This window comes from Ursus americanus, chromosome 6 (assembly GCF_024610735.1).
Source record: "Ursus americanus isolate L20-20 chromosome 6, mUrsAme1.1.p, whole genome shotgun sequence".
Classification (NCBI taxonomy): domain Eukaryota; kingdom Metazoa; phylum Chordata; class Mammalia; order Carnivora; family Ursidae; genus Ursus; species Ursus americanus.
The window spans coordinates 29,443,305-29,677,955 of NC_142132.1; the positions used below are offsets into that span (position 1 = coordinate 29,443,305).

A 234,651-nucleotide genomic window follows, 5' to 3' on the forward strand; every position below is an offset into this window, starting at 1 on the left:
TTCCTGGGTCTCCAGCTTGGAGAAGGCAGACTGTGAGACATCTCAGTCTTTACAATCACATGAACCAAGTCCTCAAAATATAGAAAATATATAACTCTCATATATATTTATATATATGAATATATATAACACACACACATAAATAGGAAATATATACAGAAATAGAGATAAATTGAGAGATTAATCCAGATCGATCGGTTGATAGATAGTTGGTTCCTATTTCTCTGAAGAACCCTGACGAATTCAGACAGAGTGTGGGTTCACTGATCCAGATGACAAGAAGAGGTGATTAGAACAAGCATTGCCCTGAGGGCACAGTAAGGACCCTGGATTAAACTATAGCCACCAAAAGGTTTAAACAAGGGAATGACATTATCTGATTTACGTTTTGATACGATCACTCTTGGTTTTGTTTGGAGGACCACAGTAGAAATGGGAGCACATTTGTGGCTTTAGTCTAGGTAAGAAATAAAGAAACAAAGTGCTGGCCGTGAAACAAAGCGGGTGGATTTGACAGGTATTTTGCAGATTGCGTCTACAGGACTTGCTGATAGATTGAAGGTAGGGGACCATGGGCAGGTGAAGGCAAGAGAGGACCCAGGGACAGAAGTTGTTCATACTTATCTCCATATCCTCAACCCCTAGAATGGTGTCTGGCACATAGTAAGTGTTCAATAACCATGTGTTAAACAATTTTATCCATCCTACGTGCTAAGTCCTGTGCCCTATCAACATCACATTGCTTCCTATAGGGCCTCCAATAGCCCATATAGTACCTTTGTGCAAATTAGAAAGAAAAAAAAAAGTGCCCCTTTCTCTAGGTGGACACAGTCGATCACCAGGACGCACAGATTGACCAACGGAGCAGAGACTGTATTTCAGCCCTCACTCCCTCCCTCGGCTGGCACCCCTGTGCTGTGTACCATCTGCACAACCACATACACATCCCTGGCTTAACATCCCTGAGAGATGGTTTTGTGGCCTTAAGCGCTGTATTCCTGGGGAGAATTTGGAGTCAAGAGAAAGGAAGCCGCCTGTCTGGGGTCACTGGAGCTGCTGCTGTGACTAGGATTTAAGCCTTTGCCCCCGGAATCCCCGCGGGCTCTTTAGCCTTGGAGCCACATTGTCTCTCCCAAATCACTCAGCCCATCAATAAAAAGCTAACTTCAAGATGGTGACTTTGCTTCCTTGAGTTTCTCATCTGTCTCAGTTACTATTGTTAGAGTATTTCACATTTACATAGTATCCAATATTTGCTCGCTGCCTTACAAAATACTATAAAGGAACATGAAACCAAAGGACCTTGATTTTTTTTTTAAATAAACAGAATAGATAAGGAATAGCTGGTTTAAAGGGCCCTCAGCTCTTGGATTAAAATGAGCCATGGTGTATTGGTTTAAGGTGACGCTGTATGAAAAAAGGTATGCCCCTGGGCAAGCTGTTTTTCCTTTGCACCCCCTGACCAGAAGAGGGAGGATGCTGGAGCAGCTGGCTCCAGAAATGCAAACTAGGGAGGAGGTCAAGGACCTAGGAAGAGAAAGAAACACGGGAGAGGACAAAAGGACCTTTGCTTTAGTAAAGAATGGCGCTTAGCCCTTATCAAGTGCTTGCTGTGTGCAGGGGAGCCATGGTAAGCCCTTTACCTGTGGGATCTGTGGCAGTCCTCACACTAACCAAGGTGCCATCTGTTGTTACTGTTAGGCAGGAAGCTAGGCATGAGCAACAGGAGGATGGACTTAGACGTCCCGATGGAGGTCCCCAGCCAAGGACTGCCTAGGGGCCAGCCCATTCCAGCCATGTAGCATCAGTTTGCGGGTACAGGATCCTGGCAGAGGAAGAGTTAAGTCTGTTGTACTTCTCACACTGGTGGGGAAAGCCCCCCCTTGTTCTTATTTGACCTATGTCTCTGGAATAGAAATAATGTTGCGGCTTCCTACTCCCTGCGGGTATTTTGAATACATCTTGGGAAAGGACACAGGTCTTTGGCTAATTATTATGTTATCCAGGCCTGTCACTCAGATGTTGCGACCCTAGCCTAGGACCCAGCTAAAAGAAAATACTGATGTAAGCCCACACCCCCACACCCCACAGTTTCCCAGGCCTTTGTCTCTCTTGAAAAGGACTTCTGTAAAACTTAGCTCTGCTTTGCTTTCGTTTTGCGGTCCTGTGATTCTTTACTGTGGCCACTTCTTTCCTTTCCCAGCTCACTCCGGGTAACAGCACCATCATCTCACGCTGGAGAAGCTGAGGCCCAAAGCTAGGCAGCTAATACATGACAAACCTGAGGTTTCAACCAAGGCACTCTGGCGCTGGAGTCTGAGCTCTCAACCACTAAATTACACGCCTCTCAGACAGCGTTCCTGATGCCAGGTCCCGTGTTTTTAGTAGCATGACCCTTTGCAGACCTTGGATAACTGGTAGGATATCTGGTTCTCAGACTCAGGGATTCCATGTTGCCTTCTGCCCAGTGATTAGGGCATGGTCACCTCCAGCCTAGCATCAAAATGGACAGTTCAAACAAAGCATAAGCAAAAACCAAACAAACAAAAAAACACCAAAAAAACAAAAAAACACACACAAAAAAACCCTCTGCTGGGGTACATTTTGCAATCTCCCTGGAGTTTCAATATCCTCCCCGTATAATATCATAATTACCCTTATGGTATGGAAGATGGAGAAGAAAATGTTCTCAGGAGAGAGGGGCTAAATAAACCTACCCCTTGGAAGTGTGGGCCCTGATGGCTACCCCCTCACTTGAGAATTCTCTCCTTTTGTAACTTTCAGCCAATAAGCACAGAAGGATCCAAATTCTATTGGGTTTTTGGATCCTCGGATCCTTTCTCCGTGATTAGCATCAGTAAATGCTGCTACTATCTAGAAATGCATGGGTATTAGGCACCAGCTGGAGCAAAGATAAGACTTTTTAGGACAACAGGAGGGCAGGGTATCAACAGTCAGCTCCCATTTAATTCATGAGGAAAAGCAGAACAGAGGACTCTGACAAGCAGGTGGGACGCCAGACCCCCAGAGCCTAAGTTAGGAGCCCAGAAAACTCTCCTTCAACTCTTCAACTCTGATTGAAGCCACCTTCCAAAAGGCATGGTAGCATTATTGTTTTGGTGGCCTCTCCGTGCTGTGAGGTCACAGCATCTGATGCTATTATCCAGCTGTGAGTTGTGCCAGCTGTCCTACCACACACACACACACACACACACACACACACACACACCCTACAGCCTCGCAGTTAGCTCTCCAGCACCAGGGCTATTCTAGCTGCCCCTTGACCTCCAGTTTTACATGGCTAAACTATCCAATGCCACGGTGCCCACTTGGGGGGAAGGGCCTGGTGATGGTATGGTCATCCTGATCTGAGAACAGCTGGACTACTCAGAGCTATAACTGAGGCACAGTCTAGTAAATTCTGTCACTTAGAATTTCTACCATTAGACAACATAGAACCTTAGACGATTCACCAAGCCTCAATTTCCTCATCTGTAAAATGGAAACCCACCAAAGCTTCCTACCTCATTGGTTAATCGTGAAGATTATGTCATAAGCTGGATGGGAATGGTCTCGCTAAACAAGGAGGGGGCATGCACACTACACAAGGTTGTGCTCCTAAGGGACAGAGATGAGTAGGGAACACATTGATTTTTTTAAATTTCAAAGCTAATTATTTTTTCCCTTAAGAGAGTGGTAGAGGCACAGTGTCCCTTCTTCAGTCTCCTTCCTAGTCCCAAACTATTTTCCGTGGCCCCATATCACTCAAAAAGTTGTGATTCCTTGTCAACAGCACCCAGCACAGTGCCTTACCTATAGGACAGACTTGATGAGTATTTGTTAAACAAATCATCTTTTCTACTCAATAGCAGAACTGCAAGAATTTGGCTAGACATGTCACAAAGAGTTATATTCTCAGGGATATCCTCGAATTCATAATCCAGTCCTTCCTCTAAGATAACAGGTCCTGAAACTGGCCCACTTAAGTCAAGAAGCCCAACTCCAGGCAGACAGAACTTCTGTTACTCTCCAAACATCCAAGTTATTCACAACCCCTTTCCTTTGCACATGCTGCACCCTGAGCTTCAAGTGCCCATTCTCTCCTTCCTCCACCTCCATCAGGGTCCAACTCACATCGCCTCCACAAAACTTCTCTGGACCAACAAGTCACTTCTGCATCCTCCTTCCCATGAGCTCTCATCATCCTTGGTCATAATGCTCCCCACCAAATCAATAATTATTTAATAATATTCAATATTAATCAATAATTATTAAGTGTATCTCCACCCCATCAGAGTGAATACCATAACTAGGCACAACGCACGGCACATGGGTCCCACATTCAGTTATTGGATGAACTGGTTTCTCTGTCCTTTTAGGCTGGAGTGGAAAGCCAACGGTAAGTAAAACCAGAGGAAATCAAGCAAGCAACAACTTAAGTTTACACCCTCATTCCTCGAGAACACTGTAGCTGACAGCCTCCCACCCCCAATTCCTTTACCTCCATAAGGAATCTTGCAAAGCATATGATGAATTGCCTGGGAGTAAGCAGAACTTCTCAAAGAGTAATTCCGCTTAACCAGGTCCCTCTTACCTACCCTCAGGCTGGTTCATCATAGTTAAAGGGCTCTGAAGCAGAATAGCCTAGTTTTAAATCCTGGCTCCAGCAATTACAAGCTGTGCAACTTTAAGCAAGTTACTTCATCCTTCTTTGCCTCGGTTTTTTTTATGCATATAATAATATGCATAAATAATAGTAGTGACATCACAGAAGGTGGATAGGGGTTGTGGGAACTAAATGATACGTGCCCAGCTTTCGGCACATCGTAAGGGCTCCATAAACAGTAGCTGGTTTGTAAGCAATCCCTCGTAAGGATGACAAACCCATTCTATTTAAACCTTCAGAAGGCTGGGTTTGTTCCAAGACATCCCGGGTAGGGTGGGGGTGTTGGGGCCACTCTGGATGTCTGTCTGGAGGCTGAGACAACCGGTGTCATCGACCTTTGGTTCGAATCTGGATCCATCACCCACCAGTCGGGGCCCTAGCCTGAGTAGATCCTCCCAAAGCCTGATGTCCCCAGCAGGGCTAGCAGTACTGAGCTGTCTCACAAGGGGGTGCTGAAAAGATCAATTCGTGTTAGCAAAGTGCTTTGGAAATGTAACATGCTAAATATTAATGGTTCTCTCTGAGTGTCGGGAAATGTGCAACCTGAACTCTGCTCAGGGCAAGCCGAAGGTGGGGAGAGCAATTCTGGGCAGCCGATCGCCACATCCTTGGTCTATTTGGGAGGTGGTGCTGATGAAGGAGGGAGTGCAGGCATCTGGGGGCTGGGCAGGGCTGTGGGATGGCAGCTCTGAAAGGAAGGATGTTCTGAGGAAGAGCCTAACTACAAATAGACAGAAACCGGGGTAGGTTTGGGGCAAACCCAGAAAAGTCCTCGGGCTTTCTCTACAAAAAGCAAACACAAGCTCTTGCTTGCTGTTTTCCCTCTCATTCCCCAGTTTTGGAGAGGACAGCACTGTGAAGATATCAGCCATCTCAGTTCTAGTCCTGCTCTCAACCCCTCAAACCCCTGGGTAGGGTGATAATTAGGAATTGTTTTAACCTTAGCCAGAGCTCTCAATCCAAAATCTTTAGTGTAGTCCTACAGGGATTCTCTGCCTGTGCCATTGCCAAACAGCTCTGGTATCGTTAGGACACTGCTCAACTGTCTCCTCTTCCAGGAAGACTTCTTGGGCCAATCCAGTTCATCTGGGAGCTCCTCTCTGGGGCTTCAGTAGTGACCTATGCTTGTCCCTCTACGTGCAGCTAACAGAGCCTGTCAGTGCCCGCCTCCATCCTCTTGGCACCATCATTTCCTACACACCTAGGCTTTCGACTGCCTAAGCCATGCATGTGCTCCCCCAGAGGGCACGGCAAGCCAGAAGGGGGGAGTTATGGGGCCAATACCCCAGATTCTTACTCTCAGATGGGACGACACTGAGACAGCTTCTATACTAGCTTGAGAAATCCCAAAGGATCTGCGCCCCTATTGTCCGCAGCAATAGTTGCTTATCAACACACCCCGCACTGGCTCCCTCTCCTCTGTCTCAGCTACTCACCCCTCTCTGGGTACTTTTAGGGATCACCGGCAGGGGACTGCTTCTGGGGCACCCAACTGGGTACCCTGTCTTTACGCCGCTATGTGGCGTTACTGTGTGTGCCTCTCTTTCTCACTAGATGCAAGTGACTTAAGAGAAGAGACTGGTCTGCTTCATCTTTTTATCCTCAATGTTTCGTACTGTGCCTGGAACAGAAGTGCTCAGTAAATGTTTGTTGAGAGAATGAATGAGTCAAGGATTGGGTCAAAGGATGGAGCCAATAATGTTATCCAGCACTTACTAAGCTCTTCCCTCACTAGTCTCAATATCAGAAACAAGGAATTCTGTCTCAGGGCTTAGAAAGAAAACAAATACCTATAATAACTGAACTGACCAGATGTGGCCAAATCTTGCTTACACACACTCACGGTTAGCTCCCCTCCTGCACGGGCTGCTCCCAGGAGCCCTGCGTGTCTCCCGTAGCTCTGGCCTCTGGGAATTCATGACGTTGGGTAGGACAGCAGCTTCTGCCGTATATAACAGCAAACGCTTCCTTCTCCTCATGCCAACTCTTCAGGCCTCCTCTCTCTCTTCTGTTCTTCGCATTAAAAAAAAAAACTGGCTGACTATTTTTCTTGAATTTTCTGCAGTGTTGCCTTTCTTCCTGACTTTTTTTACTTTCTCAGTGCTAAAAGAAAGGAAAGAACATGAATCTGTAAGAATAGTGTCCAAAAAAACTGAAGCTAGGGAAGGAGCCAGTTCTCCAGGAAAAGCTAAAAGGAGCCAAAAGGACACAATAGCCCTGTTTGGAGGAGAATAGCAAGGAAAGGCTAAACCCACTGGCGGTGGAAAATTCGGAATGTACAGGTAACAGAGGCAAGGAGGTCAAGCTATTCCACGTCCTTCTCCAGTCTTCATGAAGGTGTTCAAACTCGGAATCATATGATAATCAACATAACAATGTATAGATTCTCAACAGAAGGAAAGCCCCTAAGCAATGTACGGCAAGGTCATATCATACAAATTCAACTATTGGCATTCGGGGAAAGAAAGAAACAAAGAGACCGAGAGAAAATGAGCAAGCACTTACAATTCAAAGAGTCTAGCACATTCTACCTGCCTTTCCAGTCACTGAGCCCATGTCCCAATTGGAACATGAGATGGGAGATAATAAGATAATTGCTGATATTAACTGAAATACTTATTATGCGCCAGGTGCTGGTCTAAGAGCCTCTCATACATGAATAAATTCTGTCTTTAGTGCAACCCTATGAGGCAGGTGCTATTATTATCCCATTTCACAGATGAAGAAACTAATGTATAGATAGGTTGAGTAACTTGCCTATAGTCATATAGCAAGTAAGTAAGTGATGGAACCAGGGTTCAAAATGAGACAGTCTGGCTCCAGCTGTCACTAGCGTCAGCTCCCAAATGCCTCCTATAGGCAAAGCATCTAGCCGACTAAGAGTGATCTGGGTGTTCAGAGATTCAGATTCTCCATACCGCAGGGCCCCTAATGTAGACAAACCAATTCCTTGGGTGCACAGCTAAAGAATCAGTGGTTTGTTGCAATGCCGAGGATATTCAAGGAAACTTCCAATGATATGTCACTTTCAGCTTTCTCTGCTGACTTGAGAATGTAACCCTCATGCTAGATGTGAACTCTGTGTGTGCGATGTGTCTAGGTCCCTAGACCTACATGGAAAATCTCCCAGACAGCTGAAAGAATTTGCAGATCTCAGAACCACCGTCAAAATCTTTGAGAAATCATGAAAAGTAGGACACACCACCCTATTTCAAATGAGAAACTATTTGGGCTCATTTTCAAAAAGTTGGAACTTGTTTCTGGAAATGAGAGTCATGTACACAGGTTAATATCAATTGCTGCTAGTTTTTTAGAAGAAGTTATCCAGAAGATGGACTCATTCGCTCACTCCACAAATATTTATTTGGTACCTGTTACAGGTCAGGCCCTGTTTGTCACACTAGGGATGCAGCAGGGACAGAAGAGATAAAATCCATGTCTTCCTAAACTTACATCCCACTAGGGGACTGCCAATTAATAAATAAACATAAGAAAAATTTCAGGTGGTAATAAACGTTATTCAGTAACTAAGGCAGGGTAGAGGGACGGCAAGTGACAAGTCGTGGCAGGGAGTGGGTTTTAAGTCTCCCAGCACAACTGCCAGTTGAACAGAGACTGGATGAAGTGAGGAAGCAAGCCACAGGGAGGTCTGTGGGAAGGCACACAGGTGAGAGCCCTAAGACAGGAGCCTGGTGGGTTCAGGGAACAGCAAGGAGGTCAGAGTGACCAGAGAGAAACGTGCAAGAGTCCATGTGAGTCGTGAGAGGTGGCCACGTGTCAGGCCATGCAGGGTCCTATAAGCCACTGTGAGGACCTCGGCTTCACTTCTGAGCGTGATAGGAAGCCATGGAGGATTTGGAGTGGGACAGGAATGTGATCTGATTTGGTTTCTATTTATTTTTATTTTTTAATTTTTTAAAAGGTTTTTATTTATTTATTTGACAGAGAAAGGGAGAGCACAAGGCAGAGGGAGAGGGAGAAGCAGACTCCTCACTGAGCAGGGAGCCCAACGCGGGGCTCTATCCCAGGACACCGAAATCATGACCTGAGCTGAAGGTAGACGCTCAACCGACTGAGCCACCCAGGCGCCCCCTGATTTGATTTTTAAAGAGATAACTACGGCTGCTGTGTAGACGTAAGGACAAGCCAGCTCTGCTCTATTCATCGGAAGTAACTACCTTTTCCTCTGTACTTCCACAATATCTAGCCCAGGTTTGGATGGCATCCTTGGCGTGTGTGTGTGTGTGTGTGTGTGTGTGTGTCCTCCCCTGCCCCCATAAGAGTGTCATTTCCTTGGAGACAAAAATCTGAGCTTACTTGTCCTTGTCCCTCCACCGTGATTGCCCCTCTGGACCGTGAATGTCCGCTGGCACACATACCCCCACGCTCACACAATGCCTGGAAGACCGCTGAGCAAGTGAAACGCTCAATAACTCTGAAAAATGACTCACAGTACAAGGAGGCAGGTTTCAACTGAAAAGGAGGAACTCTTGAACAGGGTCAAAAAATGGGACCTGCCTTCAAAATCACAAAGTTTTCTCTAGAGAAGATCCTTGAGACCTCCATCGTCTGCAGGGCATGGTGTAGCCTGGCAATGTAAATGGTCAGACGGGGGTGATTGTGCCTTTTTAAGGATCTTCGGAACTCTGAGCTTCTATAATTCAAAGAATAATTATTAAATCGTGAAGATTAACAGGAGTTGGTCCATACGAGAGTCTGCACGACTTACTGCTCAACAAGTCATGCCTCGAGACACCTTGATGCCCCTTGTCAACTTGGTGAACTCCTTTTCGTCTATCAAGACTTTTACCTACCTGTCCCTCTATGTTGGTTTGTACCCTGTGTGTGTTCTGGGCACCACAATTTGAGAGGAAAGTAAACAAATTGGGCATGACCACAGGAGGCTAACCGGAGAATGAGAGGTCTGAAAACCAAAATCTATAAGGAACAGCTAGAAGCACTTAGAAGAGTTCCTCTAGAAAAACACAAAAACAAAAACAAGACTAAGGAGGGAGGGAGGAGCTACAGAAGGCCAACCGTCTCCAGGGAGTGGAAGAGCTGTCGTGTCCCAGGGGAGAACCGTACCGCATGCCATGCCGTCCATAAGGCAAGTCCAGGGCCAGTGGGAGGAATGACAAGGAGGCCGATTTTGGAACTGCTTAAAGCAGCCCCTTCTCAACACCTAACCAAGGCCTTTCCTGCAGTAAGTACACAGTGTGTTTTAACTGAATTGGAAGTTTAACAATTCGAGCTACCCAACAACCACATAGGCTCGCCAAGCCTCCAGAAAGCTGTAGAGGGGAGACCTACCGGAATGACGTCAGGCTGAATTAAATCAGGGGAGGTGAAAAGCTTTCACATGAAGTCCCAGCCATAAACGTTTGGCAGTGGCTGCCTCCAACACTGGTGAGAGCATTTGGAGGCTGCGTCTCTGCTCAGCGAGCACGGATGTCAGGGGGCAATGTCTGCTGTGGGTAGAGGAGCAGGAATGGCAGCAAGAATGGCAGCCCAAATAGCAAAGGACTCTTTTGACCCTTCAATCATATGTTCCTCTGCGAGAGGCTCGTATATCCGGTGGCCCCGGTACAATTGCAAGTATGAAGTTCCAGAAAGTGTCCTCCGGTCTCCCAAACAGGTGCACACTGTTGTCTTCGGCAGAGTCAGCATGGAGCCTCCAACCATGCGCCCCATGGATTTCAGATCTGCTCAGAGACCTGGGGCAGCTGGCATTGATTCTGTTTGTTTCCTTAGAAAGAACAGTATTGATCTACCGTGCCGTGAAACCTGCTCCTGGGTCGCCCGGTTCCAACAAGCAATTCCCTTGTCTTTGGCAGCCATTTCCAAGTCCACTAGACACTCGCCTTCCATTTGGCTCAGCCGGCAGCTACCGCTGCACTCGTGCTGGGCACCACCAGCAGCCCCCAGTCGAATCAGTGTTTAGAACTACTACTTTTCCGCCTTCCAACAAAGCCACATCGAACACCTGCCTCTCCGGAGCCAGGAACAGCACGGGCACATGGCATACGGCTGGCTCCAAACCCCAGTCTCATGCAGACGACAGAGAAGCAGATAAATCACTGAGGCTGATGGAGGCAACTGTGGCAAACAAAAGTAAAATTGGGGCTGGGCGATGGCAGAGGGGGGCGGCCACGCTCTGCTGGCAGGTGGGCTGGGGTTGCCGGCTGATGGAGGCTCAGAAGAGGACAGCGGTGGGTCTGGGAGAATAAGTCCAGATCTCTCCTACAGTAATTAGTACAATGTTACAGTTTGGAAGTCGTCTCGAACAACTTGACAAGAGTTCCAAAGATTGGTCAACAAAGTGTGAAATCAGGGCCGGGGCTGGACATGTTGGGAGGAAGATAAAGTTTGGCGTTTCCCTTCCATCTGGATCCTCTCCCTCAAACCTGGACACACTTCCTCAGGCCCAGGAAACCATCTCTTCTTCTACCTCAGCCTACACAGAAGAGGGCTCTCTGAGACCTCACGCTTCCCCTTCAAACACAGGGCTTGTCCATTTAGGGCTCCTCTTGGGCCCTACCTCATGACAATGTCGCCAAGCTCCAGAACACTCAGGCTCCAGCCATCAGAACTGATCTTCCCCGCCATGTTCATAGCAGCATTATTTACAATAGTCCCGAAGTGAAAACTCAAAATGTGGTATAGACATATACAATGGAATATTGTAAGCCGTAGAAAGGAAGGAAAGTCTGACACACGCTACAGCATGAGTGAACTTTGAGGACATATGCTAAGGGAAATAAGCCACTCCCCAAAAGACAAATACTGTAGGATTTCCCTAACATGAGTATCTAGTCAAATTCAAAGAAACAGAAAGTAGAATGGTGGTTGCCAGGGCTGGGGGAGGGGAGAATAGAAAGTTGTTGTTCAATGTGTACAGAGGTTCAGTTTTGCAAGACAAAAAAGTTCTGGAGACTAGTTACACAACAATGGGAGTGTACTTAATACTATTGAACTGTAGCTTAAAATGGAAAACATGATACCTTTTGTACTTTGTGTATTTTGCCACAATTCAACATTTTTGTTCCTTAAGTAAGCTCCACATCCAGTGCGGAGCCCAACACGGGGCTCAAACTCACAACGCCAAGATCACGACCTGAGCCAAGATCAAAAGTCAGATGCCCAACCAACTGAGGCACCCAGGCACCCCTCAACATTTAAAAAAAAAATTTAAAGATTTTACTTATTTATTTGAGAGAGAGAGAGCACAAGCAGTGTCGAGGGAGCGGGAGAGGCAGACTCCCCACTGAGCAGGAAGTCCAATGAGGGGCTCCATCCCAGGACCCTGGGATCACGACCTGAGCGGAAGGCACATGCTTAACCGATCGAGCCACCCAGCTGCCCCCTCAACATTTTTTGAGCTACAAATACAAAATGAAATGAAAAAAACCCACAAAACACCCCCAACCTTCCCCTTGTGGGACCCTCCAGAACTGAGCACAAGCTTCTGAAGGGAACTGGCCTTACCTGTCCTTTCATCTCACTGTCTCTGATTCTGTGATATCTGCCAGGACACACTGGTTCAGTCCACAAATTGATGGTTCTAAATGGATGATAACGGCATAAAGTGATACTTCTCCCAGTTTGTGCACCGTAACTGGAATCTTCTGGCAATCATTCCTGGAAGCCAAGGGTCATACATAGCAGAGAGCATTTAGGAACTGTGATGGTCCATGCAGAGAGGTTTCGGGGACCTCATTGGACTGGAAGCTCTGGGATAGAGAGTCAGTGTTTTTCACCACTGCTGTCAAAATTCAGAAAAAACAGAATTAAAACCAGCACATCACCAAAGTAGTCATTAGTAGAAGTTGATGGTGCACACACTGAAAAGGTAGTTTGCAAACTGGGAGCACTCAAGCCAGAACATGGAATGGGGCCCAGGGGAATATCATTGTAAAGCAGTCTTTATAGTGAGAAAACAGTGACTGTTTATTCTTCACAGGGACTGGTTATAATGTCAGGATTTTCTTACATGCTAGGGAAAGTGGTCAGTGGTTACCTCCCATCAACCTTGGGAAACAGCTTAACTTTTGCTTATAATTTACAGAGGCATAAGCAAGCAATGACCCAGGTCAAGTTAGTCTTGCAAAATAAGCTAAACTGAGCTTTGTTTGTATGACTCAACTGGTTTTGTCTGCTCAGAGAATTTTCAAAGCTTGTCTCTGTTTAATTTTTATTTTAACAATTCTCCCCTTTTGGTCATGCTCTCAGCAGGCTGAGTAGAGCACTGCTCTCGGTTAACAGCCCTGATGAAATCAGACGGAAGAGTCACACATTCAGTGTTTCCCCGAGTTCAGTTGTCAAGCCAGAGGACCACGAAGCCACTATCTTCATCATTTGTGGTTATTGTTGATTTCATCCAGTTCTCTGAGCCTGATGGATCCCATTTGGCATTCGAGTGGCTGCTGCTGGGCGTTTAAAACCCTCAAGAGTATGTAACACACTAGAGAGGTTAATATGATGACCATAAGAAGAACAAGAGCCAAGGATTGAGAAATTCCCCCAGAGCAGAGATTCCCCAGGAGCCAAGCTTTAACCAATTAAATAATTCAAACAGGTTATAATTTTTTTAAAAGTTATTTACCTAGGCACAACACGATGCGTTAGCAGACACGTATCCTCATGACTACTCAGGACAAGATGAATGTGAGGACGTTTTCTTTCGGGAGGTGCTATCAGGCAAGCTTGACCTCAGGCTTCGACGTGATATGAGCAATCAGGTGATTTAACGAGAGGCATTTCCATGGGAATGTAAGAAAAACGAAGGTTAATAGTTTGAGAAAATTATAAATTCAGTTTCTGAGTTTGGACAGCTGCCAGTGGAGACGATTTCTAGATGTTGGGTTCTAAGCATCTTCAGATGGAGTGAGGGCAGGCAGTGGCAATCTGACAAATTTTCCTGGTTTGTAGTGTGAATGTCTCTGGTGAACTTTCTGAGCAGCCACATAGCCACAGGCATGAAAATTGTCCACACATGAGCTGATGCGGTGATTTCCCTGAAGTTTACATTAAACCATCCTGCTCTGGCTTGCATGGTTTCAGGAAAAGGACAGTTTTAGTTTCATAGTGATTCCAAGTCCAAAGAGTGGGAGAAAATTGGCAACGTTAGTTTGGAGAGTTCTAGCCAAATATTAGAGGAAACTGAAAGAATTCAGGATCCAGTCCAGTATTCAGCTAGAAAACAAAACCTCAAAATACTTAGCAGCAATCGAATCTGTTATTCACAAAGGCACGTTACTGAAACATAATTTTTCTCTCTATAATCATCCCCGTTCCTATCAAAGATAACCAAAGTAAGGCTACTTTCTTTGCAAATTAAGTCTAGTTTCAATAAACTTGGCCTGATTATTGACGTAAGTGCAGCAAGAATAGTGACTGAACATATAGGCTCTTTCAAATCTGCTTTGCTAGAACTTTTCATGAGGGATCTCAGATTGGACTTTCAAAAGCTTCTCAAGGCTTGGAAGCCAAGCCAAGGACTTGTCCAATTGTGTCTTGTAACAAGGAGAATAGATTCTTTTTGAACTTATGTGAATACCTATATTGTCATGAAAAAATAAGAATATTTAATGAGAGTTTCAGAATTCTGGAGGGATCGCATAGGGAGAAAAATATCAATGTTTCAACCTTTGTCACAAAGATAGACTTTACCAAATTGCTATAAGGTATAGACAGTTTAAAGAGAGGAGGAAAAGCTCCTTTAAAACTGGAAAACAATACGTTAAAGGACTAATAATGTTTTGAATAAAGTCTTAAAATTATAATCATGTTCATCAGTTCATTCAATGTTATGCAATTAATTCTTGTTTTTGCTTCATCTTGGATTAATAGCTTTATGAATCAATCTGTTTTCCATAAAAGTTTTAGAGATTCTTGCCCAATCTAGTGCATGATTTTAAAGTTATCAGAAACCTGCCTATTAGAATACTTGTCAGGGTCTTTTCCCTGGATCTTTTGAACATGAAGCATGTTTGCAGGAACATTTCTGCAAAAGCATCAGAGCAAAGCTGTCTGTAAATGACAAAAGACTTAAAAATGGCTGTGGTTAGAGATCTGATGAGAGCTCTCTCTCTCTCACACACACACACACACACACACACGATGCCATTGGCAACTAAATTTGGATGTTTTTGTGATGCACAATATTTTAAAGTAATAGCTAGAATTATGATTGAAAACATTATACTAGGACATTTCAGATTTTTAAGGATTTTGTACAAATCCATACCTAAAGAAAGTTTAGCATCACTTCTTATTTGACAATGCTTCCCATGAAATTTAACATATACAAACATTTACATAGCTGTAAAAAACCGTTCTTTCAATAGAGAAGACTAATTTTTCTTAAGTAATCAAAAACCTCATAAAGACAAAACATAGAATTTTTGTTTTCTAGGCAGATTACATCAAAGGTAAAGAAACTTTGTTCACAATTTTTTATTATGAGCAGACCAATAATCCCAAAGTTTTTTTTGTTTTAACAAAGAGAAAATCAAATTCTGATTTTTCACCTGTGTACTTTTGATATTAAATTCTTCTTTTTGCCTTTTAACTCAAATAAATCTCTTCCAGTCTTAGTTTGACTCACATAAAATTCCTTTCCCAGTGTTCTTTTTCCATCAACCTTCTACAACGTTCTGTATCCATTCACCTTTGGCTCTTTTTCCCTTATTCTGGAATGAACATTTTACTTAAGGACAAAATTACTTTCTTTTTCCCTTTACAAAAAAAAAAAAATCCTACATCCTTTCTATCTTTCCTTATCCAAAACAAAACAAAACAAATAAAATATATTCTATTTTCTTTACTTCCTTTTCATATATAGTCATTGTCTTTTACCCTTATTATTTCTAGTGGTTTTAATTACATATATTAATTAGAACTCTTAATTATGAGAATCCTTAGTTCCTAGTGAAAACTCAGAAGTAAGCAATTGTGGACTGGTAAGTTTATAAATACATTTCATAATTTCTGCAAGTATATTTTTCCTCATAGTAAATTTTTCAATGTAGCACAAAACATGTTTATTAATAGGCCCCAATATTTTTGTTTCTGTGTAAAAAATTAAAAAAACTAAAAGTAGCTAAACTTAAACTTATGTTTAGCTTTTAATGCTTCTCATATTTGGAAACAATGTAGAAATTTAATGAATATTCATTATTTAGTTTAACTTAATATAAACTTCCATTTTATTTACATGTCTTTAAATTACTTCCTTTTAACAATTATTCCTTAATGAGATATTAAACAACTAACCATCCTCTTAAGTTATTTTTCTTGTTAACAAATTTTGAAGACATGCTGCTTCTATTAAACCAACAAACTTAAACTAGCTTTTATTTATCAAACTTTATCCAAGATCATGTGAACTTAAAAAACATTTAGGTTAGTTTCTATATTTTTGAAATATGTATTTCAACATATTTTCTATATATTTGATTTGTATAAATACTTAATTTTCTGAGCTCTTTACAAATTAATTTTGGCAATACCATCCAGGGGTAGAAAAATATCACATATCTATATTATACATACATGGACATATATAAACATACAAACAGATCTTGGAGCTATTGTTTTAAAATTTTTAACCATGTCTCAGATAAAAGACTTAAAAGAATAGTTGTATCCAAATTGTGTTGCTGGTAGATAGACTAAGTTAAGTTTACTTATTCTGATGACCAAAGAGTTTTTACTAAAGATTTTTTATCTGCATGCTGTCAAGATCCATCTAGAGCTGTTTTTGAGTCATTTTGTCTTTTAGAAGCTTCTGCAAAACAATCGAAGAATACATTTCCTTGTCTCTGTGGTTTAGAATCTCTCTTTTAAGGATGCCCCTTAAGATAAGCTTATCTAAATTAAAGTTTCCCCAAAGTAGCCCCTACAATTCCAAAAGTTCACCCATTTTCCAAAAAGTCACAAGAATTTGGCCCACAGACCAGGTGGAACCCATCTCTGCTTTTAGATTTCCTAAGATGTCTTAACTCTGAAAGGACCTGTTTTTCAAAGGCAGTTCCAAGACACAGAAAATCACGTGCCCCCCACACTTTTAAACTGAATAGGGTGACTGACCAAGGAGCTTTAACAAATAAAATGCACAATATAGTCAGAGAGCTCCAAACACAAAAAGAGTGGAGCTTGGATCCAAGAGAGACTTACCCTCAAATCCCAGGGCAGCGAGACAGCACAGAGCTCAATGGGCTCTGTGGGTACCAGCACCTGTTCGCCCGAGGGCCTCAGAGTCATCAGGGTCTTCTTTGAATTCCACTTCTCACACCATGAAATGTCAAAGTTCAGAAATAACACAAGCAATACCAATGAATCACCAAAGTAGTCATTAGTAGAAGTTGATGGTGCGCACACCGAAAAGATAGTTTGCAAACTGGGAGCACTCAAGCCGAAACATGCACTGGGGCTCAGGGGTCTATCGTTACAAAGTAGCGTATATAGTGAGAAAGCAGTGACTGTTTATTCTTCACAGGGATTGGTCATAAGGTCAGGATTTTCTTACATGCTTGGGAAGTAGTCAGTGGTGACCTCCCATCAACCTTGGGAAACAGCTTAAGTTTTGCTTATAATTTTCAGAGGCATAAGCAAACAATGACCCAGGTCAAGTTAGTCTTGCAAAATAAGCTAAACTGAGCTTTGTTTGTATGACTCAACTGGTTTTGTCTGCTCAGAGAATTTTCTAAGCTGGTCTTCATTTGTTTTTTAATTTTAATGTTTTTTAAAGATTTTATTTATTTGTTTTAAAGAGAGAGTGCACGAGTGGGGTTGGAGCAGAGGGAGAGGAACAAGCAGACTCCACGCCGACTGCAGAGCCCGAAACAGGGCTCCATCCCACTGACCCGAGATCACATCCTGACCCGAGTGGAAACCAAGAGTCAGATGCTCAACCAACTGAGCCACCCAGGAGGCCCCATTTGCTTTTTTTTTTTTTTTTTTTAACACTGCTTTAGCCCAGAACTTGGTCCTGGGCCTGAGCCTTAGCGACACTCAAAATGGTTTTATCTTCCCCAAAAACAGTGAATAAAGCTGGGCCCCTTAAATAACACAACGCAAGCAGTTTAAAGCAGAAAGCATCTTACGGAAAAGGGTGTATTTTCTACTTGTTCACTAAACAAGTTTTTTTCTGTCGATATCCCTTCTTTTAGAGGAACTACCTCGCCCTCATTCTTGTGGTTGGTCAACCACTGCATCCTTCCCCATGGGCCACAGGGGTGGGCATAGGACCCAGGCTGAGCCAACCTTAGTACCACATCCTTTGGACCCATCGACTGCTCTATATGCGGGCACAGGACACAAGCAGGGCCAATGAGAATCCTTCCGTGAGATCTGCATGCAGACACAAGGATAGGTCGTGAGTCCTTGTGGCCCTCAAGCAAGTAGCCACCCTTCACACCAACTAGAGAGATCCTACCTCAGAATGAAGCCACAGAAGTGGGGCCCAGAGCTGGAGAAAAAGACTGCAGTCTCACATCAGGATCATAGCCCCTGGATGCAGCACAGCTTAAAGCCAGACCCACTCTAGAACATTTCATTTATGGGAGTCGATAAATTCTTTTTTTTTTTTTTTTTCCCTTGAGCTTGTTTGACTTGGGCTTATAGACCTTGCAGCGAAGAATCCTGACAAATACAGTCTGTTCATTTCACCTTGTATGTTTCCCATATGTATTTCACCTTATTGCCCGGACTATTTTTAAGAGTCCACAAAATGTATTCTGCACGTCTTTGTATGCAGTGCACCAAGACACAGCATAGAAATCTGGGGGAAAGATTTAGAAAAGCCAATGTTTGTCCTAAGGGACGGTCTAATCGAAGTGAAGCATTGGGAGAAGGGAAGAGTTTCATTTAACTAGTAGTTTAAAATTATCTGCTATGTGCCAGATGTGTTCACAAGTAATTGTAGTTCCTCATCTCCAACCCTGGCAATAAGGTATTCCATACGCGTGCTTTTCAGATAAAAATCACAGTTCAGAGAGGGTAAACAACTCGCCCAAACTACCCAGCTACTCAGGTCTCGGAGTCCAAGCTCGATGGCCTTGCCAGGGTCCAAGCCTGCCTCTAAGACAGGAGATAAGATAAGCTCAAAGCCTGGACAAGGAAAATAGAGGAATTCGTTCATGATCCATTCAGCAAATTCTTATTCAGTGTGTGCTATTCGCTAACGTCTGTGAAAATACTTGTCAAACCAGGATATGCTACACACATGCAGACTTCATCAACATGGGCAAGGCCCTACACTAGGCGCTGTAGTAGAGGGGGGAAACACAATGAACAAAGCAGCCAATTCCTCGGGGGCATACGATAGAGTAGACCTAGAAATATTACATGGCCAAGTATGATTAATGGCATAGGAGAGGTTCAAAGTGCTTTGAGAGTTCTGAGCAGGAAATGTTCACATCTGATTGAGGGAGCCGGAAAGACTTCATCAAAAACAAGTGTATTAGGTAAGTGCAAATGAATGTCCTGCTAATGATGTGTTTACCCAGGTGCCAGTGGGATTTTGGAAAGAATGGGAAATAGAAATGAAAAAGAAAAGGAGGAAGGAAGGGCGAGAGGGCGAGAGAGAGAGAGAGAGAGAGAGAGAGAGAGAGGAGGAAAGGAAGGAAGGGGGAAGATGGGCAAGGGGAAGAGGGGAAGAGAAGAGAAGAAAGGAAAAGGAGAAAAGAAAGGGGGAGAGAGACAGGGAGGGGTGAGAAAGGAGGCAAGCAAGCAGACCCACAGGCCGCCAGCAGATGCAGCCTGGCCCTGGGGCTGGGGCCCCGGTAGCAGGCCATGGAAGAGGGCTGCTCTAACCTTTCACTCCAGACACTTCGTTAGGGCAAGCAGCCCTCCGGATTACTCACACATCCATTCCACTTACCAGTGCAAAATAATTGAAATTGTTACTTAATCCAGTAAGCCCCACATCTTAGAATTGAAGGCATTTTGTAATTTTAAAATTCTGGAGGTGTTTAACGTGAGTGGGGATAGGAGTCACCTGGGGAGCTTGCTCCAGTGCAGACCCCCAGCCCCTCTCTCCAAAGATTCATTTTCAGTAGTACTGGTTTGAGTCATGGGATTCCGATTTTTAAAAGTCGCTTGGGTGACTCTGATGCAAGTGTTCTGAGACCCACGCTTTGAGAAACACTGCAACCTGACTGTATTGTTTCGCAGGTGAAAGGAGCAAGAGAGTCCCAGAGAGGTGAAAAGACTTACTTGAGGTCACACAGCTAGGTAGTGAAAGATCCAGACGCGGAACTCAGGTCTATGGACTTCTAGTCCATTGTTTTGTTTTGTCTTTTTCCCAGCAGCCACAATAGCTACACAATTCAGAGATGAGCCCTCAGCTTCCAGGAACATGCATACGGACTATGCTCGGAGAACCGTGGCTCTGAATCATCCCAGGATGCGAGAGCTCACAGCTAGCCACTCCCAGATTCGAGGGTCATAGTTAGCACTAGATAAGTATTTGTCGACTTGGCAAATCCCCAGCTAGAACACAGGAAAGAAAGAGGAAAAAAAAGAGGCTCTAGTGACTCTGCAGGTAAAAGAATAAGACTCGTTGTCAGGCACCTTCTTACAGCATCTCCTCTCCATACGGTTGCCCTTGATTCAGGCTAATGTAGTGAGTATTTAGTTAAGCACTTATGTTTTTTGAGACCCTGTGCTCTGTCCTTAAGAGATATAAAAATAAAAATCTACTTTTCTATTCTGATGAGTGCCAAAAGAGTAACACATTGTAGGGGTTCAAAAACAAAATGTATATCTATTTGGGGAAATCAGAGTATACCTTATTGAGATGTCTTTTGAGATGAGTCTTAAAGGACAAGCAGTGTTTCAACGGGCGAAATATGAAAGGAAGGTAGTCCGGGTGGGATCCATCTCAGTGGCAGCACGACGTGAAAGAAATAGTAAATAGCCCACTTTGGCAGTCTCTTGGGCACCCATGAGAAAGGAATGGGATTGTAAGAGCAGAAAGATCAGGAGCGACCCTGCGGTGGGAGACTTACAGAATTTGGATGCAAAGTTTGGTCTAAATCTGAAACATTGAGACATCATTGGAAATGCTTTCTCACTTTGGTGTTTTAGGAAGATGTTTCTGATAAAGGTGTTGTGTAGGGGGGTCAGCAGCTGGGATAGCCAGGAGACAGGAAGACCACACCGGGAAGACAGTCAACTTGAGAGAAAGGTGATAAAGGTGAGGATGCGCCCAGCGGTGAAAGTGTGAGATCATCACCGTTGACTGTGGGATGTGAAGGAGAGGAGCATGTGAATGACTCTAGAGTTTCAAACTAGGGCAACTGAATGATCAGACATGGGGAAGGAGGGAAGGAAAGCTGATTTGGCTTGGGTGGTGGTGATGATGGTGGCATTAAATGCTAAGAGGAAAGCTTCATAGACCACACACAGCTACTCAGCAAAAAGCTGGCGATGCTGGAGTTGGAGATGGGAAGATGGGGGGTAGCTAGGGCTGTCAAGGAATCATCCACATAGATGTGCTCCTGGAAGCTGCTAGAATGGGTGAGAGCAATGAGAAAAAAGTATAAAGGGAGAACAGTGAAGAGGGCTATAATGGTCACAAGTTTCAATCGCGAGTAACAGAAAGCCCTAAGCATTATGATTTAAATAATACGAGGAATTTATTGACTCATGTGACTGAAAAATCCCAGCTTCTGAGCAGCCTACACAATCAGGGATCTGGGCCCATTATGCTGCGGTCCTCTCAACTCTGATCTATTCTGTGTTTTGATTTTATCTTCATACTAGGTTGCTTCAAGGTTGTAAGATGGTGGCCAACAGCACTTAGCAGTTAGACTGATATGCTTTATCATTTATACCCAAGAGGAGAGAAAGAACTGGATTCCTCAACTACACAACATAAGGCTTGAGCTTTGTTCTCACGGAGTCACCATAGGTTACGTGTAAATGTCACATGTGGATGGCTCTGGTCTGCTTTCCCCTGAACCATCCCTGTAGTAGGAGGAATGGGTTTATCCTCGTGGCCTTAGATCAGCCATCGCTTACCACTAGAGGTGGGAGTGGGGTCAATGCCCCCCAATTTTCCTGGCTGCCGTAGAGTAGGAGGTAGAGGTAATTTGAAGTTGACTAAAAGGTCCAAGAACACATTCTTCTAGAGGCACAGCACTGGTAGGAGAGAAGGAGCTCTAAGGATATTGCACTGCTATGGAACCGCAGGCAGGAGAAAATTTCCAAGAGATCGTACTAGTCAACAAGGTGGTGTGGATGATGACTGACAAAAAATCACTTGTTCGGTGACTAAGAAAATTGTTGGTGGCCTTGAGATGGCCGCTTCAGTTGAGTGTTGGTCATCAACGAAAGAGCAAAAGGCAGAGAAGGAAGTGGGAGGTGAGAAGGTGATGTGAAGTTCATCCCTTCAGAAAGACAGACGGTGACAGAAGAAGAGAACAGTTTGGGAAGGAAGGCAAATTGCTTACAGCTTTTAGGAAAAGGGAGACGAGGACGTTTGCAGGCTGTGGAGAAAGAGCAGGAGACATGGATGATGTGAAAGTTGGAACAGCGAGTGCAGCATGGTTTTGAAGAGACAGGAAGGAACAAGGTCAACTATGCACGCAGGGAGGCTTGTTGGGAGGAAATTGGGCACCTCTTCCTCAGACATCAGCCTGGGAGGGGAGCCGGGGTGAAAAAAGAAATGTTGACGTCAAAGGGAATTGAGGAAACTCGGGGACACACGCCCGTAACTTTCTCAGTAAAATCACCTGTGGAGCGTGAGGGTGTGGCTGGAGGCCCCAGGCAGGCCCAGGAGATCTGGACCAACCCTGGAGGAATTCGTTAGGAGGGTACGAAATATGACTAAAAAGACCAGAGAGTTGCAGATCAGTACAGTCTTTCTAGAGGCCAGTCTGGCACCTTGCAACAAAAGCCATAAAAGCGTTTCTGGCCTTTGACCCAATAATCTCTCTTCTGGGAATATATACCATGAAAATAACTGGAAAGGAAATATAAACTATTTGCAAAAAGATGTTTACTGCTGCCTGTTCATAATAGGAGAATCCTGGAAAGCACCCAAATGCTCCACAATTGGGGAATGGTTAAGTAAACTATGCAACATTAATATGATGGAATATTACATAACCATTTCAAATGATAAATAGGAGTTCTCGGTCAATACGTGAGAAAGTGTCTACAGAAAACTGTGAGGTGAGCAAGGTAGCGTATGAAACAGGATGGATGAGTTGATTTCTACCCTGGAAAATGATGCTAATACAACGCTATGGTTCATGAAAGGTCACTGAATTACGTAAACAGTTGGTGTGAGGAGGTGACGAGATTTTTTTCCCCTTTATAAAATTGTCTGAATACACATTTTTTTAGAAAGCTGTCAAGCAGCCGAAGCCAGTCAGCACGCATTTGTAGTGACGCTGAGCTGCAGAGCTCTCGGGCAAGCTCCCTTTGCAGACAGAGAAAGTGCGAGCCATTCAGAGCCAAAGACTGGTCGCTCAGCAGGCCAGGGGTCAGATGACCGAGGCAGGAGGCGACCGAGTTCTTCGCTGAAATAGCTCTTCGTGGGGCAGGATGGTCGGGAGCTGGGCGAAGACCGAAGAGATGAGGGCACTCGGGCGACTGGGAGGAGGGGAGAGCCTGAAGACCCAGGGAGGGGAAGGGTTGTGCTAATAATGGAAGTGAGTAGGTGGGAGCTCTGGGGCCCTTAGGGTGTGTTACGGGGGGGGGGGGCAGGGGATGATCAGAAGATCAGAACTAACTGTGAGGTATGGTTGAGCGAGAGGGTGGAGAGAGGTCCTTGGAGTAAAAGAGCTAGGAGGGCGGCGATGTTAGATAGATCTGGAATGAACAGCAAAGTATAACAAGCTCAATGGCCATCCACTCGTTTAATCACCCAACAAATACTTTTTGAGCTTTCACCATGTCCCAGGCACTGTCGTCGGCACTAGGAAACCAACAGTGTGGTTTGCCCCCGCTAGACTGCACCCCACAGGGCAGCCCTGAAACCTCATTTCCTTTCTACGGCAGACCTACTGTATGATTGGTATTTCGTTACTTTGGGTTAAGAGGATATAGAAAAGAGATGAGTTCTGTTGGTCTTTTAAAGCAGGGTCCATCCAGTTTGCTAGAGCCCTGGAAGCACGTGGAGGGGACACAGCAGAGATGGAGGGGTCGGGTTTAGAGGGGAGGGGAGAGGAGACACTATCCTTTCTAGAACCAGAGGGAGAGACGTGAAGATGGACGCAGGCAGGGATATGTTACAATGTATTGACGTGGAGAGTGGCGTGTTTGGAAAAACACAGAGTTCGCAGTGTTTTTCCACGAAGTCATTCATTTTGCCATTTACTGGGCATCTGCCTAGGCACACAGGCCTAGACCAGGGATTGTGGGGCCCGTAGAGATGAAAACACTCACTACTATTCTCAGAGAACTTACAAAGCTGTAAAATCGGAGTTGGTCTTGAGAACTGGGGCTTAGGAAGAGACCGTCTACTCCTGAATCCCCCAGGGAAGGAGGAAGCAGTGACAACTGCCCAGAGCTCTGTCCCCCTCCTGAGTTCCATGAAACCTGGGGCCGGAATTGAGAACACTGTCCTAGGCAGGGTTTCCAGGGCTCAGCCAGAGGCCGGAGGAGCAGGGGAGTTGAGGGCTGCAGCAGACCCGCCGGACTGAGGAGAGCGGGGGTGCACGAGTGACGGGGACTGCTTCCAGGAAGGCGACAAAGATCCTTCTCTAGGGCCTTGCCTTGCCTTATCTAGGGAAGAATGGGCAAAGGCCTTCAGAGCAAGTGGTACGACGCCTGCAGCCGAGAAAGCCTGAGTACACAGACACAGAGAAGGCTGGACTGATGAGATCTGGCTCAAGAGCTAGACACCAGCACAGTCCCTCTGCCAGTCTGCCTCAGAGGCTGCTAGCACCAGAGGTGGGGTATGCGGGTCATTTAGTCAGTCAACAAACATTTACTGAGCTCACACAGTCCTGGTTTCTAATCCTTACTCTGCCATCTGCTAACCATGTGTCCTTGGACAGGTCACTTCACTTCTCCAAGCCTCAGTTTCTTCATCTGTGAAATGCGTTTAATCCTCTGGAGGATTACATGAAATCATGTATATAAAGGCCCTTCAGAGTGCTGAATAAGCCATCAGTACGTGCTAGCTACTATTTTTATTAAGAACTATGCCTAGTTCTGTAAGGGATACAAAGAGGAGCAAGATACAATCCCCCTCCCCCTTCCCGCTAGAAATTCCTGTAATGAGGAGAGACAGATACAAACAAGGGATTACGACCAAGTAGAATTTAGTGCGGTAATTGTTAAAACAGTAGCATGCCTGCTATGGGAGTCTGGAGGAAGAAGTAATTAATTCTGCCTGGAGAGGTCAAGGAAGACTTCCCAGAGGAGGAGACATTGAGCTGGGCCATGAAGCGGATCACCTGGAAGAGAGGAGCGAGAAAGGCATTACAGACAGGCAAAGCAACTGCCTTGAACAAAAGCAGGGAGGCATGCAAGGGCAGCATGGGCTTGGGGGATGGTGACTAGCGCTGCCAGCCTGCAGCCTGGCAGGGCAAGGTGAGTAGAGCACTGGAGTTTCCCTTGGGGCCAATACGGGAAGAGCCTTGAGCTAAGGGCCTGAGCTCAAGTGTGCAGATGGATTTCTGCCGCAGTGGGCAAGTTCTGACTATTTGTCAGCAAGGGAGTGACACGCTCAGGAGAGATGCCTCTGGTGGGACCGGGGATGGAAGGAAGAAGTTGAGAGCAGGTGGGGGGGCACCAGCAGGGGCCAGAGGCTCAGCTCAGACCCTGTCCCCTGCAGCCACGCGGCAGCACTCCCCCAAACGATTTTTGTTTAGGGATCCAGTCTTCACTGTACCCAGAGCACCCAGGTGCTACTGCCACCCACACATTCCCCGCTGCGGGGGTGAGGTCCCCCGGTGAACACAGTGCAGAGACACTGCGGGTCCAAAGCCCCTCTCCTGCCATTCTGGGGGTGCTCTGTGAGCCCCACACCAGTTTGGGGGCTGTTAGGAGGCAGGCAGCCTTGGAGTCTTTCACAGGAGGAGTGAAAGGACAGTCCCCACCTGTTAAGTTGATTTTCCTTTTCAAAAAGAGAGAGCTTTGCTGATGAAGAGCGATAAGTGTCTTTCACTGGTGAGGAGAGGATTTTAATAATGTCTGCTGATGACTCTTGCCCTGCTCCACCGAGATACAGAGACTCATTCTTCTTTCCTTTAATAACCCGGCGTGACTGCGCCGGGAGGGAGCCAGCTCTGGCCGCTCCCTTCTCCTCGCCCCAGTGACACGCAGTCCTGCACCCCCAGCTCAGTCCTTTCCTGTGTCCTTAGTCTCCCTCTCTTCCCTGCTGCCAGATCCTACTTCCCTTTTCTTCCCTCCCCTGCCTCTCGTTTGTCTGAGAGCATCAGGAGGCTGGGAGACACCTTACCAACACGGAACTCACCCCAAAGAGATCCATGAGTGGGTCAGTGGGGGGAGTGAGCTCCCCGTCACTTTGGTAGTGATCACATAGGCTAGAGATCTTGCCAAGGAGATTCATGCTAGCAGATAAAATGCAGTTCTCAGACTTCAGTTTACTCTAGGATCACCTGTGGAGCTTATTTAAAACGCAGTTCCAAGCCCTGTCCCTAAGCTTTCGCTCTCTGGGTCTGCAGAGGGCCAAGGAATTGCAGTTCCCACGAGCCGATCAGGAGACCGGGGCAGGAGACACTTGGGTGAGCTTGGACAAGTTGCAGCCTCAGATGTCCTGCTAACCCAAGCTAACAGCCTTTCCTCCAACGCCACCTGCTTTCCACAATCCGCAGAAGTCCTGGTGCATTTCGGTGGTCTGGAAGCTCAAACCCTATGGTATGTGAAACTTGGTTTTGTAATCGCAGTAGCTAACATTGAGCACATGGGTGCAAGGCATCTGGGTAAGCACGTTGTATGCCTCTCATCTGGTCCCCCAACCGCGCTGTGAGCATGCCCTTTCCTGCCCGGGCTCCAGGCGGGTCAGCAGAGCAGGCACCCGGGCCACTCCATGTGGCTCACAGCACAACCTGTTGGAGAGAGGCTACCGGGAGGAAACATTTGGGAAAACTGGCCACGGAAACTTCTTTTCCCACAAGAAGTTTGAAGGAAAATAGTCCTCAAAAGAAGAAAGCTATTTTTCCAATTGTTTCCCTTCCCCGGGTCTTCCTGTGTATGGTCTGACATCCTTCCTCCCAAATAACTCCCTCTCCCCCTGCACCCCATACCCTTGAACTCAATTCCCACACCACCCCGTTTGCTACCCTTCTCCCGGGTTCTCTGATCTGTAACATGTAGATTCCCCTTGACGCCCTCTCTCCTACTCTTACCCTGAACCCTGGTGACCCCTCGCTGCGGCCTCTCTGGGCTTCAGCCCTTGATTGTTTCCTGGCTTCACACCAGCGCCCACTACCATCACCACTTCATGCCTGGAAGGCTCCCTTCATCACCCTCCTACCTAGAATTCTGTCCTCCAGCCTTCCCGTCTTCTAGGGTGGCGAGCGTCCGTCACACCTTCCTAAGCTCGTCGTTGTCAGCTTGCGTTACCCTGCTTAACCATCTGCATTGGCTCCTCATTGCCTTCCTCACGGAGTCCAAGTCCCTGGCCACCTCAACCCACGTCCCCCTGCTTCAGCCGCGTGACTCCGTCTTCCCTGCAGGTCTGGCCCGTCTCTGCGTTCTCTCCAGCCACAGGCCTTTGCTGAGGCAGTTTCTGCCACCAGACAGGCCCCCAGCCCATTTTCTCTCACCCCAACCCTTCCCTCTTTACCGGCCCAGTGCCGAGCTCCTCACCCCCCCCCAGCCTTCTCTGGCTGAGCCCACCTTCCTTTACCGGAATTCCCGGACGCGTAGCCCGCACGCGTACCATCCCCTACTCTCACACTTATCTATTTGTTGACTTAGAGTTATTCTAAGGTTGTTTCAGGTCTGTGTGTTTTTCTGTCCCCAGCCAGATGCTGTTGTTTAAGAACAATAACCAGACCTTCCTGCTCTTCGCTACCCCCCACCCCCACACACACACTGCCAGAACACGGGGAACGGCTTTAGTAACTTTGCATCGAATTGAAACAATTCCTAAATGACCATCCCTTTAATTACAATGAATGACTCTGAAGTCCAAAGCCAGTGGAGTGTGTGCTTTGCGGATGGAAATGATCAGATGATATAATGGGGACAAAGAACACAGGACTAAAAGGTAGAACACCTGCTTTATAGTTGCTCATTTTCTACCGAGCAGCCGTGTGATCCAGGCCAAGTCGCCGCACTCCTCCGTCCTGAGGGGTCAGGCCAGATGCTGTGAGACCCTTCGCAGCGTACATGCTATGCTCTGTGCTGACCCAACCACCCTCTCTCCCAGCCAATGAGCAGGACACGTGTATGTCTCCGGATCTTCTTTTACTTACATGTGAAATGCAGGCTTTGGTAATAGTAACTAATTTATAGAGTTGTTGTAAGGATTAAATGCAACAATTCAGAAGGCTCTTGGCCCAGAGCCTGGCCCATGGAAAGTGATAATAAATGGTAGCTATTATTACGTTACTTGGCCAGGGTTGGGAGGGCGGGGGTGTCCCCACAGGAGAAAAGATGGTGGGCCCCTAAGGTTCTGATCCAAGTAGGAAGTCCCAGTGTCCATGATGCCATCTGAGCTCTGAAGACGTGAGACTGAGGTCCCGCCCAGTGGCCTTGCAGTGGCTGGAGCGCCTACTGTCCCATTAATGACAACACTGCTGGCAGTTGGGGTGACCCTGTTGTCTAGTCCCATCGATTTTCCCATTACCCTTTAATGCTGTGTATTAAGGGCTTTGCAGATCCACTCTGTTACCTTCTCTCTTTATTATCTCCAGGGCCTGTCCAACTGCTTGGGAGGCTAAATTGCCTGGATACAGTAAAGCTTTCCTGAGGGTGAGACGCCTCTTCTTGGGCAGCACTTGGAAGCCAGGAGCCTTGGAGTCCCTTCTGGCTCTCTCCCTGGGTCACGCACACACTGACAAGGACCCTGCAGGAGCAGAGCCTTGGGGCCCCCACACAACCCACTGCCAGCCGCAAGGGGAGATCCCAGCGGAGCCAGGTCTTCACCGCCCCGCTGGGCGTCTCCTCTTGTCTTTCCTGGTCTCAGCCAGCTCCTTAGCGTGCTCCTCCCCTTCCAGGTTCCTCATCTTGCTTCTTGGCCCCATCTGTCTCTGCCGCATCCCAAGATCTGTCCCCTGGCCCTGCCTCCCAGAGGTCTGTTTGTGTCGTGATTGCAGGGAATATTCTAGATCCTAATACATTTGCAGCCTCACAAAAGCAGCCCTATTCTGAACTTAAGTTTGCCTCAAGATTCTTATTTGGGAAATGGGACTAGGAGTCCTCTCCTCGGGACCAGGGGGAGATGGAGTCCATATGGTCCAAAAGAGGCCAGGAGAACAAGCACTACCATTATGTTTGAGGTATGACCAAAGATAATGAGGACGATATTTCATACTACAATCATCTATGCAAATTAAGTTTCTCTCATTCACCTTGAAAAGCAAAACAGCAATTCAAAGATGTACATGCAACCCGTGTCCAGCCGGCACGCTCGTCAGCACGTCTGCACCCTCTGAGGGCAGGCTGCAGTTTGGGCTGCGACTGATGAGAATTAAGTCTGGCGAACAAACGAAGGGATCAAACAGTATATCACTCTTCCCTTGCAAGATGGAAAGCAAGGAGATGACTTGATTGTTAAATTGGTACTAAGGGAGTTTTTTAGAACTCAGTGAGGAGTTCTAAAACGTTCTTTGGAATAAGTGTTGCTTCCCAAGGTGACAGTTTTGAAGGGAAATGCACTTGTATGATTAAGTTTTGATCTACTGGTATATTAAATGGAAACTTGTTTGGTGGCAGGTGAAAGAAGGCCTTAAAGGGAAAAATAATTTATTGTCTTGGGGCTTGAAACATACACAGTTAGGTTTTCTTGCAGGAATGGCTGCATCCAGGGGCTGAAATTACATATTCAGGACCTGGTTTTTCTTGATTTTCTCAGTTCTTTTCCTGTGCTTCCTGTTTATTCTCAAGCAGGCCTTCCAAACATGGTGGCCCCCAGCTGCTTCATCTTCAAATGCAACTGGAAAAGAGAGCTTCACTTTCCCAGCAGTTCCCAAAAAAGCTCCAGGATGGATTCTCATTGGCCTGGCTTGTGTGATGCCCCTCCCTAAACAATCACCCTGGCCCAGGGGATGGAATTTCCTGAGTGACCAGGCCTGGGTCAAGTGCGTTTTCTTAGAAACCAGGTTTATCCCACACGGATCAAAAGAAGGAAGGGGGGAAGGGGGGACGGGGTCCAGAGAGGAAAAATGAGGTGCTGGATCCAGAAGAGGGACAAGTGCTTGCTAGGCAGACAAAAACAGCAGACATACACTGTGGCTTTTTTTTTTTTTAATGGGTTTCATAGTTGCTGTATTAAAGTGATGGAATCATGAAAGATTTTCTTTTAAAATATTATTGTATTCTTATGTTAGAATTAACAAAATAAATAGAAATACAGATGTCCCTCAAAAGCAATTTATTTGAGAAAAGAAAAAAAGAAACAGCTTCATTCATTTCTGGTTGCATTTTATGGTGTCCTTGCACTGAAGCGTAAGGGCATTTGTCTGGAGAGGTTTGCGGGAAGGTCTAACCAATTAGCATGGATATGTTCGCATTTATTCTCCCCTTTATGCAACATCTGGCTGGCATGTTGGGCAACACTCTCTACCCCGTTTAGGAGTAGAACCCTTTTTGCAAATACCGTCTCCTCCACTTGTCCAACAGATGACAACAGAGCTGCACTGGTTGACCCCGAGTAGGAAACCCAAACTGCATCCACTAAGCTCTCTCCTTCTCCTGTTCTCACCCTCTGACTCATGACTGCAGAATCCTGAGGCTCCAGGAAGTGCAATTTGAAAACCACTGGAATATAGTAAAGGAACTAGCTCTGTAGAACAGAGTCTGGGGCTTTGGCTTCAGCACCATAGATGGAGAATGCACACTATAGACATTTACCGAGCACTTACTGTTCAGAGGCTACACCTTCTTTATGTCATTTAATGCTTATGACAACCCTATGAGGAAGGAATTATTAGCCCTTTTTGCAGAAGGGAAGACTGAGGCTCAGAATATCAGGAAGCTGACAAGGTACGGAACTGGTTTCAAAGCTGGGTCTTTCTGATTCTGGCTGTGCCATGCCTCCGCGGATATTCACGGAGTCCCTCCTCTATGCCAGGTGCCATACTAGGGACTTAGATACAGAGTATTTCGCTTGATCCTTTCAAAGCCCTCTCCCTAAGGGAAAGGATCCAGGTCACAAAGAGAACATATTGTCTGACTTTACATAAATTTCAAAAAATAGAAATCAGAAATAGTGGTTACCCTTGGTAGAGCAGGGATGGAGTGGGGAGGGGGAGTGCTATGGGCTGGGAAGGAGACTGAGGGAGTCCCGTGGGGTGCTGGAGATGCTTCATATCTTGATCTGGGTGATGGTAGCCCAGGTGCACACGTATGTAAAAATCCACCAAGCTATACACTTAAGATTTATGTGATTTATTGCATGTGAGTTATACCTCAGTTTTAAAAAATTAAAACCCTACTATTTTTTTTTAACTTATCATTGTACATATGAGAAAACTATGGTTCAGGAAGGTGGCTTGTCTAGGATCCCACTGTCAGGACTAGAGCCGTCCAAGGACTGCGTGGTGCCGTCTTCCTGGCATGCACGCCCGTCTAGGGCATTTTCAGCAACCTTTGGGTGGAAGCAGTAATACCCAGAGACTGTCATCGGAAGGGGCTGTGTGCTGCTCAAGGCGGTAGTCAGTCACTTCAGAGAGGCAAGACCATGTCCTTACCCTTCCCTGCTCCCGCCCCCACGGCTCCCCCATCCTCTTCACTGTGCGGCTTTGGTTCGATGACGCCTTAGGTCTCCCTGATGTTTCTGTGTTGGTCTGATGGCTATGCAAGTGCTCCCTGGGGACACAGACAGAGCCCTGGGCAAGGCGTGGGCTCAGAGCCAGGAGAGGTGTAGGTTGCGAGTGGGTGAGGGAAGGGAAGCCAGGCCTTCCCAAATGCCATCAGGGACATTTTGTCTCCTGCCGGAAGGCCTGGCCTCTGCTCCCTCTCGTGCTCAGAGCCTCCGGGGCCAGTCTCCATGTCCCCAGAGAGCCCTCCAGGCGACACTTCTGTCTAGTCAAGCGCTGCCTGGGTCCTTTGCCTCTTCACTTACACCATAAAAGCGGCTTCTATTTTTAGGTTCCATTGTAAGGGAGACCCTGGGATTCGGGCCAGGGATCCAGGGAGCTGGGAAACCACAGTCCCAGGGGCCAGCTCAGCTCTATGACTGAGTGGATAAACCAGCAGCGGCCCTGGCACCAAGTGGGTATAACTCTAAATCTCTTGGTAAATCACCTGGAGGCCCTGAGAAAACCCCTGGCTCCACGGACCTGAGGTGCTGGGCTAGGATCATGGTCACAGTGACAGGCCTGCCTCCCTCCCATCCCCTCCCCCTCAGTTCTATCCCCCAAGAAGCTTCAGGAACAGCACTGAAAACTGCACCCCCTTCCCTCGCACCCAGTGGCTCAGGGGCACCATCGGAGGGTCGTAAGGAAGGAAACAAGTGCTCCGATAGAGTTGGCATCTGGGCCAAGTCCTGAAGGACGAGTAGGATTTCAGGAAGTGAGCAGACAACTGAGGGAACTCGGAGCTTTGAGTAAGAGAGTTGACACCGACCGGACCAGGCTAGGATATTGGATTTCACGCACAGGGACTGACAACTAGTGACAAAGCTTTTGAAAAGAATAATCTGGAAATGGTGTTTACAAAAAAAATTTTTTTTCTATGTAAGAAGATCCAGAGAGAAAATATGTGGGAAGTGGGAAGATCACGTATTTAATCATTCAACAAGCATTATTGAGCACCTATTGTGTGCCAGCGGCAGGCCGGATCCTGAGGAAATAGCATCAAACAAAGAAAATATGGATCTCACCCTCCTGGGCTTTATCATCCACAGAAAGGGAAAATGCGGAGCGGGAGATTACCGGTGTGACATGTGTCGTGAAGGAGAAGGCCCGGGGGCGGTAGAAGTGCTCATCGGGGAAATCTCATCCCATCTGGGGCATTGTGACATTCCAGCTGAGACCTAGAGAGGGTGGGAACAGGAGGGTCTGGGGCAGGGGGGATGTGGTCCAGCAAAGGGAACACACATAAAAGGTCTCTGAGGCTGCAAAGAACAGGACACATTTGGAAGTTTTTAAAAAGTTGAACATGGCTCAAGCTCAGAGTGGGGAGGAGTCCTAGTCGACAAGGCTGGAGAGGAGATGGGGGGGTGCGGCAGAGGCACACTGGGACCCGAGGGTCTGTGGCAAAGCCCACCTGCCCTTTTAGAGATCACGCTGGTTCCCCGAGAATGGATGGGGGAGGGCCGCAAGAAGGACACAGCCGCCATTTAGGAGGTCATTACAATGCCAGAGAGAGATGACAGAGGCGGTAGTCGGTAGTCGGGGAGTGGAGAGGAGTGGATGCACTCTAGGGCCTAGTGGAGACAGAATCTGCAGGAGCTGGGGGGGAGGGAGGAGTCAGGGAGGGCTCCAGTCCGGCCTGGAGGGGACCACACCACAGCAGTGAAAGCCTCTTTCCCCTTCAGTCCCTCCTGACCACCAAATTGTGTGTGCCAAGCTTTGCCCTTTCACTGGATGCAAAGCTCCTGGAAGCCAAATAGCAGGTCTTGCTTTGCGCTGGACCCCATCTGTCCCAGGACCGTCCAGGTTAGAGATGTTCAGCAGCTGGCTGCTCAATGAATGAATGATAACCACCAAGGAAGCATCTGAATTGATCCCAGCTGTGGCCCGCCACGCCCAGCCCTAGCTGTCCTCCCCTCTCCTCCACTCCCCTGGAGTGACAGGCAGAGCCCAGGGGCCAAGGGGCAGGAGCGGCTTGTGGGTGCAGTGCCACCTGGAATACTTAAAACATGAATTGCGAGTCAAGTAGCCCCTCTCACAGTTAATCGATGGCAGCATATCCTGATCGCTTTCATTATTATTATTTTCTTATGCATGTGTGATCGGGAGATTTATTGTTGAGGCTACAGAGGCAAAATCAATTATTCATGTTATAAATTAGAAAATGATTTATGTCTACAGGAGACGGGGCCTCAGCGAGCCGAGCCCATTACAGATAAGCTTTGCTGAAAGGACCAAGATTTATCTGTAAACTTCACAAATTGCAGCTCGCCAATCCAATCCTGTCCCCCACCCCTCCCCCAGGGCACCCATCCCTCTTCCTGAGTCGTTCTGTCTTTCTCTGTCGTCCACCATCCCCTTGACTCCTGTTTCCTCTCCCTGCTTCCCAGTGACTTCGTGTTCTTCTTTCCTGTTTTTTACCTTTGACAAACGCCCCATCACTTGCTAGTATCTCTTTTGGGGGAAGACACGCTTGAACTTCTAAATAAACTTTCTGGGCTCTGGGTACAGCCTGCCCTGTACAGGAGAGAGTCAAGGAACAGACTGGGGAAGAATCCTCTTCATTCATCTGCAATCCTGTTGAGAGGACCGAGCCACCTCTCTTGGAGCAGATGACTCCTGCCTCTGGTAAAAGACAACCATTCCCCAGCATCGGCACTGTCTTACTCTTGGGTCCCTCCCAGGGGACATGGCAATGAGGAGCAACGTGAGGCTGCGGAAAGCCCCTGGGCTTTGGAGGCAAATGGACAGGGGGTTGAATCCTAGCTGTGCTGCCAACAGTGTGACTCCAGGCAAGTCATACTCTCTGAGCCTCAGTTTCCTCATCTGCAAAATAGGTTTCCAGCGCTGGCCCCAGGCTGTGGGACTGTTGAAGGAGGTAACAGGGATGGCGGCCCCAGCACGTGCCTGGCACTAAGGGAATGCTCCCAAGATGTGAGTTTATTGGGGTGGACAAGAGATGGCAAATGGAACATCCCTCTCCCTGCTTCTCACTCTTCTTTTTTTTTTTTTTTTTTAAGATTTTATTTATTTATTTGACAGAGATAGAGACAGCCAGCGAGAGAGGGAACACAAGCAGGGGGAGTGGGAGAGGAAGAAGCAGGCTCATAGCGGAAGAGCCTGATGTGGGGCTCGATCCCATAACACCGGGATCACGCCCTGAGCCGAAGGCAGACGCTCAACTGCTGTGCCACCCAGGCGCCCCGCTTCTTACTCTTCTGTCAAACAACCGTGGCCCTGAACTCAAAGAAAAATTGATGCATCAAAGACAGGCCCTGAGGGTAAGGGAGAAGGATGTGCCGATGATGACTGCTTCCAGGGAAGGCATCAAGAGCATAGGGAAAAGGGCTCGGCCCCAGGAGTCAGGGAAGCAAGGTTACAGACTCGCTCTCTCATAAACCCATGACCACGGCAGGTCCCATTGCTCTCTGGGTCTCCTTTCTCCTCCTGTTGAACAGGGGAGAAAATACCTGCCCTGCTGCCTCATAAGTTTTTTTTGTTTTGTTTTTGAGAGAGAGAGAGCATGTGCCAGGGGATGTGGGGCGGGAGATGGGAAGGGGCAGAGGGAGAGGGAGAGCCTCTTAAGCATGGAGTCCGACGCAGGGCTCGATCTCACCACCCTGAGATCATGACCTGAGCCGAAATCAGGAGTCAGACGTTCAACCCACTGAGCCACCCAGGTGCCCCCCTCATAGGTTTTTGTATCAAATGAAAGGAAGGCTCTAGAGTTGCTTGGAAAATCCCAATAATCACAACATCTTCTAGCATTCTTATTGGATGACATCATAGGAGAAAAAAGAGATTTGGGTTGGATGGAGGAACAACCACAGCAGAAACGTGCTTAAGACGCATCAGTCTCTTAAATGGTTGAGTAAATGCACCTAGAATGTCCTGAAGTGGCCACAGAGCCCCCTGAGGGATCTTCCCGCCGCACAGGGGCTGTGGCAGGGACTTCCTGCCAGCTCACTGGTGCCCGAGGCCCTGGCCCTGCCAGACTGCCAGATCCAAGGCTAACATGATGGCACAGGGCCGTCTCACTCTGATTTGGGGCAACGGCAGGAAGTGCCGTCCCAGAGAGCTTCACCCCTCTGAGTGCCCACGATGTGCCAGGCACAGCCTACGGTCTAGTGGAGGAGACAGATGTGAACAAAACCACGCGCACCCATAAACCTGTGAATTGCAAATGGCAAGAGGATTCTACAGTAAAGACGTACAGGGAGCTGTGAGATCAAGGAACGGGGCCTAGCTCCAGTCTGGAGTCAGGCAAGTTCCCTATAAAGAAGTGGGTCTAAGCCAAGACCCAAAGCACCAAAGGACAAGTAGGGGTAAGGAGGGGAAAGGGACAGGTGGGGTGGACTGCATGAACCCCCTCAGGGGAGATAGTGGGGCATTAAAGGAAGGAAAGCAGGCCAATGTGGCTGGAGTGTAGGGAGTCAGGAGGTGGGTAATTGGTGGTGAGGTGTGGGGAGGCAGGCAGGGGTCAACTCTGGAGAGAATCTGAAACTGCCTCTAGCTCCCCAGCTGAGAACCTGCCTGCTTTTGAGTGACTGTCTAACTGAGGCCCAGGAGCCTGATCCCAGGGGCATAGTCCTGGCCTGGGAAACTTGTCCACATCCCTCTTCCAAAGGGCTGGAACCCTGCGATCTGCTGAGTCTCCTCCTTCAAGGGTCTCATGTTGAAAGACAGAGCTTCTTCCTCTATGCCCTGGAAGATCATGAGAGACGAGGCTCCAGGCTCCCCGAGGAAGTTCCAGAATCCACTCCACACTGCCCCCAGAGCCCTGGACCCTTTCCCCAAGTCCACAGGCCCCTGCCCCTGTGAATCCTGAGGCCTGAAAGTAATGTTTCTCATCTCTCATGACTCTTTCATTAAGTCCTCAGACCCGGCCTTTAAGCTGATGGGAACCCCATGAACCCATCCTCTCTCTGTGCCCAGTGAGACAGCCCTACGCCTCCCACCCTGGCTGGGGCAAGAACCACATTCCCCAGAGGCCGCCTTGAGTGCCACTTAGGACACACAAGTCTTCCAATGCCTCCCCTTCTGTTGACCAAGCAGCCTCAGACTCACCTCAGCTCCAAAGATATTCTCACTAGATTCAACTTTAATTCTTTCACCTGATCTCCAGGGGCTGTGCTCAGCTGTTCCAAGGAGTATCAGATATTTCCCCCAGAAATCCCACCGACCTTAAAGCCCACATTAGATGATTCCACTCTCTACCTCCAGATCCCAGTGGCTCCGCATTGGCCATGTCTATAATGAGGGTCAAAGTCATTAGCATGGCAGAGAAGGTCATCGAAGTGGGGCCCCACATGGTGTCCCCAGCCCTGCCTCTCCCCAGCTGTATAGGACCACTTCCCATGAAGGGTCCTTCATGCCCAGCACACAGCCTCTCTCACCATCAAAATCCAGCTTGTTCATCACGGCCCAGTCCAAACGCTGAATCGCAGGAAGCCCGTGCATGGATGGAGACAGCGTAGTGTTGTAGAGAGTGCCCAGGGCTTGAACCTCGGCTTCTTTACTGAATAGCTGTGTCCCCTCACTCAAGACCTAACCTCTCTGGGCCTCAGCTTCTCCATATCTTAGATAGAGGTAGACCATTTCCCTCCTGGGTGATGATAGAGAGTCCATGTGTTTGGGCAAGAGCTGGGACTTGGGGTCCAAATCCAGGTAAGGAGACAGATGAAAATGCAAAACCAGGCAAAGAGATGGGGAGCAGCCTTTCAGAGGCAGTCCAGGCCTTTCGGGGAGTGGGGGCTTTGGAGGGAGAGGAGGTGGCAGCCACAGGCTCATGGCAGGAGGTAGCAGCTGCCCCTGGGACAGCGACCAGCTTGGATCAGGACGGCAGCTGCAGCTCCCGCCGGAGAGGAGCGCGGGCGGTTGATGAACTAGCTTTGGCAACGCTTGGTTACCTTGTCCTGCCAATAAAGTCACCAGGATTGAAAAATGAAACCAACTCCCTCCCTTGCCCTTGTCCTCGAGTGTTCTATGTGTCTGAGCTCTGTCCTTTTTGCTGCCAAATTACCTTTGCTCCCCTTGCTCTGAAAAGCTGCTGGCGACATGACCTCCCGTGCAGGCCGTACGGCAACGCAGGGTGTGTTAAGCACGTGGAGGTTGCTGGAACTGAAGGCGGCTGGGTTCACGGAGGAGGGGAGACAGGTCTGAAGGGAACGAACCGTCTGTCTCTCACCCCAGGTGAGAAACCACCCATGAGGCTTTGTTTAAAGGCAACAGGGAGGCAGTTAAAAGCGGTTATTCACACCGGTTCAGAATCGGGTAGGCCTGGAACGGAACATGGGTTCTGCCACCTCGCGGCTGTGTGATCTTGGAAAAGTGGACTTACCCTAAGCCTCAGTGTGCTCATCTGAAAAATGGGGGGAATAACGTCTACCTTAATGAGTTGTTGTGAGGCTTCAGTGAAGTTACGTGTTGAATTCCATGCCTGATGATGAGTGGTGGTTGTAAGTGGCAGCCATCGTTACTGGCCCTCCCTGCTGAACCCTCCCGCCTTCTCTCAGACCCACGTGAGCAGGCCAGGAGTGAACGTAGAGCAGACTGGGAGAAAGAAGCTAAGATTGACATCAGGACAGTGATTATGGCTAAGAGCAAAATAGGTTTGTGTGGGGAGAGACATCGGCCAAGAACTTGAGCACCCTACCTCAAATTCCCTTTGGCGTGCTCTCGACTAGGGGGTCGGCAGAGGAGTAGGGCAGCCAGATTTATCCCCCCAGCCGACGCAGGGCGCAGCCGGGGTCTTGCAGACTCTGGGCGGGGAGCCAGGCTGGTGTTAACTATAACTGAGCCTGAGTTTTTCCTCTTTAAAAAGCTCTCTAAGCCTCAGTGTAGAAAAAATGCCTAGCACAAATATAATACGTGCTTAATAAATTTTTGTTGAAAGGAAGGGAGGTGCTAGGGAGGGTGCGAGGGAAGAAGGGAGGAGGACAAGGCAGGCAGACTCCAAGGAAGGAAGCCAGTGAGAGCAGGCCGGGGGTCTGGGCTCGCACCTGTTCCCCGTCTGCCATACCTGGCAGGTAGGAGCCTGCATCTGGTCGGCCCCGCTGCCTCAGAAGCTCTGCTGTGTGTTAGTCTGATCACCTCCCCTGCTGCTCAGGGGCTGACAGCTGGCCCACAACCCCTTTGTGCAGATCCTGGCAAGCTTGGGGCCCCCTCACCTCCAGCCCCAGGCTCAGGCGGGGCAGCGTAGGCACGAGCTAAGAACTCCCAGGCTGCTTGCTGCCTCCCTCCTCCCCTGACCCCACGGATCTTTTCAGCTGCCATCCCAGCTCCTTGCCTTGCTTCACTGACCAAGCAGCTCATCAGCGCACTGCCCCTTGGGCTCCAGAGCCTCCATGCCTTTGTGGCACTGCCTGTTTCCCCCTTTAGAAAGAGCAGCATTGTCTGAAACCTCCCACATCCCCCTGCCGGCTTGTAACTGCCTCTTCCCACGATTCCCTGTTACTGAGTCTCCCCCAACCCTTACCAATGTAGCTTCTCCCGTCCTCTGGATGGATGATGGCTCCACTTCATCCTGAATTAAATCAGTGCATCGGGGTCTGTCCTATGTGGGCACTCGGACACGTGAGGTCATCTTAGGAAACCCCGAGCCACCTCCAAACTTGCTTACATCCTTAGTCCAGAACATCGTTCACTCCCCTTGCCACCAGCTCCCCCGCACCCTTCTCCTCCTGCCAAAGTCTACAGACGATGCTTCTGTAAGTCCCTACATTTAGCTCACCTCTTCCGATACAGTTGCACATAAGGCCCAGCTCAAATGCCACCTCCTCCCGGAGCCTTCCCAGAGCTCAACCATTGGAATCGATCACCAGCACTTTGCCGACAACACTGTTTTAAGCACAAGTCACAGGCTGCCTGCATTCGGCTCAGTCATGTGTCTGCCTCCTCACCCCACCCCTACCTTTATAAACCCCACCCCTAATTTTATAAACAGGAACCTTATTCATCTCTGCCTCCCTGGCACCCAGCTTGTTGCCTGGAAGGTGCTATGATAACGTATGCTGAGCTGCGTACATGGTGGGCACTTACGGACGGGCTGTTTTACCGGCCCCCAGACCCCTCAAAAGATGAAAAACTGTATTTTAACAAGGTTCACAAGCGCCCAGGGATGGAGCAACGACCTGGCAGTTATCCTGTCCAGCCCACGGCCTCCGGCTCACATACGGAACAGCGCCTGTGTGTGCCATTCCCCTCTGTCACCACACCGCCGTGCGTAGGGACTATTTGCTACCGCAACACTGATTTCTACTACGGCCCCTAGATCTTTTCCACCCATACACACAGGGAGCCTCGGAGTTCTTCCCCCACCTCCACACACACGTTTTCATTTATATAGTTTATTTTGTTCCTTTTTGGATAAGAACCTAGTTTGATCCACTTGTCTGTATAATTACCAGGAAATAATCTGGGCCAGCATTCATCCTCGTCCCTTTCCTGATCTCCATTTTCCTCGTAGATGACGCCTTCAAGTTAAAAACCTCAGGCATCTCTGCCTCTTCAGAGTCACTCCTTCCCCACAGTCAAAGGGTCAGTTCATTCCTGGGACTGTTTCCAGATTCGTCCCTCCTCTCCCATCTTTAGAGTTCCCATTGTCATGATGTGGTCCTCAACACCTCCCATCCGAGGACCACCCCAATGGAACATGAGAGCAGAAAAGAACAGTAGAAACCACAGTCTAATCTCATTTTAGAGACAGGGAGACCGAGGTTCAAATGCAAACTCACTGCCTCGTCCATGTCCACCACGGTCAGCTCCGTATCCCCAGCACCGGGCAAAGTGGCACCGAGCACGGGCTCCAGTAAGTGCAAGGCCTCACCGACAGAGCCAGACTCAGAGCTGGGTCTTCTGACTCGGCCCGGGACGCTGTCCTCCCTGGCAGCGCAGTGCCCGCCTGGCTCACCCCTGGCCGCCAGCCCATCCCAGCCGCCAACCCAAACTGTGCCTCAACATCCAACAAACGCTTCCTCTGGCAGGCGGTCCTCCTGCCTCTGAGCTTAACACGGATCCTTATTCGGGGCGCCTGGGTGGCGCCTGGGCGCCATGGGGCAGGAGCCCCATGGGTTTCCTGCTCAGCCGGGAGATTGCTTCTCCCTCTCCTCCCATCAAGCACTCACTCGTCCTCACTCATTCTCGCTCATGCTCTCTGTCCCTATCTCCATCTCTCTCTCTCTCTCTCAAATAAATAAAATCTTAAAAACAAAACATGGATCCTTATTCATTGCCTTGTAATGAAACACACCTTCCCTCCTTTCTCAAATTGTAGGGGCATTAATGTTTTTCTTTCAGGAGAAAAGATTGAATAGTATGTACTATCGAGGGTGAGAGAAAGAAGAGAATGGACTTTGACATCCAAAATTCATGAAAATCCAGCCCCGATCTCTGGGCAGCAGGACTCAGGCACTCCAGCTGGCTCAGCGGAGATGAGGAGAGGGACAAAAGGGAGTGCAGGGCCAGGTGGGAAAAGGTAGAGGAGCCGGAACTGAGGGAACCTTAGCTTCGTCTGGGGGAAGCCGAGCTCGGCAGCCAGGATCTGTCCCGCAGTTGGTAAGCTCTGCCCCGGAGCTCCTCAAGTAGGGAGGTCAGGACAGGCCCGTCTTCAGAATGAAAACCAGGAGCCTTCACACAAGACTGGTGTCTTAGCTGAGTATTCCCTATCTCGGGGCTGGAGCTACAGTGCCGAAGGGAGGACCACCACCAAGCATCTGTTATCTTTAGTCAAACATCCAAGGCTGGGCCTCTCCTCTGCATCCATCCGCTCTGGCTGCCGGAACAAAGTATCACCAGCTGGGTGGCTTACACGACAGAAATCTATTTTCTCACAGTCCTGGAGCCAGAAGTCTGAGATCAAGGTGTCAGCAGGGTTGGTTTCTTCTGAGGCTTTTCTCCATGGCTTGTGGATGGATGGCCAACTTTTCCCTCTGTCTTCACACAGTTTTCCTCTATGCTCACACACAACTGTGCCCAAACCTTCTCTTTTTATATGGACACCAGTCAACTGGATTAGGATCCACTCGTTTTAACTTAGTGACCTCCTTAAAGATTCTGTCTCCAAATACAATCACATTAGGGTGGTTAGGACTTCAACATAGGAATTTGGGAGGGGGGACAGAATTTAGCCCATAACATCCTCTCAGACAACAGAGTCCAGGGTGGTGTGGACACAGGATAAAGGATGCAGAGAACCTACCTGGCTTCTTCTTGACATATGTCCCTGGGTAGGAAGGACTTGAAAGTCAATGCCAGCTGATAAATGCCTCTGGGTTTGGGGTTTCCAGTTAAAGGCCTTGGAACGAGCACCGCTTCTGAGACTGTGGCAACAGTAAAGAGGTTCTCAGCAGGCAGTGCTTTCTTCAGTTCCATGAAAGGCAAGCTCAGCCTAGATAGGGATACCCAAAAGTCTACCTGGGCAGAACCAGGGTGTGAGAATCAGCTTGTGGTCCCACCGGCAAGTGGGCTGTGGGACCCCAGGCAGCATAGAGCTCTCGACGATGAGGGTTGGGAGCCAGGAAAACAGCTCATTCAGCAGGACCAAGACGGTGGGAGGTAGAGTAAGGCAGCAGAGCTAAAGACCTTGGGAACAGAGACCTGGCATAGACTGGCTGTGCCAATAGCTCCAGTTAATGGCCTTGCTGAATTATACCCTTTACCCTGTAATTCTGTAGTCCTGCCCACCTTGACTCTGGACTTGACCATGTGATTTGCTTTGGTCAACAAAACATTAGCAAACATGCTGTGAGCAGAAACTTAAAAGGTGCCTGTGTGCTTCCATTCCCTGTATGACTGGGCTCATTGGTCGTGCACGTCTGTCATGCCATGAGAGTATGTTTGGGTTAGCCTGATGGACACTTGACAGAGAGCTGAGTCATTACGAACATTCCAGTCATCCAAGCCATCCAAGATCAGCCAACAGCAAGCCAAACACTCCACAACTATGGAAAAACACAACCATTACAGGAAAACTTCCTGGCTGAACACTGACCCACAGCAAGCTAAATACATGCTTATTGCTGTAAGCTTCCAAATACCGGGGTGGTTAGACAGCATTATTGTGGCAAATTCAAAAGAAAAAGCAAGACAGGCAGCATCCAAGCACCAGAAAACAGCCTGTGATCCAGAGACCCTTGGATCTGAGAGCATCTGACAATTTGAGACCCTAAAAAACCGGACTGGCAGAAGCCTGGAGGCCAGAGCAATAGCAAGACTTGAGCCCTGATGTCAAGGCAGAGTCCTCCTTACCTTGTATCCTTGATCCTCCCCAAGTCCTGACCTTCACCTGTCTTCCATCAAGGTTATTTGTGCATTTGGTTAATGCCCATACTAGATATTTTATGTCTTGGCTTATCCCTCATTGTGTCTCCTCTTCTGTCCACCTCCCAAGGGTGCCGAAAAAACACACTGAACCAGGAACCAGAATCCTGGCTCTTCTTATACTAACTGAGTGACCTTGGGCATCTCAGTCCCCATCACTGATACTCAGTTTAATGGCTGTCAAGTGAGGGGTGAGGTCAGATGACATCTAGGGTGCCTCCAGCATTCCCTGTCACTGGTAATCCCAGATCTTTAGTTTCTTCCCTTCACCTTCCACTCTCCGCTCGTTTTCCTTGCCTTCTCGTCTGCGTGCAGTTTGTTCCAGCTACCCGAGAAATAAAGCATTGAAAACCTATGCATTTCTGGTGCCATCTATTATCAGTGCTCCCTCATCATCTATTACGAAGAAACATTTCCCCTTATCTTTCTCTTGTTCCTAGTGTATTTTAAAGAATGTTTTTCTATTTCCTTTTATGTGTTTTGCAGGTTGCATCTCATTTCTTTCTTTGATTTTTCTCTTCTCACACCTATAAATTCTGGCTGTTTCTTTGTTCTCTTCTTGGGCAATCAGGCCAAGCTTCCTGTTTTTGCCTTTCCAACTGGCAGATCTGTTCCCTCTGCAGCTTTTTGTCTGACCAATGAGATTTCTCCTCATCACTTACCAATCCTGTTTCAATTGGAGTTTTTTTTTCATAGGCCTTTAATTAATTCTGTATGCTGGAGAGCTGGTTGGTAGTCACAGCTCTGCGACTTAACTGAGTGACCATGGGCAGGTCCCTTAGCAGCTCAGGGCCTCAGTTTTCTAACCTGTAAAATAGGGAAGTAATATCTGCCCTTACTACCTGCCAAAGTTGTTATGAGGCTCTCAGAAGAAGATGGTCAGACAGTCTTAGGTAAACTGCAGAGAATGGTATAAAGAGAGGGGTTATAACTTTTGTGGACAGGCTTGATCTCCCTGTTATAAAGGTAAGTTTTGCAGGTAAAACCAGGAACCAGAATTATTTTTTGTCCTGAAGAGCCCACTAAGCAGGGATTGCTCACCTTTCCTGAACTCTGCTTCCTACAGCCTCCCCACTTCCCTCTCAGAAGATAAGACCATGTAGGGAACCCCTGGCCTAACAACCTGGGACTGTGTATTTCTACTACAGGGATCCAGGATATTGAACATTTTTCTTTGTCCCATCTGATTCCTCACCATTTTTTTCTGGTTCTTTAGGAAGGTCCTCCCTACTTCAGGTGATGCCATTTGAACCACCATCCTCATTTCTGTGTGCCCTTTTCCCCTCAAGTAAAACCATAAGACTCAGGTTGATCTGTCAGAGTACGTGAACATGACCTAAGCAGGGCCAATCAGAATCTTATCTGTGATCAATGCATGGAAATTGGGAGAGAGAAGATACTTTTACGCTGGTGTTGCAAATCAGAAAGGGTGTGATTCCTGGTGGCCATCTTGTCATCACATGATGAGAGCCTGTCTCCAGAATAGAGCAAAGCAGAGAATAAGAGCTGGAGGAAGCGGCAGAGTCAGGATGACATCCCTCATTCTCTCCTCTCCCCTACCCCATCCCCCCAAAAATTCAGCATCTGAAGCCAGAGCTATACCTAAGCTTCCTGGTCCTCTGAGCTAACTACCTATCTTTTTGATTAGGCTTGTTTGAGATGTAGAAACTATTATCTTACTGAAAGATTTCTGCCTAATACATCTCATACACCTCAAATAGTTCTGGAGTCTCTCTGCTCCCCCTCACTATCAGTTAGTGCTGTCACATGGCCAAGATGGCAAGGAGACACTTAGAGGAAAAAGGGAAACTGAGGAGCTTGTCTTTCCCTCACGAGCTCACGTAAACTGTGTACAGACTAGAATGTTCCTTCCTTCCATGGTGGTCTTAAGAGGGGCATCATGGGGGTTTAGAAAGATTCCAGGCTTCAGAGGCATACACACATGAGCCTTGATCGTGCTTCTATTTATAAGCCCTGTTATTTGGGACCCATACCCTCTCTGGACTCCTTTCTTACAAGATTATTTAGAAAGAATGTATGTATGCAGCCTGGCTTATAGTAGACACTCAATAAATGGTGCCTATTATAAAAAGTTTCTTAATCTTTCTGAATTCAACTTTCTAAACTGAAATGGTCTTTCTTTTGTGTTTCTTTTCCTGTTTTCTTGGAAACCTTTGTTGTCATAGTTTATGGTCATTTCCTCTAAGGTTATCTTCAACTTTAAAATACTCAAAGACGACTTCTTCCCTACTGTATCTGGATGCTGCCTGCATGCAATAGGTCCTCAGTAAATGTTTGTGGGATGAATGAGTTGGTGAACTGAATTGAAAAGTGCATTCACCTCATTATAGCTCCACTTTCAGCACCATGGAGCTGTCCACAGTACTCTCTGGGTCAGGGAGTCAAGTCAGAATTTAAAACTTAAGTATGGATTGGCTAGCAGATTTCTTTAACTATTTCGAGTGTATTATCTGGTGTCTCCAACCTGGAAGTAAGCTCCTTGGTAAAAGGAAATTTTCCACATGTTTCATTTTTTCCCTCATTTATTCATCCAACAAAACTTGATGCAAGTTCCTGTGCTAGGAAGATATCTATTGCCTTTACAGAGCCTATAGACTCCCCAAAGTAAACTTATAAAAACAAAAACTTTCCTCTGCAAATTTCTAGATACATGACATCTGCTCCATGGGGATAAAAACAGAATCACATGATGTTAATGGCGGAAAAAACTTTCAAAATCATTAAATACACCATCTCTCAGCACCCCATCCCACTTTTCCAACCACAATTTATTCATTCATGTAAAACTGGTGCCCCATGACTTTCCCAAGGCCACACTTCTGGTTTGTTATTTGCTTTTCCACAAATTTCATGAACCTATATTCAAGAATTAAAAGGTTTCCGTCTTTGGAATTCTGGAAAGCAGCCCAAAGTTCTTCATAATTTCTGCTCTGGTCAAGAGCCCTCTGGTACTCCTTGTCATGAATCTACCTTGCTCCCTTCCCCTCCATCTTCCGCATGAGCTTGCCTTGCTTTGCGTTCAAGGCCACACACTGCTTTTTCCCTTTTTCATGTATTCCTTGCTCTCAGGGTAGTCTGGCTACAGAGCTGGGCCAGAATTTCAATCATATACATCACATCATGGTCGCCAGCCAGGAACCCCTCTGGGGCAGGATGTTTTGCAGATTACTTCTGGGAAGTCAGGATCCCCCTGCCAGAATGTTCTGTCCTCTTCCCCATCACCTTTAGATATAAAATTGTTCACCATTCTCCCCTTCCTCACATACAGCAGAAAAACTCCTCCATCTTCCTACAATTGATATCATTAAGTGGGCAGTATTATTCAGACATGGGACATTGATTTGACCATCAAAAACGGAGGCAGTAATCATGTAGTTGAATCAGAAAAAGTAAGAATCAAGGTAAGATTTTCAAGACCCTTTCAGACTGCCCCTTACACATTTCTAATCACCCATTAATCTCTCACTCTACCATCCCCAGTCTGGTATGCTTAGTAGAATCCTATTATATGGATATACTACCCGTACCTAATCTCTGGCAGAGGCTTCCAGACGGAGAACTCTGCTTGGAGGAGAGGAGGGCAAAGGAGAAAAGAAGTATTTGTCCTTTTGTTATCTTATTGCTGACTGTCTCCCCCCACCAGACTGTAAGCTCCATGAAGACAAAAACTAAGTCTATTTTGTTCACAGGTTTACCCAGCACCTGACACATAGCAAGTATTCAATGAATACTTGTTGAATGAAAAAATAACCACCAAAGAAGAGAAACCAGACAAGCGGGCAGAGGAGAGGCACTTCCTGCACACATGTCTCTGTCCTGTGGCTAATGGAAGGGGATGGATGAGAGGGCAGCCTGTCCTCAGAGGTTTGTCCAAAGGATCTTTGTGCTCCCTCCCAAGGGCCAGGGTTGCCTTCCATGATTTCTGATCCAGAGCTGACATTGGTCCTGGGGGGAAGACACAATGGGTGGCTGACTCTCTCTCCTTATCTTTGTTCAATCATCTGTAACTGTGACAGATGGCAGCCAGGAAGGGCTGCATGTGAAAAGGGGCAGAGGCAGTGAAAAGACCAAGGCAGAGAGAAAGGAGCTGCCTCAGGGTTTCAGATTCAGGTCACTTCTGAGTTCTGAATAGGAAAGATGGACAGCCTTTTTTTTTTTTTTTTTTTTTTTTTGGTCTTCCAACACAGGCTGAGCTCTCTTCAGCCCACCATGTGGGGCTCTGGAGACATGGGTGTTCTGGGACAGTCTGTAGCATTCCTTGTGAAAAGCATCACAGACAATGTTTGTAAGGGAGATACCAGGATGCCAGAAGTTATCTCAGCTTCTCTAGAAATGCCCACAAGTGGTGTGGGCTCTGCAGGTCTTGGCTTGACAATCTAAGCCTCCATTATTGATCTTCAAACTAATTTACCAGCCTCTTGGCCCATTACACTCCCTCAATGCCTCAGGGCATTTTCTTCATGGCCCCCTATGATTTTTCAGGGAATTTGATTAGCAACTTCTAGAATTTATACAGAGGAGTCAATGAGCAAAAATAGCCATAACTATTTTTTAAAAAGAACAAAGACGGGGCTTGTACTACCGGATGTCAAGACATATTACAAAGCTATATGAATTTAAATAATGTGGTACCAGCTCAGGTACAGAGAAATAAGACAATGAAACAGAACAGATTGCAGAAAGAGACCCAAAAAATTAAGGGAATTTCATATTTTAAAAAATGTTATAATTAATTAGTAGGGAAAGAATTAACAATTCATTAAATGGTGTTGGGACAATTAATCATCCATATGGAAAAAATAAACTAGATCCCTACCTCACACCACATAAAATATATTCCAGAGAGCTTACGACTTTTATATACCCTCTCTTCTACTGCTTATATTTCCTTAAACATGGATTTCTTTAAATATGTACTTCTACATCTCTCTGTCTTTGTTTATATTGTTCCCTCTGTCTAGAATAGTACAAATTCTAACTCTGCTCCCCCTTTCCTCCACACAACTTTGCTTTGAAGACTCAGGCTAAAGGAAATTCCACATTGACTCCTTCCATGGTTTCGCTGTTGGATTGGAAGCTCCCCAAGAACAGGAGTCATATCATACTTCTATCTATCTATCTATCTATCTATCTATCTATCTATCTATCTATCTATCCTTAGAATTTAGAAAAGTTCCTCGTAAGAATAAGGAGCTCTATAAATATGTACTAATGATGATGATTATGCTGATGATGATGGTGGTTGTGGTGATGATGAAGAAGCCTAATTAGATGCTCTGGGAAATAGGATGGATGACTTATGGTTTGTAAACAAACTGATCTTCATCAAGCCCCCAGTTAGATTAAGAGTCAGGACTCCAAATTAAGTTCCTCCTCTGATATCTATCTATTAATTCCTGATCTGGAATTTGATACTGAAAATGATACTTGTTCATTCATCTATCGATAAGACACTTGGGTTGCTTCCATATCTTGGCTATTGTAAATAATGCTGCAATAAACATATGGAGTACATATTTTTTTGAATTAGTGTTTTTGTTTTCTTTGGGTAAATATCCAGTAATGGAATTATTGAATCATATTGTATTTCTGTTTTTAATTTTTAAGAAAACTCCCCACTGTTTTCCACAGTGGCTGTACCAATTTGCATGCCAACCAACAGTGTACCAGGGTTCCTTTTTCTTCACATTGTTGTCAACACACTTAAAACTAATGTAACACTGTATGTCAACTATACTCAAATTTTTAAAAATGGTACTTGTCAGCCAAGGCCATCCAAGATCTCTTTTTATTGAAGTATAGTTGATATACAACGTTATATTAGTTTCAGGTATACAAAACAGTGACTCAACAATTCTCTACATTACTCAATGCTCACCATGTTAAGTGTAGTCACCATCCAAGATCACCGATGGCCTATACTTAAGAGAGTTAAAATGCCACTATTTGGAAATAAGTAGTAAAATCATAGGAATCAAATTTTTTGAAGACTCTCACCACTAACCAATTAATTAAAAAGCATTTATTGAGCTTTTCTTCTATGCCAGAATCTACAGAAGATACAAAGAGCTAAATTCAAAGAAGCTAGTTATAAAAGACACACAGCAATATATGCCAAAATCTAGTTCCATAATTAAAAACATGGGTTTGAAACCAGAAATACGTGGGTCTTCATCCTGACTCTGCTACTTGCTATCTGTGTGGGTTTGCATGGATTATTTTACCCATCTAAGCCTGTTTTCTCATCTATAAAATGGACATAATATAAGTATCTATTTTATAAGGTTGTCACAGGACTCAAATGGAATGTACGAAAACACTTAACACAGCATAACAACAGACATGTAGGAAACCACTGATGGCAATATATGCCATCAATACTTTTTTCGTTGTTCTAGAACAGCAGTTTCCAATCTGTGGGCAATAGACCCTAGTAGGGCCCCAGAATTATTATAGAGGAGCCCCAAGTCTGCAAGACAACTAAGACAATTCTATAGAATGGACAAATAATATGCCTCTCACACATGTCTTACTATTTTTCAAATGGATACAAATGTGGCTGTAATAAAAAAAAAACTGATCTAAGATAAGAAAGGAATGTCATTGTTCACTTTATCACTTGGTTCCCCCTCCCCCAACTTCTGAGCTACCACTAATCCAAAGACAATAAGAAGGTTTTGCTTCCTTTTCCTTGGGAAACTCAGAAACACGTGCATGGGTTGTAGGCAAAGGACTCTAAAAGACCATTCTCTGCGTAAGAGTTTGGAGAGAATTTCCCGTTTAGAGATTTGAGCTGGAGGTTGTGCATTCCTCTCACTACCTTCCCTTCCGTCTGTAATTGCTTGCAAATGGGAACCAAATGACAAGGATCCTTCCTGATATCAATGCTCAACACAGGGTGGCTGGACCACAGCTAATCCTCCAGTTTTCCTACAACTGTCATTACAGAAAAGAAGAAAAGCCCCAAGCAGAAGCGGGTCCACCCGAGGAGGGTGCAGGTGAATAGAGACCCAAGGAAAGGTTAAAGGGCTACTTCTTAATAGAGCACAAGGGATTTGGAATTGTGAAAGGCAACATTAAGATTGATTTCCCTGCAAAGTGCCTTTTTCGTAAATGCTATCTTTGGGTGTTTAAGTGGATAATCTTTATTTTCAGGAACTTTTCTGAGGGAATTGGACTTGAATCTTTTAAATGCTGAAGCTTCATTTATTGAAACCCCTGTTGGTCTCTGGTGGCCCAATATTTTGGTCTCCTCTAATGTTATTGCCAACTTTAGATTTCCCAACTGACAAAGCCAGGCACATACTGGAAGGTGTGGCTGAGAGGGTGTGTATAAAGAGCAGGGGTCAGGCCAAACAGACTATAAGCATCTCACATGGCAAGACCCGGACACAGAGGCCAAGTACCCAGCCTTCCCAGAAGGGAGAGAAACAAAGAGAGACAGAGACAGAAACGGGGGGGGGGGGGGGTTGGCGGGGAGAGGAGGGTTTCACTTTATCAGTTTCCAGAATTACAGAATCAATAAGCCGCTGAAGCTCAGAGAGGGGAGACTTCTTCCCAAGGCCAAGGACTGAAGGTCCGGAAGAGCTAGAACTAGAATCCAGGTCTCCCAGCTTATCAGTGACACCCTCTGAATCTGCCATATAGCCCTTTCCCATAGTGACACCATGGAGAGGGCCGCCTCAGAGCCAGGAACCTCAAGAGCCGAAGAAGGGAGAAGACGACTATGCCGGCTCACTTTGCGCCACGTGGCTTCTCATCGGTGCCAGAGTCAAGATTTGGCAGAGTCATAGAACGGAGAAGGAAGGAGACGGCACAAAATTTCCTAAGGAATGGGGTTAGGAATTCTAAACAGGACAACCACTGATTGCTGGTCACTGTTCCATCACCCCCAGCGACACTGGAGACTCAGGCTTACTCAGTGTTCAGCCTACCTCAGCCAGTGAGACACCTTCCCCTGCCTCAGCTCAGGAACATTGCATCCAGAGACTTGAGAACACATTCAAGAAGTCCGATAATGGAAGAAAAAGTGGTCCCTGGCTCAGCAGGACATCACATGTCCTGAGCTCATTCAAAATGTAACGTGGTCTCTTCTGGTTGGTGAATGGGAATGACAAGCAGTTAGATTTACTTTGAAACGAGGACACAGGGACAGGGGCTCCGGTCTGGACCCATGTATAATTATATAATTCACGATATGCTGAAATGTTTTTGAAGCTCATAATTTGACTCTCCTCTGTAGCAGGCAGAATTGGAAGAAAGTCATCAACAACTTCTATCAACAAATTAAAATGTCCCAGAAGAAAGGGTGAATACGGGAATATTGTCCCTATGATCCTTTCTGGGTCCAGCCTCGCAGCATGGCTCCCAATATTCCTATACCTACCCATCCCATCTTGCCGCCTCTGAGTGCAGCTGACCTCTCCATCAAATGCCAGACCACAGGTATTGACTCCTATCTCCAACATCCATCCAGTTACCTCCTATTTGCCAGCTTTGACCTCTGGGTAGGCACTCTTGCTTTTCCTGGCTTTCCAAGCCCCATTTGTTCTGTGTCTCTGGGTGGTAACATCAGCACCCACCCACTCCTCATCACTGGGGGTCTTCCATGGATCAATCTCCGCTCTATTCCTCATATTCCTTTCTTGTATTTCCTGCCATGCCCCTTACACAAAGACCCAGAAAAGGGACACATCTCTTCAGCCTGCTTCTGCGGGATAGACTATCTCCTTGTCCCGGACCACACTGCTTCAAGTGCACTCTTTCAGCCCCTTTCTCTCTGGTTTCTACAGTTCAGTACTGAAGTTCTACCATGCCAGGTACCAAAGATGCAAAAATAAATGAGACAACAATCCCTTCTTTCAGGAAGCTCACAGTTTTTTTGGGAGAGAAAGAGCAGTAAACAAGCAAAACATTACAGTTGAGATTCAGTTTTAGGTGACAAGCTTAGGCCAAAAAGAGAGGCCAGGGGATTGGGGAGAGATGAATTTCTTAGTTTGTTGTAACATATAACTTAAAACCTTAAGGGCAATGACTTCAGGTATGACGTGATCCAGGACCTCTAAAGATGTTCCAAGGAGGAACACGTGCCTCTCCTCTCTCCACTCTGCTTTCCTCTTCCCTAATTCTTAGGTAGGCTCTGTCTGCATTATGTCCTCCACCCCTATCCAGATGCTCCAGCCTTACACCTTCCTAGCTCAGCAACCCCCAAGGATATAACTCTGTCCCAGTAGTTCCACACAAGTCTAAGGAAGGCCTCCTACTGGCTTGATTCAACCACATGCCTTTTCGTGAACCAATTACAGCTGTCAAGGGGATGCAGTGCTCCAACTAGCTAAGCCTCAGTCACATGCCAGTGAAATTCCATGGACTAAGATTAGAACAGGGATCATTTCCTAGAGGAAAATCAGGATCCTGTGTCTAGAAAAAAATGCCAGGCAGGTGAAAGCAACAAGTACCCACTCCGCCACCAAACCATACCGCTTTCTCACCTGTACTCTCCCAGCCTCTCCAGGCCTGCAGCTCGGCTAGCTCGACACCTAGAATGACGAAAGTGTTATTGTGCCCTGCTGTGTTCATATGTCACCATATGAACACGTATGTATACCATTGTTCTTTTGTGAAAGGCCCACTGCCATCACCTCTACCAGTGACCAAATGTGGAAAGTCGCAGCCCACAAAGCAGAAGACAGGTGGGGGCACTTTGAGAAAGAACAGCCTTTGAGGTGCCTCTCAAACACTGCCTTTACCCCATCAGCAGCTCTTCCCCTGCCCCTCAAAAAGCTGACCCTGGCTAACGCCACGCTCTGCTCCTATGTAACAGTGCTTTAATTTTGCATCGTTTAGAAGCAAACACAGCTGTTTGTACAATAAAGACTCAAGGTTTTCATCACAGGGTGTTTGTGTATTATGTGCATGCCTGAGTTTATTTCAAGCACAAACAGCCCAGCTTGAATCGTTAAAAGACTTCGTCATTTGCCAATATACACATATACCCCCTCTGTCCTCCAGCTACCTCCACCCACCCTCGAGACTTTGAAAGCATTCTGCCAGGATTAAAGGACTGCCACGACTCTTTTACTAGACTGCCTAGAACAGGGTTAAACTCTGCACTGTGTTGAAAGAAAACCTATAGGTTAACTAACTAAGCCATTTGGCCTACATCAATTGTCCCAACTGCCACAACATTGGCAATGTCCTGCCAAGGAATGACTCAACATTGTCAGGAATTCGGGAGCAGCTAAAAAAAAAAAAAAAAAAAAAAAAAAAAAAAAGAGGTCTATCTGCCAGCCAAGGGTGATTTGCTCAACCTGCAAAATAGTGTGCTGGCAGTAAAGGTCAATGGGCTAAAGGCACTATGTGTTTGAGGCCGTGCTTTTCCCCAGCACTGAACTGGAGTACCTGAGACTTTCTGTAAGCAGCGGCTGGATGAGTCCTGAGACCATCATGAGTCCGTTTCTGCATCCTGGGCTCTTCTCTGGGGATTAGGTAGAAGAGCCATCTTCCTTAGTACCTTGGAATTGAAAACTCTTAGGTTTGGAAATCAGACATATCTGAGGTTAAGTCGTGGCCCTACCACTTACTTGCTCTGCGACTGTGGGCAAGCCTTGTCTCAATATTGTAAAATAAGGAGGATAATACCAACCTTCTAGCTGGCTGTGATGATTTAGCAAATATTTACTGAGTACCCACTCAGCTCCAGACTCTGGGGATATAGCAGGGAACCAGATATGTGGCGCCTGTCATTATAGACCTCTAATTACGTAAGCCATGTAATAGTGTATGCAAAGTAATTCCCCGTTGGAAATGCTGGTTGTTAGTCATGATGGAGACCGAGGAATTCCAAAATCTTACAGCTATTTGGGGGGAGGAAGGTAATGGAGAGAGGGAGCAAGAAAGGGCCCCATGGGAAGTGGGCTGAGCTAACGTTCTCCCTCAGTAAAGAAATGCTTGTTGATAAACCATTAGTGAGTGCTGACTTTTAAATAGGAAAAGTCTTCTTTAAGCTTAGTTGGAGTAATCAGAGCCCTCTCAAGCTTAAAGCAATCCTGACAGTGGTAAATTGTCCTCACTTCACCCACGAGGGAGCTACAACTCAGAGAGGTTAAGTGCCTTGCTCAAAGTCACACAGCTCGTAAGTGATGGAGCTGGGACCAGTACCTGAGTCTGTCCAATGCCGGACCCTGTGTTATTAACCCCTGGCCATTGCACCTATCTCTCCAGCTTCTTGAAAGGGATGTGAAGCTCTTATACTCTAAAGGAGGCAGCCCTTTTCCCAAGGTTCACACAACTGCTGGAGAAACTGAGTCCAAATACTGAGTCCAGATACTCTGAACAATAGTCATTTCTTCTATTCATGCAACAAATATTCACGAAGTGCCAGACACTGTTTGAGGATGCAACACTGAACAAGATGGACAAAAATCCCCGCCCTCGTGAAATTTATATCCTACTAGGGGTGAGAGACAATTTAAAAAAATAAGGGAACTATATGGTAGGTTGGAGAGTGATAAGAGCTAGGGAGAAAAATGAAGCGGAGAAGGAGGCAACGGGGTGTTGGACAGAGAGTTGCAATTCTAGACAGGGTAGCCAGGGAAGGCCTTGTAGAGAAGGCAGAAGTGGAAGGAAGCCCTGTAGATATCTAGGGGAAGACTAGAGGAAGAGGAAGAGTCCATTGAAGGGTAGAATCATCTGTGACTTGGCTTCAGGCATGCCCAACCCAACAGGGCCATGGCAGTCATGAGAATGTTCTTGGAGAAGTGCAGGGACAGGATTGACCAAGGCTCCCAGTGCCAGGCTCTAAAACCCATCACTCAGTTGACAGCAAGGCCCTGCTCGCAGTGGATGAATGAGCACAGCAGAGATGTGCTCATGGCAGGCCCATCCCTGGTGACATCAGACTCCTTAGACAGCTAGCCCGGGCTCAAGGATACCCCCACAGCCTTGCTGAAACTTCCTTAGACTGCAGGGCAGTCAGGCACGCCCAACCTTCCCTCCTGCCCTCAAAGTCAGACTTACATTGCTTCTTCCAGCTTTTTTTTAGCTCCCTCCCCATTTTCTCTCATACAGGTGTTGCCCCCAATAAAATTGATGCTCCTTCAATCCTGCCTTGGCTTCTGCTTCTTGGAAGACCCAGACTAACACAGGCTGGAGGTAAGCAAGAATGAAAGAAGGAAAGAAAAAAGGAGCCAGAAGAGAAAAGGAAAGGAAAGAAGAGAAGAGAAAAATAAAAGAAGGGGAAAGGAGGGGAGGGGAGGGAAGGGGAGGGGAAGGGGAGGGAAGGGAAGACTGGACAAGACAGTCAAAACCTGGGTTTCCAGGAGATTGTGCTCACTGAGCTAATCTTGAATCATCTTGGGTTGAAGGGTCTCTGCTCTGCAAATTCATCCCTTTATAGGATTTTGTACTTCCTTTGCTGGGTTTGTTTTGGTAATTTTCTAGTGTGGTTCCTTTTAAGTAAACCACCCCCAGGAAAGCTCTGGTGTTGTTGCAGCTAACCTAAGGGGGACAGCGCTCCTCCACATCCAGACACAGGCACAGCAGAAGCCTTGATGACGGTGGCAAGGCGGGGATCGGAGGCCAGATGGGGCGGTGGCAGCAGCCAGCCTGGTGGGAGGCTGAGGAAGACATTAGCGCTGGAGGCCATGGTGGGGGGATAGATAAGAGCAGGGAGGAAGGAGCAGGGCAGCTGGGAGTACCTAGCCCATCCCCAGGGCTCTAGTTTCTGAGAGGTTGGGGAGCAGTGGTTGACGTGTGGGTATTTCTGGGAGGGAGGGGAGAAGGGCTTGGGATGTGAAAATGCTTTGCAGGGTTCAGCAAGGTCTGTTCCAGGCTCACTGACTTCAGTTTCCCTATCGGTTCTGAAGGCAAGTAAGTCATTTCCGGCTGTTCTGCAAACATCAGCTCCAATCGATAGCATCCGAATCGTTTCTTTGCCCCATTTGTTTTCAACAGCCCGCCACCAGCGGTCCCCCACGCCGACTTTCTCCAGTGGCAGCTGTGTTCTCTGTGCTCTCGGGGCTCCCTGTCGGTGTGCGGCAGAGGTCCCCAGCCGAGCAATCATCACAAGTTCAGGCCTTTAATCTCCTGCTCAGAGGGATGAGGCTCCAGTTCACCTCCCTGAGCAGATTATTGGCACTTACTGTGCAAGTGACAGCCTTCCTTTGCCTTGTTCTGTGTTTGCTCCCGAGAAAACCATTTCTGGGTCAGCAGGACCCTCCCTCCCCCACAGACATTCCTGAGGATCTTGTACACCCCAGCACCTGCGGGGAAGGCTGACGACCAGGTTTTGAGGAGGAGGAGACTCAGCAGGGAGAAAAGGCTGGTGCTCCGTGTGCCCCACCCCCAAGGGTAGGATCTGCTCTTGGATAAAGCCCCGATCAAAGCTGGTCACTACAGTACCTGGTCCTGCTCTCACCCCGACCCTTCCAAGAAGCTCTGATTATTCACTTACCCATTTACCCATCTGCCCCCATTTCTTCGGCAAATCTGAGCCCTACCCCCAGGCCCAGCTGTGTTGTTAACCATGGTGCACCCAATGCCCGTCCCCCATTACTTCAGGACAACAGAAGGGAGGGCTCTGTGGACAGCCAACTGCCAATGCTCATTTAGCCACACTGAAATGGTCTTCAAGTCCTGGGAGCCAGCATGGTTGGGCGTGTGAGCTGTGAGCGGGGGAGGGGGGGAGGTGTTATTGGCTTTGCCATTTAACCTGTTTTCCTTTACATGTTGATTTATAACCAAGTCTGATTATACCAGGCAATGGATTTCAGCTGTGTTGGGGAGCATACTATAATATGGGGGACCACAGGCTCACAAAAGTATTTCAGCCAAAGAAGATAAAAATAGAAACTAAATGTCTTAATTGAGCAGTGTGGCTGGAGGTGGGAAATGACCCTACTAGAATGTAAGTTCCACATGGGCAGGGAAGTTAAACTGCTTTGCTCACTGCTATATCCCCAGCTCCCGGCACAGTGCCTGGCACATGGTAGATGCTCAACAAATACTTATTGAATAAATGAGTATTGAATAAATTGACAAAGAGAGAGAAATGGGATTTTAAAATTAAGATCAGGGTGTATAGTGTACTATTCATTACAAACAGAAGGCAATGACAAATGTCCTTCTTTTTACTGCTGAGTGAGAGGAGACACAGGAAGGAAAGTCATCAAGGCAGTGGCCAGAGGAGAACACCAAAGAACGAGTGAAACCAACAAAGTGTCGCCAGGTACTGGGGAAGGATCATGTTCCCCCCGCGCTTCTCTGACCTGTCTGCGTGCCTTGCTCACTGCATCCGCCAGGCTACCCAGGCACTCCCCAAAACCTACCCACAAAACAACCCAGATTATGAATATCTCAAGCCTCTGGATCCCTCACGTGACAAGGGTGCCAAGCCTGGAAGATGAGTGTGTGCAGTGGGAAGGACAAGGCCTCACAACAGCCCTGCGAGGTCAACGTTATCACCTTCTGCTTTATGGATGGGGACACTTGACGTTCGGAGGGTTAAGTAAGGTGTCCGATGTCACACAGTTGAGAAGCATCAGAACTGGGAGTTATTCCAGGTCTGACTTGAAAGCTCATCCTAGTTTTATCTCTGCCACTACCCATGCAACCCTGGCCAAGACATTTCATCTATTTGGGCCTCAGTTTCCCCATCTGTAAAATGAGGAGCTCTTGGGACAGCCACCCAGTACAGTCCCACTTCCAGATCTATATTTTTTCTTTCTTTTTTTTACAGAAACAGAGGAAGGGTGAGCAGAGGGGTGGGTTGGGGGACGGGCAGAGGGAGAGAGAGAATCGTAAACAGGCTACACGCCCAGCACAAAGCCCAATGCGGGGCTGGATCTCATGACCCTGGGATCATGGCCTGAGCCAAAATCAAGTGTTGGATGCTTAGCAGACTGAGCCACCCAGGTGCCCCCCAGATCTATATTTCCATCAAGGCAGACCCCATCAGTCCTCCTTTGTGCTGCCCAAATACCCCCACATCTCTCTTTAGCTTGGACACCCCCCCCCCCAGCAAACCGTGAGCCCAGCAATCCCAGCCGTCACCTCCCCTACTCTGAGCCAGCCTGACTCCTAGAGCTACTGGTCATTGTCAGCTTCCTCTTCTCCACGCCCCCTCCTTCACTGAATCAACTCCCTCTCTCCATCCCTCAAACCTCAACCAACCAGGACCGCATCTCCCTCTGGAAGCACAGCAGCTCAGGGAGTAAAATGCCTGGGGATAGGGTGGGCCCTCCTCAAATGCTGGAGCCTTCCTTCACGTTGCCATTAGATTCGTTGGCCAAACAGGCGGGTAACTACCCAGTTGAATCCGCTGCCCCAATGGTGGGAAGTGGGCAGGAAGGGACAATCTTAGAACCATGACTTAGGCCACAGTTCCTCTTTCTCCTTCAGTCCTTTTTCCCATACCCCACGTCCCAGGACTTGGTGTTTGGTCTTCTCGGAAGTGCAAGGCAGCACCTAGCTGTGAGGACACTGGTGCAGGGGGCAGGCTGGGATAGAGGGCAAACGAGAGCAGAGATGGTGGAACCACAGCAAGTGGCTGCCAGGGTTGGGAGCTTGCCAGGGCACCTGGGCAAATGCATTGGCAAAACAGGTCAGCGTCTTGGCGCATCTTCTCCTCCTGGGATTTGGGTTGAGTTCTGGGCTGGAAAACAAAATGCCTCCTCCAAATTCCTCTGAGGGAAAACTGGGGGGAGGAGGGATGGAGGCTGAGCCTTAGAGAAGCAGGTGGAGAGGTTTCTAGTCACAGCTCCATCAGAATCACAGGCTGCGTGTTGCCCCAGGCAGCTGGGACACTTAGAGCTGCTCAACCAATCATGATAATGGCAATGCCTTTTATTGGGCAATGCTCAGTGTTTACAAAGCCTTTGCACCAGGGCTCATTTGATCCACACAATAATTGTGGGGAAAAAGTAGGGCATGAACGGTCCCCGCTTTACAAATGAGGAAACTGAGGCCAGATACTCCATTCAAACCAGGAATTCGTACATTCTTCCTTGGTCCAGGTACTCCTCCTCCCAGCAAGGACCCAAACATAGATACGTGCACAAATGAGGCAGAGCCAGAAAGGGTGCTTTCCCCTTAGAGAGGCAATATGGTGCCGTGATTAAGCACGTGGACTACGGGGCCAAGCTCACTGGGTGTGAATCCTGGCACTACCACTCACTATCTGTGCGAACTTGGACAGGTCATTTGCTTCCCTGCCTCATGCTTCAATTTCCCTCTCTCTTAGAAAGAGATTATAATGGCATTTATTTGTTAGATTGCTGGGAGAATTAAATGCACTTAATACTGGCTCCAAAACTTTACTACCACACTACATAACTACTTACATATGGCTATTATTGCCACAGTGACGCGGGGTTTTAAACTCACATCTCAGTAGGCTGGACTGTGCAGGGACTCTCTTTCCTCGTATCAAAGGAGACCATTTATTGCCTTCAATATCCAAATTCAGGTCTAGGAACATGATGCCCTATGGAATACAAGGTCACCCAAAGCAAAGGAAGGGCGAAGAGCGGACTTTCCCAATGTCTAGAGTGATGGTGGTCCAAGTCTCCTCCTCAAGACTCCTTAGGTCTGGGGAGTCACCCCAAGTCTGACAGTCTTGGGGAGAAAAGAGTGGGGAGATAATAGCATCTTCTTACAAGGGTACTGACAGACAGCAGCCCAACTTCTCCATCCTCAGCATGGTCCAGAAAGCAGAGTGACCAGGACCAGATATATCACCTGACAACTGTCCTCTGCCTCTTCACCAAGCCTCTGTCCTAGCCAGAGCGCTCAGATTAGCCTGTCCCATCGGCCGCAGAGAGGCAGAAGCTGCTCTACCCCTCAGATCCTCCATCTCTAGTCCCGACTACCCACAGTGTGTCTTCAATCTGCGCATCAACTCTATTGGCCACTGTCACAAGCATCTCTGAGCCCTTTCACCACTGACAAAGCGGGGGTCACAATCTAGATGAGCTCGCAGGGTTGTCTGGAATCACCCTGGGAATGATGAAAGGCTTTTGCTAACGGGGAGGGCTGTTTGATTATAGCTTTCCTACAGCTTCACGACCCCAGGGCAGTGTTTCCTGACCTTTGGGGGACTATGGGCCCCTTTGAAAATGCAATTAAAGCTGTAGGCAGTCTCCCCAGAGAGATTCATAGTGTGTGGGTGCCCACAACATTTTGCACACAACTTTGAAAGCATCGCAGTGTCCCCTCTGAAGACTTCCCCTGGAAGCCTGACGCGGGGCACGTCTCTGGGTTTGGAGCGTGTGCAGAAGAGACTAAGTTACCTAAGCAACCTGTGACTAATGAGAATTTTTAAATTTACTCGGTACTTCACACTTTACAAAATGTTTTCCTTTCCATGTCCTCGCAGTCCTTACAGCCGTCATGTTCATGATGGGAATGAGGCTCAGAGGAGTTAAGTGACTTTTGCCCAAGGTCACGGAGTCAATACTGCTGCCGTTTACTGCAACTACCTGCCAGGCATTTTAGATACGTCAAATCTAATTTCCCAACAGTATCATAAGGTAGATGTTAATCATTATTCCTACTTTGTAGATGGGGAAACGGAAGCTTGGAAACGCTGAGTAACGTACCCGAGATCACCCAGCTACAAATGGCAGAGCTGGGATTTGAACCCAGGGCTGCCTGAGTGCAAAGACCCTCCTGGACATGTAAGGGATCCCTGGAATACGAAGCAAGTCTTTTTGTAATAACAGGCCGTCTGATTAACAAAGGAAAGAATTGTATTTAAAAGGAGCATTTGGATAACGTAGATACATGGGTGTCTCTCCAATATGGAACAGGACAAATTGTGTATTTTGATGCACTTAACTGTCATAACAGTCTGCCCAGATCTGGGTCTTTCAACCAGGCCAAACCACTCGGGGTCCCATGCAGCTGGCCCCAATAGCGGCAAGCTCTAGGCTTCCTACACATATGTGCAGTGCAAGTCCTGGACCCTCTCTGAGGATGCCCACTTCTGCTCCTTGGCTTTTCTGGTACTGGCTTGGCACCTGCCCTCATGCCCTTCTTCCATGCCAAGCCCCGTGCCTGCCCCTCAGACCTGATGACCAATTGAACTTGACTCTTTTAGAGCCCTGGCTCCTCTCTCAGATGCTGCTTGAGTTCATCCTCTGTACTTGCTCTTGCCCTCTCTGGGATCCCCCGTTCCCTCTCCCATAACTAATCAAGCCTGTTCAGTCAACATCCTCCAGCCAGGCATGCACTTCACCCCTCTAGGTGGGGTCAGATGGTAGTTCTCAGAGTAAATTAATGTGCTGTACTCTGGTTTAACAATCAGCCTCTTGTAAACCCGGTTTGGTTGATATGAATCAGACATGCCCTGATTAGACTCAGCTCAACTCTATGCCCAGGTACCAGGTACCCCTGGTGTCCTTGCCCCCATGCCCTTACTATGTCAGTCTGAATGCCAGGGAGATGTGAAACAACCATTCAGGCACATGTGCATCCATTCACGCATTTATTGAGCACCTACTGAGTGTAAGGCCCTGGCATTATACGCTGTGGGCACAGAAAGGGTACTGTTTTTTGAGCTCCTACGCTGAGCCAGACTCTGGACTGGGTGCTTTTCCATACATTTTTATTCAGTGATTAAGACACAGTCCCTGACTTAAGGTGTAAATTTTTTAAAACATTTGTTGACAAGAGATATAAAATTGGCTTAAGCCAAGAGAAAAAAAAAAGAAAAAAGAAAAAAGTTCAGAGTCTCGTGGGGGAGATAAAAATGCATGCCATAATTACCATACACGATAGGCTGTTAAAACAATATCAACTTTTGGCGGAATAGGGCAATCTTTGCTGGTGGGCGAGGTTTATGTACTAACCCTTCAACTTTAAATGGGCTTCCCTATATTTCTCACAGCGAATCCCTATATTCTGTCATTTATACATTCATTTTCCTTTTCTACCCTGGAGATGGGTAACTATCTTGCCCATTGCATGGCAGCGGCAATTCTACTTGTTCAGGCAGCAGATCAAGGCAATGATAGAGACCCAATACATCTTGATTTCAGCATGGCGTTTGACAAATGCTTTACCTGGTGCCCTTGAGGATGTGATGGGGAAATGAGAATTGGGTCACAGGACAGGAAGTGGAGTCATAGCTGGATGAGCAACCACAGTCAAAGAATGTTGATTAGTTTTTCTGTGTCAACCCAAAGGAGGTCTCTAGTGGCATGCCATAGAGCTGTGTCCTTGGCGCTGACCTCATTGGCATTGTTACCTGTGACTCAGAAGACAACATACAACTTGTTCTAATTGAGTTTGCAGCAGACACGAAGCTGGGAAGTATAGTTACCACTACAGATGTCAGAATGGAAATAAGAAATGACCTCAACAGGAAGGAACACAGGGCTGAAACCAACATGATGGAATGAGAAGAGAGAAATGCAAAGTCCTGCATTTAGGTTAAAAACTAATTGCACAAGTACCGGATGGGGTAGACCTGGCTTGGCAGCAGTCCAAGAGAAAATGACCTATTTGTTTGTTATTCTGAAAATTGGCCACTAGCTCAGCCTGGTCCAACTGTGTTATGTGGTTGATACATGATACATAAAGTGAAAGTAATCTTGGCTACAGTAAGGGAAGTAGAGTGTGTCTGGTCTAGATCATAACATGGCCTCAATTGGTTCAGAACTGGTCAATCCTGTCCAGAGCACAAGGCTCAGAGCTGGGCCTTCCAGAGTAAGAAGGACATTGAGAAACTGGAGCACGTCCCGAGAATGGCAGCCAGATGGTGCAGGAGCTGAAAGTCATGTCCATAAAGAAGGCTTGAGGGAGCTGGAAAACTTTGGTCCAGGAAAAGAGGCACATCAAAGGGCACGTGGGCGCTGCTTCAAACACGTGGCAGGTTGTCATGTGGAAGCCAGAGCAGACTTCCTCACTGGATAGCTCTAGACCAGCCATTCCCAACGTTGATCTGCCAGGATCCATGGGACAAATCACATTCGCATGTCCAACACGTTCCCGTGGCAGACCCTCATTTTCAGACACCCCTTCCCATCACCACACTCGCAGGAAAGCAAATAACTTACAATAACTTGTCTTTGCCACCACAGTCAAAGTCATATCGGTTGTGGTGACTCGCTGGCCTCTGGCAGGAGTCTGGTGGTCAAGAAACCATCACAGCTTCTCTTCCTGCTTCCCCATCTCCCAGGAGGAAGATTCTACAGCCCGTAAGATCTGAGGGTGCTGACTGGGGCCCTCTCGCAGGGGTAGAGCCTGAGCAGGGTGGGGAAGAAATAAATCCACAGTGTGCAAATATGGTCTTGGTCCCTTGTGCTCTCATCTACTCCTTGCTGGCAAGTATGGCTTCTCCTCGAGTTGAAATATTAAAAGCCAAGCATCGGGTAGACATTTTGGCGTGGAAGCTGGCAAAGCAGGCCTTTTGGCTGGCGTTGGTTCTAGGCTGTCTTCATTGAGGTAAAAGAGTTGTCCAAAGGGTTCAATGTGGCTCACTGGCACCCTGCATTGGAGATTGGGGCCAAAATCCCAAGAGTAATAACTTGTTCCTTTGCCTTTCCTTGTTTCCTCTGCTCTGCAATTCTGGGGACCTCTCAGGGAAGGGTCCCGTATTTGGGTCCCTGGGCAAGGAGTATTTGAATCTCCCCAGCTGTTTCCAATAGTCACGGAATGGTTAAAGTCTATCAGGGTAGACAGACCTAGAGACCTGCACAAGACCTGATTCTAGTTGGCTTGTTGTTGGTTTGTCAGCTGGGTGACCTTAGCAAGTTACCCAAACTCTCTTTTTAGTTTTCTCGTTTGTATAAATGAAGCGAGTCATGGTCCTTACCTCCAGGATGAGTGTGAGGGTCAGACGCCATACTACACAGAAAGTTCTCAGCACATGGCTGGCCACAGAGAAGTGCTCAGTATTAGCATGGTTCCAGGATGAGTGTGAGGGTCAGACGCCATACTACACAGAAAGTTCTCAGCACATGGCTGGCCACAGAGAGGTGCTCAGTATTAGCATGGTTCCAGGATGAGTGTGAGGGTCAGACGCCATACTACACAGAAAGTTCTCAGCACATGGCTGGCCACAGAGAAGTGCTCAGTATTAGCATGGTTCCAGGATGAGTGTGAGGGTCAGATGCCATACTACACAGAAAGTTCTCAGCACATGGCTGGTCACAGAGAAGTGCTCAGTATTAGCATGGCTGTTGACCCACACTTTGCTCTCCTCAACTACCGACATCCCCTGGCAGAGGTGAGAGAGGGCGAGGATGTGCGCCATGTTTATCAAGAAAGTGCCCAGGAACATGAGTGGGTAAGAGCGACACTATTACAGGAGTACTCTTGAATCTGCACAATTAAATTTAAGCAGTAAATAATTTGCAAACTTTGCCACTTTATTTTTAGGAAAAATTACTGGCATCATATGTCACAACTGCTCACACTGCTGGGCACTGTGACACCCTGCTGGGAGCCCCTGCCTGCAGGTCTGGTTCTTATAATACTGAGTGCATGTGTGTGCATGCGTGAGAGAGAGACAGAGAGAGACAGGGAAAGACAGGGAGAGGCAGAGAGGGGAAGGGGGAAGAGAGGGAGGACAGAGAGAAGACGGGGTAGAGAGAGACGGAGAAAGAAAGTGGCGAGCGGGAGAGAGAGATAAGAGAGAGATGTAAATCTCTGGGCCTGACCCCTGGAGATCTGGACCCGATAGGTCTTGGAGGGCACTGAACTCCCTGCCGTATTTTCTGGAATTTTGAGCAGCACAGCTCCAGGAAATAGAAGCCGGGGTGATTTATGGAATTGAAGCACCCTGTAAAGGGAGGTTCAGTAAAAAGAAGTTTTCTAACAAGTAGACGTATCCGACCGTGAGGCAGACAGGGCCGCCGAGCTCCCCATCACCGGAGGCTCCCACACAGGGGTCCGCCGCAGATACAGGACAGTGGTCCGTGCTTACCATGAGGAGGGCGGCCCCAGCGCACCCCTCCCTCAACCACAGCTGGGAGCCCTAAGCAGCCGGCTGGGATGTCGCTGAACTAGAGGGGAGCCCCCACCCCACCCTGGAGCAGACCCGAGGAGCAAAAATCTGTCTCAGACAAGCTTCCTTTTCTTTCCCTTCTCTCTCCAGTTTGAGTGGCAGGGGGTGGACAAAGACCCAAGGTCAAAGACTCCATCTCTGGTGAGCCACTCCTGGACCTCCCCGGAGAAGCCCTTCTCTCGAAATGCCTGCACCCTGATCAAGCGACTCCTCTTGTTGGCCGAACCCTATTAACCTTCGCTTAGGAGCTGGCATGGACATTCCTAGCCTGTCGTAATTTTAATAATTACTTTAATAATTACAAGTCTTCATTGCTGGAGACGATATGGTGACGAGAAGGGGTCCTGAGCCACGCAGTCCATTAGAAATATAATGTGAGCCACTTATGTCATTTAAGATTTTCTAGTAGCCACATTCAAAATAGGGAAAAGAAATAGGTAAAGTTAATTTTAATAACCTTTTTTATTTAAATCAGTGTATATCCAAAAATATAACTACCTTAACACGTAATCAGTATAAAAATTTACTAATGACCCATTTTCCGTTTCCCCTCTTTTTTTTTTTTAAAGATTTTATTTATTTATTCGACAGAGATAGAAACAGCCATCGAGAGAGGGAATACAAGCAGGGGAAGTGGGAGAGGAAGAAGCAGGCTCATAGTGGAGGAGCCTGATGTGGGGCTCGATCCCATAACGCCGGGATCACACCCTGAGCCGAAGGCAGACGCTTAACCGCTGTGCCACCCAGGCGCCCCATCCCCTCTCTTTTTATACTGTCTTTTAAATCGGGATTATAATTTACAATTAAAGTATACCTCAGTACAGTCACGTATCAAGAGCTCAGTGACCCCATCTGGCAAATGGCTCCATTATTGGACACCACAGTTGTCATCCCTCAACTGTCCCAAAGGCTTCCCAGCTTTTCTACTTTATTAGCACATGGCCTCAGGCAAGTTACGTAACTTTTCTTTATCTGACTTGCCTCCTTCATAAGTAGCGATAATACCAATAGTAGCTTCGTGACAGTTGCTACGGGGAGTGAATGAGTTAACATGTGCAAACATATAGGAGCGAGGCCAGCACAGAGCAGGTGCTCAGTCCCTCCCACCTCTGTCCCATAGGAAGGGCAAGAGCTATCATCTCTTTTCTATACATAAGACATGCACATGTATTAAGCCCCTCAATATGGCAGGCTCAGAACTAGAGGTCATGATCTTGTTAAATTCCCCAGTAACCCAGAGACCAAGAGACCATTGCCATGTTTTAATAATGAGGCTCAGAGGAGTCATTTAACTTGTCTGAGGCCACACAGCATGTACACAGCAGAGCAGGGATTCAAACCCAGTTCTCCTGTTGACAAACCCCTGTTCTTTTCACCAAACACGTGGCCTAAAGTGAAAAGAGGTGACCCACACTCTTCGGGCAGGTAGTGACAACTCTGAGCCTTGAGCTGCCACCTGATATCTCCAGCGATCTCTCCCTTCACCAGGCTGCCTCCCTGTGGATAGAAGTGTGGCACCATAACAGGGTGACGGGGACAGGATTCCTTCAGACTACATCCCTTTAGGTGGATCCCCACGTTTGCCAACAACACCGGGCCTTGACAGCCAAGCTGAAAGAACAGAGGGGAAGGAAGAAATGGGATTCATCAAAAATGCTTCACAACTTCAGAAGTTCTGCCCAGTGTCTATGTCCTTGAAACCTCGATGCTTTGAAAGAAGGAGGTGGGTGCTCTGGTCAGAATGACACAGCCAAACAAGTGCCCAGTCGCCTCCCCCTGGCTGCCTCTTGCCCCAGGACACCCCAACTCACCAGCCGCAGGTGAGAGGTGATCAGAGGAAAAGGACTAAAAGAAAAACAGGAGACCCAGGAACCAGGATCCGGTTACAGAGAGAAGGGGGGACAAGAGAGAGATGAGAGCGACTGAGAACAGCAATGCAGCAAAAAGAGCTTTTAGTGATAATTAATAATTAACATTTCTTTTTTTTTTTTTTTTTTTTTTTTAAAGATTTTATTTATTTATCCGACAGAGATAGAGACAGCCAGCGAGAGAGGGAACACAAGCAGGGGGAGTGGGAGAGGAAGAAGCAGGCGCCTAGCGGAGGAGCCTGATGTGGGGCTCGATCCCATAACGCGGGGATCACGCCCTGAGCCGAAGGCAGACGCTTAACCGCTGTGCCACCCAGGCGCCCCAATAATTAACATTTCTAATGATGTCCCGGCGACAGGAAGAGGCCGGCACAGGGCTCTGGGGCACGACTTGACTCGGGGTGACTGCGACCTCCAGGAGGACCGGCAGCTTCATTAACCTTCGTGAGTTCCCCATGCACCCCTTCATGCAGCCAGTGGGCTGCTGGACGCTGAGATGGCCATTGTCACGACAATTGGAGAAGGGGGAGGCTGGGGTGATTTAAGGGGGATAGGCTGCCGGTATAAGAGGGTTCTAGGGAATTCCTTTTCTGGACTTGTAGATTCAGCTCCTATAAAAACCAAGTTTCCCTTGACCGAGGCAAGCAGCAGAGGGAAAGCATGTGCAAAGACACAGAACACTCTTAGGAAGCAGCAACAAGCTAAGAAGCAAAAGAAAGGGGCGAGGCAGTGGAAAGGAATAAAGACCAGAGAAAGCCTTGTGGGGGGTGGGGAGCTGTTCCAAGAGAGGGCAGATTTGACCAAAGCCTGTGAACAGGAGGGACTGGTTACATAGTTAGGGCTATTATGGTGGTAGTCGTGCTGGATGGTAGCTGGTCCCCCCAAAGCGCGTACATCCCAGCCCTAACCCCCAGTGTGACTGTATTTGGAGATAAGACCTTCACAGAAGTTATTAAGGTTAAGTGCAGTCATAAGAGTGAGACCCCAGCCTGATGGGATTGGTGTCCTCATAAAAGCAGAAGGAGACACCAGAGCTCCCCTCACCTTCGAACACGCACACGGAACGAAGGCCATGTGAGAACACAGCCAGAAGGTCGCTGTCTGCGAGCCAGAAACCAAGGCGGCCAGAGCTTGCTCTCGGACTTCCCAGCTTCTAGAACTCCAGAACTAAGTTTCTGTTGCTTCAGCCCCCGGTCTGTGGAATTTTCTTTGGGCAGCCTGAGCAGCCCCTACAGTGAGGGCTGAAGAGATCACGGTGGTGTCATAAGCAACGGAGGCTTTATAGTGCGTTTATACAATAATTCCAGACGTACGTACTCGTGAGCCGCCTCGCCCCGTGGGCTGCGGTGCTTTAAACCCTCAAACACACACGGGGCTCTGCGGGTACAAACATCGCCACAGACACATCCGCCCTCCCGGTCTGAGCTAGCTCTTGGCCCGCCAAACTCAGGTTTGGCCCATTTTACCCCAAAGGCCGGTGTGGACTCGGCCAGCCGGAGGGGCCCCCTCCTGCCAGAGGCCCCACAGCCCCGAGGAGGCTGGCCCCTCACTAGGTGCCAGGAGGCCTCCTCCTTGGAGCTTTGCGTTCCTTCCAGCCAGGCGGGGCCCGGGCTCGAGCAGCCTTAGCGAACCCTCCGGGGACTTCTGAGGAAGACCCGCGCTCCAAGTGCAGAACAGCGGCTCCGTCTACTGCTACTAGGTTTATTTTGTTATCACTTCTTATTTTGATATAATGTCAAATTTACAGAAAGGTCTCAAGAACTTTGTAATTTTGTCCGCTTGCTTAATAATTTCCCCATTCTTAATCTAAAAAATAAAACAGAAAGTGGGGCGCCTGGGTGGCTTAGTCGTTGAGTGTCCGGCTCTTGGTTTCAGCTCAGGTCATGATCTCAGGGTCCTGGGATGGAGCCCTGCATCGGGCTCCACGCTCAGCGGGGGCTCTGCTGAAGGATTCTCTCTCCCTCTGCCCCTCCCCTGCTCTCTCTCGCTCTCTCTCAAATAAATAAATAAATCTTAAAAAGTAATAAAAATTTAAAAATAAAACAGAAAGTAAGCTTTCCTGTGTGTATAATACACGTTGACAACAAGACGTGTGGTACGCGAGTAAAAGCACGCATGTATCGGGAGACACACGTATATTTTGGCAGCTCAACACCTGCTTACTGATAGAGATGTGTCCTCATAACCTTTGGCAGCAAAAATCACGGTTATGTGGGGCTGAGGGTAAAGGGAGATTGCCTGGGATGAGGGGTGATGGGAACATTCTATGTCCTGATTATGGCGGTGGTCACACAAGTATGGAAACATGCCAAAACTCATCCGTCTAAACATATGCTTACAATACATGCATGTTGTTTAGGTAATTTGTACTTTGATGAAGTTGATTTTTTTTTTTTAATGTGGCCCTTTTTTAAAGTGTCATGGCCTCTGTTCGGAAGGACCCCACAGAGAAAACGGATGCCTGACGAAGTATGGATTTTATGCCCTCGCTTATCATACACTTACCTGGCACTTCACTATGCCAGGCTCTGTTCTAAGCACTTTCCCGAACAGAATCACTGGGCCCTCACGGTAAGCCTGTGGTGTAAGGGCTGTCATGGTCCCATTTTACAGATCGGAAAGAAAGGTTAGCTAGCCCAAGATGGCGCAGTAAAAAGAGGAGCAAAACAGGACGGGACCCTGCCCCCAGGTAGGCTAGGACCAGAACCCCTGCTCTTTGATACTATGCTGAGCTGCATGTTAATGTGACGGTGAGGATCCAGGTGGACTGTCTGCTCCCCAGCGGAGGTGCTCCTGAGCGCCTGGGACCAGCCAGCGGGCAGGGCAAAGCCGACTGGCCCTGGGGCTTCACCGCTGAGCGCCCACGCCACAAGACCTTGCTCCACGGTCCCCCACCCTCCACACTCCCCACGTCTGCCAGGCCCAGCTCTAGTGCTTTCTGATGGCACGGTTTTAGGAGGCATCCGCGGATGCCTTTTAGCCTAGTGCTGGAGACAGAGTTGATCATTTAAACCACTCTGCCTGTCCCCAAGAGATATTAGCAGAAAATAAATATGTGTGTGTGATTCCCTGAAGTTCTTCTATGCTTTCCTCATGACCTGTCTGCTTCCCATAAGTCAGGCTCCTGTGTGGAGAGAGCACTGGACCAGATTTCTGGAGTTCAAGCATGGGCTTTGCTACTGAATTTCTGCGTGTTATGGGGCAAGTAACTTCCCCTCTCTGGGTCTCAGTTTTCTCATCTACAACGGCAGGAGGTTTGATTGGATCGGGGTGCTTGGCTTATGGAACCCTAGGAAGTCCACAGATGGAGTTCAAACGTCCAAAGAATCCCCCAGAATTTATATGCAGAAGATTTTGTGCCTATGGCTTAAGGGGCCCCTAGACTCTTCCATTTTCAAGGGGACGCACTATCATTCTAAAATTTCAGCATCACTTGCCTGCCAAAATCCTGTCTGGTTCTCAAAGTCTAAGATTCTATGTATTAATCTAAGTCTTTGTACTGCACACCAGCCTGGAACCTTCATTTATAGAGAATGACAAAGAACACCCAGGACATTTGTGGCAAAGAGAGGACTAGCACACGAGTCTCCTAATTGTACTCCAGTCTTTCTCATGCATTCATTCATTCATTCATTCATTCACCATATACCCATTCTCGTAATTATGTGTTATTCAAATAGTAAATTTGACACATGCCGTTGAGTCCCTACAATGCCCCCAGGGCCTAACACAGCACCTAGCACATGATAATTATTTGGTAGATGAAACAGTGAACAGAGAAGCTGACTACGTCCTGGGAATGGAAATATGGGGAGAAAAGACTGAACCCCAAATTAGGAGATCCAAGTTTTGGTCTCAGCATGACTCCACACAGAGCCTCTTCTTGCTGGCCCTTCTTTTTCCATCTGTAAAATGAGGGAATAGACTAGCTGAGCTCCAAGGCCCCTTCTGGATTTAAGATTCCAGGATGTCAAGATGACCTCTGGCTACTTGGTTGGAGACAGGAGAGAGCAGTGCCTGAGTTCTCCAGCCCAGGGAGGTCACTAGCTTGGTGTATGAGTTATCTGCTGTCATGCAATAAATTAGCCTAAACTTTAGCTACGTAACACAACAGACATTTATTCTCTCACACACCTTCTGAGGGTCAGGAATCTAAAGAGCTCTGGCTCAGGCTCTCTCATAAGGTCACAGTCGAGATGTAGGCCAGAGTGGCCGTCCTCAGAAGGCCTGACTGGGCTTGGACTGCTTCCGGGCTCACTCGTGTGGCTCTTGGCTAGAGGCCTCAGTGCCTTGCCCTGTGGACCTCTCCACAGAGCCGCTCACGCCATAGCTGCTGGCTTCCCCTGGAGCAAGGGATCTGAGAGAGAAAAAGACTCACCAAGATGGAAGCCATAATGCCTTTTTAGAACCCAAACAGGAAGTGAGATACTATCAACTATTTAATTGGTTGTACAGAACAATTCTTTTTTTTTTTTTTTTAATTTTGTTTATCTGAGAGAGAGAGAGAATGGGTAGGGATAGGGGGTCAGAAGGAGAAGCAGACACCCCGCTGAGCAGGAGCCCTATGTGGGGCTTGATTCCAGGCCCCTGAGATCATGACCTGAGCTGCAGGTAGATGCTTAGCTGACTGAGCCACCCAGGCGCCCTGGTTGTACAACTCAATTCTGGTGTATCATAGGAGGGAACCATACAGAGTGATCATTTGAGGTCCATCTGGGAGGCTGGCCGCCATACCCAGGCTGGAGCCGAATCGCACAGGGCCCCCATTTAGACAAGGCCACTGCTCATAACTTTTCAGGGGTCCCAGTGGGAGTTGGGGTAGGAGCCAGCCAGTATCCTCAGTGGAATGTCCCACCTGCTTCTTTCCAAAGCACATGCAGGAATTTCTGCAGGGCTCCTCATAGAAACCCCGCTGCTCAGCACAGCCCTGCAAGGGTGAGGGCAGAGCTGTGGAGGGGGCTCAGCAGGGGCCACCCTGATAACCCAGCAAAACCTCCACTAGCCAGAGAAAAATCAGACAGGACCCTCGCCTCATCACATTTTTTCTGTATGCAACTCCCCCACCCTGATAAATAAATCTTAACACTATGGCTGATGATGAGGAGACAAATGGCAACCAAGTATATTGCCTTTAAAGAATTTAAAAAGCCCTCCAAGGGTCTATACCTATAAGCTTGATGCTGTCTACATCTAAAATACTGTGAGGTACTGAACAATCGAGAATTATCAATGAATGATCCGTTACCTTTATTTTGCTTGCTAAGGCAAAAAAGTGAAATAAAACATTTTAGGAATTTTTTTAAAAATTAACATTTCTAACAATGCAGCCTTTCTACTGAACTTCCATCTAATTAGGAAATTAAATTAACCAGACCATTTCACTTCCTCAGTAAATGGGATTGGATTTCTTGTGGTGGCGACTCAGACTCCTTTGTCCGTTTCCCTGACATATCCGGCACTTCCCACCCCCATCTTTCATTCCTCCCAGCACCTGGAATTCTTGGTGAGTCTGGAGTTGGAGGGAGAAGAGGTGGGTTCCAGGCTCAGTTCAAAGGCATGACTTTCACATCTAGGGCATGTGGCCTCTCTGAGCTCCTCTTCCCCGGCTTATAAAGGAGGAGATTAAAGGACATGATTCTTTAGGTGTCTTCCACCCCTCACGTTCTAGGACTCCTTACACTGACCATTCGCTCCCTCTTCAATTCCTGAAATCCAACTGCTTTCTCAAGATGCAAGTAAGATGCTTATCACCACCTTGGAGCCTCCCTTATCTCTGTGGACAGAAGTAATTTCTTGCTTCTCTGTGATAGTACAATTCGATGTTACACTGTTTCATGCATTATGCATAATATATATGCACATTTTGTCTCTCTGACCAGACTCTAAGCTCTTTGAGGACAGGGGCCTGGTCCTTCTCATTTTTATATCCCTTAGCACTGCACCTGGCACATAGTAGGTGCTCATTCTGTGATTTGAACTGAGTCCAAAGAGCTGTGGTTTTGCAGCACACAAGTGTAGTGGGTGGCCTTAGCCAGCAGGGGGAGCGCGTCTGCTCCTTAAAAGAAGAGGCCAATTCTGTACCTTTATTCTGTGGAGAGCTGATGGAGATTTACCTCTGAGGATGAGAGGCGCATGGGACTGGGATGCATGCAGGGATGAGGGAGAGCCTGTTATTTCTCACTAAGAAGGCACCGTTTATGTTGAATCTTGGTAAACAGAATAACATCTCAAGAACAGAAAGTAACCTTCATGATAAATTCAGAGCACTTCCTATCTCTAAGGCCTACGTGGAGTTACAACAGGGATACATTCTTGGTTAAACACTGTGTACCTGGGGCCATTAAATCCATGATAAATTGGGATATAGGGACCTGCAACCTCATTTCTTTTAAGGATATTTAATTACAAAATTCCGTAACAAAATTACAGCCTTATTAAAATGGTTTCTCACCGAAGAGAAGGGTCTAGAAAGATGAGACAATGCCAATTGCAGCTTTTAGATTTTCCAAGAGCTCTCCCTGTGCCATTGCACTCTATTCAGAGGTCAGAAAGAGGAGACAAACATCTTTGTTCAGAAAATAGCCCCTTGGGAAGGGTAGTCTCTCTCTCCACCTGCCCCCCATGAGCCTGCCCCCACAGAGCCTGGAGTGCCAGGCAGCTAGGATCCCAGTAGGAGAGATATCTGGTGGAGAAACTAGCTTCTCTTTAAAAGGACAAACACCTGCCAGCAATGGGTGGCTTATTAGTCACTCACATCTTAGTATGAATTATACCAATCATTTTCTTCTAGCCCCCCCCCACCCAAAATGGTGTTGGGTGTTTGCCCCAAGAATGGCTGATTTGGTTGTATATTAAAAGAAGTCGTAATTTTAGGGTGCCTGGGTAGCTCAGCTGGTTAAGTGTCTTCCTTTGGCTCAGGTCATGATCCCAGGGTCCTGAGATGGAGCCTGCTCAGCAGGGAGTCTGCTTCTTCTTCCCCCTCTGCCCCTCCCACCCTCCCACCCCACCCCCGCTCATGCATGCTCTCTCTCTCAAAAAAAAATTTTTTTTAATAAATAAATAAATAAATAAAAGAAGTCATAATTCTAGAGCATAGGACTCTTTGGGGGAAAGAAGCCAGAGTGATGAGTCTTCGTGGGAGGGCTTTGGGGAGCTAGAGAGGAGGGTGGCAGACATGGAGCAGAGGACACCCCAAGAGGTAGGGGACTGTGCTGAGAACCATGGTGATGGCAACTGTTCCTGGATTTTTCTAAAAGCCTGCTCCATGACCGCTCAACACATCAGACCGCATGCCCCAGCTTCTCAGAAAATACTTTGCTTTCCGGTGAGTTTCCTCTTCCACCATCTAGAAGCAGAAACAGGCAGTCCTGGCGGTTTGACCTTGGGGTCCTCGCTTCATCTCTCAGAGACTGAGACCCGATCTCCTCAACCAGCAAGTGGGGAGAGTCACCGGACTCCCCTCCTAGGAAGTACGCCACCACGTCCATCCGTCCGCCTCGTGCATAGAGAGCGCTCAGCGGCTGCTGGGGCTGCCGGAGCCCGGCGCATCAGAGACCCTCGACAAACACGGGCTGGTGTAATGACAGAATCAGTCTGGGTCCCGTATCCAGGGTCGGCCTGTGACACAAGGTCTGCTGCTCATTACCGACGTCCACGTTAGCTTTTCACCCCTCCGCTGCCTAATTAGGAGCCAGAGAATGGTGTTGGAAAAAAACAAGAAATCTGACAACCCCAGCTGTGCTCTCCCTTCCCCGGTCACCGGTCACCGTGGAGCCGAGCGTGCTCCTTGGGGGTGAGCGCCGCTTCCGCTTCCAGGCACTAACTGGTCCGGAGCTTCAGGTGGAGACGGGGCGTGGGTGCCAGAGGCCTTGCGGCGAAGCCCCGCCACGTTCCAGCTATGTGACTTTAGGCATGTCGCTTAACTTGCTTTTTTTGTTCCTTCTCATCCGCGAACACATACCCTGAGGACCTGATGCCACAGCGCCCATTCAGGGCCCGAATAGAGAAGGAATTCTGTCGGCATTAGCTTCCTCTCCTGCCAACCCTTCTGCTCCCCTCACCCCCTACAGGCCTAAAACGTCAGAGCTGCTGGGAATCTGAAAGAGCAGCCGGAGCTCTGTCTTATCTTCCAGATTAAGGAAGGACAGTGGACAAGACAGAGGCGGGCCCAGGATGAGAGTTCAGGTTGCCCCCTCTCAGTCCATGCTCACCCCCAGTACGACTCTGCCATCATATCATTGTAGTGGGGCTGTTGGCTCAGAGCTCAAGTCTCCTGGTTTCATTTAAACTGGTTTGTGGCTCTCCTCCTTCTCTGAAATTACATCAAGGAAGCTCTAACGACCATTAGCCATGGTGGGTTTTCCTTTCCGAGGCCACTGGCATCTTTGGATGGAAGTTCATCTGTGTAAGCGTCTGTACTCTGCTCCGATTTCCAGCAGACTCTAGGAATCGTGCCTGGGTCTGGGCTTTTCCTTACAAGTGCAGGATTCTAAATTCAAATTCACAAACCAGAGCCTGTTTTCTGGAGCACGTCCAAATGTGGGTGAGCGAGAACAGGCAGTTTATAATCCTGAGATGCTAATCTACGTTTCCAGGTTCTGACTGTGGTGGAGGAATTAATAACGTCCGCGGACAGAATAGGTGCCGAGCCTGAAGGACCAATTAAGCCTCTTTTTAAATGACCAAGGGCAATATCTATAAGATACAAGCTAATTACAGGAATTAACAACAACCACTACCGAAAAATCCAGACACTTCAACTATATCAAACACTGAGGACCAGAAATGCAAGCCTTCTTATTTTTACTGCATCTAATATTTTTCTGCCTGTCAAATTAAGCCAAGTGCTAGCTCTGGCCTCAGTTCACTTCTGGTCCTGGATATATAGGGGAGGGGGCCAGAGAGGAAGGAGGCAGAGATGACAGGAAACCACAGAAGTGAGAAGGCCTCCAAGTTAAATGCATAATATACTGGTCAAAGGGCCTTTTCCCCCCTGCCACCTCCAGTGATTCATCCAGCAAATATCTGTAGAGCAACTATTTTGCGAGCACTGGCTTAAGCCCTGGGGATGCAGGGTGCCTGCCTCCGCGGAGCTGACGTTGCAGGGGGGGAATATAGACAACAAACAAGCATGCGAACGAATCAACGAGATCATCTCAGAGAGCGCCTCGCCCTTGGAAGGCAATGTGGGAAATCGAGGACGCTGAGGAACTGGGCTTACCTGGAGGCACTTTGGCTGGATGGTGGGGAGAGCATCTTTGAGGAGGTGACCACGGTGAGTTGAGACCTGTATAATCAGTCATAGGTGGTGGGTAAACCGGAGAGAACATTCCACGCAGAGGGCACAGCACGTGCAAAGGCCCAGCACGAGGATGATCTTGAAGCACGTAGAGAAGGTCAGAGTGGCTGCAGCTCAGGGAGCTGGGGCTGTGGTATGAGACAGGAGAAGCAGTCAATGCCTGATGGTATAAGGCAGGGAAGGCAGGATAAGGAATGGCTGGGTGAAGCAGTCCCTGAGGTTGAGGTCAGACAGAGCTGGATTTGAATACCAGCTTTAAGATTTACCAGCAGAAGAACCTTGAGCAGGTTATTAACTTCTGAGCCTCAGCTTCCTCAACTTTGAAACGGGGGTGACTGTCAATAGGACCAACCTCACACGGCTAATGGGAGAAAGAAGTGACAGAATCATTCCCTGTTTTTAGCAGAGGCCCTGACATACACTGGGTGGTCAATAAGTTCCGACTTCTCCTACTGCGGACTTCTTATCACGGACCCCCAAGGCCACCCCTCAAAGCCCTGGGCCCCTTTCAGCCGCCACCACTCAGGATACCACCAGGTGGCAGTCTTTCAAGCTTTTCTGGTTTCACCAGTGCCTGGTCCTGTTCTCACCATTAGGAAAGGGCAAAGACCCTTAGGAGGCAAAGCCTGGTTGGGCAGAAGGTTCCTGGAAATGTACAGGGAATACTTTCTGATTTCAGCAACAAAATGTAATGGAAAGAATACCAGGCTAAGAGTCAGACCTGGATTCTGGTCTCTACTTCCCCTGCAGACCAGCTGATCTTGGCAGTACATTTGCTCATTCTGGGTCCTAATCTCGCCATCTACCGCTACCATGGGGTCATCGGGAGGTCCAAGTGAGGTACTGTGTGTGGAATGGCTGTCTAAAATGTACCTGAGTGTCTGTCCCAGCTTTGCCCCTTGCTTGCTGCTTACCTTACCTCAGCTTTTTCATCTGTAAAATGGGCATAAGAATTGGCCTCACAGGCGCGTAGGGACGCCTGGAGCAGTAAAAGCACATGAGCGGCGCCAGCACATGCAGGAGCAGCCTCGACGTGTGCTTGTTAGCGTTCGTAAAGCTCCATGGAGGTCGATCAGCTTATGAACACGGGCCACGGTGGCTTTGGTCCTGGTGCCTGCTGGGGAACCTGTGACAGGCAGTGAGCTCCCGGAAGACTGTGAGCGAGCAGAGAGAGGGGAGAGTTCCAGTAGAGATGGGGAGGGAAGGTGCCCAGTAACCAAGCCAGGGAAACCTCTCCTGCCTTACATTTGATGAAGGAGGAGGGGCATCACCTGCTGGCCGCATCTCCCCAGCCCGTTCCTATTCCCCATCTCTTTCCGCATGAGTTCGGCATCAATTCCCCGCTGTATTGTAAGCTCCTTGAAGGCAGAGAAGGACTCATTCATCTTTGTTCTCCCCCTGGCCTAACACAGAGCCCACACCTAACAAGCCCTGAATAAATGCTGGCTGTGACCCATCCATCCCTCACTGTGCAGTGAATTGGTCACATCCCAGAAGCCCCTGGGCTATGCACTGAGCCGGAACTCCTCCGGCCCAGCTTAGGAATTGGATGCTCTGCCTGTGACCTGGGGGTGTTGGTGTCTCTGTGCTAATGTCCTTATCCGTAAATGTGTGCAGAGCATGCCATCGTCACAGGCAGGAGAAAAGGCACAGACACCAGCTGTATTTCCTGGGCTCGCCATTTGCCCTGGACCTGTCCCTCCTGCCTGGAAGGCTCTTCAGAGGGGGCACCTGGCTGTGAGTGCTGTGTGCTCTTGACAGGGAACAGGTGGGGGAGGACGGCGGCGTGATGGGGAAGGGCGGAGGGTACGATGGAAGAGGCTCAGCATACCAGAAAAGAGCACCCACACTCCTAAGCCTCCTTTGCCATATGAGCATCTTGTTGAGGGGGAGGGATCACTCCCTCTCTCTGGGCCTGTTTCCTCAACTCCACTACAGGGAAAATATAAATACCCACTTCTCTGTCATAAAGGGCATAGTGCCCGGCCCACAGAAAGCGCTTAAATGCATGTTGGATATCCCGATGAGGCAGTGCAGGAGACAATGCTTCGTAAATACTAAAGCAGCCCTGGTAAAACTTGACTGCCAAGGTAGTCTCAAAGCAGAAGAAAGCCTTACTCCCCACCCCCACCCCCGGGGTGGGGGTGGGGGGTGGATCTCACCCAACAGGAAGTCTGGAAGGTCTTTTGTCTAAAGGATGCACGCACAATTTTGCATTCAACTCCGTGATCTATCTAGATTTATCAAAATGAAAAGTGTATTTTCCATTTCTTAGCAGCTAAATTACCTACCATACCTCCTCTTGCCCCCTGCCCCTAGCACATCTTCCAGTAAAAATGGGTCCTCCAGGAAGATGTGGCGCTTTTACCTGGGGTAATTTGTGGTCCTGGAATCCTCCCCCAGACATCCCTGTTTAAGGAGCTGGTGAAAGTACCCTCTTCAGGTTTCATTATTTGCATTTCATACTGTAGGGGGCCAGCCTTGGCACCCTGCTTTACTTTGGTAGAATACTTGGCCTTTGTCTGGCTGCGTCCAATCAACTCCTGAGGGTCCAGAATGAGCTCCCTCCCTCCCCGCTGCCACGCTCCGCGGCCCCAGCCAGCAGGCAGTAATTGGACAGACAACAGCCCGCCTGCGGGGCTCTCCCCTCAGAACTCCGCGTTGTTACTGCTGTGCCTGTGGCCTGACCCTCTGGCCCCCTGCCTCCCTGGGGCCTGCCCTCCCCCTCCCTGCCCCAGCCCCCCGGCCCTGCCTTTGAGGGTTCGCAGGCCTCCTGAGATGTCCTGAAGCTCCCCGCTGCCTGTGCCCCAGCCTTCCACGCAGCTGGTGTAGCCACCTCGCTGGAGAGCGGATTGCGCTGGGCTCTTAAAGACTTCCAGGGGAGCCGTTTCCACAACCTCTGCAGGAATCTGGTTCTGACATCTCACAACTCTCCCGGAGAAGAAAGCCTTCTTTTCATGAAATCTCAATTCCTTTCTGTTGCAGTGAGCACGGAGTTGCTTTTACTCTCTGCTAGTTTGAGCTACACTTAAACAACCATAATTCCTCACGGTTTTCCCCTCGCTCACCAGCGTGGGGAATGTTGGCTTTGCTTCTGGTCAGCCTTCAGCCACCGTGCGCGTGGCCCTGGGTCGGGGCTGGGCTCTTGCCTCTGAAGTGTGAGCAGAGCGACGTTGAAATGGAGGGGAGCCTTCCAGCACAGGGGTGGGACTGAGCCAAGGGTGACCCCGCGCGCCTCTTTGGGTCCCTGGAAGGAGTGACTCATCTGATGCTGGTTGAGGGCCTCTTGTGGGCCAGGCCGTAAAGAGGTTTATGGGAAACATAAAGCCAGGTTTCTACAAAAAAAGCAATGAGTCGCTTGACTCTGTGGACAGTAGACAATGCCCAAGCGACTTAAATGCGCACCCGGCTCTGCCTCTCGTCAGCCGTGCCAGGTCGGGCAGGCCACCCACCCTTTGAGCCGTCACTTGTGTCTACCGCATCGTAAGTGTCCAGGTGGATTTTTTTTTTTAATTCTGTAAAGTTCTGCACACACTGAGAGGATTACTAGCTATTGGGTGGGGAGAGTGTGAAAACAGGGGTACCTCCAGATAGAGTGGGGTGCTAGAGGTCTGGGTGTGAGGAGAAAGAGATGAAAGTGAGGGGCATTTCAAAGGAAGGACAGGCAGGTGAAGGTGGCAGGTTGTGCACAGAGACTGGAGGAAAGAGAAGAATGACAACAGTCACCATTTCTGGGACACTCACTAGGTACCAGGCGCTCGGCTAAGCGCTGTGCACACGTTCTCTCATGTGTTCCTTATAAAAGCCTTATAATCGTTTTTGTTGTCCTCATTTTACCCTCGCATCTGGCAGTTCATAATAATACCTCCAGACCCTGAAACTGAATCTGTGAGAAACCCATTCTATCTTTAATGAAATGGGGTGTCAAGATGAGGATAGAGTTTTCGGACAAATCAGGAAAGAACCAAGAGGTGCAGAGAGAGCGGTGGGGGAGGGGAGTACGCAAAAAAACCCTGGTTAATTCAGTCACGACGGAGTCATCAGAAATAATGCCCCCTGCATGTTTCAAACATGAATTCCTTTTCCCAGATGCCTTCCACTCTTGTCCACCTGTTCTTGTCAGCCCTCTATCTAACCCACCTCCTCTCTGAATGGTCTGGCTCCTCCCTCCTCCCCCTCTTTTCCCTATGGCTCCTCCCTTCCTCCTTCCTGATCTCCCTCTCTTCCCACACAATTACCCTTTCCATCTTCTTTTGTGTCAATACTTGACTCTTTGTGGATGACAAGATCTTCACGTTCAGTTTACACATTCAAAACAGACTAGAAACATTCTCCTCCACCCATTGCTTCCTCTCCCAACATCCTCCCTTCCCTTTCTCTCTCCTCCTGATTCTTTCCCTCCTTTTATTTACTCCTTCCTGGTCACCTTCCTCTCCTGTTCACTTTCACCCATTTCTCTCTTCCTTTGGGATGGAACTGGATAGGCACCTCTAGCCCAGAAGCGCCCTGGCACTTGCTGCTAGAAAAATGCCTGCTTCCACTCCCCACTTGTGAAAGCATTTTTATTCTTCTTCTTTAAACCATGACCATGAGTTCATGTCTGTCAGAGACCTGGCTGGGTTGGCAGCTGGATATGCCAGGCCAGGAGTGGCTGGAACCGGATCAAGACCTGCCCACCAAGGCAGGGCCAGGATCTTGGGAGGTCTTGGCAGCTGGTGGGAGGAGGAAGTGAGGCCAGGTTGGGTCACTGTCAAAGGAAGCTGGCATGAGGCAGAGGCTCAAGAAGGCAGTTAATATCAGGGATATGAGGCAGCAGGTGGTAAAGACTCAGCCACAGGGAGGGAAGTAAAGTATCCAGACCCCAGAATCCTAGTCCCTGAAAACCTGGGTCATGTGCTTGGGTACCAGAATGGGAGAATGAGACAGAGACCTACTTACTGGAGCTGGGAGTACCAGACAGAGCTCGGTCAGAAGAAAAAGGTGGTAGCAGATACTAGGACCTGGAGCAAAGACAAAGCAGGACCAAGGTCAGCACAAGGCTAGCCTTAAGATTCAAGATGAAGCTTTCCTGCTGCTGACCTTGGGCTCCAGGGAGCCCCCTGGCCATGAAAGGTATTGCTGGCTGGGCATCTCAAGCAGGGATAGAAAGCTGAGCACTCAGGGGTTCACCAGGGCCTTGCCTTGTCTCTGAGTCATACTCTCAGCCAGCCCCTCAGATTGAAAAGCCATCCCACCACAGTGTGGGAAAACTTCAAAGCACCCGGGCCACGTAGGTAACAGAATACCATGGCTGTCAGGTGTCTGCCTACAGCATCGCTTCCGGGCTCCCTCCAGCCCTAACATTTTAGGCCCTGACCTTTCTAACTAGCTTTTCTAGGATTCCATAATGTTCTCCTTTTTCTAGTCTCCCTTTCCAGGTCTGCCCTCTCTCTACCTGGAGAAGTTTCCTGTGGCATGCACTTCCGTTCTAAGCTGCTCTGAATGAGCTCTCTCTGGCCAGCTGCAAGTCCGCCACGGTTCATGGCTTCTCTACAAGAGCTTCTGCACCTTCACCCCTACTTGTCTCCCCTCCTGGGTCCATTCTGTGCCTCTGTCACTTGTAAGCCACTGTTAACACAAGTGCATCTGAAACCCACCAGCCGTCCGATAACTACGTGTTCCTTAGCAGAAAGGGACTTGAGTGCGGGATAGGTCGGCTTGAGAAGGGGCTACGTCCTCACTCTCCCTCCCACTCCTCACTTCTTGCACATATTACGGTTTCTCATTGGCTACGACTGCTGCCTTCCCACAGCCTCACAAAAACATTTATTTCTTTAGGGAAGACCAAGACTAATTCCACAATCCCTCATCTGCAATTCCAAGTTCTCAAATCTCTGAAAGTCAAGAGGTGCATTTTTGTTTTATTTTGTTTTGCTTGCGGGTTTGGTGCCAAAACTCATCTGGTGACAAAACCTGACCTGACCGGGTGTGAAGCGACTTTATCCTCACACCTGCTTCGTGAGAACATTCATCTTTTTACTGCAGAAATAGTCATGGGTCCTGTTAAGAGATGCTGCCCAAGACCTCACTGGGACGTCTCAGAATGGAGGGTACCTTTCTGAATTCTAAAACCCCTTTGGCCTCCAGGGTTTCAGATAAGAGCCTGAGGAACGGTGGCAACCTTTCTGTTCTTTTGCAAAAGATCTGTTGGAACAGAAGCATCTCTACGATCTGAGATTCCCTGGCCTTTCTTTGCATCTGGAGAATGAGAAGACAGCCAGGTGGATCGTGGGGGTGACAAGGAAGGCAAGGATAAGAAATCTTCTGATGTGGAGGAAGAAGGGCTGACTTGGTTTGACTCTAAGTGACTTGTGGAACCTGCCTAAGGCTGAACTATAGGGGGGAGCTGGTTCCCAAGAGCCCCTGCTCCAATAGGCTTTCAAGATAACTGACATGACACACATGAAATGTCTTGAGCTTTTACAAAAGGAAGTGCCACAAACCTCTCTGGTATTTTTTAAAGTAAGCGTGTTTAGTTGGAATAAATTAATCAGCAAACATGGTGTGGTCACTCCGTGCCCAGTTTCATGCTGGCTTCCATTGAAATGGTCAAGTGTAAGGTACAAACTCCGGACTTAAAGGGGCTTCCATTCTGGTAGGATGGCCAAGTTTTACGTATAAGAAATAATTAGATTCTTCCTCTCCCACTCCCCCTGCTTGTGTTCCCTCTCTCGCTGGCTCTCTCTCTCTCTGTCAAATAAATAAATAAAATCTTTAAAAAAAAAAAAAAAAGAAATAATTAGAAAACGGAACAATGTGCATAATAGAGTGCTAAGATGTTGCTGACTAGCAAGAGAGCCAGAAAGGCAAAGCTCACTGGCCAGAGCAGTTTGGGAAGGTGGAGTGGGAGGTGAGACTCAGTTTGGGTGTCAGAAGATGAGAAAACATCTTAGGCAAGTGTCCCAGATAAGAATGGACAAGGTTTGTGGGAGGATGATATGGAGAGAAACTTCACTAGAGTGGAAAAGGCTGGAGTCAGGGTATTGGGAGGAGACTGAACAGGCTGGATCAGGTAAAGAGTGAGTTGAAAACGCCACACCGGATGGCTTAGACAACAGAAATTCATTTTCTCACACTTGGAGGCTGGAAATCCCAGATCAAGGAGCCGGCAGGTTTGGTCTCCTCAGAGGCCTCTCTCCTTGGCTTACAGATGGCCACTTCTGTCTGTGTCCTCATATGACCTTTCTTCTGTCCATGTGCAGAGAGAGAGGGAAGCCGCCAGTGTTTCTTTATTTTCTTGTAAGGACACCAATCCTAAGGATTAGGGTTCTACCCTGTGACCTCATTTAACCTTGATTACCTCCTTAAAGGCTCTGTCTCCAAATACAGTCACATATGAATTGGGGCGGAGGGGGGCTAGCAAATTCAGTCCATAATATGTGCATGTGTCCCAAGAAAGCAGGGTGTGTCTGGGCAGTTCGTGAGTGCAAGATGCTTACAACGAAACACGCAGGGCAGGGCTGGACTCTCAGTGGACACAGACATGAACTGAGTGAATGGACGTGGAGGACATTAAAAGAATTCAAAATTATAGTACCAGGTCCCTGGCCCACTGGCTCAACCCTGACAAGTTCAAGTGCAGAAACCAGATTGCATTCCCTGGAGAACTTCCTGGAAAGAATGTCTCCGTCATTTCCTGCATTTCTCTGTCCTTCCCCAGCACCTCTGGTCTGTTACACCCTTACTTGGCTAGCCGCAGGAAAGTGTGACATCATTATAGAGCTGTTTTGTGCAGTCTATTCACATCTGGATGGCTAATGCTGATAATTACTGCACTGGTTACTAAATCTGTCGGGTTTAGGTGAGGTGAGGCTCCACAGCTGGGGCTGCTGCTCACAGCTTCGCCGGCAGAGAGAGGTGAGAACAAAAACCAAGAAAGATGTGCTCAGGTGCTTGGGATTGAGTGAAACTGGTTAATCACCAGTCACTTGCTATCTCCCTGAGTTGGAGTTCCTGGCTAAAGGATGCTCATTGATCAGACAGAACATGACAACCTGCAACTTATCTCCACACGAAGAGGATGGTGGGGACCAAGATGCAGAAACAAGTGTGGAGATGGCCTCTCAGGTGCCAGGGCCATCACCATATGACTCAGATGCCCTCTGAACACGGTGAGGGTAATGATGCAGCAGGTTGCAGAGCAGACTGGACTTCTTATGGGAAGAGCGGGGAATCGGGTGTGTCCTTGGGCAGAGTTTATTTGCTGCTAAGTGAAGGTTCTTAATTTGGGATCTTAGATTAAGTTTTAAGGATCCATGAACCCCCTAACTTTGCATGGCAACATGTATACGAGTATATGAAAGAGCATTTTTCTGAGAAACAAACCCATAACATTAACCAGAATCTTGGAAGTTTCAAAAGGGTTCTTTTGATCGCCCAAAGGGAAATGATTATAAGCCACCACCGTAGACCCCTAGAGAAACAGGTTGACATTGGGCAGAGCCCCAGGAAAGACTTGAGATCCCTAATGATCATGAGGTGATATTCGGAGATGTGCTTGCGTGTGTTTGTATATTTTTCTAGAAGAAGGATTCAATAGTTTTTGCAAGATTCTCAAAAGGGTCCACGACCCTCAAATGACTAAGAACCTGAGTTAGTTCCAGGGCCAAAAATATAGAAAGACTGCCTATGCTTAGCTCTTTCTTTCCAGAGGTTGATCACAGAGACCTGAAAACGACCAAAGTAGGCTTGGTAGTTCTGCTTTAAATCTGGGGATAACTGGGGCCAGGGGCTAGTTGGCAGGGCGCCTCATTAAAAAAACAAAACAAAACAAAACAAAATAAAAAAACCATTGGAATCATTTTAAGAGTTAAGTGCCCAGAAGCCAGAGGGACGGTCACAAAGTCATCAATAGATGGGAAAACAGTCCTAGTTCCCTTGGTCTCCGAGGGCGCATCCCCAAGTCTTTCTCTTCCAGCGCCCTGTGCATGCCCCAACTTTCTGAAACCCAAAGACTTTACTCAAGGAAGCTCACAATTCATTTACTAAATCCTCACTGAGCGCCTACTCTGTGCCAGGCTCTATTCTAGGCGCAAAACAAAGGACTTGTCTTCAGAGTGTTATCGATCTGGGCCCGTTTCCTGCCCAGTACACGGGTATTTTGGGCACTGCTGACCTAGCGCGTTCTTCCCAAGCTTGGCCCGCGTGGCCCCTGGTCCGGGGAGGCTGAGACCATCCCGGCCCCTGCAGCGGGATGGGGGATCGAGGAGGGGGTTAGCAGGACCTGTGAACAGAGCCGTGAGGGAGGCTGGAAAGACCAGAGCCGGTGGGCCTACTGGGGGACCCCAGATTAAGCTCAGCCCCGGCGTTGCTGGGGCGGGGGCACGGCGGGGTGGGTGGGGGCACTGCCCGCGGCGGGCTGAGGCCGGAGGAGGAGGGGAAGGAGGGGACGCGGCCCGCCGCCGCCTCTGCCGCCGCGCCTGCTCTCGGAGCTGTGCTCGCCCGCTCCCCGCCCTCTAGAGCCGTTGCGAAGCGAAGCTCTCCATACTGAGCAGTCCCCGGGAGGCGCTCGGACACGTTCCCAGGCCGGATAAAGATCGGCTCGGCGCTCGCTCCTCAGGGCGAAATCTCGCCATCAGCGCGCCTCGCGCGGCCGCTCCGGCCCGGCCCGGCGACGCCAGATCGCTATCTGCGGGGGGAAAGGCAAGGCAGCACCGCCGCCCGCGCCGCCACCCTCGGCACTGCGCGCTGGGGTTGCCACGGGGACCCTGGGCTCGCCTCCCTCCCCTCCCCTCTGGCCTTCCTTCTCCGCTCTTCCTCCCGAGGGACCCTCGCTTCCCGCCGGCCCGGGGCCCCCAGCGCCCAGCCAGGCGCCCTCGCCTCGCCCCTCCTCGCCAGGCCCCGCTGCCTCCTGAAGGTTACGCGACGCAGCGGCGGGGTGCGGGGGGCACCCGCCCTCGCCGCCGCCTGCGCCGCCGCCCACCCCAGCGCCCGCCGCGCCGGGCCGGCCCGGCTGCCGGCTGCTGCCACCGCAATCCCCGCTCCTAAATCAGCGCGGGGAGGCGTCCCCTCCCCCACCGGCTGCCCGGGCTCCCCGCGCCGCGATTGGCCGCGCGGGCGCCCCCCGCCCGGGGCCCCCAGCTCCAGCGGCCGCGCCATTGGCTGCGGGTCTCCGCCAGCCTTTACATAAGCCCGGGCGCGCTCGAGTGGAGTTGTATAAAGCGAGCGAGCGGTGGCGGGGCGGGAGGCTCGAGGCCAGCCCGGGACCGGGGCTGGGAGCTGGAAGGCGGCGGCGGCAGCGGCGGCGGCAGCGAGCGCCCGCGCTCCGACGCCCCCAGGCGGTGGGGCAGAGAGAGCCCGAAGATGGCTCCGAGCGCTGACCTCGGCGTGAGTACCCGCTCCCGTGCCCCCACTCCCTCAGGCGGAGAAAGTTTCTCCCGCCCTGCGCGCCCCTCCCGACCCGCCCGCAGGGATGGCGGGGACGCCGCCGGGGAACCGGGAAGACGGACACCGTCGCGGAAGGCGCCGCCAACTTGCCGAGAGGCGCAGGACCCGACTGGCGTGCCGAGCCTCCCCCGCGGGCTGGGGGCTAGGCGTGCGCGGGGCTGGGGATGGAGGAGAGGTGGGAGCGGAGCTGTGCGGACCACAGCCCGCCCAGCTGGCGGGGAAGGTGCTGGGGGCGCGCTGGAGGTCAGCCGTTTGGGGAGGGGGCACTGGGGCTGCGAGGGGGGCGGAGCGGGTGAGGAGGGATGTGCCGGGGGTATTTGAGAGTCACCCAGCGGGGCTCAGCCTCGGGCCGGGGAAGCTACTGGCCTCGATCGGGTGACCATGCTGCCAGCATGGGGAAGAGCCCCAGGGAGCTGGCGCTTCTTCCCCGGGGAAGCCGAGCTCCTAGGCACAGCGCTGGGTGGCAGAGAGCTCCGGGAGCTAGCCCCGCGAGCAGCGTAGCTGCCCGCTGCCTTTGCTGGACCGAGGTGTGGTCTCCTCGCTCGCAGCCTGTCTCGGGCAAACCAGCTTCAGGCATTCCGGGGGAGCCGGGGTCCTCCTCCGCCCGTGGGGGCACATGGAGGCTTTGATGGGGCAGCAGGCCAGGCTTGGGGGCATGCCCGACAATGCAGCGCGCCTCTTCGCAGTACAGTAGTTGGGAGCTCTGGTTAGTCCCGTTTCTGCAGAAACCAACTCAAGAATCCAAAGTCATCCCAGCCTGGATGGGAACCTTCCAGAGTGATCGGGGAATGCTCCTGGGGTTGGGAGGGGGCACTCCCCCTTCCTCCGGGATGACTAATGAATATTGCTGGTGGTGGTGGCGGGGTGTGCACCTAGTGTGGCTTCTGCGTGTCCCAGGAGGTGCTTCAGCTCTCCAGGCAGGACACATTCTTGAGTCACACTTGAGATGTCTTCTGGGATGGGTGCAGGACTTCCCAAGTGAAGCCAGATGGAAAAGAAGGGAAAAGGGTTCCAAGAATAGGGGACAGCTCTGTAGTGCTGTCAGGAATCAGGGGAGAACTCACCGGGGAAGAGAATCTCTACTGATGGGAGACTTTTTTACCCTGATGACTTGGGGCTGGAGATACCCAAGACTGAATCAGAGTGAATTCAGAGTCATGCTGTACCTCACTCTCGGCCATGAGGGAGGGGAGATGGAGGATGGAAAAGTGGGAACATGGCGGTTCTTCCAATATAGCGGTTCTTCCAATATAGCTCTTGAGGAAGCATTTTCTCTCCTTCTGACTTAAGAACATCATCCTGGCAGCAGCTCCTAAAGTCAATTTAAGAAGCAATGAAGGGAGTTTAGGGTCTTGATGCTGGCACAGTGGACCACAATTAGAATATTCTGACTTCCAGTTGGCGTAATGGACTCTGGAGAAGGTCAAAGGCATGTTGCTCAGTTGGGGTGTATCCTTCACCTGTACCCCATTTGTGAACACGGTGGGGGTTTTGAACTCCTAGGGTAGCTGCTTCAGCCTGGAGATCTTCTATGGGGGTTATCAATCCATACCCCCAAACCCAGCCCCATCCTCTGCCTGCAGTCAACATTTTTCTGCTGCGTTTCCCTACACCTTCTCTCCACTGGGGATTTGTGCAGCGAGATACCTGCTTGTTTCTCTTTCTTCCCTTCTCTCCATCTGTGCTGCAGCTGGCCTTGTGAACCCTGATGTTTATTACTTGGCACCTTGACGTTTGCTTAAGACGTCCTATCGCTGCACGGGAGTGTCCCTGTGAATGTGTGCACCAAACGCCTGTGTCATACTAGGGAGTCAAACCTAGACCATTGTGGAAAGAGGACCATGGGCCACAAAGGCAGTACTATGAAAGTGCTTATGGCAGTCTCCAGTTCTCAATCTTCTTGCTGCCTGCCTAGGTGATGGAAGGTTAAAGGTGGAGCAGGCTCCTTGGTGTCCAGTAGGGGGCGCAAAAGGCACCCAGCTCAAGACCACGACTTTCCCACTTCTTGCCCTTTACTGACCATGGTAACTAAACACTTTGGGCAAGCTCGGGCCACAGCCCCCAGACCTCACCTTCATGATGGGAGCTCTGCTACCACAGGCTTCCCGGACGTTAGGTGGTCCTGCGATCTCAGGTGCAATGGGGCAGGTGCGCGCACAGCATTCCAGGGAAAGAGCTAGTGCTCAGTCCCACCTGCTCTCAGAGGTCACTCCTTTGGACTCGGCTCTGGTGGGTCCTTTGAATTCGTTAGGAGCTCATGGAGTCCAAGAACATTAGGGCTAGAAGGGAGGATCCTTGAAGAGCACCTAGTCCAACCTCATCCCATCCCCAACACTCACATGCATACATAATTTACATATTTCGAGAAAGCTGAGGCCCAGTCAGGGCAAGTGTCTGGCCCAAGGTCACATGACTATTTGGTGGAAGACATTGGACTAGGTCTCAGGATTCCCGGTTCTCTACACAGGGCTCTTTCCAATCCTGTGACCTGCTTCTTCTTTACTATGGAGATGGACGTGTGTTCTCAGCACACTAGGTATTCATAATTGCTGACATTGGTAAATTAATAAATTTAGTAAATTTGGGAAAATTTCCTTCAAATCAATTATTCAGAGCGAGGAGCAGGTAAAGGTCTTGTAATGTACATACACAGGTAATAGAAATTCCGAATTGCTTTTTCCCTTCCGTCCACTATCTTATCTCGTTATTCCAAGCAGTCTTTTAGGCAGAAACAAAGCAACTCTGGTTCTCAGTTCATGCATGTAGGAATCGGAAGCGCCCAGTCCCTCGCTGTGGTCTCAGAAGCCAGACCAGAGCTCTTTCTTTCTCTCACTAGGGCATGCTGGCATAGGCTCTCCCTGTCCTGCATCACACTACTGCCTGTGGCACCTCCATTACTCAGATCCTGAGTGAGAGTTCCCAACCATTACTTGCCCACTTCCCCATCTTTGCTGCTCCCCGCTCAAGGACAGAGTGTAGGATGTTCTATTTTTGCAAAATCCTCATGTTAGGGCTCCTTGGGTGACCTGGAAGATATTACCACTTCCACTGCCCTTTTTCTGTTCTGTGAGTCTGACTGTCGACATCTGAGCTGGGCCTTGGGAAGGAGGCTTGCCGAGTGGCCTGTGGGCCGCCTCTCTGTTTCCTCTCCCCACCCTGTTCCTTGGCACATGGCATAGAGCTCCTCTGGGGTCCCCTCGGAGCCTCAGCAGACTCGGTGGTGACTCTCAGGAGGAACCAGTGCTGCCAAGCCAGAATCCGGAGAGCCAGATCGTCTTCTGTCCCTAAAGCTCACCCAAGGGATGCTTGTTGCCAGGGAAGATGCTCGAGTTTCCTCTTCTCCTTCAGGCTCACAGGCAAGTTGGGTCTTAGTCTTCAGGGGGAGGAGGGAGGTAGTAAGATTATGTGGACCACCAGAGAGCAGCAGTCCCCTCCTTTAGGAAGTGGGGTTGTGAGGGGCTGTGCTTGAGATGGGTGCCAGCTCCTGGTTCTAGCTGAAGAAATGTGCCTGCATTCCCAAGGCTTGATCTAGTCTGGTTAAGGAGAGGAATATTATTATTACACGAAATATGGCTAGAGCACAGGATCTCTGGATTTTTGGTTGAATGGGGAGAGGACGTAGAGTTTGAGATGTGGCATTAGACCCTGAGAAAACAAGAAGTCACCCTTTTCATGAGCCCCACTAGATGGCTGACCCTTCCTTACCCTACTCTCGTTGGGAAGGCAGCCCAGTGTAATAGAAAGGACATGGGCTTAGAATCTGGCTCCCCCCACTTACTGGCTTAGAGATCTTGGACAAACTGCCTGACCTCTGCATGCCTCAGTTTCCTTCTTTGCAAAACAGTGAAGCTGGCAACCCTGTGATAAGGGTAGGATAGTGAAGATCAAGGAAGATAGTCTTTAACATGCCTCTGCCCTTGGCGAGATGTAAGGAGGTATTCAGCTGGAAGGGGATATTATTGCGGGATCACTGGGAACCACACTGATTCTTCCTTTTCCAAGCGAGCGAGGCTGAGTGTCCAGGTTTGCACATCAGCCTCCGCTCACAGAAGCATCTGGGCTGATGGACAAGGCCTTCCTGGCAGGGCTCCCTCCTCGCCTTCTTCCTTCCCCTACCTTGGGGTTTTCATTTGGGGCTTCTGCCATACTTGGGGAAAAGAAATTTTACAGGTCCCAGGATAATTCTGAATGTGATGTAGGGCCCTGAGCTATTGATTCCTAAGGAAGGATCTTTGTGCTGGGAGAAGCCTTCCTCGGAGCCCAGTGATTTAAGAGTGCTGACAAATCCGTGCTCACCGAGCCTCCTGCAGGCTGCAGATACAGGCTTCCAGGCCAGCCGGGGCTCCATGAGGGATTTCTGGGGAGCCTGGCTGGTTGCTTAGGGGACATAAACCTGTGAACTCTGCTTAGGAAAAAGTATGAAATCGATTGGTTCATTATCACACCAAACACACCCTGGACCACTTAGGGCATTTAAGAAATGAGAAGCTGCAAAGAACTTGGAGGCTACATTGGAAAAGTAGAGAGGTGTGGAGGGTTTGGGGACAGGAAGACCTTTTGCCACTGAACCACTCATGATCTTGACCTTATTGAAATCCCTTGGCAGTGACTAGAGGGTCTGCATTGCCCCCCAGTCATCCGGCAGTGTCTGGAGACATCTTTGGTTGTCACCACTGGGCTCGGGAGTGCTGCTAGCTTCTAGTGGGTTGAGGCCAGGGATGAGGCTAGACACCCTACCATATGTAGGACAGCCCCCCCCCAAAGAAAAATTGTCTGGCCTAATATGTCAACAGTGCCAGGGCTGAGAAACCTGGGCTGGAGCATCACCCCACAGAGTCGTAGCATGCTGGAGGTGGGAGGGATTTCAGAAGTGCCCTCATCCAGCTCCCCCATTTCACAGCTTAGGACACTAGGATCTGCAGCGGTGGAAAGACTAGTGAGGGTCCTACTACAAGCAAGTGGCCAAGCTGGTCTGGAACTCAGATCTCCTATTTGCTGAGACCGACTTATCCAAACTGTTTCAAAGATGTTGTGAAGATTAAATGTGAGCTGTGAAAACACTTGGAAAATTATAAAGAGACTATTATTAATATTGCTATTATTAAGAATTTGGGAGTTAGGAAAGTTCTATTTCTGGCTGTGCCACTGACTCATTGTGTAATACTGGGTGCATCATCCCCCCACCCCCATGCCTCTCTGAGTGAGTGTGTGTGTGTGTGTGTGTGTGTGTGTAGCGGTGGGGGGGTGGTCTTAGCAAATAAGTATATCGTAATCATTATCTTTAGAGAAAAGTCCAAAGATTTGCCCTTCAAAAACCCTAGCCACTTAAAAAAAAAAAAAAAGGACAAAAATTTTCCTTGAAAGAAATCATGTTGACTTCGTAAGAAGCAAAGCGTTTCTTCTTGGAAAAATTCCAGTACCCTGGCCCTGTAAGTTGGTTCCAGCCCAGGAAATCTGATCAACATCCGGAGGAGAAACTGATAGCTCCACAAATGACGAGCGATTGGATTTGTCCCCACTCCCTCCGGGAAGGGGAGGTGGCAACTTCACTCTCCTGCTCAGCCCTCCTGGCACAGGGAAGTCCTGCAAGGAACTTCACGGAGGGATGGGAAGGCGTATCATTAATTAGTAAAACCTTGTTTACTTAACAGACATATTCTTAAAGATCTCTTCCAAGGGACGTTTTGACATATCACTTTAATTAGCAAGCGCAGAGAGTGTATAGAATGACCCTTCCCGTTGTTTCTAGTCACTGTTATCTTTGCACCCAACAAGTGAAGTAACAAGGTCACAGGAATCACTGCCGAGCTCAGGCTGTCCCTTTGACCAGGGGAGGGACCGCGGGGACTTCCTCCCTCACGGCAGCCTCTACCTGCCTGGAGAGCAGCCCCCAAGCGGAGGTTCTCCCGCGGCATCTCTGCCCTACCCTATTTCGATATCTCTCATGTCAGACAAATCCCGACCCAGCTGTCTGGACGGGGAACAGGCCCCGGAGCCCGATCCCGGCCTGCATGGGCAGAGGAGCTCTTGCACGACTGGTGGGAGCAGCCTCCGTTGGTGTTTCTCACCGAAGGCCCATCTCTGGTCTCGCCTTTCATGTGCTCAGGGCTGGAGGTAGGAAGTCACTTGAGTCTCTCGGAGAGGATCAGGTTACACCCTGGTCTGGCCCTGTAGGAGAGGAGCTAAGCAGACAGGCCCTTTCCATCACCTGCAGACACGTTGTCTAAGTGATGTCACATTCCCTTTCATCCCGGTTTCTAAGAACAGACTCTTCCTTGGAGATCATAGCCATGCAGCTGTATCGGAGAAGCTATGTATGTCCAAGGAGGCTTTGGCAGTGGGGACACAAGAGTCCCTGAGAAGAAGAAACACTGTCTTGTAAGCAGTGTCAGGGGAGGCCCTGTGTCTTTTGTTCTCAGCCATGGACTCCATGCCTAGTGTGGTGCTTGGCACGTCGAAGAGCTCAGTGGGTACTTGGGGGTGGATAAATAAGCAAATGCAGGGGGCCGTTCTGGGGCAGAGGTGGCTCTTGGTATGAAAGTGGATCTCCAGACTGGCCTGGATCAGTGAGGCCAGTTTTCCTTCTGGGTCCTTCTTCCCAGAGGGCTCTAGAAACCTCAAGGTCCCACTACTCAAGCAGGGGTCGAGGAGCCCAGCCAGGGCCCACCCTATGAGACGGTGGCCAGCTCTGAGCCCTGAGCAAGGCCCGGGTTCTCTTTCTCTTTACCCTCCTCTGGGCGCTCTCTGCCCTTCCTTTCTCCTTCCCCCCAGGCTGCCAGGAAGCTCAGCGCAGGTTTGCCTCGCTTTCACTGAGAGAATAGATGATATTTTGGATTTCCACTGAAGATGGACTAGGGAGTGAATCACTGCTTCACAGAAAGATTCCCCAGGGCATGCTTCTAAACAGCAAGGTCCGTTAATGCGTTTTAAGTGATTTAGGGGGGAAAAAACAACAACAAACCCTGACCCGTAGACTCCTAGGCCTGGAAGAGCACTTTGGAGGTCGTCCAGTGTCACACCACTCCAGTGCCCCAGGATGCCCACACCCCTTCTGTGGGACTCCCACTCACTCTCCAGAAGCGCTGTCTGTCCTGCACACAGCTGCCCCAAATCTAAGACGCTCTTTCTACAATGCCTGGCTTATCTTGTAGCCCGCTTCAAACTCCCTCCCGAGATGTGAGTCCGGCTCCTTACCTTGGCCGAGCTGGCAGACTCTACAGGCCCAGCTGCCGACCCCGCCTTCTCCTGCACCCTGCCCGCCACAGCCCAGGCACCGCATTCCAGCCACCGCTGCATTCACCGAGGGTACCACGCTGTGTCCCAGCCACGCCGGGGTCCGCAGGTCCACCTGGGATGCAGCTCCCGTGGAATGAATCTCCGTTCTCCATCTCTCCCTGCCCTTCTCACCCGCGTGCCTAGCCAACCCCTCCCTTCCCCGGGCTGCCTCTGCACTTTGCCCCTGTTGCTGCTCGGAGCTTACCCGTCTGCATGTGTCTCACTGCTGGTAGGCGGCAAGCTCCTTAGGAGCCAGGCCTCAGGTGTCTTCCAAACTGGCCCACGGGCGTCTCCTAACTGAGTACGCGTGTGTGTATGTCAGTAAATTGAGGAGTCCTGTGTTTCGAAAACAGTACTGAAGAAGTCAACGAAATCCGCTGGGCTCCCTGGACAAATTAGTCACGGAAGCAAGCCTATTCCTCAAAGTCTGACAGTCCCAGGCGTTCCATTCAACTTTTGGCCACTGCTCCTGGAAGGGGAGTACCTAGTGGGCCCAGGTTCCTCCATCCCACAGATAGTGGTTAGCCGTGGTCTTAGCGCGATCACACTCTCTCTTCCCTGCCACGTACGGGCTTCGTGTTGGCCGGGCACTGCGCTCAGCACGGAATAGGCATCATCTCATTTCATTTGCCTCGTGCACTGGGCTGGGAGACGCCACCTGTCCGCTCACTTTCAGTGACCCCGTTTCATTAGCCTGCCAGTGTCTGGGGCACCTCCTTGCCAGGGGCCCCTGAGTTTGCATCTGCCTTTTCCGGAACAGGAGCAGGTCTGCTCTCTGTCTGTGAGTCCAGCTGCAGGCAACATGTGGCGCTTTCCCCAGGTCGAGGGAAAGAGGAGGAAGCCTTGTACTTTCTGGGTGCCGGGGAAGATGCAGAGGACGTGGTGGCCGCTGGGGCTGGTGAGGTGCAGAAGGTCTAGCGTTTGGCGATGCAGAGGACCAGGACAGACACAAGGTGGAGAGACTCCCCTGACGGAGGCCTCGGAAAGTATACTCCATATACTCCATGGGGCAAGGCCTTTATTTGTTCCCAGCTCTTCTCCCGGCGTTGGGCACAGGGCCTGCCACGGTGTGGGTGCATGGGGATGTTAGGGAATAAATGGCCGAGGGAAAGGCCCCTCCAGACCTCCAGCTTTCTCTCCCACCAGGCCCAGTGTTTGCTTCCCAGCTGGCATCCCAGCTTCCAGCCACACCCTCCCATGGCTTCTCCACACCCCACAGCTATAGGGGTCTTTCTAACACACCCCTCTAGCCCGGGGGTTCCCCAAGCCTCTGGCTGCTGTGGCTCACCAGGCTGCCCCTCTTTTCCACCCTCCTTCTCAGAGGTCGTCCTGCTCCATCCTGTGCTCCAGCCACGCAGAGCCTCATTGCACAACACAGGCCTGCTCGTCCACACGCCATGCTGGCCCCGCAGCCCAGGACACTTCCTCCACCTTGTCCCCTTGGTCAGCTCGCCGCCACCCCTCCCTTGGGCCTCCCCCAGCTCCCCCAGGCAGAGGTGTTTGCCCCTCTGTTCCACTGTGTTTCCATCTCACTTGCTCTAAGACAAGTTCGGTATAGTGAGAGGATGTGTCCCGTGGAACGTCCAAGAATGCCAGCCGGAGCCAGTGTGCTTAGACACCAAATCTGGCTCCTCCACACACTAGCTTTGTGACCTTTAGGAGGTTCCTTAACCTCTCTATGCCTTAGTTTCCTCATCTATGAAATGGGGTCCATAGTAAAACCTCCCTCACGAAGTTACCATGAGGACTGAAAGAGACCATCTAAGCAAAGGGCGAGAGTAGTGCCTGGCACCCAGTCGGGGGTAGGTAAGTGTGACTATTACCACCCATTCCTCCTATAGGACTTGTTACATGAAATTGTGGTGAATACCTGTTTGCCTGTGTACGGAGTCCTATGAATTAAGCTGAAGAGAGAGGTGATCCGTTCTGAGATTAGAAACAGAGCTCCCACAGGCATGTGGAAGTGGGTGAGGTGAGAGGAAGGGGGCAGTTAATAAGTATTGCCACTGTTCAGGGGAGAGAAGGAGAGGCGTCTCCAGCAGCGGGGATGGAAAGACTGGGCACTCCTGAGAAATATTCATAGAGCAGAGTGGACGCGGTGATCCTGCGGTGGTGAGGAAGGAGGAAGAACCGATTGTGATACCAGATTTCCAACCTGAGTGACAGTGTTGAGGTTTGAAGGAGCCCAGTGAACAGCATCCCCCTTCCCTACTGAGGTTCAGGACCAACTGAGAGAGAGAAAGGGGGAGGGCGAAGGGAGGTGGGAGGCAGACCTCAGACACCATTGTTACAGATATGGCTGTTTGGAAGGCCCGGCTTCAGAGTGGGGTCTGTGGGGCACCTCCCAGTGCAGCTCTCGCTGCGGGTGGGGGAAGGGCTGAGCCTCAGCATGTGGCAGAGACTGGCCTCTGCAGGGAGGCAGGTCCAGAAAGGGCTGTCCTGCGCAGTTGTTGCACACTGAGCAATCTGTGAGTCCCAGCTGCAGCCCTCAGGAGGAGGACCTGGGGGAAGGAGGGAGGCCAGGAATGTGGCCCTGGGACTGGAAGCTCTCAGTCTCACACTCTTAATGCTTTGGCCTAGAGACTTCCTTGTTTTGCTGGCTGTCCTGTGCATGATAGGAAGTCTGGCAGCATCCCTGGTCTCCACCCTCTAGATGCCAATAGCATTCCCTTCCCTGGTTGTGACCACGGGAAATGTCTCCAGACATTGACAGGTATCCCAGGGGGCAGGTAGGGGAGCAAAATTGCCCCCAGTTGAGAACCACTGCTCTAGTCAAGTGGAAGGTCCTCTGGATGGAAACCTCAGGAGTGGGAAATAAATGGCTCCTCCCCACTCCTGACCCAGGGAGCGGGGCCTTACATAGGCAATGCTGGAAGGGCAGGTTGGGGTGACAGCCAGGTCCTCCACTGCTCTCTGGATGCTCTTCCTTCCCTCCTGCCTCTCCTGTCCAGCTGCCTTCTTAGCATCCTTGCACTTAACTTGCAGCGACACCCCCCTACCTCTAAGGAAGCATTCCCAGCTCCCAGCCCCGCCCCCCAGCTCCTTTAGCTAGCTCTTTGGCTCCCTCCTCCACAGCACCCCTCACCCTGTACTGCAGATGTTGACGGGCTTTCTCCCTGTGACCCCAGCGCTGAGAGTAGAATCCCAGGCTGGTACAGGGTCCCCGGGGAGTGTCGCTGTGGGTGAATGAACCCAGACAACTTCTGGGAGCTCTTCCGCAAAGATGCCTTTAGTTCCAGGCACTCCTGCGTGGGGCTCAGCCCCTGCGGGGCGGAGCGCTCCTGCCGCTGCCTTTCTCCCCAGAGTCTCTGCCCCTACAGTGTCTGGAAAGGGTCCGTGCTCCCTGCTCGTTTCTAACTTCTGAAGCATTTGGGACTCTTTTGTAGAGTGAGACTCTGCCCCCCTACAGTGTCTGGAAAGGGTCTGTGCTCCCTGCTTATTCTCAACATCTGAAGCATCTGGGCTCTTGCTTTTGTGAGAGCTCGGGGTGGTGTCCTTGGCTCTTTCGATAATTGCTAAAGAACTGCTTGCCCTGGAAATTGCCCTGGAAGCCTCTCCCCACAGCTGCCTGACCCCACTCCGAGATCTAGGTTGCTTGGTTACCAGCTTTCAGACCCAATTCAGGAAAGTCCCAAGGCCACAGAAAACTGAGTTTGGCTGCATGTGACCCGACCCACAGCCAGTGTCTAAAGACTATGAGACCTAACACTACCCGTGTGGAAAGAAAGGAGACAAGCAGTGAGCGCTGCCCGGCCTGGCCCCAACAGGTGTCCACTAGCTCACCTCACCCTTGAAACCCTGGTGTGTCCTCTGCTTCCCACATTACAGATGATGACACAGAAGATCTGAACGATGGAGGAACATGCCCAAGGTCACTATGTAGTTGATTGGGGCGGAGGGAGGGGGGAGTGAGAACCAAACCCAGGTCCCTGACTCCAGGCTTTGGGTTTTTTTCCCCCTCTTTTTATCCTACTGAAGATTGTTCAAGAAGTTTGCTTATAGATTTTTTAAAAATTATTATTACAAAGCAAGTCTACTCACTGCCTGAACCACAAGTCCTACCATCCCTTGCCCTTGTTAAGCCAGACCCCTCTTTGCCCCCTCCCCACACCTCCCCTGCAGAAGCAGCCCACATTCCCTACGGAGGCACTGGCTGCTCTGGCCCTGCGCCCCTCGGCCCAAGCTCTGCCTTCGGCGGTTAACCTCGCCTCCTCCAGGCTGCTCGGCCCTGGATGTCCTCCCTTGAACCTACATGCTTAACCTCCGACTCTGTACTGCTCAGAGTGCTCGAATACGTAGTAGGCATTTCATGCCCAAGCATTCGAGAAAACAAAAAATTTCAGTTCAACCTACTTTCTGATTCTATGTTTAACTTCTCCACGCTCTCCCAGAAGATTCAGATGTTCACAGTGGTGTGACAGGAGGTGTCTCAGGTCAGCCATGTACAATGTGAGGTCACGCCAGGTGCCGGCGGCCCTTCCGCTTCACGCAGTGCCAGGCTGCTCGGCTTTCTTCCCCAAACTCCCTATCTCACCTCTTCCTGTGACATTCTCTAGCTAAGTAGGGTTTCTTCAGATACTACGACAAGCTGGTGAGGAATTTTAGGAGTAGAAACATTTTTCCCTTTAAAGCAGACTGTAGCTTACACTCCCAGGTCTCTGAGGACCATGAGGCTGGAGCAGTGGTTCTCAACCTGGGCCTCCCATCAGCGTCATCTGGGGAGCTTCTCAAAATACACAGCACCCAAGCCCCAGCCCAGACCAGTTCAGCCAGAAACTGGGTGAAGGACCTGGGCCCCATCATATTTCTAAAAACTCCCAGGTGAGTCTCTTGGCCAGCTGGGGTTTAGAACCATCGGTCTAGATAGAACCTTGCTACTAAAAGTGAAGTCTACGGACCAGCGGCAGAGGCGTCACGTGACACTGTGTGAGCGCGCAGAAACTGAGGCCCCACCCCAGACCTACCAAACTGGACGGTGCCTTCTACCAAGATCCTCAGGTGATTTGTAAGCATGGTACAGTTGGAGAACCCTCGCTGGAGGGAAAGAACAGTTCTTAAATAACTGTATGACAAGTTGCAAGCAATTTCTGCTGATTCACATTACCATTTGGACATATTCCTTTGCACACTTAACAAATATTAATTGAGCACCAACTAGTACCAGGCGCTATGATGGTTCTTAAGAACATATTGGCATGCGTCTCTGTCTTAGCCTGCAAATTCCTGCCCGTACCCCGTTTTCTGTAGCTGTAGCATTTGATGATAGCCATCCCTTTTCTCCTCGACGTGACCCCCCTTCCGGTTCCATCCCTTCCCTTCTCACTTTTTTGGAAAGACTGGAATCAGAATCCTTCTTTGTCACTTCACAGTGAATATGGTAATTTAACTTGGAGCTGAAGACGGCGAGGACTTTGAGCGTATAAGGATAAACTGAGTCTACAGCCCTGAGGATTGCGTAACCTTCGATTGATTTCAGCTCCTTAAACCTAGAGTCAGAGAAGCCGGTTCCTGAGCTAACCTCACACCTTCACTGCAGTATATAGCCAGGTTTCTCGACTGGGAGTTGTGGTACGGAATCTTGTGTTCAGTGTGTAACTTGTAGACCATTGGCATCACCTGGGAACTTGTTAGAAATAGGAAATGCTGGACCCTACTGCAGGTCTAGGGACTCAGAATCTGCACTTGAACGAGACCACCAGATGATTCACATACACATTAAAGTTTGAGAAGCACTGGTATAGAACAGCATTTCGTAAATTTTGCAACATGTTATAATCACATGGGGGAGCTTTTAGAACTCTGATGCGCCCCTGCTGCACCCTACGGCAGTTAAGTGAGAATATCTCGGTGTGAGACCAGACATCTGGTCTCTACATTTGCCATGTTAGCCATTTTTAAGTGCACAGTTGAGTGACATTGAGCACATCCACACTGGTGTGCAAACATCACCACCATCCATCTCCAGACTTTGTCATCTTTCCACACTGAAGCTCCGTCTCCATTAAACACTAACTCCCCCATCCCCCTCCCCCCATCAGCCCCTGACAAACACGATTTTCTGTGCTTGTGAATGAGACTGCTCTGGGTACTGCACATAAGTGGAATTATAGAGTATATGTCTTTTGTGACTGGCTTATTTCACTCAGCACCATATCTTCATGGTTCATCCATGTCATAGCGTGTGTCAGAACTGTCTTCCTTTTTAAAGGTTATAATATTCCATCCTACGTATAGACCACATCTTGTTTACCATTCAGCTGTCGATGGACTCTTGGGCTGCTTGTACCTTTTGACTATTGTGAATAATGCTGCTATGAACATGGGTGTACGAGTCTCTGTTTGAGCCCCTTCTTACACTTTCCAGTGTAAACCTGGAAGTGGGATTGCCAGATCACATGGTAATTGTATTTGGAATTTTTTTTTTGAGGAATTGCTGCACAGTGGTTTTCCACAGTTGCTACGCCATTTTACATTCCCACTAGCAGTGGACAAGGGTCTTAGTCCTCCACATCTTCACGAATGACTGCCATCTTCCAGGTTTTCTTTTTCTTTTACTATATCCATCCTAATGGCTATGAGTGGTGTCTTATTGTAGTTTTGATTTGCATTTCCCTAATGATTACTGATGTTGAACATCTTTTCACATATTTATTGGCCATTTGTATATACCTTCTTTGGAGAAGTATCTATTCACGTCCCCTGCCCATTTTTAATTGGGTTGTTTTTTATTGTTGAGTTGTAGGAACTCTTTATATATTCTGGATATTAATCCCTTTTCAGATATAGGATTTGCAAATATTTTCTCCCATTCTATGGGTTGTCTTTTCACTCTGTCGATAGTGTCCTTTGATGTGCAAAAGTTTTAAATTTTGAGGTGATCCATTTTATCTATATTTTCTTTTGTTCTGTGTGCTTTTGGTGTCATGTCCAAGAAATCATTGTCAGACAACAGTATTTTTAAAAAACTGTCCCAGTGATGCCCGTGTACAGCTCCTGCTGAGCAGTGTTTCTCAAACTTTAACGTGCATTTGCGTCACCGGAAATCTTACTAAAATGCGTATTCTTATTTATAAGGTCTGGGGTGGGGTCCAAGATCCTGCTTGTTAACAAACTCCTAGCTGATGTTGAGGCTGCTGGTCTGAGAACCAGTCTGAGTAGTCAAGGTACAGAAAGGCCCTTTGATGATTTCTTTCACACGAGCCCTGAGAGTAGAAGGTGGATATTTTCCAGACCTTTTCCTGAATTTCTTTACCACAGTTGTTTCCTGATCTGCCATGGAGACAGGCTCACAGCTTCCCCTCTAACTCACCGCTGGTTCGGAGCAGCCCGGGTGGGTGCACTGAGTGCCCTTGACGTAGCAGAAGAATAACATGTAAAGTACATGTTCTCCCTGCCCCCCCCCCCGCCTCTGCCCTGCTGGGAAGGCCGTCCACTGGTCTGTCCATGTGGGGTGATTTCAGATTCCACACTAATGATGGCTGATTCCTCTCTGGCCTTGGCCTCTGTGGGGGAACTACTGTAGAACCCTGCCGAAAAGCTGTTTTGTTCAAAATATGTTTAATGTGCTCAAAAAGGAAAATCACACAGGTTGGTCTGAAGTTTATAGAAGGAGCTGGAGAGAAAAACTATTGAAGGTCTGCTTCTAAAAAAAAATCCTTTATTTCATCCTAGAATTTTAGAGCAGAAAGGACCCTCAGAGTCTATCCCAAACTCTCATTTTGGAGAAGAAAGCTGGGACCCAACAAGGCTGTGGACTTGTTCAAGGTCACCAAGCCAAATAGAGGTCAGCCCTTAGGTGTAATACTTATTTTTTAATCTTGCTTTAGGTTATCTGGAAATGGTTAACACAGAGTAGCTACCTCTTTCATATGGCTCCTTTAATTATAAGTTCACTTTTGTGGGGCACCTGGGTGGCTCATTCGGTTAAGCATCTGCCTTCGGCTCAGGACATGATCCTGGGGTCCTGGGTTTGAGCCTTGCGTTGGGCTCCTTGCCCAGCAGGGAGTCTGCTTCTCCCTCTCCCTCTGCCCCTCTCCCCCCAACTCCTGCTCACTCTCTCTCTGTCTCCCTCTTTCAAATAAATAAATAATCTTTTTTTTTTTTTTAAGTTCACCTTTTCACTGAAAAGGTAAAAATCAACAGACTGGATCATGGTTCTTGTCCCTCATGACCTTCATTAGAAAATTTCTACCAGATGTTTACTTTTATAAGTTATGAATCTCTTCTAAAGAACTTTGAGGCTTCCTGCTTAAGTGTGCAATCTAAGAAAAAATAGTTATTATACAGTATTTTTCAGTAGTGATGTGCTTCTGAAACCTATTCTAGAATTCTGATGTTACCTAAAGAGAAGGTTGTTTACCTTCCGTGTTATCCCAATTGGACCTGCCTCCCTGGAGCCAGTGACCCAAATTGCAGGTATGGTACCTGGGAGGGACTAACTAGCTTCTAGAAGATATACCCAGTGCCACTTTCCTTTTCTCTGTCCATTGCAAGCCTTGTAATCTGATCACAGTACTCTTTCAATCCACTGCCAATGAATTGGATCTGGCTCTCAAGTTGAAACTCATTTGCTGTCCTTACGATAGAGATCATACCTTGAAAAGACCAGTGGCCTTCAGATCCACCCCACATTTCAGCATGTCTACACTGGTTATTAAATACTCTATAGCTTCTCATTTTACCACCAGCTGCTCATTAATCCAATTATAAGTTTCCTTTATCCAACCAAACTTCCTGCTGAGTTGCTTAACTCTCATAGTGATGCGTTTGCCTTCAGTGATTAGACAGCCCAGTGGAAGATACTGTTTTGTTCAGACATCTCGGTCATTTAGGCTTGACCTCGCTTTGATGGCACAACACCCGACATGGGCCGTATGCACACGCTGCAGGAGCCTCCTTCCCAGGAAGCCTCACCGAGGTTAGTTCCTGCCTGCCATGGGAGCCCGGCCCCTGGGTCTCTCCGCAGCCTCACCAGCAAGGTGTTAGGGAGGCTTCTGAATCCTGTCTGACTGTGAAGGCAGTGCCTGGGCCCTTCATTTGGGTTTCTGGGTCCTGAACAGAGGCAAGCTCCTTTGCTGGCAAGAACGTCTGTCTCCATATGGAGAGTCAGTCTTCCCATCCTCTGTTCATTAAGACATCAGCCTCACTCAGCCTTGCTCTTGCTGCCAGACGCACTGGTGTGCCAGCAGGAAGGGTTCCATCAAGAAGGGGTCTGCTGCCTTCTGAAGGCAGGGAGGCACCACTTTGCCCGCAGGACTGGACCTGCTCAGGCTTCATGGGACTCGCTCCAGCAGAGCCTTTAGAACACTCTGTGAGTTCTGATTGCAGGCCTGCAGGCGAGTCTCCGGGTGGTGCCATCTGTAGCTCACGCAAAGGCAGGGTGGAGTCCTTCCATCTCCTTGGCCATTCTCATCAGTCTCCTGGGTGCATGCCACCAGCTCCCGTGGCCCCAGGCTGCTCAGCAACACCCTGAGTTATGTTAGAGATATAATAATGAATTATACAATGGATTATACATAATTAATTTATAATAAAACACACACACAATGGTTTAATTTCTCCAAGTGAATGATGTGCCGCCGCCAGATCCTGCTGAAACACATTCCCTAACTGACTGCTTCCTGATCTGGAGATGATGGCCAGGTGCCCTAGGGAGGGACCTTGGCCAGAGGAACCTGCCAATTCCCAGATTCCCTCCAGGCTACCTCTGGGGTATGTCCCGTAGAAAGATAATCCTTCGCTGTCTCTCCTGTTGTTCTAGACCGGGATACCCATGGGGGTCTCGCTCCACCCCTGGACTGTTTGAGAGTGGTTATCTTCTTCATTCCCCCAATCTTTCCTTCAGAGTATGGGGGATGCCAATGTATTTATACCTGACCCCTTCCTCCCTTCCTCCCTCCCTCCCTTCCTTCCTTCCTTCCACAAGTATGTGTTGAGTGTCTATCATGTGCCAGACCCTATCCTTGGCTTGGTGTGCACGAGGAGGCAAAACACAATGATCCTTGCCCTGGTGGAGCTTACCTTCTAGCAAAGGGAGACAGACAATAAACCACATAACGAGTAAGTAGATGAGGCAGTGATAGGTGCTATAGAGATAGAAAAGGCAGAGCAGGAGAAGGGTGATCGGGTGTGACGCACGCAGGCTGTAGTTTTAGACACTGTGCTCAGGGCAGGTGTTATGAAAAGGTGGCAGCCTCGGGATGGCCATGGCCTCTGTGAACAGCGGGAAAGGCACTCGTGTGCCTCCTCGGGGCTGTTTGGTTAGGAGATCTTTCAGTAACATTTGTAACTTTTGGTTTCAGATGTTCAGGATGTTACTGTCCCTGCTGCTGCTGCAGTTTCTGCCCCCCACCGAGGGGTCCCAGCGGGCTGAACCCATGTTCACTGCAGTCACCAACACGGTCCTGCCCCCTGACTATGACAGCAACCCCACCCAGCTCAACTATGGTGTGGCAGTCACCGATGTGGACCATGACGGAGATTTTGAGATCGTTGTGGCAGGGTGAGTGCCTCCCACCCCGAGTTTGACCAATCTATTCGTCAGCTTTTGCTGTGATAAGGCTGAGTAACAAACGCCAAAAGCCAATGGCTTGCAATAGTACGCATTCCCACTCACAGGTCTGCGCAGGGCTCAGCTGAGCCGCTGGGATGCCATGTCCTTGCCTTCGCTGTGGCAGTGCGAGGATGGAGGCTGGCTAGAGTTTCGGGGCAGAGTTTGAATGCTGTGCTCAAGGCAAGCTCTTCAGATTTGTTAAGTCTCCTTCGTTATGCAAGTAACACTTCCTTAGCGGTGGGACTGTAGAATCTTTACGTAGGAAGGGCTTAAAGGTGACAGTTATGATAGAAGGGGCTGCTCAAAGCTGCCTTTGCACAGCATTTTCTGTAAGACTAGGAAGACAGTAATTGTCCCTTTCAAAGAAGGGAGGAAGATGAAAATTCAGGATAGCTAGACTTATTCTAAAGCATGCCGTGGTGCCCACTGCTCCCTTCTCTCCCGAGAAGCAACACCGTGTAGTAAGAAGCATACGATTTGGAGTCCGAATAGCTTGAGTTCATGCCGTGGGTCTACAGCTTTCTAGTTGCATGACCTGAGTCAGTCCCTTACTCGCTGAGTTTCAGATATATCATCTGTAGAAACGGGAATCATCGTAAAGCTTTCTCATTCTAAAACCTCAGTAGGGCGTTGCATGCACCAGTGCGTTGTCAGTTCTGCCAGTAACCATTGATTGGTGTTCTTTCCGGAGCCTTCATATGTGCCAGGCACTGTGCTGAGGCTTTCCCCGGCACCGTCTGACTTAACCCTCCTGACAACACTGTGAAGTACATATACAAGAAAAGGAAATTAGTTGGGAAGCGACCTGCCCTTGTCAATTAAACGGGACATGGATGGGTCAGGATTTGAACCCCAGGGCTCCCTACTAGAGCTACTGAACGATGATTGTACAAAGTTCCATTATCACTTCAAAAGTCAGTCCATCAATAAAAACACGAGGCCCAGTCCTCCTCATTCTGGGAGGCCTGAGCTTTTATGGCGGCACGGAACAAAGTTACTGTTAGGTACCATTATTTGTAGCAGTTGCATATAATAGTAAAAAGCACTGACTTGGACTTGGAAGACCTGGTGTTAATCCTAACTATACCACCCAAGAGTTGCAAACCTTGTGCAAGTTACTTAGCTATGCGGTGCCTACCTTTCTCATCTGTAAAATGGGCATATTGAAGTCTACTCCCCCCTACCACACAGGACAGGGGTGAGGATGAGCAGTGATGATGCAGATAAAAGATACTTTGTAAAGCACACTTCTTCTTCCATTTACTCATTTCTTCTACCCTGTGAAGAGTAGAAGGTACCCGATTCTAGATCGCCTAAAAGTCTGGATGAGTGCCCCGTCCGGGGGAACCCTCTGCGATGATGTAGGTATTTATGTCTGTGCTGTCTGATATGGTGGCCACTAGCCACACGTGGCTGTTGAGCACTTGAAATGTGGCTACTGGGACTGAGGAACTGAATTTTCATTTTATTTCATTTAACTTAAATAGCCACATTGAAATTAGTACAGTTCTGGGTCTTAAGAAGGAAAAACTAAAGAGCAGAGTGTGCTAGAAAAAGGAACATCAGAAGTGGTTGTCGTGACCCTTGTAGCCTGAGGTGACCCGAGCAGCTTGTCCACGCTCAGTGCTGCGGCGATCCGGTGTCTCTCTGCATCGGGAGCAGCCCGCCTCGTCAAATCCTGCCTCCCAGAGCCCTGAGCCTTTGCTTACGGGACTCTGACGCGTGTCTGAAATGTTCTAGCTGGCCCTGCCTCCTGTGAGGTGGCCCCGGCCTCCCCGGTAGCCCCTGGCAGCTGACAGAGGACAGAGGACGGGCCCTCTACAACTCACTGAGCTGAGCAGGCTGGCCCTTCACCTTGGACACGGGCTGCAGGTGCAGCTCTCCGTCGCACCCCTCCTTGAACCCGCACGGTTGCCACCGCACCTCCTGAACGTGTAGTTTCTTTCTTTCCAAGCGCTGGGCGTTCATTTCATCTTCCTTCCCCATGAAGTCCCTCCTCTGTCTCTTCCAAGAACTCAAGAAATTTGCTTCTGTCTCCTCGGCGGCAGGGAAGCTAGACCATCCTTTGCAGTCACCTTGGAGTAGATGAACCTGGTCTCGCTTGCTGCTGACTGTGGGGCCTGCAGCCCTTCAGAGCTCTCCTCTGGAAACAAAAGCCAGACCATCCTGGGTCCTCATCCTGAATCAGCCAGGGATCCGGGGAAAGACCCTTCTCTCTTCTCCCAGGCAAAGGTTGAACCAGGCAGGCCCTGTCTGGGGCAGTTTGGGCTGCCGAGCATTCTTCTGCAAGATGATATTGCCTGCTCCCAGCAAAGGAGAAGGCTTGCGTGGAGGACAGAATGGCGAAATTGGGCAGCCTCCCAGCTCCAGGTCAGGCCTTCTTTGTGGCTGTTGTGAAGCATTGTGAATTCTCAGAGTGTCAGAAAGACACGTTCTAATTTAAGTACCAAAATACGTTCCAAAGGCAAATATAACTTTCTATTATCTTCAGCTTAGGATGATTTGTCACTGTCTTCTTCTTTGGGCTGGATAACCAAGGGTTGACTATATAGACATATTTAAATTGGGACCTTGGGAGGTCATTTGGTCCACCCCTTGCCTTCCAAGGAGGCCACACCTATAGCTCTTAGAGGCTCCATTTCTTTAAAGCCTTCCAAGAGAATGTGTGCAATCTTTTTGTAATCTAGCTCAATTACTTATGTCAAGAATCTATTTGACAAATCTGAATCCCTCATATTAGGGTTTAATAGGCCATTTCTTTTAACTTTTGCTTTGCTATTGCCTTTGAAAGTATAAACCAAGCGGTCGCCATTCTTTCAAATAATGACAGCTAGGATCACTGCTCTGCATTTCATTCTCTGTGGATTTGGCCACATTTCTGGCTTTGACTCTTATTCTGTGCCGTCTACTCTATACCCATATTTAACTCCGTTTCCTTCTCTGTTTGATTGTAGACTCCGTTTAAGAATCATGCTGCAAGAGTTGAAATTTCTAAAAATTGAATGTGAATACCTTTACCAGGGGCACCTGCAATCCAGCTCCTGACAGGCCCCTCTGTACTATCGTATAGACCTTTCCATTAGCTGGTCCCTGAAGGCATTTAGCTTTGCGACCCCTGGGATAATGGCCAGCTCTTCAGTGTATAAGGCGCCCTGTACTTGAACTTGTCTTAGATGTGTTGACCTTGTAGTGTGTCTGACTTGAGCCCTGTTGCTTTGAGTATTTACTCTTTGAATAGGTTTGTTTTGTTTTGCATTTTTGGTATGCTCGTTCTGGGTATTGATGGCATTGATTTTGAGCATGTTGCGGGTGAGTTTGTGTTGTGTTTCAGTTTCTTGAGTTAATTGTGATGGAAGGCGTGTGCGTGCATCTGACTCTGGGAGGAGCAGAAAATGACCGCCCTTTGTTCTGCGGGGATGGGGGAGGGAATGGGCTGGCTCTGCTCCTCCGCCACAGCTGGGCGAGTGCCTCCGCATATGGAGGGTTTATCTGCTGACCGGCAGGTGCAAGATTGTGGTCCGTGCATACAGTCTCCTCCCTGCGGGTGAGGGGAGGATTTGATCACCCCCAGAGACAACTGCGCACGCACAGACCATTGAGGATCTTCAGGACTGGTTCCCTGGGTAAATAAAAAGCTCAGTAGCTTCCCTTTTTCTCAGTGGAACTAAACACCCAATCTACAGTTTCACATAGTCTGGAAAGGAATTCCTGTTGGTGTCAATCTTGCACGATTCCTTTAGAGCAGCTTTTGTTTCCTGGGATATCCCCAGAGGTCTGAGATAACCCCCCTACCCTTTCAGTTTCCAACAGAAGTTTTGCTCAAATGGAAAGATTGTAGTGGTTGTAAAGTTTAAATCACGATTTAGATCAGTTTTTCTACACAGAGCATTCATTTGATAAAACCTGAACTCATTCTTCACACTTGGAAGGGTTTCATTTAAAGGGATGCTACATATCGTAAAGCAGTGTCTCATTTTGTTCTTAATTTTGCAACTGTGTCAGAAAACTTTTTTAATTTACTAAAGTTAATTGAATTATTTAAAAGGCAAACTGTATTCAAGTACCAGATTAATCATAATCATATAGGAGATATGTTTGCCATTATAAATAATAAGAACGATAAAGAATGAGATATTTATCTATGATTTAACCAAAGCAGAATTTATGCATTTTATTGTAAGTATATATAGACACACACAGCGTCTATAGACTGTATAGCGTGTGTACATAGTAGGTAGGTAGATGTGGTCTCCATGTAAATATGTGTACGTATGTGTAGTCCATATAAGTCTGTACAGACATACACATACACACTTTTAACAAAATAGGAAAATGGGTTTGAACTTTCTGTGCTAATTGTTGCTTTGTAAAACATTTTAATAGATTTGATCATGAGTTTTGACAACTTTAAAATGTTGGATAATTTCATTCTGTTCAATTTATCTTTCTCTTTTAGTTTAAAATATCTCTTACAGTGTGATAACACTCGTATGTGTTTTATTACCAAAAAAATTCACACAATATAGATGAAAGTAAAAATCCATCTTTATCAACCCTCCACCCCTCCTTTAAGCACAACCCAGTCCTCTCCCAGAATAACAATTGTTTTCAGTTTGGTGTTTAGACTTCTAGAAATTTCTATGTTACCTATATGTATTACATATATGTTCCTAAGTTGCAAATATATAATTTTTGGAAGAATCAAACCGGTACATATTATTCCAAAACTCACTTTTTTTCACTGTACAGCCTATTTATTGTTCATATATAGAGATCTAGCTTGTTTTTTAAGTTGTTTAGTGTCGCTGTACCACATTCGTTTTGTCACCCCTCAAGTGACATTTAAACTGTCCCTAATCTGTGACCACTGCAAACAGTGCTGAACTGCACATCCTTACCCACATATGCAAATATTTTTCTGGGATAGGTACCAAGCAGTGGAGATGCTGGGAATGCTATGTACATTCTGGATCTTAATAAATATCACCAAATTGTTTCCACTCTCCATCTTTCTCTATTTATTCATAGCCTAGAAATAAAAGGTAAGCTTGGGGATTATTGAATTCAACAGCTGTTCAAGCCCCTACTATGTGTATAGCCGCATAGACTCCAGGGCTTGAACCTGATCAATTTAGATCTAATAGTTCCAAGAAGGACAAAGCCTATTCTGCATGTATAAGAGAAGCTGCTGCCGTTAGAAACCGGATTGAGACTTCAATACTTTCTGATTCCAGCTGCTAAGAGGACTTTCTCTAAAGCTTTGTCTGCAAAAATATATTTCTTAAATGGCTCACCCTTCACCCCGAGATTCATTGTCGCCGGTATCACGGTAGAACGATTGCGGGGTGCCAGCTCTTCTGCTGGGGTTAAGCCTGGACTGCCCCTGATTTTGAATACTAATAAGACATGAGCTGGAGCAGGAACCGGGGCTTGTAAACTCATTCTTAAAACTTTTCTAAAAAGGTTACACAGCAGCGCATGGCAGGTGTTCCAGAGATGTCTCATTGCTGCATCTCAACTTCCTTCTCCCCGGAAGCAGTGGGCAGAAATTCCACCTGCCCTGCACGCCGGGTCACAGACTCCATTGACAGCCCAAGGTTCTGAAGCCCCTTCATAGTTACCCTAGCAACAGCACCCCCCATCCCCCCCAGAGCAAAGGGACAGAAGGTGTGGTATGCAGAATAATGGCCTTCCGAAGATGTCTGTCCTAATGCGCACAGGCAATGAATATGCTATCTTACATGGCAAAAGGGACTGTGCAGATGGGATTAAGTGAAGGACCTTGAGATAGTGAGGTGTCCCAGATTATCTGAGTGGGCCCAATGTAATCACAGGGTCCTTAAAACTAGAAAAAGGGAAGCAGAAGAGGAGGTCATAGTGATGTGAGGTGAGAAGGACTTACACTCACCATTCCTGCCTTTGAGGATGGAGGGAGGGGTCACAGGTCAAGGAATGTGGGTGGGCTCTAGAAGCTGGAGAAGGTAAGGAAATAGTTTTACTCCTAGAGCTTCTAGAAGGGAATGCAGTCATGCCAACACCTTGATTTCAGCACAGACCAATGATGGAATTCTAACAGACAGAAGGGTAAGATGATCATTTGCGTTGTCTTATGCCACTAAGTTCGTGCTGAGTTGTTACAGCAGCAATAGGAAACTAGTACGTCAGATGCTTGGTGTGATTTCTCGGAGAGGGGATGGCCATTACCTCCGAGAATTTTAGTAGAATTATTTTAACAATTTCATGGCCTTAAAATAAATATACCACCCACAAACATATTATTTAAAAGAATAAAGGAAGTATACCACCAATGAAAGTATTATTATTATTATTTTTTAAAGATTTTGTTTATTTATTTGACAGAGATAGAGACAGCCAGCGAGAGAGGGAACACAGGCAGGGAGAGTGGGAGAGGAAGAAGCAGGCTCCCGGCAGAGGAGCCTGATGTGGGGCTCGATCCCATAGCGCTGGGATCACGCCCTGAGCCAAAGGCAGATGCTTAACCGCTGTGCCACCCAGGTGCCCCCGAAAGTATTATTTTTAATCAATGACAATCCCTAGTCTTAGGAGCATGTGCAGTTTGGGGAAGAATCCCTAAAAGCACACTTTGTTCCTTAGTGACCAGCCACCTTAATGCACCGGGCAGCTCGCTGTTTGACGCCCCATGCCTTGGATGGTTGGAGGTGGGGAGAGGGATTGAGAGCTTTTAAAGACCTCATTGTCCTGGGTGAGACAACACACTGAAACTGGGTGAGGTCATGAGCAACCCATACCCCTCCCCCCCAGAGAGATGTGAACATTCCAGGAGTCGGACAGGGTGGAGAGCACTTCCAGGTGAGAACCACCAAGGCCTTGGAGGGGGCATTTAGACAGCATTTGGAAGGACAGGTAGCACGCGGGTCTCTTTAACAAGGGAGCAGTGACCTCTCCAGGTTGAAGACAGCTTGAGGCTTACTTGGATTTTGTTGTTTATTTGTTTTAAAATTAATTTTTTTTAAAAAAGCATTTTAACAAAAAACTGATTTTCACATAGTGAAGAATATTTATAAAAAGCCATTCCAAAATAGTAATATAATTAAGACCCTAAAATTGCCTCTGCTGAAAAAGGCAAAGCTACTTTTAGTAGTCTGAGTTTTTCACCCATTCAGAAAGTGAATGTAGGCCCCATCTCCAGTCACCTTCCTTGAAGTCTGTCTTCTCCCCAGTTCTGTGAGTGGTGGGCTGGGCGGAAGACCTTCCTTGTCCCACCCCAGCCTCCTGAAGTCCCAGGCACAGGGCAGGCTGCAGGTGAAGCCCGCCGTCCCCACCCTTACACCCCTACAGCAGCAGGACTTCCTCTTCCCTCTCCTCCCCCACTCCTTGCCCCCTTCCCCTTTCACCCCTCCCCCAAACACATCCCACACTTCTCTTTGCCATTTCCACTCCCAGCATCACTTCTGCTCTGGGGAGGTGGGGTGTCACCTGACCCCTGCCGCCCTCTAGCAGGTCTCCCCACACCTTCTCCCCAGTGCTACTGACCTGGTGAGTCATTTTCCTCCAAGAATGCTATGGTTAGGACTTAATCTTCTCTCTGAGGAAATAGTTCATTTTGAGGTGCAGATACCTAGGAAAACATGCAAGGATGTGAAAAACTAAAACATTCCCCACTTTGGATTTTTGCCGTCCCCCCCCCCACCCATTTACTGTCAGTCCTGAAGGGGCAGAGTGCGCAGCGTGCCCCTCGTAGTTTGCTTACGTCATCCTGTCTTAAACCGTCACAGTGGTCCGCGTGACGCGTGGTATTTAACTGAGCCTCAGTCACATTTTTTCTACATTGTCACATCACTAAAGTTGGGATGTGACCTACAACGGGCAGCTGGCGCTAATTGGAAGTCTTTTCTTTCCTAGAGATACTGCAGTAATGGGGAGTCTTAGACGACGCCTTAGCTTTGATGAGAGCACTGTAGTACTGTTGTCTCATTTTGCAGGTAAGGAAACTGAGGCCCAGAGATCCACGGAAAGTCGTAGAGATGATGAAAGGTGAACTATTATTCTACATATGCCCGCGAAATTCAGTGTGTTGATTGTGTTGTTCAAATCATAATCTTTATTGATATTTCTCTGCCTGCTGATAACCGAGGCTTGGTTTGGAATACCCTACCGCTGAAGTCCGTTTCTTTCTGTGACTCTGTGCTGCTGTATGTTGAGTCTATTTTATTAGGTGCAGTTTTAGAATTCTTTTTTTTTTTTATTGAGATGTAATGGACATATAACATTAGCTTCGGGTTTACAACACCACGATTCAATATTTGTATATATTGTGAAGTGATAACCACAATAAATCTTAGACTTCTTATATTTTCCTGGTGAATGGAGCCATTGGTATGAAGTGACCCCGTCTATCCCTAATTATGGTTTTGGCCTAATGTTATTATTATAACTATTCCATCTCTTTTTTTGTTACTGTTTGCCAAGAATATCCTTTTTCATCCTTTTACTTTGAACTTTCCAAAATCCTTACATTTTGTGTGTGTTTCTTGTATGCGGCATGTATAGTTTATATTTCTTTCTTAACTGACCATGTCCGTCCTTTTACTGATGAGTTTAGTCCATTCCATTTAATGGGAACATTAATATCTTCAAACTTGTTTCTCTTACTTGTTCAATTTTCATGTTTTCAATGCTTCTTTTCCTTTCTTGCCTTTTTTTTTTTTTAAAGATTTTATTTATTTATTTATGTGACAGAGAGACAGCCAGTGAGAGAGGGAACACAGCAGGGGGAGTGGGAGAGGAAGAAGCAGGCTCACAGCGGAGGAGCCCGATGTGGGACTCGATCCCGATACCGGGATCACGCCCTGAGCCGAAGGCAGACGCTTTTAATGACTGCGCTACCCAGGTGCCCCCTTTCTTGCCTTTCTTTTAAGACTTATTTATTTTGTGGGGGGAGGGGGAGAAGGAGAGAGAGTTTTAAGCAGACTGCACTAAGTGCAGAGCCTGACCCTGGGCTCCATTTCACGAGCCTGAGATCATGACCTGAGCCAAAACCGAGAGCCAGACACTCAACCAGCTGAGCCACACCGGAGCCCCTCCTTTCTGGCTTTTTAAAAAACTGATTGATTGAGCAGCTTTTTGTGGGGCGGGGGGAAAGGAGGGAAACGCTTGTTTTCTAAATCCCGTTTTTTGCCTCTAATTGATTTGGGAATTTTACCCTCTTCTTCTGTTCTTTTAGTGGTTTCTTTTGAAATTTTATGATACCTTTTTAACAAACTCTGAAATTATCTTAACCCTCTTCTATAACATTACAAGGACTTTAGTCCACTTTAACTCTTGGGCAGCCCTTCCTGTCTCATTGCTGCATCTCAACATTGCTGCAACTCATACATATAGGATGTCAACTTTGCCCCTTTGAAAACCCTACCACTTATAATTATTATTGTTGTTGTTATAATTCTCTAAAGGCAGTGTTTTTAATCAGGAACACTAGCTCTCTCCAAGGGTCCTGGATTAATACAGGATTCTAAAGTTCAGTGTCCTCCCTATGCTGCCAGATCAAGAGTTAGTAATACTCTTCACAGTGCTCTGAGCCCTTTATTCCTATTTGGTTAGGCTCGTCAGTGCCAGATCTAGTTTCGACTCCCTTTTCTGTGGAGTAGCGTGGTTCTTGGAGATTTTCCTGAAGTTTGTGAGCCAAGCAATACAGTAAAGATATATTTCATCTGGAACCTACTTTTTTTGTAGTGGTAGGATCCTTCAGCAGTCTATCCTATGGATGGATACAGAAGTCTGGAGCTGTCCATGATTTAGGATCTCCAAAGCTTGTTTTTCTATCACTAAGAGGACTGGGGAGGGTATGGGCAGCTAAAAGGAATAGTATTTAAGAGGTTCTCCCCCTTACCAGTTCAAAGATGCTTGAACTCACTTCCTGCAAAATAGAAAGAGCTCTACAGCATGGGAGATTTGGGTGTGAGATGGAGAGGGTTAGGGATGTGTGCGTATGGGGAGAGAAGCACATGCAGTAAGCCACAGGCACTCTGGTAGTCAGGCCAGACCCTGAGACAGTGCCTCTCTGGAGGAGCTAAGATCCAAGTCATGTCCAGCTTAAATGACACCATGTAAGGTCACCAGTGTTTGGCTACACCAACCAAGGAAATGCATGACTGTGTATATCAAAAAGAACCTCCTTCCCCCATCAGCAGCCATCTTTCCATGTTGTTTATGGAGTAGAATTACAGCCATATGAAGTCAAGGACAGGTACCCAGTGTGTTTTGACATGCCCTTGTGCTATAGTCACTCTGTATGTTGGCCATGAATGGGCACTGGGATGATAACCGGGCTAATGAGGATTCTCCCTGGTTGGGGGCTATCCTGGAGAGCAATACGGCATTGGTGGGCTCGTCCCAGAGAATAGGGTAGCAGAATCTTCTCTTTGGACCTCATACCACCTTCATTCCTTCTTTTGGGATGAACATTCCCTCCTCTTTGAAGAACTATTCTGATCACAGGATCTTATGGAACTGCTAGTCAATAGTCTGGGGTTCCCTGTGACCTAAGCCTGTTTAATCAGTGTCTTGATCTGAGATTTTCCATCCTGAATTAAAGAAGGAAAGCTCTAACTTGCTCTTGGATCATGAGTTGTAAGGCTATATCACAAAACTACTATGGATATATCCTTGTCCCCCACTCCACGGAGGAATCTGAGAGAATGATGATGACACCCAGAGAGAAAAGGAAGAATCCTGGGGCATAAGGCCATGATTCCTGCCCTGAGGCCCCCAGACATATGGGTCTCCTGTACCTCTACTTCAGTTCTTTTTAGAAATAAATTTTTCTCTGGAGCCTTTTCTCTAGAGTGACTTTTCTTATGCCAAATCTAATGACTTATAAATCTAGACAAAGCAGCCTTTTTGCAGGCGAGAGCAAGCACCCTATCTGATGCTGTGTTGCAGACCAGAGCATAACAGTCCCTGGCCTCAAAAGAGACCCTATGTTTATCTAGTCAAAGAGAAGATTCTTAAGAATATTTAAGAGCAGTTGACAATCCGTGATCAGTGTTAACATGCTTCTGAAGGAGTTTTTGCTAGGTGGATCAGATTGAGAGGGAAATTCAAACCAAAGAAATACCACAATGTTATTTAATTACATACTTACATCAAAAATTCTTTTCAAAATTTCTCCTCTCACATTAGATTGCCAGCTACTAAGGGCAAGACATTTCTCTCTTCCACCTGTGCGCCGATAGCCTAGCATATAGTCAGTGTTCAGTGAATGAATAAGGTGAAATAGACAGGGGTCTTAAGGACGGATGGAGGGTCTTAGGTAAGAGAGTTAATGAAAACAATAAACATTAGCTATACTCAGAAGTGATTTACTCAAGGACTTCAGCCTTGAGAGCAACATCAGTAAGTTTAATAAACAAAATTGTACATGCCTACCTTATATGTGCATAACTGTGTGCTCAGTGCTTTGGCAGGTACAAGAATACAGTCCCTTTCTTCAGGCCATCTCAGTTGTAAGAGAGATAAGGCGCGTATAGAAATAACAGAGCAGAATGTCATATGAGCTGCAGAAAAGAAACTCAGTCCATGGTTGGCACACCTATTAGGTTCATCTTCCCATTGAATATTCCAGTTTTTTCAGTTTCTTATTAACAGCGAATTTCATCTGAGGTTATAGTAATAAGGCTCTTTTTCCCCTGTATGGAATTCCTTGATGATGTCACAGGCTTGATCTTCTCTTACTCATTACAACCAAGGTCCCTGTATTCATTTCCCTTTTATTAAACCACAATAATGATTTGTTGACAGAGTAGTCCCAAGGAACGGACAGCATCATTGGGCCTCCAGTCCTGGTTTTTCCTGGTTCCTGTCTAACACTTCAGAGAAGCAGTGAAATTCTCCAAAAAGCACCACTAACCAGTTCTACAAATGCCAACCTTGGTTTTTTTTGAACATACACTTTTCCATCATTAGTCCATTGTCCATATTCTTCCCTCCAAGCTAAATAGAGCAAAGTGTGGGAGAAGGAGGCAGAGGAAGCTATTATTTCCCCCAATTCCCTCTAAACAAGATGGGCCATAATTCTAGTTTCTCCAATACCTTTTCAGGTCGCTTCCTTATTCTAGGAAGCTGTGGCTGCACCAGGCTATATAGCCAAAGCTGCGCTCTCCCACCTCCCATCAGCCTTTGCTCCATTGGGGCTGGCCTGGAAAGGCCTTGGTTAAGCCATTTCAGCACCAGATCCCTGGACAGCACCAGAGCCCTGGAACAGATCTACAGACTCAATTGAACCCTGTCTTTCCCCCACTTCATCCTTACATGCAAAACCTTTGCTTCCACAAATTAGGAAGACTCTGAAAAGTATGGCAAGTCTCATTATAAAAGTTTCCTTTCCATATAACTCATTAATGTCAAAAAGCAAGAACTAGTGAAATAACAGATATCTCCAAGTTTCCAAGGACATATCTAAAATCTAAGTTTCAAATGTATCTAACATTTCATGGGGAAATAAATCTTTAATTTAAAAAAGAGGAAGCAAAAAGTAGATGAGTTCATTCTTGGTTCAAAAAGCTGGAAAGCTAAAGAAATTTTCAAGGGACACTGGTAACTTCCTGATGCCTATCAGGTAATAATACTTCCTTGGTGTGGTGAAGGCAAATGAGATAAGGCATGTAAATTGCTTATCACAGCACCTGGTACATACTAAATGCTCAGTTGTTAGTGTGTTGGGGGTGATTATGTTTATTTAATGCCTAGCGTAACATTAGCAGTTTACCTGGACCAACCCTCATCTTAGAAACCTCTGTGTGTCTCTTCCTATGCCTTTTTCCATCAATGGGATAGCATAGCGAAGTGGAATATTTTTTGCTTTTTAATTAGAACTATATATCCTTGTTGTTAATTTTAACACAGTCATTTAAACATTTTTATATCGCATTGCCTGCAGAATGTGAACCTAAAATAGGTTGTCTTGTATTTTACTTAGTTTCCTATAAATCAATGTCCCACCTAGGAAAAAGTTTATTTACCCCTATTACATTAGCCAGCTCTTATTTATTCATTCTACAATTTTTTAAAGTAAGCTCCAATGTGCCAGGCACCTTGCTGAGCCCCGGAGGTTAGCAGTGAATGAGAGCAACTCCTACCTTCACTGAGCTCAGAGGTAATCAATATGCCTGATGAATTAAAGAAATTCTTACTTCAAGAAAGAATTTCAGCTTCCTCTAACCAAATCTTTTATCAGAACTCATAATTTGTAACCAGAATCATTTCTCATTCCCACTGTCCATTCTTACTAAAAGATGCTAATAAGAAATGGAATGATAAAACAAATGGGGCTAGAAAGAGAAGGACATGACTGGGGCAATCCATGAATTAATCAGCCCCTGAATAATCAAGAGATGATATATAAAATGTAAGTTCATGCCTTCTTAAATAATTAAACATATTAAAGGAGAGACAAAAAAGACCACATTTCAGAAGAAATTAGTAGCCTTAAGGCAGTGGGTGAGCAAAAAAGAGCTCTATAGTAGCATTTATAAGCCTTTCTATATTGTAATAAACCAAGCAGGTAGCAGTAAGAGGAATGGTTATATGGATTCTCCCACATATTTTGAAAATAACGGATGGCAACCTAGAAGTCACAGAGTTATTACAAGGCATCTGAGACTCCGTCTGTGCATGGGCATTTTATCAATAGACACCAAAGTGCAGCTACTATAATATGGAGGGTTTTTTAAACATTGAAAAGGTATCTTCATACTTGAAAAGAGTTGAAAACCATGGCCTTAAATATGTATTCATGGACTGTCGAAACAAAGGGGTTAAAGGAGCCGAGGAGGGTCACTGAAAGGAAGAGAGTGAGAAACTTCAGGCAAGAGATGGAGAACGGGTATGAGAAGAGAGAAGTGGGAGATGGAGAAAGAGGAGACAGGAAATGTGCACAAGGCATAGAAGGGAAATTGTGGAGTCATGCAAACTTGCATTAAAACTCCAGCACCAGAGCACCAGGGTGGCTCAGTCAGTTAAGCGTTTGCCTTTGGCTCAGGTCATGATCCCAGGGTCCTGGGATCGAGTCCCACATCAGGCTCCTTGCTCAGTGAGGAACCTGCTTCTCCCTCTGCCTGCCGACCCCCACACTTGAGCGCTCTCTCTCTCTCTCTGACAAATAAATGAAATCTTTAAATAAAAATAAATAAAACTCCAGCACCTTCTCTTCCTCATTGTGAGACCTTAGAACAAGCTACCTAACCTCTCTGAGTTTGGTTTCCTCATCTATAAAGTGGAGAGTGTAATAACTACTCTTTTATTTCATCATAGCACTATGGTAGTGGTAAACAGAATGATGACACAAAATGCTTGGTCCTGTGTCTGACCTGTGGAAAGTACTCAAATATTAGCTCCTCCACCACCATCATCATCATTTCTTACTGGGCATCTTTCAGAGCCTTACCCGTTGGCAAACACCTGAGTGCTACTCTATGGTCACTTCTTATCTTTTTTTTTTTAAAGATTTTATTTATTTATTTGACAGAGAGAGACAGCCAGCAAGAGAGGGAACACAAGCAGGAGGAGTGGGAGAGGAAGAAGCAGGCTCCTAGCAGTGGAGCCTGATGTGGGTCTCGATCCCAGAACTCTGGGATCACGCCCTGAGCCAAAGGCAGATGCTTAACGGCTGTGCCACCCAGGCACCCCGATCACTTCTTATCTTGAACCAAATGGATCTGCCAGAACTCTTTTGATTGAACAATAAAAAGTAACCCTTGCTAGCTTATCTTCCGCCCCACCAAGGAAAAGATAATCTAGTGGAAGCATGTTGGGGTAACTCACACAGCTCAAAGAAAATCTGATCGACCGAGCCTCAAGGAAGCAGGCAAAGGGGCAGCAGGGGGACATCAGGACTGACAGGAGCCAGAATCCAAACACAGCGAGGATCGCTTTCTCTGACTCTGTGCCTCTCATCCCTGCCTCTGTATCTTGGCCTGTCAGCCTAATTATTTCAGAGCATCTTTCTCCCAGACTCTGGTACCTAAACTACCAGCAGCTCCTAGGCATGTATCTTCCTAACCTAACTATCAGAAGGAAAATTCCAATGATAAGAAAAGAATTTTGAGTGGCTATGCGCTCATCCCTATGGTTCAGGAAATCATCTGGTTGGGAGTGGAGGAAGGGTTGGTCCTCCAGATAGAAAGGGGTCAGTTCCCAGATCCAAGAGAGCGGAGTGCTGAGCAAACAACCATGATATTCCCCCAAACATTCTTTGAACTCCTACTGTGTGCCCCTGCCTGCCTTCAACACTGAAGACATAGACATAGCCAAGACATTTATAATTCCTGCTCTCACAGAGCTGACATTCTAATGGGACAGACAGCAATAAGCAAAGAAACAGGAATTTTTTGTTTCTGTCAACAAGGCACACACACACGTGCACATGCACTCACGCATGCTTCCTGGGAAAATGTTCCATGGCCTCGTGCGGGCACATCTTCATCACCGCCCCCAGAGGTTTGGGCACAGATCCCTTCCCTTTCCAGGCTGCCCTAGAATCCCTCAGTGAAACCATCCACTTCAGCACCCGTTTATCTTCCCTTCTAACCCTCAATTTTAGTCCTTTTGAAACCTATTGAGATCCAGTGATGCAAAAAAGACACCAGCTAGAATTCCAAGAAAATTTGCATGCTCAGAATTATGAACTAAAGGTAGAGAAGTCTGGATAAATGTTCCACACGAAAAAGGAAAAAGAACAAAGAGAAGAGAGACGAGTCCAATCAGTGTCCCCAAGTCCTCGGCATGTGCCATCTGTGAGAACATGGCTTAGAAAGGAGTTAACCATGGGGCGCCCGAGTGGCACAGCTGTTAAGTGTCTGCCTTCGGCTCAGGGCGTGATCCCGGCGTTACGGGATCGAGCCCCACATCAGGCTCTTCCGCTATGAGCCTGCTTCTTCCTCTCCCACTCCCCCTGCTTGTGTTCCCTCTCTCGCTGGCTGTCTCTATCTCTGTCGAATAAATAAATAAAATCTTTAATAAAAAAAAAAAGGAGAGGAGTTAACCAGGGTCCACCGTGGGGGCCGAGGGACTACAGGGACCCAACCTCGCCCTCACAAATACTAGATTCATGGGTGTGTTGGGTCCATTGCATGTGTGTTTATGTGTAGATGTGTTCCAATGTGAACATTTTTTTTAATTCTGTGAATGATTTTGTCAACCCTGTTCAGTATTTATTTTTTAATATACTAACAATGTCAAAAACTAGAAGTAATCTGGTCCTCTCAAATTGGGGAGGATCTGGCATTAGCATTTCATGAGCACCTACTATCTACCAAACTCTGCTTGGCCCTTCACACATACTCTCATTTATGGAGGTGCTGTGGTATCCTATTTATAAAGGAGGAAAGTGAGACCCACAGGGCTGATCTCTTGCAAAAGGTCAGACAGCTATTAAGAAGTAGAGCTGGGAGGAGATCGTGGCCTATTTGGCTCCAACGCCCAAATTCTTTCCTTCCTGCCACTGGTTCCTGAGCCAAGCCAGTCTGGAATGAAGTCGTTTTCGCTTTGTAACAAAATTCACTAAATAAGGATGATGCAATTTTTTTTCATAAAGCTAAAAATATTCCATCTAAAGGACTGACATTTTTAATTCTAAGATTTTGTCCTTTTTGCTTTCTTTTGGTATTGAAAAACCACGAATATGATTCTGTGAATATCATAGGTGGTATCATAGTATCGTAGGTGATAGTTGTTCTCGGGTTTTTGGTTTTGTTTTTATTGTCCTTAGTTGGCAAAAATAAAACATTGGCCATCCTGTGAGTGCTGCAAAGTTTGTGTTTTGAAATTTTACTGTGCCATGAAAGTTCAAAGTCTGGAAAGCACTGCTCTATGTAACATTGGCCTCCCAGAATGGCAGAGTTGCCCTTCACTGATGCCTGCTGTGTGCGGGCACTGGGCTGAAGGGTCTTCATACATTATCTCCAGTGAAACCACTAAAAGGGGGTCTGGCCCTAGTTTTACAGATTAGGAAACTAAGGCTGAGTGGGGTGAGACCCTGCCAAGGGCCTTGGGCTCCAGAACTCCGCCTTCTGACTCACGCAGTGGTGGCAGGCTGCTTGTGAGCCCTGTCTTCCTACCCTCGGTACAGCTCACCCCCAGCAGCCCTCCTCCCACTCCTGGGCCTCCTGTGAGACACTAGTGCACCTCACTGATGTGACAGCCTCTTCTTCCCTTCACACTGCTGCTCTCCCAGCGCCCACCCTTCCCCACACCTGAAGCACTGATAGCTTTCAGAAGCTCCATAAACAGCATTTTAGAGGGCTGTGGCCAGTTTTTGGGACTCTCTTTGGGTGCTCTGGCTTGGAATAACGTCCTGGAGAAACTCAACAGAAAGGTAGTAAGCCACCCTTGTTGGCCAGGGACAGCGAGATCAAACAAGTTCCTGGAGCCTTGGGGCCTGCTTGCATGTTCATGATGGTCTCGGTGCACGCACATCGCCTTCCCTCCATGTGCAGCTTGGAGGGTGGTTTTCCGCTGCACAGGCTGGGGCTGCTTTTCTTGCGAGCATGCGCCTTCAGTCTGCACAGGAGACCTGGACACTTCGCAGAGGCAGATGCACCTTTGGGTAGACCAAAGGCTGTTCTCGCTCATGCCCAGCTCATCCACAATGGTGACTTCATAGTGTGGCCTCAGATGGCTGCCAGATGTGGCTGTGGCTGCCATCCATGCAGACAACAAGCACGCCTGCTCTCTTCATTAGCAAGAGGGAGAACTGAACTTGTTCCCTGGACTCATGAGTGCTCTGAGGAAGGAGGACAGGGTCTGGCTCTTCTAGAGAAGATGGACCAGACTGTAGGCCTACGTATTTTTTTGGTGATAATAAAGGGACAAACTTCATAAGCTTATGGAACTGGAGAGGACTAATGAAGTCAATATAATTTACAAAGTGACAAAAATTGGGGGGCATCTGGGTGGCTCAGTGGGTTAAGCATCTGCCTTCAGCTCAGGTCATGATCCCAAGGTCCTGGGATTGGAGCCCCACATTGGACTCCTTGCTCAGCTTGTCCCTCTCTCTCTACGCCTCCCCCTCTCCAGCCCCCACCCCCTGCTCATGCTTCTCTCTTGCTGTCTCTGTCTCAAATAAATAAAATAATTTTTTAAAAAAGGTGACAAAATGTTGACAAATAGAGCAAAGCTTAATATTATACATAATATGCAGAATTAGTAATAATAATACCAGGACTTACTGTGGTTCATGTTTGTCACTTTGGGGGGCCTAGTATTTTCTCCCTTTTCCTAAAAATACACTTCCTTCCTCATGGGTAATTGCTTCTCCTCTTTTGCGGGCAGTTTTGGAGAAATAGTAATCGAAGAATATTGCCCTCACCCTACAGAAGCCAAAAAGATCCCTGGAGGTTCTTTCACGAGATGCCAAGGGGTAGAGCCAAGAGGTGGGCACAAGCCCTAAGCATATCCAACCGGAGTGTCCCCTGACGCTGTCATTTCGGGTCAGAGCAGTGCAAGGATGGAAAAAAGTTTGGAATTTACTCACTTTCATTACTGCACCTGAGCTAGGCTGTCAGAGGGTTCCGGCTCCTTCTGGAGCTGTCTGCTCTGAGCCCGGCCCTTCGGACTTTCCTTTGAACCAGCAAGCTTCCCATAGCCTGCCAATCAATTTCCTGTTCATGTAAGTTAGGCAGAGTCATTTCTATTATTTATAACCAAAGAACCCCACTGAGCATCACCCGCCCAAATTAGTGCTGTCCTCTTCTCGTAGGCCTGCTGGAAGGTCACACACCTGGTCCAGTGGTGCCGCTATCACTCAGACAGTACCGGACCTCCTCATTTGAAATGGCCTTGGAGAGCTGTTTCCATGCCACACAAGAACATGTGACCTTATAACTATGCCTCAATTTGGACCCAGAACAACATTACCAGCTCAATCAGCTGGTTGTTCACCGGAGTTGGCTACACATGCCAAAAAGCCTTTTGACTGTTTCCAAAAATAAAATCCAGCCTCACAGGATGAGGATCTGCTACCATTGTGCTTATTCCAAATAATGTGGCATCGATTTGAAGAATATTCTCCAGGGAGTCCCCAAAGTATCTAAAACAATGGCAGCAGCCTTGGGATAACTATCTGGCATATCGGGATGACTGCTCAGAAGGGAGAGGATGCTTGTTTGGATGGGTAGATTCTGGTACCTTCATTAAACAGCCCGTCTCATTATCTAGAAGTCGTACTCCATGGTGGAGTCATGTTTCTAAGCCTAAAAATTAAACTTTGTTTTAAAGACCCTTTGGAAAATATTATGAGAGACCTTTCTGAACCTGAGAGCGCTCCCCAGCAAACCCACCCCGCAGACGTGGCCAGCTAAGGGTTTTCCCTCCACACTGGAAGTACGTGAGGTTTAATGGGCAGCAGCTCTTGTCTGCTGTTCTTAAGCAGGATGCGTGTCCTCTGCCCCAGGCTGGGCTTCAAATCTAAGACAAGAGCACACGTAGCATCTATCAGCAAGCCCTGCTTTCAAGCTTCTTTTGCAGGCATCCTACTTCCTTCCTTTTTAAGTTTCTCTTAGACTGGGGAGAGGCTCGCCCTTAAGTTTCCCAAAATAACAATGGGGGGGAGCACATATATTTGGATGACACTGTGGGCCCCAAATCGAAACTTTAGAGTGAGGAGAACATACCCGCCCCCGGCCCCACCCCATCTTGATGCAGTCACCTGCCTGTGTGCACTCAGTCCTATGAGGAACAGATAAATCCATGATTGTCCACCCCCACGCGACTGCCAGGTCCAGGTCCCAGGCCATCCCGACAACTGGAGAACCCACTTTCAGGCAAGGGGCATGAGAAATGTGGTCATTCTTGGTGTTTCTTTTGATAGGGAATAAAAGGAAGAGTGAAGCTTTCAGAATTGACTTCTGTCTCTTGGTGTCTTGAAATTTCCATCTCTTTGTGATCAGAAGATCACAGCCCAACAAGGGGGGAGAGAGAAGAATCTCTACTTTTGGCAGGCTTCAAGACAGTCTTGGATTATTTATTTGTTCTGTAACTCATTTCTGTCAAACATTCTCTTTCTATCTCTTGTCATAAAAAATTGAAATGCTAGTTTCTCGGTGGATGTCTTGGCTTTAACCATCTGTCTGACCTTGGACAAATTATTTGACCTCTGAACCTGTTTTCTTGAGTGTGAGCACAGTGCCTGGTACAACATAGGTGCTCAGTAATTATCTGTGGGTGAGAGAGAAATTCTAAGGTCCTTTCAGCTCTGCCACTCTATAGCTTTCCTAGTAATCGGGGTCCCTCTTCATGGCGGACATCATCATTGCCCTTTGGCAAGCTTCACATTCATTTGGCATTTATTCTCAAAAGCGTTGTTCTGCCATTCTCCTGAGCAGGCTCAGTACCACTCGAACCATATAAGTTTCATCTCAAGAGTCTAGAATTAAAGGTTCACATGATTTCTCAGCAGAATTGTTATTGGCCGCCAATGCTCAATGCTCTTGGCTTTTGCTTGTCAAAAGTTGTTTGCTCATCTACTCTGTGTACGTGAGAAAACTTCTCATAGGCAACAACTCTCCCACTTCCTCCAACCCTTAGATGTCCGTGGCATGCCATCGTTAACAGATGGGCGAGACCATAAACGTTGTTCAAATGTTGAGTCACTCTTTGCTCTCCTATTTTTCAGTTGGCCAGCTCCTGAATTTGCACATTTGAGGTGCTTCTAGGGTTAATATTGCTCTTTTGTGAAGTTGATTTACAAAGTGTGTCCCCTGAAGGCTCACCCCTAATCTGAATTGTCAACTGGGGACCGCTAGAGATTGATGATGGGGGATTATGATTGTGTACGTGTTGCACCTTCATCCAATTTTCTGATGTGTTTTGGTAATGATGTTGACAGTTGTGTGAAGATCTGTTCCTGAAATTAAAGCCGCGCAGCAGCATTTTTGAGCTCGATGATTATTTGATCAGATCAGAGTGGGTTTTACTTCTCCCTCAGAGTCAGCAGAGATTTACTGTCTACTGACTGATGTAACTTCATGCTCGAAGATGGTTCACAGCATAACTTACCATCAGAGAGAGAAAGGTCAAGGAGCATTGGAACGAAAACCCAACCTTGTTTGACTTTAGCGATGACCTTGAAGGGGCTGAAAATGCACACATTATCAAAGATTCCTGCCCATAGAGCATCATGGAGAAAATAAATGTTTGTTTTTTTTTTTTTTTAAAGATTTTTTATTTATTTATTCGACAGAGGGAGACAGCCAGCGAGAGAGGGAACACAAGCAGGGGGAGTGGGAGAGGAAGAAGCAGGCTCATAGCGGAAGAGCCTGATGTGGGACTCGATCCCGCAACACCGGGATCACGCCCTGAGCCGAAGGCAGACGATTAACCGCTGTGCCACCCAGGCGCCCCGGAGAAAATAAATGTTGACACATTCTGGTGGACATTTGTACTTACGAGCACTTGCAACGGTGGCTATCATTTGAGTAAGGCCAAGGCTTTCATAAAATCAGATATAAGGTAAAAAAGAATAGGATTATGGTTTCTAAATTTTTCTTGCTATTGGCAAGAGGTGGAAGTAACCATTTATGAGTCTGAGTCTACATGACTTAAAGCCACAGTGAGATGCTAGGAGAAGGCTCATGAGTGGCCTGTGCAGGACTTTCCTATAGGGTGATACATGTAATTTCATTCTGTATATGAATTCTTAAAGTAATCATAAACAATAATTCACAAAAAAGATGCAAATGGACAATAGACAGGAAAATAATGTGCAAGGACTTAGAGTGTGCAAGATACAGCATAAAATCAGGGTCTAGCTTTCAGTAACAAAACTGGCAAAAATTTAAACAGATTATAATACTCAGTGTTAGCAAAAATGCAGTGAGGTGGATATTTTCAAAAATCTGGAAAGAAATTTGTCAAAAGGTACTAAGAGCCTTAAAAATACGCAGACTCTTTGACTCTACAAGTCTACTTTTATAACTCTGCCCTAGGGCAATACTCAGAAATATATGGTTGGGGCACCTGGGTGGCTCAGTTGGTTAAGCTCTGCCTTCAGCTCAGGTCATGATCTCAGGTATCCTGGGGTCAAGCCCCGTGTTGGGCTCCCTGCTCAGCGGGGACTTTGCTTCTCCCTCTCCCTTTGCCCCTCCCCCCCCGCTCTTGCCTGTACACACTCTCTCTCTCTCAAATAAATAAATAAAATCTTTAAAAAAAAAGAAATATATGGTCAAAAATTTATGTGAAAGGCTATTTGCTATACCTTTTTTATAATAGCAAAAAAAACAGAAGCAACTTTATTATCTATTAATAACAAAATGGTTAAGTAAATTATGGAATCCCAATGTGATGAAATACTCTGGGATCATTAAAAATTCTCATCAAAGAATATTTAAGGATGTAAGGGAATTATTTCTAATATAATAACTAAGGGAAAGAAGCATTATATATAACTTGATACAGAATGGTCCCAACTTTGTAAAGCATTTAAATATGCACAGAAAAAGACTAGGAAGAAACATACCCAGTATTAACAGCTATTCTAGGTGGTTGATTTAGAGGTGATTTTAATTTTCTTCTTTATGCTTTTCTGTATTTCCCAATTTTTGTAAAATTTGCACAAAGTACATTTTTTTTATAATCAGTAAAAACTTTTAATGATCATAATCACAGCATCCATAGGGTCACCCAAGAATTTTTTCTGCATTTCAGATCCTCGGAATGAGAATGGGGAGAGCAATTATGTCTTTCTCTTCACCTAATTTGGAAAATTTTAGCAGAAATTCCATGGGCTCCAGATGCCTTGTTTTCTTAGCCGCTTGATGATTTTCTGCACCTTGTCAAGAATCAGAGGGATTTTGCAGATTCTTTTGTCTGATAGTGCGGGATAGAGTTGAAAACATGTTCCTCAATAATTGTTGTAACTGAGGAGGTCTCTGAAATGCTCTTTCCAGAGCTCAGTGACAGCTTCATTCTTATTTAGCAACTGTCCATCCAGGAACAACAGGGGGCTGGTGGCTACTCCGTGTGTGTGTGTGTGTGTGTGTGTGTGTGTGTGTGTGTGTGTGTGTGTGTAGAGGGGCACTTAAATCCACACGTGTTATAAAATGTTAGAGGAATGCTAGATGCCTTCATGGGGTCATTTTTCCCTCTCTTCTTTGTGCCAAATTACTTGGAGCCTCTGCCCTGGTTTATAGATGCCTCAATTTCTCTCCCTCTGAGTTGGTGTCAGTGTGCTGGAGATGAAAAGCCTTCTACCTCTCGGCCCTGGTGTGAGGAGGTTGGACTACAAGATCTAAGGTGTCTCCCAATTCCAACATGATTTGTTTGTATGACACGTGGAGTCAGTCACTTCCTCCATCCCCTCATTTCTTCTCCTTAAAAACCCAATTGTGAAATTAAAAAAAAAAACAAAACACACCACAATTGTGACGTTTTGTGGAAGCAAATCCCAGGACTTCTTCACAAACACTAATGACAGTGCATTAAAATCCACCCTTCTGTCGGCAAGGATGGGACTGTTGGGTTTCAGAATATAATATTGGAGGTTTAAGAAACTTAGAAGCAAACGGTACACGTGGTCTCTCATTTACAGGGGAGGCAGGCCCCAACCTAAGTGCATTGCTAGATAACAGCTTCCAAAACCCACGTTTTAGGAGGGTGGGATGCCAAGTTCGGTCTGTTGAGCACCTGCCGTGTTCCTGGCATGGTGCTGAGCACGAGTCTCCTCCTGTACCCTTCAGCAATCCTCTGAGAATGATGCTTTTGTTTCCCCCACCCCACCCCGTTGTAAGATGAGGAAACAGGCTTAAGAAACTTTCCCGACATCAACTTAAGTTGTGAAGTTAGAATTCAATCCCAGAGCTCACATAGACCATTTGACCAGTGCCTCCCCAGCTTACCTGGAAGAATCATCCGGAGTGTTTGTTAAAAAGACAGCCCCTGGGTCCCTGGAGCTTCTCTGGTAGGGTGGTCTGGGGAGCGACCTGGAATGTGGTAGTTGGAACAAGTGCCCCAGGTGATTCTTAACAGGCCGGCTTGGGAGGGACGGGTGTTTGAGATACCGATACCACAATGGATCTCAGGCCTGGCTGCAAATTAGAATTACCGGGGGAGCTTTTTAAAAAGTCCTGGCACCTGGCTCCAACCTGAGACATTCTGATATCATCGGACTGGGGTGGGACCCACGCATCAGGATCTTAAAACACTCCAGGTGATTCTAAAGTGCAGCCAGGGCTAAGAACCAGTGCTCTGCTGCCTCGGCTGATTAAAATTAAATCAGCCTGACTCACTAAAAAAACACTAGTAAAAGAAGAATCACTCCACGCCGACGGTCTCCCACTTTGAGCCCAGCCATCAGAGGAAGTCATGTAAGGGCTGAAGGGAGAGAAGCAAAATACCCAGCAGGGTGTGACAGCCGTGCTATTGTCCTTTCGTTGCCCAGCTCCTGACTGAACACCGAAATCAGATGGCTTGAAAGTGCTTCCTAGGCCAGAGCTGGGATGAAGCGGGGAGTTCTCTTGCTTCATTACTGCAGTGGTTTTCAAGCTTTCTTGTGTATCAGAATCACAATGCGGAGGCTGCGCCCATAGCTTCTGAGGCAGTCGGTCCAGGGTGGGGCTGACGCTGGTGGTCCGTAGACCTCTGCTTCAGCATTTTGCCTGTCTCTGAACCCACTGCCACAGGAGCGGAGGGATGGCCCCGCCTCACCTCCTGGCCAGTGAGTAAGTGTGGTTTGGAGCCAGAATTTCTCTGAGAGAGCTTTCGGTTGAGTCTTAGACCCTTTGACCATGACATTTGAGGGACACACTACTGAGGCATCCTAACAGAAGAGTCGGGAAGCAGCCCCATTCCGCCTGCCCCCCAGACCCACCTTCAGTCATAGGTTATTACATTCATTTCCAGCCACAGATGTTAATTCGTCAACTCTTTCAACAAAATGTATGTCATGCTTCCTCAGTGCCAGGCCGTGTTCTAATTTCTGGAAGGATGGTAGACAGCAGACCAGATTCTTACCTTCATGGAGATCCTGTAGGGAACACACACACACACTCAAAACAAGGTAATTTCAGAGAATGGTAAGTGATACGAAGCAAGCAAATCGGGGTGACACGGCAGAGTGTGGGTTTAGACTGGGAAGAGTGGGCGGGCCTTTCTGAAGAGGGATATTGGAGCTGAGATTTGAAAGACAAAACGAGTTAGTCTTTCAAGGGCCAGAAAGAAGAGTCCCTATATCAAGAATGTCAAAACTACGTTCTTAAGCAAGTGAGGGCACAGAGGAAGCGACCGACTCCAAGTGTCATAGAACCAACGGAACAGTTTGGGCAGAAATTCCTGAGGCAGGAGTTGCTTGGTGCATGTGAAGAGCAGAAAGCCAGCGAAGGTTAGAGCTAGACAGTAATCACTCGCATTTGCCTAGCTCTGTAAGCTGGGACTTCCTCGACGTCCATACTTACGGGGACAGCCCTGTGATGTAAGAGAAAAGAGAGTATATATCCCCATTTTTTTAATAAAAAAACCGAGGCAGGAAGAGGTAAAGGGTCACTCCCAAGGTGACAGGGTTAGTAAGAAGCGAAGCTTAAGACAGTGCTTCTCAAACTCCCACGTGCACACAAATCACTGGGGCCTTGTTTAAAGGCAGCTCACTCTCTAGGTCTGGGGTGGGGCCCGAGATTCTGTGTCTCTGACAGACTCCCAGGTTATGTCACCGCTGCTGGTCCGAGGACCACACTTTGAGCAGCAAGGCCTTCGGTGGTTATTTTGTATTCTGGCTGTTTGATCAGGTGGACTGTGTCCTTGCAGGTGACCTCCTCTACCTACTCAGGGGTCCAGTAGCCGAGGCCGAAGTCCAGTCAGATGATGATGTAACACCCAGGAGGAGGCTATGGGGACCTCCCCACCCCCTCAGGAGCACCAGAAAGACCTCCTGGCGGGTGTGAAATCCTTCCTTCGTCTTAGGTGCAGCCTTGGGTCAGGACATCCATACCGATGACCGCCACATTTTGGCTCCCTGCCACTCTGATTTACACTCGTGACGCGCTCATCAATTCCGATAGGCAACTTCTTGAGTTATTTTAGGGTTTTGGATTTGATAGCAAAAACCACTCCATAAAGCCAACATTTCTCTTCTTAGTTATGCTTCCAAGACATCGCTGCCTCCAGTTTACCGGTTGCCTTGTTAACGAGATCTTGATTTTCCATCAGGGTCTTAGAGCTGATGTTCCTGCCTAGGGCTCTCCAGTCACAAATTTGGACTGGTCCCCTGGACAGCCACCGTTAGGATGGTCCCAGAAAAAAAATAGCACAGGCAGTAAATGGCTGGCTTTCTATTTAATGGCAGGAATGTCACTGCACTAGCCACTGTTATCCGACACGTGATTTGGGGGATCTTTCACAGCGGCCTGCCCCATTGGGTGAGCAGGGCCGGTCCTAAACAGAAATTGCGGAGATCTAGTTACGAGTCCCAAGCCTCGCTCCCATCTCGCTGATGTGCCAGTGCTCCTCACCCCCAGGATTCCAGACATCACGGTTCAGCTCCTGTCATGACGAGCAGCTTGCCAAAGGACTTAGAACCTGTCACGGAAGATGCCTGAGTGGAGGCCCCTTTATCAATGACCTTGGGCCCTCTTAGCCGTCAGGGGCCCTTCCGGCCCAGCTGTTCAGGACTTCCCCATACATGCCAGGCAAACCCAACACTACTTTGGCCGTAAACTGCAAGCGAATCCCAAGCACACAGAAATGCTTGGCAGACGCTCCCCCTTGTGCTGTGATTTCCCGAAGGTCCACCAAAGACTCTTGAGTTGCTCAGGGAATACTCTGCTTCTCACCTTTTGCCAAGATGATCCATGGGCCTAAATTAACAAAAATGACTGAGCTGACCTGTAGTTGTCGACATTTTATTCAATGCAACAAATACTTCTTGAGCTGTGTGAAGGAACCTTGCTAAGGACTTGAAGAGAAACAGAGATGTGTAAGTCGCAGTCCCTGGCGTCAAGATGGTAATCTAGCACAGTTGAGCCTGTAGACGCATCCACAAATATCCGGCAGGCAAAACAGAATGTGATAAACTCGGGACTCAAGGCGGGAACAGAGAGCGACTGGGAACTGGGTAGGAGAGGAGGTTCATTCTAACTGGAGAAGTCTGGAAAGATTTCTTGGAAGGGGTGGCAGTGGATCTCGTTTGCCCGTGGGATGGGCAGGATTTCAACCCCGGGATGAGCATTTGTAGTGAAATGAGTAATGTCTGCCATTTATGAAACTTACCATGTATTCGGTGCTGTTCTCAGTGCTTCACATGTGTTAGCTCATTTCGTCCTCTCATTAACCTCATGAGCTCGGTGGGTTATCATGCTCCCGTTACAGGTGAGACAGGTGAAGCCCAGCCAGGTCAGGTAGACTTGTCCTGAGCCAAATACTAGTCTGGAGGCGGAGGGCAGGGGTGTGGGGCTGGAATTGGAACCCGGGCTGCCTGGAGCCAATGCAAGATTGGTAACTAGTAAACCCTATCGGTAACTACTAAACTCCATGGACAAGGCATTTGGTTTTCTTTTTTATTACCCTCATTTAAAAATCACTAATCAACTCTGTTGAGCTTTGTTAGAAGCAGAGTAAGCACTGAGGACCTACTGAAGATGTTTGTTTACTCCCTCACTACAGGCTTTCAAGCCACCTAATCAGCGAGGCCCTCGAGGAGAGCAGGCTGCTGCAGCCTGCGTTTCCGAGCTCTAGAAAGCCAAGGATGGGCTCTCCAGGCGGGCAGCGCCCCCCCTCCCAGAGAGTCTTTCTGGTCCTCAGAGGCCAGCCAAGCCCGTCTCTCTTCCTCTGGTGCTCTGAGCTCAGTGTCCGTGGTCCCTTCAGAGTCCCGAGATGTAAGATGTGTCTGGGGGAGGGGAGACCATGCCCAGAGGAGAGGACTCCTGTTTCTTCCTTGGCTTCATGGCTTGGAGCAGTTCATGGCCCCAAGAGGCAGCAGCAAGCTGATTCCTCACAGGACGGGCCCAGGCGCGAGCGAGCTCTGCCAGGTGCTTCCTGCTTCCCTCTCTGGTGGGAGAGGCTCTTGGTGCAGAGGGAAAAGTAGCATTTAGGCAGAGGCTTTGCTTGTGAGCTGGGGGACTCCGAGCCCCCAGCTCTGCACCTGTGTGAGGCGGTGCTGGCCTGGAGGCAGGGGCACAAAGCGGCCCGCCGGGACTCTGCAAGGGACATGTGGCTCACAGGTTGAACAGAAACGCCACCTGACAACAGCCCCACGTCTTTAAGGAAGAGGTGGCTCAGTCCTAACCGGGGCCAAAGTAATGCCAAGGGTTAATCTTCTTTCTCCTCTTTGATGCCAAGTGATGTTGAATCTTGCAGCTGCTTCTCCTCTGAAGAAAAGGAGAGAGAGGTCTGCAAGCTCCCCAGCCCTACCCTTCCATCCCCCCCACAAGGTGCTCTGGCGCGGGGAGGTCTGCAGTCCTTTGAACCTTCCAGCCAGGAGGCAGGTCAGGAGCAAGAGCTGCCTGCCTTCCCAAGCCTGCAGTCGCTGAGAGGAGCAGAGGACCAGCCAAATCAGTGAGCCAGGCCCCAGGTCCTGCTCTGCCCTGGAATCGTTCTGGGAGCATTTTGTGTTAAATGCCGACATATAAATTTGTAGACGTTCCTTGTGAGCAAATTGGATTCCTTCACTGGGCCCTTAAGTGCTGCCATTTAGGCAGATTTAACAGGAGGCTCTGGCCACCGCCACCCCCGCTGGCACCCCTCCCAGTGCTGAGCCCTCCAGAGTTACCAGGGAATAGAGCCCAGGTCGGCCCACCGGAGACAGCCGGGGGCTTGTGCACTCTCCAGCCTTCTCTGCTGCTGCCCGCGCATCCTCCTGGCTTCCTCCCCACCGCTGCCCACGTGCTCCCTCCCTCCTCTCCCCACTCCCGCTCCCTTTCTCCCAACGCCTCCCTCCCGCCCGCCTTCCCCTCTTCCCTCCAGTCTCTCCCTCCTCCTGTCTGCGCCGTGGCAGCTGCTTCCAATGCACAGAGATGCACCAATTCATTCAGCCTCGCAGACTCTTTAAGGTCGTTACTAAATATATCAAGCAGAAGAAAGGGTCTTTTTTCCCATCTCTGAACAGGGAGCATAAATGCCGGCCTCAGGATCCAAGCTGGTCCTCCCTGGTCCCAAATGGGAGGCAGTCCGGAGCCAGCAGCCAGCCAGGTTACAATGGGAGTCTACCCTCCCACCAGGCAGGGGTGTGACCCCCCACCCCGGGAAGGACTGAGGTGAGGCAGGGTGGGATGCAGGGGATGCTGGGGAGACACCCGGATTAAGAGATGAAATCCATTTTATAGCTTCAAGAGTTCAACAGCTCTGGAGACAATTTTCAACAAAGCTAGTTCTCCCCCCTTTAGATTAATTTTTTTCCTATATTTTTTAAGGAAATTGGGAAGTGTTGAAAGAACCTGACTTGCCAGTCCCAGGAATGGACTTCTGTTTGAATGCCCTAAGCAGTGCTGTCTCTGATATTTTTCTAAGTTGTAAGCAGATGACCTTGCTGCTCGAGCAGTAACCGGTGGTGAACAGCCAGACTAGAGCGTTACATTAGCGGAAATGCACAACAAAGTTGGTCTGCGCCTTCCACGGTAGGCGGGTGCCTGGCCAGCTCCTCCTCTTGGGTCATGCTTTCATGGCGCACCCCATCTGCCCGGTCCTCCTACTACACAGACACCCCCTTCCTGGGAGTCTCTGAGGCTTCTTCCCCTCCTCCTAATGTGTGGAGGCAGAGCAGGCTGAGTTGTGATTTAAGAGAAACGCCTCCTCCCCATGCAAAAATATCTCCCACACAGGACGCAGTGCCCATCGTTTAGAAGTTCTTTGAGGGGAGATAAAAATATAAGTGGTATTTTATCTTCAAATAAAAAGTAGATGAGGTCATGGGAGAATGTGTAGGGCATTCATTTGTAACCTTTTCTTTCTTTCTTTCTTTTTTTTTTTTTTTGTCACGGGGTCTTTTATGCTCTGGCTGCCTCCCCAGGTAGAATTGCACACTGTTTCAGCCACACAGTTTTACATGTCACTTTAGGTAGCTTAAGGGGTGCATGAATCCCTAGGGCCTGTCCTCAGACCTGCCGGACCTCCAAGTAAGTGCCACGCGGCCAAGGAAGGGAGGCTGGGGACACTGGCGTTTCACTGACTATCAAAAGAAGAGGCAGTGATGGTCAAGAAGGCAAAGTGAAGTGGAGAACATTCTAGAAAAGTGAGATGTCATGGAAGCCACAGGCCAAAAGGGGTTCAGGATAGAGGAAGTGAGAACAGAAGGACTGAGTATTCGTTAGAATTAGAATTTGTCAGGCTGTCGGTGGTGACCTGGGGGAAAGGTTTCAGCGGGGAGAGGGGAAGGAGTTGGATTCTCAAGGCATGAGCAGCAGGCAAGATGGTGGGGAGGGTTCAGATGCCCTGTTCAAAATCTTGGGCCAGAGCAGGAACAGGCAGCAACTTTGGAACCAACAGAGGAAAGAACTTTGGAACCAACAGAAGAAGGAACTTTGGAATAAACAGAGCTTTGGAACCACAGAGGAAGGAACTATTGCTTTCTGAGTAGGTAGTAAACAGGTGGACTTCACAGAGGAGAGGATTTTTGAGGTGGGTCATGGAAAAATAAAGAAGAATTCACCAGGGAGAAAAGTGGGGGGCAGAGGGGACTGCATTTCAGGCAGGAAGAAGAGCACTTCTATGGAGTTGGAGGAGTGGAAGAGGTAGGACTATGTGCTGATTTGCAGAGCGCGTGAGGAGAAAAGTGGGAAGGAGATACCGCTGGAAACAGCAGAAGCCAGAGGGCACGGGGGCCGAGGAGCTTGTGCTTTATCCTGGCAGGCAGTGAACACTCACTGAAGAGATATTTTTAACATACTTTTTTTTTCTTTCTGATTCTAAAAGCAATATAAGCTCATTATAAAATTTCTTTAAAATATGGAAAAATACAAAGAAACATAATTACTGTTAACATTTGGGCATATTACTTTGAGTTTCCTTTCCGTACACTGCGTTTCATTGAATCTAAGACCCCATCATTACTTTATGTGCCACTGAGAACATGCAATTACACTTGATACAGTGCTTCTTTTCAGCAAGAGTGAGACACATCCCATTTTAAATAGGTTAACACATGGGGGAAATATTCTGTGCCTTGGAATTGATAAGAGAAAGCTATGTAGATTTTCAAACGTAAGTTCTCTTTATATTGCCAATTTTGTATCTGGCTTCTTTACTCAGAATTATACCCCAAGTGTTCTCCAGGTTATAAAAGTATTTGTACAGATCATTTTTAACAGCTGCCTAATATTCCATTTTGTAGATTCTCCACAATTTATACAACCATTTCCTTATCCACATGTGTTATGTTAATTTCTGTTTTTTAATACTGTATATAGTGCCTCCGTGAAAAGTGGTGTTCATTAGCTTTTTTTATTTCATTTTTTTGTTTTTACTATTCTTCTCCAGGATAAATGTATACTACGAGGGAAACATTGATACGGCATAGTAAGATTTATGTTTGACACATACATGTTATGCTCTCGGGCTCTCCAAAGGACATAAACTGTTGGCGAACTTAGCTGGTAGTCTTGTGTGTAGTCCTGTAGCTTCTTTTCCTAATTGTGGTAAAATGCACATAACATTAATGTTACCATCTTAACCAGTTTTTTAAATATTTTATTTATTTGAGAGAGAGAGTGTGTGCAAGAGAGTGAGCACAAGTGGGGTGAGGGGCAGAGAGAGAAGCGGACTCCCCACGGATCAGGGAGCCCGACGCAACGCGGGGCCAGATCCCTGGTTTCTGGGACCATGACCTGAGCAAAAGGCAGACACTTAACCGACTGAGCCACACAGGCACCCGCATCTTAACCATTTTTAAGTGTCCAGTTCAGTGACATTAGGACAGTCACGTTGTCGTGTGGCCATCAGCACCATCTGTCTCCAGAACTTTTTTCATCTTGCAAAACTAAAACTCTATACCCATTAAACAGTAACTCCCATTTCCCCTCCACACAGCCCCTGGCTCCCAGCTCCCCCTTTCCGTCTCTGTGAATTTGACTGTTCTAGGTACCTCATGTAGGGGGTCATAGAGTAGTCGTCCCTTTGCTCCCTTTGACTGATTTATTCACTTTGCATAATGTTCTCGAGGCTCATCCATGTTGCAACAGGAGTCAGAGTTTCCTTCCTTGTTAAGGCTGATACTGCTCCATTGTGTGTATATGCACCTTCTGTTTACCCACTCATCTGCAGGCCTGCATGAGCTTTTATCTGAAGTCTGGGCTCTCTAGGATAGATTCCCAGTCATCTCTCAAAAGATATGAAAAAAAGGTTCAACTCTTGATTCATATTATGAAATTGCTTTCCCAAAACTTTCTACAAATTTCTGTTCCCACCACCAGTGCATGAACATGCATGTCAGCATTGAGTATTATCCTTCGGTTTATTTTTGTTACTCCGATGCTAGAAAACAACATGTCGTTGTTCTAATATGCATTTCTTGGAGCATTCCTAATGAAGGTGAACCTTTTCTTATGTCTTCATTAGCCAGATGTGTTCACTCTTTGAAAGTTGTCTTTGTGTCCTGTGATCATTTTCCTATAAATACGTAGTGTTTTATTTATTACTTTATATGTGCTGCTCATAGATTAATGGGTCCTTCAAACAATCACCAATATTCTCATAGTGCCTCCCGTCTTGCGTCAGGCAGTCTAGGCATTGGAGACACTACTGGAAACCATCGGACCAAAACCCCTGCCCTCCTGGAGTTTATGTCCTAGTGAGGGAGAGACACGGAAGGAGATAAATGAGCAAACTGTGTCTTATGTTAGACAGTGTGAGCGCTAAGGAGATGAACTGGGGAAAAGAGGTAAAGGCTGGGGCCGGGTGTCAGGGGTGCTGCCCTGAGGAGTCTGAGGCCAGCCCTAGGGGAGGTGAGGGAGGGAGCCCAAGGTCAGCAGGCAGAGGGGACACCAGCAAGGCGCTGAGGCAGGAATACAGGGGGTGGGCTTGCAGGGAGTGGGGAAGGGGAGAGGGGTGAGAAGTCAAGTGTGAGCTGGCCAGAGCAGCAGGCCTGACGTGCCCTGGGGGCTGATGGCTTCTTGCTCTGAGAGGAAGGCCACGAGGACACAGACTTGGAGCAGAGGGTTGACACAGGCCGCTCGCACTCTAAAGCAGAGCTCTGTTTCTGTGTTGAGGCGGAAGGAAGGAAAGGGGAAACCAAGAGAGCTGCTGAGAAGTTCATGCAGGAGTCCAGATGAAAGATGACAGGGCTTAGACCAGAGGTTAGCAGACCTGTGAGAAATAACCAGATACTGCACCTGTTGTGAGGTCCAGGTGGTAGGATTCGCTAATGAATCAGATGCAGGGGTGTGAGGGGAGGAGGCCTTGGAGCTTTGGGCCCGAGGACCTAGATAGTCAGGAGTTGAGAAAGGAAAGGCAGCAGGGATGAAGGTAGAAGGGCATCGGAGCTCAGTTTTTGACGAGTTACATTTGAAACGTCTATTAAACATTCAGGAGCAATATTGAGCAGGCAGCTGGATATACGAGTCTGGAGTTCAGGGAAGAGGTCCGGGGTGGAGACATAAATCTGGAAGTTGTCAGCGTTCAGATGGTATTTAAAGCCCTGACACTGTGAGAGGTCACTAAAGAATGGGGAGTGGCGGGAAGAGAGCGGAGAAGCCCGCTGCCTCCAGGGTCGAGGGCAGCCTGCTCCTTTGGCCTGGTTACCAGGCACGGTGGGCGCGCACCCCGAGGGTTCCCAGGCTGGGGGTGAGCCGGGGTGGGGGCAAAGACGTGATCAGACCTGTGCTTCAGATCTGGGGCCCTGTGGGGTCGACTGTAGTTTATCCCATCTCTCCTGAGTGTGGAGAGAATCTGAGAGCTTCCTATCAGAGGTCCGCAGCGGGCAATGGCTAATGTCTCAGATTTCCATGGTTACTTTTGACCATAGATCAGCTAACTCTTTCATCTGGGAAGCCATCATCAACAGGGCAAAGTGCATTGGCAGCCCTTTGATATTGACAGGGGAAACAGCAGGTTTGGGAGAAAGAAAGGAGAAGAAAGAGAAGGGACAGGCAGGACCCAAAGGGGGGCTTAGGGCTGAGCGGCAGCACCTCGTTTAAGCAATGATTCTTAAGGGGCTAAGAGAGGCACATCCAAACACCTGGTGGGTTTATCAATCTATTTATCACTGGCCCCCAACCTTCTGACCCCAGGAGACTCTAGAACCCTCTCCTGCCCCAACATGAACCTCTCCCCATCCCCGATAGAATACCTTCACTGTCTCTTGGGTTGGAGCTGGATGGAATAGCAGTGCTGGGCCAAAACGATGCCTCGCCATTAGATGACTCCTTCCCTCTGTGGCTCAGGGACGTATCGGTATGAAGAAGGATGACCCTATAAATAACCACCCAAACCAGGCACTTCTGACATGGGAGGAAGGGGGACCTACTAATAACTACCCAGAACAACAAACGTAAACTGGGCAAACTCTGGTATTCAGATCACCAGCGTCACTCCAGACGTCATTAAGAAATTCCAGTTATCGGCATCACCTAAGGGAAATTATTTAAAAAATAAATCTCCAAGCCAGACTGCATATGTACTGGCTCAAAATCTTTGGGAATGGGACCCACCTTTTATCCCTTCAGTGCTTTTCTTTCCTGGAGAGGTGATTTAAGGTCTTTTGGAGAAGGCACTAGCAGGAAGAAAGAGCTGCTAACCACAGAGGGACTCCCCTTTCCCGTCCCCTTCCTGGGAAATGCTGCCTTCTGTGTGTTCTGGATGCTCGGTTCCTTGTCTCCTCTCTGGGCCCCTGGGCTGCTCCATTTTCCCTGACTAGATGCTGGGCTGGGGTAGTAAGACATCAAGAATTGTCCCTCTGACTACATACACCCGGGACTCCTAAAGGGAGAGCAAGATTAACTCCTTAGATGTCAGTCCTCTGGCACATGTCCCTCCTACAAGCCAGCATCGTTCCCCTTTCATAATCCATTCTGGCTCTGTCATATGTGAATTTAAAACCGTTTTGAGTTTCATTTATATTTTAAGCCTGTTTTCTCTTCTTTGGATTACAAATGCCATAAATTTCCACCCGTTGAATAGTGTTTCCTTGATTTGTCCTAAATGCCAGCTCTCTCTCCTTGCCCAGATCCTAGACTTCTGAAAGGTAGAAGATAATGAACCTTTCTGGGAAGCCATAGGTACTCCTTCCTTACATGGTGCTTCTGTTGCTTCTGTTTCAACAGTCACAGGGCAGGAAAGGACCTCAAATATAGTCAAAGTGAACTTACTTTTCCAATTTCGCCCACCCGATCTCCTTCCTTGTAGCTGCCCTGTCTGCTTGAATACACTCGGTGATGGGGCACTCCCTACCTCCAGAAGCAACCAGCCCCAAATTGGCACCGTCTTTTTTTTATATTGGGGTTTATATATTCCCAGCTTCATTGAGGTATAATTGACAGATAATATTGTATAAGTTTATAGTGTACAACACGATGACTTGACACATAGAGTAATTGTGAAAAGATTCCACAGTAAGGCTAGTTAACACCTCCATGACGTCACAGAATGTTTTTTCGTTATTGTTGCTTAAAAATCAGCCTCCCTTAGGATGGAATGATTCATGTGGTGATGGAGACATTGGTGTGAACTTCTGTGTGGCTCAATATAGATACAGATGGTTACATATAGAAATATTTATAAATATGTATACATACATGGGTTAGATACACACATATTTCCTTGCTCTGTCATCTGAGAGGGCCTAGAACTAATGAACACCCCAATAGCAATGGGCAAGCCCAGCCCCCAGATCTTGGTTTCTAAAACCATTCTCCAATAAAAGGAGGCAGGGCTTCCCAGAGAAATGGCTGATTCTAGGACTAAGGCAGGAAATATACAAGAAGAACCTGAAGCACCTGTTAGTGGTAGACTGTAAGGAACTGGTCAAGAATCCACAGTGAAGGGTATGTCTAAGAGGCCAGGAGCCAACTGAAAGAGCTCCCAGCGACCTAAGCTGAAACAATTTAAACAATAACAACAACAACAACAAAAATTATAACCTGAAGTATGAAATAATGTCAATGAATCGACACTGATATAAATAAATGATGAAACAAACACATAAATGAGCAAGAAGAGACAAGTCTCCCCTGAAGAAGAATTCCAAATACTGTACGTAGATACTTCACCCTCACGGTAGGGGAAGCATAACTACACTCTCATAACCTAAGCGTGGGCTCCACGCAGTGACTTCCTTCCAAAGAGTGCAGTATGGAAAGGGAGGGGAAGAGGAACTTCACGGTGGAAAAATCCGGTAAATACTACCTCAGCCAGGTGATCAAGGCCAATATCAACAGGGATAAGTCATGTTGATAGTATGTACCATTGATGTGATGAACATGGCAATTTACCCCTGTGGTCTTCCTTCCAAAAACTTGTAACCCCTGTCTAACCATGAGAAAAATATCAAGCAGATCCCAAATGAAGGACATTCCACAAAACACCTGACTAGTACCCCTGAAACTGTCTAACTCATCAAAACCAAAGAAAGTGGGAAATTGTCACAACCAAGACAAGCCTCTGGAGACCTGACCACTAAATGTGATGTGGTATCCTGGATTGGGTCTGGAAGAAAAAAGGGACTTTAGGGGAAAACTAAGGAAATCTGAATGAAGTATGGATGTTAGTTAATAATGTCTCAATACCGGTTTATTAACTGTGGCAAATGGAACATACTAACGTAGGAGATTAATGATAGAGGGAACTGGGTATGTGGAATATAGCGGAACTCTATAAAAAATTTGCAGTTTTTCTATAAATCTAAAACTCTATCCCAAACTAAAATTTTTTAAAAAAATGAAAATCAGGGCACCTGGGTGGCTCAGTTGGTTAAGCGTCTGCCTTCAGCTCTGGTCGTGATCCCAGGGTCTTGGGATCAAGTCCCATGAGCAGGGAGCCTGCTTCTCTCTCTCCCTCTGCCGCTCCCCCTGCTTGTGGTTTCTCTCTCTCTCTCTATCAAATAAATAAATAAAATCTTTTTAAAAAATGAAAATCAACCTTTCCTGCCTGCCTCCTCCCTTCGCCTCTGTCCTTAGCCTAAATGCATTCTCCTTGACAGCCATCACACTCACCCTTCCTCCTGCCCCACCTGTCTTCTCATTTCCAAGTCCAGTACCTCCATCTCCTTCGTCAGATCCTGGGTCCTGGTTTCAATTTCTCTCACTGACCGGATCACCCTTCTCCAGACAGCTCAGTTTGCCAGCAGCCTCCCAAGTCCACAGACTTGTCCAGAACTGAACATAGCACTCCTAGCATGGCTGTTTAGCCCAGGGAAGAACAGGGCCCTGTCACCTCCTTCTGCTCATACACTATATTTCTATTAGTATAGCCCTCAGTGACTTCAACGACTTGTACTTTTGGGGGTAGCCACCTCACGTCAATATCTCAATATCTCCAACTCTACTACCCCAATTTTTTCAAACAAATTCACTGCAATGAATATAAGGAATAACTTTCTGCAAAGTTGAAGCTTACCCCCCCAAAAAGGCAGGGTGGGGGGGTTGCCTCTAGCGGTAATGAATTTCCATGAAAAGAAGTATTTAAGTACACTCAGCAGCTACAAAGAAAGGGGAGATCTGGTGGGTGGATTTAGTCTCCTGGACAAGTTACTTAACTGCTCTTGCCTCAGTTTCCTCATCTTAACAATGAGGGTAACAAGAGAACCTGCCTTGTAGAGGGTTGAGAATGGAACAAGTTGATGGGTGTAAAGGCATTTAGACCAGTTTCTGGCACCCAGTACTATCTAAGTGTTTGCTTTTATTTTCAGCTACCATCTAATATTTTTTCAAGGGTGGAGACGGTCCGTATATAAGATTTGCCAGCAGCCCCTGTAAATCACTCCTGACTCGCAGGTCCCTTTTGGATCCTGGCTCTGATGCCAGCTCTGACCTGGTTTCCTCCCCAGCTGTATGTCATCTGCCCATTTGACCAGCAGGCCCGTCAGTGTCCCTTTCCAATTCATTTGTGTGCAAGTTGAATAGAAGGAGACTGAGGGCAGAGCCCCGTGGTGAGTGTGATGGGCGATAAGGCCAGGTCTCCTACCGGCCAGGCTGGTATTACAGTAAATAGAATGAAAGAGCCTCCAACCCCGGGGCGCCAGATTGGTTTTACCACAAATCATGACAAGCGCCTTACACATGCTAATGACTCACTTCCTTTGGTTTTAAAGACCAGCCATTTCAGGAACATCAGGGTAAATGATGGGCTCAGTAGCTATCGAGAAAGAAGTTAGAGGTGCTAGCATCTGAACTTAATTAGACCCCTGTGCTCTTTATAAGGCCTGATAAGGTCAGGCAAATACATTCAGCGTTAATAACATTATCAGCACTGCGTGGTCGGCAAGCCTTGCCAAAGTCGATATGTCAAGTTTTTGTGGTTCGAAACATGTGTCTTCTCTTCACACTCAGGCCTGTTTCTTGCGTGCCAGCAGCTGGTACCACATCTGGAAAGCTTGTCTCTGCTGTGGCTTCTTTTCTCCTACGAGTGTTTTATGGGATACCCCACCCCACCGCAATCCTTTTAAGAGAAAAGGGCTCATTCATTCATTCTCTGATGGCCTGTCAAGTGGCAGCTCTGCACTTTCGCTCCAGGGCACCCATGTGGACCAGACAGGCTCACGCTCCATGGCCGTGGCCCTCCCGCATCAGGGTGCAGAATATCTGCCGGGTAGGGCGGAGCTCAGAAAGAGGTGTTTCTGGACCCCATGCCAAGCCCACTGTGTTAAGACTTGGGCGCAGGGGCTGTGCATGGCCTGGGGCTCCGCATTTCTCTGCATTTCCGGCTCTGCTCTCCAGGTGATCCAAGGACCACACTTCAGGAAACCCTCATCAAAGTGTTTTTAGGCCCCGTAAGCCATCCTCCATAATGCACTGGGTCGTGAGTAAAATTAGCAAGTCATTCTGTCTTGAAGGAGGCTCCGTAGAGCCTTCCGGCCCCAGCCAAAGGCAGAGAAAGCATGTAGGTGGGAAGAGCATAGAGCAGTCAGCGAGGTCTGATGTGGAAAGGAAACACATTCAGGGCATGAGCCTTGGAGACAAACCCGGATTGAACTCCAGCCCATCACTTGGTGCCTGTATGACCTTAGGCAAGTTACAGAAACTCTCTGAGCCTCAGTTTCCTCAGCTGTAAAGGGCACCCACCTCCCTCTACCTCACGGGGTTGACAGGTTAAAAAAGAATAAATATCATAGTACAGGGTTTATTCGCCAAGTCGCATGGCATGATGTAGGTCTTCCACAAATGATAACTGCTAATAAAAATAGTACTAAACAGAAATAACAATCAGATAAAAGTATACTATCTTACTGAGGAGGTTCTGGGTTATTTTGTGGAGGCATGAATAGCTAGCCCATCAAAGTTTTAAAAGCAGAGGTCATAGTTCATTTAGTCAGCCAATAAATACTATTGTGCATCCACCATGTGCCGGGCTGTGCCGGCGCCGAGGCTGACCAGGTCTGCGCGCTTTCGAAACTGGCTCTGGTGGGGCGGGGGGCGGGGGGGGGGGTGCTGCGCGGGAGGCAGGAGAACTTCCCAGCCTGCTGAAGGGTCCATGCCGGTGCTCGCAAACTTGAGTGCGCCTCTGAACCACCTGGAGGCCTTTTTAAAAACACAGATTACTTGACCTCATCTTTAGAGCTTGTGCTGTCACGCCTGGGGTAGGTCTGAGAACCTGGCCTTTTAAATCAGCTCCCAGGAGATGCTGATGTTGCTGGTCAGGGGACCACACTTCGAGAACCACTGGTGCAGGCCAAAGAAGAGGCAGGTACTAATTAGGGCTGGCGAGGGGACTGGTTTTAGGCAACGTTTGAGGGGTGGAATGGACAGGAAATGGTGATGACAGGGCCCCAGGGACACTGTCCCTGGATTTCCTGCACATCCCTGGGGTCCTGCCAGCCCACCAGCTTCGGGGGCAAGGAGCTGCAGCATTGGGGCCGGCTCTACCCTTGGAAACTTCAGTCCTGTCGTCCCAGCGGGGCTCCCCACTGTGGTCTTTATCTCTGTGTATGTTCAGAGGAGAGCTTTTTTTTTTTCTATTTTTTTCTCTCTCTCTCTCTTTTTTTTTTTTTTCTTTTCTGTTCCTCCTGGGGACGTTGATGCCGCCGAGATGCGGGTACCGTTCCGCAAGAGTGCCCGAGGTGTGTATTGAATTTCGGTCCCGGATCATTTAATGCGCGGTGACAGAGGGAGCGGATGTTGTTTGGATTCATGTGGAACTCTCCGCCTTTTCTATTTTCTGTACCAAAAACCGCAGAGCCTTGTTCAGCAGCCGGCCCCTGCGTTCCCTGCCTGTAAGAACCTGGCAGCACCGGGAGCCCCTTGTCCCCACGGCATTGCCAGTGCTCCCTGTGGAACCCAGTGGAAAATCGCGGCGTTCGTGCAGGCCTTCAGAGTATCCGTTTCATTTAAAGCTCTCCACGACGTGAGCTGTTACTGAATTAAACATCGAAACCAACAACAATCAATAGCCTAATAACATTACGTTCTGAAATGTGTTCTTTAATAATGACGGCGACGCTCTTGGAGGGTGGAATGAGCCTGCGTCGGTGCACACTGAACGGTGCTCTGCATCCGTTCCTTTCCAGCTGCTGGTTTTGAAAAATGGCTCTGAGTGTTTCTTACCGATGCAGTGTCCTGTTTTCTGTGGATCAGAAACTTCTCTTAGGTACTGGCTGTGATCCGCCCCTTCTGGGCTTGTTTGAGAAGGCTGCTGCGGCCTCTGCCTCTCCTCTTTTTTCTTCGACTGAAACACTGGACAGAGAGACCCAGCCGGTTTGACCTGAGGCCCGACTACAGATGGGCCCTGGGTGAAGAAGCCCAGCAAGTGTGGAGACTGCAGGCCCAGGAGGAGGGATTTGCTTGCTTCTGAGCACGCTGAGGTTTCAAGGCTTTCTAAAGAAAGTTAAAGACATGGAAACTGTCTTCTGGGATCTTGTGTTCTAAAAAAGACCCCCGTGAAGACGGCGGACACAAAGAAGACACAATCACAAGTCCACGCGGAAATTAACCAGTTACTGTTAAAATTAGATGCAAGCCTGGGGGGGCAAGTGCTTCTTGTCCGGGAAGGCATGAGATCAGGCCACGTGAACGTTGGGGTGTTTCTGCTCATATGGAGTGAACATTCTTTCTTAGCCATCACCACCCTAAGGGAAGGAAGAACTAGGAGAGAGCGCGTTTTGGCTTTTAGATTTAGGACTGTAAGGCCCTAGAGAGTTTCATCATTTCTCCAAGATTTTCTGTCTGCCTGGTCTCCTCCCTGAACACGTGCTCAGTCCCTCCCCTCCTTTCCCTCTGACCCAAGATCCAGACCGGTAATTAATGTTTTCTAATATCGTTGAAATGATTTTCACTGGCTTTTGGAAAATATGTTATATAGAAGAATTTTAAACATATACAGAAGAAGGCAGAATAGTATGATGAGCCTCTTATAATTTTGGTGAGTTTTTAATGACTGCTATTCCTAATCATACATGTCTTGGACCGCAGTGTTGTTATATTTCTTGTTTGGGGTAAGAAAAGATGAGGAAAGGGAGAGGCAGGTAGAATATAACGTTGCAAGTGATGGAGAGAAGGTAGAACTTACAACTTCTGTTGGCTTCGGTCCTCTCCGTGAGGGGCCTTCAAACTTGAACGGGTAGAACCAATAATCTACTAAGGGACCCCCAGCCTAAGGCAGGTGAGGCGAACATCTGGTCATCTGAAATGAAATCACAAGACAAGGTGCATCTCAGGGGCTGGGGAACCCACAGCTATGATCTTAATGACACATGGTGGTCCCTAGAAAGTGGTGCAGTCAGAGAAGAGAACAGGCCAATTATTTCAGATGGGAGGGAAAAGAGCGTATCTGTCAATTAAAGTACAGTAATTCCAAACCAATGGCTTATAAGTTTTTTGGACACGGTGTGCACTCACAACGGGCTAGCACTGGCTGTGTGAGAACATTCCACACACCAGCTCACCTTGCTTTCCTTGCAAGGAAACGTTTGGCTGGTAGACGGGCAAAGTGCTGTAGACTTAGTTTATTTTTATTTTAGTGAAGCAGTCCACACAGCCTTCCCACATATTGTAGTAACCAACATGTTGACTCATGAGCCAGATGATCATTCTCTCAGGCTCACATCCTGAGGTTGAATCCAAAGTCTGAGGGAGGCTTTAAATAGAGTGCCTGGGGCCCCGTCCTGGGGCCTGCCTTAATGAACCCATTTTCATCAGCGACTGAGCTGAAGGTACAGAAAGCGTGCTATTCAGAATTATAAATGGCAAACCAAGACCAGAGGTGAAAGAATAATGATTCTCTTTGAAGAGGGAAGGTTTTACTATGTAGCAGTTAACTCTATCTTAGACACACTCTCGCGTGTACAGATACGCGTGTGCACCTGGTTGCATGCGTGTTCTTCATTTTCCAAGTGAGCGCCTGGTTCGACCTGGAGGACACTAGTGTCGGGAGGATAAGCTCTTCTACCTACAGGGAAAGGCCAGAAATGTGCTGCTGCTGGCAAGGATAACTGCACCTCACTGACCATCTACTAGGTGCCAGACAATGAAGCAGGCTGTTCAGAGACGGGTTAACGTAGCAGGCCTAAAACCCTTCTCCGTAGAGAGCCCTGCTTGCCAGGTTGGCCTCTGGCTGGCTTCTGGGAATGTGGATTTGGGGAGAGTTCCCTCTCTCCACGGAAGTGGTAAGAATGACTCATGGGGCCTGAAGTGTTTATACACACTATGGTTTATACTGAACACCCGCTTTTCTCCTGGGAGTCTGGACTTTTGGTATATGGTAGGAAAGTGCCTACATGACCAGCCCCTAAAAAAACCCTCGGGCATTGAGCCTCGGAAGAACTTCCCTAGTGGGCAGCATTTCACACATGCTGTCAGAGCCTGTTGCTGGGCAATTAAGCGTGTTCTCTGGGACTGTACTGGAGGAGGACTCTTGGAAGCTTGTTTCTCCAGACTTCGCCTGGGACTCCTTTTCCCTTTGCTTATTTCGCTTTGTACCGCTTCTCTGTGGCTGAGTTCTGAGAGTCCTCCCAGAGAATCATTGAACCTGCGGTGGCCATGGGGACCCCAACCCACAGACCTGCTGCTCATCCCCTCAGATAATTCTTAGAGCAATCCTGCACTTCTTGCTGGGAACTCCCAGACCTGGAGCTTGAACCAGGTCTGACTCCAAGGCTCACCTGTTCTATGGAACCACAGAGTCGCCTGGAGCTCCTTTCCACTCGCTGCTAATATAGGCCCTGAGGCTTCAGTGGGGAGTGCCACTGTTCTTGGACTTCCAGATGGTCTTCTGGTCCCTCCTCAGAGTTAATCCAAGGTCAACCATGGAACAGCCCTCCTTCAAGCAGCAAGGGCAGGGGGTGGTCCCATGGAATTGATTCCTCTTGGTTTCATGCCTATGAATTCTCTCTGCCTCTCTTTCTTGCTATCTTTCTCTGAAGGACCAGTTGGTCATATTCTCTGACAAAGAAGGTGTGGGTGTGAGGGTTAAGCAGGGCTTAGGGGCTAATGCTGGCTGCGACCTTACCCCAGTGGGTGACCAGGACCCAGTCGTCCCTTCCTGTTCCTATCAGATAAAAAAGGACAGTCTCCAAACCCATAGAATGTACAGAGTGAACCCTGATGTCAGTTATGGACTTTGGGTGATAATGTGCCCTCGAAGGTTCATTAATGGTAACACATGTGCTCCCGTGGTGAGGGGTGTCGACAGTGGGGCAGGGGGGGTGCATGTGTGGGGACAGTGAGTCCACGGGAATTCTGTGCTTGCTGCTCAATTTTGCTATGAATCTAAAACTGCTCCCCCAAAAATAAGATTATTATTATTTTTTAAAGGGACATGCTGTAACTCTCCAAGTGGGGTTTAGGGAATGGATTAGGGCAGCAAGAGATCGCTGCTTTTTCTTAAAAGGGTGACAAGTTTCTAATGTCCCCTACTGCTATCTCCATTAAATGCACTGGAATGTCTTTGGAAGGGAAGAAATTGTCCCCTTTCTTTTGCCAACGGGTGTGTGATGTGCCCATCGTCTCCTGCAGCATGAGAAGGCAGAGAACGCCCGGTGCGCGGTCTTTCAGCCTGTACCCTTCACCTAAGGCGCCCCGGGGGCTGAGGGGGTCAGATGTGTATCATGAAATTACCCTTTTTATGAGTGTCCTGTTTCCAGTAGCCCCTACTTTTCTTCTGGGGCTGCAACAGGACCCCTGCAGGGATAAGAGGAGGCCAAGAAGGAAGTGACGTCCCCCTGTGCAGCCCTGGTGGGTGGTACAGGGATGGGAGGGAGGAGGGCCCCATAGGACCTGCCCTGGTCCTCCCAGATTCAAACTCACTTGTCCTGAGTGATGCAGGAAGTGACGAGAAGTTATGCCCGTGTTGAGGAACCTCATCGCCACATCCTGGTCTAAGTCCCTCCCCCACCATCCGCACCGCCCCCCCAACACAGACACACTCATGTGTCTTTGACTTCTTTCACACTTCGGACCCAACTTCCTGGGTGTGAAGAATCCCTGAGCGCCTATGCAGTAGATACAGTCAGTGCGAGGGACAGTCCCCACTGCCTCAAAACTACCCCCTTCAGAAGGCTGAGTGTGCGGGATCAGCCAGAGGAAAAGCAAGAGGACAGCTATGCCAGAACAAGCTCGAGGTCTGGGTTTGAAGGGGCTCTGCTGCCTTCCCACTGTGCACCCTCAGGCAAGTTGCTTGACTTTGCTGAGCCTTAGTTTCCTCATCAGTAAAATGGGGTAACAATGGTTTCTACCATTCAGAGTTGTCACAAAGATCCAGTGAAGTCATCGGGCTCAAGTGCACATCGTTCGTAATGAGCTTTCGGTGAGTGGCCGCCGCTGCTGTTAGGCTCGGGCCCACTTCCCCGGCCGCAGGAGAAGCGCGGCCTTCTGTCACCACTCCCTTCCATTCTCCTGTGATCACTTCCTCCCATTCTCCTTCTGCACCTTCCTTTGCTCCTCTCTCTCTCCTCTTTCTTTTATTTTTTAAAAGTTTTTATTTATTTATTTTAAAGATTGTGCGAGAGAGCACACTCGTGGGAGAGAGAGAGCGCGCGTGCAGGAGCTGGGGGGAGGGAGGATCAGAAGCGGAAGGGCGGGGGTGGGGTAAGGATCTCAAGCAGACTCACACTGAGCGCGAAGCCTGAGGCGGGCCTCAATCCCATGACCCCGATACCACGACCAGAGCTGAAACCAGGAGTCTGATGCCCAACCGAGCCACCCAGGTGCCCCATCTCTCTCCTTTCTAAGAAATGTGCCACTGGTCCCTGCAGAGAGCCCACCAGTGCCAGGCATACCCTTGTCCCAACATCTTTTTGGAGTATTTCCTTCTCTTCCCCAGAGTGAGGCCTCTTCTCTTAAAATGAGTGTCCTTCTTCTCCAAGTGCACTTTCCAGAAAGTTCTCTCTGCCCCTGACATCTCCATCTGAGAGCGTATCTGTTACCCTGGCACACTACTGTGCCTTGAGAACATCGGTCTGTGTCTGTGTTAGCGTTTGTCCCTTTGGAGAGCCGAGAGTTGTAGGTTTCTGTGATTTAAAAGAGAATCTGACCCAAAGCAAGTTTCTGTTTGTTTGGATTTCGTGGATGGCGGCGGTGTTTCTGTCTTGTTTTGCTGAACCACTGTTTCTGAATCTGACATTTATTTTCAACGATCAGGATAACACTCTGTCCTACACGGAGATGCCCAAGAGCCGGCAGTGCAGTTCTTCCTCGAGAACACTGCTCCCAGAGTAGGGCCCCGGCTGGCTGGAGAGCACAGGCTTCAGAGGCCCACGCAGACCCTAGTCTGCGGCCTGCACCACCACCCCACAACTACGTGACCTTCGGGGGCTCTCTTGACCTCCTGCACCTCACTGTAAGAAGGAATAATTGGTTCATTGAGGGGAACATGAGAACATGTAGATAGAGTCTTTAGCCCCGTGCCTGGCAGGCAGCAAGAAGTCAATAATGCTCAGCTCTCATTATGACGCATTCTAGAATTCAGTCCGAACCTGTGCTTAAAGCAGCTGTCTTGGAACATACTGAAGAGGTCAGTGTCAGTCCGCTTGCCTCCTGGAAGTCACGTGTTTCACTCATCTGAGGGCAAATGCAATAGTAAGCCCTTAGCAGAGGCGGGCACCCTCCCCTCTGTCACTTACGTAGCGCTTATGGGAAGCTGTGCTTGGTCACCGAGACAGCAGGTCGTCTACTCCAGGTTCATCTAGAACCCTACAGACGTCACTGAATAAACCTTTGTGGTTATCACAGATTACCCCTCCAGGGCCCACTTGACAGGTTTTGTCATCCCAGCCTGTTGGTGGACTCCTGTCCGAGGCGATGGCTGTACCTTATATTCACCAGCTTGAACGTGACTCAGACCCTCCGGGCATAGGGTGGGTGGCAGTGCCCTCACACCTGAGCCGGGAAGAGTGACGTTGCCCGCCGTTGCCCCGAGCTGACGCCACCCCTCTCCTCTGGAAACGCTAGTGAGGGAAAGACAGCTGACCCACATGTATGGAGAAACATTCTCATTTTCAGGGGGTTCCAGATTGAGTATCAAGGGAGTGGATCGGTAGAGATACACACAAGGCATTGAGGAGAACAAAGAGAAAACAGCCGTTCTGTGCGGAGCACTCTGTAAGCCTTGTAAGAGCATCGTCCCATTCGTTCTCACGACAACGCTTTGAGGTAGATACTGTTACTCTTTCCACTCCACAGATGAGAACCGCAATGCTCAGAGAGGTCAGGTAACTTGTCCAAGGACGCAGAACAAGGACAAGCTAGCGAGGATATTTGAACCCAAGTGTGCCTGCCTCCAGACATGGGGCTCCTAAACCCGGGCCCCTGCCCGAGCAACACAAGGCAGTGGGGTGCACAGCTGTGGTTTGCAAAGTTTATTTTCTCAGGGTAACCCTTTGGAACAAAAAATTCTTCTGCAGCCTCCTAATATCTAAATCAGATCGGGGTGGACCTGCTGTGGTCGAAGAGGGATAGACGCTTAGGGCCTTGTTTATCTTCTCCTCGTCCCCTTGGGGTCCTTGAGGACCTTGAAGCCCCACAGGACACAGAGCAAAAACCTCTGCCAAGGTCGAAGGAGGATGGCCTTCAGAGCTTCTGTTCTTTCTTTGCGATGGGGACTGCAAATATTGGCCTTACAGAGCCGTCGGGAAGATCAGACGAGCGGACGCCTATGAAGCCCCTTGTATACGCCCCAGCTCCTATTATTATTACCCTAACTGATACATCCCATGGGAAAATAAACAGTAATTCAGAGGGGGCTGTAGTGGGTTGGATGGTGCCCCCCAAAAGATAAGCCCGTGCCCCACTTCCTAGATCCAACGGTATCTTAATGGCAAAAGATGTGATCAAATTAAAGACCTTGAGAAGAGCTTATCCTGGATTATCTGGGTGAGCCCTAAATGCAGTCACATACTTCCTTAGAAGAGAGAGGCAGAGGGCATTTTGAGAAAGGAGGAGGCAGTGGGACCACGGAGGCAGAGGCTGGAGTGGGGTGGCCACAGACCAAACAGCACCTGTAGCCACAGAAGCTAGAAGAGGCCAGGGAGAGACTGTCTCCTAGAACCTCTGGAAGGAATGCGCCCCTGCCCATACCTGGATTTCAGACTTCTGGCCTCCAGGTCTATGAGAGCAGACAGTTCTCTTTTAAGCCCCCCAGTTTGTGGTAACTTGTTACGGCAGCCTTAGGAAACTAACACAGAGATCCACGGCCCCGGCACACCCCAGCAGGGCCCCAGGACACACTCTGTATATGGGAATCGTTCCACACAAAGATGGCGGAGTAGGGCACATGCTGGAGTCCTTGGACTAATACATCAGAGAGACGCGCCTCCTTCTTGCAAGTGGGCAAGCAGGCTTTGTCAGGAGCCCTCTCAGCTCTTTGAAGGCCCTTCCAGGGGCAGAACCTCCTGGTTCCTGCAGGTTCCTGCTCAGATTTCCCTTTCCCTCCTGAGCCTCAGCTCCAGCGATCACAACATTGAGTCAGTTATTTGTACTACCCAGATTGTCATTTCTGACCACACGTCTGCATTTATCCGTGGAGTACAATGATTGTGCGGACAGGAGCGTTATTTCTGCTGTCACCATCGAGCTTCATCACCATCCACATCCGGGTCTGCAGGGGTCTCTCAACGCGAGCAGGAATGCCTCCTGGATTCTGCTCTCACTACAGCAGCTCCTCCCCATTTCACTTCAGTGTTAGCCTGGAACGTTGAAAGTGGCGCTGAGCCACGTTAGGTCTGCGCCGCCCCATGGGGCTTGTGTGGTCCGGGCCCAGTGCGGGCTTCCATGTTCTCCAGCTGCAAAGACACATCCCTCTCAGGGTGATTCCACAGCAGCCAGACCATGGAGACTTCTCCACAAGAGCCATCTGGCATTGATTTTTCACCTACACCTCCGAGAGGTTGCCAGAGCCCCCAAGTAGAGAAGCAGCCACTCTTTTTTGGCCACCACACCTGCTGAGGGAGTATCACGTGCTAGTTCTGCACTCACTGGTATAATTTGGGGAGGGCTGTGCCAAAAGGAATCCCTGGTCTAGTTAAAATAATATGTTAGTTCATGACTAGAATAAGTTATTATTGTTGGGTGAAAAGAAACTAGAATTTGAAGTCAGAGGAAGCACATCCAAGGCCCAGCCCAACCCTTTTCAGCTTTCCAGGCACATGACTAACCTCTGGCCTTAGTTTTGCATTTAAAGGGGAGAGAGGGGATGAATAACGACCCCTACTGGATGGCGTAAGTCGTACATGTGGGTAAACCAGAAAGCATCTTGCAACAGCATGGCACGTCTTGAGTCCTGATATTGGGGCCAGGTTAGCCCAACCTAAACATTTTTCCACTGTAAGACCAGTGTTGAGGCTGCCCTCCTTGCCATCTATGGAAGCTTCGAGTCAACAGAGATCTCCAGCCAGGCTCCTATCACATATTGCCCCATCTCCTTTGTCATACATTGAATTTCAAAAGATGCTGGCTGGTTTTCTCTTATCTCTAAAAAAGAGTGTTATGGTTCGAATCTCTCTCTTTCTGAAGGAACCAAATGCAGACATCAAAAGAAAAAGAAGAAAGCTCATGCCATCCCCGAGGACTGAGTGCTCACAGAGGCCTAGGCTTGATCTGAGCCTTTCCTGACTTGTGTGTTGGGAAAAACTTGGGCAGAGCTGCACAGGGCCGAGACCTGCTGGCCCTGGGAAGGGGCGGTGGGCACCAGGAGGAGAGGAGAGGGTTTAGAGGAAAAGGCTAATGAAATAAATCACTGGTTCCTTGTCTCTGCTCTGAGCAGGACACTCATGTGGGTGAGCTATGGGCTGGGCTGGGCCCAGCCCAGTAGCCCAAAAGAATGAATGGCCCCTTGGAGTAGACGTCAGCTCAGCAACAGGACAGCTAGCAAGGATGAGGACAACGTGTCCATTATTCTCCACCCTTGGAGAAGACATATATCCACAAGTGTGGGAGAGTCCAATGTATTGTGAATATATACACTCAATATAAAATCCTTCCAGGTGTTTGTACCATAGCTTGTTCTCTACCTGTTCAGCTGTAGCAACGTCGTTATAAACCCTAAATGGCAGAGATGATGCCCATCTGAATCCTTTTGTGCTGGACTCAGAATGCTGTGTAGCAGCTGGCCATTAGTGGACCTTGATGAGACTGGAAAGACTGGGTGGATCTCACAGTTTGGGGAACATAAAGACCACCTAGGAGGTCGTTCATTTGAAATATTGATTCCTAGACTCCATTTCTGGACATCCTGACTCAGCAGGTTTGGGTTGGGCTCAGGAATTTGTATTTTTGCGTTTTTTTTTTTATTTAAATTCAATTAATTAACATATAGTGTATTAGTTTCAGAGGTAGACTTCGATTCATCAGTCGAATATAACACCCAGTGCTCATTACACCACATGCCCTCCTTAATGGCTATCACCCAGTTATCCTGTTCCCCCAACCCCTCCCCTCCAGCAACTCTCAGTTTGTTTCCTATGAGTAAGAGTCTCTTATGGTTTCTCCCTCTCTGATTTTGTCTTGTTTTATTTTTCCCAGGTTTGTTTCTGTTAGGAACCAGAATCATGCTGTGTGTATCGTTCTTTGATGTGCTTGTTGGAGATGTGCTCAGCCTAGCACACTCCTTTTATCCATCACCTATCCCACAGAATTAGTGTCACTATTTGGGTTGCTTCATTCTGCTGTTATAATTATGCCCACTTTTGTGCACAAACTTGAGCATAGGGGCTGGAAGTTGAGGGGAAGGGTGTCAGTTTGAGTCCTTGTCGATCTGAGTGAAGGCATGTTGACTTGGCATTGAGCAGGTGGCAGGCCGTGCATGCTGACTCGGACAGGAGGGCAGCTGGACTGTGGATTTGGGATCCACAGGCCGATGGCATCGTGTGTAATAAGGATGTGGCTGGCTGTGCTCCTGGTCATGAATTCCTGTAACTTCTGTTTTTTTGGGAAACTCTATCTCCTTCTATTCTGAATGGAAACCTTGCTGGATAGAGTATTCTTGGCTGCAGATTTTTTCCTTTCAGCACTTTGAATATATCATGCCACTTTCTTCTGGCCCGCAAAGTTTCTGCTGAAAAATCCACTGATAACTTTATGGGGTTTCCCTTGTGTGTAACTGCTTTCTTTTCTCTTGCTGCTTTTAAAATTCTCTTTATCACTACTTTTGGCCATCTTATTTACTTTGTGTCTTGGTGCAGACCTCTTTGGGTTGGTTTTGTTGGGGGCTCTCTGTGCCTCCTGGATCTGGAGTTCTCTTTCCTTCCCCAGATTCAGGAAGTTTTCAGCTATTATTTTTCCAGATAAATCTTCTGCCCCTCTTTCCTCTCTCTTCTCCTTCTGGGATCCCTATCATAAGACTGTTATGCTTGACAGTGTCGCTGAGTTCCCTGAATCTATTCTCGTTTTGTGTATTTCTTTTTCCCTCTCATCCGCCCAGATTGGTTACTTTCTATTACGTTGTCCTCCAGGTTGCTGATCTGTTCTTCTCGTTTGCTATTTATTCCAGGTTGTCTATTTTTAATTTCATTTAGTGAGTTCATTATCTGTAACTGGTTCTTTTTCAGGTCTCCTTTCTCTTTGTGGAGGGTCTCATGGAGATCCTGCACTCCCTTCCCCATTCTAGCGAGTATCTTTATGAGCATTACTTTGAATGAACTATCAGACATATTACTTATCTCCATTTTGTTTAGGTCTCTTGCTCTGATTTTGTTCCACTCTTTCATTTGGGACATATCCCTCTGTCTCTTCATTTTGCCTATTGCTGTGTCTGTTTCTGTGTGTTGGGAAAGTCAGCTATGTCTCCTGCACTTGAAAGTAGTGGCTTTATGAAGAAGAGGTCCTGTAGTGCCCCACAATGCAATGTTTCCTTTTCACCAGAAAATGGTGCTTCAGGGGTGTCTCCCATGTGTGTTGCTACAGGGGTGTCCTACTGTTGTGGCGGAGCTGTGTTTGTCTTCAGTCCAGCCTGTGATGGCTCTCTGCCTGTTGCGGGCAGGGTCTGGTGCCTCTGGTGTTAGCGGACCAGTCCAGGGCTGCCTTGGGCTTGAGTTGAGTCAGACCAGGGGTTTTCCAGAGATGAAGTAGCACCAAACTGCAGGCACTTTCCCTGTGTTGTCCCCTGAGAAGCTTTTATTGGTGGGTGGGTCCTGCAGTCAGACCAGCTGCCTGCCCCCAGCCTACTGCTGGGGTGGCAGTCAGACTGGTATGTGGTTATGCTCCCCTCTACCTGGAGCAGGAGTGGTGTTGGAGTGGTGTTGGCCCTGTCTGGGCTGCTTGCACCCTGCCAGGCTTGCGGCACTGCTTTGATGGGATCTTGCCAAGAGCGTATCATTGGGGGTGGATCCACTTTGCTGTGGCCTCTTGTCTATGTCTGGCTGGGGAGAGTCTGTTCTGCCAGTCTTTGGGTCACTTTCTGGGTTATTTTTGCCGATGTGGGTTCTCTAGGTGGCCATGCAAGGTGAGGCCAGGGTCCTCCTACTCTGCCATCTTCCTGGTAGCCTCTAGGAATTTGTATTTTTAACGAGCTCTCCAGGTGTTTCCAATCTATATGGTCACCAGGCTACTCTCTGAGACACACTGATCCAGATCAGCCCTTTTCAAACTGGAACGTGCACGTGAATCACCTGAGCATCTTGTTAAAATCAGGTTCTGACTCAGAGATCTGGGACCCAAGATTTTGCATTTTTTGCATGCTCCCAAATGTTACTGGTGCCACCTGTTCCCACCCACACTTTGAATAGCAAGGATCTTCCTTCTGCAATTACGGTGTGCCAGCTCTAGCAGTGGCTTTACTCTAGATGGATAGTTCAAACATAAAGTGTCCACGTTACCTAATATCTTAGATTATACTCATGTTCCTTTCATTTTTAATTAAAATAACTGTTTATTTTTAGTTGCCATTCATAGTAATTTTTATACTGTAAGCACTTTAAAGAATAACCACCTAGGTACATCCGGTACTTTCTTGCTAATACTTAACACACAACATTTTCTATCACTAAACTTTTAATGCACATTTACTCTAGCAGCCAGATTCTGATTAGTGTTAATGCATGGCTAAGGGAATTCAAGCCAGCTTGGCAACAAAGACCCCTCTGAATGAATGCCTTTCATTGTTGGCAGCTTTATATTTTTTTAAAGCAAGAGTCTCTTCTAGGACTATTTCCTTCAAATCAAAATGAAGAGTTTAATTCATCAGTTAACACTCCATAGCAACTAGAAGGCTTTTGCTGCCTCCTCCAACTATTATTTCTCAAGACACAGCCAGGCATGCTTCCATTAGCTCCAACCTGAGAAACAACTAGAAGGAACTTGATTTTCCCATTGGAATGATAGCAGAGTGAATAGGCAGTGGAGTCCAGCAAGCAGAGCTGTATATCCACAGGGTCTGGAGAGAGCGTGTGGAGATCCAGGAAGGCAAAGGGGGAAAGGGCCAACATAGCATGGCCCGTGTATCCTGACAGGCACGGGGCTGGGGTGCGGGTGAGGGTGGGGAGACTTCAACAGTGACTTAAATTAGAAATTCCAAGCAGATAGTCATCAAGGGGTCAAGGGGAATGCACACAGCTAGAGTCTGGGCCAGGACTCCAGCTGGACAGAGCCCTGGGCCAGAAGGAGGGGACTCTTCTAAGCTGAACATGGCCATCTCCATTCCGCATGAGCTGTGACCAACAGGAGCCCGCCTGGTCCTTGTCTTCACATGAAGCCCTGCCCTTGGCCAGCCAAGACCTGTCTGTTCTCTTCCCCTCACCAGGGCCTGTGACCCATGCCTAGTCACCTGTGTCTCTCCTTCCTTTTCCAACGCAGACATCAGGACAGGCTGACTTACAGCAGCTTCCTGCATACCTTATGTTCAATGACGTGCCCAGCCCCAAATTCCTCCCTGCTGGAGAAAACCACAGCCACTGTGACCAGGCCTCAATGAATTCCTGTCGCCTCCCCTTCACCGGGCATTCCTGCAGCTCAGTGGGCCTATCATTCAGCTCCTGTCGAATAGGGTAGAAGAGCTAGAGCTCCCCGGGGGCCCAGGCGGCAGCCTGTGCTGCAGACAACAGCCATATATTGTGTGTGTGCACGCACGTACGCACATGTGTGTGTGTGCATACACATGCAAAACCTCTGGCTATGTCACAGTTTACGTAGGTCATCTCATCTGATCTTGACGTGGAACAAATATTATTAGCCCTGCTTTATAGATGAGGAAACTGAATCCTAGAGAATGTAAGCAGGTGCCTTTATCAGACATCGTGTTAGGGGCTAGAAAAATAAAATATAGTGCAGAACTCAGTGGAGCTAAGTCTTCTGTGCTCAAGGCCACACAGGTAATAATCATAATAATTCATTCTTTCGAAAATATTTTTCGAGTTCCCATTCTGTGTCAGGCACTGAGTGTCTATGGGAGAAGACAGACATGCTAATTAGTGTTTATTGAGCACATGCTCTTGGCCCAGCACTGTATTAACAACTTTACGGGTATTATCTTAATCGTCAGCACAACCCTGTGGCAGGCATGGACAGGTTGGGTGACTTGCCCAAGGACACCCACACCACTAGACGGTGGCAGAGCAGGGATATGCCCGCAGGTGGTCTGATTTCTGGGTCACACTGCTCACCACAGAGCTACACAGCCTCTCAGCCTTTCTGTTCTAACTCCAAGTCCGGTGCACTTTCTGCTGTCCCCGTGTTGCGGCCACAGAGCCCGCCACTCATTCCTAGAGAAGATGCTTCCACCATCTTCACCCGGCCACTCCCAAGCGCTGAGGGACAGGGAGCTCCCGTTCCAGGCTAAGACCCTGAATGCCTGCCCCATCCTGCGCTTGGCTCCCTGAGACAGTGCTGCCTGCACTCCACCTCTCCCTGTGCCTTGCCCCTGGAGGACTCCCTGACCCCTGTTCTGGCCTCCCCGCTGGGATGGCTCCACTCCGAGTGCAGAGTGTGTCTTCCCTGCCCCCTCAGCTAACCCTGTCCTGCCTCCCTCAAGTTGTCCCCACTTGACCCTGGAGGTGGATCCCCCTGCATCCCCCATTTACCATGGAAAATGGCCACGGATTAGCTCCTCGGTTTTTACTTTGACTTCTTCCTCCTTCCTCAAGCTATGACTTCCACACGTCCTCTCAGCTAAGAACCTCACTTCTTCTTCACCTAGGAGCAGACCGAGGTCTCTAGGCACCAACTGTCCAGGTACCTCTTCCACCTCCTCCGGTCTTCTTACCCATCCTGCTTTCCTCTCTTCATCTCTTAATTCCAGGTGATCTGACCTTAGGTCGCTCGTACTTTAGACTCTGTCCCCTCCATCCCCTACACATCTTGCCCAGGTCCCTCTAAATCCATTGCCCTCCTGGGTCTTTTCCTCCCACCCACAAACATGCACAGGCCCCATAGCATGGTGAGACTGTCGCTTCACTCTGTGTCCCCTGTGTCCCCTGGCCAGGATCCTAGGCCTTTCTGAGCCCTTCTGGTCCTCAGTGAGCCATCTACACTGTTGCCCATTTCCCCTCGCTTCTGCCCTCAACCTAGGTCTTCTCTCCTCTCTAAGGAAACAGCTTCCTTGAAGGTCAACAGTGCCTTCCAAGTGACCAAGCCATTTGCTTGTTCCAGTCCTTGGTCTTTTTGACTTCTTGAGAGCATTTAGCACTGTTGGCCATGACTCTCTCTTTAACCCTTGCTTCCTTGCTTCTGTGCTTCTTGACTCTACTCTGTCTTAGGAGTCATGTGTTTGCAAGGAACAAAAATCTGCTCTAAGTAGTTCAGTGGTATAATTTGGAATAATTCAGGGGAATTTCCGTTCTTCTCCACTATCATTTCGAGTCTCTCCTCTGGCCCATCCTTCCTGCACACAGCCACCAGACAATGCTCTTCAGAACAGTACTGTTATAATGGTACGTCTTGCCCAGAATCCTCCAGCAGCTCCCCATTTCCCACCAGATAAAATCTGAAGTCTTAGTTTATGTGCCACATCTTCTGCAATCTTAGCTGCCATGAACTCTCCAATTTGCCTTCCAGTCTTTTCCCCAATTGTCCAACACACATCTCTGTGTCATCTAGTTAGTCTACCCTCTATTCCCTAAGCGTATGTTTCTGCTTCATAACTCACACTATTTATTTTGTAAATGCCTAACTCATATTTCTTCTTTGAAAATCCTGTACTTCCTTCAGGTTCTAGATCAAATATACCTTCTCTATAAAGGCTTTACCCCAGAAGAAGCGACCTCTCCCTCCTCCTGAAAGCCTGGGATGGGGGCCCTTCCTTATTTGCCATATTAGGCTGGAGGCTCTCTGAGCCAAGAATTCCACTGTGGGCCATGCAGTGTGCCCAGCCCGGAAACAGGATCCCAGAAGGGTGGAATGCAAGTCATTGGAGAATGACTGGCTTATCTTTTTCACTCTTAAAGAAGAGTGAGGCATCCATAGGCTACTTGCCTTGCTATTCTGCCTCTAAATTGGCCCACCTCCTTAACCAAAAGAGAGACAAAGACTAACATCTTTTTATCTAAAAGCTTCTAGGTAGATATAGCATGAGGGAAGAAAGTTTGACTTGACATTTAAAGTTTTGGGGGACCAAGCAGTTAAGTGATTTGCCTGAACCCACAGAAAGTTGAGCACAGAGTTGGCCCAGAGCTCACCTTGTGTCCCCCCACTCCCCACACCAGGCTCCTCCCTGCCGACCCTCTGCGCCCTCTCGCCTCCCTGAGGCCAGCAATGGAGGAGCAGGCAGGAGGCCAAGACTCGGACCCATTTCCAGAACATAGTGAGTCAGACAGTTGCCCCACTTTCTGTGTTTACCTCTTTCTGGGGCTTCTGGAGGGGAGTGGGGAGACCTTGGGATCTATTTAGAGGACACAGGGACTCGATGGTGCCAGGGAATCGTTGCCTTCCATCAGTAGGTCCTGGCAAGTCTGTCTCCGGAATGTACAGACCCAGATGAGTGACTGTCTATCTGGAGACACATCCCTCATCGTTCCTGGCACTTCTCCCTAAAAATATGTAGGTCCTGAGATGCTGCTCTCACTAGCTCTGATACTAGTTGAAGGCTGTCAACCACAGACTCCCCGCTCCTGGAGATGGGCACATGACTCAACCTGGGCTAATGAGAGCCCTGTCCCAGGGCCTCTCACACTGGAACTGAGGGAAGAAAGCATCTGCCCTCAGTGCCTCAGCTGAGGGACGAGGCTGAGAGTGTTGCCACAGGTCAAGCCTTGTGGAGGAGGACAGTGTGAGAGGAGGCCAACAGAGGAAAGAGGAAGAAGAGAGGAGAAATGAAGTCTAGGAAACTTCTGGCCAGAACCCTGGTTAAAGCCACCCTGAGGCCCGGCTGTACCCTTTCTGTCTGCAGTTTGGACATCTGAGCCAATAAATTCCTCAGCTGGTGCAGGTGGGGCGTTTGCCACGTGCAACCAAAGAATCCTGAGTAACACAGCCCCCCTCTGTCACCTGAGTCCCTCCTTTAATCGTGTATGGGATTCCTGCCTCCCCGTCTTCCTCTTTTCTTGAGATAAACATGCAGTGAGGAATAGAGTCATTTCACTATCAGCATCATCGTCATGGTCAGCATCATCGTCATGGTCAGCGTCAGCATCATCGTCAGCGTCATCGTCATGGTCAGCATCAGCATCATCGTCAGCGTCAGCGTCATCATGACCACCACCACCACCAACAACAAAAATGACTGCGCGCCTGTCTTTTCCTGACATTGTCCTAGGTTTAGTGGGGGATAGAGCTGCAAATGGTAGTCTCTGCCTTCTGGGTGCTTCCACGCTCACCAAAATATAAGAAATTCCAAGGGCATATAAAGCACACGCTGAGAACAGATCTTTTTTAGAACAAGGCATAAATCAATCAGTCTGCGTGGAGTTTTTATACAACACAGACACTCGTCACTACGGGTTATTCTGACCTTTTGGTGCCAAACATCCCTTTCTTGAAAAACCACCCACCCGTTAGGACAAAAGGGGTTTGTCCTCCACCTTGAGTTACCTTCTTCTTTGCACTTACTTATGGGGTCTTCTCCACCCTGGTTAGCTCCTAACTCAGGATCAAATCTACCTGTTTGTTTGCTTGCTTGTTTGTTTTCTGGGATGCCCTTTCCAGATGTACCCAACCTACTCCCTATAAGATCTTCTACCCCAGGTTTCTCATCGTGCCTAGATTCCTCCCACTACCGAAGTCTCCATTCCTTTAAACTAATATCTGGCCTCTGGATATAGCCTCTTCCAGGATACAATCTGTGAATCTCCTGTTTAAATGCCTTCCCATATGTCTTTTGGTCCTATTTCACCTCAGTGGCTTTCAAACAAGCAAATATGTAAAAAGGGGAAAAAAAAGCATTACACATGTTTCCAAAGAAATGATCTATATTCAAAGTTCCCACTCAAAATGGGAAATGGTTAGATTTGTCTACAAAGGAAAGAAGAATGAGAAGAAGGGGTAGAAAAACAGGGGTGTCTGGCATCCTTGTATTTTTAGTACCTTCCACCCTCAGCTCTGCATAGACCATTAGCTATTCTGAGATCCAGGTATGACCCCCAGGAAAGCCCGGGGAGACCTGCCTGCTGTGAACTGAAATGGCTGAACTAGAGAATTACACTGATCCATAATACTCTTTCCTACTTGCCAGGGATAAGTTCCTCTTCCCCCTTAGGTCTGAAATGATAAGTCATCATTATCTGCTTCCTTTTCCAAAGATTCAGTAGCTGAAAAACAATTTATGATTTCTCACAGTTCTGTGGGTCAGGAATTTGGGCAGGGCTCAGCTGGGTCATTCTTCTGCTCCACAGGACATCAACTGGTGTCACTCGCTTGGCTGCATTCAACTGTAGACTGAGCTGGCCTGGGCTGGATGGACAGCCCACGAGGTCCTCATGCACGTATCTGGTGCCTACGTGATCTTCCACACGGTCTCGCCCTGGGGCCAGACTGGGCTTTCTCAGAGCAGGGTTGTCTCAGGTAGTCAAATTGCTTACATGGTGACCGGCTTCCCCCAGAGACAAAGGGAAAGCTGGCAGGCCTCTTAAAGGCTAGGCCCTGAACTGGCTCGACATCACCTCTGCTTCGTCAAATTCTACAACTGAGGCAAGTCACAAAGCCAGCCCAGATTCAAGGCAGAAGAGATTCCACCTCTCGGCAGGTGGAGTAACATGTGCATACAGAGAAGAAAGAAAACGATGGCAGCCATCTTTGAAAGCCATCTACCACACCCCATTTAACCCCTTCACTCACTTTAAGGGCACATGCATTTGCTCATATCTTAGCCTTAGATAAACCCCCATATGTGGGACTCTGTTCTCATCTTAGGGAACTCTTCTCAGTCTCTTTTTTCTCCACATGTTATTTTGCCTCACGGCCTCCATCCTAAGCCCTAACATCTTCCTTACATTCCACCCATGCTCACACTGAAGTACTTGTTTCAGAAAACTGTATATTTCCAAGTACGGACTCCAAATTAATTTTTACTAAAGTTTATTCTAGTTTTGTGTTCTGACAACGCTCACTTAGAACGTGTGATACGTCCATAATATGAGGCTGACAACCCTTCACTAGAGAGTGTCCGCGAGAGCACAAGGGGTGAGGGGCAGAGGGAGAGACAGTCCCAAGCGGACTCCACACTGAGCTCAAGCTTGTCGCGGGGCTCAATCTCATAACCCTGAGATCACGACCCTGAGAGCACAACCTGAGCCAAAACCGAGAGTGAGACGCGTAACCAACTGCCACCCAGGTGCCCTGAGGCTAACAATGCTTTCAGTCCTCAGAAATCTTTTTCTGCAAAAAGCCAAATGGTAAATATTATCAACTTTGGAGCCATACAGTCTGTTGTGTAGGAAAAGCAGCCATAGATAATACATAAATGAATGAACATGTCTGTGTCTCAATAAAACTTTATTTACAAAAATAGATAGCAGGCCATATTTGGCCCCAAGGCCATAGTTTTGCTGATCCCTGCTTTAGATTAAGGAACAAGTATGTCTTTCAGTTTATTTTGTCTAACGATTAACTGTTTGACTTTCAGAAAGTCACTTTTCTCTGAAAGTCACTTTTTCATTATAAAATAAGGGTATTGAACAAGAATAATACAGTCCCTTATGCCCATAGTTGTGAAAATGCCACACGCCTTTAAAATTCTTTAGAGGAAATGCCCAAGATGGCCACAAGATGGGTTGTTTCTCTGTGATATCTCAGAGTCCTGTTGATATTTCCATGACTTTGTGTCCTTCCGAGAGTCTCTCTATTTGTCTCTGTATGTGTGCATATCCCCTTTGCCACATGTGTCTGTCTCTATCTGGGTCATTCTCTTTATCTGTGTTTATGTGTGTGGTTTTTCTCTCTGTGCTCAGGGGTTCACTGTCCCTCAGTTTTCATTGGTGTGCGTTCCTTTGTGTCTCTATCTTCTTTCTTTGAGTGTACGTACACCTGTCCCTTCTTTCTGCCCTGCCTCTCTCCCCTGACTGTAATGTTAAATAGCTGTCTACTTTCCATTCATTTCCTTTTTGAGTGAAAAAAAAAGTTTCCTATTCTTAATTTTCAAAATAGATATAGCGTATTTTATATACAGTTCAAATTTTTAAGATTTCCATTTACATATGATGAGATATCATACGTAAGTTACTTAGCACAATCTCTAATATTCAATAGGTACCCAATAATTATTATGTCCTTTTACCCGGCTTCCCTTTATGTAACTGCCTAAGGGACCTTTTTTTTCACATGGGTCAATGATTCGCAGCAGAAAAAAAGGTAGATGCCCTGTATCTATCTGGAACCCTTTGTTGTTCTCTCTGATCCTTACCCAGGGCACCAGCCCTCGGCCTCCACCTTGTCATGACTTTGTCTGTACCTATCTTTTGGGAACTAATGAAGGTAGAAGATCAAAGTCGATTTTTTGCTCAGCCACCCCGATGACCCTGCACCTCCCACAGGCTCCTTCTCTTTCGCTCACTCTGCAAGTATTTAGTGAGTGCTCACCATGTACTCGGTGACGGTGACGGGGAGACAGACGTGAACGAAGCAGATGCAGTCTCTGCCCTCGTGGAGCTTATGTTTACTGGGAGAAGTGGCGATAAATAGGGACCCGAACAAGAGTGGGACAGCAGATGCAGTTATTGGAATACCGACCAGGGGATGATCTCTCTGCGATGCCTTTCGAGGCGGGACCTACAGGATGAGTAGGAGCCAGCCTGGGACAAAGCAGGTGGGAAGTGCAGGGAGAGTGTCCTCGGCAGAGGGAGCAGCCGTATGAGAGGGCATGGGGTGGGGGCCGCACCTGCTGGAATGCTGGGAGCTGAGAGGAGACCAGTGTGCTTGGAGGAGGTCAGCGAGGTGGCAGCAGACCAAGCCAGGCTCCCAGGCCAGGCACGGTAAGGGGTCATTCCGACAGGAGAGGAAGCCACCCGTAGGTTTTAGGCAGGAGAGTGGCGGATCTGGTTTATGTGTTTAAAAGACGACTCTGGCTACAGTGTGGGGGGGATTAGATTTTGGGCGCCAGTGAGGAAACAATGGAAAGAGACTCTCCAGAGATGGTGACAGTAGGGAAGGAAAGAAGAGAAAGCCTTTGAAATAGTTTAGGAGGTAGAAATGACAGGATTGGCTGATGAATGAGATGTGAAGACGAGGGGGAGGGAGAACCAAGGCTGGCTCTAGGTTTCAGGCTTTAGTACCTGGGTGCCCGTTGCAGGGAGGAGGGGGGCTGAGCAATCCTAGTTCCATTTTGGACACATTCCATCAGCATGCAAGCAGAGACATCAGGCAGGCAGACAGATACATGAGTCTGTGCTGGGACTGGGGATTTGGGTTGGGGATAGAAACTTGGGAGTTGTTGGTCATAGGAATGGATATTATCCCCCAGTGGAAGGGGGCGGAGAGAGGAGAATGGGACCCAGGAATAGGCCTGGAGACTCCACCATGAAGAGGGCAGAGCAAGGAGGAAGAACTTACAAAGAGGAAAAGGCGAGGGAACCAGAGAGAAGGGCACCAGAGGGCAGAAGGCATGCTCAAAGCCAAGGGGACTGAACGGTGCGGTGCAGGCCCAGAGAGCTGGCCAGTGTGCCAGAGGCAGCTGGAGACCGAGGGAGATGAGGGCGGAAAGCTTGTCCCTGGACGTGGCCTCCTGAAAGCCCCCAGTGACAGTAATGAGGGTGGCTCAGCCGGAGTTGGGGGAAAGTGGATCAAGGTGCGGTGAATGGACGGTGAGAGAGTAGAGACAGCCTGCGAAGACAGGTCCTCAAGAAGTTTGCTTATGAAGGGGTTTAAAGAAAGAAACATAACCATAGAGGATGAGAGGGGAGGGGTGGGATATTTCGGATGAGAAATACCAGAGCGTGTTTGGAAACTCTCAAAATGATCACTGGCGAGTGAGAGATTGGGCCTCGGCTTTTGTGTTACTTTTCATAATGATGAGAACTTAGAATTGTATAACATTCACAGTTTACCAAGTGTTATCACACACACTGTCTCAGCCTTACAGCCAGGCTATGAGGTATGTGGCAGCCCTGAGTTAGAGGTGAGGCACCCAGTGACAAGCTCAAGGTCACAGCCAGGAAGGGGCGGGGCCAGGCCCCTGTGCCCACCTGTGCTCCTGGGCCCCGCCCCAAGGCCCCTCTCTGTCCACAGCAGTCCTGACCCAGGGAATGGGCACCAGAATTGGATGGCACTGCCACAGCAGGGGCTATGCCCTGCCAGTGTCTCTAGGCACGTTTTCCAGTTACCACCCGTCCAATCACTTCAGCCCAGCTTTGATGCTAGGAAGTCACGGCTACTTTTCAAGAGCATGGGACACTGTCCCACTCCCTAACCCCCTTTAACTGAGCCTCAGAGCCTCTTGAATTTCTGGAAGAAACCAACAATCTCTGGCAGGTGTCAGAGAGAGGAAACGTGAAACCTCACACCCCTCAGGTCCAGCCCCCCCAGGCTTGTCGGCATGGGGACTGCCACCCAGAGGGACTGCGGGCAGGTTAGTGAGTGTGGCTAACCTCTGTACCTCAGTGCCCACATCTGCGAAATCCTGGGCTGCCGTGAGGATGCCATGAGACGGTGAGGGTAGCGTGCACAGAAGGGGGCGCGGCCAGTGCTACTGCTCTGTTCGCTGCCCTCGGTTATTTTTATCTGCCCGTCCCCTCACTGCCTCTTCCGCATCTCGGACAGACATTCGCTGAGCACCATCTCTATGCCCAGCGTTGATCTAGGCGCAGCAAGTGCAGAGAGGCATCCACATGCTTCCTGGGCTCAAGAAGCATATGTTTGAATGAAGGGGAGTGATGTTGGGACACGAACAACCCTGCCCTCGCAGGAATGAACGAGGTGCAGAGCAGGGGTATCCAGAGAAGAGATCGCATCCAGCCGAAAGGTAGTCGGTGGGGGCAGGCTTCGTGAGAGGGTGGAGTGTGGGGAGACCATTCCCCTGGAAGGGGGCGGCTGGGGCTGAGCGCAGTCACAGAAGCTGGAAAAGGCAGAGCCTATTCGGGGGCGTGGTGAGGAACCCGATGGGAGCATCTGCTCCCTGGAGAAGCGGGGCGGGGGTAAGCTGGTTGTCCCGGGGGAGGATTGTAAGAGGCTCAGATGTCAGTCCAGCACACCCGGTAGAGGGCACGTGGGTGGAGGGAGGAGCAGCACCTCTGCGCATTTACCTCCGGCCTTGCCTCGTGGCCTGTTCAGAAGCCTGCCTAGGGGCTGTTGGTTTGACTTAGTGTCCCTCAGGGTGGCGACGGGAGAGAAGCGGCCAGAGTGTTGAGATTCATCCCAGGCCCCAGGTAGGTTTCGGCAGGACCCTCTGGCATGTGCTCACTCTAGCAGGTGGAGGAACTTGAGCCAGCCGAGCAAGCCCGCCCCACTGCCCCCGAGGGAGTGCCCTGGAACTGGCACCTCCAGGTTCTTCAAAGAAGAGATGATCCAAGGCCATCTGCTCCCCCAGGACCACCACCGTGGGAGCGGGAGCCTTGTATGCACACCTGCCACCCCAGATTCCGGGCAAAAGCCCGGCTTCTGCTACGTGCAGAGCCATGCCCCTACCTCCCCGTGGCCACATTCGTCAACACAGTCTGTGACCCTCTGAGTTAGTCCAACTCTCATTTTGCAGAAGAGAAACCCAGAACCGAGCAAGGGGAACTGACCAGCCTAAGGTTACAATACCAATCTGGGGAAAAGTCAAGACGTGCGAGAAGTAAATGAAATCGAGGATGAGAACATGCCTTGTAGAGTGCTGTGGTGAAGTAGGGCTGTGATCTCCCCTTTGACATGAAGTTCTTGGGCATTCTCATGGTCACTACTTTGGAGAAGGCCCCCAGAAAAAGAAATCCGCAGACTAGGAGTGTTGACATCATGAGTAGTGTGGAAAAAACATGGGATTGAAAGCCTGGAGACGGTTAGAGGCCCAGCACCGCCATGTACCAGCTCTGTAAACTTCCATAGCTCACCGCCTCCCTAACGCTCAGCTTCCTTCTTTAGAAAATGCCTCATCTACCCTCCTGTGGGGCGCAGGTGAGACGATGCGTCTAATAGTGTTTTCGGCAAGCCCAGCGCTCGGGGACCGTGCTGTCTTATGAAGAGCAGCAGAGATCATAGCAACCAGAAGACCCGGAGGCTGGGAGGACTAGTGCGTAGCACCCACAGCATTTTCTTTCCCTGGGGGCTGGAGCTAGCTGCTGACGGTGCTGGAACCCAAGTGTTCTGTCTCTCCTGCCCAGACACGTCCCATGGGTCACGCCGTGCCCTCGACTCGCAGCCCTCAGACACTGTTCGTCAAGGCGTCCAAGGCGCATCCTTCCATCGCCAGGTGCTGACTCAGCTCCCAGTGAGCTCTGTTCCCCCCCTTCACACACTGTGGGTGCCAGAAGGCGCCCGGCCAGTTGCTCAGCATTCCCCAAACTTCACGGGCTCTGCATCTCAGTGACGAAGGAGAGGGCCAAGTTGGATCAGTTTCAGGAAAGCGAGAAGTGATTTCTCTCAAAGACCTTGGAGAGGTCTTTCCACCCACCCCATCCCCGCTCCCAAAGTGTTCTCGGCCAGGACAGCCAGAGGCCTGCAGCAGAACGTCACTCAGGATGGACACGCTTAGGTTAAAACAGAGGCAGGAGGCCAGGACTAATGGATAGACGTTGGCTGGGTTCCTTAGGAGAGCCTGGCAAGCTGGTGTTCCCTAGAGGCAGGAAGAGGCCTTCAGACATTCACGGCCATACTGCCGAGGGTGACCTTGGGCATGGCGCTTTCTCCAGATGGAAAGGCAATGGGAAGAAACTGGGCGCCACCCAAGCCTTTATGACTCAGACATAGACTGAGGTTTCATTCAGTCAGTCATTCAGCAAGTATTTACTGAGCGCCTGGTGTGTGCCAGGCACTGTTCTAGACCCTGGGGAACAAAACAGACAAAAAGTTCTGCACTCATGGAGCAGATATTGTAGTGGGATCAGCCCGAGAAGAGAGTTAAGCGAGAAGATAGAGAATTGTCAGCTGCTGGTAAAAGCTCTGAGGGAAGAGAGCAGGGACGAGGGATATGGAGCACGGGGAGGGGCTGGTGCTTGCAGGTTTCAGGAATGCGGCCAGGAAGGCCTAGCTGAGAAGCAACAATGGAGCCAGGGCCTGAACTCGGTGCCAGAGGGAGACGGCCATGTGCATATCTGGAGGAAATGCATCCTGGGCAGGGGGACAGCAAGTGCAAAGTCCCTGAGGCAAGAACATGCCTGGCCTTTCAGCACAGCAAGGAGGCTGTGTGGCTGTAGGAAAATGAGACAGAAGAGATGAGGACAGATGAGCACTTCGATCTTTCGTATTGAGCTCTTTAGAAAAGGGGATTCAGCAGGTCCGCCTACTGACTTGAGATGTGGTCACGATCTCCCATCGGAGATGCTCATTTTATACTACTGTCTAAATGCTGGGACTCTGTCAGGAGACGGAGGTCATTCCAAACCTCAGCAACAAAGCCTCTGCTGCTCCAGGGCTCATTTGCCTAGAAAGAGCCTGCCTGGGTCCAAGTCCTAGCACCTGACACCAAACTAGTTGTGTTACTTTGGGGAAGGGCACTCAGCCTCTCTGAGCCTCAGTTTCCCCGATGAAGCTCATCCGTTGCCTCATCTGTAAAATGGGTTCATAATATAGCCTCCCACGCCTACCTCACTTGCGTATTAGATTTAAATTAGTGAGATCATAAATAAGAAAGTGCCTTTGACATTGAAATGGGCAAAGTAGATGTAGGGGGTAGTTGTTATCTTCACAAAGGCTGTGGTAAGGGGGTGCTCACTGACTGCTCATCCCCCTGGGCCCGCCTGCTTCTCATATTGTGTCCCATGTGGGCCCAGTTGACTCTTACTTTGAGAGAGCCTGTATCTGATTCAAGGATACTCACCAAACCCCCAGGGACCCCTGAGACGAGGCTGCTGAGGGTTTCCCCAGAATGCCCCAAGACAGAATTGCCCCAACGCTGACCTGTCTGGGAGGATTCTAAGCCCCACCGTTGGGCAGGACACCAGGTGAGCCCAGCTGCTTCTCCTCAACGGCCCCTCCCCCTTCCTCCTCCAGGTACAACGGCCCCAACCTGGTTCTGAAGTATGACCGGACCCAAAAGCGACTGGTGAACATTGCAGTGGACGAGCGCAGCTCCCCCTACTATGCGCTGCGGGACCGGCAGGGGAACGCTATTGGGGTCACAGCCTGCGACATTGACGGGGACGGCCGCGAGGAGATCTACTTCCTCAACACCAATAACGCCTTCTCAGGTAAGGGGCTGGGGCCTCGCGCCTCCTACGGCTTCCCTCCCTCCGCCTCCCAGCAGCAGCCTGGGGGAGGGCCTTCCTCAGTTTACCCTGTCACGGGCTCCCCCAGGCACAGGCCCCTGCTGCCTCCAGGAGCTCACTCTGTGCCAGCAGAGACGCCCATCTCCCTCAGACTTTCGGCCGTCTCCCCATCTGAGCAGCCCCCTCTCCTCCCGCACACTCTGCTCCTAGCATGGCTCCGCCCCTCAGCCCTGCTCACTGGACGCACGGCCCCCTGGAATCGCCCTCCATGCTGCTTCCGGGGGATCTTTCAAAATGCTTTGAAACCTTCAAGGGCCCCCCACAGCTTTTAGCTGAGCTCATTTATTCACTCCACACACTCCTGCTGAGCACCTACTCCAGTCCAGACCCGAGACGCTAGATGCTGGGGAAACACGGAAGCAGACAGACCTTGAGTTCATGGAGCGTTTCCCAGCCTAGGGCGTCTCCGCCGACGTACCTGGTGGTCTTGCGTAAACGCACATCCGGACGCAGCGGGTCTGGGTGCGGCCCAAGATCCTGCGTGGCTAACCTGCTCTCCCGCTGTAACGCTGCTGCTGGGGCAGGGACCGCCGAGGAGTGACTGAGCAACATGGACGCCAGAAGGCTAAGTACAGTGAGGATAACGGTAGCAGCTAACTTGAGTAGCCCCGACGGTGGGCCAGGCCTGGATCTAAGCCCTTCACACGAATCATCTCATGGGAGCCTCACGGCAGCGCACTTAGGTAGGTCCTGGCATCCCACTTTATAGTTGAGGAAACTGAGGCACAGAGGTCACATGACTGGTGCAAGGCCACACAACTTGTAAGTCCCAGGTCTCAAACCCAGGGGTCCGACTCCAGATCCACTCTTTAATTAAGATACTCCATGGCCAGGGTGCACCTGGGTGGCTCAGTCAGTGAAGCATCTGCCTTCTGCTCAGGTCATGATCCCAGGGTCCTGGGATCGAGTCCTGCATCGGGCTCCCAGCTCAGCGAGGAGTCTGCTTGTCCCTCCACCCCTCCCCCCACTCATGCTTTCTCTCCCTCTCTCTCTCTCAAATAAACAGACAAAAAAAGATACACCATGACCTTACTCAATCCCTTGTCCTCAGGGCCTAGTGGAGAGCCTGGCTCATAGTGGGTGCTCAGGGTTGCACAAGTTGGGGGGCTGTGTTATTGAGCTAAAGATCAAGGTGGTTCTCAGACCTTGACTCTCACATTCTCTCAAGCCTGAGCTCAGCCCGCTAGCGTGAAGTCCACTCCCACGGAGCTGTAACATCTGCGGGGCAGTCCCAGGCCGCGGTGTCGTCCTGAAACATGCAGAGCCTCATGTCGCTGAGGGGCCAGGTGCGACATGCATTGGCCTCTCCCAGATGACAACATCCTCTTGGGTTGGTCGAGACAACACCCTGTGGTTCAGACCTGTGTATTGTCCATCCTGGTCCCTTCCGATCTCCCAGAGGCAGGGGACTGCCTGGCTGTGGGGACCGCCTTCCAGCCTCTTCCCCAGCCCCAGCATGCACACACTGGCTTTCCCTGGGCCCATAATGTTGCCCCTACTGGTTTTTGAGGCGAGGCCAGGATCTAGCCCCTAGACTGCCCCGATGTCGAGCCCTGCCAGTGGCATGAATGGGAGGGGAAGAGGTTGGGGCCTGTGCCAGGGGCAGGGGCAGGCGGGGCTGACTGGCTGGCAGCCAGCCTTGTGCAGCCAAGAAACAATGAGCCACAGCCCCGAGTGGTGTTTTATGGGTTTTCATCTCATCTTGCCACCAAGTGAGGCCTGAGAGATAGTAATTATCCCTACACAAATATCAGGGCATGATTACCCAGCTGGATTTACTGCCCTTTCTCCAACTAAGCCAAGATTGGATTAGGACACAATTAATTGATGGGCTGATCAACTCTTTAAGTTGATCAAGGTCAGGAGGGGAGCAGCAGCAGGGGACAGCTGTGGAAGGGGTGAGTCCCCAGGGAGATGCAGTAGGGCCGGGAAGCAGAAAAAGGGAGAACCGTCAAAGAGGGGTGGTGTTGAACATAGGCTTGGCGGGCAGGATGCCAGAGGAAGGGGGCAGACTCTCCTCCCTACTCACCAAGCGCAGAGCACCTGGGAGGAGCCGGGCAGGTGGCTCTGAGGCAGAAGCCCCACCCCCGCTCTTGGCGCGTTCCATTGTGAAGCCCAGAGCAGAGGTGCTCAGCTCATAGCTGCACGTTAGAATCTCCTGGGGAGCTTTTATCACTCCTAGTTCCCAAGGGGCACCCCAGTCCGGTCCAATCCAAACCTCTGGGGCGGAACCCAGTTATCAGATTGTAAAGCTTTCCAAGCGATTCTCAGGTGCAGTCAAAGTTGAAAGGCTACCCACCCCCTGCTACCCATCATGTTAGTTCCACGCTCAGCCTAGCCTGGCCAGAGTTCCACTCATTCACGAACGTATTCATTCACTGAACATTTATTGAGCACCTACTGTGTGCCAGGCACTATTTGATGCCCCGTGAATGAAACAAAATTCCTGCCCTCCTGAAGTTTACACTGTATCCCCAGTGCAGCCTTGTATTTCTCTAAGTGCCTGACTCTCATGGACTCTAAGCTCCTTGAAGGCAAAGTCCTTCCACTGGTGCCCACAACCCAGGTAGACTCTGAGCGTCCTGAGAGCACAATCAAAACTTGATAAATAAGGGCGCCTGGGTGGCACAGCAGTTAAGCATCTGCCTTCGGCTCAGTGCGTGATCCCGGTGTTATGGGATCGAGCCCCACATCAGGCTCCTCCGCTATGAGCCTGCTTCTTCCTCTCCCACTCCCCCTGCTTGTGTTCCCTCTCTTGCTGGCTGTCTCTGTCTCTGTCGAATAAATAAATGAAATCTTTAAAAAAAATTTTTTTTAAATTTAAAAACAAAAAACAAAAAACTTGATAAATAAATCCAGGAAGAACAGACGAAGCATGAGCCATTAGGCCCGAGAGAAGTTTTGCCAACGAAGGGAAAATAAAGGGAGGCAGGCAACATGGAGGGCCCCCCAGAAGGTCCTGGGCTTCCTGGGTTTCTGGGCACAAGTGTTCATCTGGGAGAGGCTGGAGCTGGGCCCCTAAGTGCTGGGGTGAGGGTGACAGTGCCCACAAGCCTCTGTTCCAGACATGCACCTCCCGGTGACCTTCTGTGGGTTCGAGGGATGTCTGTGGGTTTGAGTTAATTTTTCACTTGAGTGATTCAATTGATTCTTCGACAGTGGGCAGGGGAAGTGGGACAGTGAAGCTGGGACATTTGTGCCATGTCAGCACTTCCTTGGGTCCAACTGGCATGACGCTCAGCCACTGCCACCCTGCCCGCCGTGGGGAACCTGACATCCCCTCCAGGAGCCCTGCCAGCCCACACCTGCCCGTGGCATGTGTCTGGGGTTTCCGCCAGCCTGTGTTGGGGCCTTGGAGGGACCTGTGGCAGGATGGCCCTGTCCTCTCCCTCGGCCAGCCTTTGGGATGTCAGCACTGGAGTCCCTGGGAGACGGCTGAGGCCCTGGCGTGCTGGCAGTTAGTTTGTACAAGCTGGAGATCTGCACCGTACTCACTGGGGGAGCTCTCTCAGCCTCAACGCCTTCGTCTGTAGAACATGACAAATCCTATCAACTCCATAAGCTCAACTCCCTCCAGCAGCTCCACAGACTATATCCAGAGTCTCTACCGTGGCCTGCAACATCCCTCCTTGATGTGAGCCCGGCTGCCTTTCTGATCTCGTGGCCTACACTCTTCCTCTTGCTCACTATGTTCCCACCTGAGGCCTGCACACTGGCCGTTCCCTCGGCCTGAAATGCCTTTCCCACCACTGTTCTCAGGGCTCACTCCTTCCCTTCATTCAGGCTCATCCTCGGATGGGGTCCTACCTGAAACCCTGAAAACCATAGCCCTATCTCTTTGTGGCCTTAATTTGCTTCCTCTTCGGACCACTCAGCACTATGTGAAAGTAGGTTATATATTTGTTTGTAGTCCATCTCTGCTCTTCTACTCAGCCCCGTATGGATAGAAACTTTGTCTTGTTTGCTGCTGTATCTCTAAGACTGCTTAATGTCACTTAATAAACATTTAATACATATATTTGAATGTACTGAGACACTGAATGAAAAGCACTTATAATGGTATCTAGGACTTAGTAAGTGCTCTCCAAGCAGTAGCTGTTATAATCCTGCAGCGTGAAGAAAGCCAGAGCCTTTAGAAGTGTCCTGGGTAGAGGCGCCAGGCCTCCCTCCCGATGCACGGGAGAGAGACTCTAGGAGCAGAAACAGAAAAGGACCATCATGCAAACAAGATACCACCCAGAAAAGGGTACCAGGAGGGCCTGGATCAAGGATTAAGAATTGGAAAATAGGTGGGAGGGAGGAAACAGAGGAAGATTAACCACAATCCCAAGAAGGCCTGGGCCAACGAAACCAGCTTATGGCTTAACTGACACGAAAACCTACAAGCCAGTGTGGCTCCGGCAACACATTACTTGGTGAAAACCAGGTGGGAGAGCATGTAGGACAAAGGGGGACAAGAGGCTGGTTCCAGCACCTCCCTCAACATCCAAGAACCCAGGACCTCCTGCAGCTGCCCCTCAGAGCCCATGCCCCTAGGGGTCCAGCGCTGGCCACCGCAGCCACCACGTTGTGTGGCCCGAGCTCTCCTGCCCACGCGACCCGGGGTCATGGTGGCATGGCTCAGCAGGACCTGCGAGCCCCACCACTTACGTGACGTTCGCTCACTCCTTCCTACAGAATAGTCACTGATAAGCCTCTCCCTTCGATCTACATGTACCCCCTCCTTCTCTACACAAACAGTAGCACACTCCACCCGCACTGCTGCTCCTTGCTTGTTTCATTAACAACCAATTTCGGACGTTACGTCACGGCAGCATGCGGACCGCTGGCTCGTTCCTCCGATGGCTGTGTAGTACTCCGTGGTGTTGATCTGCTGTTCCCCCAACTGCTCCTCTGTTAACGAACAGTGAGACGCCTTGCCATCTTCTGCTCCTACCAGCACTGCCAGCAAAGGAATCAGCTTGCCCAGCAGGCCGGTGTCCACAATTGCAGGTGTATCTGCAGGGGCGTCTGTAGAAGGGAACTGCTGGGTCAGAAGAACACACGTGCACGGATTTGATAGGCGTTGCCAAATGGCCCTTCACGCTGACAGTCCTTACGACATTCCCATCGGCTCTGATGCAAGTGTCTCCCAACACTCTCATCGACACACCGCGCCATCATTGTTTTTTAATATTTGCCGATCTGACAGGAAAAAATTGGAATCTAAGTGTAGTCTTAATTTGCATTTTTCTCAAAACGAGTGAGGCTGAGCACATTTTTATATATTCGAATCTCTTGTCTGATTGCTTTTGCCCGGTTTTTCTATTGATTATTGGCCTTTTTCTTATTGATTTGTAACACCTCTTTATAAATTAGGGAAATTAGCCCTCTGTCTGTAACGCATGTTGCAAATAGTTGCCCCTTCTTTGTCATTTGTGTTTTGTCTTTGCTCACCGTGGGTGTTGCAATGCAGAAAATTTTTATTTTTATGAACTCGGATTTATTACTCTTTTCTCTGATGGCCTTCTGGGCTCTGTGTCATCCTTAGGGCCATCGGCAGGGGCTTCTATACCCTGTCAGAGAGGAAGTGTCAGTCCTGTGCCAAAAAGAAAGGCAGCAGGGGGCAGGTTGCCCTTCTAGCTTCTGCCCACATGACGGATGAGCTGTCTGCTCTTGAGAGCACACCCCTGGTCCAGCAGCCCCCTCGCCCAGGCCAGGTCCAGCCACACCCAGACCCTCTGCATCTTGCTCCTCCAAGTGTGCTCTGTGGCCCAGCAGCATTGGCAACAGCTAGAAGCACTTCAAAATGCAGAATCTCAGGCCTGACTCCAAACCGACCAGACCAGAATCCGCACTTTTATGGAACGTCCTTGACTCCCTGTGTCTGCGGAAGCCCGAGCTACACGGTGCTGAGTCCCCACCTTCTCTCCTAGCTGGCTTCCAGGTCTTGCTCAGTCCCAGCCACGCTTTCCTGGGATGCGACGCTCCGATCTTCAGTTCCCCCAGCCTGACCGCATTTGGAGGACAAGCTCATGACCTGCTCAGACTCCCTCCCCCATCCCCACGGGGCCTCTTTCACTTGTGGGCCCATGAGAAACGAGGATGGACGAGGTTGTCAACGCAGCACCATAGACCATATGGGGCTCCAAAGGCCATTTTCTCAGTCCTCACACAGCACAAACTTCCTTAGGAGCCAGAGACTAGGCTGCCCTCCACCAGCCCCCACGCCGGCTCTTCAATACAGCGTGGGATGGGGGACACTTCGCAGTCAGACCACAGTTTAAAGCTCGGCTTGCCACTAGCTGTGCCAACTCAGGCAGGTGACCTAACCCTTCGAGCCCCGGTTTCTCTCTGTAAGATGCCAAACCTGTCTTCCTGACACATCTCTGGAGATGGCTCAATGAGCTAAGGTGAATGAAGCACCTCGCGGGGGTTGGTGAGGCTTCCCCCTTCCCCCTGCGATGGAAGGAGGAAGACTTGGGTCAGAAATTATATCAGGGTCAGGGGGAGTCTAGGTTCCTTCTTTATTAAAATGTCCTTTGCCTGAATCAGTTCTTTCTTCCCCTGGGGCCATCGCTGCTTTGCTGGCTTTCCGTTGACTAAGTCTTATAAAGCGTTTTAAACTCCGTATCAGTTTATACAGTTGCTTTCTGGGATGTGGCTCATTGAGGACCTGCCGGAGTCATGCCTTGTCATTCCCTGTATGATGGTGGTGGTGATGGTGGTCGTGATGATGGTGATGGTGGTGGTGATGATGATGATACTGTTTTTATTATTTATTGAACTTACCTTGTGCCAGATATTGTTCTAAATACTTCACATACATTATAGGATTTAATTCTCACAACAGCCTGATGAATAGGTAACCATCTCATGATCCCATTTTACAAATAAGAAAAGGACAAGTTTGTGACTTGCCCAAGGTCAACCTAGGCCAGGGATGTTGCTGGCTCCCTCCTTAACCCTGCTGTTTGGCAGTAATCTCTTTGCCTTATGAAGGAGTTTGGAGGCAGAGCCCTCTTCCCTGCCACACACACTTGCTCACTCTTCTCGTTGCCACCTGTATCAGACTGCAAGTTTGGTCATCTCCCCAAGGTGGTGGGGAAAGAGGCACCCAGGCCAATGATTCTTAGGAAGAGCCCTTTATGACCCAAACGGTGTGAAGCCAAGCTTCTGCTCCCACGCCCAGCGGGCTCAGTGTCCCTGCTTCCATCACTGTCCCACTCTGACCCATTATACCCTCTCAATCCCCCCTGACCTTCCGCACCAGCCTTCTCAATCCCATGCTTCCTCCCACTCCTACTGTCATCCCAGAAGGGACCCCCTTTTCTCCCTTGCTAGCCCATCCCTCACTCCACTGCCAGGTTGATCTTCTGGAGACACTGTCTTCCCCAGATCAGAAACCACCGAGGGCCCCTTCTGCCCTCAGTCCTGGAATTAGTGGGTCTGTCCTGCCCTGCATGTTCTTCCCCTCAAGCTCCACACAGTCTCCTCTCTGGGCAAACTATGTAGCCTCTGCCTCTCTTCTATGCCCCCTGCCTGCCCGGAGCACCACCCCACCCCCCACCTGCCCAGGCCACAGAGCATGGCACTCAGAAGGACGGGCTTTGAATCTGTCTCCACCACCTACCAGCTCTGTGACCCTGGGCGAGAGACCAACCTCTCTGCCCCCTCAATTTCTCCATCTGCAAAATGGGGCTGCATCACCTCTCAAGGTAGCTGTGGGGTTTAGGCGAGATGGTGGGTATAAAAGAGAAGCTTCATGCAGAGCCTGGCCACACTAAGTGCTCTATAAACAGGAGCCACTGTTGTTTCTCCGACCCTTCACGTCCACCTTCAGGTGCCTCCTCCATCACGAAGCCCTCCCTCATCACCGTAGCCTCTTCCCTCCCGACGTCATGGCCTCTCCAGGACGTATCACCTGTCATGCCCCTCAGGGCTCTGCTAGCTGTGGGGTCTTAGCCAGGTCCCTTGTCTCTTGTGCCTCGGGTCCTTCGGCTATAAATTGAACAGGCAAATAGTCCCCAGGTCGGGGGTTGTGGCGAGGGTTAAGGAATGAATGTGTGTGAAATGCCTGGCACACGGGAGAATATATGTGAAATGTTGCAGAAATGTTAAGTAGTGTTAGTTTCACTGAGGTCGCATGGCATCTCCTCTACCTGTCCCTCCTGTTGTTGAACGGACCGTAAGCGCCCTGAGTCAGCGACCAAGACTCCCCCTTCCCGGTGCCCCCTGCTGTACCTGGCACCTGCAGGGCATGGTGGACCCCTGAGCCTCACCTCCTGGGCCTTGCCACCTGGCCGCCTGGCAGCAACTGGCAGTTCTGCTGGCCTCTGAGACCTTCAAGTCTACATTAATGCCAAGATGCCCAAGTCAGGATGGGAATGGGAGTCCCCAGACACGCCTCTCATAGGGCCTGTGGCCCTGAGGGCCCCCTGCCCTGCCCATGAACCCCCTTCTGTTTCTCCCAGGCCTCTGTCCTCTTGGAGTCTGCCCCAGGGGGCTCAGCAGAGCGCCTCTCTCCTGCAACAAATAGCCTCTCTTCTTCCTGGGCAGCTGCCCCGGCGACTCGGTGTGGGACCCCAGGGCAGAATGCAGCTACAAGGAGCCAGGAGGCAGGATTACATGCCGACACGGGCCGGGGGCCAGTGCTGGGTGGTGACCGCCAGGACCATCGACCCACACTGCCCGCTGTTTATCTGTCTTCCTGACACACCTAATTACCCAGGTTGCAGCTGCCAGAGCGTTTGCTCTTCCTAAATCACGGGCTCCCGCCTCTCCTCGCCCGGGCCTCCGGGCCTCCGCCTGCAGAGGGGCTGCCATTGATTTCGCCGTTCCCATTTACGATCTACAAGGCTCTGCATCACTACTGCACGTTCTACCTTTATTAGTTTATTCTTCTGGGCGTCCCTGGTCAGCTTGGAAGCCAGGAGGTGGAACAGGGGGAGAGGCTAACAGCACATGGCGCCCTGACCCCTCTGGCCACAAAGCCCAGGGCCTGGCCCGACAGCAGCACCCTAACACGGCAATTGGCTAAGAACGGTGCTAGTTCCGCAGGGGGCTAATAGGTGAGCTGCAGAGCGAGCTTCCATGGCCAGCTGTGTTTGGGACAGGCTGGATTAAATAAGATTAAGCAAGTATTTTATTGCAGGACTTGTCAAAGTTTTGATAAACTGATGTCCATTGAGAATCTCCAAGGGGGGGTGGAAGGTGTGGTCTTTCCCGAACTCAGATGATCACGAAATCTTTCCTCCAGACAGCTCACAGAGACCAGGGTTCCATAAAGCACGTGCTGGGAAATGTTTTTCTTGGGGAAGCAGGAGGAGTTGGAGGTGATGAGGCAAACAGGGGGACTGAGTCACCCTGGGCCCATGCACTCCTCTCATCTCGCTGAGGCGGGAACTCCTCGGCGTGAGAAATTTCTCCTGCTGAACGCGGAGGTGCCCGTCGAGCTCGGCGGGGCCCCAGCTCTGGGCAGCTGCTTTCTCACCCTGGCCCGCGCGGTGCTAGAAGTTAGCCTCAGTATTTCAGGGGGGCTAGACTAGCTGGAGGTACCATCTAAAGGGGCCCTGGTCTGACAGAGGAGGGCAAGGGTTGCTTGCTGTTGGCGGAGGCTGGAGACCCAGACGCCTGCAGGGCCATCTTCAGAGGTCCCCCAAGCATTAGGAAGTGACGACAAGGCTGCCACTGCCTTGGGAACAGCCGTGAGCATGGCCGTCCAGGCCCACAGTCCCTTCTCTGCAGTCCTCAAATCCCAAACACTCTGAAAGCCTCAGGTGCTTTTTTTTTAAGTTTGTGGGAAAATTAATTGATAGCAAAACCTGTCCTGAGCTGACGCGAGCTACTTATAGGCTTTATTTATCCCACTTAGTGTGAATATTCATATATTTTACTGCAGAAATATTAATGTGTTTAATTACAGGGTGCTGCCCCATCCCTCCTGAGGGTGTTATGTAATAAACGGTGTGTGCACTATGTTACCTTCCTAAAATGTGAAAGAACAAAATCTAAATTTCTAAATACGTCTAGCCCCCAGGGATCGTGATGCGGTGCTGCAGACCTGGGTGGTGCGGGGCCACGTGGGCAATTCCGACCCTGGGCCGGGGCTTCAGTGCTCTTTATCCTGTAATTCCCACAGCCCCATGTGAGGGAGGAGGCATAGTTGGTACGCTGATGCCCAGATGAGGAAACCGAGGCTGGAGAAGATAAAGAGCCAGCAAGGCCCCGAGCTAACGGGAGCCGGCACCTGTGCTTCCGTCCAGACCCGGCTCGTCGGTTGCCCCAGTGGGCTTCCCTCTCAGGCCACAGCAGCTCCGTGCCACCCCACCTGCCGCTCCTCAGCCCAAGCCTCCATGCACAAACCCCAGATCTGCGTCCTGCTCTGCTCTGAAGGGCCTCTCCCTACCCCGGACAGGCCTCTGCAATCTCGGGGAGGGGCAGGCCGGGCAGGACGGCTCTGCCCCACTGCCGGCTGCCTGGTGTCTGGCGAGCATCTCTGAGGCCAACTCCAGACCCCACAGACCACACAGCAGCCCCCGTGGGTCCCTGTGATCTTAGCAGGTTTCCATAGGAGGCCACGGAGAGAGCAAAACCTTTTGTCCCCTCCTGGGCAGAGCCACCCGAGGGATCCTTTATAACTGCCCTCTCCGAACACACACACTCCCACTCCCACAGTCCTGATTCTCAGCCCTCCATTCCCCACACTGCCTCTCACCAGATGCCTGCAGTGCGGAGCTGAGGCCCCTAAAGGACCTTCAAGAGTGCCCCATCTGTAACGCGGGAACGAGCACTTCTGTCTTATACCCACCACCCCGAGGGGGTGCGGTGCTGGGCCTGTCCTGCACGTCATCTCACACATTCCTTCCATAAACTGGATGCAGTTATTACTGCCGTCCCACTTGCAAGGGGGAAAACTGAAGCTCAGAGATGCCAAGCAACTTGCCCAAAGTCAGCAACTAGCCCCTAGAAGTAGAATCTGGGTAGAACAGACACCGGGACTGGGGCTTGTTTACTCTCAAGCCCAAGGTCTTAACCACTGCCCCATGCCGCTCCCTTCACCCTAAGTCATGGCCTCTGCCCTGGGCCAGCCAGAGAGTCAAGTGCAGGGGTCTGTCCCCGGGGCCACTTGCCCCGCAGCTCACCTTCCCAGCTTCCTACAGCTGTTCCTCTGCTGTGTCTCCTATGCCATCCTCGAGAGTGGAACCCAAGCCCTCCTAAAACACAAATGCTCTGGGGGTCCCAGCAACAAGAAATAAACTAGCGGTGATGGCGGAGTGGAGAGCTCTGTGTAAGTGGTCTTAGAAGGGTTTGGCCCTTCTAACTCTGGCCACCAGAAGTTCTTGAACTTCCCCAAAATAAAGCTTAGCCGTGAACGCGCTCCGGGAGGCTGCAGAGCCCCCTACGGTTACATGGGGTGTGTTGCGTGGTGCCCATGCGCGCCACCCCCGGAGCTGGCGGTCCTCAGTCTCCATCCGGTTCTGAAAGGAGTGGAGACCCCTGCTCTCAAGGGCCTCCCTGGGCTGTTCACCCCCTTCACCCCACCTGGGTGCTGACCCTACTGCCATCGGGTTCCCCTGGGGGTGGGCGACAGGTCCATCAGAGCTCCACTTCCAGCCCCTTCCTGGATCTGGACTTACAGCCCCACCCACCAACCAGGATCATTTCTTCTGAGACCTGAATGAGGCCCTGTGCTCCAGCAGAGAATACAGGAAGCAGGCCCTGGAGAAAGAGAGGTTCTGGGTTGAGTTTGCTGAAATATTAGCAACCCCAGATCTCCTGCATGTCGTAGGAGCACGGTGCCGAATCCAGCTGTTGAGGGTCACCTCAGACACACGGCAATAGTAACATTTCTTCTGTGGCTCCTGAGGCTGCACTGGCCATTTTCATAAGCCAGGCTCTTCCCTCAACTGAAAATACCTGAGCGCCCGCAGACGGACAGAGCCTCACCTCTTGAGTGAGGGCTGTGGGGAGCGCTCCCCTTGCCGCAGGTGACCCATCCACCTGTGGCCCCGACCACCTGTGACAGGTGCCCGAAACATACCTGCACACTGGCCCATCATCCACCAGCCTCCCTTCCTCTTCTCCCCAGGGGTGGCGACGTATACGGACAAGTTGTTCAAGTTCCGCAACAACCGGTGGGAAGACATCCTCAGTGATGAGGTCAACGTGGCCCGCGGTGTGGCCAGCCTCTTTGCCGGGCGCTCCGTGGCCTGTGTGGACAGGACGGTGAGTTCAGGGGTGCATGCAGGGGAGAAGAGGGGGGTACGGCAGCGATGTGAGAGCCCAGAGGGGAGCCAACAGGCAGGCATGTCCCGACAGAGTGTGGCTGTCCAGGGCAGAGCCCAAAGCCGCACCATCGCGGCAGCTCCCACAGTGCCTTGCATGTAGTAGGGGCTAAATACTAACAAGGCTCGCGAGGTGAGTTTCAGTTCTCCCTTGAGGCTCTCACAGCAACAAGCGAGGAAACTGGTCAGGGCTGTCATCACCCTGTCCTTTGGGCAGAGGAGGGCACCAAGGCCCAGCTTGGGGCAGTGACTTGCCCGAGGACCCAAAATAGATTGGCGGTGTGACTAGGACATGAATCAGACTCTTCTAGCTCTAAACCTTGTGCTCATTCATTTATTCAACCAATATTTATTAAGGGCTTACTATGTGCCAGGCATCGAGCCATAGGGCTCTTCCTGAAAATACCTGTGGAACGATGAAGGCATGACAAAGAGGTTCGTGAGTGGGTGAGTGGAGGGTGACCTGAGTGTGCAAGTACTCGACTTCAGCAGGAGCTCTGTCAGGGCGTTCGTGCCTGCTAGCGCCCCCTACCACAGGTGCCAACCCAAAGCAGGTAGGGAGGAAAGGCCAAGGGGGAGGGGCAGGAGCAGCTGCAGCCCCCTGCCCTGTGGGGTGGCCCCAGCCCTGGCTTGTGCCCCCGGAGCCCCAGCCAGAGCCAGAGGCTTGCCGTGGAGGTGATTTATCCCTCCTGTCACCTGCTCCCCTGCTGCCCCTTCCTTGGCTTTAGAGACAGTCATCAGTAAATCAGGGACCCAGCTGCTGCCTACCTTCCATTCCGGGGGCAGGGGCAAGGGGCCCGGCTCATTTCAGGATTGAGAAGTCACTGAGGGGATTGGGGATTCAGCGTGAATCTTCACAGCAGGGGCCTCTAGGCCTTGGGAGAAGGCAGGTGCCAGGTATAAATATTTATTTCTTAACAAGCTGGTGCTGGGAAAAGAAGCCAAGCTGGGCTGTGAAGCCACATTTAGCCCTGACCTGAATCTTTGCCACCTGGACTCCTGCCTGGTGGGAGGGAAGGAGGTGGCAGTGGCTCTGTGAGCGGCCCCAAAGAGTGAGAAGGGTCTGGGGGTGCCAGGCCTGGCCACTGCTGGGAGCCTCTTCCCAGGATCCTGCTTCCTGCCTCCCTCCTGCTGAACCAAGGTTTCCCACACTGGGCCAAGGTGGGAATCATCTCTGAGCTGGTGGCGGGGCCTGAAGGTTAATCACAAAGAGATGCACTCTTTGTCCCAACAAGGTCATCTGCACGCCCACGCGTTTAACCACAGGACAAAGGCACTGTGCGAAATGCAAAAAAAAAAAAAAAGCTTTGGCACGCGGCACCATAGGCAGGCACTTAGCAGCTTGCTCAGCCCCAGCCTCAGGGAACTAGAAAAAAACCCTGCAGTCGGGCTGCCACCAGGAGCAGGGCTGCTTTCTGTGTCCAGCTGCCACTGGTACCCCAGCAATCCCTGGGGCCTGAGAACTGTGGAGGGGAAGAGTAGGGCAAGGTCACGGCCACTCTGGAAACTGAGAGATATGGTGTAGGAAACACAAAAGCAATCTTAACGATAATGACAGCTAACCGTAATGAACTAGCAACATGCCAAGCCCCGGGCTCAGCGGTTTATATGCATTGTCTTACTGAGTCTTCACAACAGGCTTAGGAGGTACGTGCTGTCATTATCCCCATTTTACAGATATGGAAACTAAGACTTCCAGCAATTAAGCAACTTGACCTTGGTCACATAGTTAAATGGCAGGCAAAGCCAGGAATTCAGCCCTACCTGCTTGAGAACGAATCAGACACCTTTCTAGCCCACGGCTACCCTACCCCTGGGTGAACTGGCATCAGCCACAAATTTCTAACCGCAGGTTTATTACAGCATTCACCCTACTCCTTCCTCAGCCCCACAGCCCCCACCTGGCGCCTTTTAGTCAACCTGCTCCCAAAGTGCAGTCTCCAGACCAGCAACACCAGCATTGTCAGAAATGCAGATTCTCAGGCCCAACCCCCAATCCACCCTCCAGACCTACTGAGTCTGAACCCACGGGGTGGGGGAGGGGGCAGAAATCTGGGTTTGAACTAGCCCTGCAGGTGACCCTGGCGAGGCCCCAGTTTGAGAGCTGTCTCACAGGTAAAGGTCTCAACCCTACCACGTGCCCTTCCCATCCTCTCCCCAGCGGCCCTCACCCCTCGCGGCCCCTAACCTGGCGCCCTTCCTGCCCTTTGTCTGCAGCCGCCTCATCACTCACCAACCTTTCTGGATCCGGCTCAAAGCCGATCTCTTACAAGAAGCGCTCCCTGATCGATAATGATTATGCCTCATGTTTATATAGCATTTTTATCTTTCGGAGACCTTTCACATGTGTTGTCTCATTTCATCTTCTCAACAACCCTGCCAGGAAGCGGGGCGAATATGATTCCCCTTTAACACAGGAGGAGATGCAACCGAAGGGGGTGAGGAACTGCCCAAGGACAAAGCCACGTGGGGGCAGAGCCCGGCCGGGCCAGGCTAATGTCCCTAGACCGGTGGCTCCAGGAGTGGTTCCTGGCACCACAGCGTCAGCTTTGCCTGCGAATTTGTTCGAGATGCAAACTCGGGCCCCACTCCAGGGCTCCCAAATCAGAAACTCCGGGGAGGAGACCCAGCATCTAGGGTTAAGCAAGCGCTCCGGGTGATTCTGATGTAGGCTGAGGGGTGAGCCCACTGCCCTGGGGAGCCTCTTCCCGGGCTCAGCTCTGCAACCACCTCACTGCCCCAGAGTGACTGTAGTCAAGGCCACGTGGCAAATTTCTGCAGTCCTCTGCAACTGAAACACATCTATGTTTGTCAACTTGTATCATCCCCACACAATGAAGAAAGGAACTAGGTATAATGGAATTTTACAAACATCCTGATTTCCAGCAGAGTGCCTTTCAGTTCATTGGGGCTTAATTGCCCATTTGTTGCGGGGATTGCTAACAGCTGGTGGGGTCAGGCATGGGGCACAGGGGTGGCGCACTTGCCCCTTTGCCCCCATTCATTCAGTTTTCATCCGATCATTCCACACACACATGCCGAGCTCCTGCGACGGGCGGGCGCCTCCCAGAGTTCTCCCCTAGTCACGAAGCTGTGCTGTAAAGCCTTGCATCTCGAACTTGGGTTTTGCACGGGGATCACATGGGGGTCTTGTGAAAATGCAGACTCTGATTGAGCAGGTCTGGCAGAGGGGACGGGTCACTGAGTCTGTATTTCCAACCTGCTCCCAGATGACACCAATGCTGCTGGGCCAGGGAGCACCTAGTCTCCCAGGTGGCAGGAGGGAGCCTCAAATACCCAAAACAGAAGGGGGCGTCGACGTCTTTAGGGAGTATCTTTGCCTCCTCCTTCTCCAGCTCCAGCCCCCGCCACGCCCTGCCTTGCGTTTTCTATTCCCGCAACACTGAACGAACTGCTTGTGGTTTCCCTACATACGTCATTCTCTGTATCATCTCTGCCTGGAAGGTTCTTTCCTCTGCACTTCACCTGGCTCAGACTCCTCTTAGAAAGCCTTTTCTGAACTCCCCCTGGTTCAGTGCTCCTTCCTCGGGGAGCCCCTTTCTGTACACCAGGAAATGCTGTAAATATTCTCTCTCTCTTTTTAAAAAAAATCTTTAATTCCAGTATAGTTAACATTTTTTAAAATTTTACTTCCAGGATAGTTACGTATTCTCTTAATCATATAGAATTGTGTCATTGTTGCCATGTCGGCTTCCCCATCAGGAGACCGTGAGCTGCTCCGTTGGCCTCACCCATCAGTCAGTCAGACCCAAGTAGCTCTTCATCAGCTTCCCCCCCGAAGAAAACGTTCCCAGAGAAGGGATAAAGCCAGCGATTGGTAGGTGGGATGGGGTTCGGCTTATGGAGCCGCTGGGGAAGAAATAGAAGCCAGCCGAGCGGGCCGAGGGCCGGGAAGAGAGGGTTGCCTGGAACTCAGCTCTTCCTCTCGGGTTGTTCTGCGTTTCTCACTTGCCTTTAAACGAGCCTGTGAGCAAATGGAGGACAAAGACGTTGTCTTCGGGACATTTATAGCAGAGTGCGTTGCAGGTAGTTGGAGCTCAAGAAATAATCTACTTTCTGATTAATTGGAGGGAAATGATGAGAAGGATATGAGGAAAGCTGGAAAACTGTTCGAACGCAGAAAACAGGTGGCTCTCTTGAGGGAAAGGAAGCATCCATTGAAAGAAGTGACACGGTTCTAATAAGAAAAGAACCGTTCGTCAGCGGGGTTTCGGACTAGAGCAGACAACGACGATAGCACCGTGGAGCTGGTGCCCAGGGCTTCTCCTGGATGCAAAGGAAAAAAATATTTGAGACAGTGTTACAAAGGCAGAAGCAATACACGATTTCTTTCTGGTAATGTGGGAAAACAGAGGGAATGGAAGGAGGACCCCTGCATATCCGAGCCTCCTGTGCCACCAAAATAGTGGAATGAGGGAATCCAGGGTGGGAGGCGGGGAGGGAGATGACTCCGGAATTTGCTTGTCATCTTGGCTGGAGTGAGCTTGAATGGGAGAGAGAGAGAGAAGAATGGGAATTGGTAGATCAATCAATCAGCAAATATTTATTGAGCAGCTACCCTGGCTGGCAGCTGGAGAGAGCTCAGCTGGAGAGAGGCACATTAGAAAATTGTCTATAAAAAGGTGGTTGTGGGGGAGAGGGAGGGATGTGTTCTTCTGGAACAGGATAGAAGGAAAAGCAGGGCTGCTTTGTTGTAGGACTCCGGGGGGCGGGTGTTGTGCAGCCTGCAGCCTCGGGGGAAAGCGCTGCTGGAGCTGGGCCGCGCAAGGCCCTGCACACCAGACCCGGGGAGAGGAAGCAGACCCACGCAAGACCTATGGTCCTGCGAGAGGAGGGGGAGAGCCTGTCCGGGAAAGAGCCCATGGCGAGCGCACAGGGGCCTGCTCACCCACCCTCCTTCCCTTCCTCCTCAGGGCTCTGGACGCTACTCTATCTACATCGCCAATTACGCCTACGGTAACGTGGGCCCTGATGCCCTCATTGAAATGGACCCCGAGGCCAGCGACCTCTCCCAGGGCATCCTGGCGCTCAGAGATGTGGCTGCTGAGGCCGGGGTCAGCAAATACACAGGTAGGCAGAGTGGCGCTAGGGGGCCGGCTGGGGTGCTGTGAGTGGGAAGGGCGCGAGGCCTGGGGCTGGGGGCTGGTCCCTGCAAAGCTGAGTCTGGTTCATCAGAGTCCACAGGAGAGGGTGGGCTTGTGTCCCTGGGGAGGGGAGGATGAAGGCTTTATTCTATCCCGCCGCCCACACGCGGCTCGTCCAGCACTGCCTCTCCAAGGCTTGGGGAGATACCTGGCAGGCGTGGGCTTTGGGGGACCCCCTGGGGGACGTGGGACGTAGGATGAGAACACTGTAACTTCATCCTCTCCCTGGAGCCTCTTGCCCCGTTCCCTGCTGTAACCCAGATGATGGGCGAACAGGATCTGTAGGAGAAAACTGACAAATCACAACGGTAGAGACTTAAAGCATTCTTTATTGCCAAACAGCAGATGAAATTATTTACTTATACATAAGCGGCCAGGAATTGAGTGCTAAATCCCTAAGCTTCAGCTGGGTCCCGTCTCGGATAACGGAGCTCAAAGAATTGTGTTCTTGTTCCAAAACCTCTCCAGCCCTTTTTTTGAAGCCATGCTCCCCCCACACCTCTCTGGATGGGGGACCTATTGTCAGAGTCTCTGACAGGGAGATCTTTCTAGGGAAGGCTGTTTTTCTAATTCTAGCACGGCTGCTGACTAAACTCTGATAATCTGCCAATAGAGTGCTGATGGCAGAGCAATCCAGTTCCTGTTTTGGATGCCAAAAATCAGGAAGCCAGAGCTGTGCACAACAACGTCTCATGTAAACTTCGGCCTCCCTCACCCTGATCCTGTCATTTGGACAGAGAGAGCCTCTTGCTGGTTGACCTTCCCGATATATCCATCCCAGCTTGCACTGCAGACTTCCAAACGGGCAGCCCACCCGAATCCAAATCCTGGGGCTGGAAGGATGTTTGGTGTGGGGTCATTTGGGCCATGCCCCTGCCTCCGTACACCTGGGGGGTAGCACATTCTCAAAGCCCTACCTAGAAAGGGTTGTCACAGCCTCTCCTGAGTTTATGGTGCCTTTCTCTAGCCAACTTTCCACCTCGGTGAAACGGGGAGATTGATGTCGACCTGTCTGACAAAGTTTGTGGGAACAAATGGCTAGACAGTAGAACAGTTCGCACGGCTCCAGCCCCATCAAAGTGCTCGAGAGCTCCGCACGTGACCATGCAGCCTTTCTGGCTGAGTGTCAGTAATAAACCGCGCTTTCCTGGGAAAAGGAGTAAACATGCAGGAGCTGCAGCCTAGATTTGTACAGTCAATTTTTCCGAATCATTCCCAGTTCTGTGCATTGGGCTGGCTTGGCAATTAAGTGCCTTGATCTGCAGGAGAAGGAGAGTGGGCTGGGGAGATGAAGCACTTGAAAATGATGAGCGGGAGGGAGGCAAGGTCTGGGAGAGAGGCTTCTACACAGAATAAAAGGATTCGGGAGGTTGCGGCTGGGTTTGAGCATGAAGGGGACATTGTTCACGCTGGCTGGGCTGGCAGAAGGGCTGGTGGGAACCAAGGAGGGGGCAGGAGGGGACCAAGAGGAGACAGCTGAGGAGGACGGATGGGGCTGGAAGCAGTAGCCAACTGTGCCAAGCTGTGCTGGAAGGACCGGGCAGCTCCAGGAAGGGACAGCAGTTTCCGTGGAGCGTGCGGGCCTGCCGGGGCAGCTGGTGTGCCCAGAGGACACGTTAGAGCAGCTCTGCAGACTTCCAAACGCCATTTGGCTGACAAGAACCTATTTGGCCCACCAAGTTACTATTGTGTCTGCCCGCCTTCCCCAGCCCACCCTTTCCTGGCCCGCCAAGCCCCTCAACTCTACCCTGCAGCCCCTGTTGTCACTTCATTAATGACACATGGACATCTGGCTGGAAAACTAGCCTAAAGCACCCCCCTGAGCCCCAGGGACAGACCCCAAATGTAAGGGCCTCCAGTGGAGCCCGGCCTGATTGCTGAGTCTCTGGCATCTGGCCAGTGCTCAGCTCCAGGCTGGTGCCCTGGGGCCTGGAGTAGGGGAGGGAAGCAGGCAGTGATGAACAGGGCCCTGAGCAGCCCTGGGGGGAAGCCAGCCATGGCCAGATGTGCAGTCAGGGAGCCGCGGGTCCCCAGAGCCCAGCCACACAACACCCAGCTGCTGGACAGATCTCGGAGTACAAACCGAGGTCCAGAGAGGAGAAGGGACTTGCCCAAGGTCACACAGAAGGTTTGTAGAGAAACTAGCATCCAGAGCCCCACTCCGAAGCTTAAAGGGCCGCAACCTGCTGACCTTTCTGATGACCTCCAGCTGGAGCATCCCAGCTCCTGCGGGCAAAACCGGCGGGCCGGGGAAGGAGGATGGCCCTGCACCCACCGGGATGCGGCCCCAGGGACTGGCACTCAGGGGCTTGATTTTGACCCCCCAGTTCTGTGGCTCAAGCAGCTGCTTGGCCTAGGCTGTGCCGGGCAGCAGGGGGAGGCCGGGCAAGCGGTCGGCAGGCCGGCCAATGGCGCTGTCCGCATGGCCCTGGCCGCTCTCCCGCGGGGGAGGGGAGGCCTTCTCTCCAGACTCGACTGAGTCGGCGGCCGCCGCTCCGCTAGGTCACAGTGCCATCTAGCGGCCAGCGCGCCCACTCTCGGGGGACTCGAGGGACTCGAGGGCTGCAGGCGGACGGAGGGACTGGCGCTGAGCTGAGGGGAAGGAAGCCCACTCCCCCATGGTTCCTGGTTCAAGGACAGTCCCAAGCCCCGACTTTCCCAGATGCCTGCAGCCCCTCAGAGCCTGGACAGTGCAGGCAATCCTGAGAATTAGTTGTCTCTGTGGCAGAAGGCCTGGCATGGAACCCAAGGAGAGGGAAGGTAAGGACCAAGAGGTCTGAGCTGGCCTCTGCAGCCCTGAGTGACATTGGGCACCTCCCCCAGCCTCTCCGAGCGCCTCGAACTAGCCGTGTGAACCGCTGTCTGCAGAGCCGCGGAGAGGACAGGATGTGGTGCCGAAGTGCTGGGGCAGATCCTGCCTCAGCCGTGGGTCCCGTCCAGGCAGCGATTAGCGATTTATTAACTTCTGTGGGCCTCAGTTTTCTTGCCTGCAGTGGGGGCATGAGAAGGAGAGGAGGCATAGGACATGCCTGACACAGGTCTGGCTCAGGGGCAGGACCCTCCGAGTGCAGCAGACAGCGACACCCTGTTCATCCCAGGTGCCCGGGGGGAAGCCAGGATCATCTGCAGGGCATCTCCTGGGTGCTGAGTGCAGAGAGCGCTGTGCTGGGCATGAGAGGCAGCTCAGAGCAAGCCCACCCAGCCCTGCCCTGGAGGTGGTCTCCATGGGTCCCCCTGCGTGCCCTCCAGCCCTGGGTATAGTCACAGGCCCCTTCATGCCCCTCTCCACTGGAATCCATTGCTCTTCCCTCTTCACCCTGCCTCCCCACCCCTGCCAGCCTCTAGCCCCTCCCCAGGAGCTCTGCATTTCAGCCTCACCTTTTGAGGGAGCATCTGTCTGGGCTGCAAGGTGGTGATTAAAGAATCCTTACAAGAAATTTAGAAAGAAAATGAAGGTGGATTTATGATATGGGGTGGGGATTTTTGCTGTTGGCTGGGAGCAGTATAGAACAAAGCGGAGGGGCAGATCTGATTTATAGGAAGTCATTATTGGAGGAGAAGGAGATGCCTAAAGCCCAGCTGAGGCCTTCTGGCGGCTCCCCATCAGCCCACTCCAGAGAGGTGGCCGTGGGCAGCGGAGTGGGGGCCCCGGAGCCTCCCAGGCTGGCAGGCAGGCGGACACTGCCTTGCAGCAGGAGCACAGAGGATGTGACAGGCAGAGCTAGAGTGACAGGCTCTCGACCGGGGCCCAAGACCCTTGGGGAGTGCAGCCGCAGGCCTGCCAGGGGTATCCCGTGCCCCCGGGAATGTGCGGTGTCAATGCATTGGATGATTGACAAGAAGGGACATCATTTTTCTTTCAACGCAAACACAAATACTCATAATAGAAATGCAATCCTGCTGCAGTTTCTTCCGCTAAAATAAGAGATTGTAAAGAAAGGTCAAGCCCGCGGCTGGCCACTCCGGGCCTTACCAGGAGTCCAGCTCCCTCCTCTGCCAAGAGGGAGGTTGTGTAGAAATGTTTGAGAGCGTGCTGTGGGCTAGCACAGGCTCTGGGGTCACTCAGATGTGGGTTTGAGCTGCGATCTGTGGCCTGCTGGCTGTTATCGCACCTCCTTGAGCCTCGATTTCCTCACCTGGAAAACGGTGCAGTGGGATGAGACGCAGATAACACCCAGGACACGGGACTGGAGAACAGGTGGCCAGAGGAGCCAATCCTGCCCTCTTTCCTGAGACTCTTCAGGCCCCTGCCGTTCTCCCACCCACTGCCCCCTCAGCGTCCTACAGGGAGGGGCTGCAAGGATTGAGGGAGGAGTAGAATGTCCGTGTCTAATACCCTCCACCCCATGCACTTGGAACCCTACCAGCTACCTGGACGGCTCACAGAGGGCTCGTGGGTAGCAGCACCAGCACAGTATTATTCTAGGTTTGAATGTTCGGGAAATTTAGGATGAAAGACCCTGTTACCATCCTGCCCTGACCCTCCCTCTCCCTTCAACACACACACATACACACACACACACACACACACACACACACACACACACACACACTGCCCATTCCTCCATCCCTATGTTTTCCAGCATCTTTGCTACTCTTCTCCAGTTTCTTGGATGCTCTTGGCAGCCTGCAGATCTTGGCACCCACAAGAATTGTATTTCTATTGAGGATTCAGTAGATTAATCCCACTGGTCCAGATTCTTGGGCCAGCAGGCCCCACAAAGACTCCACTCATGTGGACTGCCGATGGGTCTGGGAATCTACTCCCAGCCACGCTTCTCCCGAGTTTCAGCCTGGAGGATGCTCTGGAAGAGTGGGAAGGAGCCTTGGTGATCTCATGCCCCTCTCCAGTTTATGGGGAGGGAGACCAGGGCCTGAAGAGCACACAGCTCAAGTTCCTGCAGCCGGAGCAGAGTCAGAGGCCAAGCAAGGACCCAGAGGCTTTTCCTTAGCATGGCAAATACCCTGCCTCCTTGTGCCTGGGTCCTCTGGCCCCCAGCAGCACGCCCCCTCCCTTATTCCATACAGCCCCACTTTCCCATCATCACCCCACCACCTCTGACTCCCAGATGTGATCTGGCCTGTCAGCGGACCACCCCAGTACCGCCTAGATGCAACCTGAGAAACGGATTGCCTATACCCAAACTGGACTTGAGTCTGCATCGCCAAGTACAGGGGTTCAGAGGTTTAGGGGTGCAGTTCTTAAGGCTAAATGAGGCTACCGCATGGGGCTCAGGACCACTGGGCAGATAATCCGAGGGGGTGTCGGAAGGTGTCATGGGGGAAGAGGGGCAGTGGGGAGGCATTTTCCCCTGTCCCTCCACCTCTCCCACCCAGCCTGATGGGCAGAGTGAGAAGCCTTCAGGAGGCGTTGGGCAGGGAGCAGCCTTTGCACCCACCAGCAGAACAAGGAGGCCTTAGGAGCCTGAGTGTGCTGGGGAAATAAGGGGATTTTATTCACGCAGCAGCTGGGAAATTGTCCCAGCTAATGCCTGTGTGGCACCTGACATTTCCCAAAGTACGCGCGGAAAACCAGCTCACTTACTGTTTATGACAGCCCTGAGAAGAAGCTGTTGTTACTCTCAGTCTCACGTTAAAGTGAGAAAACAGATGCCCAGAAAGGTTCAGTGATGGGCCCAAGGTCACACGCACACTTTCTGACCCCGTCTTCTTTCCCCTCACCAGAGCCGCCCCTCCAGCCCCAGCTGGGGAGCCGCTTGTCCCCAAGAGGATGAGCCCGCCTCAAATGCAGAAGGAGTAATGGATGTAAAGTAGAATTTTACTCCCTATTGGGGCGCCATCCTCCAAGGCAAAAACAAAGTTGCTCCGAACTGCCGCTTGGGTGGCCCGGAAGGCTAAACCTCGGCAGGGAGAAGATTCGGGGGAGGGGAGAATGTCGGGTAGAAGGTACTGAACCGGGAGCCTCCGTCGGGGACCCACGCACGGTGCGTGGAGCTTATTGAAGAAGATTTACATGACCCACCTGGGAGTAGAGTTCCCGCCACAGCACAGCAAGGGCTGCAGACCCCCGGCCGCCCCTGCCTCAGACTTGAGCTGGGCTCTCCATACTGAGGCTGCTGGGGCGGGTGCCCAGGAGGCTGGCTCCCCGACTGTCGACTCACCTGCTCCCCAACTGTGCAGCGAACTTGCCAAGAAGGAGTTGTGGGTAACATCTCTGTTATGGTCCAGTTGCCATGGCAATAAATTGTCACTAATTAGTAGTGTGGTTACCATGGCAATTTTCTAATAATTACAGGTTACAAATGGTACAAGGCTTCAACCCAACCCAATTAGTTAATTAGAAAGATTTAGAAATTTGTCCAAGAGGGAAATAACCTGCTTTGTAGAAAATGAAGAGAATGTGTCACAGCTTGAGAGCCAGAGGCAGAGAGGAAATTGGAGGACACTAGAGTGGGGAGGAAGGATGGAGTTGCATGGTGGCAAGTCCCAGAGCCCCGCCTGGAGTTTCCGGGGGCCCGGGCAAGGCGCAGGGTTTCTCACTGAAGCCTGTGCCTGGGCAGGAATCTGGCAGGGTAGGGGCAGGAAACAGCTGCCAGCAGCCACGCTGGGGCTCCTCTCTGAACGGGGAGAAGTGGTGCCCAGGTTACCGCCCAGCAGCCCTCCGCTGGCCTTAGGAAAGGCCTCTGAGAGCCTCCCCGCCCCACACTCTGGCTCTCCTAATGAAAAGCGCACGCCACCCCCTCGGTGATGCCCCCAGGAGCCCTGTGGATTTAGTGACTCCATGTTCCGGAGGCTCCGGCTGTCCTGGAGAGCTAATTAGATTACCTGGGAGGAATATGGGAGGCACAGGGCCCAGAATGTGCTAATTTGGAGCTCAACCACAAGAGCAAGGAGAGTGGCAATGCCATTGGACCCATCCCCTCCTCTTGGCCCCCAACACCCCGCCTGGTGGGCAGGCCACATTGCACAAGTGAGAGAGGCCCCGTGATTTCCTCCAGGAACCTCTCTGAGACGACAGGAGGAGTCCGGAGACCAACAAAACCTTCATCCCACATTAGCACACTTCATGGGAACCTCTTCCCCATCCAGAGCCAGGCAGGCAGGTGCTTGGGGAGGGCCTGGCCCAACGTCACTCCGGTCTGCCAGAGCTCTCGTTTATTTAACAAATAACAATGAGCTCTTCTGAGTTCTCTGGTGACTCTCCTTACTGTACTGAAGAGCGTGTTAGAGCCATATCTTTCAAACTTTACTGTGTACATAGCCCCCCGGGGGTCCTGCTAGAATGCGGTCCTGACTGGTGGGGGGTGGGGCGAACCTGAGATTCTGTATTTCTAGCAAGGCGACACCCTTGCAGCGGGCCTGACTCTGAGTAACGAGGTGGTAGGGTCCACAAAGCCCTTCACGTGTCTCGCCTCGCGTGATCCTTGTAAAAATCCTAAAATAGAAAATGCAGGTCACACTACACCCATTTTACAGATGAGGAAACTGAGGCTCAAGCTTAAATTACCCAAGGTCACGCTGCTTGTAAACCGCCATGCTGGGACTAGAATCCACGTCCCAGTCCTGGCAGGGCTGTCTTCTGCCCAGTATTTCCAGTGATTGGGGCAGTGGCTTCCAGGGCTTGATGTGAAACCCGGGAGTGGGTGCTGTTTGTTTAAGATGTCTTAATATTGGACTCGTTGACACGGGAAGCTCAAATTTGATCTTGGAGACATCAGACCCTAATGTAGACTGGCTTGATTCCTTTCTTTTTTAAAAAAGTATGCAGTTATCGGATTTTTTCCTTTCCAACTACAGAAGCAATTCTGTTGCAACAAGCCAAACAACACAAAGATGTTCCCAAAAAAGGCCAACTCCTGCCTCTCCTTCCCTCCCCAGATCCCACCCCATCTGGTAGCCCGGGTTGACAACGCAGGGCATGGCCTTTCCCACTTTCCCCCAAACTCTAGAACAAGCTTGCACAAACACCTCCAGAAGTATCATGTATTTTCCTTTTTTTTTTTAAATGAAACTAAGATGACACAATAGTATCACTTGGTGAATCGCTTTTTCATTTTTTTTTAAAGGTTTTATTTATTTATTTGAGACCGAGAAGCACAAGAGCGGGGAGGGGAATCGCTTTTTCATTTAACAGTATGCCACGGGCACTCCTCCAAGTCAATACAGATGGGTCCACGCAGTCTTTTCAGCGGCTGCAGAGAGGTCTGTCCCATGGATGCAGCACAATCCATTCAACCAGTCGTCGCTGATGGACTTCCGGGTTGCTCCCACTTGTTTACTCCATCAGCAAAGTCAAGAAAGCATCCTGTAGCCTTAGCCGGCCTAGTGGTCTATGTTCTGAGGACAGGAGCACACCGGTGTCGACTGGTGTACGGATGACTCGGGTGGGGGTGGGGGTGGGGGTTGTCAGGAAAATCTGTGACTTGATCAAAATGTGGTGGGTAGATCGGGGCTGGGGGATTGTGGTGAGTCAGCCTCCGAAGGGACTGGAAGGATCTGTACGGTGGCCTCTGTAGTTCATGGCATCATGGCTTTGGCACAAAGTGGCTCTGTCTTACCCCCTCCCTTGCCTCATCATCAGTGTGGGCATCCTCTGCACAAGTGTACAGGACTGCGAGCCCAGATCTGGGCTCAGGGAAGCATCCAGAAGGTTGGAATCTCCCCCTGCCCCCAAAGCTCTTCTGAGGCATCGCCATAGCGGCTTCTCAAAGGCCTCAGAGGCACCCTCGTCCTCCTCGCAGGCCTGAGGCTTTGCTTCCGCCACTCACTGTGGGTTGATGTCGTCTCCTAGGGGGCCGGGGTGTCAGCGTGGGCCCCATCCTCAGCAACAGTGCCTCAGATATCTTCTGTGACAACGAGAACGGGCCCAACTTCCTCTTCCACAACCAGGGTGATGGCACCTTCGTGGATGCTGCTGCCAGCGCTGGTGAGTGTGGCTGCTGCCCTGCACCCTCGGTGCCCCAGACCGTCGGGGGCCTCTGGGCACCCCGCCCCCTCCAGCATGGCCCTGCGGGCCTCGGGGAAACCGGGACCAGTAACCGTGCGCACCCCACAGGGAAACATTGCTTGTCACCTTCAATCCCACATCCCCCAAGGCTCAGGCCAGAAGCGATGTGTGCTGCTGGGGAAAGGGGGGGACTGGAACTCCTGACCGCTATCCATTTGCCAGCAACTAGATTTGGCCCACGTTCCTCTGAGTCCTGCATGAGTCCTCAGCATTAATTTCCCCTCCACGCTGCCTCTTTCCAGGTCTCCTCCCCACATTCACCTTAATCACTGAATTCAATCCAGTAACCATTTATTGAGCCCCTGCTAAGTGCCAGGTGGAGCTAAGAGCTGGGGATGCCGACCCCAACAAGATTATACCACCCTACTCTACCTGCCGCACATACACAGCCATCCACATTCTAGAGGGGAAAACAGACAAACAAATAGCTAAGTAAGACGGAGACTAAAATCCACACAAAATAGTACTTCAGGCTCCCAGCTCTGCTCCCCTTCTTCCCTTTGTGCTCATCCCTCATGTGCCTCAGGGCCTTTGTACCTGCCATTCTCTCTGCCTGAAAGTGCCTTCTCCCTTTTCTCTATCTGCAGAAATTCTATTTCTCCTCTAACACCCAGCTCTAGGAAGCCTTTCCTGCCTCCCTCCGTGCTACCTGGCAGAGTCGCACTCCCTCCTCTGCATTCACACTGCCTTTCCATGTACTTCTCAATCAGGTCTCTAAAATAATCTGTGTCTACAAGGACTGCATGCTGTACTGTTCATTGTTGACACAACACTTGGCACACAGTGGTCACCCAAGAAATTTGGCTGAATGGCAGAAGGGACACTTAATGAAAGTTTGTGAATATAATCAGTCTGTCCTTCAACCACTTCTCCCCACCCACTTCCTCCCCACCGTGCCAACGAAAGGATTGATTTCGCCCCTTTCCAGGCAGCATAGGGAGGAGCTCTAGCCTCCCGAAGAAGAGGTGAGCGGGAATTAGACACATAGATCAAAGGTCCTACAAGCTCCAGCTAGGGCTGACAGCTAGCATCAAATCCCTGAGCGTCTGCCAGTCTATCCTCTGTGACTTACAAGTACCTAATCCCCCGCTCTCTGTTCGCGAGTGCCCACTTTGCACACCACCCCTCCACTCGTAGCCAGTCAGTTCTTCTCGTGCCTTTCCCTCTTCTCTTTCCTGGGCAAAGCTAGAGCTGGAGGCCACTCCCCTGGGCCTGCCCTCCCACCTGGCCTGCCCACGCGTGCGCACGCACACACACACACACACACACACACACACACACACACATTCCACAGTGGTATATACTCCGGCAGCAAATTTTCTCATTGCTGAAAAATCACAGAATGAAGGGGAGGTGGTGGTGGAGAAAGCCTAGAGGATTTGATAAGGTGTTAAAGAGATGGGAGCAGAGGTGAGCGAGCAAGTTGGAGTGGGAGAAGGTATCTGGCGGGAGGAGAGAGGAAAGGTGCTAGGCCCGTAACTGAAAGTCAGAATGATTGCAGGGGTTTAACAAGACATGTCAAGAGGGCATTCATCATCCAAACAGACGCTGCTGTGAAATGCAGCCTGGCACCGATTATTCCCAGGGAAGGGAACCAGCTCCTTGTCGGGGTGCCTCGCAGATAGGAGAGAAATGGGCTGACACAGAAGGCCACCGACGTTAGGCCTGGGGAGTTTGTAGAGAATTAATGGGGTATTAATCCTAGAGGTTAGAGGCTGACCCCACTTCTTGGCAAAGCCTCTTCCTCAAGCCTAGGGCTCACTGCCTCTTCTCCCCACACACACCCCATCGTCCAGATCCTTCCTCCCCCAAGAGGGTACTCAGCTTCCAAGGTTCTCAGGGGGCCCTACCCCCACCTTCTCCTGGCTCCCATCCCCAGGAGCTCTGTAGTTGCAGCCGGCAAGAGCTCCCTGGGCCCTGGATGCTGTGACCCCCCCCCCATTATATTGTCCTCCCGCCCGCCATCTCTGAGGGCCTAGGAGCAACGGCACTCTGTCCTCCACAAGGGTCAGCATGGGATTGAGAGCCAGCATCCACCGCCTCTCAGCTCCACGCTGGGCCGGAGCGGACATATCCGCCTCGGGCGGCCAGGAGGTCAGGCCGTCCCTCTGGGCAAAACCAGCCCGTCCTCCCCCAGGATCAGCTCAGTGCGCACTGGCAGATGCAGGGACAGCAGAGGCAGGCGACATTGGACACACAAGCTTCTCTTCCCCGAGCTCCCAAGGCACGCTGTGGGTTTCTGGGTTATGATGTGGCATTTCCTCTGCTGTCGCCAACATCCCCAGGTGCTTTCTGTCAAATTATTTATGTCTCCTCATTCATTCAGCAAGTATTTGCTGAAAACTACCAGGTCACACAGATGCTGCGTGAACACAGGGGAACAAGAAGACGGCCCCTGACCTCACGGAGTGTAAGGTCTAGTGGGGAAACCAGACGCTAAGCAAATAAGCCACAAAGGAACATAATGGCCCCTGTGATCAGCGTAGAAGAGGGAAAGAATGAGATTCTGTCAGGACAAATAACAAAGTAGCTGGGAGGAACTGATTTCGTGGGAGTGGTCAGGGAAGGATTCCCTGAGGAGGTAACATAGTAGCTGAGAGCAGAAGAAAAACAAGGAGCCAGGTAACCAAGAGCCAGGGGAAGAGCATTCCAGGAGCAGTGAGAACCTTGAGCAAAGGCCCAGAAGCCGGAACGAGAAAGGTCCATTTGAGGAATGGCAGGAACACAGGTAGCCAGAGCTTCTGAGTAAGGGGGGGGGGGGTATCAGATAAAGAGCAGATAAGGTGGGCGGGAGGCCTTGTGCCCCCCAGGCAGGAATTTGAATTTGACCCAACAGTACTGGGGAGCCACGGAGAGATTTAAGCAAAAGAGTGATGACCAACATGCTATACCCCAGTGGCAGCGTGGGGATGGCTGGAGAGGCCGTTGGTCCTCCAGAATTTCCATGTGTCCTTCCCCTACCCGCGCTACCCCAAAACTGAGTGAAAACTATGTGCTTGCTGGGCATGTGCAGCTGAAGGCCAGCCTGGTGCCCTTCATAACCACACGGCCGTCCCACCTCCTGCGCCCATGGAGAAATTCTGAGCTGGCCACTGCGGCTCCCCGTCTGCTCCGGGGAGGGCAGGGTCGGCACACCCTCCCCGTTGCTCTCCAATGAGCTCCAGCAAGGCGAGCGTTCGTAGACCTCGCAGGGGATGGTCCCCTGAGGGTCCCTTCCCGCCGCCCCCCTCTGCAGGTGTGGACGACCCCCACCAGCACGGGCGAGGTGTTGCGCTGGCTGACTTCAACCGCGATGGCAAAGTGGACATCGTCTACGGCAACTGGAACGGCCCTCACCGGCTCTACCTGCAGACGGGCGCCCGTGGGAAGGGCCGCTTTCGGGTAAGCAGGGACCTCCACCCTCTGCCAGCCCCTCCCAGCCCCCAGCACGGGCGTGTGGCCCTGGCATGCCCTGGGGGTGCGGCCTTGCCTGTGCCTCCCACCAGGATGAGAAGGGGCTTGTGGCCCTGCAGGGCCTGGAGGCTCAGGACAGCCCCGGTGAAGGTAATATCTGGGAGAAGGTGATGGACTCCAGCCTGGGCTTCCGTACCGTCTCTAGTGCCCGAGGCAGAGAGAGCCCCTGGGACAGCAGGGACAGCAGCTTCCCACAGTGCGCAAGAACAGGGCCCTGAAGGCTCTGGGCTTCATTCCCGCATTGGCAGCGTTTTTCCAGGTGGCTCCTGGAAAACCTGATCTTTTCAAGTTTAAGTCCTGGTTAAGGGTGCAGTGGGAAGAGAGGGACGGGGGAGGTTGAGGCTACGGAGCTCCCAACAGCTGCCCCCTAAGGACAAATGGCAGGTGGTGGTCAAAATGACCTCCAGCCTCGCTGTGTGTCCCCTCCTTAGCTGTCAATAGACTGCAATGCCAAGAATTCTACGAAGGGGCTGTTGGGCGGCAGGAATAGGGGTGCCCCCCCCCCGAATGAGCTGGAGTTTGGAGCTTTCTCAGGGAGCTCTCCTAGGAAGGTTGAACCTGATCACAGCAAGTCCGGATGGTTCTGGAGGTACCTAGGTCTCGCCAAAATCCCCTGCGGGAGCGAGAATTTGCCTAATGCTTAAGGGTCCAGGGGAGTCTCTGGGAACCTTCTGTCTGCGTCACCACCACAAGCTTCCTCCTTTGTAGGCAGCCCGCTGGGGTTGCTCAGGCCCAGCTGCTCCCCCTCTTGAGACCCAGGCTCTCTGTGTGAGAAGGAGACGTGCCCTGAACTCAGACAGTTGATCCTGGGGTTCTGGATGATTTTCATCTTTATTCAGCTTTTTGTTATTTTTAAGATTGATTGATTTATTTTAGAGAGAGAGTGAGCACACGAGTTGGGGGAGGGGCAGAGGGACAGAATCCTCAAGCAGACTCCCCACTGAGCATGGAGCTCAACATGGGGCTCGATCCCACGACCCGTGAGATCATGACCTGAGCCAAAACCAAGAGTCAGATGCTCGACCAACTAAGCCACCCAGGTGCCCCCAGCTTTTTGTCCTAACAAAGGTTAGGGAGGTGATTTACTCCCCAGGACATGTGACAGTGTCTGGGACATTCTTGGTTGTTACAAATGGGAGATGAGTGCGACTGCCGTCTAGTGGGTGGAGGCCAGGGACGCTGCTAAATGTCCTATCCTGCATAGGACAGCCCCCCAGCAAGGAATGATCCAGGCCCAGACACCAGTTGAGGAACGCGGGCCAGGCCTTCTGGTGCCCCTCCCCGAGCTCACGGGAGCGATAATAATGGTAATAGACACCCCGTTTATCAGGTGCCTTCCATGTGCCAGGAACTGTGCTAAGCGCTTTACGTCCATTGTCTCGGAACCCCGGGCGTCCAGTGGGGCAACCCCAAGGGAGCTCTGGAGGTTTCCATTTTTATAGGATCGATAGAATAATGATGAGTTAGAGAGCCTGAGGTCTCTTTTCCTCCAGCTCTTAGGGCCCTGCTCAGCCCACCCTGGCCAACTGGCCAGGCTCTTAATCAGCCTCATTACTGCGCTGATGGGGACAACCCCCCTCCCACCTCCCCAGAACAGGCAGCTCACCGGCTGCCCCAGGCTGGCTCGTTCCTGCAGCTGATGGGGGGGGGGGGCAGTGAGAGGCCAAGGAGCAGAGCCAGGCCAGTGGGCAGAGGGGCACTTCCAGAAACAATAACTGTCCCTTCCCAACCCTTTCCACGTGGGCCCTGAGATTTAGACAGGCTGCTAGAATCTTTAAGGGACAAAACCATCTGTGATGGATACTCTTAAAATCAAAAGGTTGCTCTCCACGCCGCTTCTTCTATTTCAAAGGAAGTCCCACACCTGGAACCCTTTGCCAGGTCCACCAAGGCTGTGTCAGCACTTTGAGGTCCAAGCTGGGCTCTCCTGGGCTTAAGGTCTCCCAGTGAACCGGGGACAGGTGTATCTGATCCTGCAAACCCCCAAAGCAAGAGTCTCCAAAAAAATCGAAAGACTTCCAAGAAAAAAACACAAGCTAACAGCGGAAACACAGCTAGAAGCCACCTCTGCTGCCTTCACGGGACTGAGCGCGTGAGCAAGGCCAGGACAGACGTTGGGGGACCTGTTTCGCGCCCAGTGCTTGCCAAGCATTTTACATGCGGTGCCCACGGCCTGAGCCACTATCCCCACGTTACTGATGGAGAGAGACCTAAGAGTTTGATAACTTGCCTAAGATCACACAGCTAGGCGGCAGAGAAGCCTGGATCAAACGCACAGCACTTTCCAGGGGCCCCCCACCCCCCCACTTCTGACTCTCTTACAGAGGAGGAAGGGCATAGCATCTTGAGAAAGAAGCCCCAGCTACCGCCCCATCATTAGCTGTGACCACGGGGGATTCCCCCCTCCCTCCTGCAGGACACAATCCCCTTCCCTGTAAAATGGGAATGCTAATGTCTGTCCTTGCCTCAAGTGCCTGATGGGAGGGCTGAGTGTGACCCTGACCAGGGAACAGCCAGGTGCTTCGCTGGTGTGAATTGGACTGTCCCTCTCACTTCCTTGTCCTCCTACAAGCAATCTTTGTGGTCGTGGGTGCAGCCACCACAGTTCCCTTCCAGGGAAGGTGAGAAAGGAGGTGTTCGGTCGGTGTCTCTTCTCTTGGATTGCACCCACACACAGAGTGTCACCCCACACACACAGACCTCTGTCTGCTGACCTGCACCCTCTCCCCTGCCAGGACATTGCCTCGCCCAAGTTCTCCATGCCGTCCCCTGTCCGCACAGTCATCGCCGCCGACTTTGACAATGACCAGGAGCTGGAGATCTTCTTCAACAACTTTGCCCACCGCAGCTCCTCAGCCAACCGGCTCTTCCGGTAGGTGCTTTAGGCTGGCCAGTGGCCTCTCACTCTCGCGGGCTGGGAGTCGGGGAGGAAGGTGTAGGACTCAGAGGGGAGTTCCCAGGACTGAGGTGCAGGAAGGTCCCCTGATGAACGAACAGAGAGGAGGGAAGGAGGGATTGAGCAAGAGGCTGTGGAATGGAGGGCAGATCTTGGGCAGGAAGCCGGCCTCCTGCTGTTGCGGGGGAAATGGGCAGAGGGACATGGCCCAAAGTGTGCCCAGAAGCCAAGCTCTACAGGAGAGAAATCCACACTACCACAAAAAGGAGTTACAGAGTCAAATCTGCTTGGGTGTGCCTGGGGTAAGCAAACAGGCAGGTTTACTGGTTGCGGGACTTCTCAGAGCCTTAACATGACCATGAGTGTTTTTACTTTCTGAAAGGTAGATGCAGTATTCCAAATAGATTAGACCACAGGACACCTCTTTCAAAGATTTTCCTCTTGGGACTGGTGCTCTGCAAAACATCCCTTGGGAAATGCTGGATAAGACGATTAATAGTAGACAAGGAAAAGGGAGTGACAGATGGAAGGAATCTGCAAGCCTCTTTATCTGGGGAGGAAAGGTTGGATGTTCGGAGGCAATACTTCTCTAAGAGGGGCCGGGGACCATCGGCATCAGAATCACCCCAAGTGCTTATTTAAAGTACAGAAGCCCACCCAGTTCTCCTGAATCAGCATTTCCAGGGGTGAGGCCAGGAATCTCTATTTTTAACAAGCGCACTGGGCATCAGGGGATTCTTGTCACTCTAGAGCTTGAGAACTGCTATTGGGGAACCTCAGGACCCATGTGGCCTGAGACAACACTGTTCCTGGCCTAGAACATGGTACTGGGCTCAGGAGCCAGTGGGGAGAGGAGGCAGGTGGAGCAGGGGGCCTTGGATTCAGGAAATGGGCCGGATCACCTCAGCTCCCCGGGGCCTGCAACCCCTACCCTGGGGTGGGGGGGCAACTATTAATAAAAGGCAAGAGCTGTGACTAAGCATGTTTTAAAATATAATTATTAACAAAGCATCAATCCTGACTGGATGTAATCACCCCCCGAAGGCACTAGATTTACTAATTAGGTGCCTTGCAAAAAGCTTATTCACAACTTCCAGATTAATTGCGAAAGATCAATTGCTCGTTAACAGAGACACTGCTTTCCTTCTCTGGCTAATAAAGTGTCACTCGCCAGGGCCCCTGAGCACGAGGGAGTCTAGTGCTCTCATCGCTCTGGCCGTAGAACCCAGGCACTTCCCTGTCCGCCTGCCCACCTGGCTCTGTCACACCCCCCAGCCTCCCTCTGGCCACCCCAAGGGCGGGCTGGCCTGGGGCTGCCATGGACGAGGACAGGGTCACCCCGTAGTGGCCCCACGCCACAGCAGTGAGAGCCACTTCCGAGGTACGCGGCTGTGCTCCAAGTCCCAGCGGCAGATGGCTGGGTCCCGAGCACGCAGCCCAGAGTGCGAGAGGCTACAGCGGGGGCTGCCGTTCCGCGGGCAGCTCTGCAAGTTTGGCCCCAACCTGTCGCTGTCGCTGGATGGAACATGGGAGTCTCCTTGTAGGAGATACTGGGGACTCAAAGCCTCCGTGTGCTTGAGCCCGAGATCTTTCAATAAAGAGCAGGGTAACCAGGGAATTCATCACCCAAACCAGATGCTTAGAGAGTGTAAGGGGTCCTGTTAATGGCAGGACAGCAGGCAAACAGGGACTCTCCAAGGCCAGCCAGGATACGGATGGTCACACTGCTGACATTGAAACATGCCTCTGATCTGTGCTGTCTCTTCACCCCTATGCTGCTCCCCGTCTCTGGCTCTGAAGGGGACTGTGTCCCCGGCTAGTCCTGCAGAGCAAGGGGTTGAAACTGCAAATCTGGCCACACCCCTCTTCCACTTGAAACCTTTCGGAAGCCGACTGCCCCCCCACACACACACACCCGCTTTGCCCCCAGCCTCATCGCCCTCCCCATCCCCATTTACAGCTGAGCTCCAGACACCACCAGCTTTGTTGGGTTCTGAGCTGCACCGGGCCTGGACCCTCAGACTGCCCAACCCCTCTGCCCCTTGCTCCTCCCTCTTCCTCTGAGGGACCACACTCATCCTTCCGGTCCCAGCTTAGTTGACCCTTCCTCCAGGAAGCCCGGGTGGGCTTGCCCAGCTCCGCCCTCCCCTCGGCCCCTCTGCTGTTGGCCTTTGGCGCTGTGCGTGAGACTCCCTGCTGTCACGGCCCCTGGCTCCGTCCTTCCTGACGCACACCACAGCTGCAGGCCCCCACGCGGCGGACGGCGCGCGGAAATCCCTGCAGAAGAATGTGTTCGGCAAATACATCGATGCGGTGAAACTGCTGGGGTTACCTTTAGGAACCCTTCACAGCATTGTCGCCTGAACTGAGCAATGTCTCTGCCCAGCTGTGGCAGAGTCCGCAGGACACAGGGGGTCAAAGAGACGTGGTTGTTGGCAGGCTGAGGCACGCGTACCTCTACCAGTTATGTACATGCCCGCGTGCAACCAGGCACGCCACCCTCCACCCAGACCACACACGTGGGTGTGCTCAGCACAGATGCCCCAGGCGGACAGAGGGTTCTCCCAGGGCCGCTGCTCGGCTCTGCACACCCCCTGCATTTCCGTTCGCTCTCTGCCCTTCAGCCCCCCAGGCTCCAGCTCAGGGGACCCCTGCCCCATCCTGAAGTCACTGGCCACATCTCAGCCCGCAGGTGACTCTCTGTGACTCGGGCAGACAAGAGCCGCCCGCGGTGTCGCCGGGCGAGTGATCAGACCCCTCCCAGCCCCCTGGCTGCCCCAGCATTGCTCCACACATCCAGGCCAGAGCACCCAAGGCCGTGAGAATGTAATGAGTGAGGAAAATCGGAGGAAAGCTCACCACCTTCATCAGCATTCAGCTCAGTGTGGGGAAAGAGCAGGACATTCACAGTGGGCTTTTCTGAAGCAGATTACCGTGATTCAGAGCTTAAAATAGACAGAGCCCCTGCAGCCCAAAGGGACCCCTTTCTGCCCTCTTGGCCACTGGATTTCATCCACGCCACCCACAGACACGTGCTCGGAGCTTCCTGCGAGCCATGCACTGTGCTGGTGCTGTGGGAAATGCGAGAATGAGGAACGCGTGGTCCTCGCCTGCAGAGAGCTCCCAGTCTAACTGGGGCGACAGACGCATTCATTCAGATTTAACACAAGGCGGAAAGTGATCAAGGCCGAGCAGGAGAGCGCCGCTTCCAGCACGACGATCAGGGAGGGCTTAGCGGAAGCAGCATCTGACTGGTTCGAATCCTGGGTACACCCAGAGCTCAGAAGCCCAGGGCCACTTGAAGGAAAGGGAAGGTCAGTTGAAGGTAGCTGCGTCCCTGCCCCTTCTCCATCCATCAACTGCCCTTCCCCGGGCTGTCTATAATTCATCCATTAGAGAAAGAAAAATCAATATTTACCAACGTAAATTAAAACCCAGGAAGGGAACAGGCAGGGTATAGGCAGGCTCTGTGAGCAGAGAGTAGCTCCGCAGGTGTCCAGGTGGTGGCCGGTGCACGGTGGGGCTGGGGGCTGCTCCGGGGACAGAGCCTGGAGTGAGTGGGCCTCTGGGTTCAGGGGGGCCCGCAGGCGCCTCGCCAGCATGTTACTCATCTCTGAATGACCTGTCTCTTCTCCTGCAGCGTTGTCCGCAGGGAACATGGTGACCCCCTCATCGAGGAGCTCAATCCTGGTGACGCCTTGGAGCCTGAGGGCCGGGGCACAGGTGAGGGCACCTGGGGGCTCAGGCCCACACTCCTCTGTCTCAGCTCCACCCACGCACGGGATGAGGGCAAGAGGGGGATGGGGCAGCTAGCCCCACTGAGCAGGACCCCTCCTTCCCTGCCATGCTGGAGGCTGACACCCTAAGGCAGGGTGAGCCCCCAGGAGCCCCAGGCTGGAAGCAGAGGAGACGATGACCATTTCTCCAGCGTCGGGGCAGGGGCAGGGCTCTGGAAATCCGTGGGTGGTAGCTGCTGTGGTGGCGGGAGGGGACGGAAAAGAGAGGCTGCAGGTCCTGCAGTCCGAGCCCTCCCCTCTTGGCATTCAGCCTGGCGGCAGAGAAAGAGCACTGGATCCGGAGTCCCAAGCCCCGGTCCTGCCGTGCCTCACCTGTGGTCTTGGAAGAGGCGCTTGATCTACTGGGTCTAGTTCTGCCCATGCACAGAAGGGGTAATGACATCTGCCCTCCTCACCTGTGTTGTAGTGAGGACCGAAAGGAGACCATGAATGTGCGAACACGACACATTGACAAAAACTGCAAAGACAAAGGGCGTATATAATAGAAAGATCAGGAAGAAGTCCTCATGGTCTAAGCGATTTGCACCCATTCTCAGTGCAGAAGTTCAGGGAAAGGAAAGGCAGCCCCCCTTCATGATTTCCTGGCATGAGCGGGCTGTGGGAAAGCGGAGGAGAGGGGCTTCCCGGCTGGCTTCCTGCCCTAGCGTTGTGCTCTCGGCCTCCCCCCTCCCCGGGGGCACGTGCACCACAACGCAGCCATGGTCGGGAGCCCCTCTCCCTGTCGGGTCTCCTGGCTGATGGCCAGAGTGAAATCTGCGTTGTTGCAGGGGGTGTGGTGACAGACTTCGACGGAGACGGGATGCTGGACCTCATCTTGTCCCACGGGGAGTCCATGGCTCAGCCGCTGTCTGTCTTCCGGGGGGAACCAGGTGTGCATGGACCCCGGGACCCGTGGAGCCTGGCCCCGTGTGCTCCCCTGGGTCTAAGGTGGACGAGGGCAGAGGCGCCGGGATGCTTGCTTGCCCAGCGTGGTGGGAAATGGAAACCCAGGGAATAGATTGCAGCCGCTCAGTAAGACTCCAAGAAGGGCTGCCGGTGGGAGAGGCCCCTCTGCCTGCCCCAGACACTGCTCCCAAAACTGTTTTTCCGGAGTCTATGGGCTTTTCCCTCGTTTTCCCAGGGCCTCTCTTTCCAAACTTCAGCCAGTCTGCCTCGTTCGCCTTCTTCCTCTCTTCCTTCTCTTCCTCTTCCTCCCTCCCTGCCCTTCCTGCAACTCACCTGCCTTCCTCCCTCCCTGCAGGGGTTCAGCAACAACTGGCTGCGAGTGGTGCCTCGGACCCAGTTCGGGGCCTTCGCCAGGGGAGCTAAGGTCGTGCTGTACACCAAGAAGAGCGGGGCCCACCTGAGGATTATCGACGGGGGCTCGGGCTACCTGTGTGAGATGGAGCCCGTGGCACACTTCGGCTTAGGTGAGTCGGGGCCGGGGGCAGGGGGCAATGAGCTGTTGCACCCGGACGGTGGGTTCCTGAAAATGCGGCCTGACACACGCTCCGTAACAGACGACTCGCAGCCCCAGCAGCTGCCGGGTGCACGGTACTTCCAGGTCTGGTGACGGCCATGGCAGACACCAGCCACGCGCGCAACCCTGCTCCGAAATGAACCTGAGCCCCAGTGGGAGGTTTCCATGCCCCGCCCCTCGCAGGGGCCCTTGCCGCTGTCCTCCGCTGAATTCATTCACCTGGGGGTCAGAGGACTTAATCCTCCTTGTGTCCAAGACCAGGGCCCTGCTCCAACATTGGCCTGTACCGGACTTGCCCAAACCAGCTCTTTTCCTGGCCTCTTGGAGCCAGCTTGGTGACTAGAGCCTCGCCAAACCCCTGGTGCCTTCCCTGAGCTAAAAGGCTTAGAGAAGCCGCGCGTTCTCCAGGGCCGTGCGTTCACCCTCAGGGGTGAAAACTGGTTCCCGTGTGGAGGAGGGGAAGCAAGAAAATCGTACTCTCTGTTTATATGTATAAAGGCACAGATATACGGACAGCACTTAAGCAGCTGTCCAGTGTATCTGTAGTGTGCAGGAGCTGTCACCACACACCTATCAGAACAGCTAAAAACAAGACAGTGATAACACCAGATGCGGGCGAGGATGCGGAGAAACTCGCTCTCCGCCCCCCCCCCCCAGCATCGTTGGTGGGACTGCGACATGGTACGGCAACTCTGCACAGTCATTTGGCAGTTTCTTTAAAAAGAAAAAACCAAACACACAACTACTATAAGACCCAGCAATCGCACCCCGAGGTATTTATCCCCGATGAATGAAAACTTCTGTCCACATAAAAACCTATACAAGATTATTCACAGTAGCTTGATCGGCAGCAGCCCAGACTAGAAGCACCCGGGATGAGCCCCGTAGGAGATCACCGGGTCAGCAAACGTTGTCCGTCCACACCACGGAATATTACTCAGCAATAAAAAGGAGAGAACTATTGATACACGTAGCAACTTGAATAGCTCTCAAGGGCATCATGGGGCATCATGGGGAGTGGGGAAAAAAGGCCCATCTCATAAAGTCACATACTGTTGATTCCATTTATATAATATTCTCGAAATGATAAAATTACAGAGACAGAAAATGGAGCAGTGGTTGCCAGGGGTGGGTGTGACCATAAAGGGACAGCCTGAGGGAGCTCTGGGGTGGTGGAGCAGTCCTGTATCTTGATTGTGGTGGAGGCTGCACAAATCCACACGTGATAAAATGACATAAAACCACGCACGCACGCGCGCATGCGCGCGCATGGCCCCGACGTCGCTCTCCCGGGTTTGGTATCGTGCTATAGGGACACCAGCTCTAACCATTGAGGGAAACTGGGGGAAAGGTACACAGGGCCTTTCTGTGCTATCTTTGCAACTTCCTGTGAATCTAGAATTATTTCAACATCAAATGTTTTTAAAGAAATGCATTGGGGAAGGAATTGGGGAGGGGAGTCTAAAAAGGCTCCTTGAGAGGAGGGGCAATCCTGGAAAAAGTGTGGAGGAGCCAAGAGTGCCTTTACTAAAGCACAATGGTTAAGAAAGCATTTGAGTCAAATACACCTGCACTCGAAGTCCGACGCCCTCCCCACGCATCAGCACCTCATGGGGAGACGTAATATTAACGTTAGGCAATATGGTCTGAAGTTAATATACGTGTGTATGTTAATATTATACACACGTCATACAGGCAAAGGAAACAATGGAAAGAAAATGCGGGAAGTAGGAACAGTGATTCCGAGTGGCTGCACTGACGTAGTAATTCTCAGTTGTTCCAGGTGGCACTTTGCTCCTATTACGTCATTTCATGCTCATGACCCCCTGTGAGATGGGCATTACTTATCCCCATTCTACGGATGGGAAAACTGAAGATCGCAGCAGTGAAGGAACCCGCCACAGTCACGTGATACAGGGGTGGCAGAGCTGACACGCGAGTCCAGACCTGCCTGACTAGGTGATTTGTATTTGTTTCCGCACATTGTGTGTGTGTGTTCCAGCTTTTATAGGAACGCATAATATTCACGCGTCTGAAAAAGAAGCATAAATGTTTAGGGGACCTGGTTATACGAGCCTGTTCTCGGGCTGTTTCGCGCTGGATGGGTCGGCTGGCTGTTAAAGCATTTGTCACTGTGGCTCAGCTGGCCAAGTACAGGATGACTTTTGAAGACACGTCCTCCCTCACAAAACAGCAGTAGCCGACTGTCATTGAGCGCTCGGTGGGTGCCGGGCGACGGGCTCTGCACAAGATACCTCCCGCGGTTCTTACCACAGTGCGAGAAATCATAACCCCATTACACAGGTCAGAACTCTGAGGCCCAGGCTAAGAAACCTGCCCCGAATCCCACCTCCAGAAAGTAGACAGGGCTAGATTTGGACCCTGATTCCTTGGTCACGACTGACCACTGTAACCTGAGGGCTTGACCTCCCCTGGCTGCTCTGTGCAGAGCCAGCCAAGTCCTCCTGCTCTGCCTCTGTCTTCCTGGACATCCATGTCCCCTCAGTTACGAAGCGACCCATGTGAGGCCATCCAATCACCAGGGTGACTGCCGTGGTGTCCTAGGTGGGATGTCTATCCAGGTGTCTGGCTAGACATCACCTCCCACCCCATTGTACAGGTAAGGAAATTGAGGCTCCACATAGCAACGTAAGGACGGACTGGAGCTGAGGTTCTCCTGCCTCACATCCCGTGGACGGCCTGTGCTATTTTAAGACATGTTTATGGGCCTCACTGGGTCTCCTCTCTGGCCAGAATCTGCCCCTGCCAAGATAACAGACGTGCTTTCCAATGGGCAGCCTCGGCCAGGTCATTTGGTGGGATCGCAGGGACCCGAGAGCCCCCGTGCCCCTCCACAGCCACCTGCCTCCCATACTCAGGGTTAGAGTTGCTGCACCGGCTGGGGAGCCCCTCCTGGATGCCAATCCTTGCTATCTGGCAGGGCCAGGGGATTTGTTCTGGCTCTGAACTCTGGCTCAAACTGCTCCACGGGTCCCCTTGTAGGCTCCTCTCCGTTGCCAGGATCCACTCCCAGAGAGACACTGAAGGAAGGCTGCTCTTGGGGACTGGTCCCTGTGGGTCAGCCCTGGGCCTGGCAGTGGGAGTCCTGGAGGCGGCTGAGCAGGCAGCAGGGCCAGGGGCAGGGACACAGCCAGGAGCAGGTGGGCTCCATCCCCGCAGCTCCAAGACCCCCAATCCAGGAGGGTCTCCGTCATGGACCCAGCATAGCACAAGCCTTCCTGAATGACGGAGGGGCCAGCGATGGGGTGGGAAGAGAGGGAGCCAAGAGGGAAGGCCAGATAGAGGGAAGAGTTGAGGAAAGAGAGAGGTGGGGCACCCAGGCAGACAGACAGGGAGCTAGGGAAACCAAAAGACGCAGAGAGGATGTGGGAAAGAGACAGATGAGACAAAAAAGAAATACTCCCTGCCCTCCAGGCTCACGGTCCAGTGAAAAAGGCAGATGGACACAGGGATTCTGGGGCAAGGCAGATCTGAACGTCCTGTCACACTGGCCCAGGGGCTGTGCGAGGACTAGCACAGGAGAAATAGTTCTGCTTTCCCAAGGACACGGGCCTAGTCCGAGGTCTAGCTGGGTGGTAGGAATTTAGGAGGTATGGAGGGTGACGGAAGAGAGCATCCCAGGGGCTAGCCTGGCTTGAACAAACGCCCAAAGATGGGAGTGTTCGGTGTGCCCACACAACCGAGTCATCTGATAAGAGCAGAGCCTAGAGAGGGAGGCCAAAGCCAACCTGGGGGGTGGGGGGGCAGAGCCAAGAGCCAGGCTGGAGGGGGACAGGCAGATCAGACGGGGGTCTGCAGCCCCGCCGGGCAAGCCAAAGCCAGGCTATGCTGTGCCGGGGCAGGGCCCCCCGGGAGCCCGGCAGGGCTGGTGTCCTGCACCAGGAGCCCTGCGGGGAGACCCGTGCTTGCACACGTTCTTAGAAGGATTTAATGGTTTTCCTGATTGTAAGAACAGTGTATGTTGATTATAGGACAATTAGAAATCACAACATCATTAAAAAGAAAGGAAAAAGAACCCATAATCTCACCATTATCTTTTGAATATTAAGTGAAGAGTAAACATTTCTCCCTCCACCCAGTACCATCTGATTCATTTCGTCAGCACTGACTCACTGAGCACGAACTACGTGCCGAACACTGACGAGACACAGATCCTTGCCGCGGGTGATCTTACGTTCTAGCGGAAGTAGCAGAAACATATGATAATAAACATAATACCTGGGTAAATGTATAAAATGTTAGAAGATGTTAAGTGCTATGAAAAAAGGCAATGCAGAACAGGGTGAGGGGATCAGGAATGTGGAGGGGGTGGGGAGCAGTCTTCAGTACGGTGGTGGGGGTGGCCCGCTCCCACATCCATGCTCCGTGATATGCTTTCATTACATGCAACAGGCCTGGGAGTATAGTCACAGATAAATACTCCTCGGGGGATTTTTTCCAACAAATATACTCTTCCTATGGTTTCCAAACTTGCTTTTTCTCCCCCTCTCAACAATATAACGTGGACATCATGCCAAGCGCGCGCCCGTCCTTTGTTTCCCTTCAGTGCTGCTCGGTATTTCACCGTGGGAGGGCACTCGGCATTTATGGAGCAAGTCTCCTACTGATGGGCAGTTCGACGCTTTCTGGTTCTGAGCAGTTTGTGTTGTGGAGCTCGGGGTGAGAAGGCGTGAGTCCGGAACACGAATGCAAGAAAGGCCTGCCTTGTTGTTCCGAATGACTAAGCCACAGATGGGGGGCCCCCAGCTGTGCCGGGAGCAGGGGGGGTGATCTGGAGGGAAGACGACCCAAGGAAGCCTCCCTTCCAGCACTCACAGCACTCCCACTCACCCCAGCTGACCCTGATCCCTTCCTCCCTTTGTGACTTTGAGGCGAGGTGTGGCAAGGGTGCTGGACAGGGACACGGATGTGGTCATGCGCATGTGTCCCACAGCAGCCTGCCTCCTCGGCCCGCGTGTGTTCTGCTCATCTCTGCACTGAGCCACGGTCAGGGACTAGCTTCTCCGCCCCTTGTGTGTTCGACTCCCAAGGTCTGGGCTGCCTCGCACCACGCAATAAAAACTCAGGGACCTCACCGGATGGATGTTTCATTCTCTGGGGTTCGCAGAGGGCCCACTCAGCTTCACCCTGTAGAACCATCCCTCCCGGGGCAGCGTCAGCTACCACCCTACTCCCCACCCCGGCTCCGTGGAGCCCCTGGCCTCGTTCCACCCCGCCTCTGCACCCTGCCCTGGCCTTTCCCTGCTCCTTCTGGTGCAGATGGCCAGCTGGGCTCATCCACAAGCATTTCTGCTCACGGCCTTTGTGGAGGGCCCCACCGCACCCTGCTTGCTTGGAACCCGCCTCCCAGCCTGCACGCACCCACCCTCCGTATCCCACACCCTGGCTCTCCAGTTCCCGCTCTGCAGAGGGCTGAGGCCGCTCAACCAAACCCAGAAAGTGAGAACAAGTACCCACAATCTACTGGCCCCTAGCAGCCCCCATAGGGGCTCACCCACTGGCCAGCCCGCCCCAATCGTTGAAGGCACCCCTGCCACACACACACCACTTTCCTTGCAGCTGATTGTGTGCGAGTGACAGAGCTGCCTCCGAGCCTGCTGTGCTCATTTAGGGAAGGCACATTCAGTGGCCCACATAAAAATTGCTTTATTAAAGTGCAAAAATATTCCACCAACTGTATTCCCACCATCTGTTTTGCTGGTGATTCTTCTGAAAAGCGCAATTCTCTGTGCCTCCTTGGCCTTTGTCCTTTAAAAGCTGCGGGAGGTGACTCCCTGCTGCTCTTGACCTCCCAGCTGTGCTGGTTAATGGGGCCTCCTCCGCTCACAGCCCCACTCCCTGACTCACAGCCCTGGCAGACAGACGGCTTCAACACTGCCCTTGCACAGTGCCTGGAAAGACCTGAGACATCTGGGGACTTGAGAGGGAACAGCCAAGCCTGGGGACAGGAGCCTGGGCTTCAGTCCTAGCTCAGACACCTGCAACTCGCTTCACCCTGCCAATATCTACACCTGGAGAGTGGGGCTAGAACGCCCACCTTGCAGGGTAGTCAGAGGATTCACATCAGCCTCACACGCGAAGGCGCCAAAGCCCAGTCTCCTCCCGTTCCCCCCGCCGCCCGCCGCCTAATACATACTCACATGCTCTGCTTCCCCCTCTTCGAACTTCTCCCTGATCTTCAAATACACATGACCTTTTCATACCTCTGTACGGTGCCATGCCATCTGCCTGGGCTGCTCCTTCCTTCCCTTCTCTGCCTCACAAACTCCTACTACTCCTGCAGCACCCAGATCGGACGACTTGAAGGCCCGCCTCTCCCACCAAGTGGCACCCATGCTACAGCGGCCTGTTCCCAGTTCATTACAATCACTGTGTTCATTGCCCCCACGGGATGCAGCTCCTACAGGCTGGGGCCTGGGTTCATCTCCTTGCTGCTAAATCCCAGATCCCCGCACGATGCTTGGCCAGTAGTGGGGCCAGGCATGGGGGTGAAGCGAGCAGATTACAGGCAAAGGCTTTGGGGTCAGATGTATCTCGCTGGGCAACCACGAGCCATTGACATCACCTTCCCAGGTCTGAGCCCCTTTATCTCTAAAATGGAAATTCGGAATCTAGTACTTTCCCCATGGTGCTGCCAAGAGGACCCAGTGCTAACCCTGAGATCAGCTGGTACAGTTTGGGGTACTTACCCCCAGTGTTATTGCCGGCAAATGAAGGTGCTTTGGGAACTACAGGGTGCCCCCCATGTCTAAGAGATGGTGGAGGTGGGGATGCTAAGGGGACAATCGGCCGGGCCAGGGCTCACATTGCAAAGAAGGACGGTCCTCCCCAGGAGTGCTGGAGCTCTAGGCCACACGCCCATCTTACAGATGAAGAAAGTAAGGCCCCAGAGAGGGTGCCCAAGTCAGCAAAACAATCAGCAGCCGAGGAGGAAGTTCTACTGAGGCGTGTTCTCCTGGGCTTGCTCGTCTCATAGCCCCGGCCCCTCCCTGGGTGTGCAGGACGGGGGAAGCAGGACTCAGAACGACAGGCTGCAAACCCAGAATGTAAACGTGTGATTGTCTATGAATATTCGGTGACTCTTCGGAGTTATTTGTGGCACTGAAGTCAGGCTGGAAAATGTATTCGTGTAGCTGTTCTCTTGGCTTAGGTGAGAAACATGTGCTATCCTTTGTCTCCTTTTTTAATGGAAAAATGTTTACTTTTTATATATGCCACTTAATTTGGGCACTGTACAACCTACAAATGCCAGGTGTCTTTAACGTCAAGCGACTATTTCAAAACACAGAAGAAAACCTACAGCTGATACCCCCCAATCCCATGTCCACCCCCCTCCTCCAAAAGGAATTGTTACAGAAAGAGGGAGTAGGGGAAGAGAGGTTTATGAGAAATATTTTCTGGCTTCTGGGTCTGCTCCGGGAGCCTCTCCCAGGTGCCGCTGCCCCGCCGTGCCCACAGAGGCAGGGGCAGCTCACCTTTGACGCTTCTGAGTGTGGCAGCTGGTCCCCGCCCTCATTCACATAGAGCAGGGCAGCAGCAAGGCAAAGGGGAGGCCAGTGCAGGAAGGATCCAGGCGCTGGGCAAGGTGCAGCTTTCTCTGGAAGGCCCTGAGTAGCGTGCTAGGACCCCGGGAGGAAGGTGCCCCGGGGACGCTCCGTGCCAGGCTGTCTCAGCCCCCGCCCCAGCCGGGGCCTCTGCACAGGGGAGTCTACACATGCGTTCCCCTTAAAGTCTGGTTGTGGCTGCCAACCCTTTCCTAAAATGCAGGAATCTCGTTTATACATGAAAATGTGTCACCGGCTACCCTCCGCCCCCATAGTAGCTATCCTGGTAAAATCCACTGGTGGACAACGAGGACCCAGAGCTGCTATAAATTCTGCAGCCTCTTCGGTTCCCCTTGTTTTTCTGAGTATCTGCAAAGATTAAGGGGAAAGGAGCACATACACGTGGGTGACGTGTTGTTGATTCAGCCCACGAGCGGTGCCTGAGGGTATGACTGGATTTGTGGGCCCCTGAGCACCGGGCCCACATCTGTCATCCCTGGTGGGTGATAACCAGGGGCTGCACCCTCTCTCCTACCTGGGCTGAGCACTGCCCTCTTTCCCAGGTGACCGATTAGGACAAGAGCCTCTCCCTACAGGTGAGGCCCAGCCCCCTCCTCCTGCCCACCCCAGTTCATCACCATTAGCCTGTCCTTGCCGCAGTGATAGCCCGGATGCCTTAAGCAGGGGGCTGGGGCCCGCTCTGACACCGCCTAAACCCCCCACAGATCTTTCCAAGCTGCTTTCCACCCCTCAGGTGACACGTTGCTTTAAGGATGTGTGCGGATGGATTCTCCGTGAATATTCTCTGGGCCTCACCATGAGCTTCTGTAAACATCGTGGCTTTGTAGAAGGGTGCTTCTCCTGGGCCTTCCACCATCCCGTTCTTCATCACCTCAGCTTTTATTTGGAGCTCAGCTCAAGTGCCTTCTTCCCAAGAGCCTGTCCCCGATCACCCTGACGAGAAAGGGCCCCCAAACAACCCCCAGTTCCTCTTTACCCTCTTGCTGTACTTTTGTTTTCTTCACAGAGCTTGTCAATATCTGACATTATTTTTCTGTTCCTTTTCTTACCTGTCTATCCCCACCAGAGTGGGGCCCCCCCAAGAGCAGGCACATTCCCAATGGCACAAGAAAGCATGGCCCCTGGCAGGCTATGACTATATATAAATATAAATACATAAATACAGTGACGTGCCCAAGATCACACAGCAAGTCGGCGGCAGAGCTGGAGTTTGGCCCCAGGTCCCCCAGATGCCCGGCCCTCACCATGTTCTTTCTGACATAGCAGGCAAGTGGTCCAGCCAAGATCTGAACCCAGGACTGCAAAGTCAACCTGCTTACCACCAGGCTTTACCTTCTCCCCTAAAACAGCTTCATGCTGATTGGCCTATCCACTGGAACGTAAGTTCTAGAGCTGCGCCATGTGTGGCTTTGGAAATGTAAATTAATTAAAATTACATAGAATTTAAAATTCAGTTCTATGTTCTGTCCCACAGGGAAGGATGAAGCCAGCAGTGTGGAGGTGACGTGGCCAGACGGCAAGATGGCGAGCCGGGGTGTGGCCAGTGAGGAGATGAATTCGGTGCTGGAGATCCCCTACCCCCGGGATGAGGACAGACTTGAGGACCCAGCCCCCTTGGAGGTGAGCGAGGGTGTCCGGGCCTCAGAGCCAGAAAAGCAGGCCCCACCCACAGCGCCATGGGCTGCAGCTGGACTCCCTGGAATTTGCAGACTTTGCCCCTAGAATGGGGGAAATTTCGGCAGAGGGCAGGCTTCAGAGTGATCCCTCCACTTGCAGTTTAGGCCGGGCTTTGTAGTTGAAGAGGGGCAGGCTCTGTTAGGCGTCCCAGCTCAGGCACACGGATCCCACCACGGGAGCAGGACGAGCAGGCGTCCGAATGAATGTGCTCCCGTCCTTCCCCCAGCCCACTAGTCTCAGTGCAAGGGAAGGAGTCCTGGCAGGGAGGGGCTGCCCCCAGGCCCAGAGCGACGAGCACCCCTCATTCTGGGGTCAAGGTGACAGCCGCTCTGTGGCTGTGATTAGGACAGAAACCGAGGTGGGATCTTCTCCGCTCACTCATGTCTCTGCTTCTGCCCACCCTGCAGTGCGGCCAAGGATTCTCCCAGCAGGAAAATGGCCATTGCATGGGTGAGTTGCTCGAGGGTACCAGGGGAGGGGGAAGAGGCCAGACTCTCCCTGGGGAACGTCAGCCTGAGCCCTGGCAAAGCTCAGATTGCAGACCAGAGGAGAAAGGGGGGGAGGGAAGTGCGCTGTTTGTCCCTGGGGCTCCAGATGCCCAGACAACTGCCATGTGACTCACCAAGGTGGGAGTGATGTTAGCGGCCAGCAGGCTGAGTCACTGCTGTTCTGGGAACTGAGAGTGCTTCCTGCCGTGCACACAGGGAGAGCGGGCATGGGGAGGAGACACAGAGCGCGTACAGCGCTCGCGGGGAGGCCTGGCTACGGGCGGCCACGGTGGCTACGTGCACGTGCGTCTTCCGCGGACAGCTGGCGGCTGCGGCTTGGCCAGCCGGTAGGGCAGCAGGCACAGGGGCTGGTGGACAAGGACAGGCATCACCAGGGGCATTGGAGCAAACCAGGCTGTGGAGTGTGGTCACAGAACAGAAGGGACATTTTAGCCTCGTGCAGAACTGGGGGGCAGGTAGCTGCCACTCCGCTAGGATGGCAGCTCTGTGAGGGCCCGGGGAGCTTCGGAAAGTCCTCCAAGGCCTGGAGTGGCAGCCAGGAGGCCCAGCCTCTAAAAGACCCTCAGCCCAATACCTTCCATGACAGAGACCAGCAGGGAGGGCTCAGGTCAAGGACGCCTCCTGCCTCTAGACCCTCAGGCAGCACTCTTCCCGAGTCCACTGTGCACGTGCTCCCGCGTCCCAGGCCAGCGGGTTTGCTCCTGAGATTCACGAGTCGACAAGACAGACACCGCCCCTGCCCTCCCGGAGCTTAGAGCCAGTGGGAGAGGCACATGGGTAAACAGTGATGACCACGCGGTGCAAGCAGGGCTGGGGGGGAGGGCGTGGGAGCCCAAAGGTGGGGCCTACACCAGCTAGGGAAGGTGCCCCCAGAGAAAACAAGGTCTAAGCTGAAACCTGGGGGTGATGGGGAGTTTGCCAGGCAGGGAGAGGGAAGAAAGTGTTCGGGTGGAAGGCGCCACGTGGGCAAAGGGCCACCAGTGAGAAAGTGGAGGATGACAGTTGTGAGGGTGGCCTGGGAGGAAAGGAGTCCCCTCCACTCTCCGTGTCCCCGCCCTGGCTACTCTACACAGACTGTGCGTGTAAACAGAAATTCCAGCGTCTGCATGAGCACCGGCGGGACCCTGTGAGGTCACTCTCCGGGCCACCTCGTCCTTCTCGTCACCCAGCGGATGTTTATGAGCCCATGCGGGGTGCCGGGGGAGCAGGCCAAGGACCTGCCCACAGCCGCGTTTGCTCGAGCGAGGGGAACCACAAACGTGTGACCTGGCAGCCAGATGAGATGGGCTAAGAACCCTTTAAGCAAGGTGTCTCTGGAGATTGTTCTAGATGAAGTGGTCAGGGAGAAGACCTTTGAGTCGAAACCTGAAGGACGAGAAGGTCCAGCCCCAGAAAGAGCTGAGGGAAGAGCAGGAGCAAAGAGCATGAGGCAGGAACAAGGCTTGGCATGTGAAAGGAATGGGAGGGAGGCTGGCGTCCCTGGAGACGGTGGCAGAGTCAGGCACTAAGTCAGGGAGGGTCTCCAGGTGTCCGGGTTTTGTTCCTAGGGCCCTTTGCAGTTAAGCAGGAGGGTGGCATGTGTGATTCACATTTTCAGAAGATTAGCCTGGCTGCTGAATTGCAGATTAGACTGGAGGGAAGTGTGGAAGCCAGGGTGCCGGTCCGGAGGTGGCTGAGGACGTCCGGGCAACAGGTGGTGCAGGCTGGGATGGGCTGTGGCAGAGCAGGAGCCGGACCGACAGAGGGGTCCTATGGGGGCAGAACGGCAGGGTCTGTTGCAAAATTGCCTGCAGAGGTAAGGGAAAAGGAGGAACTAGGCATTGCTCCTGTCTGTGCTCGAGCAGTGAGTGGGTGACGGTGGTGTGACGGACTTAGGCGAGATGCGGTCGGGGCGGAAGAAGTTTGAGGGCTGGGGGACTTAGAGTTCCATTTTGGGCCTACTGAGCGTGAGATGCATGTTAGATTCACAAGTCTGGAGCCCCAGGGACAGGTTGGGGCTGGAGATAGGAATCTGGAATCATCCACGTATGAAGGGACCACCTACTGAAAGTGTGGTAGCTAGAAGATCCAGGACCAAGCCTGACACCCCCAACATGTAGAGGTCAAGAAGAGAACGAACCAGCCAAAAGGACTAAAGTTGAGGAAGTTGAGGCCTGGAGAGAAGGACATGCCCGAGGTCACAGAGTAGGTGGGGCCACAGAGCCTGAGCAAGGACCCACTGCCCCACACCTCCCTGGTGAGTGACTCCCCTCACCTTTCAGACACCAACGAATGCATCCAGTTCCCCTTCGTGTGCCCTCGAGACAAGCCCGTGTGTGTCAACACGTACGGAAGTTATAGGTGCCGGACCAACAAGAGGTGCAGTCGGGGCTATGAGCCCAACGAGGACGGCACGGCCTGTGTGGGTGAGTAGGCCCCGCCACAGCCCAGGAGGACATGAGGAAGTTGTCTTCCACTGGGGAGCTCTGGGGAGGCCCCTGATCAAGGTCCCCATCCCCTGACTTCTCCTGGCTGGCTGCAGTCTCCTCAGACCCCCGCTGGGTCTCCGGGGAAGACCATGACAGAGGTTTGGAGCAGGCCCACCACTACTCCATCTGAAGGGTCCCTGGGGTGCTGTGTCCTGGCCAGAGGCAACTGTTCTCCCCAAAATGTTCCTACCTTAAGGTCAGCCCATCTTTTCCGACCAGGGATAGAAATTAGCTCTACTGCTCATCCTTGTCTGAATTTCTGAACTGGTATTTGTCTTCTTCCTCCCAAATGCTTCCCCCCACCCCCATCCCACCCCAACCCCCTTTCTCTTTTTCCCATTTGCTCTCTCTCTCTCCCATCTTTTTTGCAGCTCAAGTAGCCTTTTTAGGTGGGTATCCTTCTGCTGCCTTTAGAATCTCTGAGCCTCTCTCTCGGGCCTCATATCTTTCTCTAGGCCTTGGACTTTGCCTTCAGTTATATGCACTTTAAATCCCATCAATAAAGGAAAAAAAAAAAGAAAAAAACTAACAACCTTTGTGGAAAACTAAATCTCTCCCGCTGCCTGTCTCTCTATCCACACCCAGTAGATTCTGCCACGCGTGCTCCCTCTGAATGGACCGCAGGGGTGGCCATCTTTGAAAAGGGAAGTTTGGGAGATACTGATATTTATGTAATCTTAGCTATTTGTAAAGCCTTTCTTTGCATGTTTTCTGAGGAAAACAAAAAAGGAAAGCCTCCCTCCTACCCCATCTACCTTCCCTCAGTTCTTCAAAAGAATCACAATAGTCCTGTCTTTTCTGGATTTTCCAGTGTCACAAGCACCCTATTTTGCCCTTAACAAAGATGGCTCCAAGGCGGTCGCTTGCTCAGTTGATTCACTCGTGTATCATGTGCCTGCTGGTTTGGCCTGTGCTGTTTCTGCTCTGTGCGCCCTGACTTCCCGTGGTAGAAAAAGCCTTATTGGAGTTGGTGGTTATGATGGGAGGGGAAAGGGTGATCTTTTGGGACTCTTGATAAAAATGTTAAAGTTTGAATTTGCTAAGTCTTCCAGCCTCTTTCTGGAGAAATTATGCCAATAAACTCTCTGTTGGATATTAGTGCCTAGCTGGTGAAAACAAAACTGTGTCTGGGGCAAGTAGATGCTGGTTGGAATGTTGAATTAGCAGTAGCCCGTCCATCGTGGGGCGCTTGGAAAGCAAATCACGCGACAGGGAAAGTGTCCTCCCTGAGCATGAGCAATGGTTTAGGTATGTGCACTAATCTTCACTTTTGGGGGGCTGGAGTTTGGACAAGGCAAGGCATGTAGGATGAGCAAGGGGCAGATAGTGGAGGGAATATTCTGGCCTTTTACCTGGAGGAAGTCGCTTTTCTACACTGGGCCTCAGTTTCCCTAATCTAAATAGCAAGAGATTTAGTCTGGTATATCCCTAAAGCCCTTTCCTTTCTAAAACCCTTCAGTGTTTGGCTGGACACAGACACAGTGAGTCTCAAGTTACCCTGATTTCTAGAAAGAATCTGGCAAATTGGTCTTCCCTGCAATATGCTTAGAAACCTGGACGCTTCTGTAGCCAGAGCACCCTTTGGGAATGATGTAACACCACAGGATACTTTCACAAGCAGCACTGGTAGGGAAGGCTTGTTATAAATCACAGATCTATTCTTCGCGGGGAAAAAAAGTTGCCCCAAGATACAATAAAATCACACTTAAGAATGCAGCAAGCATTTTAAAAACATATTTTTAAAAAACCTACCATCTTCTAATATAATAATACTCCCAATAAATCACAAAATATGAATACCTCATAGCTAGTACTGTTTTTACACTCAGAATAGGAGCTTAAATGAAAAGTCTTAAAAACAGCTACGTTTTCACAAGTAAGCGTATAACAACTTCAAAACTGCTCCGCTTCTGGAAAGCCCACTCCTGTGTGTTCACATAGATTTAAAGGTGTGGATGGGCCCCGGAGATGAGGCTCAGGGAGATGAAGTGATCTGCTGGAGGTCACAGGGCCAGCTGGCCCCCAGGCAAAGCTAGAGCCCTTTCCCACCACGCCGTCTTGTCAGGGGGTAACAGACAGGGCTGTCACTGTTCACACTCTTCCCTAGTCACTCTGGAAGCTGCTGCCTTTCTCGAAATGAACAAGTGGATCTGAGATAGGAAGATAAGTAAAACCCAAAACCCACAGAGGCAGCAGTTCCCGATGTAATGGTAAATGACAAGATAACAGTGTCCATCGACAGACCGCACACAACAGCGTGAGAATAAGGGACAGGACAGCTAGTGAGACAGCCTGCCAAGGACATCAGAAAATGCAGGATGGCAGCAGACTTCAGAGGATACCTTCTAAAGTAATAACCATGAATCCTCATACACTGGGTTTCTTGTAACAGGGTATCTATGTGTCATTTTACCCTACTTGGTGGTGGGGCCAGATGAGTTACCAAGAGGAGTTCCAACTTCCCCCAGCGTCAGGAGCACGACTACAAATCCCAGCTCCGGGGTAAGAAGGGTTACTTTGGATGTGATTCAGTCATTCAACAAATATTAGTTGAGTGCCAGGTACTAAGCTAGGCTCAGGGCATACAATGGTAAGTAGAGATGACATGGTTACTGTCCCCACACCGTCTTCCTCGAGCCAGATGGAAGAGCCCAGTGCATGGGATGAGAGTAGGACTTACAGGGACTTTCTGAGAAATCTAGCTAAATTCTTGGGTTGCTACACCAGAAAGCGAGCTCTTTGCATTCGTTCACTCATTCAAATATTCATTCAGCAAGCACTCATTTGGAACCTCCTATGTGACAAGCACCGGGTCCCTTCCACGAGAAAAGTGACAAGGTCCAATGAGGGGGGTCACGTCTCTTGCCCCCCAAGATGCTTGTGTTGAAAGAAATACAAGACTAAAAGATACAGAGGCCAGGCAGGTACTGACCCAACTCAGCGTTACCTGCCCCCAAATAACAGAGCCTCCCCAGCGGGCCAGGAATCCAGGCTTCTGAGCCAAGTGCCCCCAGTCCAGTACATTTGCTGGTCTGTGCTGAACTGGCCCCAGAGCCAGCCCCAAGCTAGCTGGGCACAGGATCACCATCCCTCTTTCTTCCAACTCCCCTTCCTCTGATGTCTGCAGGGGTTACACCCTTGCCTTCCCCTTCTGAGCGCAAATAATTCAGTCCTTTCTTTGTCCCTTAGCCCCGCTCAGGCTCCTGACATCATCTTGCCTTATACTGGACTTGAGTTTATAAAAAAATTGCAAATGGCTCCAGGGCTGACAAGTGGCACGGGCCTACAGGGGATCTCACGAACAGAGGAGCTGTGCCCCATCCGGGGCGGCCCTGGCTCACTCTAGTAATAATAATAATACCATTTTTATTCTGCCCGAGAACACTCCTCTCTCCAGGAATGTACCCCTCAACATGAGAGGAATAGCCACGTTCAGTGAGCTTGACACGTCTGGGCCAGATCTAAGCTCTTTAGAAGTATCAGCCTGTGTAATCCTCACAACAGTCCCAAGAGGAAATTGCTGTAATGATCCCAGTTTTACAGAGAAGCTAAGTGGCTTGTCCGGCTCACACAGCTGGGACAAACAGGAAGGACTCCATCAGGGTGGTCTGGCCCCCAGCCTGAGCTCTTAACATGGATGCTTCCTTCCCATTGGGGGGCAGGGGGGGGGCTAGCCAGTGACACAAAAGCCACCATCTCTCTGTGCTGCCCAGGGGCAGGGGATGGGTTGGGGAGGAGGAAATGGAGTCCTTGAAGAGCCCAGGATCTATGACAGTCACCACAGAGTCACACTCCAGCTGCAAGAAGAGGTGGCAGCGTCCAGGCCGAGTCCCCTCACCAGCCGGCATGGCTGGCCTTAGCAAACGCGAAGCCATGAATCAGGCATGCAGCCTCTTCAAGCATCTACTCCGTTGCCAGCCCTGCTCTGGGGAGGTGCCATTCTGAGGGCCAAGAGTTTGATTATGTGTCACTCTGGCTGCTATGGCCCCCTCCCAGGGTCTGGGTATCACACCTTGACCAGCACCACTGAACTGTGACCCAAGCAGGAACTCCACTCCAGCCTCCCAGCAGGGCTGTCGGTTATCTCTCTGGGAGCCCCACAGAGGCGGAGGATGAACACTTCATTTTCTCAGGGAGCCAGCTGGGTTTTTCCAGCAGATTCCAGCGTGATACTCCACCCAGACTGTCAGCCCAGGAGACAAGCCAAGTCCCTCCCTTTCTCTCCCTCCCTGGGGTCAACCACATCTCTCTCCTTCACTGTGGCCAGAACCCCAGCCACATCCTGTCAGGCTGCTGTGGTGTCTCCTTAGCAACAGACACGTCCCAGAAGAGGAAGGAGGAGGCGAGACAGCACAGGCTGGTTAACGGCACGGATCACGCCAACCCCTCCTTCCGCAGCAGTCCTCTTAGGGGAACTATAGTTGAACAGCAAAGTAGTCGAAGGGTAGGCCATGAGAGGAAAATGAGAAACGAGAAGAGCTAAAAACCCTCCTCAAGGGAAGGAGCGAACGTACGGAACGCCTATCATATGCCCAGAACTTTACGTGGATGGCCCCAGGAATCCCCACCCCCGTGCTATGGGATAAAGGTTACTCATCTCTTTTATCACCAAAGAAGCAAGACTCAGAAAGAACAAGTTCCCCAACGTCCATAGCTGATGAAGTGGCAAAAGCTGTGATTCAGACTGGCGACTGCCTGGCTCCCAAGCCTGTGTTCTGAAGCCTTCTGGGGAGCAACCCCCAGGTAACTGACACCTGGGCAAAGGATTTAACCAACTGTCACTTGGCATACGCTGGTTGGACACGTACTGCATGCTGGGCATTGCTCTGTGGCTTGGCCCATACGTCTGTGTACAACACTGCCGAAGATTCCCGAATGGCCTGGTGACATATGCAGGTGCTAAACGACATAAGAAGTAAAGAATATAGCGTGTCAGAGGTGTGAAGTCTATCGCGGTGGGGGCGGCAGCACGAAGGCACATCGAGAGCGCTGGGATGGAGGCAGAAGACCCTTTAAATTGGGTGGGGCGGGGGGGGCGCTCTGGGAAAGAGGCATTTGAGCAGAAATGTAAAGTAGGTGTGCTGTCCTCCACACTCAGTTTTCTCATCTGTAAAATGGGGATAATACCTACCTCGCGGAGTCATTATATTAAACAAGATGATATAAAAACAGTCGACATGGTGCCTGGCACAAGTAAAGCCACAAATAAATTTAAAATGTTAATAATATTAATAAGTAGCAAAGGTCAGGATGGAGCCTGGGTCTATTCAATGCCAAAGCTCACACGGCTCCCAGCACGCCCTGCTGTGTGGCCCAGGTCTCCCAGGAGCCGCGATGTGGGAGATGTGGAGGACCCTGGCTGCCCTCGGGCAGCTGACAGCTTTGCAGGAAAAGACCTCAAGACTGAAAATAGCCCAAGGGAGCAGAGCAAACCTTCCTGGGGCCTGGGCTGTGGTGCTGTTCAGCTTAGCGCTCACGCAGCGCCATTCCCAGAGAGAATGATCATAAAATTAGGCAAAAAAAAAAAAAAGCTAGGAGACTGTGCCATTGACCAGGCTGCAGAAAGCACAGGTCCACCAGCAGCTGGTGACCTGGCCTGGGGATTGGGCCCTCCACCACCACAGAAGCCTACAGAGGGACCTGAGAAGTCATTTAGTCCTGCCCCCATCCTGTTCAGCTGTGAAAACTGAGGCCCAAAAGGAACAGTGACTTCCAGAGGACCACAGCCTAGCGGGGAATCTGACTCCCGCCTGGGGCTCCTCCTTGCTCACCCTGCCTCCTTCTCCAGAAAGCTCAAAGCATTTCATAAGTACAGTTGTATCAACAGTTTCTGAAATAGGAAGGGGGCGGGCAGAGCTTTTTCTTTCCATGGGGCTGACCCAGAATCAGAGTCAGCGTTAAGTGCCCAAAGAACCACGCTTGGCCCATGGAACCCCACTGAAAAAGAGCTGAGTGGAAATACTAGGTGCACAGAGGGTCCTGCACAGCTGAGAAGCGAGGCTGCAGCCAAGGTCAAGAACAGGGGACGAGGGTACGTACTCAGCCCCAGGAGGATTTACCCACCTTAAAATCGTGGTGTTCGTGGAGCACCGAGCAGGGGCTGAGTGGGGCTGGGATGCCTGCTTCCTGCTCCTTCCCTCCCCTCCTAGGACAGGTGGAGATCATGAGCAGAGCCACGAGATCATGGCCAGGGCAACTGAAGCAGCCGCCCACGCAGGGGAGGGCCTAGGGTCGCCGCCCCTACCCTTTAACTGAGTTAGTCAGTGGCCACGTGCAGTTGAACCGTATCACTCAGCGGCCACCTACCTGTCTGCGTCTGCCTAAGCTGCTTCTCGGGTCATCTTGCGCCAGGGGTCAGAGGATTCCACATCTGTACATTCCTGTCCCTGCTGCCTGCCTCTTCTGCCAGCCCTCCTGGTGGGCTGCATTTCCCATTCACCTGACAGGCACGTGGGGCAGGGGGAGGGAGGTGGTGGAGACCACTAAGACGACCCGCGTCACCCCTTCCCAGGAAGTCCCTGCCCAGAACCTCCTGAGCCTGGCCTGCCTGCCAGAAGGGAAGTCTGGAGCCCAGAATACATGCTGTAGCGGGAGCTCACTGTCCTTCTTCATGGCCAGCCCCACAGCTGCCATGAAGGACCTATCACCCAGAATCATTTAATATACCCCTCTCTCCACCAAAAGATCGATTTAAGGCCTCACTGTCCTCCCTCCACCCCAGACCTGAGTGCAGAGCTCCTGGGGAAGGAGCAAAGCCCAGTCCCCTCCCCATCTGCCCATGGGGACCGTGGCAGAGGAACAAGCTTGGGCCCCAGGGAGGAAGGTAAACCCCATATATACCTTCACTGTGCTTTCAGGTCCCCTGGCTCAAGATTTACAGGCCTTGAAGGCAGACACGGAGAGGAAAGAGGCAAGAGAGGGGTCTCAAAGCCTCACCCCAACAAAGAATGTGTCTCGTGTGCCAGAATGCCATACTCTTTCTTAGAGAGCTGATGCAAAATTCCTATGGCCCTGCCTCCCTCCTTCCTTCCACCTATCCTTAAAACATTCTCTTCGCCCTGAGACTCTGGGATCGGATGGACTGAGGCCTGACTCCCAGACACCCCACCTACACGACCTGTTAGTGACCTAAAGCTGCTTCCTCTGAGCCTCAGTTTCTTCCTCCACAGAATGGAAAGCCTAAGAACTCACAGAGCTGCGGAGCTGAAGCATTCACAGTGCACAGTGCAGCAGCCAGCTGATGCAAAGCAGATATTATTCTAGAACCTGTCCCAGGCCCTCTAATCTCCTGCTTTCACTTCTAGCACTGCCTGATTTTACAACAATCCATAAGTCATTAACTGGGGTGATCTTAGACCTATAAGAATCCTTCCCAATGAGACACATCCATCACTCAAATGCAGAGTTCATCTGGGGACCGGGTTACACAGTATCTTTCCTTTGAAGAGCTCCGGCACTGTATTTAGATCTGCACTGGGGAGCACGGGGCTGCTCGGTACCCATCCATTCACCTGCCTCTCCAGGGTCTGTGAGCATCCATCTCAAGCCAGGCAGCCCTCTCGCTCACCTCTGAACCATCAGTCATCTCCCGGCACCCACCTTCTCTGTATGCATCCACTTGTCCGTCCGTCCATCCATCCACCCACCCACCCACGGTACTTCACTCCCTAGGGCCCCAGGCCCAGACTTTCCAGGAACCGTACTCAGCCCCGGAGGATTTACTCACCTTAAATCATGGTGTTCAGGGAGCACCAGGCAGGGACTGAGTGGGGTGAGGATGCACGCCAACTCTGCCCTCCCTCCCGTCCCAGGACAGGTGGAGATCGTGAGCAGAGCCACGAGATCATGGCCAGGGCAACTCGAAGCAGCTGCCCAAGCAGGGGAGGGCCTAGGGTCGCTGCCCCTACCCTTTAATTGAGTTAGTGGCCACGTGCAGTTGAACCGTATCACTCAGTGGCCACCTACCTGTCTGCGTCTGCCTAAGCTGCTTCTCGGGTCACCTTGTGCCAGGGGCCAGAGGATTCCACATCTGTACATTCCTGTCCTTGCTGCCTGTCTCTTCCTGCCAGCCCTCCTGGTGGGCCGCATTTCCCATTCACCTGACACGTGTGGGGCAGGGGGAGGGAGGTGGTGGAGACCACTAAGGCGAGACCCCCGTCCTCCCCCCACCCTCCACGAGTTGACCAAGGAACTGGGGACAGCGGGAAGAAGGCCATTGCCGTCCACAAGGTCCAGTAAGCTGTGTATAACATTTCCCCCTTCCGGGGCTTTGCTCAGACTGCTCTCAGGTAGTAGCTGGTCCCCAATCACTTTTCCATTACAGAAATCAATAACTTGAATTACTCCAAAATAACGAGCCCCATCATGCCTCTGCAAAGCTAATTTTTCTGTGTCCACATTTGCCCACGTGCTTCTCCCTGGGTCTAGAATCTGCCTGTAGGAGCCAATCCAGGTAGAACGGAGTCTTTTACCCTACTGTGACACACTGGCAGAATGAGAACAGGGTTTGGGCTCTGACACTTAGATTCGGGTCTTTACTTTGCCACTTACTAGCTGTGGGCGCTTGTCAAGCTACCTAACCACCTGGAACATCAGTTTCCTCATCTATAAAATAAGAATTCAAATATAACCACCCACCAGAGTGTTAGAGAACTAAATGGAATAATAATGTACATGAATGTTCCTGGCATATATTAGGGAATCAGCGAACCCTTGGATAAATATCTGTTTATTCTCTGCAAGAACCTGGAACCTGGCTATAAGTCTGTGTCACGAGGCCACTGTACAATGAGGTCCTGGTGTAACTTCAGCAATAACAATAATATTTTACTTTGGAGAAATAGATGACCATTTACAAAGACGCATTCTCATCGTGCTCTCATTTTGCAGATGACAGAGCTGGGACTCAGGGCAGCTAAGTGCATGACTCGGGGTCGGCAGGCTGTGGCAGCCCTCTGACTCCCTTCCCACTCCTCCACCTCCCCCACCGGCCCCGACTCAAAACCGCGAGTCCCGGTGCAGCTCCAGGATGCTGCCCGCTAGGTTCTGCCATCCGGCGGACGCTGACCCGACAAGCCCGTTAAACAGCCCCTTAGAGGAGGAGCGGGAGCTCGGCACGGTGTGCCCTGGGCGCTGCCAGGAGAATGAATCCTCCCAAAGTTGCCTGAGAGGGGTCGGGTGGAAACCTCAGAAGGCATTAGCGGACACCTATTTCCTGCCAGCACATTCTCAGCCAGTTTCTCGCTGACTCCTCAAAACAGCTGTTCTCAGTCTTTTCTTAGGGGTGGTCAATTACCCCTTGGCGAATCTGCCAAAAGCGCTTCTCCCAATAAAGGCACATCCCACACCTAAGTGCAGGGGGTGGGGTCGAGGCTCAGAGCTCCTGGGGTAAACCCAAGCAGTTTCAGGGAACTTCTCTTCTGGGCGCCCCACCCTCATCATATCAAACATTGTCAGAGGCATCCACAACTCTCCCTAAATTACACACACACACACACACACACACAGTTGAGTTGAACTATGGCTGACTGTTTGACAGTACTACATTTTGTAAACATGCAATGAAACATTAATTTCAGTTTTGTGTTTTCTTTTCCTATTTTGGAGCCAATAAACTTTTCTGGTAAATTTTATTGAAATGTACCATACATATAGAAAAATATACGAATCTTAAGTGTACAGCTCCAGGAGTTCTCACAAAGCGAGCGCACCTGTGTAACCAGCACGCTGCTGGGGAGACAGATCGTGAGCACCTGAAGTCTCCCCAGGCCCCCTCCGTTCACTACACCCCACCCCAGGGCAGCCGCTCTACCACCGTAGGTTCGTTTTGCCCATATTAGTAGTTATAAGTGGAGTCATCGCCTGCACTCATTTCATGTCTCGTTGCTTTTGTGTAATGATAAACTTTTATTTGGGTCTCAGACATTTTCAGAGGCCCATGAAAAGGCTCCTAGGCTCTAGGTCGAAATCAGGGGTGCTCGACCTCGTTTTCACACTAGACTCTCCAGGGAAACTAAAGAATCCTGATGTCCAGGCCACACTCCCAGAACAATGAAATCAGCATCTCTGGGGAAAGGACCACACATCAGCAGTTTCTCTTGCTCCCTGGGTAACATCGATTGCAGCCAAGGATGCGAGGCGCTGGTCTGAGCAATTTTGTCAAGTATTAGGACCCCTATTTTACAGCTGTGGAAGGAACCTGGGGCTCAAGGAGGCTCCACCACGGGCTACTCTTGTGAAGCCTGAACTCCAATTCAGGTCTCACTAGGAGCGCCATTTGCATTGCCGTCATCCTTGGTCAATAGTAAAGCCAAAATGAGGGGCCGGTGCCTCCTGCCGGTAACCTTCCTTACTGTAAGTCCTTCCAGAGCTGTGGAGAAGGGGGCCGGGGTTCCCAGGAGAAAGGCAGCACCCCGGGAGCTGGCCGTAGGGAGAGGCACCACCAACGGGACTCCATCTTTGCCCCACACCTCCTCTGAAAGCGGGTGGAAGTGGCTGCGTGGTTGGGGTTCCAGGAGCCTTTCCCAGGCCGCTTTGATTCCGGGGTGCAGTGCACGATTCTGCCACTCGGTGGCACAATGAGCTTCTGTAAACCCTGTGGTTTTCACACACCCCAAAGGAAGCTAGAGAGCAGAGCCTGACAGCAGTAGCGAAGGGAATGGCAGCCCAGAGCTGCCCCGGGGGCAGCTGACGGCCCGTTCCTGGCTGGCGAGGGGGATGCAGAGACGTGGCTGCAGCCGGACCCGCAGGAGAAAACACTCCCCGCTGTAACTGAGCTAGCAGAGGAAACCCAGGGAGAGAGAAGTCACGCCTCACCTGCTTCTCCCCACTCTGCCCTTCACCAAGCGGCCCCTGTGGGCCCCGCAGTTCTGTGAGGAGCGCAGCCCACCCCCACTCCCGTGATGCCTAGAGGTACCAGCCTGGCCTTGGAGGTACCAGGCACAGCTCCATGTCCTTACCTGGGAATCTGTCAAATCCTTACCGAGGATGGCTGAGGACCTCAAGTTTTGACAGGGTCCCTGAAGCTGGATTAATCATCTTCCACACAGTTGGGAGTCGGACTGCCTAGATTCAAAGCCAAGCGCTGCCACTTCCTAGTTGCGTAACTTTGGGCAAGTTATTTAACATCTGTGAGCCTCAGTCTCTTCATCTGTAAAATGGGAATAACAGTCCACACCATAGCGTTGTTGTGAGGACTGAATGATTAAGTAGGGTCTTAGCCTAGTGCCTGGCACACAGTAAGTGATGTTAGCTACTATTGTTTAATATTACGACTAATAACCTTACGTACAGGACAGACAGAACACCCCCTCAAGTTAAAGAACAGCCTCCATTGTGACCACACACACACACCCCAGGCTTGAGTCCAGGCAGTGGGTCCAGGCCTGCCCGTGGTTCAGGCAAAGGCCCAGCTGCCCCTTCAGAGCAGCAAGAAGTGTGGAAGCCACCCAGAGTCCCATTCAGCACCACCCAGAGGGGACCTCCCCCAAGCCCCCACCCTGAGGCCGGAGCCTTTGTCCCCACACTCTGGAGAGACCCTCTCTTTGTCCACAGACCTGAGTGTGTGACCCTAGCCACCCTGCAGCGTAAGGCAACTTCCATCAGGATGCCATCCCCATGGTGTCGGAGTGAGCACTGGCTCGGGAGAACCAGCTATGGGACCTGGGGCAAGTCATGGGACCGCTCTGGGCCTCCATTTGGCCTAGTTCAGATGATCTTTAAATCCCCTCCCAGCTCTAAGACAGGGTTTTACCAAAGTACCTGGCACACAATAAGTGCTCAGTAAATATTGTTTGATCCTGCTAGGTTCCAGTACTCACGTGCTTTTCCAGTCTTTAAAACTGACTCTGTGATCTGGCCCCTAACAGGGCCCAACCCAGGTTAAGAGCTCAAAAAATGGATATTTAATCAATCCATTACTTACTTTTGACCTGGCTCGCAGTCAGGCGGTTCCCTCCACCCAAGGCTGCAAATGCCCCCAGAAAGGCTCCAGATTAGAGGAGCCAGAATGTAGCCTCCCCGCTAGACGACAAGCTCCAAGAAGACAGGGTGGGTCCCGCCCATGTCGGGTTCACCGCTCCTTCAGGAACATACTCAGCCCCACCTCCTTGGCATGAGGCAGGTGGGCAGCTGAGCCTCCCCTCACTGTAGTCCTGGGGCACAGAACTGGCAGCCCATCACCATAGGGGAGAGAACCAGAGCAGAGCCTCAAGCTGGGCAAGTCCTTTTATTGGAAAAAGAAATAATAAAACCAAAGGCCACTGCATCACCTGTGCCCAACCATCCCACAGGAGAGGCACAGGTTAGACATAAGGCCCGGCCACACAGTGGGCCAGGGAGGGCACAGGCCAGGCCCAGGAGTCAGGGGGTTGCCATGGAGCTCACTGGGTCTCTGCTCTCTGTGGGGTATCCTTGGACAAGGACCCACCCACTTGGGCTCAGGGACCGGGCTGCCCTCTCCAGCTCCCTGGGTCGGCCCCTCCCACATACTGCTCTCTTGTCCAAAAGAAAACCAGGCCCCTCTTTGGTTCTAGAAAGTTACCTGCAGTGGCTGGTCTTTGAGATACCCTTTTCGCACCTCCTGCCACCTGAGGCAGGCAGCCACTTTCTGTCCCTCATCGGGGCACCAGGACAGGGCTGCTTCCTTTCCACTTGCCACCCTGGGCCTTGGCAGCCAGGGCCTCATTGGCTGGGTGCTTCTCTTCCCTTTCAAGAAAGGAGTTTGCCTTTTCCCCTGCAGGTTGCCAGCTCCTTTGAACATCCAAGAAAGCCTTGCTTACGCAGCCTTAGAGAGCGCCAGAGCCTGGGTGGGCTGAATATGCAGCGTGTGTAGCCCTGTTGCCTTGTCATGGGGGGAGGGGTGGTTGGGGAGAGGGACACAGAAGGCCCCAGAAGGTTGGCTCTGCTCTCCTAGACTCCCAACTTCTCTTTTGCTAGAACGTACACAGTAGAATCAGGAAGGTATGTGGGGAGAACTTTGCAGGTGGGGGAGAGACCAGGAAGAAGAGCCAAGCTGGCAGCCCCAGGCAAGGGGCAAGGAGCTTTAGGACATTTATTAACAAACGGACAGGCTGGACCCATGCAGGGAAGCAGCCACAGACCATTACATACAAAGATAAGACAGGATGCAGAGAGGGGTGGTCATTGGCCTGGCAACCAAGGGGAACAGACAAGTGCACTGCCACACACACACATGCACTCACACACACACTCACACAAGTGCACTCGCACACATGCATTCACGTGCGCTCAGGCACATGCCCGCACAGCCACACGTGCATCCGTGCACACAGTGCTCTCACATATATGCACTCACACATGTGCCTTCATGCACACACACTCATTCTCTCGTACACACAAGTTCTAATCTCGAGAAGCTGGCTCCAGTCCTTGAGGTTCACCCCCCCCAAAGCTACATGTCTCCATGAAGCATTTCTCTAGACCTCCATATAACCTCCCAGAGCCCCAGGCTGTGTGCCCCACAACCGGCGCCCGGTGTCCTGCAAAATCTCGGGTGTTGGATGTTTCTTGGCAAGGCCAATACGGCCTCCAGGCTTTCAATGGAGGAAGGGGAAGCCATGAGTCTAGAAGGGGTCAGGAGGGGACTGAGTGGCTCCCATCTCCCCAGACCTCCAATCCGGTGGAGGCAAGTTCACAGACAGGCAGAGCCCCTGCAGTGGCACCAGAAAGCGCAGACACTGGAAGACAGCCATGGGGAGCAGGACCCTTGGGGGGAGGGGGAAG

At 50.2% G+C, this 234,651-nt stretch overlaps 1 protein-coding gene across 1 annotated transcript; it reads left to right on the top strand.

Annotated features, from left to right (window-relative positions):
• The first annotated feature begins 86,330 nt into the window (after nucleotides 1–86,330).
• On the top strand, nucleotides 86,331–222,006 carry CRTAC1 (cartilage acidic protein 1). Its single transcript, XM_087862830.1, has 15 exons — nucleotides 86,331–86,497; nucleotides 104,134–104,333; nucleotides 170,390–170,586; nucleotides 182,735–182,871; nucleotides 187,865–188,021; nucleotides 196,848–196,982; nucleotides 200,299–200,444; nucleotides 203,252–203,388; nucleotides 207,053–207,135; nucleotides 207,977–208,080; nucleotides 208,450–208,618; nucleotides 217,729–217,874; nucleotides 218,339–218,381; nucleotides 220,702–220,845; nucleotides 221,280–222,006. Exons 1-15 carry the CDS (start codon nucleotides 86,474–86,476, stop codon nucleotides 221,396–221,398), a joined length of 1,941 nt encoding a protein of 646 aa, XP_087718956.1. The 5' UTR covers nucleotides 86,331–86,473; the 3' UTR covers nucleotides 221,399–222,006.
• Nucleotides 222,007–234,651: the final 12,645 nt, after the last annotated feature.

What these genes read in the sequence shown, in the direction of transcription:
- CRTAC1 (XM_087862830.1), top strand. Translation starts at nt 86,474, where the DNA reads ATGGCTCCGAGCGCTGACCTCGGC. An exon ending in GGATGCTGCTGCCAGCGCTG is followed by an intron (nt 196,983 to 200,298) that starts GTGAGTGTGGCT and finishes CCCCCTCTGCAG; the next exon opens with GTGTGGACGACCCCCACCAG. An exon ending in TCAGCCAACCGGCTCTTCCG is followed by an intron (nt 203,389 to 207,052) that starts GTAGGTGCTTTA and finishes CTTCTCCTGCAG; the next exon opens with CGTTGTCCGCAGGGAACATG.